This window comes from Alligator mississippiensis, chromosome 1 (genome assembly GCF_030867095.1).
Source record: "Alligator mississippiensis isolate rAllMis1 chromosome 1, rAllMis1, whole genome shotgun sequence".
Classification (NCBI taxonomy): domain Eukaryota; kingdom Metazoa; phylum Chordata; order Crocodylia; family Alligatoridae; genus Alligator; species Alligator mississippiensis.
This window is the reverse complement of record NC_081824.1, coordinates 302,434,199-302,715,694: the sequence shown is the minus strand read 5'-3', so window position 1 is coordinate 302,715,694 and position 281,496 is coordinate 302,434,199. Positions and strand designations below refer to the sequence as shown.

The 281,496-nt window shown below is 43.5% G+C and overlaps 2 protein-coding genes across 11 annotated transcripts; both read right to left on the bottom strand.

Annotated features, from left to right (window-relative positions):
* Nucleotides 1-76,909: 76,909 nt before the first annotated feature.
* On the bottom strand, nucleotides 76,910-172,651 carry EFHC2 (EF-hand domain containing 2). 4 transcript variants are annotated; one of them, XM_019487225.2, is made up of 16 exons: nucleotides 172,450-172,651; nucleotides 165,219-165,359; nucleotides 163,237-163,425; nucleotides 152,717-152,867; nucleotides 146,489-146,712; nucleotides 140,390-140,641; nucleotides 135,169-135,279; nucleotides 134,715-134,853; nucleotides 124,791-124,956; nucleotides 123,166-123,308; nucleotides 112,466-112,662; nucleotides 106,765-106,898; nucleotides 91,578-91,775; nucleotides 88,276-88,368; nucleotides 81,158-81,263; nucleotides 76,910-77,602 (listed from the first exon to the last, which is right to left on the bottom strand). In XM_019487225.2, exons 2-16 carry the CDS (start codon nucleotides 165,225-165,227, stop codon nucleotides 77,507-77,509), a joined length of 2,208 nt encoding a protein of 735 aa, XP_019342770.1. In that variant the 5' UTR covers nucleotides 165,228-165,359; nucleotides 172,450-172,651; the 3' UTR covers nucleotides 76,910-77,506. The 4 variants fall into 4 exon arrangements, with proteins under 4 accessions (XP_019342770.1, XP_006267176.1, XP_059576771.1 ...); XM_006267114.4 differs by lacking the exon at nucleotides 165,219-165,359; XM_059720788.1 differs by lacking the exon at nucleotides 165,219-165,359 and having other exon boundaries at nucleotides 163,237-163,421; nucleotides 172,450-172,650.
* A 2,464-nt stretch (nucleotides 172,652-175,115) lies between these two features.
* FUNDC1 (FUN14 domain containing 1) lies at nucleotides 175,116-239,606 on the bottom strand. 7 transcript variants are annotated; one of them, XR_009459106.1, is made up of 7 exons: nucleotides 239,501-239,606; nucleotides 236,771-236,927; nucleotides 234,692-234,767; nucleotides 225,807-225,935; nucleotides 189,282-189,489; nucleotides 178,073-182,106; nucleotides 175,116-175,327 (listed from the first exon to the last, which is right to left on the bottom strand). XR_009459106.1 is itself a non-coding variant. In XM_059720784.1 (6 exons), the coding sequence occupies exons 1-6, from the start codon at nucleotides 239,529-239,531 to the stop codon at nucleotides 182,042-182,044; spliced, it is 666 nt and encodes a 221-aa protein (XP_059576767.1). In that variant the 5' UTR covers nucleotides 239,532-239,606; the 3' UTR covers nucleotides 175,116-182,041. The 7 variants fall into 7 exon arrangements, 4 of the variants coding, with proteins under 4 accessions (XP_059576767.1, XP_059576770.1, XP_059576769.1 ...); XR_009459107.1 differs by lacking the exon at nucleotides 175,116-175,327 and adding an exon at nucleotides 182,601-182,730 and having other exon boundaries at nucleotides 182,016-182,106; nucleotides 189,286-189,489; XR_009459108.1 differs by lacking the exon at nucleotides 175,116-175,327 and adding an exon at nucleotides 182,601-182,730 and having other exon boundaries at nucleotides 182,016-182,106; nucleotides 189,301-189,489.
* Between the last annotated feature and the right edge of the window lie 41,890 nt (nucleotides 239,607-281,496).

The following is a 281,496-nucleotide window of genomic DNA, read 5'->3' as shown; positions in this document are numbered from 1 at the left end:
ACTAGGAAAGACACCTCTGGCAGGAAACCATGCACTTTCATAATCCACAAACAGCATCACAAGGACCACATTATAGCAAACATCAAGAGTCAGGACAGTGCTCAGTATTGCAAGAACAACAAGGAATTACTTTACAAGAGTTTGCAAGCACCAGCATAGGCTGCACTGCATAGAAAAAGTGAACTACAATAGCATGATTGACTTGAAGGAAGACTTCAGCAGACCTGTGGAAAATGACACAGAAGGAGATGAGTGGATGAGCAACCTAAAAACAAATGGGACATTTTTAAAGTTTTAGTTGTTTATAGCTGTATAAGTCGATGTGCTGCCAGAAACAGCAATATCAGCACTGAAATAAAAGCCACAGGCAGAAGGTAAATGGGCAAATCTCCAGCTGTGATTTTATATCCACTAAGGGAGTATGTGAACTAAATGCATGAGTAAGTATCAAATTGGAAAAGATGAGTTGTAATAGTACCAGGGAAGAGCATATCCACTGAAAATATGTCAAGATCCTGGTCCTATCTTGATCTCAAGAAAGTGTAGTCACTGGAGACACAAAGGAACAAATCAACTGAGAAGAAGTTTGAGGATGTCTTCCAAGAGGCAGGGAAGCTCCCAACAAAATAAAGAATAGAGATCTAAAAGTTTGGCCATCTCCTAGCTCATACCCCTGGAAAATTTCCTCTCCCTCTGAGGCACAGGCTAAAAGACGAGATAAATAGGCTCAGTATTTTGGTAACCATACAGTCTGCAGCTGGTCATTGTAAAAAACAAATTAAAAGGATGAGACCTTCTGGTTTTATATTAATTACATATGTTAAAAAAGGGATTTTTTCCCCTGCAACTAGAAGGGGAGAAACTTCTAAGGAGATGCCAAGTTATTGTCTACACATCAGTAGGCTTCTGGCAAGTGTTCTTGTTAATATGGAACACACTCTGGTGCCCATTCACCCGCTCCGGGGGGCATTTTCCTCAGATTACTGGGTTGTGTTCAGCATCCAGTGTGTTTCACAGGAAAATACAACTACCTGCTGCAATGGGTTTTCAGGTCGACATAGGTGATGTTTGAATCTAGGAGAAAAGTGTAAAATAGTATAACCAGAAACTCTGGGTAGCTCTGGAAAGAGCCAATGCTACTGGGCTAAAGCCAAACAAACAGAAAGAGTAAATGCCTTGAGCCACAGAGGCATAGAGAAAGATGGCTGGAAAGGATCTCAAGAGAAATTTGCCTGAGACAAAACTTAACACAGCAGGCTGTACAGGAAGATCATGGGTAGTTTGAGGACATGACTGGCCCCAACAGACACAGAAGGGGTAACAAATGTTCCTAGGAAAGGTGAACTATATAGGAAAATTAATGCCTAATCTTCCTGAACCAGAAGCCTGGAGTACTACTTCATACAAAGACGTTCAATGGACACAGAATAAAAACTGTAATCAAATAATAGAAAAACTGAAGGGGTTTCCAGTCCTGAATGCATTGTGACAGTGCAAAACCAAATTGACCAAAAATGCCTCCAAGCAGGGTATTAGTGCAATACTCTTCAATAATCTGGTTAAAACTGGAGGCCAATGGTGTATACCTCACAGGCACTACCAATACTGAGGGTGAGGTTACACATTACAATTAGACCATATTAAGGCATTGGAGACACGTAGGGGGTGCACGCAGGTGCATGTGCACCCCCTGAGCGTGGCAGTGCCACCAACACTGTCAGCGGTGCCTGTGGGTGGTCACCACTTGCCACCTCCTCGCTTCCCCCCCACCAACAGTGCCACAGCTGCCTGTGGGAGCTCAGCGCTTGCCACCGCCATGTTCCTGCCACTGACAGTGGTGCCACTGCCTGCCGGAGCTTGCTGTGCCCCCCCAGCCTCCGGGGGCACGCAGCGTTCATGTATTAAGGGGTCTTAAAATGATAATGCCCACATGTTAACGTTCATTAACAAATGCTAAGTGTCCTCTAGGGCTGCATCCACATGAGTAGGGGCATGCATTTGCAGTAGCACAAATAGTAGTGGCACAAATTTGTGCTGCTACTTTGTGTTGCGGTGCACACCCCTGCTGGTGCACTTTGCAGTGGGACAGCGTGTCCCGCTGCTCCATGTGCTGCAGGGGATGCTGACTGGGGCACAGGGTGCCACAGTGTGGGGCTAGCTGCCAGGCTGCCCCGATACTGAGGCACCATGTGCCCCAGCCAGCTGGGAAACAGGACGTGGAGACAGGGGAGCAAGCAGCCCAAGACTGCCTGTTCCCCCATCTCCACACGCAGCAAGGCTCCTGCACTGAGGTTCCCTGCACCTCAGCCAGCTGCTCCCTGGCTGGCTGGGGCACAGTGTGCCTTGAGATGAGGGAACAGGCAGCCCTGGCCTGGGTGCTCCCCTGTCTCTGAGTGCCTCAGTGCAAGTGCTCCATTGCAGAGCCCCCACACTGAGGCACAAGGAGCCCCCACCTTCAGGTGCAGGATGCCTCAGCATGGAGGCTCTGTGGTGTATGGAGATGGGGAAGCAGGCAGCCATTGGGCCGCCTGCTCCCCTGTCTCCACTTTTGTCCCAACACACAGCACTTTGGTGTGCTTTGCGCCATTTTTTTCCAGGGTTTTTTTTTGTTACTGGGAAATCCCGGTAGCAAATTTGGCCCAGCACTGCAAATTAGCAGCACCACACACCTGCGATTTAACGTGCAACACGTTCAGTTGGTGGCATCACAAAGAGGCTTGCAGCACCACGTCTGGATCTGGCCTCGGTATCTTAAAGTTATACCACTTTGAGGGAGGATTGTCTTTGAACCCTCCTACCTTAACTTCTGCCTGCCTCACTGAGATGAAACAATCAATTTGCAGTCCTCCAGCATGCCAGGAGCCTGGACTAGCTAGCCTCCAGAACTCAATGACCTTAAACTGACAACTGGGGACAGATGGGCAGCAAGTGAGTGGGGAGGGCAGAGTAAAAGAGGTGAAGTGGGGAGGGGAAAGCGGGGGCAGAAGCAGAGGGCAGAACAGGGAGAGGAAGAGAAGTCAGGGCGGAGCTGGGAGAGGGTAGGCAAGGAGCTGCCAGGAAGCTGCAGAAAGGGAGCAGGTGGGCCTGGTAGTTCCCTGCATGCCTGAATCCAGCCTGTGCCCTGCAGGGGAAAGGAGGCAGAGGGGAAGGGAAATGGGTAGGTGGGGAGTTGCTGAGGAGGTGCAGGAGTGGAGCGGGTGGGCTCAACAGCTGTCTGCACACCTAAATCCAGATCATATTGCCCCTACTGTCCCTGCTGCCCCATGGCTGGGTGCTCATCTGCCTGATCTGAGGCAGCAGGGGGCAGCAGGCCCTGTTCCAGGCCAGCCGGGCCTGGGCAGCGGGGCCGAATCCTGGAGCCTATGCTATGGCTCAAGAGCTGGCAAGCTGGACAGGCACAGAGCAGACTTGCAGCTCCTAGTCATGTCCCTGCTTACCAGCCCTGTAGCAGCAGACCAGTGCAGTGCACACTGGAGAGGCTACTTTGATCAGCTCCAAATGCATGCATCACAAATTAAATTCAAACCTAGGAGAGAATGGAAGGTTGTTAATACAGTCTCTCAGCAATGAGCAAAAATACAGTGGAGCAAAGTCCATAGCTAGAAGGTGCACATCAATCCAATACAGGAAAAAAAAACCACTACCCAATCACAGATGAAATGTGGACTGTGATTACTCAAGGTACTGTTCAGGATAAAACCTGAAAGAAATAATCCAGGCTGCTAGCACAGGATGGGCCACATACAATATTCCAAGCCTCTATTACCAATTTAAGGGGAGTTCTCAGTTCCAGAGAGAATTTGGTGTAAAGGCAACATGGTGGTGTTTTCTAAAGTGTTGCCAAAAAGGATACCTGACTGTCTTTTAGGGACTGAGCAAACTATAAGAAAAGTCCAAGATACATTACTGTCACTAAACATGGGCTCCCTGATACAGCAATGTCTCTCAGGGAGTAACAGTTTAGTGGCATGTGTTTAAGCAGTTTGCAGTGAAGTATGGGTTTTGAACTGGAATTCCTAGTCCCCATCATCCCCAGTGTAATGGGCTGCTGGAAAATGGTGTCAAAATAACAAAGCAACCAATTAAAAAAAAGGCTGCAGTTTCAGCTTTTGATCTGCATTTAGCACTGTAAAGTTATAGAACAGCACCAGTGAAGCATAGGTTTGCACATACTGACACCCTGTCCAACAAAACAAATAGCAAGAATGCTTGCACTGTCAGAAACTGAGGGCAATGTCATTGGGCACTTGCAGATGTATAGAGACACAGAGAGGGCAAAACAAAACTCGATATGCTGGGGAGTTCCCAGGAGCTGCCACCATTTCATTTTCTATGACTGATGCATCAGCAGGGTTCTGGCTGGTGCCTTTAGAAAAACACAGCACTCATTTATGCATACCTATGATGGGGAACAATGGTTGCAAACAGCAGTGGTGCCACAAGAAATAGCCCCACAGTCTTGTGAGGCTGTCACCCTAGACAGACACATACTGCAAAGGACGGCACTTGTTTCAGCTGCCAGAAGAAAGGAAGATAAAGGGGCACTCAGCCATTTTGCCCATGATGGTTTCAGGCCCACAACACCCCAGCAGGTTAAGATGATTGAGCCCCAGGACATGACACAGCCAGAGCTAATGAATTTACTGCTGCATGAACACAGCAGCATTGGTGTCTTGGGGGAACCTGCAGAGCCAAAAGACAGCACTTTGTTACTTTGTTATTTAGTAGGGGCTTTATGGGTCTTTATGTGTGGATGATGCTATTGTTGATTCTTAACGGAAGAAAAATGTGGGGGAGACATCATAACTTTAAGGAGCTGTCACAAGATTTAGTTGCAACTTATTGTTATGTTATGCAGAAGTTTATAGCTGTTAGTTGGAATTCTCTCTCATTCTGAATTGGAACAAAAAGCTAAAAATGTGAAATTTCCCATACAATGAAAATTCCAACCATTTCAGAAATGTTGATTTCTACTTGAGACCACAAAAACATCTTATTTTTGGAAAAAGTAAATTTTGTTTGGATGTTGAATATCATATCATAGCATAGCATAGCATAGCATATATCAACATGTTAAAAATGAAATAAAATATTTTCATATTAGCAAAACAAGACTAGAAAGTAAAAAGAATTATTTCACCTTCTTCCTGATATGTTTTAATTAACAACTTTCCACAAAACATTTCATTGTGTGTGTGAAACTGCATTTTCCAATGCAAAACTACATTGTCAAAAATTATTCCCGCTTCTAACCTTTTGTAATAAAACTACTGCCTAGTAGGGCTGGTTCAAAATTTCGCCAGCTGCTTCATTTCCCCAGCGTGATCTAGTGCTGGGGGTGGGAAGTCAGCTCAGCTGGGCTGACTTCCCATCCCCAGCGAAATGTCGAAACAGCCTTTCTGTTTCAATGGAACAGAACGGAACAGCTGTTTCGACTCAAAATGAAATTCAAAACGGAACGCTGTTCCATTGAACCATCAAAACTCAAGGCGAAACAGAACGGCGCTGTTTCGCATAGCCCTACTGCCTAGACCCTCAGCTAGTGTGAGGCAGTAGGTCAGCTGAGCAGCAGCTGAAAATCTGGCTCTGTTTCCACTTTTTAGGTCTGAAGTTAAAGGTGTCTCCTTTTTGGTCATCAGCACATCCTCAAATTCTTTATCACATATGAACGTTGACATCTCTTTAAAAACACTTGCTTTAACTAGAATTGCTGCTTCAGATTCTCCAGTTGAAAGCAGCTACCTTACTAAAACACAGATGTCATTGTGATGTCAGCATTATGACAGCCCCACGTAAACACTATAAGCCTCTTTGGAGTACAGTTCTTTCGAACACAGAGATGTGCACTGTTAAAAAGTATTCCATCCATGGCTGGATCCAGATGTGCGGTGCTGCTAATTTGCAGCACCACGGCAACATTTGCTACCAGGAAAAAAAGGGTGCACAAAGCATGTTAAAGTACTGTGTACCAGAACAAACATGGAGATGGGGGAGCAGGTAGCCCTGTTCCCCCATCTCCACATGCTGCGGAGCCCTCATGATGAGGCACCCTGCACCCCATCCAGCTGCCCCCCAGCTGGCTGGGGTTCATTGTGCCTCAAGATGAGGGAAGCAGGCAGCCCTGAACTGGCTGCTCCTCTGTCTCTGTGTGCCTCAGTGTGGGGGCTCCACTATGGAGCCCCCCTGCTGAGGCATGTGGATCCCCCAAGTTGAGGCACACTGTGCCCCAGCCAGCTGGGGAGTGACTGGCTGGGGCAGAGGGTGCCTCAGCATGGGGGCTCCACTGCACACAGAGATGGGGAACCAGGCAGCCCAAGGCTACCTGGTCCCCCATCTCCACATGCCATGCCCCAGCTGGCTGGGGCACAGGGTGCCTCAGTGGAGGGGTTGCCTGCTGGCTAACCCTACACCGAAGCACCCTATGCCCCAACTAGCTCCCACTGCAGCACATGGAGCAGCAGGACAATGTGTCCCACTGCAAAGTGCATGAGCAGAGGCGTACACTGCAACACAAAGTAGTGGCACAAATTTGTGCTGCTACTATTTGTGCTGCTGCAAATGCATGCCCCTATTCATGTGGATGTGGCCCATAAGGGCCAATGTAACATTGTGCCACCTACTTTGAAGCAGGGAAGACTAGCTGAGGTTTTATTTATATAGATTGCTTTCTTTTTGTTTCACAAAATACCAAAGCATTGCAGGTGGGGCAAGGGGAACAAAAATATTTGGGGCTGTTCCTTGAAGCAAGGCGGGGGACTTTATTCTTCTTCTGAGATTTAAGAAGATGACATTTTTCATAACGATTCTTGCTTCCAAGATCTTTTCAATGATTGCATTTCTAAAGTTTGAAAAATGGGGATTTATTGAAAAAAAGCCCCTCCAATAAACGATTAGAGGCCTGGGAAACATGACTTGTGAGAAAAGGCTAAAAGATCGACCGTTATTTAGTCTGGAGAAGAGAAGAGTGAGTGGGGATTTGATAACAGTCTTCAAGTACCTGAAGGGTGATTATAGAAAAGATGGAGATGGACTTATCTCTGTGGCTACATAGAATTAAGAGCAATGGCTTCAAGCTGCAGCAGAGGAAACTTAGGTTGGAGATTAGGAGGAAATTTCTGACTGTGAGGGTAGTCAAGCAACAGAACAGGCAAAAAAAGAAGTTGTGGAATCTCCATCTTTGGAAATTTTCAAGAGCAAGTTGGACAGACACTTGGCTGGAATGGTTTAGTTAGGGATGATCCTTCCTTGAGCAGGAGGATGGCCTAGATGACCTCATAAGGTCCCTTACCCCCCTACTTTTGTATGATCCTATGATCTGATAAAATTGGGCATTTCTATGGTCCATCTATGACCACAAATATAATAATTAAAAAATTAAAAAATCAAGACAATTAATTCATGTGTAACAAAGCCTAGGTCTTCAATCTAAATCACTAACAATAGGATTTCTTCAAATGTAAGAGAACAGGCAGGAGGAACAGCAGAAATGAGGAAAAGCAAGTCTGAATGGTCACTGGTGGACAACAGCTTTGGTCACTGGCAGACAACAGCTTAGAAAAATCTCTCTAATGCCTCAGTTACATTTGCCATTCAGTCCCTTCAGAGATGCCAGACAAGACAAGCAGAGGCCATAGCAGATAGGAGGCAGGGTAATCAGAAGCTGTTGCTGGGGAAGCCAAGCATAATTGATTCAGCTTTCCTGTCACCACAGGTTGGAAGGGAGATCTGGTGCCAAGGACAAGAGCAGAAAGTGTGTAGTTTGAAACAAACCTGTTCCGCAGCTTCTTAACTGAGGTGGGCAGGCATGCCTGACCTTAACATAACTTCAAGATCCTTGACCCTTGCAGCATGATGAAAAATGAGCATAGATTTGTCCCAATGACTAAATCCACCTGCGGGGAAATCCTGCCACAGACTTTCAAGCTGTTTGAAAGTCTCTGTAGAAGTACAGTGAACTGCCTGCAATATAGATTTTCTTGTAGGTTTAGAGATATTTAGTCTCTCTTCCTCCCCAAAGCAGAAACAATAAGAGTCTCTTTCATTTCTAAGGTTGGTTTGGGGGCGGGGTTCTTCCCATAAGATGACTTGTTCTGTAGTGCCTTTGAATGCTGACTGCCTTTCACACTTCCCAGCAGTACTTGATTTGTCTAAATTGGCAAATGGCACAAATATCATCCTGTTCTTTATGGAGTGATATTTTGCTGTGCAGAACCTTATAAATAATCCGAGTAATTGAAGAGACAGTAGTAGCAACAATCCAGGGTATTCCTGGGTCTCCTCTTCATTCCTCTTCTGTGCTGTATACTATACACACCTTTATAGCAGAGATTATTAAATGAAGCACTGTATTAAATAACGGACCCACGCTGAGTGCCAGATCTGCTGTAGTAAGAGAGGTATGAAATGTGGCAACAGCTTGTGAATGCCATTTAAAATCTCTCCATGCTCATGTGCTCTTCTTTGGCTGAGAGAGGCCACATCTATATGAGATGCTGACTACGCAGCCATTACTGTGCAGTCATTTAGTACTTGTTTATACAAGAACAGCCTAAAAGCAGCCACTTCAAGGTAAGCGATAGAAGGTCCAGGAAGGTTAAAGTGTTCTGCCACAAGCCTTTGTGTTTTGTAGGCATGTGATGGCATATATTAATATTATACTCCATATTATTCAGGCAGTGATGATGTGGCTCTGTGTTCATACAAGTAATAAATGACTGTGCATTAACCTGAGTTACTGCACAGTGGCGCCAGTGAATGACATGACTTTTTTGTGATGCTGACTGTGCAGTAGCCCGATACTACTGTGCAGTAACATTGCATCACGGTTGCTGCCACACAACACTACTGCACAGTAATCTCGGACAACTGCATAGTCAGTGTCTCATGTAGACGCAGCCAGAGAGGATGAAAAAAAGGCCCTTCCATCCTCCTGCTGAGTAGTGTGGCTCAAGTGAAATCTCGTTTGACCTGTACAGCTAAGTAAAGACATTTGGGGAAGTTAGGGAGAGGTTAGATTGCATTAAAAGTTGCTACCCAATCTAACTTAGTTTGCCCAGGTGCAGACCTTACGCTAGTTAGATTGATCTAAGTGTGAACTGTACAGAAGTTCAGGACAGTTAGATCAATCTAAAAATGGCTGACCTATTTGAAGTTAAACCTACCTCCGAGGTACAGATAACTTAGATTGGGTTGGCCATTTGTAGACCAGTCTAACTGTCCTGAATGTCTACACAGTTCCCAGTGCAGCCCCAGGACTGGAAAAACCCAGCCTCTGGCCCCAGCCCTGGGGCTATGATTTTCCTACACCCTTTCTGGCACTGGGCTATTTTTGCCCCCATCCAACTCCTCCCCACCACCCCCAGACAGACAGCAACCACCCTGTGGACCAGCCAGCCCTCCCCCCACCCCCTGAGCCCACCAAACCCCCAATCCTGCAAGCCTCTCCCATTGCCACTTTTATCAGCATTTGCCAGTGCTGGGAGTTGAGCAAGTAAGCCAGGGTGCAGGGAGTGGCAGGTGGCATGGGGGGGCTGGTTCACTTGCAGCTGGGGGAGGGGAGGGTCAGGGGGCTAAAAATAGCCTCTGGTCACGGGGGGTACAGGAGAAAACCCTCAATCCCCCCAATCTCTTCTGCAAATCATAGCTGCCCCCCAACCCCCTCATGGACCCCACTTTTGCCCTGATCCCCCAATCCCCCTGCAGACCCTGCCTGCCCCCAAAACCCCTGATTCTCCCCCATGGACCCTGGCTGCCTCCCAAACCTCCCCAGAGCCTGCTTGCCCCTACAATCCCCCCAAGCCCTCCCCTTACTAGCTCCCCACATCCCAATTCACCTTCAATTAGGTGGCTATTTTTAACTCAATCTAACCTCCCCCTAACCTCCCCAAAGTCTGTACACAGCCCATGTGATGATGGAAGTCCAACTTTCAACCAAGAGTTTCTTTTAGTTTCAAGTATCTATCTATCCCCACAAAGCAGGGAATGTGACTCAGACTTCCAGAACCACTAACAATCATGGAATAAAAAAAAATAACCAGAATGGCTGTAGCTTCCAGTAAGTTATCTACAGCCTGGTGAGGTGATTACTTTTCCTAGTAACTAAGAAAGGGTGAGGAAATGAAGTTGCTTCATCTTTTAACACTTCAATGGAATGACTTCAACTACCCTGCCCTTCCAGTAGGGCTCAAAACCTCCAATAAATCAGAAACACCTAGCACTCATCATTTAGTGCTTTTCAAAATCTGGTCATTTATGAAAGTGTGTAAATATAGATTTAGGAGCCTAAGTTTGGGCATCCTTTTTTTTTTAGGCTTAGCTTGTATATCTAGTCATATCACTTTTTTCTTCACACAAGCTGCCCCTTCAATCCAGTAGTGAGAGTGGCTAACTTCTCTTTCTTCACTGCATAGTTGTAGCAAGTCTATACACAGCACAATACAATGTATGCTTCTAAATTAGATTAAAGCACAGTATCAGTTCTTGTGAAAGGGAGTTATTTAGCTTTATCCAGTCATCCATTTTTTTCCTGTAAACTACTTTATTTTATGCTTTTCATGAGGAACCCATCCCATCTATTGCTGCTTCTAGTGCTGTGCCCTAGGCTCAATGCAGGGGATTCCACATGAATAATCAGAGTCATTTTGGTATGTTAGAGCTTTTGTAAATTACATTTTTCTTATAAATTAGATTATCTGAATCCAGATTCTTCAGATTCTCTGAAGGCAAAATTCCAAACAGTGCATTTCTTTGGTCCATATTTCTCAGATGCCCCATTTAATTCCATTCAGGTTTGAAGCTTGCTATGGACACTGCTTGGGACCATCTCAGAATGAATCCCCTTGTTCCTGGCATTCAGAGAACGAATTATTTTCCAAGGGCAACCCCCTCCTCCAAAAGTGCATGTATTGAGTCCTTGATTTTCACTTGTCCCACTAGAAATTCCAATTGCCAGCCCAGCTTCACACTGCCACTTTTTTTCTGTTAACATTTGAAAATGACTTAAATGACATTTAAAGGAGAGAGTCCCAAGAGGCAAAAGATGCCTGTTCCTCCCACCCTCCTTAAGACTTGTCACCTAAGCATCACCTTAGCAAAGTGATTCCCAAAGAGTGTGCTATGGTCCACCACTGTACTGCGAGTGGCAGAACTGTGCTGTGACAAATCATACTTACATTTGAACCTGGGGGGTCACTGTATGCATACAGAGCAGGGCTCACAGCAAAACACAGCAGAGCATGGCTGTGTCCCTCTGGAGCTCTCCAGCCACTAGAAATTGCACACACACTGCCAGTGAGGAGCTGGGGTGAGGGTGGGAGAAACGGCAGTGGCACTGGTAGTAAACATCTGCAAACTACCTCTACAGTGCCCTGCCTGCACCCTAGGGACATGATCATGCCTTGCACCTGGGTGCTCAACCCTATGCTGTGTTCCTTCCTGCTCTGCACTCATGCTGGGCCCTGCCATTGGGCAGCTTGGTGTGGGTCCCCTCTTTTCCTCCCCTCTCATCAACAAGTGTCCCTGAGGCCCCTGCCCATTCCAGCCAGGCCTGTTCCCTGCTACTTCCCAGGGCAGAGTGGAGTTTGTTTAACCCTCCCTTGGTACCAGGGCACACAGCAGAGCACCTCCATGGGCCCTGTTGAAAAGGCTGCTGCTTCAGTTCACCCTGATACCTCCTGCCTCAATGAGGGCTTTCCTATATGCACATCACCACCACTTCTCTCAGCCACCTGCTCCCTGGCTGTGGCACACCCCTGGGGAGCTGCACTGGGACTGAACACCTGCAAACTGTATTAATGCCATTGCTACCACTTTTCCCTGCTTCCATTTTTGGGTGTAAGAGTGAAGAGTGCCACCAATTTTAATCCAGAAAAGTATTCGCCGTATATCAAAGTTTGGGAAACACGGGGTCTGCTTACATGAGACTCTTTACTGAGCAGTAGACTAATTTACTGTGCAATAAAGCATCAGCAAATAACCATGCTAATAAATTACTGTGCAGTAAATTAGTCTACTACACAGTTAGCTAGTACCTGTCCTGCTACTGCACAGTTAGCTAGGGCCCAGTCCTGGTACTGCTCAGCTCCCAGCTCCCCCAGCTCCTGGGGGAGCTGGGAGCTGATCAGCATGGGGACTGGTTCGCTCTCTGACCTCCCCATCCCAGCACTGTGGGGCTCCCAGATCCCCACAGAAGCAGGGAGCTGAGCAGCGCTGGGACTGGAGAGCTACCGGTGGGGCAGCTAGCAGTAAGTCGCAGCTGGGCAGGGAATCCCTGCTCAGCTTGGGGTGGCCCCACCAGCAGATTGGGGCAGAGGGCTGTGGCCTGCTGCTCCTCCATAGCTCTTTCCCAGCCCTGTACATCAATTGTCCGATTGGGACACAGAGCAGGGAAAGAGCTGCAGGGAGGGACAGGTCCCAGCCAGCTCCAGGCTGTGCCCCAGACCAGGACAGGTCCCAGCCAGCCCTGGGCTGCATAGGGAAGCCCTGCTAGGCACAGGCTTGTCTCCATGTGCATGGAGTGGAAGCGCTCTGTTGCAGCAGCTGTCTTTCAGCCCCGTGCACATCAGGCCCCCTCCTGATGTGTATGGGGACACGAGACTGCTGCTGCTGCTGCTGGCAGAGCTCTCCTGGCCCCACATGCATGGGGACTGGCCCAATGCTCCTTGCCAGCCCCTGGGCTAGCATCAAGAGGCAGCCTGGAGCTCCCCCTGGCTGCTGCAGAGGGGCAGGGCAGGGCGGGAGCAGCCCTATACTGGGTTGCTCCCATTGGGAGCAAATCTGCTCCCAAAAGGGAGCACGTGTAGATGTGCTCCAGTGTAGGCTTATTGCACAACATTTTTACTGTGCAGTAAGCCTACTTTGAATTAATAGCATGTGTAGATGCACCCACTGAATTCGTAAAAGTGCTGGCAACATAGTAAGGAATGTTTACATGTACAAGAGACTCCATTTATTAGGTCATCTCCCATTTCAAAGGGAGCTACCAAATATTCTAAGGTGTACAGAGGATAGTTCCAATCAACTTTTATAATAAGCAGTTATCCAGTATAGGTTTTTGTGTATTGTACACGTGTGCATGTGTGTGAGAGAGAGAGTATGTATACGTACATACATGTATGCATAATAGATAGTTGTCAATAACCTTAGAACTCTTTAAGATTTTATTTATTTACTCTGTAACATTTTGACAAGGATACAATTAGGGATTTTTTTTTTTTTTTTAAAGACTAAAAAGCAACAATCAAATCTTCCCCTCCTGAAGAATCTGGTTTCTAATTTTGAGCTGTGGCCTGACTGGAAAAACTGAAAACCTTCTGAGAGACATTTCATTCTACTTCCTGAACTCCATCCCAACTGCACTTGCAAAAGTACCAGATTATTATTTACTTTTATTTTATTACTTACCTTTTTAACTGTTTTCTCACATTTTTGTGGCTTCAAATTAATTGCAGCAAACTGTTTTGACTTTGTATTACCTGTATGAAAACAACCTTGAGGCTTTCTTTTATCTGAAATGCCTACCACATATAGCAAAAGAGAGCAAATAGATGCCATATTTTGAAGAAAAAAAAGCACAGGGATTTTTTATAACCTCGATTTAACATCAAGTCCGAGCCAAACCTGTTTTTCTGAATATGTTTCCTTGGGGTCTTGTAATGAGTCTACTACAGAGAAATCAAAGTGATCTGATACAGCATAAACTATTTAACAGCTTGCTGAAAATACAAATAGCACACAATGATAGGAGTATTGTCAAACCATAAACTGTTGAGTGGAATGTGAGCTTATAAAAAACATGATCCATATTGAAATTCAATATATTTGTTGAGGTTGTCAGCAAAGCGCCTTGGATATTTGATTGGGACAAGAAGAGGCTTGAAACACGGACTATTGGAAAATAATGCATTCCATGCAGTTGCTAAGACTAGCCTTTGGACAGGGCAAGGCTAAAAATAAAAATCATAAAAAATAAGTAACAGAAAAGGTTTTGATATACCTCCAAATTATTCTGAAAATGCAAAATACTAACGGAAGTGGAGTGAAATGTCAGCTATGCAATAAGGGCAAATGAAAACAGTTTTGGTCTATTCTCCTCTGACGTGCTAAAAGCAAGAAAGGAATCAATCCACAGATGTAAGAGCTGTCCCACAGAATATTGTTAAGGCAATGCCCTTGTGAAACAAGTGATGAGTAGGAACTGCAGCACACTGAAGAAATTCTCTGTCAGAAACTCTCCTACCAGGTAGTATACATTACCAGGTTGCATCAGGTATGGGACAGATATTTCATAGCCAACCTGGCCAGCGATCCACTAGCACTGTTAAAGACAAGTAACAGAGGCTCTTATTCAGGAAAGCATTTAAGCATATGTTTAAATTAAGCACATGACTTAAGCATACGCATACATATGCCTAACTGATTTGGGGCCTGGTTAATGAAACTCAAATGCTATCCACTTAATCACACAAATGCTTCCTTCTTGCCATAAAATTGAAAAGAGATGAGATAAAAGGAGAGGTGACATAAGGAAAAAAAAAAAAACACATTTACCTGTGCTATTTCTTTCTAATGGGTCCATTTGTAACCACTCCTAAATAGAACAACCAATGTGTGGTTTATATTACAACCAGATCATGAACAACACACATACTGCTGATCACATCTGGCACACAGGTGTTGGCTTGGTGTTTGCAAGCCAGCTGACCAGCAGCAGATGCCTTTTTTCAGAGGGAACACCCAGACCTAAGAAACAAGGACACTCAGAGGCAAAAGAGAGACAGAGGTTTGGTACTACCCCTTACCATTATGGTTTCCCTGTTACATTTCATGCCATAATATGTAAGACAAATAGAACAGAGATATCATCCTTGAAGTTTACCTGTTTATTTCTAAGCAAGCAGTGCAATATTGAATACAGCAAGTAAAGTTAAGGTGGTAATCAAGGTAGAAAGAAAATACTAACATTATTAATGTGAGGACATTTAGCTGTGTTATTTAGGTGTCATGGCAGATATAAGTGTCACTGGGAGTGTTTATGTGTGTATTTATGTGCACCCAAACTGAATGCGCCTTTGCTTAAGGTGATTTAGGCGTGCGTGCACATGTGGACGCACTAAAGTGCTTTAAGGTGCATTGAATCTAGGTGCAAAGAGCTACGTTGCATTAGCACATGTGTAGAAATACAAATGTGCATTAATGCGGTGTCTATTCTTTGACACACACCACGTTAATGCACATTAGTGTATCTGCACATTTGCTAATGCAACTTAGCTATCCTGGCCTAAATTTGATACCTGATTTATGTAAGTATCACATTTAGGCTCAAATAGCCTAAATTCGCCATTTTTAAGGTGCACTAAGGGCGCACACGTGTAGGCATGTCCCCTAATGCGCCTTAAATTGGGCTAATGCACATTAAATGCGCATGTGTAGACATGCCCACTGAGAAGGGATCCCCACTATAGCCACTTGTGGTCTTTTGCAATAATATTCTCCCCAGGAAAGCACATAATTCTGTGTAACCTCTTAAAACTTTAGTTGGAGAAAGACAGAAGAGGGGAGAAACATCTTTTAGCTCAATAGCCTAGTGGTTTGGGCATTTACCCAAAAACCAAGAGATCCAGGTTTTAAGCCATCTTCAGCCAGAGGGCCTGGCAAGATGCCCTAATTATAAGGCAGTGGGCAAGCAGCTCCACGAGCACCTTCTACCCCTCTGGCTCTGAATGACAAGTCTAGTGAGACAGGTAGAAATGGAATCTAACATCTGCTTAAGTAGCACCAGTGGCTGGATTCTGTTCTACTTTTGGATATCTATGTGTGATTCTATTCCCCCCTGTTCAAGTTCCTAAAAATCAATGTCAGACAAGGTTCTTTGGGTAAATGTGATTTATTAGACCAACTAAATAGTTGGAAAAATTGTTCTTTGCAAGTTTTCGGGCACAAACACCCTTCAGGGATAGGGAGAGTCTGCTGTTGTTCTATGTTCTCCTGGATGGAATAGCCAATATGCCAATATGCAAAATTCAGGTCTGTGAAAATTCAAATGCATGGCAGTGTGGATCAGAAACTCTGACCCAGGCTGGAGGCCAGTTGTGACTCTGGTTTGCTGACTTGGTTGCTGCTGTTTATTGCTTGGCATGATCTTTCACCAGCCATTTGAAGAAACCTCTGGCAATTACTACCAATATGAGACAATATCTGTTGGGAAATCAGGAGTGGCTGATTTCAGTGTTGGCTTCAGCAGTATTAAGGCTCTGACAGATATTCACCTTGGCCAGATGTATTGCATAAGTCTACATAGAGGTGTGTGTTCTAACATGCCTTAAGTAAAGATGGGCATGGTACCTGAACACCACACACAAAATGTGCTTATGCAGCTCCTGGATAACAAGGTGTCCTCAACATTGCAACCAAACATAGCTCAGCTGCAGCACTCAGAAAATAGACTTAGCCAAGGGAAAAACCAGGAGTGAGAAGATTATGAAAGACTGTTGAATTCACTTTCACAGGTCAAGAACTAGGGAATATACTTTGTTTCTTCTTCAGTGGGCTGTATCACTGGAGCCCTTCCTTTGTACAGACCTGAACCTGACAGTCACACTGTGTTTTTTACCTGGTTCCCCAGCTCCTATCAGAGCCTGCTCGACACGCAGCTTCCTGGTGGCTTCTTCTTGCATCCAGCTTCCCTGCCAATTTGACCTTCATGATCTTTCCAGAGTTTCAGCTCCCTCTGACTACTTGGTCAGTGAAAGAAGAATGTTCTTACATGATGCGAGATGGATCACAAGGTCAGAGGTTTATAGAAATGGTGATTTCCCACTTAGCAGATTCACCACAATTCATTCCATAAAAAATAGGTATTATCCAAATTTTGGAGCCAATCTTTAAAAATATTCCCCACTTCAGACCTACAACACAGACCTGCCATTCAGCAGCATTGTTCAGGGCTTGTGCCTCAACACCTAACACACTGAATAGCAAGTGCTGTGCCTGCACACATATTTAATTAGGAATTGCCTAGTACAAGTCAGACATTTTTGCTCTTATTCGCATAGTATTAGTATTCTCAGCCCTTCACTTCCTGTACTAACAGGGCAAAAGTCACACAGCCTGCTAAGTGCATGGAGAGGGAATCCCTTTGTCTTGCTATCACAATAGCAACTACTAACCAGTTTAGGTAGGAAGCTGCGCTCTAAGAAGGATCTCTCTCTTCCCCTCAGCTGACGGATACTCTCTTGGCATCACTTCCAGGCTGGAGACCATAAGCCTCTCTCTCACCAGGGAGGGAATGAATGTTAAGATGGCAAAAAGTAGCAAGTCATGAAGATGGGAGACCAGCAACTGAACACCCTGCTCTGCGCTTATGTATGCATAGGAGAAGGCAGAGCAGAGTTGCACTTCATAGACTAATTCAGTGATATATAAGCTTTAATGAGCAAGAACTTGTTCCATCAGATGCTAGCAAGTTTACTTGTGGAGTACATAAGGTGCCTTCTGCCTGACTTCAAATTAAGATAGCTAACTACTTTCCTCTGCCCAGGTATATATGTACCCCTGTGTTCGCATACTCCTTAGACCCTGGATTTTGGTTCCTATAAGTCACTAGGCAGCAGTTCTGTTATAAAGGGTTAAGGAGGTCCTAGAGTTGATGGAGGTTGTCTTGAAACAAAGAATACAACTACAGGAAATGCATATCATGTACTATAGCCCTCAGACTTTGTGTACCTACCCTTCATAGTGTAACCTGGGTGGTACCCAGAGGTGTACCCCCTCTCCAGTTGAAGGGATCAGAGCGGGTGCAGGAGCGCTGTGGGAGGCATAGCTGCCTGAGGTGAGCAGCACTCCTCCAACTCCCTATAGAGAAGAGCCAGAATGTCTGTTGGGTCTTAATCATATACCATTTAATGAGGAGGGACAGGGGTTGGGACACCATGTAAATACCAGGGAGTAACGGGTGCACTCCCGTACCCAGGGGGAACAGGCGACCTCAACAATATTTAGACATACTCGTTCAATCGACAAGAGATAGGTTAACAAAATATGAGATGCAGGTTAACAAAGAAGGAGGCACAGGTACCCCAGAGGGGTAGGGAGAAAGGAGATGAGGACCTCACCTCCCCAGTGGGGACTTCCCACCTGCACCTCAACTTACCCCTGAAATGTATTGGCTGGGGATCAAACTTCAGTCTGGTAGGCAAGAGCTCTAGCACTGAGTTATCTCGACCTAGGCTGCTGCCTGCAGCTAGAGGCTCTAGCGCCTCCAGGGCCCTCCCTGTGTGGTCTGTACTCTGAGGTGAGGTTGGGGTGTTCCCCGCTGAGAATTTCCTGTGTGCCACCATGCACGCCTGAGGGGAGCCGCCATCTGCGAGTCCCCAGCTGAGCTGCCCCTGCAGCTCCCAGGCTGGGGATTCCCTGCCGGGGGGTCAGATACCCGAGCCACCACTTGCACCTCGGGGCTTTGGTCCCTGCCACACACCACCTACATGTTGAGCTCCCAAACTCTCTATTAGGGGTCGGATGCCCAAGCCGTCACTTGCAGCTCAGGGCTTTGGTCCCTGCCACACACCGCCTCCATGCCAAATTCCTGGCCTCCCTGCCAGGGGTTGGATGCCTGAGCTGCCGCCTGGAGCTTGGGGCTTTGGGTCTGGGCAGGAGATTTGCTGAGAACGCTGCCCCTGCGCACCGCTGCCACCAAGCCCACACTTGCAGCTTGGACTCTCCACTGGCTTCAGGGTTCTTCTGGGGCAACTGCTTCACACTGCTGGTCAGCTCTTATCAGCTCTTCAGTGCCCCTCTTCTCTGTCCCTCATCAATCTCTCCTTGAGCCAAGCATGCTGCCCCTTTTATCACCCTCCAGGTGGCCGGCAGGACCAGTCGGGAGACATGAGAGTTGAGTCTTCGCTCAGGTCTGGTTTCTCTACCTGGCCCCTGGGTGAGGGAGGGCAAGACTTCCCCCTTTCCAGTGGCCTGATTGGCAAGGAAAAGGAAATCTCCCCCCCACAATCATTTTTGATCTTTTCAAAACCCCTGGGCCAAGCCGCCACTGGCTAGCCCGTCACAGTAGTGCTAACTTAATGTACAGGAGTGCTACCAGAACAATCCGCCGGTTGTGTACAATGTATATGCTTTTCTTTGAAACATTAAATAAAAGTAAGAAGCTTATTATGACAGGGGTCATACAGTGGGGCAGGTGTGATATAATCACATTTCATGTCTTTACTCCAGCAGGAGGTAAATCTGTGCCAAATCTTTATGTGGCACAGCTTGCCTGTGTCCCATCAGGTTGGCTCAGAAGTGCTGGCTGGTCCAGGTCCACTCACCTATGTGGGAATGAAAACAGCATCTTGGTAGGGGCTGCTCTCTGCAACCTCTACCAGGTACACTCTGAATGCAGAGGGCCTCTGTACTTCGCCTGTGCTGGTTTAGTACCTACAGCAAAAGAATTAGATTGAATTTTATTAGTGGATGTTAAGAGTCATGAACCAAAAAGATGACAAAGCCCGTAGGGAAATACAGAGTGCGCGAGCGAGGGACTAACGTAAGAGCAATGGGGGTGAGGAGGGGAACGCAACTAGGTTACAGAAAATACAATGTTAACCAACTAAGCCCGGAGGTGGGAAAATATACATAAGGACCAAAAACTACAACAACTGCAATGAAAACCTTCATCTCCGTGTTAAACCAGAACCATGAATCATCATTTGACCACTAACAATATCAGGAACAAAATAGCTACAAGTAGGCCTTATGAGGATGTAAAAAGCTACTGTGAACTGACTGTGTAATCTCAAAGTAGATAAGTAAAAAGTGAAGGAATTTTTCTGGTGCCAGGGGAGACTACTCAAAGGACAGGCTATTCAAAGTCCCTCCTTCTTGGCATATCAAAGAGCTCAAGCTATACAAAGTGCCTGACAGCGCCCGACTGTTTTTTTATGCATGCCGGAGACCTGATATATACAGCTATACATAAACATAAAGAGCCAAAAGTATGTTTCAGAGCCAATCCCAATCTGCAGTGCAGCATTCCAAGGAGATAGCCTGAGCCTGCTGTTGTTCTGCCTCAACCGACCAAGCTAGAGGCTTCAGGCTTCTGCCTGTGGTTGTGGAAATAGCAGTCCAAATTGCCACATCTATTCTATGTGGATGACCCCAAATTGTATGCCTCCAAATGCAAGCAATGCCAAAGTCCAATGGAAATTATGAATTCCTTTAGTTGCTCTATTTCCATGAGCTTTGGGCTGGAGAATTCACCATCCTCTGTGTCCAGTGCAGAAGCAATCCAACTTCTAAAGAATAAACATGCCAAAACAATCTGATTCTAGAAACCGAAGTATGGCAGTAAGCATCTGGCTTATAACCCATTGTCTTATAACTTTGGAAGACTAAAATTTGGAAGACTAAATAATCAAATTTGGAAGCCTTGAACAGAAAGGTTACGAATTATTATGTGCACCACCCAAAGACTTCCCCTGAGAAGCTATATATACCTCATAAAATGCATGGCAGAGCATGCTGAGTTGTAAGCAGCTTTGCAGTGGTCAGGTGAGAGACTTCAGGAAATACCTTTTATGCAAAGATCCACCGCTGCAATATGCAACTGTTAGGGTTGAGCAGGCTTTTAAGAGTACACTGAACAGCACAATGCCATGGCCAAAGTGGTGCAGCAGTAACTAGCACATAACAAAAAGCCTTTTCCCCTGATATGTATTAAAGCCACCATTCTAGAAAATGACAACCAAAATGTTTGGGATCAGAGGAAAACAGGACTGGAAGGGACTTCAAGCAGTCAGCTAGTCTAGCCCCTTGTTCAAGGCCGAATCATCGCTGAATAAACCAGGGATGCTCAAGCCCTGGTTGTTCTTCTGCTGCCAAATATCTAGACCCGTAGGGAGCCCAGGGCCCTGCATGCTGAATTAGGTGCCCAATCCCATCAGGCAGGGCCAGGCAGAGGCAGCACAGGGTCCCAGGACCCAATCCTGGTGTGGGGAACTGGGAGGGGACAGTACCAGATTTCCAAGGCCCAATTCCAGTGCACAGAGGTTGGAGGGGATGGTGCAAGGCTCCTGGGACTCAACCCTAGTGCTTGGGGCAGGGAGGAGGTGGTGCTGGGCCCCTGGGTCTGATGCTGAGGTGTGAGGTTCAATCTGGCTTACTTACCAGCCCCTACCATTCATCTGGAACATGGGGCCAAAAGCTTGAGCACCACTGGACTAAACCACCCCTTTCACATGTCTGTCCAACCTGCTCTTCAAAATTTCCAGGGATGGAGACTTCACAACCTCTTTAGGTAGCCTATTTCAATGCTTAACTACCCTCATGGTCAGATAGTTCTTCCTAATTTTCCACCTAAATTTCCTCTGCTGCAGCTTGGCACTGTTGCTTCTAGTCCTGTCTCCTATGCACACAGAAAAAAGTCTATCTTCATCTCCCTTCAGGTATCTGAAGACTTGTCAAATCCCTACCTCAGTCTTCTCTTCTCCAAATTAAAAAAACATTGTTCTTTTAGCCTTTCCTCATAAGTCATGCCTCCCAAGGCTCTAATAATTTTTGTTGCACTTAAATTTGTTCATCTATTTCTTAAAGTATGGGGCCCAAAACTGGACATGGTAATCCTGGTGAGGCCTCACCAATGTCTAATAGAACACAAGAATCACCTCCCTTCATTTGCAGGTGACTAATGCAACTCAATCTGCTGCTGAATTTTTGTTTGTTGCTTGGTTTTTGTTTCTTTCTTTTCAGGAAGAACTAATATTCAGCTTCTGGTCTACTGTAATCTCTAGGTCCTTCTTTGCAGTACTGCAGGCTAGCCAGTCATTTTCCAGTTTATATCTGTGTGGTACGTTAATTGTCACAAACCAGTCCTTGCCACACAACCCACCAGACACCATGGCTAGCACTCAGGATAGCACTGCTCATCAAGGTTACCATCCCTGTACAGGACAATGTTCAGTGTACCATCAGAGAGAAACCAGCACCTATACACATGCCCAACATCTGCTCCAACATGTTCTAATTAGAACGTTCTAATTGATCAAGCCCGCTGGAATGTTCTAATTAGAACGCTCCAGTAACCTCACCGTCATGTGTATTCAGTGTCCCTGCATTTTGAAATGGTGGCGAGAGTGCTCTAGCTAAAGCCTGTTGAATTAACTTTAGTTAAAGCACTCCTGCCACCATTTTGAAGTGCAGGATGCTGAATGCACAAAATGCTTCAGGTGTTTTAATTAGAGCAGCTCCTAAGAGCACATATAAAGCATATATAAAGATGGAGCACATATAAAGATGCCCTTGTGACAAGGTACCACAGCCTAGTCCCAGAAGTGAAGGTGATCTGCTCTTTGCAAAGGTAAGCCTGGTAGGAGTAGGACTGTCCCTGAATGGCATTATAAAAAGTCCACTGTGAAGGCCTTAAGAACGGGGGAAATGGAGCAAATCATCCCACTTATTCAAAAAGTTGTGCTCCTGTGTATAACAAAGATTACCTGAAAATTTATTTTTTTTCTGAGTAGAGAGGCATTGTTGGGGTGGTTATAGCAAGCCACGCATTGGCACATACCTCAAACCTAGGGCATAATAATAATATTAGTAATAATAGATCAAGTGGGGCACATGCCCCTCAAAGAGATGACATATTTGCACCCACATGTTTCTAACTGCAGCAGAAGCTTTCCCAAAATATGTGTAGAATGTGCTGCTCCAGTTATTTGTAGGAATGTGCCTCTGTCATGGATGAAGCAAAATAAATATTATCTGTTTTTATATCTGTTTTTATGTTTGCATATGCATGCCTGCCTCTAACCCTGGTTATAAGCCAAGACTAGACCTGCCAATTGCTCCCAATTATTAGACTGTATCTCCTTTTTAAAGGGTCAGGCTCAGCTTTCCAAACACCTTCCCTTTGCGGTCTCACCATCTTTGCCCACTCCTCCTGCACTGTACAAACACAAGCACACCTATATTTCCCAGAATTAGATCTTCAGAGAGAGCTGTAGTAAATGAACACAAAAAGTTGCCAAATCTAAGGGTAAAATTTATTATACATGAATTCCTGCAAGTCCTAGGTACAACAAGGTATGCTAAGCAGGCCAAACTACCCAGTATTATGCTGTGTCTGAGATGAATCACACACTTAACCTTTTTAATTTCCTGTGGTCTGATGACGCTTACCAACAGCACTAGAGGCTCTCAAAGCATAGCTCTCCAATTTAATTTGTGTTTAGTTTTTAAATTGTATTTAATGAGCTAAGCCAAACTCACCACTGAGGCAAACTGACACCATGCCATCAACTTCAGTAGAGTTGTGCCAATTATTACCAACAAAATGTTTGTGGCATTATTTTTAGTGAGCCAAACTGTGGCCTACCTACAGCTGGCTGTTAAACCCAAGGAAGAAGCCCCACGTAACCTTCATAGGACATACCATGTAGTGCCTGTTTGGTTGTCCAACTCACCACACTTTGGCCAGGGGCAGAATCGATGACTGCATTACCTGAGCAGTTTGGGATGATGCCAGGGCAATATATTGGCCTCAAGATTCTACTGAGAGGAGGTCCTCCAGTTTTCAGCCAGTTTAATGAGCCACACTTTCCAAGAGAAGTATCTCTTAGCAGCCAAGTCCAAAGTGAAACTGTAGCCCTGAAAGATAAAACAACACCCAGTAGACAAAGGAGCCCATTTTCTTAAAGTGAAGACTGGGCAGAAGGGGACCAAACTCTGCACTGACCCTGTGTGTCTTTCCCTTCACTTCTGCCTGCCCTCCATGGGGGGCAATCAGGGGCTTAACTGTTCTGGATGCTGTACTTAAATCTATAGAAAATTCCTGCAGTGTCCTGGGCAGAGTGTCGACCACAGGAGAATGGGGACAAAGAGTTTTACCTTCCCCCAGTCTCTCCACACCCTGGCAACAGCTCCTGCGACTGCTGTAGCATGTGTTTGTGCTGCCACAGCTAAAGAATAGGCTTATCAAGGGGGCATCAGAATGCCCCTGCCTTTTTGGGAGACTTTGCTATAAAGTTGCAGCTCTGCACCACCCAACAATAGAAGCCAGGGAGCCCTGGGTCATGTAGTGTTTGGGGGTAGAGGTTCTGCTGAATGATGCCTGTAACAGGAAACAAAGGCTCCTGCTATTGCAAACGGAGAAGAACTGCAGGGCAAGACATGCAGTCTAGTGAAGGCAGGGATGCAAAGGCCAGCTGCTAGAGAATAAGCAGATATTAGACCAGCTGCCAGGGAGCCAAGTCAAGTGACTGGAAGTGGGAGGAGGAAAGGGCCATATAAGCTGGAGCTTAGGGATAGAGATTCATCTGGGCCTGACCACTGCAGGGAGAGGAGCTCCTAACAACACAAGCTGTTAGAAAGGAAATTGTAGACCCAGGAAGTGGCTGGGAGGGAGCCAGCTATTTGAGGTAGGGTTGGCACTGGTCTAGAGACTACTGCCAACCCCCAGATGGGATTCAAGACTTTCAGTTAGAGACTGGTTGGTTGGTGTGTGGCTTTATTTTACTAGAGGCTTGAGTGTCACTACAGGATGGTTGGAGACCATGGGTCAAGGGCCTGTGAGGCACTCCATGCCATAATGGGCTGAGACCAAGACAGGGCCTGAAAATGTCTGAGAGCAAGTAGGCCCTGTAGGCTGAAGCCAAGGAGCTCATAGGCTGAAGGCAACAGCCCTGTAAGGGTCAGAGACCCAGGGTAGGGGGAGTGGGTTCTGAAGACATAATAAGGACAGAAGGCCCAGTGACTGGAAGCAGAGTAAGACCTGCAAGGCAAGGACATGGCTATGAGAGAGGCTGGAGGCCGTGACTAGTGCCCCTAAGGTGATTAGGACCTGTAGGACCTTTAATGGTGCCCTGAAGTCAAGATTAGTGCCAGTAGGGCATGTGTGAAGCCAACCAAACATGGGAAGTGCCAGCAAAGAACAGAATAGTTTCTATTAGTGGACTGAGGGTCCAGTGACAAGTAGGACTGAAAGTCATAGAGAAGTAGGGCTGGAAAAGACCTCCAGAGGTCATCTACTCTAACACCCTGCCTGATGCAGGACCATCTCTATACAAATTCTCCTGAACAAACTATAATCTAAACTCAAGCAACATAAACTAACACAGGCTAAGGGCAACACCACCAGAATCACTTCAAATAACTAGATTGTCATCTTTTGAATATTTATTGCCCTCTGTGTCAAGATTCAGCCTGGAGCAAATGTACAAGAGTTTGGAGTCCTGGATATTTGAATTACAATGGGGAATGCAAAAATGTCTTTTCTAAGCCATGCAATTGAACAAGAAGTTACGCAATTGAACAACACAAACCTTAACTTAAGGTTATACTTAGGGAGCTGCCTAAAACACAGCAAGAAAAAGGATTTTTTGTGGCCTGCTCATGGCGCACACAGCCAATTTTGTGGGCATTTTGCAGCAGCCCCACCCCTCAGTGCTGATTGGTGCAGAGGCCCAGTGAGGAGGAAGGGCAAGGGGCAGCCACCATCTTGATTGCTCTCTGCCCTTCATGACACCCTGGGTCCCTGGGCTGCAGAAGGGTGGGGAACAGGGCAGGTGCTTCTCTCCACAGCAGCAGCAGCCCCCCCCCAGGCAGCACCCGCCAGCTTGGGTGGTCTTGGGGGGCACCACAGACACAGAGGGAAGGACCAGGTCTCCATGCAGCTCAGGCAGGCAAGCAGGCTCCAGGGATGGGGGGAAAAAAAAAAATATCAGGCTCGCCGCTTTTTTTTTCCCTTTTCTTTGGTGAAGCCTGCCTTCTCAGGCCGCTGCCAAGCTGCCTGCACAGTCCCTGAGCTGCACAGAGCCTGGAGGTGGTGTTTTAATTTGCTGCATCCCAAGTCATTTAAGGTGCATTACGTTGCTGAATTTGCTACAGTGGCTGGAATTAATGCGCGATATGCCGCTGATGTGTGCAAACACCAACACCATTAAAGCAATACAAAAGCCCACTTTAAAGTGTCGTGCACACATGCCCATCATTTCATTGACACACAAGACTAGATACAGGCAGTTTGGGGCAAAGTTTCAAAAGGACCAAGATTTAGGCTTCCAGTTTGCACCTGCATGTTTGCAACCACAAAGTGAACTGTAGATGCATATCAGAATATCTGTATTACCCTTTGCTTTATTTGCACATATAACTCAGATTCAGGAGCATATTTATCAGGTGCTAATTGCATTCCTAGAAAATGGGCAACTGTTGCCATCAGGTCAGTGCATTCATTCTTGATTTGTTTGTTAAAATGGAAAGCTTTTAAATACTCTCTTGTATGACAGAGGATTTGTGGGGAGTAATTTCCCAGTCAATAACATATTTTGCCTTAGGCATCCTAAGGAAAAGATATGTCCCTTGAGGATTCCAGTAAAAAATGCCCTACCATAAAATTTGACCCTTGTCACAACACACACACACACACACACACACACACACACACACACTATATTAGCTAGCTAGCTAGATAAATCGACATTTACCAGACCTATGAGAAATATTTTTTGCACAGAACCTTCCCTACCCTCCAGCTGGCACATTGTCAGGCTAGGCACACTTGCTGCTCTTCCACTGCTGAATTCAGAAAAAAGAATGGATTCTGGTTTCTAACAGCAAGCTTATAGGCAGTGAGCCAACTTTCTGATCTCTGAACACTGAGAAGAGTTAAAGGCTATTTCCCTGAGAGAGAGACTGGACCAAGAAGTATGAGTCAGTACCGGACAATGAGAGAGTTAACACTTTGAGGGAGCCCTAGAGATTGACAGAAAAAGTCCAAAGAAAATATTACAACTCATCAAAGAAACAGTTTCTTTCTTTGATGAGCTGATAAAAGTAAGAGGTTTTTTGTTTGTTTGTCTGTTTTTGTGGGGTGGGATTTTTTCCCCAATCTTCCCCCGCAAAGGCAGTCAGCCAGCTATTAGACAGCAGACCAAGGAGTGTTAGATGATAGGCATCAGTATGTGAACTTGCAATGCCTTTGTAAGGACACAATGGAAGCAAAGCTGTACTCAGTATATGCAGAGGACTATATAAAATTAGACACAGTAACAGCCCCCCTTTTGCATCACTCTTTTGAAACAGCATACAGCAGCAACCCTCTTTTCAGGTCTGGGCCTAACAGTCATCAATGATATGGAAAATGCTAAGAAATTACAAAGATGGGCAACTCAGACTACTACACTGATCAGAAGATAAGCTAAATAATGAAAGACTAAAGGATAACCTACAAAAAGAACATGTAAGGGGAAATTCATGTCAAGCCATACATAGTTTCAAGAGATATTATATGTGCAGAAAGGAATGAGACAGTCTCCGAATGTGGGACAACCCGGTTCATTTTACAGTAGAAAATATAGTTGAGAAACTAGACAAGATTCTTCACTGGATAATTATCTGGGTTTTGTTGAGGGAAATAAACTAACACTATAACTGCAGGAATTAAAAGGCAGCTTAGCTGAGAGCCAAGACTGTGGTCCATGTCATATCCTATCACTAATCCTGACATATCTTATATACTAAAGCCTACCTTTGTCCTTCTCATCCACTCATGAGTTCACACCTTCTTTTATGCTGGATAGGGCTTCTGAAATAGTCTTCCTATAGACCTGAGATATGTAATCTTTCACCACACTCAAGCCTCTGAAAACTCATTATTCCAGGAAAACATATATACAGTGACCATTTGCCCCTCTTTAATAAATTTACATTTCACATGAATTTACAGTGGTGTGTGGCAACAAAAGAGCTGATTTTATCAGGAAAGAAAATTTAGATCTTCATACAGAAAGGCATTGATGACTGGGCAGGGAAATGATTTTTCTCCTTCATTAATGTTGAACTAATAATTTACAAGATAGAGGCCCATACAAAGAAAAGCTCACCAAAGGGGTCCATGCTCTACCTTCTTTTAAGAAAAGCAGATGATTCTGTCTCTCATATAGTTGGTGCAGCAAATTTTAGAAACATTAAATTCACATTACATTACAATAGAACATTTAATTCCTTCTTTTACGTAACTGATGCAGGCACATCTACATGTGCACTTTAATGTGTATTAGCCTATTTTAATGCATATTAAAGCCCCAGGAGCATCACAAAAAACTGTGGGCACATCTACAGTGCATTAACATGCTTTAGTTAATACACATTAAATCTAGTACCTCCATTGTGAGGTACTAAGAAAATGCACATTAGCATGTCTTACGTGCCTAAACTAAATAGCATGTTTTTGGTGATGCTTTAACGTGCATTTAAATAGGCTAATGCGAATTAAAGCACACGTGTACATGTGAATTAAAGCACATGCCCGCTCTTTAGCTAATGCACATTAAAATAAGCTAAAGCACCTTTTTCTAGTACCTCACAATGAAAGTACTAAATTTAATGTGCACCATCTAAAGCTCATTAATGAACGCATAGACCCAATAGAACACAATTTCAAATTACCATAGTCTTAGGCACAAACACTAGAATTTGTTAGCTTATTGACTGTGATCTTGCATAGAGCTAGGGCGGCATATCAGAAGATTATATGTTTAGGATATGGTCCTGAAAAGAAAAGATTTCTGTGCACCAATGGCCTGATTTGTAAGAAAGACATTAGTTACCTGAGGTAAGTCCCAGAGCATAGGTATTCATTTAACATTTTATGGAAATCAAATTATAGACATAAAAATCAGGTTGTGTAGACCCAGATGAGCGTTAACAAGTGTGAATGCCTGAGAGAGCACTGTGTTGTTTTATTATTATAACACATGTTTGTCTTTTAAAAAGGCAGCTGTAAAGGTATAGCTTATGAGAATAAGTAAGGTGGGTGTGTGCTTGCATCTCTGGAGTAGGAGGCTGAGGGAACCGCGGTAGATTCAAGGAAATTACCTCATCTCAAACTCTAAAACTCAAAAGTGAATTTCAAGGGAACCAGGATAAGTCTAGCAGAAGAAATTTTAATAGTGGTGAAGGGGAAGCTAATACAGAAACATTTTCAAATTTTTAGAAGAGCCAATTCCCCATTACATTTTTCAATGGTAGACAGCTTTCTCCAGCAGTTCCGCTGATCCGCTTGGGAATCATTCCAATGCCAAAGCACTGCACTTTGTCATCTACTGATCCAGCTGCAATGGGGAACATTAAGCTCTCGGGTTTACACAGTGGACTTTGATCCCAACATTTGCAGTTAGTTGTTCTTTCTAAAACAGTGTATGTACTGTGCTTTGGGAGAAAGGCACACATTTAATTGAAAACAAATAGGTACATAATACATGCACAATTACTCAAGTACTTGATGTCTACCCACAAGGAATGAATTTATGATTGTCATTAGATATCGTCCTTTGGCAATATTCAATCCAAATGCAAGAGTGAATGAATTTTCAGAGAGATTTCACAAATATAAGACAAACATAGCACTTAGCTTTAAAAAAGACTAAAAGGAGGACTCAGTAATTAGATTTTGATCAGTCTGACTTTGATGTCCAGAAAAATTATTAAAAGATCCATTTATAAGCACCTAGATGATAATCAGATGATAAAAATCAGCTAAAGTAGATTTGTCAGGAACAAATTATATAAAACTGATCTAATTTCCTTCTTTGACAGAGTAATTGGCCTACTGGATGAAGGGAAACAGTAGATGTGATGCATCTTGACTTTATTAAAGCTTTTGCTGCTGTCCTATTTGACAGGGTAATACTGTCAAAATTCAGTTACAAAAGGGTATGTACACAACTGGATGAAAAACCAGATTAAAAAGTAGTTATCAAAGGTTCACTGTGAAATTGGGATATCACATATGGTCCCCCACTAAACTGTCCTATCTTAAGCAGCATTGGGCATGTCTACATGTGCATTTAAGCTCTCCTAAATTTAATGTGCATTAAGTGATTTTAGGCAGGCATCTACATGGTAGTCCCAAGTCAGTCCACACACGCAGCGTTAATGTGCTTTATTTACACCTCAATTTGCAGGTATCAAATTGCATTTGAAGGTATCAAATTGAGGTGTGAATAACCTAAATCACCATTTTTAACGTGCATTAAGGGCGTGAACACATAGACACATACCCTTAACCCTTAACAGGTTAATGCTCATTAAAGCATTATGTGTAAGTGCGCCCATTCAGTATTTTCATTAATGACTGGGCCAATGGGATAAAGACTATGTTTATAAAATATGGAGATGAAACCAAGCTGGAAACATTTGAGAGTAACAGACTACAAAATGACTTTGATAAATTGGACTAATGATCTAAAATCTATTAAATGAAATTCAATAATGACAAATTCAAAGTATTACACAAAGGAAGGACAAATCTGATGTACAAATATAAAATGGGAACTAGCTGGCTGGAAAGCAGTACTGTAAAAGAGGAGCTTAGGGTTACTGTGGATCACAAACTGGATATGAGTCAACAATGTGATGCCTTTGGAAAAAAAAAGGCAAATGTCATTCTGGGATGTATTAATAAGTGTCATATGAAATTATCCTGCTCTCCTCAGCACTGGTGAGGCTTCAGCTGAAGTATTATGTCCAGTTTTTGGCACCACACTGTAAGAAGATGTAGACTAATTGGAGAGAGTCCAGAAGAGAGCAACAAGAATGATAAGAGGTTTAGAAAATGTGACCTGTGAGGAAAGGCTGACAGAACTGAGTTTGTTTAGTCTAGAAAAAGAAAAGAGTAAGAATTGACATAAGTCTCTTCAAATATGTAACACATTGATCAATTGTTCTCCGTGTCCCACCAAACTTAAAACAAGACGTTTTTGACTCAATAGGCACATCTACACAAGACACTACGTTGCTGTAGCAGCATGCTATAACAACGTAGCATTGGCAGGTATAAACCGTGATGCCACAGGTATGTCGCTGTAGCAATGCGCTCCCTCACTATATCTTGTTGCTATGGCGATGTAGCAGCTAAAAATAACTGGTCCGCCTCTGGCACAGTGCAGTATGGGCTTTTACTGCGCCATCATTTAGTACTTCCTTTTATGATGGTTCAATAACAATGACACCATGGGGGCATGTGTAGATACACCCAGTGTGCAGCAAAGGAGATTTAAGAAAGACATTAGGAAAATCTTTCCATCTTGAGGTTAACTAAGCATTGGCTGAAATTATCTAGGCAGGCTTTGGAATCCCTGTCGATTGACCATTTTAAGAACAGGTTAGGCAAACATCTGTCAGAGGAGATCTAAATGTACTAGAGGCTGCCTTTGAAGCAGGTGGCTGGATTACACAGTCTCCTGAGCACCCTTCCAGCCCAGTGTTTCCTTGATTCTATGAGACAGCTGGAATAAGGTACAATAGGAACTTACTATGATTAGTGCATATTTGTCTCACTGTTAGCATAGATTCCTGCATCTGTATGTTGTACCATTCTTGTTTTTATTTTTACTAAATAGATAAAAATAAGGCCCCGATGTTGGAGTGAGGCCTACAAATGAGCGATAATAATAAGTGTAAAAGAATTGAGCTCCAGAAGGGGTCTAGAACTGTCTGAAAATGAAATGAAAAGATGTATTTTCATTTTTTTGCTTCTCGGTTTCATCAAAGCTTTTTATTCCCATTTTCTGAGCAGTTCTCCCTTTGATTCTAGACTGGTTTCATGCTGTAAATCAACACCCCACTCAGATACTGTTTTTGCCAGAGGGAAATGCAAACCTTTCCTTCTGTCCATCATACATCTTCTATAAGAATTCACAACATTTCCTATAAGTCTCCAGGGCCTGCTATAAATCTGTATGGCCAAAGTTGTGACCTTATATGGAATGGATGTGTCTTTCATGTCAAAGGAAATGACTGAATGCATATGTCTTCTGCACTTTTCAGGTTATGTAAAGCATCATATATTACCACTAACACACCCTTCTGGGTTTGTACGTCTCTTTAGATTCCTTTAAAAGGTTTCCATTCATAATTGGAGAAAGAGGTTATAACCCTCAATTAATCGTAATACCCCCCACCCTTTTTTCCACAAGGAACAAGACATCCCTCTAGATGAGAGTAAATGCAAGTGTGTTACCAGCATTTTGCAAAATAGAGAAGCATGTGATGCTATACAAAGTCTGCTAATTTTATATGCGCTCCTACATTTGTTTTTTGTGATAAGTCTCAGACTAAGAAAAGGACTCTATCTGCATTCTTGAAATCTGGTTCTACTGCAGTAGTATCACAGAACAAAACCAATGAACAAGAAGCATTGTTGACACTGCTCTGTGGATACAGTCTGACTCAAACAAAAGTAAATATGAGTGATACAGATCTGTAGGGGCAGCCAAATATCTCAGAAGTCCCAATTAACACAGATCCTGGTTCTAATAAAGTCTCTTCATCCAGTGGATTGCATTGCTATATAAAACTCCCCAAGGACAACTGCAGAATTACATTCCTGGCAAAATTACTGTGCTCAAGCAGTGGAGCTCAAATTCTGGATTACACAACAACTGGGTCTAGCTCTTGGTTTTATTGGTTCAGTTTTTGTGGCATGAGAGTCACTGTGCTCTATTAAATGCTGTACAGAGGAGGCACGTAAGGCCTGATCCTTGCCCTATGTTTTGCAGTAATTCCACTGAAGCCAATGGAGCTGCACCTATCCACGCCAGCTGAAAATTTAGCCCTGTGAAGTGTGTTAGTGTACCAAGGGGAAATAGGAACAACTCATAGGTATATTAGTTCACCACCATACGTGTCCCTTGGCCCTCACAGGAAATGTCTGTAGAAACTGCTAAAAGCAAATGATATCATAGGTATCTTTGTGACAACAGTTGGCTTTTCGTCAGAAATCCTATAAATTGCATTTAAAAATCCTAATTATTAGGTTACTTTTTCTCTCTCCTTCTACCATAGTGCAGTTCCCTGCAATATAGATGCAGTATAATACAAATTAATGTTACAAATCAGATGATAAATGTGATCATGAAATATAAAGGAGAATAGGGATGGCAAAAGATGCATTTCTGAAAATGAAAAAGATATGTAAACAACAAATAGTAAAATTTCTATGGGGATGAGGTTAAGATTTTTGGATTGCTTTGTTATACCAGTCCTCATGTATGCATCAGAATGCTGGACAATATTGCCAAGTATGGAAAAGAGAATTGAAGCAACTGAGAGATATAGTTTTAAAAGCACATCTTGAAGGCATGTTGGACAAGTCACACTTCAAAAGAAGATGTTTTGTTAAGAGCAGGCTGCAGGACGAAGCTGCTGATTAACATCAGAAAGAGACAGTTGGAGTTTCTCTAACAGGATATGAGGAAAGAGAAAACTGAAAGTCTTGTAACTGGAAAGACTGAAGGAAGGAGAGATTGTGGAAGACAGAGGTTGACTTATGTATCAACACTGGAAATTCAGTATGCCTCAAAGAGAAGTGATCTGTGGAAGACCATAGTCACCAATGTCCTGTTTGGATATGGTACCTAGTGAGAGAGAAAGTGAATGTTATAAAATATGTCTTCTGTAATACAATATGTATTATGCATTTTGAAGGTCTAATTGATTAATTCTCATTGTAATTCCAGAACAGGGTAGGAATAGTGTTCTCCATCTTATATTTTATAGAAGAGCATAATTGTAACACTATATAGCGTTTCTTAATGTTAAAAATGCTATTCAACAGCAATGTTCAAGCTTTATTAACTTGGACTTACCAAACTTGGTACACTGCAGGTGGACTAGATACCGTAATTCACACAGCCTCTTTTGGCACTAAAGCTAGCAGCCTAGAGAACATTTTCCCTTAGTCCCTACCTCATGGTTAGGATCATTCTACTCTGCTCTAATTATTTGGAGCACAATTCTGAATACAGGTAAGCCTTCCATTATTCTTAGTCCCTGACATTTCATCTTGATACACATTGTTTATGAACAATGTGGTAATTAGCTGTGTTAGTCTGAAGTCAGGCAGAAGGCAAGGTAGATTTGCACGTTATAGACCAATGATTCTCAACCTCTTCAGATTCAAGGCACCCCTCATTAGGCTCCAGGCATTTTTTTTTGAACAACCAGGACCCCCATTTGAAAAACTAATTTATTTATTACAGCACTTATCTCCTTGCAGTGGGACCAGCCAGTGGGGATAGGGGAGCAACCAGGCAGGGAGAGCCTGAGCCTGCCCTTATCTACTTATCTCTTCATACTCCCTATGGCACCTTTCAAAGGATCTTGTGACATCCTATTTGAGAATCACCGTTATAAACCAACTAAATCAGAGATACAAAGCATAAATTTTAGTTAACTGTGGCTTATTTAATCAGATTTATCAGCATCTGATGAAGTAAGATGCTGGTTATGAAAGCTTATGCTACACCAGTGAACAAAGACATTGAAAAGTGAAAGGAGCTAACTGATCCTCAAGGGAAATTTACACAACACATCCCAGAGACGAGCCTATGAGCTCCATTTCATCAACCTGCTGGATACTAGAGATCAGGGACTAAACACAGACATTGGATTTTTGATACATTACAATCTGCCTGGCAACTGACTCCCCAGCCCAGCCCAGCCCAGCCCAGCCCCTGGCTTGTTTACTTTTCATTCCATCCAGGAAGAGCACACACCAACTGCTGCAGCGTCCTTAGCCTGACGAAGGGTTTTTGAACCCGAAAGCTTGCTTAATAACTATTCTCCAACCATTTGGGTTGGTCTAATAAAAGATATCAAATTCACCCAAGGAACCTTGAGGAGCTAACTGATTGTGTTTAGCTTGCCCAGGTTCAAAAGGGGAGCATCTACATGGACATTTACTGTAGAGTTGCCTAATTAGCTCGACACTAAATGTCTCAGCATAAACACATGCTGCCCTAGTAGGATGCAGGAAACTAATAAACTCCTCTGCAGGTTAGTACTTGTAAATACAAGTACTATCCTGTTGTGGAGTTTTTTTTGTATGCAGCAACACATGTATAGATGCTGACCTGGCTGGCTGGGACACAAAGGTGCTTCAGTGCAGGGGCTGTCTGCCGACTAGCCTTACACTGGACCCTTGTGCCCCAGCGAGTCCTTCCACAGCACTCTGAGCCAGGTTGGAGCAGTCCCAGGCTGGCAGGCTGACTCCCAGGGTTCCCTGCCAGTCAGGGATACTCCAACCCAGCTGTGTGCTGCAGACCCAGGAGCACGTCTAAACTCAGTGCCTGGGAGCAATAAACTTCAGTGCAGTATGCACCAGAGTTTATTGCTGCATGCTAATAGTACATTTACATATACCTAGGTACACCTAACAGAAATGTTTGCCCCAAATATTTTTCTGAAAATGTAGATAAAGTTCACAATAATTTTAATGACTCTTCTTTGTTAAAAAGAAGCCGTAAAATTGGGAACTCCCCCCCCCCCCCCAAAAATGTTTGATATTGTCAAAATTAAATGGTTTGAGTTTTTAATTCAAACTGTGGTTTCAAAATTTACTTTAATTTTATTTTATAAAAAACCCCAAAACAATTTAAAAGTTTGAAACGTTTCATTTTGGGTTAAATAAAACTTTTCAGCCAAGTAAAAATGATCTTTTTTTACTACTTGTTTCACAAAAAATTCAGATAACCTTTGCCATGGGTCAACCTAATCCATTTATTTTATTTTTCATTACTGCCAATCACTGAAAATCAGTTATTCATGCCTCTATTCAAAAAGCTCCTTGTATTTTTATTTCCAGGTTTTTTTTTCAAAGCCTGTCTGTATTCACTGATGATTATTACAAGCATTTTAGGCAGAACATACTTACATACCTACCTACAAAATAAAATCTGGCCCAGAGCCTCAATTACAATGGGCAAGCGCTTTAATTTGTGAAGCCTGCAGACTTTGTGCTTCTTTCTTACTTCTCTAATAGCTGAATGAAATACAAAGATAATAAAGATAACCTGCAAAGGATTTTTTTAACTTGAGCCTTATCCTCTTTAGTTAATGGCATGTAAGAAGGTCAGAGAAAAAATATATATTCTTTTTTTCTGCTGCTTTTAAACCTGAGAAATATCAGCAATGTTAGGTCTGGTCTGCCTTGTGTTCCTGGAAGACTCTTCACAGGTCTTGAAGGTGTTTCTTGTGAACTCAAACACATGTATTGTAAGATTATTTTTCTTGGGGTTGTTGTGACACTGAGAAACAAAATGGTTGTTTGCCACAGTCAGGTATCTTTGCTCACATAAACTAGGCCTTTTCTTTCTGTCTTGCATGCTGCTTTCCGCTGTACCAACACTAGAGACTGGGGACTGCATTCACAGTTGCCCAAGCTTTGTTTTGCCTTCTGGGTCCCTTTAAATTGACCGTGTGTACACATGTTCTGCACCAGCTATTGCTTTGGCTCTTTCTTTCAGCTCCCTGTGAAATTTGGTTGCACTTGTTCAGAATCAGATGAGCCTCTCTCAACAATCGTCCCTTAACTTAGGATCAGCTGTTTCACAAATAATTTTGTCTCTAATAGTATATGTGGATGTCAATGTAGTCCCCTCTGTAACATAATTATCTATTCCTTCTACTGGATCCTGATTCTGGGAAAAAGTCAGTATCTTTTCACAGTCTCATTTTTTCTGGGGTCACAGTACTCATAGGTACAGACATCCAAAAAGCCCAAGATGGAATCGATTTAAGTTGTATGGTTTTCTAGCAGTGGTGTAGTTTAGATCGCCCTGGAGGCAGACAAATGACAGAAGAAACAGAAAGAAAAGAAACAAGATCAAGAAATCTGTTGTTTGACCCTCCCTTTAACCACCACCTGAGGTGTCTGCCAAGTGAGCCTGTGGCTCTAGGATCACCCTTCTTAGCCATCAACAGACCCACCTACAACCTTTTACTTGACTCGTGGGAATGATCATTCTTGACCATGAGGGATCACCTACAAGTTTAGATTGGTAGCATAAACTGCTCTAATATACTGAGCCCCTCAGGTTAAAGTGTTGCACTCACTTTTCTGGTTTTTGTTCCAGTGGGGTAATGGAAAAAGTTTGCCTTCATTTTCTCATCCTTGTCTGCCATGGTCAGCTTCCACTGCTACTATTCTGCGGCCAGGTTCCTTGACTGGAAATCCAAATACACCTGCTCTCTTTGCAGTGTAGGTGATGCTTTAAATCACACACTTTCTTTCTGTGGTTCTCAGTTGCTGCCACCATGTTTCATGCACAGAGCGCTGTGCAATAATAAAGGACTCCATTTGGACCACAGCAGATTAGATCTTTATTTGAAGTGCCATGTGCTCAGCACTGCTGCTTGCAGCCATCAGGTGTATTGTATGCTCAGAGATACTGCAAAATTCTCCAAGCACATTATGCTTCCTTGTGTCACCCGCCAAGTCATCCCCACTACAACTTGTGGTCCAACTGTTATTACTGTAATGTCTACATGTCAATGGCTCTTTAATATAAAGCAGACAGTCCTGGGAGGAGGGACTGAAAGACAGGCCTCCTGCTCCAGACTAGAGCCCTCATCACTAAGCTACAGAGTTAGGTTCCTTCTTTCTTTTACCCTCTTTCTCTCTCTCTGACCTTACTTGCCTGCAGAGGCCAGTTTCTAGTCAGGTAATAAGGACACTCTCCTGGGAAGTGGGAGATGTTGGCCTCAAACCAAGGTCTCCTACTTCAATTATCTATATTTTTAGGGACAGCTGAGACATCTCAATGCAGGAAGATGTTTCAAATAGTTTATTTCAGTCTCACAGAGGCATCTAACTGAAATCTGAAAGAAGACTCTTGCATGCAGCAGAGAAATGGGGTTTCAGATACACCCCTCTCTTCACTGTTTCCTACTGGCCAGCTTGGACATTTCAGTTTGTGAATCTGACCACCTGAGCTGGGAACCGAAAAGGCAGGGCAATACTCAAAGTTACCAGACTTAAGTCTCCTTATGGATTTCTCTGGATTCCTCAAGCATTTTTCTTCTCCTGGTAGAGACACTTTATAACTTTTTTCTTTACATTTTCATAATGTTGCCTTTTGAAGGGACGGTCCTTTTCAGTAAAATCTTAAAAATATATATTTTGTATAAGCAGTAGGACCAGGATTTCATCCTGTGGGATTTTTCTAACTACTTTCTATGAAAATTCACCTGACGATTAAGCTGGAGTCTTCTTGGCTTAGGCATCATCACTTGTAAACCAAAGCTCCATAAATCAAATTGCGCTCCCACTTATACCCTTGTCTCTAGCGGGGTTGCACAGGACACCTTGGACATAGAACTTAATTAGCAATTGTTTTGATGATGCAAAAACCAGAACAGAACGCAGCTTTCCCCCAGAGCTGTGCTGGAGTCTCAGGGTCCAGGTGGCAGGGAAATCAGTGACAAATCTGTATTTGTCATAAAAGTCATCAGGCTTTGACTACACAAAGGGGGCAGTCACTTTGTGGAGCTATTGTTCCACCAGAGGAACACCTTAAAAACAATCAAATACCCGTATGGCAAGAAAATGAGTAGGAATCTACAGTATACCTGTGATATCTTTGGAGGCTTCTCACAGTATGAAAGTCACATGCAGGAGATTAATCTCCTAACAATGTAAATTAAAGTTTCAGAAAAAAGCTTTTGACTCAATGAGAGGGGGAATCTAAGAAATGTGCTTGTACAAAAAGACCCACTGTGTTATCCCCCCAGTTCCATTCCTCCTCTGCCTACTATTCATCCAAACAGGAAAATACCATCTGGGGTTTAATCAGGTGTAGTAATTTATATGTCTCTATTACTCCGCTTGCCTGAAAGGCAACCCGTGTCAGGGGAGTGGCCATGGGAGTGCCATAACCCCACCCTATTTGCCTACAGACTCACCCAAATCAAGGCCGAATTTGTGAACACCCAGTTTAAATTCACTCAATAGAAAATATTGTAGCTAAAAGCAAGACAGAACTTACCTGCCATTCTTAAAAAAGGATATAAAGCCCCTCCTTTACCCAGGATAATGAGGACCTGATTCACTTCACTCTCTCATACCTGTGCAGGAGTCCCAAGCACAGCCCAGGCAAGAGTCTTAGCATATTACACCTACTTTGCCCACTCCTACAAACCCATCCATGGGTGTAGCTTACCTCTGCTTATGTGTAGAGCCCCAGTGATTTCAGTGGAACTATCTTCCCGAGTTGAACTGAGGGGTCTAAATCAGGAGTGTCACACATATGGCCCACAGGCTGGATTTGGCCCATGGAGCTTCTCTATCTGGCTCACTAGGCTACTGGAGGACACTGGAAGTTAGGTCCTTTGGCCTGTTGGGTATGGCCATTGATGGCAATCTTGGCTTGCTTCTGACAGACACTGCTCTCCTGCTGCCTTAGCTCCCATCCCTGCTGCTGCTGGAACCTGTACTGCAGCTGTTGGACCTCACATGGCACTGCTTGACCCCACACAACCACTGCTGCCATAGTTTGACACCCCTGGTCTAAATAACTATACAGGGTGAAAAGCAGTTGAGAGGCAAGTCTGGAAAACCCCCAGTCATGTTCCCAGAACAGTGACAAAGAAAGGTTTACCAGTCTCTTTAATTAGACTCTTAATGGGCTGAACGCCTCTCCATTTATTCACCAAAATAGCACCTTTTGCCAATACTCCCTTGAGCCACCTACAGACCAGAGCTCTTCTGACATCTCCAAAGACCAAGATGTTCTTTTGCCCTAGCACTCTGTAACATCCTGCACAGCCCTTCAAAATACAGACCAAAGCAGTAGTCTGCAGTATGGTAAGAACACGCAATTAAAGTTCAAGCAATTAAAGTCCTAATGATAAGCAAATAGAATGGAGGTTTTTTTATTTAAAAACAATCAGCCATCCCAAGGCAGTCATGAAATCAATCAGTGAATTGACGGGTTTTCCTGTTCTTTCACTATGGAGGAGCCCCACAACCCACTCCACATTGCTCCCAGCTTAAATGATACCAGCTATCTGCATCTTAACTGTCTGAGATAACAGTCAAATTCCCCAGTGTCTGAAGGCAAATCCATCTCCAGCTCACCACTGCTCTTATGGTTTCATCTGCTCTATAAACCAGCTTCTTGGCTCAAACCAGGGGATGAGCAATAAATGTGAGCAGCTCTTTTATGAGGCGAGTGTTTTGAAAATGGGAATCCCCTAGTAAAATATTTGACATACATGAGTGGAGAACAAGATCCTCTAAGTCACTGCTACTTAGAGATCTGTGTAGAGGGACCTGAAGTTAATTCAGCCATTAATAGAGAATGGCATTTCCTTGCAATGTCCACAATCAGTATATGTGGAAGAATGCAATTGTTAGGAGGGAGAGACTTAAAGGTTGATGTAAAAAAAAAAAGGGGGAGGGAGGTGGATTTTGTATTGTAGGATACTCAAGAATAGCTCAGATGTGGAAATCTGAATTTGCAACCTTGACAGGGTCTGTGAGTTCTTTGATGATCTACTGAGCCATTTCCAGCCACAAAAAATGCATGTTGTCTAAGGGTAGCTTTCCCCACAACAGTCCCCCCATTCTTCCCAGATGTCAGAGGAAAGGCAAAGAAAAAACATCTCTGCATGGATAAGATCCTCTCTCTATTCTGCTTTTTTTCAACCTATACATAGGTACCTCTGCTGAAACACCAGAAAGAATATGGAGCTTGTGTTGTTTGATTAAGGTAGATGTGAAGAAATGCATTGCCAAAATGTCAAGTTGGAAGTAAAAGTAAAATTGAGTTCTTAAGGTAACATGTACCATATGAATGATACAGGACATGCAAAACATATCCAAACATGACTAACATTGCTATCTTAAATACTAATGTAGGTTGCTGTCTTTTTTGACATTTGGTTCATCCCTTGATTATTTTGGTTTATTTTTTAATTTCCAAAGCAAGCTAAATCTGCAAAACCATTGGAAGATTGTCAAAATAGTTTTGCATTGGCTAGGATTTCTAATTAAACTAAACATTGAAAGGGAACATAAATCCTTAACTATGTGCATCTGAAATGGTTGTTCTTGGCACTGACTTGGGTATCTCTCATTCTTCCTACAGCTTCCTTTTATGTTGTCTACTCATGGACAAAATCAGACATTATGACAGGCAAACAGATTACTGAAGACATAAAAGAACTATCTGGTGGACATCACATTTTGTAAACTATATTATCTCTATATATGGCAGTAGCATCAAGCAGCCTGAGACAAAGTGTTTTGCAGAAATAATCTCTCACTAGAAAATAGGAGAGTCACATTTGTGATTTAAAAGGAGAAGAACTGCAAAATTATGGCACCAGTGATGTATAATTAAGTGCTTTATATATGGTCTATGTTTCTCAGAACCATTGTATATATGTAGTAGTATAATAGTACCAATTTGAATTGTACAGGTTCAAATATAACAAATCATTCAGTCCAAAATTGAAAACATTCATGCATATTTCAGGGAAAATCTGAAGACAGCCTTTGAATTTATTTTTTTTAATTACTATGATGTAAGGTTGTATGACATTTTTTTTGAAGAAGAAGTAGGCCAAGGGCCTTGTTACGTATTAATTTTAGGTTGCTCCTGGAGCTCTTAACCCCTGGATTGTCCACACACAATAACACTGAAACTAATTTTAAGGACACTTTAAGCAACTTAAAGTTATACCACTCCAGTGCAGGGTTCTCTCTGATCAGTGTTACCCAGCTTATGTTCCATTAATGTGTGGCCAGTCCCTACAGATGAGCCGCACCAATTGCAGTCCTCCAGCATCCCAGGTTGCAGTATCCCCTCCTGCACCCTCTTGTTCTGTGTGGACAAACTTTTCACCCCCTAAACTCTACTGCCCAAGCCAGCTCCCGCTCCTGCCCCCTGGGGTGTGACTTTGTCATCAGTAGGGGTGCAACCCCTTCCAAACACCTGCAGAGCACATGCACATGCCAGCTCGCCAGGTCACGGACAGGGCTAGGAGTGGGGGCTAGGGGTGGGGGGATGGGGATGGAATAAGGTAGGTGGCTGGATCAGGTCCCCAAGAGCTCATAGGATTCATAGATGTTAGGCTCGGAAGGGACCTCAATTGATTATCGAGTCCGACCCCCTGCATAGGCAGGAAAGAGTGCTGGGTTCAGATGACCCCAGCTAGATGCATATCCAACCTCCTCTTGAAGACCCCCAGGGTAGGGGAGAGCACCACCTCCCTTGGGAGCCCGTTCCAGACCTTGGCCACTCTAACTGTGAAGAAGTTCTTCCTAATGTCCAATCTAAATCTGCTCTCTGCTAGCTTGTGGCCATTATTTCTTGTAACCCCCGGGGGCGCCTTGGTGAATAAAACCTCACCAAATCCCTTCTGTGCCCCCGTGATGAATTTATAGGCAGCCACAAGGTCGCCTCTCAACCTTCTCTTGCGGAGGCTGAAAAGGTCCAGGTTCTCCAGTCTCTCCTCATAGGGCCTGGTCTGCAAGCCCCTAACCATACGAGTGGCCCTTCTCTGGACCGTCTCCAGGTTATCCACATCCCTCTTGAAGTGCGGTGCCCAGAACTGCACGCAGTGCTCCAACTGCGATCTGACCAGCGCTAGATAGAGGGGAAATATCACCTCTTTGGATCTATTCATCATGCATCCATGATAAAGTGCCATTAGGTTTTCTGATGACTTCATCACACTGCCGACTCATGTTCATCTTGGAGTCCACTAGGACTCCAAGATCCCTTTCCACCTCTGTGCCACCCAGCAGGTCATTCCCTAGGCTGTAGGTGTGCTGGACATTTTTCCTCCCTAGGTGCAGCACTTTGCATTTCTCCTTGTTGAACTGCATCCTGTTGTTTTCTGCCCACTTGTCCAACCTGTCCAGGTCTGCTTGCAGCTGTTCCCTGCCCTCCGACGTGTCCACTTCTCCCCACAGCTTTATGTCATCCGCAAACTTGGACAGAGCTGGGGCTTCCTTCCCAGAGCAGAGGCAGTAGATGCCCCAAAAGTGCCTTCCCTCCCTGCTTCCATCTCCCAGCCACCCTGAGAAGCATGCCCAGCACCCCCAACACCACAATCCCAAATCCCAGTTTATTAAAACATGAGACCTTCTTTAATTTACTTCCTCTTTACTTTTTAAATCCTTTTTTTTACTACTTTTTATTTTAACTCTCAGTGGCTGAGTTCCTTTATTTCACTGCCCTTCTCCCACCGCCTTTTCCTTTCCACCTCCCATTTTACTACCAACCCCATCCCATTAACTTGCCACCTCCAAGCTTCATGTCTCCCCCCCATAACCACACACCCCGAACCTAGAGCAGGGATAAAAGGCTGTCATGGCTCACCAGCCCTGTAATGGCATCTCACAACTGTAGCTCCCATTCAGGCCCCTGCTTGCCAGACCTCTAGTGGCAAGTCACAGTTGTGCAGGTGGGAGACAGTCTGAGAAGACTTTTAGCCTTAAGGCGTGACTATTGAAAACTCAAGCTAGCACTAATACCATTTGAGCAGCTTAAAGTACAATATGTAATAAGTCTCCTAGTCTGATTCTTCAGGCCTAGGGAAAGGATGGGTAGGAGCCCTTAGATGGAGGAACAGTCTACTGACCAAAATGAATGAAGTAGTGTATAGTGTCCCTGGATTAAAGCCAAATTTATCCATAGAGACCATCTGAGGGAGTACCAGGGTTTTTTCAGCACAGCTGGCCCATAAAACGGAGTCACTGACACACATTACACTTAAGATGGGATTAACTCATCAATCACATCTTAAGTAGTGACCTGGCCACACATTCATTCAATTAATGGTGTGATACAACAATGAATAAGTAACAAAGTTATTGCACAAACCAGCCTCCAGAGCATCCTGTGTGCTCGCAACCAGCTGATCGAGGGTCCCAGCTAGGGAAGCATACTGAGTTCCCCCAGATGGGAGCCCCATCAGTGAGTGGAGCTGTAAGCTGTGGGGGTGCACTATGCACTCCCTGATCTGGTAGCTCCATCAGATAATGGGGCTCCCAGCCACAGGAACAAAGATTGCTGGTGCAGGGGGAGCCTGGGACTGGGTTCCCCCCTGCACTGGCAATATGGCATGATGGGATCTGATGCCCAATCCCACCATCGTAACTCTTGCCATGCATGTGTGGCATGGCAGGAGGCACAATTGTTGGGATCACACATCATATCCCACTATGTCTTCTTTTTAATGTTTGTCAGTGGCCTGAGATTGAAGCTGTGGAAACTGAGGCCAGCAAAGGAGAAAGAGACGAGTTCAAAATGGGCAGGGTTTGCATCATCTAGTACTGGCCACTGTAAGGACAGGTTACTGGATTAGATAAATAACTAGCTTGATCCAGAATGGCAGTTCTTACGTACTTCACTCTCCCACCATTTCATTACACTCCCTTTAGACATCAGAGCATGGACAAATCCCACTGATGTAAATGATTTTGGGTAGAAAAGAATGTTCACCACCAAGCCATGCTCTGGAATGACAGGCATGCAAGAATTACCATCCACAAACTCTCCATAAAAGTTAGGGTTAATCTCCAGGGTTTACAAGGCCTTTTAAATGTGTTTTAATTGGACAGAGTACTTTACCAAAAACCCATCTAACACTTCTCACATCAATAAAGTTTCAGGAAAGGTAAACTCAGCTGTGATAGTAGTTCAGATGTTCCATGAGGGCTCTAACTAGAACTCCAAATTCAAAGTAATAAACAGATTGTCAGGGTTGCTTTAATTTCAGAAAAACAGCTTCCCAAAAGCCTGAAGAATTCTTTATTCAGACAGGCCTGTTGGAGGAGAACAGTTATCAGAATGCTATTATTCTCTCTCAAAACTCAACAATCTAAAGAAATTGATGATGGTCTTTCTGAAGTGATGGGATAGGTAGGGATACATTTTACCACACTTCAGTGGCGACATAAAAGGGGTGCATGGGGGTGCACATGCACCCCCTGAGAGTGCTGGCGCACCCCCTGACAGCCAGGATTCCCCACCTAGGTAATGGGGAGGGGGCAGGCAGGCAGGAGCACTGGTGCCCCCCTGAAAGTGCCAGCCAGGGCGTGGGGATGCCAGGAGAAGCATTGCTAGCACTTCTGGGTTGGCACGATTGGCCGCGGGGGGGATCCCCCTCTGGTTGCTGACTAGCCACTGGGATGGGGGCAAGTGCCCCCCCGACTTAGGAGGCACCAGTTGCCCATGCCACACTTCCTCACCTCCAGGTAAGTAGTGTGGTTTAAACAAGGTGCTAGTAAAGTTTTAAATGACTTTGCATTGTTGCAAACTAAACTACATCTGGATGTAGTTTAGTTTGCAATGATGTGTTGCAGCTGCTGAAGGCAGAAGTGGCGAGAGGCCTGATCCTTTTTTTTTTTTTGGCAAAGCTGGAGCCTACCCATGGCTGGGAGGTGAGCTACCGGTGGGCTGAGCAGCCCCTGAGCTGTAGGGAATCCTGATCCTTCTCTCTGTGGTGGTGGCACCAGCCAGGGCCATCCAGGTGACTGCTAGCAGGCCGAGTGCTGCTCCAGCTCAGAGACAGCACCCAGCCTGATCCCACTCTTCCCCAACCCCAAGCTGGCTCAGACAGCATCCAGCTTGCTGGCAGCCCACATGCATGGCCTGAGGGGGTGCCACTGCTGTGGAGGGAAGGACCAGGGCCCTCTACAGCTCAGGGGCTGCTTCGCCCACTGGCAGAATGCCCCCGACTGCAGGCAGGCTCAAAAAAAAAAAAAGAAGAAAGGATCGGGCCCCTTGCTGTAATGTGATGGAAGAATTGAAATAGTAGGTTTCAATTAAAAACCCAACATTTCAATTTAGGGGGCATAGAATGCAGCCTTGGGGATTAAACCCCCATCACATGTACAAGTGCCTTATAACTAGCAATGAGTACCTAATCAGCAGTGACCTGAAGAAGGTCTTGCATTTGAAAGTTTGTCTAACTCTATCCCAACAATGAAGTTGGTCCAACAAAAGATATCACCCTTTCACATAATCCCTGGCCTATCATAGCTACATCATCATTCTCACTCCCTAATCAGTAAAACTGCTAGACCAGTAGATACAGAGGCCACAGAAGATTCTTTGCTTACTTAATTCTTCATTCCCTGGCAAGTAGGGCCAAGAAAACCTCTTCTTCTCTGTCTACCTCTCTGTTCTTTGAGTAGAAACAAATTTCAACAAGCAAATAAGGCAGGAGGCAGGGCAGGGTGTCACATTATAAAATAACTTGTTCCAAAATTCATAAAATGTTATAGGTGATAGTCTACATCCTCAAATCTTATGCATTTCTGAATGAGTTAGTCTCTAAGGTGCCACTTGGCCCTGCCTTCTGCTGGACTTCAGACTACCACGGCTATCTACCTCTCTTTAAAAAACGGAAATAAGTAATGGAGAAAGAATCCTACTGAATATATCTCTATTAAATGTTTATGAAAACTAGCCAAGATTGCACAATAAATCAAATGAATCAGTTAAACAAAAATGACCTTATGTCTGGTTATTTTATCATCTTCAAAATCATTATAGTACCTACGCACTGCTTATGCTTCCAAACCACGCTGTTCCCATGTGTGTCTGTTAAGACTTCTGACCTTAGTGGGTATAGAAGGAAAGCAGGGTTCCGTCTAGTTCCTTTATCATATGGAATGGGGAGACTTTTAAGTGTTAAAACAATGTTTGCGTCATTATAGTGAGTTGGTACTGGAGGCTATTTCATTTACTACCTGGAGAACAGGCAGAAAATGTTTTAAGAGATAGAATCAACATTTAATATTTAAAATACCAAATGTGATGATCCAAAGATTGGGGAAACTGGTCCACTTTCTATGGGGATAGGAGGCTACAGTGTAGTGGGGAACTTTCATCTCAGTAGAGGACCTAATCTTCTGTGAAGCAGGTTGGCTAGAATAGTCAGGAGGGTATTAAACTAAAAATGGGAGACAGCAAAAAAGAGAGGGAGGGAATGAGGTCAGGGGTGGAGAAACAGATGAAAACTAATTTAATGCAAAATCAAGTTGTAAAGAATAAAATTAACCAAGTCACCAAAGTATATAAAGGGAATAAATTATTAAACTTTCTGTTAAGATAAACAAACAAGGTAGACTGGAATTGTTCATTTATGATCATAAATTTAACTTGATTGGTATTACTGAAACCTGGTAGGAATTACTGGTAGGAACCTGGTAGGAATTACTGAAACCTGGAATGTTAAAATAACTGTTTATAATCTATTCAGGAAGGACTGAGTGGAGAAAAGGGAAAATCAAGTGGAATTCTATGTCAAAAATGACACTGCCAGTTTCCAAGTGACTATTGTCTCAGAAACAAGTGAAATTAAATGCTTATAGATTGCTGTTGTAACAGATAAATTATATGATGACACAGTAGCTGCTGGTGGCCAAAAACCTCTAAATCCTAGAAACGGGGATGACGAGCTCCAAAAGAGCTTAGGGAAAATATTGTGCTATCACAAGGGATTTCAACTTGAGTGATGCATGCTTGCAGTCTCGTCCTGCCACTACTACAACACTTGTAAAATATCTAAAATGTATACATGGCAATTTTAACATAAAAAGTGTTTCATCAAACACAAGGGAAAGCTATGTTAGACCTGACCTTGATAGATAAAAGAACAAATGATTATGAAAGAAAAGCTAGTGGTTGCTTATGTACAGGCAATCATGACTTGATTGCAACTGGTATGTCAAAAAAATTCAATCACAATCAGTCCTATTTATCATCAGTACTTTAAAATAACTTTATAAAGCTGAAAATGGGAAAAGAAAGAATTTAAACAGAGAAAAAAGGGAAAGATAATTGGTAACTGTTTAAGAATATTTTGCTGGATAACAAAAACAGCCACAATCCAGAAAAAGGTTTATGCTACTTAAAAAACAAAACAAAACATCTTGGCTAAAGAAAAAGGGAAAGCATTATAAAAAATAAAATAACCAATATATAATAAAGAGGAGTTGTATGCAATAAATATAAATTAGAAGTGAGAATTGTGGAAGGTTGACAAAGCAGGAAGACACTAGGAGAAGTCTATGCCTGTCAGAGAGGACATCTTTGCACGTTAGTGTGCATTTAACAGTCAAAGGGCTACAGGTTGCAAACCTTCCTTCATTTCTCTCCAAATTCCCCAGTTGCCTTTGGTACCATTTTTTATATTTCTTGGAAGTTGATTTTATGAAGAAGCTGATTATACTTCTTCAGGCTTATAAGATCCAACAGTGGTTCTCAACCCTTTTTAGACCTGAGGCACCCTTCATTAGAATTGAAGCACCCCTTAATAGATTCAAGGCACTAGGGCTGTGTGAAGCTTTGGGTGCTGACTCTATTAGTTCAGGTCAAGAACTGTTTTCAAATCCCCAGCACAGCCAAGTTCGGGGTATCTGAATCAGTGTGTTTGGTCAGACCCATCTCTTTTCACTACCATTCATGTAATTCTGAGATTGATTATTTTCCCTTATTCTTTTCTATAGATACAAGAATGAAAGACAAAAAAGCAGATTGAAGATCATGGAAACCACAATCCACAAAACCTCATAGCCATTAGCACTTTCTTGATTTGAAGTTCTCTGTGGGACTGTGCTGCAAAAGATTTATACTTTTTAATCTTCACATATTGTATAACTGCTAAGTGTCCTCTAATATGTATGATAGGAATTAGTCTCAAATTTATCTAATGTTTTTTCTTGTTTCATATGTCAGTAGATTGCCATGTTCAATTATTTATTAGAAAAGTGATTTTTTTTTTAGGTGGATGCATTACTTTTATCTGCTTTCAATTAGCTGGGAATTCACTGTGTTTAGCCAAATGTCCATTCATCAACAAATTCCATATTACTGGCAGTCTGAACAAATTCCCATTTTTTTCTTTTATGAATAAAGTGAGTGAGGATAGTCATACCTTATGCTAAATCATGGCTAGGATATTAACTAGACTGGAGGGAGGGAAAAAGCAATTGTGGAAAACCTTAAAATAATGGAAGTTACTAAAGAGGTGAAACAACAAATTCTTGCTACTCTTTTTTTTTTTTTTTTTTGATGGTACACCAGTTTCTAAACCCAGCTATACACAAGGGAAAGATGTAGCTAGCATTATATGTAGCCATCTATGATACACACCCACCAGCCAAAATGGCCAGCTTCCTAGTTACAGCTGGATCAACTAGGAGCAACCTTCATCTTGAGTCTGGAGCAGGACTTGAGCTCTGGAGCCATAGCAAATCACTTTATGGCATTGCTGCCACACCACTACCAGCCCACATGGAGAAATGTGGAAATAAACCCGAAGTAAATTAAATACACTTTCACTGAAATTCTATGAGTGAAAACAGACATTGCCTTTAATCATTTTTGTGCCACCATAAAAATGTTTATGGCCACACAAAAGCCAAGCAAACAGACATCCATGTCCCTTGCGCCACCCATATCCAAAATTTGTGGCTGTGACAAAAGTGGTTTCAATTTGTGCTCCAAGTGAGGGAAGTTGGAGTTTTTCTACATACAGAGACACATCCCTGGGAATCTCTGGAGCATCTCTGTAAGAGGGAAAACCCAAACTTTCCCTGCTTATGGAGGTGCCCCAGAGATCCTGGGAAAATTTCTCTGAAAGAGGGGGAAAGCCAGGCAAGTCCACCCAGGGCTTGAAGGTCCTGATCCTGCATGGAAATTCCCAGGGCATACAGGACAGTGCCTCTCAAGCCCTGGGAGAACTTGTTGCCTGTTGTCCTACAGCATCAATAGGCGGGACAATGGGTGACGTATTTCACCCAGCGAAGTGGGTGAAATACGTTTGCATTGAGTTCCTATAGAATTCAAGGCCTCACTCCTTGTCTTTAAGGTATTTCATAGACAGGGCCCAGAGTATCTAAAAAATTGCTTAAAGCCCTATGATGTCTTCAACAACTTGACTTCTTTGGAAGTACTCCTCTAGCAGGCCCCAGTCTAATGCAATGGAAAAAATTCTGCTAGGCACTAAATACTTCCACATGCCCCATCACATTCTGCTTCTAACTCCAAAGTGCATTTTGTTCATTTTGATTTCTTTTGATTTTGCCTTTCCTAAGGAAAATGCATGGCAATATGGGAAAATAACATTAAACATTTTTAAAAAGCACATACCCAAACAGGGGTTTAGGTTGTAGCCGTGTTGGTCTAAACACCCAGAGTACCCAAACAGAGCACTCACGGCATGTGATTGTCCACCAGAGGAAAGGACACCAAAACAACTTGTGACAGCCATGTTGCACAATGCAATACTGGAACCAGAGTCCTAACAGATGTGCAGCTCCCACTGTAACTCATGGCACTTTGCAGGTCATGATCCCTTGGACCCCACAGATCCCACAGACTCAACAGAAGTTTGTTGTTGGATCCTGGGGGTTGGGGAATTGAGCTACAGTTCGGCTGCAGACTTGCAGTCACCCTCCCCTAGCCCTGCCCCTCCTCCCTCCCAACCCAGGCACTGTCTTCAGAATGGGATGGGAAGAAGGGAGTGGAGGGAGCTCAGTCTGGAGTTTGTCCAGCTTACACTGGAGTGTGTGGTGGATATATTGGAGTGCAGCCCTGCTCCTGGCATGCACTGACACAAGTTACTGAAGGTGCTTCACTTTGGAGAACCATCATCTGAACCTTCATGTAATAAGGGTTCAGATTGTCACGGGATTGAGCCCTTTTAAAGTGCTCTGCAGCCGTGTACTTCTTTAAGGGCACAGCTGTAGTGTATTTCAGGGAGCTGATCACACAACAAAATGTCACTTGTGTCAGCACCCTCAGATAACTAACAACAGTAGAAAAGAACAGAATCCAAGGTCCTCTAAATATATATGGAGAGAGCTGTTTATTCTTACTAATCTTTCTATTGTTATGCTAGAGATTGCAGTTAAAGAGTGCAGTTTTAAAAGTATCTCTGAATCTTGGTCATTCTAGTCATTAATTTCATCTCCTTCTTCACTGACTAATGAAACCACTAAGATGCCTGAATTTTTCTTCCCACTATTTTGTAAATATTCACTTGAACCTGTTAATGATTTGATTAACTTACACTGCTTGTGTGTGGCCATTCTCTTTCCCCAGGGAACTGTAACTGATTATTGTGATTATAATTATTATGAAAAGGAATAGTAGTTATTAATTACAATAAATCCTAATAATAATTAGTAGTAGTAGTAGTATGAAACTTAAGTGGTTATTCTTGCTTGGCCACAATTTCTTTTTCCCTTTCCAGGAACAATACTGGCCACTTCTTTCTCCCTGTGTTTTGTAGTGGTATTGTAGTATATAGTACCTTTCATCATGCTTTGTGGCAAGGTGCTCTGGCCCTTTTCTTCATACGTGGACTTTAATATTTCTCTTTCTTCCTAGGTTTTTACACTGTATCCTTCCCCCAGGATCCAAACACTCCATTTCTCCCATTGTACCATGAGTCTCATAATATGTCTCTTAAATCACTAAGTTGTCTTCTGGAAATAGCATCTTTCTACTAGTCTGTGAACTTGTTCCTCACTATCCTGAATTCAAATCCATCATTACTGATACGAAGCATCTTAATCAAACACCAAAGCTGCTCTGCCAGTATCCAAAGAGGAAATACAGACACTCAGCATCTACCAGTCAGCTGCCATTTTCAGTCATTCTCCAGCCCAAGCAGGACTCCTTAGTTGAGTCTGTCAGACCTCCATCTCTTGAATTCCTTCACTGGCTGCTTTCTTCCTTATTGCCTTGCTCATTCCACTGTCTTGCAGCTCATGTTTAAGCCTCAGTTATCAAAAAGTTATTTCATGTGTCATGGTTTAATCATGTAAGTTAAATAAATAAAATCATCACTGTGCTGCTTATTCCCCAGTATATGCAGGAAGTAAATACTCATTATACATGCACAAATTCTCCAAAACAAATGCAGGATGCAGGAGGTATGGAATTCTTCATTTAAATTGTTTGTGTATGTCTCAATCAGCAATCAGTCTCAACACCAGTGAGATGGTTAGTCTGAGGTTTTGAAATAATGCTATGCTGCTTTTCTTTCTTGGCAATGTATGTCTTACAATACCACTCCCCTGCAAATCAGCTTTGATGATGGAGTGTGTTCATCTAGACCTCTAAGGACTTCTCCTGTACATGATGCCATTGAGTTGTCTTTAACATCTGCCTCATGTTCTATAGCCTAAGCAATTGTGAACTCATGTGTTTATTTTACTGGTAGAATACACCTGCAACTTAAATATTGTATGATAAGCAGATGTTTGTTCCTATAAATTGAACCATGCACAAAGATTTATATACCCAAGAGATGCAGGTTTAGTGAGTGAGAGCCAAGGTCACTATTGGACTTTCAGATTCAATAAATCTTGATGTTATTGTGCGGAGAGAAGAAGTTGTTATAGACATACAACAGTTTTAAAAGTATGCCAGTGATGATCTGTGAAGCAGATGTAAGTCAGGTTGATTTTGATATGATAAACTGGCCCCACAAGGCAGGAGATTAAATAAACTGAAGGTCTGATTTGGAATCACATATGGAACATCAGGCAAGTGAGAAGTGGAAATGATAATAATAAGCCACTGTTCTTATAAAATGGGAAAATAAAATGCAACTAAATATTTGATTCACACTATATCATAAAGATCATATTCATATCACTCAGCATGGGATTTATTTTAAATCAGTTCTGTCTGGGCTTTTTATTTCATCTAATACACTACTGAAAGGCACAAGTGTGCAAAATGAAGCCCTCTGCCAACAGAAAAATACAGTATGAAGAGCAGTCAGACATTTCTCCCACATTGTCCTCCATAATAATTACCAGGAAAAGTCCCACTGTTGATGAGGGAGGTTCTGTAACGTGCGTTTTGCAGGGGTTCATATTATCAGTATGATATCTTATGAATATATAAATAAGTCTCTTGTGAAAGAATCACCTGGATAGACTGGAGAAATGGTCTATGATTAATAAGGTGAGATTCAACAAGGATAAATGCAAAGTCCTGTGCTTAAGATAGAATAATTGCATGCACAAATACAGACTGGGGAATGACTGGCTAGGTTGCAGTACTTCAGAGGAGGACTTGAGGTTTATTGTATATCATGCTCAATATGAGCCAATAGTGTGGTCTTATTGCAAAAAAAAGCCAACAGCATACTGAGTTATATGAATAGGAGTGGCACTTGCAAATCAAGGGAAGTGATTCTTCCCCTCTGTTCAGCAAAGGTCTGAGTATTGTGCCCAGTTTTCAGCCTCACACCTTGAGAAGGACATGAACAGTTTGGAAAGACTCCAGTGAAGGTCAACAAAATGATTAGGGCCCTGGGAGTCAAGATGTATGAGGAAAGGCTGAACAAACTAAGTTGTTTAGTCTGGAGAAGAGAAGACTAAGGGGAGATTTGATAAAAGTCTTCAAATACCTGAAGGGTGATTATAGAGAGGATGGGAATGGGTTTTTCGCTGTGGCTGTAAGAAACAGGAGTAGGAGCAGAGACCTTAATGGGAAATTTCAGTTGGGGATTAGGAGGAACTTTCTGACTGGGGGGTGTGGGGAGGGGTCAAGCATTGGAATGGGCGGCATACAGAAATTGTGGAATCTCCATCAATGGAAATTTTCAAGCGCAGGTTAGACAGACACTTGGCTGAAATGCTATAATCAGGGATGATTCTGCTTTGTGAAGTCCCTTCCAGCCTGGCTTTCCTATGAGTCTATGATTCATCTGTGCATGGAGCTGTACAGGTTTCCAAAAGCTAGTTACAAATCACATTGGTGTTTCTAACTGCTTGTCTGCAATGCTCATGATCAGTTTAAAGATATCACCAGGCATTTTAGAAGCCCTAAAAAGTACCACTAGAATTCAAATTGCATTGCAAAAAAACCCCAAACGAACAAAAAACTCCAAAAACTAAAGCTCCTAGAATTTAGGAGGGGGGAAATACAGTTTTATTGCTAATACCTTAACCACAGTGATCACAGTGAAGGACAGAGGCATTTTCAACAGAGCAAAAAATCCCTGCAGTTTTGCAACAATTTTTCTGATTGACCTAAATATCTGTTAGAGTAATAACTATAAACTACGAAGTATCTGAAACAAGGGCTATTATGTAGCTAAAGTATTTTATGGTAATCAAACAAGCCATTTTAATGCAAAGAGGAAAAAGCTGCTTTTGCCCATTACCTGTAGAATAAAAGTGAACCCTAGTTGTATATAGTCTGAGACTATAGTCAAGTGCCTAATGAAATACAGATGATGAGCAAAAACTATATGACACAGTAAATTAAAGCACCGGCCGTGTGTAGACGAAATGAGAGGTGTGTGTGCACAACACTTTGAAGTGGACTAAATGCTTTTGCACCACTTTAATGGTGTCTGTGTTTACACATCTTGGAGGCATACTGCGCATTAATTCCAGCTGCTGCATAATGCACCTTAAATTTGGTGGCATAATGCACCTTCAATGATGTGGGACGCAGCCCCTACAGCCATAGAGCAAAGCAGCAGGCTCCGTGCAACTCAGAGACTCTGCAGCAGCCTGGGAAAGCAGGCCCCAGTCAAGAAAAGCAGTGAGCCTGATCTTTTTTTTTTCCCCTCCCCCCTGGAGCCTGCCTGCCTGCCTAAGTTGCATGGGGGCCTGGTGCTTCCCACCACAGCTGTGGTGCCCCCTGGGACTGCCTGAGCTGGGTACCACCTCAGCAGGGCCCACAGCTGCCCTAGAAAGAAGCACCAGTCTCCCCCCCAGCCCAGGGACCGCTCCACCTGCTGGCAGCTTGCCCTCCCCTCCCCACCAGAGAGGCAGGTAAGTCAGCAGGGCCACAGGGGTGTTTAATCAGCCCTAAATTGAAGTAGTGTGTTTTAAAACCCACCGCTTCAGTTTAGGGCCCCTATTTCATCTACACATGCCACTAGACCACAATTTTTAAACACCATTAGGATCCTAAAAGTATACGTGGGCACTTCAATATGGTCACCTAGCAACACAGCTCTTTGAGATGTATATCTTTACCATGGGCTTTACTTCTGGAGACAGGTCTTATTTTATGTCCCACACTACTGCATGCAGGATATAGGAACATGATGCTTCACGGGCTGAAAATTCCAGTGTAGATAAAGAGCTAAGGGAAAAACACTATATTAATTTGATCCACAGCAAACACTGCAACATTTGAAGCCCTTCATTAAGCCAGTGAAGGGCATATGATATCATGCATCTATCATGTATTCCACGTCTTATAGCATTTCACTTGCAAACCAATCCCTTTCGGTTGTTCCATATTTGAAGATATGCAAGGGGGGTTATATGTCTTAATGGCACTAAGAACTCAGTACCCACAACTGGGAAACCAACAGTAATAATTACAGTAATCAGATTCACTAAACAAAAATTCTCCATCATCATTACAAACTCTAGAATTATTTAAGGATTTTACATCTGAGTGGTTGGCCCACCACTACATTTTTCCATTCATTTATTGTGTACCACAAAATTAGCAGTGAAATCCTAAATAACCAGAGGAATAAAAGGCAAGGACTTCTGGTTTCCTTACAGAAAGCAACAATGAATTTTACTTCTTTTCTACTCTGAAGGAGAAGTTGTAAATTTCAGTGGCTCGGAAGCAATAAAGCATGACTCTGATAAAAGAGCTATCCCTTAAGAAAGCCACTGACCTTTCAGTGAAAAATTCATTTAGGGTAAATCAATTTTGCTATTTGCCATTCTATATCAAGCTAGCCTACAGGTGAAAATGAGTTTAAGGATTATTGTTTATTGTTAACTGATTACTCATCCAATTTCTCATTACTGAAATAAGGTGTTAAAAAATCAAGCTAATCTTGCACTCAAAGGAAGACATTCCAAACAGCTGTTTTATTCAACAAACGTTAGCCCTTCTTCTTCCCTGTAGTCTCTCTAGGGATCCCACAGGGATACACTCTTATGTGGGATGCCAACTGCTGACTATTCATCATAGTCCTACTCCCCAAGGGCCCATCCACCTTGAATCATTTATCACTGGGTGTTGTGTGTGTTGCTGCAGAAATAAATCAGAACAGGGAACACCAGATGCTCATGCATCCCATAGTTCTGAGTTAATTTATTGAAGAGGGTGTTTTTATTCAGCACAAATGGAGGCTGTATGGTTTTCACTGGGCCAGGAGCAGCAGGGATGGTGATTTAGACCCATTGAATAAAAGCGCAAATAATGTTCCAAGAAAGAAACTTAGAAGTAAAAGCACGTGAGCTTGGAAACACCCACGGGGTGAGCAAGCGGTTGGTTTTTCAATTAAAGCAAGTGATGAGAGAGCTCCAAGAAAAATACATTTAATATGTAAGTGTGTGGCTTTTGTTCTGGCCTCACAGTATCTCTTTGTTTCTTGCACTAGGCCTTGCTCCTGGATAGAACAACTAAATATCAAGCTGTAAATCACAGGACTCAGGTTTGCTTTTCTTTCTTTAAGGTTCTATTATATAATAAAAGAGGTCAAACAAATGTGAAACAAGCTGTGCGTTGCAGATTCACAAAGTGTAAAAGGCCATGGGTGTCTTCCAAGCACCCTTCAAGAATGATAGGCTTCGTCCTAAAATGAAGATCTATTTTTATCAAGGATCATGCAGAGACTTTCCAGGACAGTAAAAGCTTTCACTGTTCTTGTTTTCCTTAATGCCTTGCAATAGTCTTAGTTATGCTCAGAACACCTTAATTTAGCCCTCTTGTTAAATTACTACACGCCAGGGTTGGGCAAAATGCAGCCGGCCAGGTCATTCTATCTGGTCTGTGGGGCCCCTAAAAAATTTAGAAAATTAATATCTATCTGCCCCTCACTGCCTGTCATGCAGCCCTCGATGGTTTGCCAAAACTCAGTAAGCGACCCTCTGCCCGAAACACCCCTGCTATACATTATGATGGTCTTATCCACCTTCAAGACAGAGTGTCTGCAGCTGAAGAATACAACATTCCTGGGGTCCCATCCATTTCTTTGAAACACAAGACATCTTTCTAGTCCTTGCAAGCTTATCACAATTCATAGCCCATCATCCGCAGAGCCTCAGAACTTGTCCTATTCAAGTCAATGGGAGCTTTAATCATTGACTTCAGTGAGCGCACGGGCAAACCTGGAATAGATCAGAGGTCCTGTGGAAGAAACGGCATGTAATCATTTATTTAAAGACTAGCTCAATTAAGATTGTTTGGGCCTGACCAATTGCCACCTTCATTCTGGCATTGCCTAATTTTAAAATATTATATCCTTCATATTCCTGTCATGTGAGATCATTCCCTACTTATTAACAAGTCAGAGGAAGAGCTGAGACTAGAACTCATAATTCTTCCATAGTATTGCCCAGGGATGGAGATGGTGGTAAGAGCAGCAGTCATTCCATGTATTTCTCCTTGCTTAGCAAGACAACACTATGCCTAAGATATCAGAATCATACTGTGGGCTAAGAGCATACACAGTGCTGTTGACATGCAGTTGTAAGGAGCTGAAGCATACTCTTTCCAGATGAAATGCCCAAGTAATATCACAGTATGCCACTACCAAGTTCTGAGCATGTACAAATGGCACTGTATCAGAGTCATAACCAAATAAGGTAGATTTTATGGTGGCAGGAAAAATGTACCTGCCTGACCCTAGGACTCATTTGTTCCCAAATCTCAATTGCCTACTTCAAATTCATGTAAAAAAATGGCTTGGCAAGAGGGATTTTAAATTGTCCATTTACCCTTAACCTCATTTTCTAAAACTGAAGCACCATTTTAATTAATCTTTTCCCAAAATATTCAGCTGGAAGTTTGAAGAATCATCTTGAAGAATTTCAGGCCAAAGCATTAGTCCTGGGTAATGTTATAGGCCAACATAATCAGCACTTTATAACAGAAAGTGTTAGGCAACTTTAATTAGGTGACACTAGTCTCCTGTCTCTGCAGCCCAGCAGAATTTGAGAGAGTCCAATATCCTGTAAAGGGCATAAAGGCTATTTCAGTAGCTGCTGAGGGTATGTCTATATCTATTCAATGTGCAAATTGATTACCACCCTGATCCCAGGACTACTGCCAAGCAACAAGTCCTGTCCATTTGCTCCCACTGCACACACCAGAGGCTGAACAAATCTTGTACAGTTGCCAGTAGAGTGGTGCTGGGTGTGCCCAGCACCATATGTCAGGAGCATACCCAAGACTGAGATCCTAAGAGCATACCTGAGCCCATACCAAAAAGCAACCCTAGGTGACTGTTCAGAAGGTGGCATGTGAGGAGCAGGAGTGAGTGGGTAGGACTGATTTTGTAGCAGTGGTCTCAGACTCACCATGGGGGTGGTATAGACACAACTGCCATGTGCTCCAGTGTCCCTCCAAAGCTCTTAACTGTAAAATCAGGAGTGTTCTTTGGACAAGACTGCTATGAAACCTTCATGAAGCCCAATTAAGAAATCCTGATTAGCCAAAGGTTTGTTTATCCTCTCAACAGAACAGAAATACCACTAAATCAGGGATCTTCTCCCCTTAAACACAACCAAACATTAGAAAAAAAATACCATAAATTGCAGGGTTGGTGGTTCAGGTTGCAGCATAACATAATTTGCATTCTAACCCTGTTTTCTCTCACATATAGCTCTCTGAAAATGTCATCCTTGGAGCTAAAACACATGTCTCCACCTAAACGTAAATGTGAACTTTGGCAGGGGGTGGGGGGGAGGGACTGAATCAAACCCCTACAGCTGTTTCTGAATTATAAGGGAGGGAAAAAAATTAACATTTCCCAGCATAAACATTATCTTGGGTTTGTTTTGGGGTTTTTTGTTTTGTTTTCTTTTCTTTTTTTAGTTCAAGGGGAACATTTTGTTTATTTAATGTTAGAGTATTTTATTTTATTTAGATGTCAGCGTAGCACATCTGTAGTTCTCAGTGAGACACACTCAAATTGATGTATTTGGGGGGAAATGGTTTAAATTTCAGATTTAATTGGTAAATCCAAATTACTAGACACATTCATTTTTAAATGAGTTAAAAACATTTTGCTCATCAGCTGAGCAGGATGAACCTTGTACATGTATAAGCTGTTTCCTAAACTCTTCTCACTTGATTTGGAAATACTTTCAGGTTTTGCTTTTTTAATTGCCCAAAGATTTTTAAATAGCCTTTTAATTTGCACTCAGAATTATGTGGGGGAGATTTGTTATGAGCAAAACATAGCAGTTGCAAATATTAGTATTTGAGCATCTGACTAAACCTGAAAAAGCTATCGCATTGTTAAATCTGTAATAAATGCTGTGATTTGAGCCCATAATCAGTTAGTTCCCTGTCTACATAAGGAAATTCACCTTTATTACTATACTGCTACAATTCAGCTATAGTGGCATAACTGCCCCTGTGGACACACTTATTTGGAATAGCTGTGACCTTAAGTATAGCTACCTTCAGTTTTAATCATTTGCAGACACAAAATAAGGATATGCATGCATAGCAATTAGGGCTGTGCGAAGCTTCGGGCACTGATTCGGCCCGATTAGGTGGCCGAATCTCCAAATCTGAATCAAATCAGGGAACTAATAAAAAGGTCTGAATCAATTCAAAGCTCTCTGAATTGATTCAGAAAATATTCAGAGAGCTTCGATGATTAGGGCAGTCCCCGCCCGCTGCAGCAGGGAGCTGGAGTCGGACTCAGAGCTAGTAAGTAGGGGGCAGGGGGGGGCGGCAGGGGAGGGGATGGGACCATGGGGGAACCCCCACCAGGCTCCTTCCCCTCCCTCCTCTCCCAGCCCCCCCGACCACACCCCAACCCCCCCATGGCTGCCTCACCCGCCACAGCTCCCAGTGCTTTAAAAAAATGTCCCTACTCAGTGGGTGCTGCCAGGTGGGGGGTGATCCCTGCAGCCCCCCACTGTGTGGGGAGCTCTGCATGAGCCCCCCACCCCCCACTGTCCCAGCCCTGCTATGGCTGCCTTGCCTGCCCCAGCTCCAGCCCTATAAGAAAAAAAATGAAAAAACCCCAAACTCACCAGCTCCTGCAGCAGCCTCAGGGCTTTGGGGTGCTCATGGAAGAACCCCTTATGTGGTGCGGAGCAGCAGAGATCACCCCCCCCCCCCCGCCTGCCGGGCAGGAACCGGTGAGCCCATGGTTTGGGGGGGGGGTTCCTTAAAGGGCCAGACCTGGGGCAGGTGGGGCAGCCATGGGGGGCCTGGGACAACATGGGGGGAGGTCGTGGGGCTCATGCAGAGCCCCCCATGCAGCATGGGGCAGTGGGGAGCAGCAGGGATTATCCCCCTGCCCAGCAGCACCCAGTGAGTCTGGGGAGTTTTTTTTCAAAGTGCAGGGAGCTGGGAGAGTGGATGGTGGACAGGGGCTGCATGATTCAGAGATTCGGCAGCAGCCAAATCAGAGTTGGCCAAATTGATTCGGGACAGTGATTCAAATCACCAAAGCGAATACTAGCTGCTTCGCACAGGCCTAATAGCAACCCTTTTCAAGATTGGCCAGATATACAATATGGACTCTGCATAAGGGCATGTGGGCAGGTGGGTCAGTGACTGTGCACACATTTGTGCAGACACTAGATAGATTAGGTAAAAAGATAATAAATATGTATAAAAATATTTTCTTGATTTTATAGACAATTTAGGAATTAGTTATAGACTAGCTGAAACCCGCAAAACATTTGCAATTACATTTTTATTGCAAAAGTATTTCTTTAAATACAGGATTTTTAGTTATCCTTTGACTGAATACTGTAATAGATTCAAAACTTGTCACCCTCAAAACGTACCATCCCCGCCGCCCTCCTGCCACCTTCCCAGGACAGCCAACCCATTCCCGGGTGGTCCCAGGTGGCAGGAAGGTGGTGGGGATGGTGCACAGGGTGCTGGAAGCCTGCCAAGTCCAAACTTCCCTGAGCACACCCAGGCGTCCAGCGCCCCGTGCACCATTGGATCCAGTGGGTGCTGCCTGTGAGCTGGGGCTGCACCCGCACAGCTAGCACCCCACCCAGGAAGCCCCGGGGGGCACTGCTGCCATGGAGGGAAGCACTGCCCCCCACCAAGCAGTTTAGGGGCTGTGCAACCCAGCAGCAGCTCACATGGGCCGGTTCTGCTGAGGAAAAAAAAAAAGCAGCAAGGGGCCTGATTTCTTTATTTTTTTCCGGAGCCTGCTTGCCTCTCCCATGGCTGGAAAGCAAGCTGTTGGTGGGCCCTAAGGTGTGGGAGACCCCAGTGCTTCCCTCCATGGTGGTGGCATCCCCTGGAAAGCACCCGCCTGCTGGCACCCCACCCAAATGGTCCTAGGAGGCATCGCTGCTGCAGCTCAGGGCCCACCAGCAGTTTCCCCCCCAGCCACAGGAGAGGCGGGCAGACTGGGGAAAAAAAGAAGAAAAAGGATTGGGTCCCTCACTGCTTTTTTTTTGCCCTTTGGTGGAGCCTGACATGTCTGTCCGGAGCACTCTGATTGGTTGTTTCAGTAAGCACTGTGTTTGGGTGCCGAAACAACCAATCAGAATACTCCAGACAGACAGACTGAGCCTATTATTATTATAGATATAAAGACCCCCGTCTGGTTAGTAACTTTAACTCATTAAATTTAGTAACCAGCCTAACTTCAAGTATCAGAGCAGCCTCATCGAAGTCAATGCCACCATTTGCATGCTTAAAGTCAAATATGTGCTTTATAGTCTTGCCAAACTGCAGCCTTAAATGTATCATGGATACTGCTTTGGTGAGGTGTCCTCTTGGTGTGGTCTTCAGGACTGTCCATCTTAACTTCACAGCTCTCTCAGCTGCAATGTATCACTCAAAAGGTAATGTTCTTGCATTGTAAGGGAGGGATCCCAGGTGGCATATCTTAATGTATAAATGAGTACTCTATCTACATGCATTACACTTTACAAGCCCTGAAGACTAATTGAAGGTGGTGATAAATTAGATTGTGCATAGTACAAATATTTATCTTACCCCCTTATTACAAGTATTTCCTTCTCACTGGTTAATTTAATTAAGATGTATCCCTTTGGATAAAAGTCCTTTAAGAAGGGTATCTTTCCCCCTTCTTGTCACTCCAGCAAGAAAATGATACTTTATTTTGAATAGAGACATGAAAATTCAAGATTCCTGAGATGATTAATACAGGTCTGATTTAAAATATGTGCCTGGCTTGTTTAAAATCTAAAATATGACTTATTTTTTCTAAGGACCTGATCCTGTTAACACTGGCAAGTTCAGTGTATGATGTAATGAGTTATTTACATTGATTTCCTAGGAGAGGAGAGAAAAGAACTGAACTGGAATAATACTAATCCACTGAACAGCTGAATGTCAGAGGGAGGGGGTGAATGCAACATGTCAATGACGATCTCACCAGTCTCACAAAATCGCATCTCATTCTATCGCATCTCCACGCATTTGACAAAAACAGCATTTCCAAGAGACTGGTGGAAGTCAGAGGAAGGGTAGTCAAACCCGGTAAGAGCTACTTGTTCCCAAGGGTATGCAGCACTGCCTTAGGCATACATCCCCTGAGCGCAATCAAAACTCACCTTCTTTGTCATTAATGCTTCTGGTATGATTCTACAGGATCTGGTACTGCTACAGCCAGGAAACTTGCAGGGATTCCTTTGGGGACCTCAACCCCCTCTATGAATTGGATGGCCCTGTTTCCTCCTATGTTGTTAGAGGACTAAACCATGACCCAAATCTCCACTTTTCCCATGATTTGACAGGTTCTCTATGTACCAAAATTAAGGTATATGGTGATATAACCAAATCACCAAACCCCAAAAAACTTCTTGGTGCCCGATACAATAGCTGAACTCAGGTGTAAAATGTGGTCTCTCTCAAGAGGAATGGTTTTTAAATAGTGGTATTGTCTCTGAAGGTGATAAACTACCTACAGACCCAGAAATGCAGTGTGGCCCACTGAACAGAACACTGCTTTGGGATTCAGCAGACATGACTTCTCTTCTGAAGTCTGCTTCTATAAACTTAGTTCCCTTCTCAGACTTTCTCTTATCTATTTAGACCAAAAACTCTTTGCAGCACAAGTTGTCTCTCACTGGGTGCATCTACACGTGCAATTAATGCAATGCACTAAAGTCCAGAGCCATTTCAGTGGGAGTCAACAGCTCTTGGGCTCAGTGTCTATACGTGCACCTGGGACAGCAGCAATTTGAACTGAGGTGGAGCAGCCCTGGGCTGGCAGGGGCATGGGAGATCAGTCTCAAGCTCCGGGTGGTGGCATCAGGCAGTGGGGGGACTGGCTGGGGCACAAGGGTACAGAACCTGAGTAACTGTGCGGCTAGGTGGAAGGCAGCCCCTGCATTTTAACACCCTTGTGCCGTCACCATCTATATGTGTGTTTCAGCACAATTACTTACTCCAGTGTAATACAATACTGTCAAAGACAGTACTATCTTATGGTGGAGTTAATTAATTTACTGAGCTCTAATACCAATACACATGTAGGTGGTGACCTTCTACTGCAAGCTAATTAGTCTACTCCGCAGTAAAGTGCACGTGGAGATGCACCCACTGTGTATTTGTTCAGCACCTAACACAATGCAGGTCTCAGGCTTCGACAGGGACATTATTTACTGCTGAAATACAAATAGTAACCAGCAAAATTGAGACTTCTGTCCATTTGTGTGCCCAATCTGTTTTGCTTTGCTCATTAAACAATTATTGGCACTGGCGGTCAGAAAACTAGAATTTAATCCAGGAAGAGGGCTGAGCAATTTATGCCTGCTCTTTCAGTAAAAAATGTGAATGCACAAGTGTTTGAAAGCTGCTTCCCCTGCAAGGTTTACGTATGAAATGTCCATGACACCTGCTGCCTAGTTGATAAAAGCATGAATACAATGCTTTTGGAGGTCAAACAAAAATAAAAGGCTCTGCTCCTGGAGTTCCTCTTTGAAGGAATTAAGATCCTTTGAAGGAATAAGGATTGGCAATGAATAATGTATCAACAACTCCTGTCACATTTTCTTTCAGTACTAAGCTATCAGTCACGTTAACAAAACAAGGGACATCATTGCAGACTACAAAGGTCCCAAAATATTAAAACTACCTGTGCTTCTGAAGCTCAGTCAAGCCTGATTTGAATTACTGTGGATAGTTCATAAAAGTCCTCACTGTCTTCACAACTTTTTAAATCAGGGGTGCTCAACCACTGGCCCATGATCTAGATCTGGCCCACAGCATTGTGCTCATCTAGCCTACAGTGCTTCCCACAGGTTTAGAAATTTTGGATGGGGGAATGGTGGCACCACTCCCTGTCAAATTTCCAAACCCATGGGGAGCCCTGGGCCCTGTGTATTTCATTGGGCACCTGATCCCAGTGTGCAGGGCCAGTGGGGGACATCTCAGGCCTCAGGGCCCGATCACAGCACACAAGGGGTGAGACAAGGTGGCGCCATGTGCCTGGTGCTCCATCCAGCCCAAAGACTGACCCCGTGCCACTCACCTGGGCGGCAGAGCCAAGATAAGAGCACCACTGCTTTAAAATATGGTCAGCAACTTTTCAGAGCTGTAGGCTGGAACGACCCAACTCAGGTCCGAGTAGCAGCTGTTCTCTGCCAGTTTCTCCCCAGCACCAAGGTGCAGCACGGGCACAGCTCCTTGCTACCTGGCCCCAGCATGGGCAGCCCCCTTCCCCCTGCCTGTTGAAGGAACACCAGCATAGCCCCCACTGCCAACACGCTACCAAACCCCTCAGCTCTGTGGACAGTATCCAGTGCCTCGGCACCATGAGCTGCATGTTACTGATCCATGCTTTAAACAAATCTCATTTTAACAGGAAAAGACTGTGGACCTGTTCAGTGGCAAAACTCAAGATGAAGGTGTGGCTGTTTCCATAGCAACCAGATGCAACCTTCCTGCAGGTTTGACTTTTAAAGAGTACCATTCAGGTCAATGTCACATCATCACTCTTCAAAATGTAATTATATACAGGCTAAGTTTGTAGCTGTCCTCTAAATCAGCCACTGGTTTTATTGTCAAATGTGGTATTATTGTCATATGTTTGTCATTTAAATTGAAAGCCCCTTATGACAGGGACTGTGTCTTCATTGGAGCACCAAGACTGGCAGTTTTACAGTAATATCTCCTGATGCTGAAGACTGTCATTCATGAGAGCGTTGTGAATACAATAGCTTCTGGATCAGGCCCTGAACAGAGAAAAAAAAGCCTTATTAAAAATTATCGGTAGCGTAAATAGGTTTGTTCTTATTATGCTTGGGTTTGGCAAATGTGAAAAAGAACGTTATCTTCTTTTTTCCTGCAAGCCCCACTGCCTATCCTTAGAAAGCTAATGTTGTTTTAGAGCAAGCAGCTCGATGGATGTACAGTCTAACAACTGTTGGCTTTCTAGAGGCCAGAAAATGAATGCTAAGAAGTCTCAATGGAAAAGGGAAGGTTTGATCACCTCAGTACAACAAGCATCTTTGTGCTACGAGTCCCTCCTGCTTTTCCTTCCTGGATGAGGACACGGCTGTGGGCTGGCCGCCAAAACAAGTGTCCTAATGCAAACAACCCTTCCATATTTCCTCAAGTTCTCTTGACTTGCATCAACTATTGTTTTAACTGATGAAGTCCTTGCTATTGTGCCAAGTCAAATTATTTCCCCTAATGATGAGCACAATTATCTAACAACGTTCTGTGAACAACTGTAATCCTGTCCTCTGTGTTTTAGACACCTGTATCTTACTTAGTTAATATCTGGTAATAGAGCCTTATGTGGGACTATGCTTTAATCCCATTCTCTTGGATTTTTCCTTACATTTTATCCTGTTCCTGCCTGCAACAACTTAAATCCCGTTTCCTCCTATATTAGGGACAAATATTTTAAGTAAGTAAACCAATTCTATGTCTGCAAATCAGTTTTTTCCCCTTGTACAATTCTTCTGGCTGCCAGTAGGTACTAGAGGTTCCCAAATTGTTTTACCAGGTTTTATCTGGTAACTTTCAGCTTTTTAAATATATCGCTATTGCTGCAATACTACACATATAAAGAAAAACTAAGACTGCACCAAATGTTCAGGGATGCTGAGAGAATGAATACTACAGTGTTTCAAATATAAATCCATTTGTATTGCTACAGTAATTGACTTATTGGTGCTACAGAGTAAAATACATTATTGTCACGGCGGGGTCCTTCAGGAGGGCCGTGATCTCCTCGAGGTCCCTCGCTCTGTGTCAAGGCCGGCCCAAGGCACCCTCTTATTCTCGCCCGCCACGTCTTTGATGTTTGTATATAGTTGGGAGGCTGCCTACGACTCCCTGGGCACGGCTACTCGGGACCTCTGTCCCCGCAGTTCTTCCGGACTCCTGTGGTCTCCCGGTATGACGGGTGCTCCCCAGGCATCCTAGCCTTATGGGCTACGCATGGCTCCTACCAACCCCTAATACCACGCCCCAAGCCTTGCAGATGGGATAGACGTTGTCCAGTCACAATACACGCCCGCTTCCTTGGGTCCTCTCCTGTAATCTAGCCCACTCTTGGGCCTTCCCCCTATGTCTCTCTACTAGTGCCCCTTCCTGGGCTCTCCCTAATACAACGTCCCTCACTGGGACTCTTGAGACCCACTCTGGGCCTTCTCTCTCTAGCAGGTCTCCGGTCCTCTAGGCCAACTGCACGGCTACCCTCCCTGATCCTGGCTCACCACGCTGCTATCCCCTTTCTCCGGGGACAACCGCAGCACCCTGCCTGTATCTGAGGGCTGTTGCCGCACTAGCCTACGGCCGTGCTCACTATGCCCGTCTTGGGCTTCTCAATATGGCGCTCCCTCTCTTCGGGGCTTGCCGCGCCCACACTAGGGCTCCCTAGCAGTGCCCCCTTCTGGTGCTCGTCATGCCTGCTCTGGGGCGTCTCAAAGCTGCCCCTCCCTGGGGCTGGGGTCTATGTACCCCGCATACAACCCAGGGTCCTTGTTCCCCGCCCGCAACCCACTGGTTGCATTTCTTGCTGCCAGTTGCGCCTTCACTGGCACGCTAGCTGCACCTTCACCGGTGCTGCACCTTCACTGGCACCGGGGTCTCCATACCACTGGGGTTTCCCCTTAAAGTACTGCGCCCTCACTCAGGTGCTGGGGCCCCACCCCTCTGGGGTCCCTATGAGGCCTCCTCCAACCCCTACAGCCTCACCCAAACCTCCGGTATAGTCTCACAACCAAACATAAACTCAAGCCTCCTGGCTATAACTCAACACACCCTATGGCTATAACAATATTGCTCCATGTCACAGCAGTACTTGCTGTTAGGCCTCTCTCCACATCCTAACTGCAAGAGCTCCTGCCCCTCTGGCTACTGGCAGGGAACTGCTAGCCTGGCCTCAGCCCTGGGCTTTATGAGGGCCAGGCCCTGCCCCTTCCGGCCAGCTGATTCTTATTAGTTGCCCCAGCAACTCGCAGCTGTGCCCATTATGTTCTGCCAGGGCTCTCTCTCCCTAGCAGTTTCTCCTCTCTAGGAGCAGGAGCACCAAGGTGCCCTGTGACAATTATAAAATGTAGGTCCAAAAAAAAAAAGGATGTGCATTGTACAATGTCCTGTAAACTACACACACAATTTAAGCTTGGGTTTCATTCTCTGCTTATGAAAACACACTGAAGTCTACCTCCAGGAAGATGGCCAACTGGTATCCTTAAAGCAGTGGCTCTCAGCCTACTTAGACCAGAGACACCCCTCAATAGATTCAAGGCACCCCTCAGAAGATGCCAGCTCTTAGTTTTCTCTTTTTCTGAATACAGAAAAAATCTTCTATTGCAAAGAACCCAGAAATACCACAGCAGGTTAGTATGTTTTTAATACTATGGATTCCTATGTGAAAACTCTGGATTCTTCTTGTGAATAGTGTTTGCACACCTAACAGTGCTAACATAGTGCATCACCCTTGAAAGGATCTCAAGGCACCCAGGGTGCCATGGCACCCTGGTTGAGAATCACTGCTTTAGTTCTTACCAGGCCAACATTGCAAATATAGAATGAGGTAGTAATCTTTCATTTAAAAAATAATATATTGTACTCCAAGTCATTTTTGTCTGCTAAAACATGCAAACATCCTCAATGTTTGAGCAATGAAATAGTCATGTAAAAATAAAATGGAAATTGAAGTCATAAATGACAGCAATGTTGAGAGGATGGTGTCATTCACTGAGAACTACACGCTAGAGACTTGCCCCTGCTCTCTAACATGCATGGTGTTAACAGTCTCACTCTTCATCCTTTTATTAGTTACAGACCCCACTTGCAGAAAGAAACTTAGCCAGGAGGCGTTCCAGGATATTCTCAAACTATCATAAAAATACACTGCAGAAAGGAGTGGACAAAACTGCCCTAATTTAGGTAAGATGCACTGTTTTGGAAAGTAAAGTTGTGTTTTCATGTCATTGTGTTTATAAATGACAGAACAAAAAAGAAATACAGAGAAGCTAGGACCACTCCACACTGAGGGGCTGGACTTTCATGCCACCGTGCCCACTCCGAGTGAATTCAGTAGCAACCGAGGGTTCTGATCATCTCCCAAAAAGCACTCCAAGATTTAAGAGCAGGTCCTGGAAGTTGCCATAAACCTCACTTGAGCAGCTACCAGTATGAAATAAAGGTCTGGTGCAAAGCCTGCTAAGTCACAGGAGTCTCTCTACCAATTTCAAGGCAGTTTGGAGAAGTTCCTAAGTGTTACACTGGGTTCAAAATGCCTAAACATGAGACCAGAGTTCTCTGCAATTCATGAGACATCCTACCAGAATGCAAAGAGTAAGAAATATTTGAAAATAACAAACTAATTGCAGTCATCGATTATCTCTATAGTGGAGGTTGATTCAAACATTTGTCTATCCTTTTATGAGTTCCCTGTATGTCAGTCCTGTTTCTGTTAACTTACAGCTTTACACATCTTGGCCCATGTGGCACACACCAACATACAGACCTTGACCAGTTACGGGAGGAGGGGGCTTGATATGCCTTATTGCCACTCAACATCCTATGTATACAGCAGTTAAAGAGTGCTGTCTACTGTACAGCAATCCAGCTTTTACTTAGTATTGCCTTAATGAGGCTGCTTATGACATCTTTTCATTAATGAGCTTTCACTGATGACCCAATCCATTTTTAGGACATATATAGGTACATGATTTGTGCCCACTCTTTCACACACAAAGAATTTCCATGTATGCTAAATAAAAGCCAAGTTCTGTTCCTGTTTAAATCAATGGTAAGACTGCCCCTGACCTCAATCATGCTTAATCAGCCCTCCTTATTGACTAGTAGGATTGCCTCATTTATGGAATTTTACTCCATTAAAACACAGGGTCTCTTATTTTTCTAAAACAGAACAACTGATCTTGCCTCAGCGGGTTTTGTTCACTTTGTGCATTTTGTTTGGTGGAATCAAATGGTGAATCTCTGAACCTGCTGAGAAGCCTTAAAGTGAGCAAACATTCCATGTGGAAAGTGTTGAAATACATTTGCATGCTTCCCTAGGGATAACATTACTGTTTGATACAAATATTTTTGAAACTTAAAACCAACTTAAAACCCCAAAGCAAACTAGAAAGGCTAGCTAAATTAAAACAGATCTAAATCCAACCAATAATGCATTTGCTTACTGCTAATCACACTTTCCACAGAAAAAAAATGGTAGTTGTTGATATCTGTGGAGGTTCTGCTTTCTTGTGAGAACTAGCTTTTTTGAAGGCTACAGGCCAAACCCCCTTGAAAGAGGAAAGGTCACAAATGCAACAGATCAAGGGTCAAACACATGAAACAGAACAGAGGCCAGACACATGAGTCTCAGTAACCACTTGAGAGACGATCTTGGTCAGAAACCAACAACAAGTGACAAAAAATAGAAGACATGACGGTAACAAAAATGCAAACAGGTGTTTCATGCTAAGAACAACTTGCGTGTTGGGAGAGGCAGGTGGGGAGAAATCAATCCATGATGTACTTTCTGCTTTTTCAGGCAGAAATTAATTAACTCAACCAAAGAAACCTTCAGAGGAATTTGAACAAATATGTATCACAAATAGCACAGGTAGAGTGGGCTCACTGGACAACTGACTCCATAATAGAATTGAGTCCTGGCATAATACAAAATGTCCTTCAATGCATTTGTTGCTTTAGGTAAAGAAAAGAGATGATTTTGTTTGCAAAATACTTCATTAATCACACCTCAAAAGGAGTTCACACTACAAAAGCTTTGCCTGTATTAACCTTTAGGCTGCCTTGATGCCCACAGACTTACTTCCATAGAATTCATTCAACTGCCAAAGAAGAAAAACCCTGGCAGCCAAAAGGTTAAAGAGATGTAAAAGCTAGGCACTCGTGATGCCTTTTTTCCCCCAATAAACATAGTTGAATAATGATTGTTGCGAGGATTTTTGTTCCCCCTTTCCTCAGAAGAAAATGAGAAGGTGAAGATGCCACCAGAGCTTTTATTTTAAAAAGCAAGTCTTTTTTTCAATTGCTTACAGACAAAAGCAGAATGCAGCACTGTTGCCAGACCACCTGGGACAGAGGGAGATGGGGAGACTTCCAGATGGATTTTAAGACAATGGATTTATATTTATATAGCCAGAATAAATGTTTTTCCTCAGATAGCATTTCCCCTTGCTGTATCTAGACCACCAACAAGAGAGGGAGGCACAGAAATTCTATTGCATTAATAGTCTCGGTGTTTATCGCTTTGACATTTATTAACTTGTGGGAGCTGTTTATTGAGTCATAAACTCTACTAATGGGGATATTATCTCTAAATTATACAAGTACTTCAGTATTTGGCTTAGTTAAAAGAAAGGCTTAGTGCAGTTACAGAATTACAATTTATCACAATTACCAACATGAGCCCATTATGGGAATTTAATTGCTAATTTTTGGTTTATATTGTGAAAAACTACAGTAATAACTCACAACATGTAGCATATATGCATGTACACAAGCACACATATCTATATTATCCTGTCTCCCTTCTACCTTCCAATATATTATAGTGGCTGAATTAATTAGGGCCTCAATTCAGCAGTCTGTCCCTGTACAGTAAAGCATTTAAGCTAGTGAACCAATTCCAATGGACTTCCACAAGACTTGCACACTAGCAGTGGGTTTAAGCACATGCTTAAATGTTTTGCCAAACTGGGGCCTAAGAGCATGTGTAGACAAAACGAAGGGCATGTGTGCACGACACTGTTCATGACACTTTAAAGTGGGTTAAATGTTTTTGCACCTCTTTAAGGGTGTTGATGTTTGCACACATTGGCAGTGTATTGCACATTAATTCCAGCAGTGGTAGCACATTCAGTGGCGTAATGCACCTTAAACAACTTTCTGGTGCAGCAAACTAAAACACCTCCAAGGAGTTTTAGTTTACTGCCCTACAGCTACAGAGCAAAGCACTGGGCTCCGAGCGGCTCAGGGACTGTGCAGGCAGCTCGTGCAGGCAGCCTGACAGCAGCCTGGGAAGGCAGGCTCCACCAAAGCGGGGGGGGAACCACACACACAAAAGAAGTCAAGCCTGATCCTCTTTTTTTCCCCCATCCCTGGAGCCTGCCTGCCTGAGCTGCATGGAGACCTGGTCCTTCCCTCCATGGCTGTGGTGCCCCCCAGGACCACTCAAGCCGGTGCCTGTGGGTGGGGGAAGCACCTGCCTCATCGACCACCCTCCTGCAGCCCAGGGACTGCTCTGCTCACCAGCAGCCTGCCATCCTCTCCCTGCCACCAGAGAGGCAGGTAAGACATAGGTGTACACAATGCAGGGGTTTACTTTGCCCTAAATTGAAGCGGTGTTTTTAAAAACCCACCGCTTCAATTTAGGGCTCCCATTTCATCTACACATGCCCTAAAAGAGCAGCACAAATTGGGAGAAGCCCTGGCTTATTTGAAGTCAACAGGAGTTTTGCCATTGACATTAAATGAGCCTGATACAGAGCCCATTAAAGACAACAGAAATCTTTCCATTAACTTCAATGAGCTATTGTATCCTACTTATATTGTGGGCCCAGGGTACCTTTAGTTTTAAAGGAGAAATTATTTTAAACTACCACTGAAGACACCATGATTTTTTGTTGGTAAAGGATATTTCTATCCTATTGCATGCCAGCAGATTACACCATATTTCAGATAAATAGCTGAATTTGATCCGACTTCTCTGCTTTTCATTATTGCTCGTTATCCTTGTAAAAGTATTCTAGGAAGTGGGGAGGGAAAAGAAAACAGGTGGTTAGACTGAAAGGCAATGAAGTATGTTTGATTCATTTGTTTATAATGTATAGCAGAAATACCCTTCTAGTTTTTCTAATGGATCTATAATTCCTCATCAGGAACCATGGGAACACATGGTCATGTCTGAACAACAATAAACCAGCAGGTTGCCATCGGTGATATGTGGGACATTCCTAGCTGACTATCATTGAGTCACACTTCTAAAACGTCAGACATTGTGATAGGAAGTTCTTTGCAGATCCTCCATGGGAAGTTTGAATGGCCTTTTGGACTACAAAGTGACGTATTACAGAGTGAAGAGGCACAGAAAACCACTGGGTCTAAAAGTTAATTTTGCAGGCCTCCATGGCATAAGATGTGACCAGCTCCCATGAGAACCTGATGTGAAAATGAGGAGTGAAAGAATGTGGTGCCATGAAAGGACGTGAGACTACAAGTAGATTAAATAGAAATTATGTGGACTTCCCTAAAACAACCTCAGTTCCTTTTGGACACTGGTGTTCAGGAGATTTAAAGAGATGCTGGGAACGCTGGTGTGGAAGGCTGTACAATGAGGAAATTTACTCTTTCATGGTAATTCATCACAACATTGCTTATAGGTGCCTGGGTCTATCATACTGGAGTACTTTTCATCTACTTGTGACAGGTTCAGATAACTTTAATTTGGACATGTAGAAGGGATCTGTGAGTGGCAGCTTTGTATTACCTACACCTGATTCTTACTCTTTTTAGGGCAAACTGTTTGGCTAAAACAGCTGTACTGAAGATGCAGATTTCCTATTCTCAGGTAATGGACTAAACAAGAGAAAGTTAATATTGGGTACATTACAAGCTTCAGTAAAGAGATGGGGAGCTAATACCTTGTCCTTTAGCTCTCACTATATAGAAAAAAGATATTTGTGAAGTTGGACAAGACAGCACTCCACTACTGAGATAGTTAAGATCAGTGGTGACTCCAGCACCTGTCTGCCATGTTACGCAATACCCGCTTTAAGACTGTGGCATTTTGAAACATGGTCTTGTTATCTCATTTGCATTCAGGCATCTTGTCAGCAAAAGAGAGAGAGAGAGAGAGAGTGAAGGAGCTAGTGGAAAAACTAGAAGAGAGGCAGAAATGGTCCCTTGGCTTTAAAACACATTATACAAACAATAAGCAGGAGTCTTCTATTCTGGAAGCACTGCCATTTGTAAAAAGAAGCCCTAGTAAAAAGCGGTATTTGGCCACACACAGTTTGCCAGGCACATTGTGAGGAATTAAAACCATACCTGAACCTATTACACACTGCTCGTAGTAGATCCTTCTGTGGTTCTTTGGGCCACCTACAACATGAGAGGAAGGAAAGCGGCAGACATGGAAGTGAGGAGATAATTCAAGTAAGGCAGCATTACAGAATATTCAAGGCTAAAATCTGATAGTTCTCTACCTTTTCTTCTAACAAAAAGCAAGCCTCATTACCTCCTGGGTTATTAACTCCAGTGAACTCCTGTCACAAGCAGCCACATCAACATAATTCCTTGTGATACTGAACAAGCTCCACCTTAACACCAGCTAGGTTGTCGGCTGGCTCCTAGGTTGTTACTACTCCTGTTGCAATGTTGTTCCAGAACTTCACTGCTCTGATATGATAGCTGGAAACCTTCTTCTAATTTCCATCTTAAATTTATTTTTGATCAGTTTATATCCATTTGTTCTTGTGCTAACAAGGTAATTTATCTTAAATAACTCTTGTCTTTTCCTGGTGTTTATTGGTTCTCCCCCACATCACCCCCTCCCATCTGTATTTATAGGGAACAATCATATCCCCGCTCAGCCTTAGTTTTTTTAGAGTAAGAAAGCCAACCTCTTTTAGTCTGCTCTCTTATGACAGGCTCTGAGGAAGATCAGGGGAATGAAGAACATTTCTCTGCACCTATTTCATTTTGAACTCATCTTTCTTGAGCAGGATTGACCAGAATGATGTGTAGTTAAATTATTAAATCCATTATAATCTCAGTATTAATTCTTTGACAACACAAAGATTCCATCATGTGTATGTAAATGAGAAGCAAAATATATGTGAATCTCCTGCCTCTAACATGTATTTCCAATCAATCTTTTGTAGAAGTTTTGTGCTGTTGGACAGTAGATACAAAATTAAATACAATATTTGTGAATTGAAGGCAACAAACTGAAAATCTACTTATACAATTACATCCATTTATAAAGACATCAAGAATAGATTTGGTCTTGTTAGAAAAGAAACTTTGAACTGGGAAGAAGTTTTATCAAGAATAGTCTGAACCACATTTTTTTAAATCTTTTTAAATATCCTATTTCTTTCCCATGAAAAAAGCTGGCTTCCTTTCTTTTAGATCAAACACCAGTATGTCCTCGTCTATGACATGGAGGGCTTTTCTAAAATTATTGTTTCTTTCTTTTTGACCCTGGATGGAGGCAGACTGTCACTTTCATGTGACTACAGACATCCTTCTGAGTAGCAGCAGACATGATTGTCATTTTTACAGCCAAAAACACTTCTTCAGATAAACAAAATCTCTTCTCAGCAATTAGAACTCTATAAAGAGATCTTGTCAGACAAGTAAAGAGGCATTCCCAGGTCTAAAATACCTGCATTATGGAATTTAATCTATGTTTAATATGTTAACATATGTTAACGCAAGTGTGACAGGGGGCCGCTCTGAGGCCAACCTCTGCGTCAGCCTACTCATCTGTCTTGGGCAGTCCACCCGCCTATCTTGCCTGCCATACCTTGTTAGTAAACAATTAAGTTGTTCATTAGGCAGGAGGCTGCCCTTCATGAGGCCAGCTATACTAGGCAATACATACACGCTCTGACCTACCCTACATGTGTCCCATGCCTCGCAGGTGTTACTACTGTAGTCAACTCTATACACCCCTGACATTTAGCCCTCTGGCTCCTGTCTTTCTGCACCAAGCAGGCACCAAGTTCTCTAGTGACTGGATTTCTGCATCCCCCTCTTGGGTGCTCTGGGCTTGCTGTGCCCCTCTCGGGTGCTCTGGGCTTGCTGCGTCCTTCTGGCTGTACCCCTCTAGCACTCTGGGCTCACTGTGCCTGGCACTAGGCTCTACCAAATCATATGTCCTCTCTCTCCAAGCACTGAGGCCTCCAAACCTCCCCTTTTAGCCTCATCCCAATCCTCCAGGGTAAACATGAACACAAACACAAGCCCCTAGGCTATAACTTATCTACTAACAATAACAACAGTGCTATGCCCCTTTAAGGGAACAAACATCTACTCAGAGTAACATGCCCCTATCTAGGTACCTGGAAGACTCCCTGTAGTCATGTAGTACTTAGATAGCACAGCAGGCAGTACTGGGAGAACTAGGTAGGCAGGAGCTCCTTCCCCATCAGTTGCCAGGGAGAGTGTGTGTGTGTCTGCTAGCTACAGCCTGGGCTTATATATCCCCGAATCCTGCCTCCTGCTGGTTAGGTGATGTCAGCAGGTATGGTCAATTACTGCCTTCGGCTGTTACCCCAGCAATCTGCAGCTGGGGAGCTCTGCTCAGCCTGCCAAGCTCCCTGGCCAGGCTTCTTCAGCCTTAAGGAACAGGCACATCTTAGTGGTCTGCTACAGCAAGATTAATATTTAAAACTAAAATATCAGAAACTTGATTAAAATAAACAATTTAAACTATTAGAACTACTTAATAGATCATTCCAGCTACTCTGAGTTCTATTAGTTAGTAGATAGAACAGTTCTACTACTAACTTCTGTATTTTTGATTTCATATTAAAACTATCTTTGATAGAACTGTGATAGAAATATAGATCCATGATAGTCATAACTACAAATGTGATCTCCAAAACTGCAACAGGTTTTACTTTGCCAAATAAACTTTTGTACGATTCTTGTATATTCACAGTACATATAGAGTTTAAAATTTAAAACCATATTTAGACACCCATTCTCATCAAAAGTTGGGAAGCCAAAGGACAGAGGTAAGTATTATGCTGAAGGCACCACAGTACATGAACAGAAGAGCCTGGACTTGATCTCAGAAGTTCCTGTAATAATATTTTTCTGAATATTATTTTAAAACTATCCATTTTTTTAGACTGAGGAGCACAAGTTTTTACCACAGTTTCTAAGGCAATGGGAAAGATAAGGCATAATTAAAACAGAAAAAGTACTTTATTTACTTGCCAGATTTAATCTAAAAATTCATAGATTGTAAGGAGCTGGAAGGGAGCTTGCAAGATCATTGGGTCCAGCCCCATTGCACTAGGTAGGAAAGACAACTGGGGTCAGGTGACCCTAGTGAGGTGACCATCCAGTCTTCTTTTGAAGATTTCCAGGGTAGGTGATTGTACCACCTCTGAAGGGAGTTTATTCCACAGTGCAGACACCCTGACTGTGAAGAAGCTCTTTTTAGTGTTAAGCCCAAAACAATCTTCCAGGAGCTTGTGGCCATTACACCTGGTTTTCCCCAAGGGTGCCCTGGTGAACAGGTGTTCGCCGAGCACGTGAAGTATTCCCCTGATATAGCTTGGTGAACAACTGTTCACCAGGGCACCCTTGGAGAAAACAAGGAGTAATGGCCTCAAAATCCTGGAAGACCATTTCAGGCTAATGACCGTTAATGACTGTTTCTATTCATACACTGTGGTGCCTTCAACATAATACTTTACCTCTCTCCCTCAGCTTCCCAACTCTTGATGAGAATGGATGTCTAAATAAGGTTTTAAACTTGTTCAATGTTATATACATGCAAAATATTCACAGGCACTCTATCAATCGTTACACTTGAGCAACGGGTACAACATCAACTAGTTTCAATAGGGAAAATATTACATTAGAGTGAGGACTAAGCCTAGATTGAAACCATCAGCTCTTTTTTTTTTTTGTGAATCTATTAATTTAGGCCACACATACAGCAAAAATTAAGATCCGAGAGCTTTGTACCATGCATGTAAGAGATTTATTTCTATACTTGTAGGCTATAATTATCTCTGATACCAGAACAATTTTATGCTGTAGTATAACCAACCCTGCTATTATTTCCTGAATAAACTAACTGCCTCTGACATAAACACTTCAGAAGCATTAAAGGATGATGGAGGAAGTGATACAAAGTAAGCGCAAAGCAAGAAAAAATTAACGTAATTGTTGTGCCAAAGTATTGTGACATGACATTACCAGTAATCATCATAAAAATCTTCTTGTTGGATGGTTTGGAGCCAGTCAGAATTTGCTACAATTCATTAACATTGTAAGATTTGTTAGTACTTGTACATTCTACATAGAACCAAATATGAAAATCATTTTAATGGATACATGTAGTTTAAGCATGCACACATACCTATAGAACAGGACTTCAGATTTTAAAAGAGCTAAAAAATATAAACTATACCTCTACACTGGAATAAGAAATATAATTCAGTGTCATCTATATCTGTGATTCTTTATTTTTTAAGGAAAGTTTTCAGTATCTGTCCAAGTAAGCTTCATGACGTTGCAACACTAATCCAGAAAAAATGACTTGCATAAACCAGTTATTCTTCAGTGCCAAACATATCCTCTATTAGGGGTAAGTATTTGATCTTTTTCACTGGAAGGAATTGTGGCTGTCCACTCCAGTCATCTTCATACTAAAATTGATAAACAAGAAGAAAAGCTAAGAACTGCCTACTGAAAACAAAAATAATTAGAATTTTACAAAGCAGTGTTTAGCAAGTTGCTTCCCTAACACACAAACATCACTTGTGAAAAAAACAGAAATGTTTAAAGCAATTGCTATTGTATATACACATTGATTAATGCTGAATGCTGCAGAATCTTTAAAGTCTATCACCTTTACTTTGCAAAAAAGTAAAAATATTTTTTCTTTAATTGATATATTTTATAAGCTTTATTTTTTCTTTAATTGATATCTTTTATAAGCTCACCCTATAAGCTTTTATAGGGTGGGTAGGGGCATCTTTATACTTTATACCTTTATGCTCTGGGGAAAGGAAGAGATGGAAGCACTTTAATTACAGCAGCTCTTAGGAGCCACTCTAATTAAAGCACCCACAGCATCTCATGTATTTAGTGTGCTATGCTGCAACATCATGGTAGGAATGCCTTAACTAAAATTTGTTTGATAAACTTTAGTTAAAGGACCCCCACCACCATTTTGAAGTGCAGGGATGCTGAATACATGAGATGCTGAGGTTGCTGGAGAGTGCTGATTAATCGATTGAGTCTGCTCCGATGCATGCTAATTAGAACATGTCAGAGCAGGCATTGGACACATCCATAGGTGTTAAGACTTACTTTGAAACTAAAAAAGACTTAGAATAAGACTTAATTTGTAGGCCTTGTCATCTTTAAGAGGATAGACAGAAGGAAGAAAAAATGTAAGTTGCAAAATCAGAACTCTGAAGACTCAGTCACTGAAATTTTATTTTGTCAAATATAATCATCTAACATTCTAGAAATATTCCTCAAAATGGATGTTAAGTCACTGCTGGAATAAATATTTGATTGTAAATTTTAATGATTTAATAGAAGGTTTCAAATTCCCTGCTTCAATTGGTCTTTCCTGTTTCTTATGGATTTTTCATTAAAAATCTACAGTATCTACAATACATCTACAATATCTTCAGTACTATTTATTATAGCTCTGTGGACATTATTCAGTTTAGACACAGTTTATTAACATAGTTCATAGCCCACTAACATATTTGTTATAACTTTTTGGGATAACTCTACATAATAATGTTGGAGTATTGTTGTCTAGTTGATGGTCTAGGACAATGGTTTTCAACCTGTGGTCACTATGTCTATGTCTACCCACACGATGTCTATGTCTACCCACACTTAGAATTCAAAGGGGTCTGCACCTCCATTTGAAATTTCCAAAGGGGCTCACAAATGAGAAAAGGTTGAAAACCACTGGTCTAGGAAGTATGTTAGAGGCAATATGGTTGGGATAGACTCCTTGATGCCTATACACCTCTTCTGTCTGGTAACAGAGAAGCAATGCATTCTTCTTCATGTCTGAGGAAAAAGCAGCAAGGACTAAAAACACTCTGTCTGCAGGGCTGTGAAATTGGAGAAGACAGATATTCCTAGGAGTAGCTAGCAGACAACAGTGGAAGATCAAAACCTTTCAAAATGGAAGAGGGTTATTCTCACCTGTGGAGTGAAGAAAGATTAGCAGGAATCAGGCAGATTATAGTGAGCTACAGAGTCAGTATCTGTGTTCAGTCCTTGGTTCTTATTGTCCAGCCAGCTTCTGAATTTTTGTTCCCAGGCTCACCTTTTGAAAGTGAGTTCCTACAGCAGCTCTCCTGTGTATTTCATTAAGTTGATCACTGCCTTTGCTCCACTACGGAGGCCAATCTTGATCTACTTGCTTTACAATCACCTTCATTTCTTCTGGGATATAGCAACCAAATGGTTAAGACTTGTTGCTACATATTCAGAGATATAAGGCTGAACCTCACTCTGGACCTGCACCTAGGCTGTTCTCAGTTGACACATCTGTGAATGGCTACTTGGTCATTCAGCCTGGGGAACTGAAGGCAGCTGGACATAATGTTAGCCAGGTCACTCCATTTAGGAGGCCTGTTGAAGCCTACATGCTTTAACCACACTAAATCAGCAGACCACCTATACTTTGGCAGATTTTTTACCTTAACCATTGTTATTGCCTTGTTGCCTATAGACATTTCTGTCTGATAGTGAGGCAAGCAACAAGCATAAGTACAGCTACTGACTGCCTTGTTAGACCAACAAACCATGCACACTGCCTTGCCTTTTCAGTTGGCTCCACTTCTGCTATATCACCCACAAGAAATTAGTCAGTACTTAATGACTAAATGGAGGGGCAGACAGGCCACAAAAGCCAAGGGAGATCTGGGGAAAAAAACAAGAAACATGATGCTAACTCTTGCAGCACGCATGCTTACACTTGTCCACTTTTCTTACCCTCACTTTTTGTATGTGGCTCATCCTCTTTGACTGTAGGTACACTGGGACACACAGACTGTACCTATCTCTTTGGCTGCACATCACAGGTGCTTATTAACCTTTTAGGTTTCACAGAGCTACCAGAACACAGATTGTGGCAGTATCTGCAGTGATAAATCCCTATTAACAGTGTTTGAAAAGCAACACCATAGAAACACAGAACACATATCTGGTACAATGTGGAGGCTGTATATAATATGTGCAGAACCCTGTTCATACATATACTGGCAAGAATTTTCTTCCAAATTAAGAAGTTCATGAGAAATCCACCAAGGAAAACATAGCAATTGAGCAGCAGGAGTTTATGTGGTTTATACTGCATAAGACAGCAAGCAGTAAAGCCAAGTAAGATGGAAGTGAGGTTGACCACACAGCACTTGCAGACCACCGATGAAAATTATCAGCTGCTGAACTGAAAAAGCAGCTAACAATATGTTTCCTAGATTAGCAAAAACAGAAGAGACTGAATTGAAACAGCAGGCAAGGATTAGGTCAAAAGAGTAATGCTCTGTGCGGGCTAAGAGGTCTTGGATTTATTTGGTATGACATTTTTTAAATGAATTTAATGGGAATATGCACAATTCTATTTTAAAATATTCCACTATAGCACCAGCATGAGACAGAAAGGTCAGATTTATCTCTGTGGTTTGTTGAAATGGCATTTTTATTTATTCTAAGAACTGGTCTGACAGAGACAGATAAGTTGATTTCTCAATGCTACTCCCACTATGTGTCTTCCAAGGAACTGGGGCATTATGGGCTAATTTCCAGAGCGCAACAGAAACCCGTTGTTATGTTCTGCAGTTTCACGGGGTCTGGAGAATGTATAATTCTTTTGACCTCTAAATATAAGTTCTGTGCAGCAAAAAGTGTGAGGGTCAGTAGTCACACCCATGTGCAGTAAGGAGCACTCCCATTTCCCTTCCCTTATCTTTCTACAGAAAACTTTAAATGATGTAACATCCACCACTGTGCACAAAAGGGTTGTAGGAGTTTGCCTGCCCTGCATCGGTTTTCTGCAGAAGCAAATTGTTCAAAACATATAATCAAGATCTACAAAGATCAAGCTTATTCTTTGTTGGGCAAAGCAGTGATGTCCATAGGTACTAGCTGAACTTCATCAGGGTAAGCATTCATATGGCATTTTTTTCTACTGTTCATTTTTGTTTTAACTGTAATAACTTTACCTTTGGAGGACTCCTTATTGTCTGGAAAACAGTAATTGGATTCTCTCTCCAATTCAGCCCATCCACCAACTTCTTATAATCTACTTGCTCCTTGCAGTCTTCAAACCTAGAAGCAGAATATTTATACATAGGTTGATTCAATGGATGAAAGTATTTTTTTTAATTAAATACAGATGCTCTGGTTTATTTTGTTACTTTGTTTTATAATCCCTTCATTAAAAGAAGAAATGCTATGAACACCCACTTAGAAAAGCAATCACTAAGTGGTGGGTACTTTTGCATTCCCCAAACATTTCTTTGCATATACTTGATCAGGCATAAAAATCACAGCTCTTGTAGTTTAGTATCTATTTTACAGTACTACTCCAGATTTTATAGGTTAAGTACCTTCTTGCTGTTTAGTCAACAGGATATCCTATTCTATGGACATAAGTGCCCTACAAACTGAGACCTAAGACCTGCCATTTGCTTATGGCGTGAAAAATGCACTTAGAAGTGGTGGTTTCAGCTGATAAACCTCATGGGATCAGATATATAGGGTCCCATCCTCCACCCATTGCTTTGAGTGATGCAGCATCAGACAAAGGTCCCAATTCAGCAAGGCACTTAAACACAAGTGCATCAGGCATCTAAGTAGCTATATTGACTTCAGTGGGACTATTCAAGTGCTTGAAAGTTCATCACATGTTTAAATTCCTTGCTCAACAAGACCATAATGCTTTCTGCCCTCCAACTTGTAATAAATTCTTTACTCATTGCCTTTAATCGTCTGCTGTGAAGAGCACATCAGGATTCAGCATGCGATGGGGAAGTGGGATAATGCCTTCCCCACTGAATAATTATTTCGGGAAAATAGCTTATGCTTATTCAACAAACAAGATGGTATAAAACCATAGTCTTGACACTCATGCAGCTAGTAAGGATTTTCTGGTAAAAAATAAACTATTCAGGTATCTTAGGCAAGCTACACAAATAATAATGAAAAACTGCCAAAATAAATGCAATACTGAAAGTAAAATTCACTAAATCTTATTAAACAAAAGGGGGGGCTGAGTACTAGTAATACTAGTTTAACTAGGGTTGGGTGAGTGGGGCATTAGCCCTAGGTAGGTAGCTACCTATTTAGAGGGAGCACTAGACTGACAACTTGGGAAGTCCACTCTGCAGCACCGGCAGCAGCCCCCTGACCCTGCTGTAGCAGCAGCCAGGTGCAGAGACACTAAGCAGCAAGAGCCAAGGGTGGGCAGATGTGTTTTGGCAGCAGAAGCAGAGCTTTGTGTCCCTAGGACAGGTAAACTGACATCCCCTACCCCTCTGCCAGGGTTTTGCCTAGGGCACAAACCTCTGATAAGTAAAGATAAGATAAAACTAAAATATTCTGGTAGCAATAAAAAGAGAACTTAGTAATAAGCAGCAGTATCAAGTAGACGGAGTCATGCTAGAGACTGGACTCAAGCCAGACCAACAACATGGCTGCCACTCTTCATACCAGATGAAAGTTGATAAGAAACTTGAGATACTACACTGGAAATGTGTCATATTATCATTTCATTCCTTCTGAGCGTTGGCCCAAACATCCAAAATATCATTTCAATAAGGTGTCTGCTTTTGAAGACTATATGCAACATCTGAGGAAGCTATTATTCTGCCTCTCCCGCCTCCTTTTTTTTTTTTAATGAAGAAGCAAAACACATACTCACCAGAGAGGATGACTAACATTACACTTGGGTTGCATATGCATTACTGAGAAGTATGTGTCATATACAATTTGAATTTCATATTCCATTTAACAGAATTTTTAATGTAACAACTTAGGGTGTGTACAAATCCTTTGGGAAAACAATTACAGTCTAACATTATATTCACATCTTACAACTTCCTAAAATAGGAAGTTTTAACATTTGTATGTCCTCAGTATATAGCTTTGTCTTTGCTGGCCTGTGGAAAGTGAAAACATAATCCAAAGCATAAACACTGAAGTTGTACAAGTTAACAGTTATACGTATAATATATTCAAACACACACACCCCCGCAAACAAGGGAAATAATTTAATTACTTAAACCTAACACTAGTCCATTTCCATTTAGCCATATAGATACAATCCAATGCCTGATGAAGTCACCAGAGGATACCCACTGAAGTCTTATAAGCCTGTGTAGCTGGCTGAGCAAACAAATGAGCAACTAGGAATACACTTTCTTAAGTCATTCCATTAACTACATCTGAAATTTTCAAACCGGGATGCCAAACGTTAGACTATTTAATGCAGGTTTAGACAGCTACGTAACAATATCTTGGAAACAATGCTTTATATGAAAAGAGATGTCCAAATTTGTACTTGGAATGCTGTGGAATACCTCCATCCACGGCTGCTGAAAGAATTGGTCAGTGTCATAGTTGAGCCGCTGGCACAGCTGTTCAAGCACTCATGGTGCTCCAGCCAGGTCCCCGAAGACTGGAGAAGGACCAACATGGTGCCCATATTCAAGAAAGGGAGAAGGGATGAGCTGGGTAACTTTAGACCAGGCAGTCTTACCTCTATTCCTGGGAAAATGCTAGAGAAACTAATCAAAGAACACATTTGTGCAGGCCCAGCAGGGGAAACGATGCTGAGGGGAAACCAGTGTGGGTTTGTCACAGGTAAATCCTGCCTGACAAACCTTGTAGCCTACTATGACCAGGTCACACACTGCCTGGACACGGGAGCCGAGGCTGATGTCATCTTCCTGGACTTTAGGAAGGCCTTCGACACAGTTTCGTACCCTATCCTCATTGGGAAGCTAGCAGACTGCGGAGTGAATGCCTACACGGTCAGGTGGGTGGCCAACTGGCTTAGGGACCGCACCCAGAGAGTGGTGGTGGATGGTTCCTTCTCGGCCTGGAGGGAGGTAGACAGTGGGGATCCCGCAGGGTTCGGTCCTTGGACCGATATTTAATATCTTCATCAGCGATTTGGACGAGGGCATGGAGAGCACCCTCTCCAAGTTCGCTGATGATACCAAGTTATGGAGCAAAGTTAGTACACCAGAGGGCAGGGAGCAGATTCAGGCCGACCTGGACAGGTTGGATTAATGGGCAGAGAGAAATAGGATGCAATTTAATAAAGATAAATGTAAGGTACTCCACCTGGGAAGGAGGAACCCCCAGAACACCTATAGGTTGGGGAGTGTCCTTCTCAGCAGCTCGGAGGCAGACAGGGATCTTGGAGTCATAACTGACTCCAAGATGAACATGAGCGGGCAGTGTAACAAGGCCATCAACAAGGCCAATCGCACCTCGTCATGCACTACCAGGTGCATGACTAATAGATCAAAGAAGGTGATGCTCCCCCTCTATGCAGCAGTGGTCAGGCCACATTTGGAGCACTGTGTCCAGTTTTGGATGCCACACTTCAAGAGGGACGCGGGGAACCTGGAGAGGGTCCAGAGGAGGGCCACTCACATGATTAGTGGCCTTCATGATAGATCCTACGGGAGGAGGTTGAGAGAGCTGAATCTCTTCAGTCTTCACAAGAGACGGCTGAGGGGAGATCTTGTGGCCGCCTATACATTTATTAGGGGAGGTCAACAGGGAATAGGGGAAGCGCTGTTTACTAAGGTGCCCCAGGGAGTGACTAGGAATAACAGGTGTAAACTAATTGAGAGTGGATTTAGGTTAAATATTAGGAAGAAATTTTTCATAGTAAGGGTGGCCAGGATCTGGAATGGGCTTCCAAGAGAGGTGGTGCTATCTCCTAGCTTGGAGGTCTTCAAGAGGAGGCTAGATAGTCACCTGGCTGGGGTCATCTGACCTCGGTCCTCTTTCCTGCCAGGGGCAGGGGGTCAGCCACAATGATCCATTGTGGTCCCTTCCGACTCTACAATCTATGAATCTATGAATCTATGTGCTTACATGTGTAAATGTGGCCCACAGAACCCAAGCAAAATGAGGACATTTCTGAGAGACAAAGGCTTAAGTCAGAACTCCCAAGCCTCTAGCTCCAACACAACCAACACACATCAGTAAGGCCGAGGAACCACCAAGATATATGCATAAAGATTAATTAGCATAACAACAACAAAATTTTTCAGAAACCTATGAAATGTGTGCAGTATAAATAAACTAACTCATGATTTTCTATTTGTGAACTTTATCTTCATTCCCTCTAGCCACCTCCTTCCTTTTTTCTCATCTGCCAGTTTTCCATTTAGCTTGTAGGGAATGGACCTTTTCAATCACCTCTTAGGACATTTTTAGGTACTCAGCAAATAAATAATTTAAGCAGAAGAATTCAATCATTTAAAAATGCTATATTTTGTGGTTAAAGCACTTTAATTGCCTTTGTTTATTGAACAAACTATAGTTGGTTTTGCGATGTTTGCATAAATTTAAAAAAATGTTATAACAAATGCTTTGCTTTGCTGGCAGAAACAAAATGCTTATCTTCTACATCTCTTAATACATAATGGCTAAAAAAAACTACCTTTGCCCTATGATTAAAAACAAACAAACACTTGTACCAGCCAGACGCTCTGAGGATTTCCTCAAGCACTTTCATTTCTCTGCAACTTCATAGCATTAACCAAGATTTGCTCTCTCTTTGCTTCAACTGCATGCTTCTTAGGACAGAAATCATGGTTAAAAACATGGGCCCACTGAAGCCCATAGTGAAATTATCTACTTTCATGTAGAATGTAAATATTGTTTTAAAAATATTTGTTTAGTCTCCTCTAATTATACTGGTTAAACAATTAGTGGATAACACAGTGGGTTGGGGCACAGCTGCTGCTGAGAGTCACTTTTGGCTCCCAGAGTCCTTTGTGTGTGGAGAGGGGGAGAGGAGGCCAGCCCAGGCAGACAACACAGCCCAGGTGAAGCCCTGCACTGGGAGGGAGGGACCACCTGTAAATGAGCAGCTAATTGCTTAACTGGTGAGTTATTAGGCTGCTGGCTATTGTCCTCTTATGCTATGGGTACTAGTCCCATTTGACCCTCTCAACTCCCCCTCTTCTCCTCCTCACTCCTTCCTGCCTACCCTGCTGCCTTCTGATTCCTGCTGGAGCACCACATGGTTTTCCTTCCCCACTTCCCTGCCAGACTACACCAGCCCCAAGCTAAAGGATAACCAGTAATTATCACTGCACTTACCAGCTAAACGGTTAATTGTTTAGTCATTCACATCCCTACTTCCATGGTGCCAGGATTTTGCCCAATGTCTTTACTCCCCATGTCATGGACATATGACATGATATATACATGTTATATGATAAATATTTTAAGGGTATTACTTTTTAAATGGAAAAGTAAAATTGTTAAGTACTGTGAGAAAGTTATTTCTTGCTTAACCTCAGGAAAGATATACACGTAAGATATGCGTATATATAGTTTCAAATTATACAACTTTTATTCAATCATATGGCCAAAGATCACTTTATAGCTGAAGGGAGTCCAGCTAATGCATTAGCTATAGCTCCGGTTTTCCTGGAGCTATTCCAACACCTTGTATTGCATGATTTTCCTCCTCAATATATTTAATGCATTCAGAAATGCATGGCTGAAATCTCTAATGATTGCTTGGGATTAAGTATCAGTAGAAACAAAATCAAATTCTTCCTCATCACAAAAGTTAGGTGAAGTGACTTATGTGAAGAGATAAGAAGTTTTGCTTTGGACTGAACTGTGGACCTCACCGGAAGTAAGACTGCTTTTCATTAGATGTTTAGATGTTTCATGGTATTCCATCCTCCATGTGGAATGTGAAACCATAGATATTAAATTTCTTCCAAGCACTCCTATAATCCAAGGGTTCTCCATAAAATGGAAATTAATTCCTATTAAATCCAGTGAAGGACATCTCTTCCTGACTATGTACCTCAATTAAACAAAGGTCAAATCCTTATTAAACAAAACTCCTATAATAACTGTACAAGCTTTTAAGGATTTAAATACTTTCCTCTTATCTGGAATGTAAGAACGCACTGTATACATCAAGATCTTTCAGTTTAATAAATATTTGTGAGTGAATAACTTTAGTTATGAGACAATTTCTTATCACATAAGAAAGACTTTTAGGTTGAAATGATCTTCTATTTGATATTAAATGTCCCACCTTATCTTCTAAATTTGTGTATAATTTTAATCATCATCATCAATTAAAGGATATGGGTGATTTTTTTAAATGCCTGCATTCCCTCTTTTAAGAGAAAATCTTTTCTCAAGGCTTTCCATGATAAAACAACAAATATAGCTCTAAAGCCCTAAATATATACATATATTTAAAGCTCTAAAGCTCTAAATATAGCTCTGTGCATGTAGCAGGCTAGGTCAAAACTTTCCTGCTTTTCATCAGTATTAGTTATTATATGAAGAAAAGCTTCTTCCCCTCTTCTTATTGCATGTATTTTGACTAGGGCTTGTGACCCAACTGTCAGAAGTGATAAATAGCCAGCAATTACCAAAATCATCCATCTGGCTACCACTGGAAACTCCCTGAATGTTTGTGGACCATAGAGGAACAGGGCCACAGGGATGGTTATAGTGCCTTAGGTTTCTTACAGCAGTCTTGCCAATAAAGACTGACTTAAGAGGTTTCTTCCCCCAAGCAATGTCCTGTAAACTCAGTGAAGTATAGAGGGCTAGGGCGTGGGCAAGAAATATTTGAATACAGTTAAACTTTGTTTCACCTTTGTCAAACTGGTTTCCACTTCCTATTTGAAAAGAAACATTATACATTACATGAATGATAAATCTTGGAGCATGTATTGAAATTCCTGCTAAAATCTAGTCACGCAAGCCTGAAAACATCTAATACCAACAAGAAATAAGAACCACTACTGTGATTTACATGATAAGAAGAATTCTCCATATCCCCAAAATAATTCTCTTAATTTTATCTAGGCAAAAAGAAGCAACCAGGGACCATATTGTAAAACTCATAATAAAGATAGTTGCCTATGAGAACCAAAACTTGCACGTAGAAAGGAATCATTGCTTCAGCACATGCAAAATTGTATAAACAGATCAAATTCTTAGGAAACATATATTTTATGTTAAATACTCACATATCACTGAATTCAGATTATACTACAAAGCAAGTGATTTAATCACACACATGCCATTTTATCTGGCTGTGACTTACATGGTCAGTAAAGCTCTCAGAAGATCATCAGCCACTGGCAATCTGAAGGATTTACAAATTGTTCTGCATTCATCATGAGGCAGTAATCCACATCTGCACACAAATACAGAGACATGAAAAAGTGCTTTTTATACTTTCCATCTCTATCCCTATATATCAAAAGTCAGAAGGAGAGGTCCTTCTGGGCCTAGCACTCCATTCACCTAGCATGGGGCGGGCACTTATTTCAGCTGGAGGGCTGCTTAATAAGTTTTGGAGACCTGTCGAGGGTGACATGGGTAGCATCACCTCTTGGCAGATGCCCTACCCCACCCCCCGGTCACCATATTGGGATCAGAAGTCCCACCCCTAACCCCTGAACTTTGCCACCAGAAGTCCCTCCCTTTGCCCCCAGATGTACTTCTTTTGGGAAGGGGGTTTGCCATCTTGGAAATGGAAAAAAAGAAACATTTTGTATATTAAAAATCAAATACTGACAATAGCATATTTTCATTTTATTTAAAAAAACATTTTTGTCCTGATTTGTGTGTGTTTGTGTGGTGTATATGGAGGTGATTGCATAATAGTTCCAAATAAAGTCTTACTCTTGTATATTGTAAGGGAGCATGGAGGAGTCGGGGGGTATGGAGGGGTGGGTATGTATGTGGGTAGATGTGTATGGGGGGTGTGGGTGGGTATCGCGTTTGTGGGATGTGTGGAGGGGGAGGATGTTTGAGAAGTGTGTAGGAGGTGAATGTGAGGTGTGTGGGGGGGTGTGGGTGTGCACGTGGTGGGGTGTGTGCATGTAGCAGTGAGTGGGGCTCCCCCCAGAGGCACATGGGTGTGTGGGGGTACATGTGAGGTTTGTGGGGAAGGGTGTGGGTGGGTACAGTGTGTGTGGGGTATGTGATTGTGTGTGGGGGAGAGTGTGGTTGTGGGGTTTGCGGGGCAGGGTTTGTGGGTATAGTGGGGTGTGCATGAGAGCCCTGTACATGCCCCCCTGAGCCAGTAATTCCCCACCCTTCAACAGCCCAGAGCCTGCGTGCCCCGCAGAGCCTACCTGCCACTGCCAGTAGTGCACAGCCTCAGTGCGCCCCACACCCACTCTGGACTCACCTCTGCTACAGCGGGTCAGCCAGAACCTGGACACAGCCCTGACCCAGCCCACCCCAGGCCGCCCGCCCATGGCACATCCTGCTGCCCCTGGGCATGCAGCACAGCTGGGGCAGCTCCACGGCTAGACTGCCTTTCTAGCCATTGTGGGTGGCAGTGGCTTCTTCTGGCTGGGGCATGGGGCTGGGGCTGGTGGTGGTGGTAGCAGCCAGAAGGAGCTGACTGCCACCTGGGCTGCCTAGAAAGTTGCCCCAGCCCCAATGCATGCCCAGAAGGTGGCAGGATGTGCCATAGTTCAACTGTGCCTGGGCCAGGGGACTGAGGAACCTGCCATGGACCGGACAAAGACCTGCCGCACAGGCCAGATCCAGCCTATGGGTCATATTTTGCCCACCCTTGGCCTAGCATGATTAAAGCACACCAGTTTCTGTAGCCAATGCTACACAAGAAAGATGTAACTAGCACCATGTTCAGACATCTTTGACTCCACAGTCCAAACAACCAGGTACCCATGCATGGCTGGCTTAAGATGGGAAACTTTTGGCTTGTGTCTGGGAGCTCAGCTTAAACTCAAGTTTCTGGAGACAAAATGATATGTCTCAACTGCTCTGCCATTGTAGCCACCTATTTAACAATAAGGGAAAGACAGGGAAGACCCAGAGTGGGATGCAGTAGCATGCTCACATCCCCCTTTCAGACCATGCTGTGGGAAAATAGCTGGGGGAGCAGATAGATGAGCCTTGGGAGAAGCTGCAGCCACCTGGCTGCTCCCCTGGCTCTTCCGCCAGGGCAAGGCAGGCAGAGCTGGATGGCTGCGACTTCTCCCAAGATTCGCCCGGCTCTGCCTGCCTCGCTCCTATGGGGGCAGCCGGGGAAGCAGCCGGACAAGCTGCAGCTTCTCCTGCAGCCACCTGCCCCTATCTGCCTCTCCCCCAGTGGGGGCATCCAGGTAAGCAGCCAGATGAGTCACAGCTTCTACCGCTGCCCATAGCCCCTGGTTGCAGAACCCGGTGCAGCCCTGGCTTGGTAGTGCTTGCCCCAGCCCCAGCCCCTCCTTCACCACAGGGGCCCTGATCTGCTCCCCCATGGCCCTTCTCTTCTTCCCTTTCCACTGACAGACCTGTCTCTGGCATCCAGCATTGTAAAGTTGAAACGTGGGTCAGAACTTCAAACCCTGGGTGTCAATTTACAAACATCGGCACTGCAGATCATCGGACTTCGAACGGTCATAAGTCAAGAACTGCCTGTACTGCCTGGTTGAAGGGGGCAGGACTGGCTCTAGAGCTCCCCCTGCCCTTTGGTCAGCCAGGGACAGCAAGAATTATGGCAGTGCAGGTGGTGGAGGCAAGGAATAGGAGGGTAGGGGAGGTGCCCCATAGCATGGATTCTTATTTGATTGAGGAATTTAAAACTGTCCTTGGCTGCAGCTACTACAGCATGTACTGCCCAGCAGGGTGTAGAGGGAAACTAGGAGTGGGGATGCCACCACCCCTGCAGCTCTTGTTGCTGCTCTTCCCCCTTCACAAAATCCTGGATTGCCCATGACAAGAAAGTTTATATTTTGTTACATTAATTTTTGAATAAGGAAATACTATAAAGCTTGTGGAAACTTAAGGGTGAAAATGAAAATCAGATTTCATAAAACCTCTCTTGTACTAAATAGCCAAAATGTCAACACTTTGCACATAATTTCCTACCACTGTCTAATAGAGGTATTGGTCTATGAGGCCAATAGAGGTGTTTAATAGAGGTAATATATTTACAGATTTTAATACTAAACACATTATATCATAAAACTAAAAAGAAAAAGCAATATAAAAGTGGCAATTTTAAATTAACTACAAATCTTGGGGGGGGGGGGGGGAAAGGGTGCTATGCTTTATTTTTTAATGGAGGAGGAAAAATAGTTGTTTCACAGTGAGTTGGCCAGGAATTTAATTATTTCATAGTCAATTCCATATAGAAGGAATAGTAAAAATCCATAAACAAATTAAAAATTAAAAAAAGGAAACAGGATTGCTTTTCTGTTCCCATCTATCCTCAAATGCTGAGAGGCTCATATCAGGGACCAAATTTCAAGCTGCTGAATGCACCAATGTAAATTGCTGAGAGAAAGGCTTTCCAGTGGATGTTTTCCAAACTGTAAACCAGTTAAGAAAGAAAGGCTGTGTGTGTCAATTATTAGCTTGGAACAAATATAGAAAACTTACTTTTTGCAGTCATTGTACACAAAGGTGGCAAAGAGTTGTCGAAAATTCTCAAAGGTATTTTTCTTCAGCTGTTCTTGAACTACCGCGAGAAGGAAGTTGACGTCCATTTCAGCCTCATCTCGCACGCTGTAGTAACGCCCGATAGTCATAATTTCATGTTCTGACAATTTCCCATTGGTGATATTCACCATCAGATTTCTGTTTGCAAAAAAACCAAAAAAAACCCAATTGAAAAGCCAGTATCAATCTTAAGCGTAATTTGAGTTCTGAGAGATTAGATACAGTAGTATACTCAACATAAAATGCTGGCATAAAGTCCATATATTTTAACATGGAATTCAACATTATGCAAGAAAGCATTTTGGAAATTACCCAATTGTAAACTCTTTAAGTAATGGCGCTTTCTTGTCTTACCTTTCTGTAAAGACCTAAACACAAAGTTATTGTTATATATACATTAAAATAAACCTAAGCAGTAGGGCTGTGCAAAGCTTTGGATCACAATTCGGATTTGGAGATGATTCAGATGATTCGGAGGCCGTATCTATGAATCCAAATTGAATTGCTGGAAGCTTTATGCTTTCTGAATTGATTCAGAGCTTCCTTTGTGGCCTCAGCAGGCATGTCCAAATGAGCAGGCACGTGCCTCTTGCCCCATCTCAAACCGCTTTGAGGTAGGCCAAGAGGCAAATGCAGGAATGAAAAAATGTTCCCCACGCTGCAAGTTTGCAGCATGGGGAGAAAATTAGACCAAAACCCAGGGGGAAAAAACCAAGTCAGGGCATGGTCCCAGACCATGCCCTGAAGCAACCGGAGGCTCAGTCTTCCAGAGACACTGTGGCACACTGCCAGAGCATCTCTATGATTGGCCCTTTTCCCGCTTCTGAAGCATGCTGCCTGCCCATGCTGGGCAGGCAGCAGTGCAAGCTGCAGGAACCCGGACCCAGTTTTTGTCAGGTAAGCAGGGGGTTGGGGTGCTGAGGAGGGGGGAGGGGACCTCAGGAGGACAGAGACAGCAGGGGAACAAGCAAGGGGATGGAGACAGCCCTGGAGGCATTCCCCTGCTGTCCCCTGCTCTCCTGAGGCTGGAGACAAGCAGGAGTGGGAGCAGGGGGCTGGAGACAGCCCTGGAGACATCCCCCTGCTGGCTCCAGCCCTCTGCTCCTTCCCCTTCTCCCTCGAGGCTGGAGACAAGCAGGGGAAGAAGCAGAGGGCTGGAGACAGCCCTGGAGACATCCCCCTACTGGCTCCAGCCTCCTGCTTCTTCCCCTGCTTGTCTCCAGCCTTGGGAGGGCAGGGGACAGCAGGGGAATGCCTCTGGGGCCATCTCCAGCCACCTGCTCTTTCCCCTGCTTGTCTCCAGCCTTGGGGGAGCAAGGGAAGAAGCAGGGGGTTGGAGACAGCAGGGGAATGTCTTCCGGGCTGTCTCTAGCCCCCTGCTTCTTCCCCTGCTTGTCTCCAGCCTTGGGAGAGCAGGGAACAGCAGGGGAATGTCTCCAGGGCTGTTTCCAGCCCCCTCCTCATTTCCCTGCTGTCTGCAGCCTCCTGAGGAGAGCTCCTTTCCAAAGTGGAAAGGATAGACAAGAGTACCACAAAGTATCATTTGAGGACAAGACAAAATGCCTTTTTAGCTCCTGAAGAGATTAATTTGTTTAGTTAATTAAAAGAAAATCAACAGTTAGCTTTATTACTGTGTACATATAGGTTCACCGGGAGAGAATACCAGGTACCAAAGAGTTCTTAAACCTAGCAGAGAAAGACATGACAAGAACCAGTAGCTGCAAGTTCAAGTGAAAAATTAAGCATACATGTTTAAAAGTGGTGATGATTAACAACTGCCAAAATAGTTCATTTTCTGTCTTGTGAAGTCTTTAAATCAAGACTGGATGCCTTTCTAGAAGATTTACTTTAGTTAAATACAAGTTATAGAATGAAATACAGAAAAATCTGGATGAAATTCTCTGGCCTAGGTTATAGGATGTTACTCTCAATGATATACAAAAACATGTCTAATCCACTGTCTTTTCTTGTAGTGCTGTCTGTTATGAGAGTCTCCTATAAAGAAGTGAAATAGTATTCCTGATTGATACATACATGTTGTTTGGAGTCAATAGCTGGCCGGAACACCTTTTCTTAGGCAACAGGAGAGAGGAAAGACTTTTGTTTCATTCTAGGTACCTTGGTAACCAATAGCATTGAAGATCTGGCAGCAGGGTCTTCATGGTAGTTAGTCTACATAAGTCTACTTGTGCCCCAGGATTCACTGGGACACAAGCATATTCACTGACTGCTACCTGAACTAGCTAGATTAAAACTAATTTGGGCATGGTTGCGCATAATACATTGACACCACCAACTGCAATGTTAATACAACCTGTTTATCAGTGACAGGTACCAGGCATAAATATTGCTAATAACCAGGGATCCTGGTTATCTCTGATTTTTCAAAATCCCCAATTTTTGGATTAAAAAAGGTAACGCAAAACGTTTCTGTGATTAAAATGAAATACCACTATTATATAGATTTTTTTCCACGATTAAAATGAAACAATGAAGCTCCTGAGGTCAAGTAACCCAGAGCTGCTGGCTAGGGCAGGTTTTTGTACTGCTGGGGCCAGGACAGGGCAGGTTTTTGTACTGCTGGGGCCAGGACAGGACAGCTTTTTATACTGCTGGGGACAGCACAGGTGCTGGTCCCAGGCTCTAGCTCCCCCTGGTTGCAGATCCGGAAGGAGCTAGGCAGGGTTATTTTGCCCCAAGTGGCACAATTTGCTCCACAACAAAGTGCACGTCCGAGTACATGCGCTGAGGCAAAAAGCCCCGGCTCAAATTCGCACTGCTTCTATTTGAGCTGCTGCAAGCACACGTTTGCATGTCTGGACACACCCAGAAGGGGCTAGCATCCCTGCAGTTTTCACCCCCCTGTGTCTTAACACACACACAGTGTCACCCATGTCATGAGTTCTGCTTGTCAGCAGTTTGAGGTGCAGTTTCCCAGAAACCCCTCCACCTATCTCCTTGAAACTTGGCAGGTTTTGTAACTTCAGCAAGAGCTACCACCCCTCACAGAACACTTCACAGAACAGTATCAGTGAAGTCAAAGGTAGCCCTATCCTAGCAGCTTTGGCTGGCAGAAGATGAGCAAAAAGAATTCAGACCGAGAGGTGGCAGCAAATTCTACCCTGATTTCCCAATGTGAGCTCTCCTGGGAAGAAAGAGGGACACTGTGGGTACGTCTACACAAGATGCTTACTGCTAAGTTGACTAATTAGTTGCACAGTAAACATCTCAATGTTTGCACATGTGCCCCTATCACGCCAGAGTAAATTGATCTTTTCTGCAGCAGGACAGTATTTGTATACAAATACAGTATAATTAATACTTGTATTTACAAATACTATCCTGCTGCAGAGCAAAATATTCTGCAGCAGTGCACATGTAGACGCTGCTCTGGCTGGCTGGGGCATGAGGGTGCTTCAGTGTGGGGCCTGCCTACTGGCTAGCCCCATGTTGAAGCACCCTTGTGCCCCAGCCAGCCCCTCCACAGTCCCCTCCACAGCTGGGGGGAGCAGCAGGCCTGGGCTGACAGGCTGACCCTCCCCTCCCCCAGGCACTGTTTGAACACGTGCCCAGGAGCAATAAACTCTGAAGCAATAAGCTCATTGAGAACATCAGTTGACTGGTGCCCATCCAGCTGATGAAGAATCACCTCTGAGTTGTAGGGCAGTCCTCATGGACAGCCTGAACATGTGGGTCCCATGGACCTGTGTTGCATTGTCCATAAAAATCAGGCAGAGCCTAAAGAGAAGGGAATGAATGCTCCTCATTTGGTCCTCATAGAGCAAGGCTGGCACTTAGTTAGTAGCTGATCAAGCTGACTGCTGCCAATAAAATTTTGTTATTTGTTACAAATAACTGTGTGAGAGTGATTTGGAAGTGAATTCCTGCCTCCCTGATAGCAGAGGTCTTTACAAAGGGATACCCCAACTGACAGGACATAGGTCTTAACATACGCAAGTGTAAATTCAGAATGATCACAACAACTTTTTAAAAAATGTTTTAAGCCTTCCTGGTCTTTGAGGTAGAGACTGTATCATCTCTGACGTTTAAAAAGCTTTGAATGCGCTTTGGTGCTACCACAATACAAAGAATAAGAAAATAAAAACATCACCAAGGAAGCAGAGAGGTATGCAAAGAACTGCAGGAAACAGCTTTCCCAGCCTTCAGAGACAGAACTGACCTGAGACACAGACCTGTTACTAATGCAGATTTTTATAAAACTTCTTGGTAAATGGCTAAACAGATTGCAATTACACTTAATAGGATTTGTTTTAAAAGCAAAAATCAAAATAATTTAAAAAGATGTATACAGCATAGCCAAAATTAGATTAACTGCCTATAACACTTCCATCTTTTTTCAATATATCACAGTGCTAAGAAACTTCATCCTAATCATTTGAGACAGTTGGAGTTCAGTTGGATTCAGCTGAAATGTCCTTAATACAGGACACTGACCTCTACATACACATTTGGAGGAAATTGTCAGTGATGCACAGGGCTTTGCCCCAATGCTCCCAATTTGCTGGCAGTCAAATAAGGACATTATTAGTTGTACAGTAGCACTTCTCGCACAGAAACAAGACCACCAGAAAATCAAGTCTTTTGTTTTGTTGGGGTTTTTTATTCAGCTTTGCCCAAATAAAAATGTTAAACCAAAATATGAAATATATGTAAATTGTCAGAGCAATTCACCGAAGGATACTGAACACAGTACATCATCTACTTTGAGTTGATGCACTTTAGGCAGGACTTAGATTAAGTAAAACAGAAAAGGTTTGGAGAAATGTGGCTTCAAAAGGATACAGCAGCTGTTAGGCTGTAAGTGTTACATCTGCATGAGCCTGTAGCAATACAAGTAAGCCCCAACTTTGACCCTGGGTCAAACAGAGTTAAAGTTGGATTGGTTGTGCTACAGAACCAGAAATGCCCTTATTTACATTGACTGGAGATGAATGTGAGAAGACAACAAGTTACAGAGGTCTAGATAAATCTTATTTTCAGAAACATACAAACTTAGCGTTTGAATCTAAGTAAGTGTCCATAAGGAAATATTGTAATTTCCCTTATCATTTGATTTTAATAGGACACAGGGAACCCATTCAAAATTGAAACTCCTTCTGCTGCTCATTATCCACATAACGAGGCACATGAGACATTTACTTCTGACAAATGTCTGCTACATGAGACATTTACTTCAGAACTGCCTAATTATCTCCACAGTAAACATCTCAGCATCTACACATGTGGCCCTATTAGGCTGCAGGAAACAAATAAACTCTGCAGCAGGATAGTACCTGTACAAGTACTATTCTGCTGCAGAAATTTTTCATGTGCAGCAGCACATGTGTAGATGTTGACCCGGCTGGCTGGGGCACAAGGGTACTTCAGTGCAAGGGTTGCCTGCCGGCTAGCCCTGCGCTGGAGTACCCTTGTGCTCCAGCCAGCCCCTCAGCACAACGTTGAGCCAGAGCAGAGCAGCCCTAGGCTGGCAGCTGGCCCTCTCGGCCCCCTGCCAGCTGGGACTGCTCTGACCCAGCTCAACTTGCTGCGGTCCCAGGCACACATGTAAACACGGTGCCTGGGAGCAATAAACTCTGGCACAATGTGCACCAGAGTCTATGGTGTCGCATTAATATGCACATGTAGATGTGCCCACAGAGCACACGATGAGGCTTGCAATGTAAAACCTGTACCCTTCAAAGACTTAAGCACATATGTGTATAGTCCTCTTGACTTCAGCATATCTATTTATATGCATAACTTTCTATCCATACATAGATCTTTAAGAATTAGGATCTAACTAATCTGTCTATGTATTTTTCCTCAACTCAGAGTCAACGCACCAAAGATTTCTTCAGCTACAATTATTTTCTTTTTTGGCATGTAAGGGGCTTCCTAGAAACCTAATTTTCTTTTCTTTTTATTTTTTTCAATTCTATCAGGAATCAAAAAACTTGCAAAATTATTTTGGAGGGGAAAGGGAAAAAAATTGCAATTAACTGATCAAGAAAACTTTCAAAATATTGGGGTAGCAGACATTTTGGATGGCAGGATTAAGACTCAAAAGGACCTTGATAAATTGGAGACAAAATTAATCTGATGAAATTAAGTAAGGACAAGAAAAAAGTATTTCACTTACAATGGGAAAAATAAGTGTAGGAAAAGTGTGTGTGGGGGGGGACTAACTAAGCTGCAGCACTACAGAAAAGGACTTGGGGACAGCAAGTTGAATACAGGTCAACCATGTGCTATTGCGAAGTTCATACCATACTGGGACATAGTAACAGGAGTGTTACAGGCAAATGATAGGACATGAGTCTTTCTCTATTCAACACTGGTGAGCACTCACCTGAAATACTGTGTCTAGTTCTGGGCATCACACTTCAAGAAAGATACAGATAAACTGGAAAGGGTCCAGCACAGAGTAACACGTGATTAAAGGTCTAGGAAATATGACTAACAAGCAAAGAACACAAGAACTAAGATTACTTGTTCTGGAGAAGAGAAGATTGATGGAGGGATTTGATAACAGTGTTCAAATACCTGAAGGCTGATTACAAAGGAGGATGGTATTAGACTGTTTTCTGTGGCCACAGGGGACAGAAAAAGATAAGGAATAACAATCTTAAACTGCAACAAGGGAAATTTAGGTTGATTAGAAAGAACTTTCTAAACAACTTAATTAAGTACTGGAGTAGATTACCTAGGCTAGGGTCTCCATCATGGAAAGTTTCTAAGAGCAGGTTAGACAAGCACTTAGATGAGATGGGGCTGGACATTTCCTGCCTTATTTTTCTGTAATTCTAAGATGGATGAAAGAGCACTATCTTTACTAAACCCACATGGTTTCTCTTTTGTTTCTCACAGGAAATGGCCTTGTCAGTCTGCTTCTGATGAGCAGAAGCCAAGATCAGACTGTGTAAGATATGGGTGTTTACAAATTCCATTCAATGTATCTATTTTCCTTCTTTAACAAATATTTTCAATAGCTTTTCAATCATATCTTGTCAGATAATTTCTGTATATGCCATTTACTTATTTCCTGGTTTCTATGTGGTGTGATTTGGGTTTTGTAAATAGTATAACTGAATGCTATAATTGCTATAATTATAGTTCTGCTTCATTGCATCACATTTGAGCATGGATCTTCTAAGTGTAACTTGAGGAAAATTATATAGGCAGACTGGAATATATTTGAATTGCAAACTTTGCATGACATAGTGAATCTTTGGTCTCATTCCAAGACAAGCCAAAGAGACTGTCATACTGGGGTGCAAATGTAAGTGTCCCTTACAGCTCATGCAGGTGTTGCCTATACTAAAAACGTGTATTTTTAATTGCCTATAATCGATGAACTGCCAAGAAAGAGTAAAAATACTAATTTACTAGAGAAGAAAATAAGAAAATAAAAAATAAGTGTGTTCCTTCGGGAGGTGGGGAGGGGGAAGAAAGGAAGGAAAAATCCTCTTTGACTTGTGGAAACAGAGGTTTTCTGTAGGCTTTGACAAAAAAACGAAACAAAACCCACCAGTTGTTGCCCTCATTCTCAGAAATATTTCTGTGCAGTTCTATAGTAATTCAAATATTGCAATAGGCAATAAAAGATCATTGTTATGATATTTCAAACTGCTTGCTCTCCTGTTTATAAAGCATAGTACAAACATGAATAAAATAATAATTAATGCATACTATGAATAAGATTGACCACCACAGGAAAGCACAAACATCCAATGTTACCTAGGTGCAAATCCTGCTCTTGCTGATGGTCACAACCCAAAGTTGTGATTTTTGTTTTGTGTGTGCTTCGGCACCACTGAATTATTTCCCGCCAAATTACAGCTTCTTTGCACAGTGGAGTTTTCCGCTGCAGAGGAGAACCCCGGGTGCAAAAGAAGTTCCCGCCGTTTTGTAGCTTTCTTTGCAGCACAGAAATGCTCGTTGCAAGGAGTTCCCGCCATTCGTATTCAAATTTGTGCCCCACCATTGGCTAGTTCTAAATTATGCACACGTGGCGGCTAGTGATTGGCTTGCTAGCTGTATAAAAAGCTTGTGTGGTTTCCGCCCAAGTTGGAGGACTCCACGAACACCAGGAGGAGGAGGCTTCACGCTGTGTGAAGATCTCTAAGCGCTGCGGATCCTCACGGACCCAACGCATTTCAAGCAGGTAACAGAGGTCTGATCAGCCTCTAGCCTCTCCCTGTCACCGAGCGCAATCCCGACGTATCCTTCTTCCCTGCGCGCAAAAAGGATCCACGGAGCCTAACAACCTTCGTGTGAGTAGATTCAGAGCTCTTTACCGTACGTACTTTCTCCGGTTGGTCTGACGGGCTCGCGGTTTAGAGCCTCCAACCGGATGGGCTAGAAGAATGTTCATGGGGAGGAACTCTAGTCCGCCTCTCTTCTTTTCTATCTGCAACTGTAACTCAAGCAAGTTTTCCTGCCTGCACCACTACCACCACTGGTGTAAGTAAACAATCTTTGAATCAACCACTAAGCGTCCTTGACTAATTCTAGTTCGCACCCCGGTCTTCTCCGGCCCCGCGTGCCCGGGCTGCTGGCCACAGCCCGCGTGCACAAAGACCAGCCCAGCTCGCCCCCGGCCCGCACACTGATGTTGACACTTCTTGAAAGAATTAATGGGATTCCCCTGACAAGAGGGCATGAAATGCCAGATGTAGGTGGCACACATGCTTTTAGGCAGAGCTGAGCTCCACTGCAGCCCACTGCACCTAGGAGACAGGAGGGGTTGTGCCTGTGATGTCAGATCTACTGCTACGTAGATCCTCTTTCATGAATGGGTCTCACTAGGACTAAGGCTATTGCATCTTCACTGACAAAAGACTGTTTTCAGATTAGCTACACTGAATCTCACTTTCCACCTTGGTCAGAACAGCACTCTACAAAACTGTATTTTTGCTGTTCAGAACTGTCTAGAATTTAAGTTTGAAAGAATACAGAGTAAGCAGATGTGTAACCAAGGGCACCTGCTAAAATAAAACTTTTCCCAACTATATGTAAGCACAGCCAGACTTTCTAAAAGCCTGCCTTACCAAGTTCGTAAAGTAAGTGCTTGAGAGTTAGGCCTGTTATCACTGAGTGACAGAGTAAAGTTGGTCAGATGATTGGTTCATAATTTGGTTCACAATAATTCATGATCAAGTTACCTAATTCAAGAAATCCTATGCCCATGAAGCCAAACTTTTTCTCAAATAATACAGGGTTTTTCAACGACTATACCAACTTAATTTTCTTACCGAAGCAACAATGCCTACCTATCTCAATGTACTTAATATTTTAACATCTTGTAGACAAACACCTCCTAGATCTTAATAAAATCTCCAATTTATCTATAGGTAACTTGGACAAAAAATGCCAGCAGCACTGTCTTCTAGAGAATCTTATCTCACTAGCTGCACATATTTTCATGTCTGAAGGTGGGTTTCTGTACTCATTGATTCTTCCACTTTGATGGGTTACAAGGATCTGTTCTTGTTCCTTTTTTGTTCTTCTATATATTCTGAGATATTTCAACAGTAGGTTCCACCTCTCTACTTTCTTACATGAATGTCACACAATGGTGCATCTATGCATCTCCCATCTACCCACCTGTCCCAAGTGCAACAGCTTACTTTTACATCATCATATACTATAACCAAATGTGTCAAAACTGAAGTCCTCCTAGATAAAACCTCCCCTGTTCCATACTGTTTTGTCTATATTTACATATTACTAAGACCTTCACTTTATCCTCAAAGCCAGAAGCCTGGGAGTTTGTCTACATTGTAAACTTAATTTTTTTCCCCTCCAAGAATGCTTTGCTTATAAAGTTGCCCATTACCATATCTGGATCATTACCAAGATTCAGATTACTATTAACACAGTTTCTGCTGCAATCCTCATTCATGCTATAACCACTATTTGTCTTAGCTACCATATTCCCATCTTTCAAAGACTTCCTATTCTCTGGGCACATCTACATATTCATTAATGTGCCTTAGATACTGCACATTTAGTTTAGTACTTCCTTAATAAAGTACTAACTAAATGTACAGCACCTCAAGTTACTGCACAATAGCACTGGCTCACAGCTATTTAGTGACACTTACTGCGCATTTGCCTAATAACACCCCGCAGTAAGCTATTAGCATGGTTTTTGCTGTGACACTCTACTGCACAGTGTTATTAGGCTAATGCACAGTAAGCATCTTGTATAGACATGCCCTCTTTGTCCTATACCTCAAAGGGTCTTCAGTCCCAACAACAGGCTAACTTCTTGTCCACAGAACCAAGGGTGCTGACAGAAGTGCAGCTCCCCAGTGTAACTGAGAACACTTTGCAGGAAGCGTTTTGAGTTACAACAGTCCCCTGGACCAAACAGAAGTTCACTGTTGGTTCCAGGGGGGAGGGAAATCTAGCTACTGGCTGAGAGCCTGTAGCTGGTTTCCCCTAGCAATAACCCCTGCTCCCTCCTAGCCCAAACTGTTTTCAGAATGGGAGGGGGAGAAAGGGAGCACAGAGAGCTTATTCTAGGGGTTCTTCAGCCAGTGCTGGAGGGTGGGGTGAATGAATTGTAGCTCCCCCACCTCAGGGGGATGTCCAATACACCTGCCCACCCTCCAGAGGGGGTTGAAACCCCCCCAGATCAAACTCCCTCCACTCCCTTTCCCCCTTCCTATTCTGAAAACAGTGACAGTCTGGAAGGCAGCACAGACACAAGTTACAGAAGATGCTATGTTTTGAAATGTCCTCATCTGAGCCCTTATGCAATGGCAATTCAGATCAAAACAATATAGATATATAGATATATATATAGAGAGAGAGATCTGTATCTATATATATATATTAGTGGCCTTTTGTTCTAATTGTGGAAGAACATGGATTTTGGGGTATTATAAAGAGTGAATTTGTGATTTTTCTATCAGAGATGTTGCAGTTTTTAAATAGGGAACGCTAGAATACCTGCTAGTCAGGCAGGTAGAAGGACCCAGGCAGATAAGCCTGCTCAGGGCTGGCACCTGGGACCCAACTGGAGATGGCTGACCTCCTGGCCACTAGGGGCCAGGAGGACATGCTTTGACAGTTCAAAGCAGGCCACCACACTGAGAACGTCTGGGCAATAGCTGCCCAGATGGCAGGGTGGTGGCACACATGGCAGCAGTGCCGCACAAAGGCCAACTGTGCAGCCACAGCCCACTGGCAAATGGCCCAGAGGTGCAGATGCCTCTGCTGCAGCCACGCAGTCCCCATCCAGGTCTGGCAGGAGCACAGCCTTGGAGCCACATGCTTTTGTATGTGGTAGCAGGTCATAGCCAGGCAGCAGCCCCCACTGCCAGACTGCTGAAGTGGGTAGAGGGTGCAGGAAACTCTCAGTTAAGGCTGCTTCAGCCGTCCAGCTGGCACAAGGAGCTAGTGTCCCTAGATACCAATACACACACACACACACACACACACACACACACACACACACAGGAAGAGATCAATTGGATGTTGCTTTATTGCTATATTTACAATGTTAAAGCAGTTTGGAAGCCTACCAGTGTCTCTATCATTGTAATAAAATAAGTTCTAAATATCTATGTTTTGAAGTTTGCTTTTGTTTTTTTTATCATAGAACAATTAGAGCTCCCCTGACCCCTTCTGATATTCCCTATTTGAAAACTGAAAAACCCCTGATAAAAAAATCCCAAAGTCTCTCTGTAAAATACCCCAAAATCCATGTTCTTCCACAATTAAAACAAAAGACTACTATACATATATATATAGAGAGAGAGAGAGAGACAGAGACAGAGACAGAGAGAGCAAGAGACAGAGATCAGTTGGGCAATGTTTTATTGATATATCTACAGTGTTAAAGAAATATGGAAGCCTATCAGCATCTCTATCATCATAATAAAATTAATTCTAAATACCTATATGTTTTCCTGTTTGCCTTTGGTTTTCTTACCATAGAGCACTTAGAGCTCTACCTGACATCTTCACTAACCAGGATGTGGGGACAGATGCCCCTGCAGCCACAGCTTCTGCCAGCAGGTCTCAATTTGTCTGGCAGCTGAGCATGCTGGGTGTGTGATGGGAGGATGTGGGGTTTGCAAGTGCAGGGTAGAAAAGGGTGTGGAGAGATGCAGGTGGGTATGGGGGGGGCGTGGGGACTGTGGGGGACTGTGGGTGTGGGGGGACTGTGGGGAGTGCTGCTTAGGAGGGGTGGGTCCCCTGCCCCCCCCACAGGGTGCAGCCCCCCTGCACAGCATATAGACTGCCCCCCCCAAAAGTGCCCTGATGCGCCCCTCCACAGCAACAGCAGCCATTGAGGTGCTTGGGGCCCTCCAGGCAAAGCCCCACCACGGCCCAGGGCAATGCAGCTCGGCCCCAGCCACCTGGTACCCAGCACTGCCTGTGCCAAATCACATGGGCCCGGCCCAGCTCAGCACAGAGCTGTGTACCTTTGGGCAGCTCTAGGCCGCTTGGGCTATCACCCAGGGCCCCATGCCACTTGCGGGGACCAGGTGTTGTGCCAGGCTGGGTCTTGTATGCATGAACCCCGTGCACCATTGGGCCAGGTCAGTTCCATGCACACAGGACCTAGCTGGGCACGACAGGAGGTTCCCGTGAGCAGTGCAGGGCCCTGGTTATCAGCCCAAGTGGGCTGGAGCTGCCCAAAGGTGCATGGCCCTGTGCTGACCTTCCCCGGGCCCCTGCAATATAGGCACAGGCAGCACTGGATGCCAGGTGGCTGTGGCCAAGCCACTCTGCCCTGTGCTGCAGGGGGGCTTTGCCAGGAGGGCCCCGAGCACCCCAATGGCTGCTGCTGCTGTGGGGGGGGGGTGCTGTGGGCTGTGCAGGGGGGCAGGCAGGGGACCCACCCCTCCTGAGCAGCCTCCCACCTACACCCACAGTCCCCTGCAACCCTTTAGCTCCCCCCCCCGCTTCAGTCCCCCCTACTGCCAGTCCCTTACTTAAGTCGGATGGCGCCGGGGGATCCATGCAGCCTGCACTGCACCAGGCTGCCCCACACGTGGAGGCAGCGTGCTTCAGCACCAAGGCAAAGGGCAGCCATAGAAATGCTCTGGTCAGGTACCAGAGCATCTTTTAGGAGGACCCCAGCCTCCAGTTGCCTCAGTGTTCCTGAACAGGGCTCAAGATAAGTCTCCTAATGGGATCGTAGATGGGCATCAGAGGGACACCAGCCCACCAACTGTCGACGTTGACTTGGTGCCGAGTCACTTGGATAGACTGGATGTGTTCAAGTCAGCAGGCCCAGATGAGCTACATCCAAGAGTACTGAAGGAATTGGCCGGTGTCACAGCAGAACCACTGGCACAGCTGTTTGAGCACTTGTGTTGCTCGGGTCAGGTTCCGGAGGAATGGAAAGGGGCCAGTGTGGTCCCTATTTTCAAGAAGGGGAGGAAGGAGGATCTGAGTAATTATAGGCCAGCCAGTCTCACCTCCATCCTTAGAAAGGTCTTTGAAAAGATTATGAAGGATCATATTTGTGCGAATCCAGTGGGAAAAATCATGCAGCAGGGAAACCCGCATGGATTTGCAGAAGGTAGATCATGCCTGACCAATCTTGTTTCGTTTTATGACATGGTCACAAAATGCTTAGACACAGGAGTAGAGGTGGATGTCGTTTTCTTGGACTTTAGCAAGGTCTTTGATACGGTATCTCATCCTATTCTCATAAATAAATTAAGAGGCTGCAACATAGATGTTTACACAGTCCAGTGGGTGGCAAATTGGCTTAGCAGTTGCACCCAGAGAGTGGTAGTAGATGGGTTGGTATCGACCTGGAAGGACGTGGGTCCTGCAGGGTTCAGTCCTTGGGCCTGTACTCTTCAATATCTTCATCAGTGACTTGGATGTGGGTGTAAAGTGTACTCTGTCCAAGTTTGCGGACGATACTAAATTGTCGGGTGAAGTGCACACTCCGGAGGGTAGAGAACAATTGCAGGCAGACCTGGACAGGTTAGAAAAGTGGGCAGTACAAAATAGGATGCAGTGCAACAAGGACAAATGCAGAGTGCTGCACCTAGGGCACAAAAATTTCCAGCACACCTACTGGCTGGGAAGTAACCCTCTCAGCAGCACAGAAGCGGAAAGGGATCTCGGAGTCATAGTGGACTCCAAGACAAACATGAGTCGTCAGTGTGATGAAATCATCAGCAAAGCTAACTGCACTTTATCATGCATCAGCAGATGTATGACAAATAGATCCACGGAGGTGATACTTCCCCTCTATGCAGCATTGGTCAGACCGCAGTTGGAGTACTGAGTCCAGTTTTGGCTGCCGTACTTCCAGAAGGATGTTGATAGACTCGAGAGAGTCCAGAGGAGGGCCACTCGTATGGTCAGGGGCTTACACGACAAGCCCTATGAGGAGAGACTGAGGGACCTGGACCTCTTCAGCCTGTGCAAGAGAAGGCTGAGAGGTGATCTTGTGGCCGCCAACAAATTCATTAGTGGGGCACAGCAAGGGATTGGAGATGCTCTGTTCACCAGGGCACCTCTTGGGGTAACAAGGAACAATGGTCACAAACTGACAGAGAGCAGATTTAGGCTAGATATCAGGAAATACTTTTTCATGGTAAGGGTGGCCAAAATTTGGAATGGGCTTCCAAGGGAGCTGGTACTCTCCCCTACCCTGGGGGTCTTTTAGAGAAGGCTGGATAGGCATCTGGCTGGGGTCATCTAACCCCAGCACCCTTTCCTGCCTAGGCAGGGGGTCGGACTTGATGATCTGTTGAGGTCCCTTCCTACCCTAGCATCTATGAATCTATGAATATACTTTCCAGTTGATGCAGTTTCAGCAATAGTCTTCTCTGCCTCCTCTTCTACAAGTCAGACAGAGAAGCCATAGGTTCATTTGTACTGTCAGATCTATTTAAAAGTCTTGTGCTCCTTCCTTCTCAGCCAGTCACATCCTTGCCTTTAAATTTCACTTGAAACCCTTCTGTGTATTGCATTTTACACAAAATCCTACAACTACTGCAAACAAATGTACATCATCTGTTAGTAAATATGCAACAGTAAAGACCAAAAATTATTTACGCTGATGTTGATATTGGTGCTCTGGTCATTTCCTTGAAATGGTCTTAAACAAAAACTTAAATGGAGAGTCTATTGTTCTTACCTAAAAGAATCATATTCAATCATCTTGGTGTGTTCAGGGTCAGTGGCTGCAAAAATTTGCTTGATTTCTCTGGAACTGGGTTCTCCAATAGCTTTTAGTTTGTTTAGGATGATGTTGATGTCAGCCATAGAAAACTGAATGGGGAAAAGAAGAAAAATGTATTACATAGAAAAAAGTCACTACTTAGTTAATGTACATATGGCATTGTGCAGATTCAGGATGCTATATAACTGCTAAATATTATCATGGTATTATTTTCTCATTTCAGATACAAATAGTATCTTCTTCATGACTCTGAGGGGAAAAAAATCAAGTGCTGAGAAAATTTACTCTTTTTTTTAATGAAAAATTACTGAAATTAAATAAAGGTAATCAGCTGGCATAGCCTTCAGAAGGCTTACATTTTCTCTACTTAATATGATGCTCAATATGTCTTCAATGCAAAGTCAAAGCAGAAACATTGTAAAGCAAAGGTCTAAAAGTCACTTTTATCCTCATCTTTCAGTACATGCCACCTAATCCTGAATTAATACATTTAATAAAATTAAAACAAAGCACATGTCACCTTTACCTCTGGTGAACAACCAGTTTCAGGCTACATGCTCAATCTTATAACATTGTCCCTCACACTGGACTCATCACAGGTTATATTACTAGGATCAATTTCTACCAAAATGCAAGATGAACACTCCTGTCCACCAGTGGTCTTCTTCCTGATTAGACCGTTATAATAAATAGACTTAAACATACTTTTGAAACTTTTAAACAGTCAAGTGTCAACCCAATATTCAGTTGTGCTATGTTAAACGCAGGCATGTTTGCTACCCTTAAAAATGTACTGTCAGCAAAGATACATTTGGGGGTTTTGGGGCATGTTGTTAGGGTTTTGGGAGATGGGGGGTTAACAAAAAATAAAAATAATTTAAGAGTCACTGAGTCAAGTTGACAGGTAGTAAGATATGCAATGCTCCATAATATTTGAAGTACAATGAGCAGGCTGAAAATGGCTCCCTCCCATTCAGAGCACAATGCTGTTTTCAGAAGCATAAACTAAAATTAGATGACACTTACATATTAAGGACCTACCTGCAAAAGGCATTTGCCCTAAATCTCAGTTACACTGAGGCCTCTTTACATCACACTAGTTCAAAGCTCTTCTAACAGAGCTGCATAAAGGGATCTAAATGTAATGACTGATCAATAGCTCCAACTAACTTCCATTCATGGGATTCAGAACCACCTGGATTTATGGCATAAGTGATTGTGGCTGACCATGACAAAACTGTCTCCAATACGTTGTACAACACAACAGTAGCATGTTAGGTGATGGAATACATCAGCTAGCCTGGCAACAAAAGTGTCTTCCAACAAACAATATATTTGTTTAAAATCTGTTTTCTTCCAAAATCATTATTTGTTTGAGTTTGCAAGCACACAATTTGTACCATCCCTCCATCCCCCTGCACCTCCCCACATAGGCAACATGTGGGGGGGGCATGTGCCCCTCCTCCCCTGACAGAGCCACTGCCACTGATCCCGCTGGTGGCATCTGCGGGTGCCCTGCCAGACTCAGGAGGCACCAGTCACCCATGCCTCCCCACCAAAAATATTCTAAAAAAATAGAATCAAAAATAAATTAAGCTGAAGATCAGCCCTCTACCAGCTAGAAAAGGATCTCTATCTCTTCAGTAACCTGTCTTCTCTCCGAGGTACTTTTAAATTGCTCCCTACATCACCTCTGAGTTTAAATAGGTATTTAATTCCGAGCTGTTACTCATTACTCCACATGGGGGAATCTGAGCAGAAAGAGGTTAACCCCCTACCTATTAGGTACAGCTTCTGATTTTGTCACTTTTAAGTGCTGCGGCTAGGCTTTCTAAATAGTCTTAGGCTGTTTTTTTTATGATCCTGCATCTGCGTCTATCAGAACTTTGACTTTTATGGGAACAGGATTAACCCAATGTGCACAGAACAGAAGACTTCAGTAGTTTTTCACTTGGACTGTTTCAAAGTTGATGATTTTCCAAGGAGAATTTACTGCCTGCTAGAAAAATATCCTTTCTGAACCTAACTAAAATAGGTAGAGCTTTGTGGGAACAAGAATTTCTCCTTGACAGGAAATTCTGCACCTTAAAATTTTGTTTTTGTTCCAAACTTGCAGTTGAGGGAGGGGAGGGGAGGGGGGGGGCGTCAAATGTTGAAATTCCCCATGAATTAAATTTGAAAAGAATTTTCATTTTGTAACAATTACATTTTCTTTTTGAAAAAAAATGAAGTTTTTTTTTAATTCAGGCTTTACTTAATTTAAAAAGTGATATAAGAGTAAATCAATATGAAACTAACAGCAAAAAGGAATGTTTCCTTAAAATACTTCATCTACTTTGTTTCTAAAACACAATTCCATCAAAATTAAATTCCACGGTCTCCACAAAATGGTATATTCAAACAGAAAAATCACTGTCATGAAAATGTTGACCAGCTTTAAAAATAGGTAGTAATGTAAAAAGTTGTCAAAGGATATGAATGCAAAAGCAATGGTGAGAAAAAAACATTGATTTAAAAAATAGCAAGGTTGAGACTAATCATAAAACCTTTCTGAAGGTCTATTTTTTCATCTCTATTCATCTCCAACTGAGCCACTGTGAAGAATAAGTATACATAATCCTAACATTCAGTATTCAAATGACATACATAAAACATCCGGCCATCAGTGGAAAACTAAACCTTATTCTCATAATTTCTTTCAAAATCTTAGCTGCAAAAATAATTCAATTCTTTCAAAACAATTAAAATTTGTTTTAAAAGAAGAATTTTGTTGTCATTTCTTATTCACTTCCTGTAGATTCTACATTGGTAATATATAAATTTACTCAGCCTGAAAAACTAAGTTCTCATTTATTTGCTTAGGAGTTAATCGAATGCAAACAGCTTCAAAGAACATTTATAGTTCAATGGTGCACTGTATATTTTGGAACCTAATTCGGTTTTCATAATACTAGGAGTACACACATCACAGAGGGGAAAAAGATGTAATGTATATAGCTTAACTTTCTTAATTGTAATTTTCAGCCATTACAGCTTTTTAACCACAACAAACACCATGCAAACAAATAATCCTTCCTTCACTGAGGGCAAGTCTACATGTGTAATTAATGTGCCTGAATTACCTACACAGAAAATTCAAGCTCATTAATGTGCTCCTGAGCACACATCTTCGCACATGCTCCTGTCTAGAGCAAACTGCACCTGACAGAAGCAACCCAATCCAGAGCTGCTCTTGCCCTACTCTGCCCCCCACCTCCCTGCAGCTGCCAGGGGGAGCTCCAGGCTTCCCTGGGTGCCAGCCCAGGGGGCTGGCAGGGGGCACAGGGGCTAGTCTCAATCAAGAGGAGAACTGTACTGGCTTCAAGGCCAACTGTCTCTCCACCATGTGGGGATCATCCTGTGGTGGGGAGATAGCTGCTCCAGCAGCCAACACAACTCTGGCAGCCACATGGGGACCAGGACCCATCCCGAACCCCACACAGCAGGGAGACAGCTGCACCTGCAGCTGGCACAGCTATCCCGGCCATGTGGGGATCGGGACCCATCCCAATCCCCATGTGGCAGATAGACAGCTGCACCTGCAGCTAGCACAGCTCCCCCCACGTTGGGGCTTAGCCAGGCAGCAGTGGGCCCCAAATTGCTCCCAGTCAGCATCTACATGTGTGCTATGGTGCATTAGCTAATGCGCCATTTATCTAGTACTTGTATGTATTGGTACTAGCAAACAGCATATTAAATTAATTTAATGTGCAGTAAGTCCTGAACATATGTAGACAGTAACACTTTACTGTGCATTAGATTAGTTTAATGCACAGTAAAGCATCTTGTGTAGATGTGCCCTGAGTGGGCCAGACTGGGTTAGTATTCTTAAATTTACAAAGATGAGCAGATGAAATCCTGATCACATCAAACAAGAGAATAATGCCTGTGGCTCAGGGCACTGAGGACTGTATTTTCTACTTTTACTACAGCTGCATAACAGAATGAGAACTTCCATCTTTTCTACCTGCAAGACTGTGTTAAGAGTTACCAGCATCTTGGATCTGGGCTCCCACATGGCAAAATCCTTATGCAGCTGCTTCTCTTGTTGCTTCCCATTCAGAAAATAGATAAGTGGGGAACAGATTGAACCCAGACTATGATTTCTGCAGCCCCTCCCTGCTCCATAAAGCCTTGGATACAAGGTTGAAAGGTAATGCTGGTTCTTGTTAAAGGGCAATGAAGCATAGTCTTATTCCCCCTCTCCCCAACTCCAGTGAAAAACGGTAGTTCTCGAGAAAACACAACTCAGTGGGCACATCCCACAAGCAAGAATGTGTCTCCCTGGGGACAATTAGCACTCCACACTTTGTATTGGCTGCTACTTGTCCCTGGGGAACATCCATGCCATGCTCATTCTGGCACATTGCCCCAGGTGGGGTAGGGGAGGCTGGAGCCAGCAACTGCGCTGGCCCCAGCAGCCTTACCTGGGATCCTGGGGACCTTCAGGAGCTGCAGCTGCAGAGCTCCTGCATCAGGAAGCCTGGCCAGCAGCCAAAGTGTGGCTCTGGAGACCAGTCTCCGGTTTTGGGTGGTGCGCACTGCCACCACATGCACCACCCCATTTTTTTAGGAGTGGTTTTTTTTGACACTGGGATCTTCCACGCTGCAAACCCCCACACTGTAAACTAGCAGCATGGGCAATGCCTGTATGTGTGGCGTGTGCAGCATGTGGTGCTGCAGACAGGTTTGCAGCGCCGCACACCACATGTCCACACTCATCCGGAAGCACCCAGTGCAGGTACCTGAAGCACAGTTTCCTGGACCACCACTACAGGCAATGAAGGTTAACACTTCCTGTAGTGGAGTCCTACCTGTCTTTAATACTGCCTGCCCTTAATATTAAAGGGACATTCAGACCTAGCAAGAGGCTCAAAGTCATACAGCAAGTCAGTGGCAGAGCCAGTATCACAACTCAGAAGTTCCTGGATCCTAACTGTACAGATTCCTAGGATGGAGTTTAGAATAATAATAATATGCATTTCAGAATGATTTTTGAAAATAAATTTAGAGAAAAGGTCCCAAATGTGCATCCATAACTTTGTCACCATTTCAGCAAAACAGTTCTGCACTACATACAAAAGAGAACAATGGCCATCCTCCTCCCCCACCCTCTTCTTAAATTCTTTGTTACAGCTTGTTTTTATATCCTTCCCATTGAGTTACTGTTTCTGCCACTGACCTCACATAACAACAGCTGTGGGAAGATGCAGCCATAACAACTACTGTATACCTTTGTGGTTTTGATTAGCTTCAACCCCTTTATCTTCACTGTGTGCAAATTTAACTGGTGCAGTAAAGTATCTATCACCAGGCTTTCCCCCTGCCCCCCATGCCCCTCACTAATTACTGTTTTTCTGTCTGAAAGAAATGTCAGCATCTGCAGAGTATAATGAAAAAGAATTAAAAGTAAGCTTGAATCCTCAGCTGCAAAGTGAATTTGGGATATTACAAGGCAAATTGTTCAGAGATGTTACATGAAAGCTATAATCTGATTAAATAATGACAGTTCAGTGTGTATGAAGCAACTGGATTGTAAAACTGTTATATACTTAAGAAACAGAATTCATGGTCTTGAAAGGCAAAGTAAAGTAAAAAGAAAAAAAGCTTGGTTCACCTCATTTGCATGCTTCTCCATATAGTTGAAAGCATACTCATCAGCATCGACCAACAGAAAGTTGTGACCATGGAAACAAACTCTGGCTCCAACAAATAGATCCTGAGCTGCGTAGTACTCAGATGGCTCACTTTTAAAGAGCTCCTGCCCAGGCTTCTTAATGCGACCTCTTTCTAAGAACTTCCCACCTAATATCCCTGTGGGAACAGAATTGGAAATAATCAACTGTGCTTTGCTTGGAAAAACGAGCTGTTTTGTTTTTAAATAATAGAATTTGTCCTCGAGTTTCCTGTTTCATAGTGTACTCCATACTCCTGTTTTTTAAAGAACATCCTATATCAGGGGTCAGAAACCTATGGTTCACAGGATGGATCCAGCCCACAGAACCACTGGATCTAGCCATGGACATGGGGTTTTGGCAGCATTTGGTGGGGAAGGAGCAGGGGGAGGCTTCAACTGTAAGTGCTTTTCCTGTGCCACCACAGAAACAAGCAGTGGTGGCAGTAGCTGGGCCCCAGTGCCCACCAACCCACCTCTGATCCGGGACGGGACATTGCAGCCCACAGTCAGAACAGATTGCCCATCTCTGGTCTATACTACTGCCCAGACCAGTAAGTAAATTGTATAGATCCATGGAATCTATGAAAGACATGTCCTGTCCTCCTCCCCTCTTTTTGTTTTTAAAAAGGAACAGAACTTTTCCTCTTCTCATGGTCCCAATAATCCAGTGCTGGGAAGGACACCTTGACCCTTGAGAAGCAGAAGATGCATGCAATTATCTTGGAACTGTTAACATCAAAAATAAATAAATCCCAATGAAAACTCTCATCCATTATTACTTTTGTAAGCTGGATCATAAACAGCAATTATCTCTTCATGTATAATGATTTTAATCACAGCAATAGAAATGACACATGGTGTGCAAGGGTTCTGCAGGACTGATAAGGAAAGGATTTAATACCGTAAAGCATGTCCAAGAACCAAGCACAAGTGCAAGCAGAGCAGAATGTGTACCACTGCTTGTAAAGTTAAAGCAAATAGCATGTCAAACTTTAAAAGGAAGGGGTTGCCTTTCAATTGATTTAGTATGTTTCTGCCACATGCAGCAGATCTGCATCACATTTACCATGCTCTAGAAAACAGTTAGTCAAACGTTTTGTTTTGTCAAGATAGGTTGCTATGTTAAATGTGCACTGCACCAACTCCAAAGTGCCTGGGGTTCATTTCCTGTTTATATTTGAACTTCCAAACCAAAAGCCAAAAAGCATACTTTTGTAACATTTAATGATGCCTTACATATTATGTAATGATGTAAGTCCAATAAAAGGCTGATGGGCAGTGTAATAAAAGGCCATTTATAGTCAAAATTATAAGTGAATGTGAAACCCAAACTACTTATTAAACTGGAGTTTGGATCAGATGTCTTTCTTAATTGCTTTACTAACATCATAAAAGTGGAAGACAAAAATACATTAAGGTAATGGCCAGAGTCTAACTTAAAGTCACCATAGCATGAAAATTCAGTGTTAAGGATGGACACCCTGATTTCAACACATTCCTTTTCACCTCAGTGTTGCAGCGCATACAAAACTTTAGATCCTACAGTTTGGACGATGGCTGCATTACTTGAACACAACTGGGTACTGCAAGTTGGAATTTCAATGTTGCTGCTAGGTGTTCCCTCACCTTTTGGATTTAAATGAAAAAAAATATTTTCATAATATTTGTCTAACATTTTAATGTATAAAAGTAGTGTAAGGGAAAAAAGAGAGCAAAATAAGGCACCCCACTACGGGGATGGACCTGACAATGAGAGCTGCTGAGCTACGTCAATGGAAATCTACAAGCAGCCACCTCAAAACACAAAATAAAACACCAACAAAACACATTCCCATTGAGATTGATCACTGCTTGCAGGTGTTTGTACAGCTGCTTGCTTATTATTATGCAGGATGAAAAATGGGTTATGGTCTCCAGCATAGGGAACTAAAGCTTTACATGTTGCCCTCTTTTCAAAAGTGCCTCACGATGCACAAAATTTTACATTTTAAATACAATTTACAGTATTATTTATAACCTGAGGTACTTCTACCCTGTAACTATGAGGAGCTGTATGGAGAAAAAATAAGGGAGATATATATATATATATATATATATATAGCTTTTCCTATAGCTTTTCCTTCTTCATATCAAATTCTATCTCCCCTACTTCCTGTCCTCACACTCCTCTAATTCCTGCACCTGTGTGCCCCCTCCTCTCCAATCTGCGGTCTCTACCACCCTTTCCTCTCATTCCTAGTCTTGGTTCTCTTGGCTAGCGCCCTTTTCTTGGCCTTACCACCTACATATATCTCTACACCTAAAATAAGAAGCTTCCTCAGTATTTCCTACTTTTCATGTATACTTATATCTCTTTAATTGAACATGTGCATCCTCTCTGCAAAACTCAGAAACTTACTTCCTTGTACTCTCTTGCATTTCCAGCTGCTGCCCAAATGCCTGCCTTCCCTTCATACCCTCAATCTGCACCGAAGTTCTTGACCTCCTTCCATTTTCATTCCACATAGGCTCTTCTCAGTGTTTCATCTACTCTTCTATCTTTTCAATTATTGCCTTTGGAGTCTTACACTTAACTTCCACATGCCCAACTTAGAGTTCATAGATTTCTAGGTTCGGAAGGGATCTATTAGATCATCAAGTCCAACCCCCTGCTCTGGGCAGCAAAGATGGCTAGGGTCAAGTAACCCCAGCCAGGTGCTTGTCTAATCTCCTTTTGAACACCCCCAAGGTAGGGGAAAGCATCACCTCCCATGGAAGCCCATTCCATATTTTGTCAACCCTCACCGTAAAGAATTTTTAGAGTGCTCCTGCCATGGATATTCAATTGTTGGAACACCCTCCCCCCCCTCAGTGCACGCTAGTTCTAGTTCTTTGGCCCAGAGTATTTTAGGAACCATACCTGAATCCTCAGGGTGGATCCCCACAAGCATGCACATACAGTTTGTGGCGCGTCAAAGCCATTTGAAGTGCTACAAACTGCTCACAGTGCATGTACACCCATGCACTGCTCCGCTGATTGCAGTGGGGCAGGGGTTTTTTTTTACACCGGGAGATCCCGGTATAAAAAAAAAAAATGCTGCAAAAAAAGTGGTGTGGCGCACGTGGCAGAAGCGTGCACCACCAGAAACCAGAGCCTGGTTGGCCAGAGCCACACTCTGGCTACCGGCCAGGCTCCAAGTAGCTGGTTTGGCACCACTGCTGCCCTAGAAGGCTCCCAGGACTCCAGGTAAGGCTGCTGGGGCCACCCCAGGTGCTGCCCCCAGCCTCCCCTACCCGGCCTGGGTTCCCTTGTGTAGCAGGGCCCTGGGGGATGTGCCTCTCCTTCAAGAGAGCAAGCAGCCTGAGAGCTTGCAGGTGGCAGAGGAGAGCTAACGAGAGACTCACCTGACCAGAAGGCTCAGGCTGGAGCTGTATAAGCCCAGAGCCTGCACTGGTCAGGTTGTCTCTCCCCAGCCACCATGCAGTGAGGAGCTCCTGGATGCACCATGCAGCAGGGCTCCTGAAGGGACCTGAATTATACTGAATGACTCTGCAGGCCTGGGAAGTGGGCTTTTACAGGCAAGTGGCTTTTGTTTATGTTAAGTCCCTAGAGGGTTGAGGTGTCCGCCAGGAGGTTTGGTGTTATGCTGCTTGTTTAGCCTTGAGCCCTGCATGGCTGGCTCAAGGCCTATTTAGATGGCCAGTAATTCAGGTGCCTTCAGACTGAGAGTGGGGCCCAATAAGGAGTCCAGCAGTTTAGGAAAGGCTGAGATCCGGATCAGATGGTCCATGAGCCTTGAATGGGCTAAACCAGACCAGGGAGTCGGAGAGCCTGGAGGAGGAGCTGTGTGCAGCACCAGGGGGTCAGAGAGCCTGGAGGAGGGGATGCTCATGGGGCAAGCAGCCCAAAAGCTCAGAAGGAGACTATGTAGGGGACAAGGGGGTCTGAGGGCCCAAAGGGGGCCGCATGTACAAACATCAAAGAGACAGAACACCCATTAGGCTTGGAGTGTGGTCTAGGGGAGGAAAACAGAGCCATGCAGTGAGCCCTTAAGGCTACGGATGCCTTGGAAGAGCATAGATACAGATGTAGCCCTTAAAGCTCCAGGGGCCCGGCAGGAGCACAAGTCAGGCGAGAGGGGCTATAGAGCTTAAGGGTTGAATCCAGGCAACTGAGGATCCAAGAGGGACCCAGGGATATGACAAGTGGACTAAGGCTCACTCTAAGGCCTGTGCACAGCCTCCCTTATCTAATCTATAATAAGAACAAGGCATGGCAATCAAGTAATCAAGGGAAGGCCATAAAAGAGACTGAGCTGGGCAGGGGTCACAGGGCCACCAGGGGCATAATGGCTGCACTTGTGGCTCGAACCTGCTACACCTTGCCACCTACCAGAGTGCATGTGCAGGGGCATGCCCCAAGGACAAATAACAGTGGTGCAAATATACGTGTTGCTGCTATTTGTCCCACAGGAAACATGCACGCCCCTTCATGTGCATGCTCATGGGGAAACACCCTCAGTATCCTCAGGCACAAAGAGAGCTGCAATCCTAAACCCCTTTCATATCCTTCAGCAGCACAGAAACCATGTGTTATCAGACACCATACGCAGAAGGATACAGGTGCAGGTCATGGAATATACAGTACATTACAAAGGGTCAAAAACCGTAAGGCAAGAGTACGGACAGGGGTTTAATCTGAGTGCCAAGAATTTCCAAAGCCCCCTCAAAATGTGGTGAGAATGGTACCATATCACCTCAAAGGCAAGCTCTCCAGCCCGAGAGGCAATAGAAGGCTGCTGCTTGCATCCCTCTCCCCAAAGTGAATCCAATTATTGACAGCTTGTACTCTCCTCTGCCAGGGAAGGGGGCAGGCTGGCAATGATCTACTAGCAGCTGCTGAAAAGCAGCAAATGCCCATGTCAGCACCTCCTTCCTCCTCTCCCCTCACACGCACACACACACACATTGCAGAGGTCAAAGAGATGGCAGAAGAAAAGAGAACTGCTCTCCTCATCTCTGCCAGTCCCAGGCATACCCCACACCCCCTAAGCAGTCCCTGGGAGGTCCAGGACTGCTTAAGTAGTTCCAGCAGCAAGATCCCTTCAGGGATGCTTGACAGCTCACCACCGGGTGTACCATCAGAGAACCAGTTGTTCTCCCTCCTTCCCTACCCCTTGGAGGGAGGTGGAAGGAAAATGGAGGACTGTGGGATACTGGAGGTCCTAGGGACCCCCATGCTGCTATGTGAAATTAGAGGTGTTGCACATGGCACTGCTCTCCACCAAAGCTGCTGGCAGATAGAGCTAACAGTTTGTGGTCCAATCACTGTAATTTTTCCACACCTGTATGCTTACTTTTTGTGCTGGGAAAAGGTATATTTACTGGCACAGTTGTAATGTCTGTCCATGGCCTAAGTAACTTCTTCAAGGGCTTGCCCATACATAGTGCACTGTCAGTGACTCAAGCAGCAAATCTAGCAGTTCACTGCCAGGACTGCCCTACCAATGAGCCGAGTATCTGGGTTGCTGAAATAACTGGCTGTGCTGCATCCAAACTATGAAACTCTTCCACTTGCAACATAAGTCTGCCTCCTACAAATAAGAATATTCACAGATGGCCACGATCTTTTCACTGATGCCAGACAAGTAGTATTTGTGCCAGAAGGTGCAGAAAACGCGGATATGGACAGAGGATTGGACCAAATTTCTGAGATATCAAACCTGGTAGGAATGATAATTGGGTGCATCTACACAAGACATTTACTGTGCAGTTGACTAATTAGCTGCACAGTAAACATCTCGGCATCTACACATGCATCCCTATTACACTGGAGTAAACTAATTTACTCCACAGCAAGATAGTACTGGTAAATACAAGTACTACTCTGCTGCAGAGTAAAAAACTCCACAGCAGCGCTTATGTAGATGCTGGAGGGGGCAGCTTGAGCATAAGGGTGCTTCAATGCAGGGACTGCCTGCTGGCTAGCCCTGCACTGAAGCTTCCTCGTAGCCCAGACAGACCCTCTGCAGCACGCTGAGCCAGGGGGAGCAGCCCCAGGCTGACTTACCCCCAGGCCTCTCTGCCAGCTGGGCCCATTCCACCCAGCTATACATTCTGTGCATGAATAAACTCCAGAACTTACTGTCCCAGAGTTAATTGCTCCCAGGCATATGTTCAAACAGAGCAATAAGCTAGGTAGTTTATTTATGCATAGTAATAGCTTGTATCAGAGTTTAAGTGGAGAAATCTTTTAGGTCCAAGTAACAGAACCGTCTTGGCTACAGCAGAGATACCATAATCATTCTGGGCAAATCTTTTCTAAGAACACAGGAATGAAACTGAAGGTCCATCAGGTCCTGAAGGCCATGTTCTCATGAATGAATCAGTTTGGGTTCTCCAGCTGTACAGTTTGGGTTCTCCAGCTGTCCCTCCCTGTACAGGAGGGATCGTGTAGAGAAAAGGGGCGGGGGTGTAGCTCTCTATGTTAAGGAAAGCTACGCGTCCCTGCAAGCCGATATTGGCGACCAGGGTGGACGGCTGGAGACCCTCTGGGTTAAAATCCGTGGGGAACACGGCACAGGGGACACAATGGTGAGAGTCTATTACAGACCTCCCACCCAAAGTCCTGAGCTAGACCAGGAGTTTGCCCAGGAACTGGCTGAGGCAGCTTGCTCCAGGACCATGGTTGTCATGGGTGACTTCAATTACCCAGACATCTCGTGGGAGGATCACTCAGCAAAATCTGAGCGGTCGCAGAGCTTCCTCTCGTGCGTGGATGACCTCTACCTGACTCAAGAAGTCTATGGGCCAACGAGAGGCAAAGCGCTGCTCGACCTGGTGCTGGCTACTGGGGAGGACCTAGTCGGCGACCTAGTGATCGATGGGAAGCTGGGTGACAGCGACCACGAGCTGATCACCTTCACCATCCGCCGAAAAGCTGGCAAGTCAGTCAGCAACACGCAAGTCCTTGACTTCAGGAAAGCCGACTTTGACAAGCTCAGGAGGCTTGTCAGTGAGGCCCTAAGGGACTGTGACCACAGGGAGAGGGGAGTTCAAGAAGAGTGGTTGCTCCTCAAGGGAGCGATCCTCAATGCACAAACTAAGTCTATTCCATCTCGGAGGAAAGGCAGCAAGAGGGCACAGCAGCCCCCCTGGCTCTCCAGGGACCTAGCAGACCTCCTGAGGCTAAAAAGAAAGGCCTACAAAGGATGGGAGTCACCTCCAAGGAGGATTATTCTGCACTGGTCCGGTCCTGTAGGGAGCAGACCAGGAAAGCCAAGGCTGCAACTGAACTCCAGCTAGCTTTGAGCATCAAGGACAATAAAAAGTCCTTTTTCAGATATGTGGGGAGCCGGAGGAAAAGCAGGGGCAACGTTGGACCCCTGCTGAACCAGATGGGGCAACTGACAACTGACGCCCAGGAAAAAGCCAACCTATTAAATAGGTACTTTGCGTCGGTCTTTCATCAGCCCCATGGGACGCCCCTGCCCGCTACAGGGCCGGGAAGTCCGGGTGAGGGTGATCCCCTGCCCTCCATTAATGCTGACTTTGTGAAGGAACATCTTGAGAAGCTGGATACCTTCAAGTCAGCCGGCCCTGACAATCTTCACCCCAGGGTACTCAAGGAGCTGGCAAGCATCATAGCCCAGCCTCTAGCGCGGATCTTTGAAAACTCTTGGCGCTCTGGTGTAGTGCCCGAAGACTGGAAGAAGGCCAATGTGGTGCCTATCTTCAAGAAAGGGAGGAAAGTGGATCCGGCTAACTATAGGCCCATCAGCCTGACTTCTATCCCGGGGAAGATCTTAGAAAAGTTTATTAAAGAGGCCATCCTTAATGGACTGGCCGACGCCAACATCTTAAAGGATAGCCAGCACGGGTTTGTTGTGGGTAGGTCTTGCTTGACCAATCTCATTTCCTTCTACGACCAGGTGACCTATCACCTGGACAAGGGAGATGAGATTGATGTCATATATCTTGACTTCAAAAAAGCCTTCGATCTGGTGTCCCATGATCGTTTCTTGGAGAAACTGGCCAATTGTCGCCTTGGGTCCCCCACGATCCACTGGCTGGAAAATTGGCTCCGGGGTCGGACCCAGAGGGTAGTAATTGATGGAAGTCACTCATCGTGGTGTCCTGTGACCAGTGGGGTCCCCCAGGGCTCTGTCCTTGGACCCATACTGTTCAACATCTTCATTAATGATGTGGACACTGGAGTCAGAAGCGGACTGGCCAAGTTCACCGATGACACCAAACTTTGGGGCAAAGCATCCACACCAGAAGACAGGCGGATGATCCAGGCTGACCTGGACAGGCTCAGCAAGTGGGCGGATGAGAATCTGATGGTGTTCAACACCGATAAATGCAAGGTTCTCCACCTTGGGAAAAAAAACCCGCAGCATCCTTATAGGCTCGGCAGTGCTATGTTGGTTAGCACTATGGAAGAAAGAGACTTGGGGGTCATCATTGACCACAAGATGAACATGAGCCTGCAATGCAATGCTGCGGCTAGTAAAGCGACCAAAACGCTGGCTTGCATCCATAGATGCTTCTCAAGCAAATCACGGGACGTCATTCTCCCCCTGTACTCGGCCTTGGTGAGGCCGCAGCTGGAGTACTGCGTCCAGTTTTGGGCTCCACAATTCAAAAAGGATGTGGAGAAGCTTGAGAGAGTCCAGAGAAGAGCCATGCGCATGATCAGAGGTCAGGGAAGCAGACCCTACGATGACAGGCTGAGAGCCCTGGGGCTCTTTAGCCTGGAAAAGCGCAGGCTCAGGGGTGATCTGATGGCCACCTACAAGTTTATCAGGGGTGACCACCAGTATCTAGGGGAACGTTTGTTCACCAGAGCGCCCCAAGGGATGACGAGGACGAATGGTCACAAACTACTACAAGATCATTTCAGGCTGGACATAAGGAAGAATTTCTTTACTGTCCGAGCCCCCAAGGTCTGGAACAGCCTGCCGCCGGAGGTTGTTCAAGCGCCTTCATTGAACACCTTCAAGATGAAACTGGATGCTTATCTTGCTGGGATCCTATGACCCCAGCTGACATCCTGCCCTTTGGGCGGGGGGCTGGACTCGATGATCTTCCGAGGTCCCTTCCAGCCCTAATGCCTATGAAGCCTATGAAGCTCTTCCCCATCTTGAGCAGAAGGATAGCTCTACTTGAGAATGAGTCTTGACTTATGTGCAACCCTGTGGTCAGTTGAAAACTGTCTGGTGAAGTGGTCTATCACCATGTGTTGTAATGCTATTAGGTGCTAAAAGGTTGCTTTTAAAGTTTTTTTTGGTTGATACCAAAATACTTTTGATATGTAGCTGCTTGACATATAGAAGTAGAACTTTTTGTTCCCTGCTTATTTCAGACATGGCTGCTGGATTGTCCATTAGCATCATGATTCGACTCGCTGATCTTTTCAGCAGCAAGTGCAACTCTGTATACATTTGATAAATGGCTCCAAGATGTTATGTGGAATCCAGTTCACTGAGTCCATATGGCTAGCATCTGACGATCATCCAAATGGACTCCCCAACCTAATGTCACAGTCGTTGATGACAAGGAAAGCAACATTCTGCAGACTTTGGAAGTAAGGGAGGGGGTCTGTACACAGGCATCATTTGACATGAAAACCTTATGGTCCTCACCCAAACCAGCCCTTTCACTTAGCTTCCCTGCATGGCTGCCTTCATGTTATTTCAGTGCCTGGGTCACTGAGAAAAGGCCTTGCTTCCCTTATTTCTGTGCAAAGGTAGGGACTCCCAAGCTGGGTTGTCCCTCTTAAAAGGCCCTTCCCTTTTTCCCTTAGTTCTTTGTAATGGGGACCAAAGAGGGTCTTGTTACAGGGTTCCTTTACCAAAGTAACCATGATAGGACCTGGACCATCTCAAAGCCATCTGAAGTAGAGGTAGATGACTCAGGACTATAGCTCTATCTAGAGACGAGAACAGAAGAACTGAATCAGGATGGTGCTTCACTTGACATGTGTCCTCAGAAACATGAACAATCTGTTCAGCTGGCAGAGGGGAACACCAATCTGGTAGTAAAGCTGCCTTGTAAGGTGTACAAGGGGGTCTAGGTGAAGATTGGGAAGCAGTCATTGGCCTCCTGATCATGACATGGTCCATCCTCCAATGAATCCTGTAAAAGGGGGTATAAAGGGCTAAATGGCTTAGGGGGAAGGTATCAAGGAGTTAGTATTCTTTTTTGAGTTTCTCGGTCTAACATAATAACATTCAGATTTCCATTCCCTCTCAGAAATACATTGCCTGGCTCTCAAGGAATATACCAGTGACACCTTTCTAGCACTGAAAGACTCTGAAGAAAAGGCTGAAGAGTCTTCTCTAAGAGGAGGAGTTATGGTACCAGGTGTGCTAGGAACACCTTTAGATCGTTATCCTATCAGTACTGCTGATGTCCCCAGACTAGTGCCAGAGCAGCACTTAGTCTGAAGAAAGTGGATTCATCACTGCCAAGAGTGGAGAGACTAAGATAAGAAAAAAAAATAGGTCTTTTGTCACCGTATAGAATTTTGGGACCAAATATGTTAGTGCTGAAATTGAATAGACAGAGTTAATCTGGGGTAGACTGTGTTTAATAACCCCTCCCAATTTAAATCAGAACAGTGTTGGAACTGCTTCTAAAGGATTACTGTCTCTTACCTGTATTTTTCTGTGTGGTCTCAAACACTGAAAGTGTGTCATCACTCAGAAAATAAGAAATGATGAACTTCCGACCCTTGTCAATGGGATTATCAGTAATAAGTATTGCAACAAAACGCAGCACATTACTTTCAAGGCCATTTCTAATAGGACAGAAGAAGAATAGAATTAGGTACACATTGTGATGAAACTTTTCATCACTTGGAAAAGCATTCCCCTGACTGGTGAAATAAATTACCGTATTTCACGGTGTATAGGTTAACACAGTGTATACGTCAACCCCATTTTTCTGATCCAAAAAGTTAGGAATTTTATAGATCCAGTGTATAAGTCAACCTAAGTTTTTGGATCAGAAATATGGGGTCGACTTATACTAGCCCCTGTGTACCCTCATTGTGGGCCAGGCACCTGGGGGGTGGACACAGGCTGCAGCGCCACTTGTAGGGGAAACAAAGCCAGGCTTGGTGCTTGGCACATGCAGCCCAAGCAGCACTGCTTGCAGGGGGTGGGGCTGCACCAGCTGAGCACCAAGCCCAGACCCATCCCTGACCTGTGAGTGGTGCAAGGCTCAGTGCTCAGCTGGCGTGTCCCCATTCCTTGTGACCAACGCTGTCTGGGCCATGCCAGCCAAGCGCCAAGCCTGGCCCCATCTGCTGTGAGTGGCACTGCTGACTGCCAAGCCCAGCCACACCAGCCAAGCACCGAACCCAGAGCCACTTGCAGGGGACAGGGCTGGGCTCAAGTGGTATGAGTTTCCCTTGTTTCCCCCCCCAAAAAAATCATTTTCTCCTTAAATTAATGGAGTCAGTCAAGCTCAGTCAGACAGAAGTGTCCAGGGGCAAACTAACTGCTTCTCTGCTACAGATCTGGACTGAATTTGAATTCCAGTTAAACTGCAACCAAGTTCAAAGTTTGTTTCCAGAAAATTCTTGGGGGAGGGGACATGATTAGATGTATTAATTTTCAGACATAAAATGTGAACAAAAAACAATATGAAGATTCTATCCTGTAAATCTACCCAGATTATCTTTCCAGTTGGTAATTTTTTAAAACAGCATAAGTAAGTTTAAAGATGCAGATATTACTGTCTAAAAAGATTCACAGTAGTAATATACAGAATTAGAATATTACTAAGTCATCTACTAATAGCATTTTCCTTTTCTGAAAACTATACAGAGGGCGAGTGGACCTCAGAGTTCTGGTATGCAGCTTTGTTATTCACTTAGAACTTGTAAGTCATGGCACCGTCTACCATCTGCTCAAGCAACTCACAAAGGAAATGAAAGGTGCCAATGTTTAATAGTGCTACAGTACAAGCGTGCATGAAAATCAACAGACAAAGAAAGTAAACACCAGGCAATCTCAGGAGTTCTATTTCTGGAGCTTTTGGCTTTGTTTTTCTTTTTTTGGACTGAGGGCCTGATTAAATTCCCCCTGAAGTCAATGGGGCAGGGGGCAGAGGAGCTACTTTCACAGAAGACATTAGTAGCCTATGTTACAGAACAGTCTGTTGCTAACACTTAGAAGCCAGGTGACCTTGGTAATTCCACTGATATCTTAACATCCCTACCCTTCCACAATCAGAAATGAAAGAAACTGACTGAAATGATCTCTCTCTAAAATACCTGTCCTTCTCCATGAACTTCTTGAAATCTTTCTGTGGAGGTTTGGGAAACAGACCCAAGCAGGAACAAAGAGAATCCTCTTCAGACCCAAATCCAGTGTATGGTGGAAACTTCCTTTCTATTTTTGGAGGATGCAGAGCCTTGTATGGAATTGGAGTAAAATCCTCTGAAAAAAAAGACAACAAGATTTTTTTTCTGCTGTTTTTGTTGTTCAGATTATGCTAGTCCATTAAAGATTCTGCATGTTTCTTGTTAACACGCATTCAACAGAGCACCTCTCATCTTCATACCTACTCCCTGGGTGAAATCCAGGTTCCATTGAAGTTGATGGCAAAATTTCCATCATTGCCTCAAAAGGGCTGGGATTCCACCCACAACATGTCAAATTTGGTAGAAAAGCATACATCTCAAAAAGACAAACGGTACTTCAAAATGGATGGAGGAAAAAAACATATTTTTAAAAACACGTTCAGTTTCCACCCATGGATATTGTACCACTATTTCAAAATGTATTTGTAGACTTTTCCCTCTGCTTTTTGTTGATTTCCACATATTGTATAAAAACTCAAAAAGTTTAAGTAAGCCTTCCTCAAATGCCAATAAAATTAATCCCTTATGCCACCCATAGCGAGACTTTTTAAGCTTTAACATTAGTTTATCCTACACTCTCAAATACTGTCTTCAGTCAAGACACATTTATCAGCTTTACCCCATTAGGATGATCCCTTTTACAACATAAACATGATGAATAACTATCTGTCTTCAACATATCAAGAGTGTCCTAACGTCCACCCTGCTTTCTACAGCCAGTAACAATTCTGATGTGCTAATGCAGGAGTCAGGAACCTACAATCTGAGGGTGGGATCCAAGCTGCAGAGCCACTGGACCCAGTCTGTGAATGGGGAGCTTTGGTGGCAGGCACTTCTTCTCTGCTATGGCCTGCCTGCTCACCTCTGACCTGAGCTGGGACATCCCAGCCTGCTCTAATGTACCACTCATTTTTCTGTGAGCCTGCGTTTTACATTATTACAGTTTCCAAGCACCAGTGAGGTGTCCAGCCTACAGCCAGGGACCTACTGGTGACACTATATCTATCTCTGCTTTTCCCCCTGTTTAAGGAAAGTACATTGACACTGACAACAGAGATATTTGCTTGGAAATTAAGGTAAACACACAATAGATAAATCACCAGCCTGAAGGATGACGAAGGACAAGCTCCTAATCCATAAGAGAACTAAAGGCCCTAATAAAGGCAGAATATAAAATGACCCTAAAGAAGGAAGTATTTTTTCTCCCAAGTCTTGCCTCTTCTACCCAGAGAGATACAGTAGTGCCATATTCTCCTCCACTCTTTTAATCAGAAAAAATGCATGCAGTAAAAATGGTAAAATTTAACACAGTTCTAAAGGAAGTTTAAAATAATGTAATAAGCATTACATTTTTATATGGAGCAATCCTAATATTAGTGTAATATAGTTTTGGTTACAGCACTGATAGAGGGTAAGAGTGAAGTTTAGGCTAGATCAAACTTTCTCTGAACTAGCTTGTCAATCTCCATGTTTCAAACTTCTTAATAAAAGAAGATCATAGTAACTTACTCTCTTTTAAACTTAGATTTAATCAGAAACAAATCTGAGATTGAAAACTATGGAATGAATGAATTTAGATGTCAGAATTCTCTTAAGTACAAAGCCTGAACACAAGAAGCACCTTCATCTTTCTTCAGCCAATTATTTCTACTGAGAACAAGATATTGTAGGCGAAGCTAATAACTTCTTTTGATTACTTCTTTTGTCTGGAATAAGGGGAAAAAAAACAATATTTTTTTTCCTCAGTAGTTATCCATTGCCTCTGTGATACAGCACGTTTAGACAGTACTAGTTTGGAGAGCTCAAACCTCAAGTCCATACATAAAAGAAAGGCTTCTGCTTGGAAATTTTCAAAGCACTTGTCAGACCAAAAAGCCCCACTGCAACAGATTACTCTCCATTTATAAGTAATGATGTGGCAAAACATTATTTTCTAAATATTGTTTTTGGAAAAACAAGCCCTCGAAAGAAATTTTCCTCATAGTATGAGACGAATTATGCATGCAACTTTTGTTAAAATAAACTCTGTGTACATCGGTCTGCACGCAGAGAGATAAAAAAGCAACTAGAGATAGGTTTGTTAGAATTAGAATTAAAAGATGACTAGACATATAATTTTTAATTTAAAAAGAACTGTAGGCTTTATAATGTACCTTTTTCTTAGTACTGATGTATATCAGTTGAGGGACCTTTAGAACAAATGGAACGCTGATTAAGATCTTTCTTGCATACCAACAGTGCCACCTAGTGCATACATACTAGATGAGACAAAGATAACTCTTCAATTTAGATTTACTTACTTAGGTTACCCAGCATTTGTATATCTCTTTAAATCAGCTTAACCTACAATCAACAGCTTACATGGTTGCTCTGTGGCCTTCTAAACAGTACTTATAAGTCACAATGCCAATAAAATATAACAGCTGTCAGACTGAGGTTCCCACTTTTGACTTGCCATGACCTAGTTCATAAAAATCATTGTAGAGATCATTCCCATGCAACTACACGATTTTCTTGTGTGGTCTATAATTTAGGTGCTTGCAACCAGCTTCTTAACAGTCAAGTGATTTGTTATCACTGATCTCATATTTTCTCTCTCATAGTCCTGGAAGACTGCAGCAATACAGCTTAGCAGAAGTTTCGTCTGTGCACATTTGTAAATAGCATGTCTTCAACTGGAGCATAAGGTCATCCATATGTCATGGAATATATACAAAACATCATTTTATTATTTATACGTGCCTCACAGAGAGCATATCCGGCATCATTAGACACTGATGCAGCAGCCAGTCCCTAAGACAGAGCTGTCCAACAGGCAGCCTGCAGGCCACATTGAGCCCACAAGGGATTAATGTGAAGCCTCTGGGCTCCCTCCTGGCTGCCACATGCCCCCACTGCTCGTGTTCCTGTGGCAGCCAGGGTTTCTGAGGCACAGCACCATCACGGGAGAGAGCCCAGAGGTCCAGCTGCTTGCACAGCGTGTTCCAGGGCCCACAACCAGTATGGCATGCAGTGGTCCCAGCTGCTCAGAGGTTGAATGCCCTGCCCTAAGACAGGCTGAAAGAGGCATCAACTTGCAGGAGACTATAATTATTTTAGTGCACATGGATGACAATACTCCTAGAAATATAAAGGAGAACTACAAGTAAAAGTGAAAGTGATATGAATCAATGGCATGCACTAAATATCCTCCAAACATCCAAAAATAATTTCTCAAAACTAATTTGATGACAGAGAGGGAGCATTATACTAACAAGTGTGAGATTTCTTCTCCTGCTTCCAGTTTCACAGTGTTTTTTAAGAGTATCTACATTCCCTTAAATTGTGGAGAATACAGCCCCAAAATAGTTTTGTCTCTTCTCCACGTGAAATTCTCTCAGTACATCCTGGTTCTCTGAAGAGAATACAGAATGTGACAACACAGGTCTCACTTAAATCTACAATGTTTGTGTTTTCACTGAATGTTCAGGATTTATCTACAGAAACATTTGAAAGAAATCTGTTAAACTTACTTCTGTGCATGCCTGAGAGCTTAGTTAATGCATTAGTCTCGTATGTGCATTTCTGAATTTAACATCCTTTTTATTTTTGCTTTTCAATGCAACATTTGGGCTGCCAATTTGCATGTTTAAAAGGAACTCTATTTTTCAAGGAAATTATCCACACCTGTTTTGAAAAAAACATATTTCCCTCTTTTATGTCTTAATGGCTTAATGTGAATTAAATTTTAATTTAAATTAAATATTTTTAATGTGATAAAGGCTGAACTGAAAGCCTTGGACCATGAAGTTCTCTGTCTAGATAGGTCAGGAAAGGCATGGCCACTTGTCATTGCCCCCACAAGGCTGCCTCAATTGGCAGAACATCTCTACTAGTGAGAGTCTCCACAGCAATTCAAGGATACCAAACTTGGTGCCAGTTCTTGTGATCAGATCGCTGATCTACTAGGAAATGAACCAACACCATCCAGTTCATTGCATATCATATGCTGACAGTCACTCGGTATAATAGTAATAATAAAAAATAATACCTGTTACTCAAGAAAGCAAGACCTAGGACAGATACGAACTAGCAAGAAAAGAGCCCCCTTAGCATGGCATGGCACCCTGAACTCCTCAAGAGCAATTTGGTGGCACAGAAGGAGCATTTTTTTACCACGAGATTTCATTTCCTGCTTCCAGATTTAATGTGGGCATAAAGATCACTGCAGTTCTCTTGGACTGAAAACAAGTAACAGGTCAAGAGTAACATTTGCTGAGTTCTTCCCAAAGAGAGATCTGTCTGTCTATCCAGCCAAAGCAGAATCATACAGTAACCTTGCATGGTTCAGAGACAGAGAGATGAACTTTCAATCCAAATCTTTTATTGTTTAAAGGAATAACCAAAGGTCATATATCCTTGGTCGCGGACAATGTGAAACAGTGGGCACATTTACATGAAACGTTTACTGTGGAGCTGCCTAATTAGCTCTGCGGTAAAGTCTCAGTGTCTACACGTGCAACCCTATTAGGCTTCAGTAAACAAATAAATGCCACTGTAGATTAGTGCTTGTCAACACAAGTAACATCCTACAGCAGAGTTATTTAGCACACCACAGTACACATGTAGACACTGACAGGGCTGGCTGGGGCACAAGGGTGCTTCAGTGTCGGGGTTGCCTGCCAGTGGCCCCACGCTGGAGCACCTTGGTGCTCAGTCAGCCCCTCTGCAGCACACTGAGCCAGATCAGGGCAGCCCCAGATGGACAGGCTGACCCCTTGGCTCTGACCTGGCTCAACATGCTTCAGTCCTGGGTGCATGTGTAAACATGGTGCCCAGGAATAATAAACACCGGTGAAAACTGTGCCAGTTTATTGCTTTTTTATTGCTTCACATTAACAACACGTGTAGACGTGCCCGACATGTTGCATATTAAATGCATAGTGATTACCAAAGAGTGTTGATTATTGTATGTATAAGGAGACACTTCTTAGCATTGAAGTCACAGACAGTAAGGAAATATTTTTATGTTGTGACAACATTCTGTGAAAAGGATAAATATAGCCCTTCTAGGCACAAATTCATGAGTACTTTTCAAATCTCCTCTGGGTATGTATTGTTTGCAGTACATGTATGACCATAGCAGAGTTCAGTTATTTTTCTCCTTTTCTGCAGATGCATTAGCAAAATATAAGCAGGTCATGTTCCATACTGAGGTGATTTCCATTGCTTTCATAGCAATGGTGCGTTTATCCATGATCATAATACTAATCATCCTGTTAAAGGGAAGCACAATGTTTACTGTTGTTTACCCTCTAAAACATTTCCCTTTGCTTCTCAAAAATCTTATGAAGAACAAAACAGGCAGAAATACTGGAAATATTCTGACTATCATAATCATTCAAAAGAAGCCTATACCACACTTCATTCTCTTAAAGGGCTACTTCTAGCAGTATTTAACACCTGATGAAGTAAGAGATTCAAAGAAATGCCGGTCCTTCCCAAAACTTCAACAAAAAAGTGTAAATGTAAGACAGCAACTTACAATCACAATGATGATGCAGGTATCAAATTTATGCCCAATTAGTTACTGTCTAGTAACGCACATGGAGATGTATTACTGTGCAGTTAGCCAGGAGGCCTTCCTGCTGGGTCTGCCCAGTCACTAGGGGGCTGGCCTAAGCCCAGCCCCAGGGCTCCTGGCTGGCTGCCTCTCCTGGCTTCAACTTGGTTCCAGGTCACCTGCACATGAAGACACCAGCCTATTCCCGCTTACTGCGCAGTAATTTACCGCACAGTCATAGGTGGCAGAAGCGGGGGGCTAACTGGACTCAGCCCCCCGGAGCACAGGGGGCAGCAGATCTGGCCAGAAGTCAGCCCGGCCACAGGCTGCTGCAGCAGCAGGGGAGGGACGCACACACTCAGGTACCCTGCAGCACACAGCCAGGATCCCAGCTGGCCCAGCAGGCAGGTAAGTTTCTTTACCTGGGCTTGGGGGTGCAGATCAAGACCCCCACAGTGCAGGAGTCAGTGAGCTAGGGACAGAAGCAAATCATTCACCCCTGCCCCTGCCCCTCTCCTTGCTGCACTGTGGGAATTGTCCCATGACCCAACCTGGCCCAACCAAGGCCCCATTCACAGTGAATGGGGCCCTGACCGGGGTGGTTCTAGGACAACTGGAGCCCAGCAGCTCCTCCAGAGGCACGGCGTGGCACCAGCGAGCCTGGGGGGGTGCCCCCCGATCTTTGCACGGGGCAAGGGCAGGCTGCAGCTGCGAGCTGGGCTCTGCCTGCTCCCTGCCTCCGCATCTCGCTGCCACCATCAAAAGCAGCACAGCCCGGTGCCATGCAAGTCCCACCACTGTAGCGAGGCACATGGCACTGCGCCACACTGCTGTCAAAGTTGGGCTGGGTCATGGGGCAATCAGAGCCCAACAGCTCATCCAGCGGGTGCAGCCTGGCACAGCCCCAGTCCCACTCCACCCCCACAGCCCTTCCCCCTTTCCCTGCAGGCTTTCTGCAGGGGGGCGCACATGCACACAGGCACTCAGCCCCCCCACAAAAAAATTTCTCCCTCTGCCTATATACACAGTAAATTTAAGCCAGTGTAAATGCATAGGTAGACATGCCCACTGAAAGCATGTGGTATTTCCGCTCTGTTTCAAATAAAATATATACAAATTACATGCCATCAAACTTCCTAGCATTTGAATTTGTCGGTAATTCACAAACAACAAAAATACAACCCCAGACTGAGCTTTCTTTTGCTAGCCTACCAGTTCTTAGCATTATCCACAGCGTGCAACACTACTGCATTGTAACCACCTCTTGTCTCTTCTGTCTAGAAGGTCATATCTTTATGAGGCCTGTTGAGCTTACAATAGGTCAGCAGGATTTAGCATCTTTGTGCAAGGCTCTACACTCTGTTGACAAGATTGGTAGCAGCAAGATGTCTGGAATATGACTATATAGAATTATAGCTCTGACCATCCTTGCACATGCCACTGATTTTTCTGGTATGTGTGTAAGAAACTATCTGGCACTGATGGGAGACTTGGAGTACACTGTCCAGTTTTCAGCCTCACACTTTAAGATTATGTGATAAATGGAGAGAGTCCAGAAATGAACAAGAGATAAGAGAGTTAGAAAACAATCTACAAGGAAACATTGAAAGATTTGGGTTCATTTGGAGTAGAAAAGAGAATAATTTGAAGGAGAGGGCATAACAGTGTAATGAGGGAATTAGCAGAGGTCATTGCGGGACCCCTGGCATGGCTTTATGAGCATTCGTGGTGCTCTGGTGTGGTGCCAGACGACTGGAAAAGGGCCAATGTGGTTCCTATTTTCAAAAAAAGGGAGGAAGGAGGACCCAGGAAACTATAGGCCAGTCAGTCTTACCTCGATCCTGGGTAAGCTTTTTGAGAGAATTATCCTGGCGCATGTCTGCAAGGGGCCAGCAGGGGAGGTTATGCTTAGGGGCAACCAACATGGGTTCATTAGAGGCAGGTCCTGTCAGACCAACCTGGTGGCCTCCTATGACCAGGTCACAAAATCCTTAGATGCATGGGGTAGCAGTGGATGTAGTCTTTCTGGACTTCAGGAAGGCCTTCGACACTGTCTCCCACCCCATTTTCATTAAAAAACTAGGGGACTGTGGTGTCGACACCTACTCAGTCAAATGGGTCACTAACTGGCTGGAGGGCCGCACCCAGAGAGTGGTGGTGGACGGGTCATTTTCAACCTGGAGGGATGTGGGCAGTGGTGTCCCCCAGGGCTCGTTCCTCGGACCCACACTGTTCAACACCTTCATCAGTGACTTGGACGAATGGGTAAAAAGCACCCTGTTCAAATTTGCTTATGACACTAAGATGTGGGGGGATGTGGGCACACTAGAAGGGAGAAATAGGCTGCAATCGGACCTAGACAGGTTACAGGGGTGGGAGGATGAGAACAGGATGGGTTTCAACACTGTCAAGTGCAAGGTGCTGCACCTGGGGAGGAAGAACCAGCAGCATACCTACAGGCTGGGGAACTCCCTTCTCGTCAGTGCAGAGGCAGAAAAGGAACTTGGAGTCATTATTGATGCCAAAATGAACATGGGCCGACACTGCGGGGACGTGCTCAGGAAGGCCAACCACACCTTGTCATGCATCCACAGATGTATCTCAAGCAGGTCCAAGGAGGTGATCCTCCCCCTCTATGCGGCACTGGTCAGGCCGCAGTTGGAGTACTCCGTCCAGTTCTGGGCACCACACTTCAGGAGGGATGTGGACAGCATGGAGAGGGTCCAGAGGAGGGCCACCCGCATGATCAGGGGCCAGCAGGGCAGGCCCTACAAAGAGAGGCTGAGGGACCTGAACCTGTTCAGCCTCCACAAGAGAAGGCTGAGGGGGAATCTAGTAGCTGTCTACAAACTAGTCAGAGGGGACCAGCAGGCATTGGGGGAGTCCCTGTTTCCCCGAGCACTACCAGGAGTGACAAGAAATAACGGTCGCAAACTGGTAGAGGGCAGATTCAGACTAGATATCAGGAGGCGCTGCTTCACATTCAGAGCGGCTAGGATCTGGAACCAACTTCCAAGCGAAGTGATGCTGGCTCCTACCCTGGGGGTCTTTAAGAGGAGGATAGACAAACACCTTGCTGAGGTCGTTTAACCCCAGTACTTTTTCCTGCCATGGCAGGGGGTCGGACTTGATGATCTGCTCAGGTCCCTTCCAACCCTACCAACTATGAAACTATGAAACTATAATCTGTAAAATCAGGCAGTGATTGCTTTGTCTCTGTGTTCGCCAAAAACAGTATCAGAAGTAATTGGCTACTAGGACAAACTTTCTAACTATAAGAACATCTCATCATTTGAGGTTTTCATTAGCAAGCTAGGCAAATATCTATGAGAGCTGGTGTAACTTTAACTGATCTTGGGGGATGGATTACATCAGGGGTGTCAAACTGGTTTGGCCTCTCAGGCTGGATCCAAATTCTAGGACTCCTCAGCCTCTCTAAGAGCTCCTTGGGCTAATGACAACTCTGTGGGCTGAATCTGGCCTGTGGGTTATATGCTTCACACTCCTGGACTAGGTGATCCTTTGACCCCCTTTCCAGCTGTATGATCCTATGAAACAACATGTCATTCTGCCTTTTTATAAGACTTGCCTACCAGCTCAAGAATTACAGTAGAGAAACAGCCTTTACAGTTATGTAATATTTGGCCTCATTGTTTTGTAAAGACATAATGATCAGCTGTGTCCATTTATCACTCTACTGCAATTGGGGAAGCCAACACAGTATGTCTTACTCAGTGATGCCATTATCTCATGAAAAGTCTTAACTGCAACAACATGTTCCAGCAGGATCTTGTTTATAGCCTGGTGTGTTTGTTTCAATGTAGCTGTGTCCGCATGCCAATGAGCATGTGGAAAGCAGCATTCAATGCTTGTAGTCAACATCCAGAGAGCTATGTGCCAAGAGTGGGCCTGGCTCCAGAGAAATATAAAGGTGGCCTCTTCTTCCAAAATTCTTTAGCCATTCATTGTTGTCTTAGTTCTACAGCACTACCTCATTCCACCAATACACTGACTGCACTTTGATCCCAATATGGTATTCCATAAAGGGGGCTGGAGGGGATACTGGCATCTATGTGCAACAGTTGCACATAAACAGAGGTAGTCACTGCCAGTGAGCAAATCTGAGTTGGTAACTAATTAGATCAAGATGAAAGACATCTCTACTGGGCCCTGACAAAAATACTGTTTTGTTGTTCACTACTTATAAGAGATTATATTGCTTAAAGTGTATATTCTAAAAAGATACCTCTTTTAAAATAGGTACAAAAAGAACAATAAATATCACTACTCACTGATGCCATACTTTTTCCGATAATATTCTTTGGTAAATTCATCACAGTCACAGAGTATGATCTTCCTTCCCCAAACATTGATCACTGACCCTATGGTTAGGTCACAGTCTTTGTAAAACTCCTGATGCACTGCCCCTGTCTAATGAAAAAAGCATTTATAAAGCAGATGTGTGTGTCTCAGAACAACACAGAACTGTAAAAAAGTGGAATTTTTAATGTTTGATAAAAAGAACTTTTCATATTTCACTTGATAGGTTTCTTTTACCCCATTCTAAGCTAAAAAAAAAAAATCACAAACACTGCCTACTAAATTTCAACATTGCTAACTTAAGCCATTTTACAATGGTGGCATCCTCATACAAATGACCATTTTTGTTTCAGACAACAGTTTTAGAATTCATAAAAAGCAACCATAATTACATTCGACAGCCTGCAGCAGTCAATAGTAGCTGACCTTACGATTGTCCAGAATGTAACGTCCTTTGTTTCCTACTAAACCTCCAAATACATTGAGAACAGTGCGATCTGTGATTGCACCAGGTGGATACAGCCCAGTTGGAGCATACTGCAAAGAAAAATACTTGTTAAAAACTACAACGAAGAACAAATGAAGAGCTCAGTAATCTCAGAACCTGTAGGTTTACAGTTGATACCAGACTGTTTTTATAATATTTTTAATGAACATAAGACATGTTTATGATACTAAATTTCCAGTATACATTTCCAAAGATACTTTTAATCTTATTAGGTATATCAAATAGCATAAGACAGCACTATGTAGAAAGACTCAAGACAGCTCTGAGTGAACTAGTTTGTGTACCAGAAGCAGTATAGCTTGAGTTATTATTATTTAGATTTATTGTTAGGGACCTACCAAATTCATGGCAGGAGTGGGGTATGTGGCAGCTCCTTTTATTTTGCAGGTTCCCCTGTGTGCCTGCCCTCCCCGCCACACTCTGCAGTGCTTGCTGCTCACTCTTGATTCATGGGAAAGTGAAAACCACAGTTTTAAATACATTGCTGTGTTTGCCTCCCAGCCACTCAGCAACAAACTATATGGCTGCCAAGGCCCCTTGGCCAATCAGCAGCAAGCAGCAAAAACAGCGCCATATTTAAAACTGCGGTTTTTGCCTCCCTGCCGATCAGGAGTGAGCTGTGAGCAGCGGGCCCCTCCACCAATCAAGGACGTGGGGGGCACAGGGGAACCTTCAAGATTAAAGGAGCTGATACACAGTCTGCTTCCATCATGAATTCAGTAGGTCCCCATTTATTGGATAGATGAATGGAACCCGTCATTTTTTTTAAGAACCAGGTATGGTACTCCTCCTGGGCTAATATACTCAACCAAACAGCAGAGCTAATTGGCCCAGACAGAATATTGTGCTAAGGTAACTAACCAGCTGCCAGTACTCATTAGTTCATTTGTTGTTCCCTGAACACTGTAATGTACCGTGTAGCTATACCCTTTCATAGCTTTCATAGACATTAGGGCTGGAAGGGACCTCGGAAGATCATCGAGTCCAGCCCCCTGCCCAAAGGGCAGGAAGTCAGCTGGGGTCATAGGATCCCAGCAAGATAAGCATCCAGTTTGCTCCTGAAGGTGTTCAATGTAGGCGCTTGAACCACCTCCGGTGGCAGGCTGTTCCAGACCTTGGGGGCTCGGACAGTAAAGAAATTCTTTCTTATGTCCAGCCTGAAACGGTCTTGCAGTAGTTTATGACCATTCGACCTAGTCATCATCCCTTGGGGCGCTCTGGTAAACAAACGTTCCCCCAGATACTGGTGGTCACCCCTGATAAACTTATAGGTGGCCATCAGATCACCCCTGAGCCTGCGCTTTTCCAGGCTAAAGAGCCCCAGGGCTCTCAGCCTGTCATTGTAGGGTCTGCTTCCCTGACCTCTGATCATGCGCGTGGCTCTTCTCTGGACTCTCTCAAGCTTCTCCACATCCTTTTTGAATTGTGGAGCCCAAAACTGGACGCAGTACTCCAGCTACAGCCTCACCAAGGCCGAGTACAAGGGGAGAATGACATCCTGGGATTTGCTTGAGAAGCATCTATGGATGCAAGCCAGCGTTTTGGTCCCTTTACTAGCCACAGCATCGCACTGCAGGCTCATGTTCATCTTGTGGTCAATGATGACCCTCAAGTCTCTTTCTTGCATAGTGCTAGCCAACATAGCACTGCCGAGCCTATAAGGATGCTGCGGGTTTTTCTTCCCAAGGTGGAGAATCTTGCATTTATCGGCGTTGAACACCATCAGATTCTCGTCCGCCCACTTGCTGAGCCTGTCCAGGTCAGCCTGGATCACCCGCCTGTCTTCTGGTGTGGATGCTTTGCCCCAAAGTTTGGTGTCATCGGCAAACTTGGTCAGTCCGCTTCTGACTCCAGTGTCCACATCATTAATGAAGATGTTGAACAGTATGGGTCCAAGGACAGAGCCTTGGGGGACCCCACTGGTCACAGGACACCATGATGAGTGACTTCCATCAATTCCTACCCTCTGGGTCCGACCCTGGAGCCAATTTTCCAGCCAGCAGATCATGGAGGACCCAAGGCGACAATTGGCCAGTTTCTCCAAGAGGTGATCATGGGAAATCAGATTGAAGGCTTTTTTGAAGTCAAGATATATGACATCAATCTCTTCTCCCTTGTCCAGGTGATAGGTCACCTGGTCGTAGAAGGAAATGAGATTGGTCAAGCAAGACCTACCCGCAACAAACCCGTGCTGGCTATCCCTCAGGATGTTGGCGTCGGCCAGTCCATTAAGGATGGCCTCTTTAATAAACTTTTCTAAGATCTTCCCGGGGATAGAAGTCAGGCTAATGGGCCTATAGTTAGCCAGATCCACTTTCCTCCCTTTCTTGAAGATAGGCACCACATTGGCCTTCTTCCAGTCTTCGGGCACTACACCAGAACGCCAAGAGTTTTCAAAGTTCCATGCTAGAGGCTGGGCTATGATGCTCGCCAGCTCCTTGAGTACCCTGGGGTGAAGATTGTCAGGGCCGGCTAACTTGAAGGTATCCAGCTTCTCAAGATGTTCCTTCACGAAGTCAGCATCAATGGAGGGCAGGGGATCACCCTCACCCGGACTTCCCTGTCCCGTAGCGGGCATGGGCATCCCATGGGACTAATGAAAGACCGACGCAAAGTACCTATTTAATGGGTACCCAAAGGCAAAATCTCCTTTTATAAAGCAATTGGAATGCAAAGTTAGCACCAATAAAGTACAGCATGCCTATAAAAATTCTGTCCTAAAGACTATTATTGTTGTTGGTAGGATGTAAAAGCTAGGATTGTGGCTGAACTGTACTGGGCAATGGGCAAATACAATAAAGTTACTCAGCCTTGTTCTCTTATAAGGACTATCAATTTCATGTTCTACAGTAGATATTATGTTTATACTAGTAATTCCTTCTAAAGTTACCCCAAAATTACATGCAAAATATATTTTATTTTTTAAAAGATGAAGAATTAACAATATATGCAGATGACCAAATCAGATTTCACCATCATTGAATGTAAACTCAGCTACTCCTATAGACTACTCCATAGTTTGCCACCTATTGCTGGCCTTCCTCTAAATATATGTAACATAAGATTTCATCAGCTCAAGCTCACTTTATCAGATGCTGTGAAAGCACCAGCCCAGCATAAAGCAGTGAATAAAATGGAAAGAGTGATTTGGATACAAAAGGCAGAAGGGAGGAAGGAAAGAATGGGGAGGGAGGCAATGCTGGGAGATTCAAAAAATAAAGCAGTAAATCCATAGGAACAAAGGAGTCATAAAAGCTAATTCAGGTAATGGGATGAAAAATCCATGGTTTCTGTTTAAACCATACTGAACACAATTCAGTCTATGGATGATTTCTTGTTCCACAAGTTCCCATTCAAATTGTTTTTTAACAGTTTGCTGCCTAAGAACAGCCACCCTCAGGTCAGTGATGGAATATCCAGGAAGGTCAAAGCGTTCTGCCACAGGCCTTGTCTTTCTGGTACTGATGTCACATTGGCGTTCATTCATTCTGACACATAGGGATCACACTGTCTGTCCAATGTAAACAGCAGAGGGGCACTGTAAGCAGGTGATGTCATATATACATTAGTAGAGGTGCTGGTGAATGAACCTTGGATGTTATAATCCATGCTATTCTGTCCAGTGATGATGTAGTCTGTGGGCTGGGACCTGTCTCTCCCCTGCAGCTCTTTCCAAGTCCCCTGCCCTGTATCAGGAAGCTGGGGCCTGGAGCTGCCTGCTGCCGGGGCAGGGGGACTTTGTCCCTGCCCTGGAAGCAGGCAACCCCCCTGGGAGCAGGGTGCAATGTCCCAGCCCCACCAAGAGACAGCTGTGTCCTGGCCCAGTGCTCCCTGCCAGCCCCTGGACTAGCACCCAGGGGGGGCTTAGAGCTCCCCCTCGTGGTGACAGGGGCCCACTGCAGGACCCCAGGAAGTGGGAGCAGTTTGATGCCATTAGCAGAAAATCTGCTCCCACTTCCCTGCACATGTAGACACCTACCTGGGAACCTTTACTCACAAGTAGTTTACTTTTGAGTAAATTACTTGCACATCATTTGCACATGTAGACACATCCAGTATCTGATGAAGGGAGTTTGAGCTGATAAAATCTTATGCTATATATATCTCTGATTTAGTTAGTTGATACGATGCAAATCTTTTGCCTGACTTCAGACTAACACAGCTAACTACCTTTATCTCACTAATGTCCATTGACTAAGATGATAACATAGCATCTACCCACACAGGACTGGTTGGAATATCAGGCTCTCGGACTGTCAGCTCCTCCAGCCTGAGTTTTGATTTTTTTGGTTTTGTTTTTCAATTGGTCTGCAAAGCATCATGAACATGCACATCTGTGGCCTCAAAGAATTAAGGAAAAATTTTAGCAGCACATGCAAAAAAGAGGGAAAAAAAAAATCACCTGTGTGTTAGTACAGCCTTAGGCTGATATAATCCTAGCCATCAGTAAAACTGGAGTATCACAGTAGTGAATTGGGCTGACTGGTTTCCACTCACATTATTATATAAATTATGGCAGCCCAAAGGTAATTAGTAGAGCCTCTCTAAAGGCATGATCTAATGTCCACTGACATCAGTGAAATTACTCCCTTTGCCTTCAATTTGTTTTGAATCACTTAATCTAAGAATTCAGTTTTAAACAATCATATTATAATTGTTAGAAATAATTCATATTTCTGACCCATGCAACTGGACTTCTCCAAAAGAGCTGGGAGGAAATCTTATGGTCAACTTCTGGATCTATAGCAATTTTATATTTGTTTAACAACACTGGTTTCTATCAGTTTACACTAATTTATGTAGGACTGTAGGGCCATATTCAGACTTTTCCAGTTTTTGCTGTACTGATATAGGGAAAAGAAAATTGATGGAAGCTTTTAGCTCCCTCTTATCTGAATCCTTTTTTTTTTTTTTATTTTGAGTATAACATGCCCAGACTTCACTATTTATATAATTTCTCCAGTTGTTACATCAATCAATGTGTATGTAAAAACAAATCACAAAATTATGGTTATTCTTGGTACTTTTGACAGAGCACTGTAAGGAACATTATATTCCTAAGCACCTTTCCCCGGACCGCATTTAAGCTTTCTTAGTCAACAAAAGATCTCAAACTAAGATGCATTTTTCGTTCTTCACCTTCGGTAGCTTATTTCTTTTGAGAAAAAGTGGAACAGCATCTTGGCCCGAGTTCGCTGATAGCACTTCTTTTATTTCAACAGTATCGTCAGCCAAAAAATAGTGTAGAATAAGTTCTCGTGGCACCCCAAACATGGACTCAGTGTCATCCCATGTACAGTAAAAGCGTAAGACATGCCCATCATGCTCTAGAAACTGTCTCAGAGTGTCGAAGCACTCGTAAGGGCGTAAGGGCTTCATACTATCTGCAATCTGCAGGAGAAATAAAAGGAGGGTTGGATTCTTTTTAATTACTTATTCTTAACTCCAGAAAAAAATCAATATAGTATATATATAAACATGTTCTCAGATTAAAGGATTTCCAATAATATCACATAGTTATGACAAATCAACCACAATATGGACACCATTGCCAAAGAAAATTTTTAAAAGAAGTTATATTCTCAGAATACTTTTGAAAGCAGAAATTACTTTTAGACTGAATCCTTGTTTCTCCTGCTGGAACACGTCTTTCAGATCAGAAAATTGTCACATCCTTATTAATAACATATGGCTAAGGCTTCATTAAATTGCCTCTGGTACTCACATGGCTGCCTCATAATAATTTCACCCTCCCCGATTTCCTTGAAGATACTTCATATCAGTAATTGATGGTGAAGAAAGGTTGACTGCTTCATACTTACTGTATTTTCTTGCATACAGATGCCCCCAAATAAGATATATACCATGTTTCAGAAGGCAAAACACATTAGCATATTAACATAAAAAGAAGCAAGGGGTTTTGGTAATATGTTATTGCCACAGCAGTTTTATCATGGCTGAATATTCCCAGGTACATGCAAGAGGGTTGGACTCCTGTTCTCAGTGGCCATGTCTACACAATCAACAGTTGCACAGTTGTTACTGTGCATTAATTTAGTACTTTCATAAACAAGTACTAAATGACTGCACTGTAGCCAGCATTACTGAGCAGCACTGTCCCTATGCTTTTTTTCCAACACTGCTGCATAGTAGCAATGAGTTGGATTAAGTGATTCATTGCTACTGTGCAGTAGTGTCTCGTGTAGACACACTCAATGTCACTCACCTTCTACCTCAAGCTTCAAAGCTCAGGCTTTAACCCCGTCATAGCTGCAGATGAACTGGTGTCCCCATACCTCCAATCCAACATAGAAATCAACTTCCTTGCTTAAATTCAGTACAGAAATCAGCTTCCTCCTTTAAATCATGCACCTCAGTTTTGGATGGCTAATTTTTTGAGAAGGAACATAAGGTATGCAAATAACTATGGTAATATTTTTATCTTAACAGAATTATTTAAAATGAGGTATATAGTCCTTTTAGCTTGCAGCAATTGCTATAAGCTGTATCAAAGGAAAAATATATCTCAGTTAACATCACATCTGACAGGTTATAGTTTGCAGTCATGGGAGAACACTCCAGAATGGGAAGTGTTCTGTTAAATCCAATCCAAAGTTTTAGACCTTATTCAAGGTTATATTTATGTGCTTGTTTAATTTTAGGCATGTTCCAAAATGTTCTGAAAGGGGATACTTACCTAAATCAAGAAGGTTAATTATTCAAAGCTGGATTAAAAGATGGTAGAATGATCTTTTTACTTTGCAAAAATTAAACAGTTGCTTTAAAAATACAAAGCGTATTCAAAAGAGATGGTACAAACCAAGTTGTCTGAACTGAAAGAAATGTTGAGAGGGGACTTGCATGTGCTGGCTTCCTTTTGTGTTTCAGTGGGCATGTCTACATGAGACACTAACTGCACAGTAGCTTAATAACACTGCACAGTAGCATGCCAGGCAAAAACCGTGCTAATACACTACTTCACAGTAAGCATCACTACGAACTCATGCACCACTGCTACTGTGAAGTAACGCAAATTAGTTGATTTAATACTTAGTTATCCAAATACTAAATTTAATGTGCAGTATCTACAGTCCATTAATGAACATGTAGACACGCCCAGTGAGTTTATCCGGTTTATTCCATTTCTAAAACAAATGTGTAAATCAAGATACAAAGCCACTGGGTCAGATGAGGACATGTTCTCTCAGCTTACAAATATAATGGGCTAACAGGCCATTCTTTCTTAAGAATTTTTTTTCTAGAGACAACTTGAAAATTTAAACCAAATTCTGCTGATCAGTGGTGATACTGATATTTGTCTACATTTTAATTCTAGCCACTGGAGTCCCCTGTGTTTCAGAGGTAGAATCCATGTCTGCCACACAGGAGACTCAGGTTTGACTTCCGTACACTTATACAACTACAACCATAGAGGCATCAAATGTCTGGACTCAGTCTGGCTTCTGCATTCTGTCTCAAATGGCCTAAAGGGGGGATGTAAGGTCTGAGCACCCTCCACTCCTCCATACTCCTGCATATGCATATGTGTTGAAGGCCTGGGTGACCTTTCACACGTATACCATGATCTGGAAGGATCGATGGTCACCAAAACCATCAAATTCTAGCCAATCACGCTACATGTTGATATTTACCATGGCACTACTGGGCCTTCTTTTCCAAATCCTGAAAGATTTTGTGACTAAATGAAACAAAGAAAGAGGACCATCTGCATGGCTGTGTCCTGGGCAACTGCAGAGATGTATCTAAGATTCTTGCTACACAAATGCTACACACATTTTTCATCACCAAGCCAGGCGCAGCTTGGTGAACTCAGACTGGTGGGGCAGGTGGAGCATCCCATGGGAGCGAGAGCGGGGTGGTTTGCAGCCAGCCAGCAGCAGTAGGCGGGTGGGGGGGAGGGTTGCAACCAGCTGGAAGCAGAGGGAGTTTGCAGCCTCCCCGCTACTGGCCAGAGTGCCCGGATGGCTGAAACTCCCTCCCCCGCCCCTCCCCACCCCAATTCCTGGCTGGCTGCAAAAACCCAACTCCTGTGGGATGCTTCATCCACTCCACCAATCAGAATTCACCAGCCATGGCTGCACCAAGCTGCTTCTCCTACTTATTTCATTGTTGTTCTTTTTCTGCCTCCTCCTGATTTAAACCTTCTTACCTGGTAAACAGAAGATGAACCTTTCTCAAAGTAGTCTTGAGCAGTCCAAACATAATAAAGCAAGCGATTTGCTGTTCACAGACTAGTCACAGGAAATTAAATCACAAAACCACCTAGAATTTGCTCTTACTGGGTGCATCTACACATGCACATTTACCGCGTAGTAACTGAAATTACTGCGCAGTATGGGCACGTGTCTACATGTGCATACCCATACTGCGCAGTAAGTATGGTGATTTACACTGACTTGAGTGCAAATTTGATACCTGCATCATGCAGGTATCAAATTTATGCCTGATTAGTTATTGCACAGTAATGCATGTGTAGACCGATTAGGTACTGCGCAGTAATGCCTTACTGTACAGTAACACTGTGTGTGTGGACTGACTTGGGACTAACTTTAGTCCCAAGTCAGTCCACATACAGCATTAATGTACTTTAATGCCTGCACATGTAGATGCCAGACTATTCCTGCTTACCTTGCAGTAACATACCGTGCAGTAAATTTAAGCCCGCGAAAATGCACGTGTAGACATGACCAATGTACCTATATTTTCTAACAACTGAACTACTAGCATTAAAACAGAAGCTTCATTTTCTTTTTTCACATTATTTCTTACCTGTCTCCTCCTTTGAGTACATTGGTTATATGCCATCATAAAAGGACTTTTTAATAAGAGTCACGAACAAGTATTCAGGCAGGTCACTGATATCATAATGACTTGTCAACACTAGGATAAATAATTCTGCATTTGTAAACACTGTAAGATTAAGACAAAGGCACCTTAGGGACGTTCCTAAGGTCCTGCCTTCTACAGTATGAAGATCACTTCAAAATTTCAGCTTTTAATTAGGAATGGGGACACCAAAGCCCTGCAGTTATGTAGAAAAAGCTTGAGAGCACAGACAAAGTATAACTGATGTTGAGCTCTCCACTAGTGACTATGAACAGCCAAAAATAACCTTCAAGATATGCAAAATGCCCCATGCATCTCAACAGGGCATTTTCCATTTTTACTGACAAGAAGGAGCCTCAACAAGAAAAAGATGAGAGAGGCAGGCAAATATGTGGGGTCCATATTAATTGGTATTTCCTTGGCAGCTGGTAGGAACTCTGACAACTGGCTCACCTCTCCCATTGGGGAAATGATAAACAGAGCCCCCTCGCCTTTCTCACGCCCCATCTTTCTCCTTCCACCATCCCCAAAACCAATGCTAACCAAGAAGGGAAAGGAAAAGGGAAAAGACAATGTGGCCCCCCAAAAGTAAAGCAGGGAAAACTACAATTCCCACTACTGCAATTCCTACAACTCTTCCTTGAAATTTTGGGAAAAGGAGTGGAGACATCTACAAAGTGTTCAGAGCTGATAGGTGATAGATGTGTATGTCTGCATGAAAGAAGCAAGGATTTCTTAGGATGGTATCTTTTACTGGACCAACTGCATAGGTGGGATAGAGTTAGGCAAGCTTTCGAATGCAAGACTTCCTCTATGAGGTCTACTTGTCTACATGCAAGAGAATATGCATAGGTTAAAATGAGTGCTGGAAGTACATGAAAGAAAGGGTGTCTCAGGCAAGGTTGAGATATAAGAATCTGTTTTTATACATGTAATGGTGTAACATTATACATGTATCTCATGTATATATTTAAAGGTAAATGGGACCAGAGATGAATGATGGCATAGCAAGAGGCCCAAACAAAAAAAGTCTACTGAGAGCTACAGATGTGCTTGAACTACAGTCCCAAATAAATCTGCCTTTAAAAGTACATATTAGCACTAAAAGAACGAAGCGTTTTCTTGGTAATATATTTTATTCAATAGTCGGGAGGTATTTTAGACAAGCTTCTAGGCACAAAGTGACCTTCCTCAGGTATGGGAAAGAAGCAGAAACATTTATTAATTATGCATTAATGCTGAATTTATTAGTACAAATTGAGACCGAGCAGAAACAAAAGCAGATCATCTAATAGTTCTGAAGGTTTTCAACAACTGGCACTGAGAAATCAAGGGAAAAAAGAAGGGCGGGGGGAAAACTACTATTATGATGAGTTTGAATATAGGAGTAGACATTAGGTTAACCTGGCATTATGACCCCAGACTGCAGTTTAAGAAATGTTATTCCATCTAATTTAATTCCCTGTGTAATTTCAATTTGCTATACTTCCTGTCCTAAAAAGCTATCAACTAATGGGCAACCTTCAATAGTTTCCATGCAGAGGAAGAGAAATATCCATGGAGATCAAAATAGTTGTTATTTCTCCTTTACTTATTTTACATGGGATTTATGAGTTCCATTTGACATCTGTCAGGTGTCTTAATATTGCCAGCTAAAAGGCAGTAGAGAAGTGTAAATATTATACACATGCAATGCACTGCAATGCAATTTCTATTTTCACTGGATAATCTGCACAATAAATATTATCTTCCCAGTTCAAAGAACAACTATTCAAAGCATTTTGTTTCATGCTTACACCATTTATTTTCACTGGCCCATCAACTATTATTTACAGATAAAAACAATCTATCAAAATTCACAGTAGCTACATGTCTTGTAAGTATTAGCAGTTAAGGTCTGCTGTGGTACACAAAGAATTGAAAAGAACAATGACTCTAATAAATCTGAATCATGCCATAGAGCTCTGAGAGTAAACCATGTTATGTAGATAGTAAATATAATATTGCACAAGAATGTAAATACAGAAGTTGAAGATAATTTCAATCCTTGGTTATTGTTTTTTCAGTAATAGATAAGAACAGTTTTATCAAACAAATACACATACAACAGAGATTACTTTCATTATTTCACAAGGAGCCTTCATCCTTGGTAATCCCCAAATATTTCCCATGTTTCAAAGCAGATCTATACTAAATGCAAGTTTTCTTTTCTATTTTATAATTTTTATAGTAATTACAAAATTAATTAATATATTTAATTTAATTAGTTTTCAATGCATTTTAATTTGTTTCAGAAGATCATATTATATATACATAAACATTACATATTAATTCAAACAAAAGATTTGTTGTTGTTGAAATCAGATTTTCACCATTACTGACTGGTCTCACCTTTTGCCGTTCCATAGTGTATGGGTCTTCTGGACGATATGCTGGAGGATTTAATCTTACTCCCAACTTCCTCAAAAAATTTTTTGTGAATTGATCACAATCTACAATTTTATATCTTCGCGAATAAAAGATGATGTCTGTGTTAATATTGAAATAGTCTATAGTATAGAACTGATCTTCATGAGGTAGTGGAAGTGGAATCCGATGGCGCCTGACAATAGTTCCTATTTAAAATATAATATTATAAAGATCGCATTCCACATGAATCTAGGACATTGATATTATTTAACAAAGATGAAGAAGAACCTACATAAATATCAGAGATATTGAGACAATTATTTCTTGTTCAGCAGAGGAATATAACACTGTAACAACATAATATAAAGCAGGATATTTTTTATTTAGAACACAAATACTGCACATTTATCACCTTTCTATGGATTGAAAATCAGTTCCAGTTACTAAAGTCACCATCCACACCAATGTGAAGGTAAAAAAACCCAACATTTTCCAAAACCAGGGCCCACCAGAAGTTACTGGAATAGATTATCACCTGCAGAACCCAGGTCCTAGAATATAAATAAGAATTTCCCTAAATTGGCATTCTGGAGCTGCTGGCCATCCAAAGCCTCTGCTAAGAAGTTATAGCTGCTGCCCATATTTTTAATGATCAGTAATTTTCTTTAAAAAAAAAAAGAGAGAGAGAGAGAAAAAAATTATATAACAACTAAATGGCAAAATGGTGATTAAAGTGATGGAGATGCCTCTACTGGCTGTGCAGTCCCCATCTGAGTCTGGCAGGTGCGCAGCAGGTCACTGCCAGACTGCTGCAGTGGGTAGAGGGTGCAGGGCTACTTAGGCAGTCCAGCTGGCACAAGGGGTAGTGTCCCCAGGTACCAATTGGCTGGGCCCCAGAAGCTCCTGAGAGCAAGTAGCCCTGAGCTATTTGCAAGGGCAGCTTTTTGTACTGGTGGGGCTAGGACAGGGCAGCTTTTTATACTGCTGGGGACAGCACAGGTGCTGGCCCCAGGCTCTAGCTCCCCCTGGCTGCAGATCCAGGAAGGGTTATTTTGCCCCAGGTGGCACAATTTGCCCCACACCAAAGTGAATGTCTGGGCATGTGCACTGAGGCAAAAAGCCCTGACTCAAATTTGTACTGCTTCTATTTGAGCTGCTGCAAGCGCATATGCTTGCACATGTGGACGTGCCCTACAGGGTAAAGAAAGAAGAGCAATTTCTCACTGGGCATGTCTACATGTGCAATTATTGTGACTAAATATACTCTGGCTCAATTTGAACCAGAGTAAACTAATCTCAAGGTCACCATCTACATGTGGTTTTAAGCACAGTAATTTACTGTGCTTCCATCTGACGGGACTATCTAGCAGTGCAGTAAATTAGTCTACTGCGGCCTATTAACCATGCATGTGTAGATGGTAATGCTTTACTGTGCAGCAAATTAGTCTACTGAGAATTAAAACATCTCATGTAGACATGCCCACTGCTACATAATATTTAGCTGTCCTCAGGAAAACTGCCTGAGCTATTAAGAATGTGGCTGTTGGGGAGGTGCCTTCAAGTGAAGTTCATTAAGATGTCTGTTAAAAGAACGACTTGGAGTCAATCTTATTTCCTGAGGAACTCATCTATATTCCAGGGCTATATTCTTAGAATTCATTACTAAATGTTCACCCAAAGACGTTAAGATGTTAATTATTAATTATTCTTCCAAAATGTCATTTTCCCTCTGTTTTTTTCAGAGGAATAAATAGGAAGATACATTCAAATTTTCATTACGTTTGCCTCCTAACATCCTGTTATAATTTTTAAACCGATGTTCTGACCCGAAATTTCACAATACTATATTTGGAATTTTGGCTATCAGTCTTTCATTGGAAATAAATATGGGCTTCTCTCTGGCTAGTTTAACTCCAGATTTGCATACTTACCCTACACCTGCTTAATGAACCAATTCTCCAAATTTCAGAGATATTCTTCAGGGCTTAAGGGATACCAGTGTACCATCTGGGCACGTCTCTATGAGTGGCAATATGAGTTTCCCCGAGGACAATATGTGCCGAGCTGGCTGGCCCCAACAGCCTTACCTGGGTCCTGAGGGTCTCTGGAGGCTGTAGCTGTGGCACTCAGGCAGCACAAAACCTGGTTGGCAGGTGAAGTATGGCTTCAGTTGGCCATGCTCTGGTGTTCAGCAGTGCACACTGCTGCCATGTGTGCCGCACCACTATTTTAAGGTGCAGGGTGTTTTTCGACACCAAGATCTCCTGGTGTCAAAAAAAACCTGCACCAAAAAAAAAAAAAAAAGCAGAGCAGCCCATGCAGAGGGGTAGCATGTGCCACTTAAAGCCAGAGCCTGGCCAGCGAGAGCCATACTCTGGCTGCCCACCAGGCTCTGTGCAGCAGGATTGCTGCTGCTGCTGCAGCCCTAGGAGGCCCCCTGGACTGCAGGTAAGGCTGCTGGGGCCAGCCCAGTGCTGGCCCCAGCCTTCTCTACCTGACCCAGGGTAATCTGCTATGTGCCAGAGGGCACGTGGCACAGTCTGGGGACACAAGGTGTGCTGCTGCTAGTTGTCCCTGGGGAACCAAATGTCCACACTTGTGTGGACGCTGCCTGTGTGTGCAATATTGCATCTCCATTAGTGAGATGTATTATGTTAGAAGATGTATGAACTAGTGGCTGCAAATACTAATAATAAGTGCCTTGGATAGACAGGAACAGTTCAGAGTTACAACATGTTAACTGCCATTATCAGTGTTTGGGCCTCCTGTAGAGTTAACCACAACTAGCTCCCACCCATTTAAATACAACTGTCCTTGAACTCAGAAAGAGTTCACACATGATTGTTTACACACAATCATGTATAATTACCATGCTAGTTAAAATATATTAGTTTTCCAACACAATGAGTTTTCCCAGTGTAGATAAGGCCTCAGAATCAGAGAGTGGGCTTTCGTTTAGCTTTTCATGGACCCATGCTCACAATACACATACACATGTTTGTCCTGGGTAGACAAGATTTTCTTTACTAATGGAAAATGTGTTGTAGAAATAATGTCAACGGCACTGTTTGGTTTTTTTAGATACTACTAAACCTGATCCTCAAGTTAATTATGAATTTTATATTTTTGAGTTTGGACTTTAATAATACTTGTTCAGCTGAAATTCAGTTTAAGAACTTTTTATTTTTTTTAATCATCACTCTTTCTGGAAAAGAACATTTTCCCATCAATAAATTTGCCAAAAGAACTTGTGACAAGAGGTTTCATACATCATCTGAGACAGATGTCACATCATAGCATCCAAAAGACTGTTCCATTCTGATGCCTTTTTACTTTCCATTTCTGGTCAGCGGGTGCATCTACACAAGATGCTTAATGTACATTAGACTAATTCTACTGCACATTAGCATGGTTGGCAAAATCTCTGCTGATATGCTAGTGTGCAGGAGACTTAATCTAATGCACATTAATGTCACATAAAGCATTAATCTACACTAATGCGCAGTAGTGCTGATTACAGCACATTAAGTTTAGTACCTGTTATTACAGGTACTAAACTTAATATGCCGTAATTATGGCACATTAATGAATGTGTAGATGTGCCCAGTAGGGCCAACTCTCTCCACTGTTATGGTCTTGTTTGAGGGAATTGGACTGCACCTTCTCTTCAGACTGTGGGGCTGGTCCTCATTTCTACTAAGCGCTAGCTTCAAACATCAAAATACATTTTTCTTCTCCCATAATTGATTACCCATGATCATGCTGAAGCCCAGAAGACAGGTAGTTAATATTATTATTAATAGAACTCCCTTGCCTGTATTTTTTGTTTTTTCTGCCTGAGTAAGTACAGTCTTATGGGAGACCTTTTAAATAGCAAAAAAAACAGAGAAGGAACCCTTAGTGATAGACTATGATCTTATCAAATAAGGCTCATGGAACAAAGCAGGGAATACACTGTGTCGAATGTAGTCTTTGCTTCCGCCTACTTCACAGTTGAAGGAAGCAAGGCTGGCACTTTTCAACAATGCGGCACTGGGGAAATGCAAGGTGGGAAATTAGTGAGGTTCTGATTCTGCTCACTCCCAGCCCAAAAAAGGAGAGAGGGAGTCCAGCAGGCACTACACAAAAAGGGGGCTCCTTATATCTAATGACTCACCTGCATGAGCATGCAGCAAGGATCATGATCTGACCCTCAATAAATATAGAAGAATCTTGATTTTCCAAAGGTTTTGAGGGGCATCTTAATTTTCAGATAATAAGTGATTTAGCTGAGCCCAGGGAGATGTCTGCAAATTTACTTCTCTGACTGCACTTTGCTCTTCAACCAACCGGCCTTGGGACGCTAGCCAGCAGGCAGCTCCACTCTCCTTTTCAGCTGGCTGACCTTGGGGAAGCCAGCCAGCTGCTTAACTGTGCTCTGGATTGTTCACTGGAAGCTACAGTCAACCCACTGGGACATAAAAGACTTTTTGCTAACAGAGTGTCAGCTAGCCAGGGTTCAGTTAACTGGGGATTACAAAGCACATACTAGAACCACCATATCTTGCCTGACCCTACACGCGGAGGGTTTCTATTATACTGTGCTATAATAAACACTCAGACTCTGGAGAAACGTAGGTAGAGTTTGTTATGCGTTTCCAAGATTATTGTCCTCTCCTTCACCCTGTGTCCCCATTTCTGACTTAGTTCCTGTGTGTTTTGATTATTTCAACATTTTTGCTTTTAGTCCAGGTTTCTCTGAAGTCAGTTCAAGTTAGTCTTTCAATTCCAGTGATTTAAATTTTTGCATTTAATTTCTTCATTTCGACAACATTGCTTCCAATATTTTTTTGTTCTACTCTGGGACTGGCATGCTCAAATGTTAGCAATGTATTTTCCAAAATTAAATCTGGTTTACAATATTTGTTCCTTTACAGAAGCTTCATTTACATTTTTTTTTCAAATTTACTTCCATGTACTGCAGTCAATTTCATAGAAATTGTCTAAAGTCTCTGCATCCACTTCTGGAGAAAGTGTACCTTCATCACTCCTTGGGGTTTTGATCATTGATAAGTATAGGTTTTATACTGTTCTCTTTTGTGACCTAATTCATTTAACTTTTGTAAACACATTATATGAGTTTAAAGTGTTTCTTTTTCTATTCCACCTTCCTTAGAGTCTGAACTCTGCACAAGACTTCATACCAGGTTCTTTTCCCAAGGAAGCCAACTACAACCACTGCTGAGAGCACAGCAAGTAATTTTCCGGTTGCCATTATTTCACTGTACCCACAGAATAACCCACTCACGAAAGAGCAGAGAGAGACTGATGAACACCTAAAAACCAGAAACCAAAAAATGGTTGCACCTGAAGGTCTAAGGCAGTGGTCAGCAACATTTTTAGGCTGCAGACCAAAGTAACGCAGGGGCCACTTAACACCAGGAGAGGCAGCGTGTGAAATGCTGGGTTAAAAGAAAAGGATTCCTGGATTTTAGTCCTTTCTCTAACCCTCATTAAATGTATTTTTACAGATTATTAATAATTATATTAATATTATTAATTATTACCTACTGCTATGGGGAATGTAGTGATTAAGCAGCAAATATTTAATCCCGCCACTATGTGAGACAGGATTACTTAGCTAGATGGCTTATCTTACGTTTGTATATTGATGTAAAATATACCAGAAGGACCACAAAATCCTCCAGAGGTTGAAAAGGCAGAGTCATCCCCAGACAACCTACTTACTTGGACTATTATCCTTTGCATATCTTTTTTAAAATGCTGGCAAGCGCCCACAAATATGCAGAAGTAGTAGCTGCACTCCAGTTCTGATCCTGGACAGGCGTTACATTTCTAAAAACTGCCAACGTACAAGTGTTCATTTAGTTTCTCACAAAGGAAACATGCCCCATCTCTGAGAAAGATCTTTCACTTTGACTCTTGGCAGATCTACCCTGTGTGAGTTTCTCTCGCTAGATTGAATGCCTGTACACTTCCACTTGATTCCTCTGTGATCAGAAGGAGTCAAGCAGTAGGTTCTCCTGAGCCTTCCCAAGACCAGGGGACCCTGTGATCGGGAGGAGTTGAGCTGTCACTGTTCTCGGAGCCTTCCTCAGCCCAAACAGACATATGCAGCCACTTTACATTTCCTTTTAGATGAACTAAGACTACAATGAGGAAAGGCTTAGAGGACTACAAAACAAAGGTAGGACTACTATAAATAGGTACCTTGTGGTATTCCACTATTTTTCACTTGAGGTTCAATCACTTGAATTGTATCATCTTCAAGGTAGAAGTATATTTTACAATGTCTTATTCTATACAGCTCCTGATTTTTGTCAGGCACTTCCTCCTCAAAATAGGCATCAAAAGACAATACCTATTAAAACAATAAAGAAAGAAATATAAAGGAGTAAAATTGTCACCCAAAGTGTTTGCAAAATATGTCAATAATGGAAAGCTGTATAGATTAAATTTTGAAAAATGAATGGATGTCAGAAGGCAGATTTATTTCACAGAAATATATGAATAGGAATCCACATAAAATCACATGAAGTCAGAATTCTTTGGTTGGCATTTTTATCTCCACACCATCTGAGTGGAGAAGAAAAGATAAAATAAATAAGTAAATCAAATGCAGAGATATAAGCAGACTATTTGGAAAAATCTTCCGAATAAATTGTTTTGGATAGTAGAAAGAACTGCCTGGGTTCAGAAGCAAATTTTAGAGTTCTATTAAAACAACAGATGAAAGGCAGTGTTTTGTGACATGAGTGTACTTTACCTCTGGGGTGAGAGGCGAGGTGCAAGCTGATTTATGGACAGCACCGAAGACTGTCACAGACAAATGTCATATCTTTCAGGTGCCATTTAGAACAGTACAAAATGATCGTGACAAACCTTACCTTGTTTTGTATTTCAATATGCATGCAAACCGTGCAGGAGGATAAAACTGTCGGTCCTCCTCAAGCAGAAACAAAGGAACCTCCCCTCTTGCTCTTTTGCAGCCCTGATAATCCTAGAAAAACCTGTGTAGGTGCAGAGCTTGGTTGTTCACTGTAACAGCATTTACCTTAGAAGACCCTGAGTTTTGCTCTTGACTATTGGCTTGTGATTTGTGCACCTAAATATAAGAACTACAATTGTACACCATTTACTGTCTTTATTCATAAAGGAAATTTTATGAAATTTTTATAATAGTATGAAGAGTATGTTAGGGTGATATAGAGATAGGCAAAAAGTCTCTAAGGAAACATGCACGAGATCTTTCCCATCACATCTTTCTCAAACAATTGCAAAGAATGCCTTACTTTCATCGATGATATAAATAAAATGGGCAACTAAAAATAAAATTAGCTCTCTATTTGTTTGTGCTGTACATGTCCTCATAGGTGCCCGACAGTGGTAAGCTTAGAAATCTTTGAAATATCTATATAAATTGCCAAGGTCTTGACATGACATGCAAGCCTGAGACTGAACACTTTAACCTTCATGGGGTTCCCATCACTGACCTGAAGGTAGCTGTTCTCAGACAGCAAACTTTTAAAACTGATTTGAACAGGGAACTGTGTAACAAGAAATCATCCACAGACTTGATTCTGTTAAGTATGGTTTAAATAGGGACTATGGATTCTTATCCAGTTATCTGGATTAATTTTTGTGATTCAATTCCTACGGGTTTCTTGCTTGTCTGCTTGTTTCTCCCAGCACTGCCCCCATCCCCACTCTCCCCCTCTACCTATTCTCACTCCCTTGCCCTTTGTATTCTAATTTTTCTCTCCTTATATTCTGCCTTCTGCATGTCCTTTCACAGCATTTGATAAAGTGAGCTTTAGCTCATGAAAACTTGTGACACACACAGGTGCGTGTCTACACGAGATGCTTTACTGTGCAGTAGAGCTAATTACTGCACAGTAAGCATCTGCGTCTACAAGTCCAGACACTTACTGTGTAGTAATTGGCTCTAATAATGACAGGGGGCACTGTCAAAAGACAATACCTACCTGAGAGCAAGGAGCAATGTGCCAGTCCCCGTCAGAAGACAGCTGTCTTCTGGCCTGGTGCTCCCTGCCAGCCCCTGGGCTAGAACCTAGGGGGAGCTTGGAGCTCCCCGTGGCTGCTGCAGGGGCCAATGCAGGGCCAGCGAAGGCAGAAGCAGATTGCTGACATGAGCAGCAAATCTGCTCCCAAAACCCTACACATGTAGACGCTTGCCTGGGAGTGTTTACGCACGAGTAGTTTACTCATGAGTAAACTGCTCCCAGATCAAATGCACATGTACACACACACACACAAACACACCCCTTTGGTTAGTCTATAAGGTACAAATCTACCCTGACTTCTATGATATTTACCAGCCAATACTCTCCATTTGTTTAGCATTTCCATCTGAGAATCTCAGAGTACTCTCACATGTACTAACTATTTTTAACATGCATTTGTAATCATCTACGTTTTCTATATTTGGGGAAATTCAGACAGAGAAGAGCTAAGTTATTTGTCCAAGGTTATACAGGCAGTTCTGTAGCATCTCTCTCAGTTCCCAGTCTGGCTCCTCAACTAGCTATTCTTCCACCTCCCAGGAGAATTCAAGTACAGTAGAGCAGAATCTCCTTTTTTTTTTTTTTACAGAAAGAGAATTCAAAATTTACTCAGCATGAATAAATCTTGATCAAGACCTGATCAGTTTTCAGCACTTAAAGAACATTACATGACAAGTACCTTCTGACTTCCAAAACCCCAATATAAAACAAAGCTTTTAGTTAATTTGTTTTGTTAATTTCTAAATGCTAACACTTGACTTTAAATCCAATGCCATTAGGAGTTAAACAAAAAACCTAGATATTATTCAACTCACAAAGAAATAGTAAAAAAATACAAGGCCAGAGTTTTCGAACTTGAAGACTTGCCTGCCTAACACTAGACACTTACAGAGTTCCCAAAACTTATAGATTTCAGTGCCAAAATGTTTGGCAGTATAGAATTTAGAGAGAGTTAGCCATATTAGTCTGAAGTCAGGCAGAAAGCAGGGTAGATGTACACATTATAAACTAAGTAAAGCAGATATATAGAGAATAAGCTTTCACAAGCAGAGGGCTTACTTCATCAGATCCTGTGAAGAGACTGAAGGAAGTAAAGTTGCTAAACTGATAACAGTGATTAAAATAAAAAGGTCAGGGAAGAGGTGATGAAAAAGGGGGCAATGTTGAGAGAGGCAAAGTGAGTAGGAGAGACAAAAGAGCAGTTAACCCATTGAGGGACTAAGGCTTATAAAAAAACTAATCTAGGTAATGGGATAAGAATCTGTGGTCTTGGTTTAGACCATACTTAACACAATCAAGTCTGTGGATTATTTCTTATTCCACAATTTCCTATTCAAGTTCATAGATATTAGGGTTGGAAGGGACATCAGTAGATCATCAAGTCCGACCCCCTGCCCAAGCAGGAAAGAGCGCTGGGGTCAGATGACCCCAGCCAGGTGCTTGTCCAGTTTCCTCTTAAAGACCTCCAAGGTAGGTATACTGGGGGGATGAGAGAGCAGTTGTGGAGGAAGTGGACTTCAAGGTCAGTCATAGAAACATTGGCATATAGAGGGCCCATACATGCGCCCATGGCAGTGCCATTCATTTGTAAGTACTGTATAGGGAATCCCCAAATCTGAAATAGTTCTGTGTAAAAACAAAATGGGAGAGTACTTTGGAAACAGAAGTCATGTCCTCATTGGAGATAATGTTCTTTATGGTTTGTAATCTGTCCTCATGGGCGGGGGGGTTTGGTGTAGAGAGATGTAACACCCATGGTAGCTAATGTGGTGTTAGCTGTAGCTTTTCAATGGAAGCTAGTTTCTTTAGGAAATTTATGGTATTTTTCAAACAGCTGGCAGCTTCCATAGCATGTGGAAATAAGACTGAGTCAACATAGCCAGAAACTCACTCCATGATGGTGCCAATGCCAGAGACAATGGAATGTCTTGGGTTGCCAGATTTGTGGATCTTGGTAATAAATAATAGTTGCTTGGCCAGGGGTCTTGGGAGGTGGAAGCATTAATTCTCTCCTATGTTTCCAGACATAGATTCTTTAAGAATTCGCCTACTTCCTTCCTGCATGTATACTGTTTTTCCATAGCAGTGGCATCCCCTTCATCAATCTGTTGTACGATGATATTAATGTTGTTTTTAAGGCTGAGTATGGCTCTCCAGTCTGCAAAACTGAGGTTGTAATGAGAGGTGTGCTGTTTTCTGGCAATCTATGAATGGCTGCAATCTACAGAGGCAGAAGCAGTTTATGTGCATGTCCAGAGTAGGGCTGTAGCCCTCAGATAGAGTCTAGGAACTGTCCTTGTGCTGCATATGGTTCAGATGTCTGTAGTGGGTTGATCACTGTCTGGCACCTTATTGTGGAAATATTCCCTTAGTCTTAGGTTGCAGAAAATGCTGTGAGGTCACCATATGGCTGTAACATATATTGAGTTGTGTAGTGGGACAGAAAGAAAGACCATGGGATAGTACAAACACTTAAGCTGGACTGAGGGTGGTAGTGAACTCAACAGGAACAACCCTCACTTTAATCTTTATCAGCAACCTGACTCAACAATCAACTCCTTCAGATGACCTTGCTTAAGAGTTAACAAAACTGGGTGTGTTATAGTTCAGTGAACAAAAGTTCTACAGAATGCATTTGGAGAAAGATTAAAGATGCAGCACCAATATAATGGTGAGGGTTTATTAAATCAGGACAAAGAGATAGATGAGGCAGTCTTCAAGGAGGTGAAAAATCTATCTAAAAGGTATGGGATGGTACTGATGGAAGATTTCTATTTTCCAGACATCTGCTGAAAGAACAATACAGTCAAACATAAAACATTAAGCCAGTTCCTGACTTGTGTAGACGACAACTTTCTGTTCCAGAAGGCTGAGGCTACATCTAAGGGATCATCTATCTTGAATCTTGCCCTGACCAACAGAGAAGAGTGGTGGAGGATGTAAAGGTGATGGGCAACATGAGAAGAAGCAATCACAATATGATAGAATTCCAGATCCTGAGAAAAGGAAAGCACAAGGTCAGCAAAACTAGTATGCTAGATTTCAAAAAAACAGATTTCACCCAGGTCAAGAAGTTAATAAGCCTAGTGCCTAGTGCCCTGGGAAGGCAGGCTGAAGGATAAAGGTGGATAAAGGAGGGATGGGAGCTTCCAGAGGGAAGCTCAACAAGAAACTGTTCTAACATAATGCAAGCACCATGGCAAGAGATCAGTGCAGCTGCACAAGGAGCTTCCGGGATGCCTCAAATGCAAAAGAAAAGCAGACAGACAATGGAAAAATGGGCAGATCACTAAGAAAGCTCACCAGGAAATAGCAAGAACAGACAGGGACAAAATCAGGAAGGCAAAGATAAAAAAGACTGAGCTACACTTGGCAAGGGAGGTTAAAGACAAGAAGAGGTGCTATTAGTATGTTGGCCAGAAAAGAAAGACCAAGGAAGCTGTGGGTCCAGCTGCCAGGGACAACTTTTGACAGAAGGCAGAACTACTCAATAGGTACTTTGCCTCAGTCTTCACTAAAAAACACTTAGCTGCAGCCAGCCACCTAAGAAGGATTAAGAGAACAAGCTGAGGGATGACATAATAAAAGAGACAGTCAAAGAGCTTGGAAAAGAACTTTTCTCTCGCTGCAGAGAGTAGGATGCAGACCAATGGCTTGATGTTGCTGCAAAGTAATTTTAGATTGGATATCAGAAAAAATGTCTTCAGTGGCAATGGAATAGACTGCATAGGGAAGTTGTGGACTCTCGATCACTGGAATTGTTCAAGAAGAGGTTGGGCAGCCAGAGGTTGGGAATGATCTAGGCATAGATCTATGTTCTACTATAGATATTTCCTAGGGCTGTGCGAAGCATCGGTCCCTGATTCAATTTGGCGGAGATTCAGCCCAATTTGGTGGCCAAATCTCCAAATCCAAATCAAAGCAGAGGACCCTTTAATCTCTCCGAATCAATTCAGAACCCTCCAAATTGATTCGGAGAGATTTGGACAAATTTGGCGATTCAGACGTAGACATAGCTTTAAATGTTTTTTCTACATACCTCTAGGTAGCAGGGGCTCTGAATGCTGTGATGCTGGGGCAGATGCAGCATCCCACAGAAGCATGGGGGGGTCCCAGCGTGCTTGGCAGCAGACCCAGAAGTGGACTAGAAGCACTTCTAGGTCCACCAGGGAGCGTGCCAAGGGGCCCCCGCACCCCCCCGGCTCGGCGACTGGTGCCTCCTGCATCTGGGGAGGGGGGCACCCAGGGAACCCCTGTGGCCGATTGCCGGGCCGGGAGGGTGTGGGGGGGGGGGGGTCCTCGAGTACACTCCCCAGCAGACCCAGAAGTGGACCAGAAGTACTTCTGGTCCACTGCCAAGCATGCTGGAGAACACCCCATGCTCCTGTGGGACGCTCCATCTGCCCCAGCATCACAGCAATCATGAGCTGCGCTGCTACCTCAAGGGATGTAGAAAAAACTTTTAAAGCTGTGCCTGTGTCTGAATCGCTGATTCACTGAATCAGCACCAAATCATCAGATTCGGATTTGGCTGAATCACATAGTCCTTAGCTTTTCCCTTGCAGCTGTCTGAGACAGTATGGGTGCCAGTCAGCCCATCTCCTGCAACCACCTAGCTCAGGAACTCCTTTCCCTGCACCCTGCAGAGCCAGACTGCCCTCCTAACTCCCACACCTTGGCTTATGTGCCCCAGAGCTCCACCGCTTCCTGTATGTTGGCTCTTCAACTACACCTAGTGGTTTCTGTTCTGGCTGCTAATCAGCCTTCCCCACCTGCTGCAGCTTGGTTCAGCTGCCTCTCCTTGGCCTAATGAACCTAGGCTGTTCCTGCCTGCACTCTCCCAGGGTCTATAACAGAACCCAGCCTTGGGGTCTGTTTTTGTCTTGGGGCTGGTTGTTGTAGCCATTGACCCCTGCAGGCTACAAAAGTCTGGCTCCCCCTTTGATTGTAGCTAACAGGGTAGGGGTTACAGATTTGTATAGGATGGTTTGGATAGCCATGATCCTGCCTCAGGTAGGAGATTGAACTAGATGGCTATGGAGGTCCCTTTCAGCCCTGCTTCTCTATGATTCCATAATACTCCTTACTCTACTGCTCCTTAGTCTACTGCAGTCACAAGCAGTCTTAGTCTCTATGCCTATTTCCCTATCTGAGGAAAGTAATGTCTACAATCACTTTAAAATGCCTTCGTGTACATGCTAATTAAGTGTACTATACAATTATTTCTTATTTTAATTTTGACAATTTAATGTATGCCAGCAAAGACAACTGGGGGAAATGACTAGGCAGTTGACTTGTCTGAAACTGGCCTCTCAAAACATAGATAGTTATTTGCTACAGTATCTCATAGATATGAGGGGTATTAATGTCCCAATCCTGCACAGGAATCCATGCAGCCAGATTCTCTCATCCCAAAGAGACTATTACTTTCAACTGGATGGAGTCCTGAGATAGAGTCCATCTATATCTATGCAAGATCAGATCCTAAATAATTAATTTTACTGAGTACAAGCATACATTTTTGGTTTGCCTTGTTAAAAGAGCTGGACCATTTAAGCTTTGCTTTGTTCTACAGGCTTAATTCCTCTTACATCTGTGAATATGCTCATTGCAAGACAGAAATATAGGCAATTGCTAAATCATCAATTTTGATCACATAAAATTATTCAGAAATGTTTTGGAAGAAAAAAGGAGATGATCTCTGTCATCTTTTAATTTAAAGCAAGTTAATTTTAGGAAAAAATCAAAACCAATTATTCTTGAGAATATAAAAAGTGTAGGATGATAAATCAAGCAACTCATTTCTTTTATGTAATATTCAAAGTTTTAAAATATGTTGGTATTCAATGTATCAAAATGACACATACAATAGCTAGGTAAAATGGTTTAAAACACAATAGCTATAAAATGAATCACATATCTGCTGTTGCAGTGTGAAACGCATACTCAATACCCCCTTATGTTGTTATACCTACTAAATAGGATGCAATTGCAGAATACATAATGTACTGTGCTTGTCGAATGTGTTTTACAAGTAACAGAAACAGAAATATATCATTAGTAATACACAAACTAAAGATCATAAAGACATACAACAAGATTTTTAACTTAACAAAACCCTGGATAGAAATCCAAGCCTTTTGAGGTCAGTCCAAAGCTCCTGAACTTTTGGGGTTTGTTTCCACTATTTTTAAAAATATAAACAGTTGCCTTATGGATAGCATATTCAGGTGTGAAAATGTGCCCTCTGCCTTTAGATGAAATTGACAGAAGATATATAAAAAACCCAACAATGAAAAGGAACTGAAATTAAACAAGTTCTTTGAGGCACTATGGAATAAGTATTTGATTTGGTCTATCTGACAACACAGTTTAATGGAGAAATAATGAAATATTTTCAAGTACGGGACGTCTCATTTGTGAATTCTTAACTATTAAGAGATTAAATTTTAGCTTGCTTCCTACTAAATGTACAAAACAGTAAAAACCCATTTCTTCCTTTCTAAATTGATTAAATGAAGTACAACACATTCCCTACTTCCAAAGTTAACTCTATTATGGCAGAAGAAAAAAACCACTCTAACAAGGAGAAATGGGTAAGAACGCCAAATTAAATGAAAAATTAAAATATTCAACTCATGTTTAATGTGTCTATTTTTCTGTCACAAACTTGAAAAATGTCAGTATAAACGCTTTATATTAGATACAGTGCAATATGCGGTTTATAACCCTATTGTGTAAGACTGGGACACACCCCTACAAAAATGTACGTGTGTAGTTCCAGTACAGCCAATTGGCCTACCAACAGCTGTAAAGTTAAGCACACAGATAAGTGTCTGCAAGAATGAGGCCTTTGTGCTTCATTACCAGCCAAAGGCACCAACGAATCTTTATGCACATTAGATAACATTGTTATGTGAGGAAAACTACTTCCTTCAAAAGGATTGTGAATTTTGTGCATATTTGCAGGATCAAACCATACATGAATTTATCACTGATATTGGCTAACCATAAGGTAACTCAATATCCATCGCACTATGTTACTTACATGACTTTTTTATTATTAAGCAGAAATTAGGGTGTAGATATTTTCCCAAAATATTTAAATACCACAATCATTGCACAGAAATATTGCAGGGCAACATTCATTTTAAATAGTAAAATTTAAAATACTACAAAATGAAATGGTGGGGGGAGGGGGGGGGGGGAGGGTCCCTTTCCAGGTTGATGGTTTTTTGCTTAGATATAAAATATCAGTAAGTGGAACTTACTATGATTTTAGATATCTGAAGTGATGGAAAAACATGGAAAAACTTGAGAAAGTCCAGAAAAGAGCCACCCATATGATCAGACTTGCAAGGCAGACCATATGAGGAGAAGCTGAGGGGCTTGGGCCTCTCCAACCTAAGAAAGAGAAGGCTAAGAGGGGACTTGGTAGCAGCTTACCACTACGTTAAGGGCTCGGTGAACAACTGTTCACCAGGGCATCTTTGGGGAAAACCAGGAGTAACGGCCACAAACTCCCGGAAGACCACTTCAGGCTCAACTCTAGGAAAAACTTCCTCATAGTCAGGGTGTCTAGACGGTGGAATAAACTCCCCCCAGAGATGGTGCAATTAATCACTTACCCGGGAAATCTTCAAGAGGATACTGGATGGTCACCTTATTGGGGTCACCTGACCCCAGTTGTCTTTCCTGCCTGGTGCAGGGGGGCTGGACCCAAAGGTCTTACAAGGTCCCTTCCAGTCCCTTACAATCTATGAATCTATGGCAAAGAGCAACACAACTCAAACCACCAGTCATCATTATTACCAATTTTTTTCACATACAACATGCACATTTTTCCCTGAAAACCATCTGCTGGAAACTGAAGTGTGCATTATATGTAAGAAATATGGTAAAACTAGTTTCTGCCACCTAAAAAGAAAAGGTAAAATAAAATCTTCAAATGATCCACAGGGAGTAGAACAATGAACAGGCGTGGCTCCTGATACTCATGTACTTACTACAAGGGAAGACTTTTTATTTCATTTGCTCTTCCAAAGATCAAGGTCCATATCTTACTCCAGGGCATACTGTATGTTCCTTGCCTTTCCAATGTCCTTGTGACAAGGTATTTAGCAGAATTCACAGATTTGTTGGAATCCGACAGGCTGCACTGTGAGCACTTCTGTTATAGCCTCAAACGTGCAACCTCTGAGCTGTCAACCATGCACCATAGCACCTGTGCTGCCTCAGCCTGTACTGTAGCTGAGTAAAACATGGTATTTGATAACTTACCAGTGTGAAAGATATCACTACTTTCATAAAAATGAAAATAAGAATAAGTTAAATGCTTGCACAGGGATTGATCCATCCAGGCCCTTCTACCCACATAGTTTCCTAGTAAAGTCAACTGGACTTTGCAATGGTATTCAGGTCTAAGATGGGTAGATTCCTATGTAAGCTCAGACCCTATGGCCCAGGACTGTGATAATTTCTTGTTCCCCCAAAATTTCACAGTTTTGAAACATGTATGACATGATAAACACATCAGCATTGATCAACCTACTAACAAGTTATTTATTTCTATATACAAAACATTTTCACTTTATTTGGGAGGTCTTTTTAAACAAAAGAATCTTAACAGCTATTTGACTGGCTGGATTTCAGTACCCCTTTGTGGTACAAAGTATCCCACTTCTGAAAAACAGGTTTACTACGTACCTGTTTATCAAATGCTACCCATGAAGGAGCATCACTTCCTATACCTTTGGGAAACACGCTGTATTTAGGTTTCGGCTTCTGTCCAAGCAGAGGTTCTCCTCCTATTCCAGGTTTATCTTCTCCCAACAGCATAGAAACGTTATTGCAATAACCCCAGTGTTGAGATTTGTGAAACTTTTCTTTCCCTAGCTATAAACAATTTCAAAGAAAGAAAACAGAAGAAAAAGTGCTCATTTGGGGATTTTTATTTAAATCCATCCAAAAAGTCTTTATCCAGTAAAAAGGCAGTAACCATTACTAAATGGTCAAAGACACATGAATAATTTACACACTTAAAATTAACACAGAGATTCTAAAAATATAACCAGAAGGCTAACAGTCAAATGTATTATTCTGACTGGTCACTTTGCTTAAAAATAAGGATACACAGCCCATGAAAGCACCCCTAATAATTTATTCTGACTGAGAAGCACAAGGCTAGTGGCTTCTCCCCAATCATCAGGAGACGTGTCAGGTCAGGGGTTCCCACCACAAAAAACCACAAATAGGAGAAGGTAGAAAGAAACAAACTACTTTGGATAAGCCCTCAAAGATACAGAGAAACACCACAGTAATGCTACAGGAAGGTCCGCTGCCGTGTTGATATCAATGGCCTTTCATACTTTTGCAAACCAACACATCACTATACACAAATCAAACTGCTGAAATCCAGGAGGGTTGGGCATAGAGGCAATGGAGGAAAATTTCATTTGCAAGGAAAAGTGCACTTGGATTGGAACAAGAGAAAGTTTTTCTTTGATATTAAGGTGCTGTAGGGTAGACTGGAGCCCTGGAACAGGCACAGCCCTCCAGGAAGAAACCCAGACCATCAACTCTCACAAACCTCTCACGGGTAACAGGATTTTGGCTCTAATGGAAGACGGGAAGGCCATTTCCTAATGCAACAACTGTGGTGAACACCTGGCCCAGCACTTCCCTAACAGGCTGAGAAGTGGAGACAGGGCCAGACAGAACAAACAAGGGAAATCAGCTTCTCCCTTCCAGCTGCCCTCACATGAAGCTGAAGCAAGTCTTTTCTTACAGATCTGAAGGAAGCAAAGGACATACTTGAGCCCCTTCCCCCTGCAGGGAAGGCAGTGGGAGAGAGGATGTCGAACTCCAGATGGGAAAGGCTAGAAACCCTCTATTAAGGAGAATGGCTTAAAGGAGTTATAACAGGGAGAGATGGAACAGTCACAACCGACCCCTTTTCTACCTGTATCAGTTCAAAAGGGGCATAAATATAATCAAGCTTGCTTTATAAAGGGCAATGTCCAGGTAGAAATGGCTGATTTATATGAAAGGCTCTAGAGAACGGCAGCACTCCAGGCACACCAAATAACTGATTTCCTTTCAGTTATTGAAGAAATCCTGAGGACAAAAGGGCAACTGCCAAAAGCATGCACAATAAGTGAAGGGGCAGTTTCTCCCAGGAAAAGGAAACAGCTCACAGAGCCATGTACCATGCACATTTATTTCAGGATGCACCGTCCAAGAAAATCACCCTGTTTTTCTGTTTAGTGTGCTGGTTTATTGGTTTCTTTTTCTTCTTTGTTTTTTTTTTAAGTTTCAAGGAGCTTTTTTTTTAAGTTACTATGTGTTAAATTTAAATAATCAACATTGCTCAGGCAGGACATTTTCCAGAAATGTGACTAGGAAATCTCCCATTCAAAATGGTGAGCCATGGGGAGTTAATGGTATCACAACTCTTTGGTCATCAAGTGTCTTTCACGGTCTCTGACATTTTATGTAGAACCACTATAAGCTACACATCTATCAGAAGTTCCCAAATTATAATAGCTCTGTGTAAAATAATCTTTTCTAAAAACATATATGGAAAGTTCTTCAGATTTTAAAAAAACAGAAAGAAAAAGAAAGAGTAATTACAACCAAATAACCCAAAAGATAGACACTGCATTTGAGAAATGCTAGCTAATACATACCTTCCACATCCAGTCACATCACAGCATCAGCAATGCTTAGTGAGCTCTGAAGAAAGCAGGTGAGGATGCATGGACAGCAAAGGAGGTAGTTACATGTCCGCAGTAGCATCACTAAGGTATGAGGTGGCTGTGGTTGCACCCCTGGGTGTCAACGTAGCATGAGGCCACGGGGGAGTGGAAAAATAACAGGTGTCACCACAGCTGCATGATCATGCTGGCAGCACAGAGGCAGACAGAAAATGCCACCATCCCCATGCTTCACCACTGCCCTGGGCATTTATCTTCCTTGTTATGCCTCTGCAGCTGGGCTGATGGAAGCTAAGAGTGGAATAGCTAAACTGAACAGGCCAAAGATCTGCAAAATACTCTCTGCCTGGATGGTCTCAGCCCATTAAATGTGCAATAAAGGCTTAGCAGACAGCGTGCTCACAGCAGTGATTCATGCAAAGGTTGTGATTTTCTGCTCTTTATAGCTTAATGAACTCTTATCACTTGCAGCACCCCAGTTCATCCCCTCAGCATCAGGCTCTTCAGCATTCTGGTACACAGTTGTCACAGCAAACTCATGAGAGAGCTGCTCAAGTGGTTCATCCCAATGAAATGTGAAAATTTCTGGAGCATGTACACTGAAGTGATGAGTAGTCTCACTGGTGCTATACAGGGGTCAAGTATGCAGTTACTCAAAAGATTGTAATAGCCTCGTTAGCAAGTCTTGCAAAGCCACTGGTGATAATCTAATCCTCCCCTTATTTCCTGTTCTCCATCTCTATCAGTACATGCAATACGGAGTTCTAGCATTTAACCCAAATCCTGGATCTAGCCATATTTCTATATCATCTCCAACTACTCACATAATTTAACACCTTTAAACAAATATAGAAATGAATATAGAGGGGATAGTCAACCTGTGGCATGGGGGCCACTTTTACATGAGCAGCCTCTGCATATGGCATGTGGTAAGGCAGCAGAGCTGCCAATAAAGCAGGGAGCAGAAAGCAGAGCAGCAGGTCAGGAAGAGAGCACAGGGCAATTAGTAGAAAGCAGATCAGCACATCAGGCAGGGAACAGGGCAGGAAGCAGAGAGCAGAGTGGCGGATCAGGCAGGGAAGGGAACTGGAGTGGCACTGAGGGAAGATGCAAGGCATGCCTGCCAAAAAGGTATACAGATATTGAACGCTGTGATGAGACTGTTAGCCTGACATTTAGGTTCTTCCTGGATGTCATCCATAACTTGGAAATAGAGGGGTGAACAAAGCAAAAATAGCTACAGTGTCTATTGGTAGTTTCTTACATCCAGTCAGCACTTTGGTCCCTGACAAAGAAGTCCAGTTTAAGCTGCCCATTTTCTACACATGTACCAACTGAACCATCCTGAAAAGACCCAACACGTAGGGGTGCGAAGGATCTCTTAAGGAGAAACACTAATATACACATTCCAGTGACACTGACTAAAGAAGTACAGAACGCATTAGATACTAAGTGTGGTGGTAACAATAACGTTACCACAGTCAAAGGTAACTACAGTGAGCTCTTAGAATTAGTCAGAGATACATGTATAGAATTAGTGGCTCAGAAGAGGACACACTTGACTACTTTGTTCTGAAATCTGAAGTCTGATTTTTGACCCTCTGAAAATTCCTGGGCAGAATTGTTTTTTTTAAAAAAGGCTCAGCTAAAAATCAGTAACCTCGATTCCACATCCACCCCATTAATTAAAAAGACTGCATTTCCCACCGTAATCATCTTTGTTGGATATACAGCGGCATAAGGGAAACTGTTGTGAGGTTTGTCATTAAAGAATTGATGGGAATAGTAACAGACCATGCTGCTACCTCCCATTTAGATTTATTTTTCCTTCCTTTTTGCCATTGGCTAGGGTGGAAAAGACAAAAGAAGAGAAAATATGAGTGATGCTGCTACTACTTTTTCTAGTCAAAGGAGAAGGGTGGTGCTAAAAGCAGAAGAGAAGGATGACAAAGAGCACTAGTGTCAGGCATGCCCCCAGTACTGCTTTCCTTCCCCACTCCAGACTCAGAACACACAAGCTGTTTCTTTACCTAACTAGGACAAACCTATCGTGCACTCAATGGAAGCATCCATTACCGCAATGATTCAACAGATTCAACAGATGGTTGTCAGAATTCATGAGTTTCCTCTCCTAGCAAATAACAGCTCTACAGTAAATGTATGCACTCAGTTCCTCATTGCTGTTCTTCCGTTCATCATAATACTAACAGTACTGGTGACCTTTGAGGCCTGCTGCTCTTGAAGCAGGGCTGACTTGTTCTGTAGGTAACAACTGTCATAGCTCTTTCATCTCTCAATGGTCAGATCAAGAACATTACCTGCAAGATATATATTTTTTCCATTTTCCCCCGAATACATATTAAAGGGGAAAAAAAAAGAAACAAAACAAAAGAGAAGGGAGGTTCGTTCTTTTTCCTTCTGCATACAGTGGGTGCATCTACATGATACGCTAACTGCGCAGTAGCGTAATAATACTGCACAGTAGCATGTCACAGTATAAACAGTGATAATGCGCTACTGCACAGTATTAGTCATAGATTCATAGATGTTAGGGTCGGAAGGGACCTCAATAGATCATCAAGTCCGACCCCTTGCATAGGCAGGAAAGGGTGCTGGGTTCAGATGACCCCAGCCAGATGCCTATCTAACCTCCTCTTGAAGACCCCCAGGGTAGGGGAGAGCACCACCTCCCTTGGGAGCCCATTCCAGATTTTGGCCACTCGAACTGTGAAGAAGTTCTTCCTAATGTCTAGTCTAAATCTGCTCTCTGCTAGCTTATGGCCATTATTTCTTGTAACCCCCAGGGGCGCCTTGGTGAGTAGAGCCTCACCAATTCCCTTCTGCATCCCCATGATGAATTTATAGGCAGGCACAAGGTCGCCTCTCAACCTTCTCTTGTGGAGGCTGAAGAGGTCCAGGTGCCCCAGTCTCTCCTCGTAGGGCTTGGCCTGCAAGCCCTTAACCATACGAGTGGCCCTTCTCTGGACCCTCTCCAGGTTATCCACATCCCTCTTGAAGTGTGGCGCCCAAAACTGGATGCAGTATTCCAACTGCGGTCTGACCAGTGCCCGATAGAGGGGCAGTATCACCTTCCTAGTTCTGTTTGTCATGCATCTGCTGATGCACGACATAGCGCAGTTAGCTTTGCTGATGACTTCATCACACTGATGATTCATGTTCATCTTGGAGTCCACTAGGACTCCGAGATCCCTTTCCGCTTCTGTGCTACTGAGCAGGTCATTTCCTAGGCAGTAGGTATGCTGGACATTTTTCCTCCCTAAGTGCAACACTTCGCATTTCTCCTTATTAAACTGCATTCTATTGTTTTCTGCCCATATGTCCAACCTGTCCAGGTCTGCCTGTAGTTATTCCCTGCCCTCCAGTGTGTCCACTTCTCCTCTCAGTTTTGTATCATCTGCAAACTTGGACAGAGTACACTTCACTCCCCCGTCCAAGTCACTGATGAAGACATTGAAGAGTATCGGTCCAAGGACCGAGCCCTGAGGGACCCCACTGCCCATGTCCTTGCAGGTCGATACCGACCCATCCACCACCACTCTCTGGGTGCGACCCTCTAGCCAATTCACCACCCACCGGACTGTGTAGGCATCCAAGTAACAGCCTCTTAATTTGCTCACCAGTATGGGGTGGGATACCATATTGAAGGCCTTCCTGAAGTCTAAGTAAACAATATCTACCCCTACTCCTGCATCCAGGTGTTTTGTAACCTGGTCATAAAAAGAGACTAGATTAGTCAGGCATGATCTACCTGCTACGAACCTGTGCTGGTTTCCCCTCAGCATAATATTTCCTGGTGGGCTCTCACATATATGAGCCTTAATAATCTTTTCAAAGACTTTACCAAGGATGGAGGTGAGACTGACTGGCCTATAGTTGCCTGGATCCTCCTTCCTCCCCTTCTTGAAAATGGGCACCACATTGGCCCTTTTCCAGTCCTCCGGGACCTGGCCCGTGCACCATGAGTGCTCAAATATTCTTGCCAGTGGCTGTGCAATGACATCAGCCAGTGCCTTCAGTACCCTCGGATGGAGCTCATCCAGGCCTGCCAACTTAAACGCATCCAGTCCTTCCAAGTGACTCTGCAACATTTATTAGACTACTGCACAGTAGCATCACTAAAAAGGCATGTGCCAGCACTACTACACAGTAACACTGGTTATTGCTCATTAATTTAGTACTTGATTATACAAGTACTAAATTTAATGTGCAGTAACTACTGCACATAAATGAACATGTAGATGTGCCCAGGGAGTGTGTCATGCTCTGGATGCCTCCTGATCCATTTCTGCCTGCTGTAATCCTCCTCCTTTCTGCAGCAAATAAAACATTCACACTGGCACTGCTTTTGCTATGCCCACCCCTGCCACCCATGATCTTCACCCAGTGAAAAAGGGACATCCGAATCTAAGCTGTACAAGACAAACTACTTGGAGTCTTTAATAGGTATCCCATCAGCATGGTATATAATCATTGAACTTAATTTATTGAGATGCCCAAGTCAGCTGGATTTTTGTCCCTATTAAACAGAATTGCCAATTACAAAAATAGGCCATTTCAGTAGTAATTACTGCTTTCTGGGAAGCTGCCAAGTTGGAAGGAGGCACTATTTACAGTAGGACACAGACAAAACCTGCTGCCTACATGGTGCCAGCAATAGAGGCAGCTGTGAGATGTCTATCTTAGCAGACTATTGTGTACAGCTGATATGAAAATAAGAAGCAAGAAGTGATGAAGCCTGTCTCATGGCTAAGGAGACACTGAGCACTGTTGGCAGATTTTAAAAAAGTACAGAACCCAAACTATAATAAGACGCAAAGCCCTAAGCACCAGAAAATCATTTTGCAGGCCCCAACAAGCACAGTCACGATTGCCATTAGGCTAGAGTCACTGCCAATAATTGTCACAAAAGTTCAACTAGATCCACTGAGAGAAATCCCAATTAAACAAATTTCCTGATTACGCATGTATAGATTAGGGAAAATAGACTTTTCAGCTTCTCCTTCTGCCATTCCTATTGACCTTCACATTGGCTTAGCAAGTGAAATAACAGTACCACCAGCAAAAGTGATGGTAGCAGTACTAAATGACAATACACAGAGCAACAAGAAGAGGAATAGCATAAAAAGCAGCAGTAATAATAAACCAGGGGGTGACAAGAGCAGCAAAGACCAGACCAGTCATTCCTGTCCTGGAAGTACTATTGCTGTTGCTGGTTTTATCCACAGCCTGGTGGTAGGGTTTGTAGTAGCAGTAAATGTCATTTGTTTCCATCCTACGGTATGAAAGCAATGCCCTCCAGACATCTAAAACATCTGCTGCTTCTGCTGCTGCTCTGCATCTACCATTCTCATGGTGAAGATGGAGAAAGTTATGGCAGCTGTGGTAGGCATAGTCCAAATAGTTCTAGCATCTGTTTGTTTGAATATGGCCTCTTTGGACTTTAATTTGTGAAACTATATGGATAAAAATTAAGCCCAACAGCCAACAGCAGAAGCAGGAGGTAGAACTGCCTCTCTACAACTACCGAGCATTCAAACTGTAGGAAGCATAACAATAGGGGATGAACTAAAGCTCTGAATAATAGCCTAATCTGGTTTCACTGTTATAACTGGGACTTGGTTTTTGTATCGTTAGTTGTCAGAACTATATATGCATTGTGTGTGTGCATATATACATTCACAACACAGACTGCAGAAAGAGGCCTACTTATATATGTGCATTTGAACACATCCACCATTTGTATGCATCCCCTATCTAGACCTCTAGTGTGTAAAGCTAAGTACCATGTCAGATTTGTGACTATGTAAACTTCACAGCTGTCAAAAATTCTATTCAGAATTTAAGGGGCAACTCTATGCATCCTGCTCAAAAACCAAAAACAGGATATTATCTATCAGAAACTAGGTTAAGCTGTGCTTCTTCCATGCATGGCCCATCACTAAGGTACCTGAGGAACCACATACACACCAGCCAGTTCTTTACAAAATATTCTAAACTAGATGTCACAAGACAAGAGAAACAACTCTGATTTTACAATTTGCTGTAAAAATACTGTCTTATAGATTTACAAATTGTCAAAAGTACTTATGGCACTACACCTACACTACAAACTTGTGGATTATTATCCCTAACTTGTTTAACTCTGAAACATTCTCTGTTTACAGTGTATTTGTCTTCCTTTTCTTCTTTGTTATATAAATAACAAGAGTTGAAGCTGCTAAGTTCCTCAATTCTTCCCTGTGTGCCAAGCATTTCCTTTTCCAACTTAAAAACAAAAGCAATTTTTGAGTGCTTATAGAACAATATATAACAGACACAAGGCACGGCAGAGTGACACCTTATAGGCTACCTAATTATAGACTAAAATAGACTGAAATAGTTAAGTCTATAATGTGCCACTCTGCCTTGCCATCCCACTGACTTCAGACTGAAATAGCTAACTGTGCGTATATATGTGTATGTATATATATGCGTGCGTGTGCACACACACCCGCATACACTAATACTTTGTTCTTGCTCCTATTTCACCTCCTGAATAATACAATAAAGATGGCAAACTCCAGAATTTAAGCTAAGTCTGCTTTCGATATCTGCTGTTAGTCCAGTCCATGCATGACAGGAATTTTGCCACAGATTTCAACGAAGACAACCGCACCCCCGTCAATGAACAGAATGTTTGGCGCCTCGGATCTCATCTGCACCTACTTCCCTGACCGTCCAAAGAAGCGATCTGCTGCAAGCCTAACACAGGCAGGCATTCGGTCTCTCACATTCACCCTGCTGCAAGCAAACCTGCATAATAGCATCGCAGCATCCGTGACCACAAAACACAGCAGGGAATGAACTTACACCTTCAGTCAGTCCTCGGGGCACCAACCCAGCAATGGCAGCACCCCCACGGGGACTTTCCTTGACTTTCGGGGCTAGGTAACCTCCTGCTTCCCTAGGGCTCGGCGATCCCCTCCGAGCAGGGGCCAACCTGGTGCTGAAAGCCGCCATGCCCCTTGACCCCCCTGCCCCAGAGGTCACACGCGCACCCTGCCTGTGCCTGACAAGGTCCCAGAAGCCAGGCCTTGCAAGCAGCAGGTCGCCGCAGCTTCCAGTGACCATGCACGGGAGCAATACGGCCGGGGACTGGGGGTGAAGGGGGCGGGGGAGAGCCGCCGGCCCGGCTGTCACTCACGTTCCTGTTGAAGGAGTTCCCGGGCAGAAGCGGCAGCGCCATGCTCGCCCCAGCCCTGGCCCCGAGGGGCCCGCTGCTGCCGCCCGAGCACCCCCACACCTGGCCCGGCGCGAGCTGTTTGGCATCCCGTTGCCTAGAGACCGGGGTGTGACGTCACAAAGGGAAGACTCCGCGCCGCATCCCGTTGCCTAGAGCCCCGTTGTGACGTCACAGAGGGAGCCTGCGCGTCTGAGGGCGCCCCTGCTCTCTGCTGCCCCCTGTAGCTTCGCGGCCCCAGGCCTTGGTACCGCAGGCTCAGCTGCCGCTGACCGCTCTACTGACTCCGACCGGGGCAAATCTTGTGCTATTGGGCGCTGTTCCGACGGCTCCAGGTCCTGCAGGGGGAGAAGAGCAAGGGAACAGCTGGGCTTGGGGAAGGGAGGGGGGTTGGAGGGAAGAGCCCCAGTCCTGGCCTTCCTGTAAAGGGTGAGTACATGGAGAGGTGGACTCCACTCCGGGGTGTCTAACAGCAGGGAGGCAAGTCAGTGAACCTCACCATGTCCACACGCGTGTGCACACTGTAGTGATAAGGGTTAGACCATTATTCACTGCGGAACCTAAACCATTACACACACAACACGCCTGCGCATGCTGCTTGCATTGAGGCAGTTTTGTGATTGGAGGGGGAAGGGATGTCACACATAAGCGTGCGTGTGCGCACACGGACATGATCAGGTGCTTGTACATGTGTGTGTGTATACGTGATCATGTGTGTATGTGCATCGTGTGTAGGCATGCCATGTGTGAGTGTGTGTGCATGTCATGCAGTGTACATGCATCACATGTGTACACATGATGACTGGGGATCCTGGTTTTCTCTGATTAAAAAAAATCCCCAATTTTTGGGTTAGAAAAAGCGACATTTTGCTGTGATCAAACTGAAACACCGCTATATATATATGTCTATGGATTAGTGTTTTGGTTTGATCACAGGAAGATGTGGATTTTGGGTTACTTCTTTAACCCAAAAATTGGGGATTTTTTTTAAATCAGAGAAAACCAGGATCCCTGATGATCACATGTGGATGTGCATCGTGTGTGTGTGAACACACATGTGCACACATGCATGTGCTTCTGAAAAACTCACCATCCAGTTTTCATAAAACCCAGCTGTGAAAGACTCATGAATTCCTCCCTGGATCTTCACAGTTCATGCTCCAGTTTTCCACACACCGCCTCTTCCATGACCTCATGCTTCATGGGGTGCTTGATGTCTCCTCTCCAGCCCCTCCCCACGCATGCTTAGCCCTGTTGTTCAAAATGGTTTACATCAAAAGTCAGACATGCAACTGACAGGACTGAGCAGGACAGGACCTGTCCTAAAGACTTTTCAGCTTCCTGCATGAAGGAATGTTTTAGGTGCTTGCATCTAAACCTTTGCCGTGCATGCTGTCCCACATTTGGGCCTTGATAGGTTTCAGTGGAAGGATAGGCTTTTATGCATTTTTGTGTGTGTTTTTGTACTTTAGTCAGTTGGGATAAGAAATCTAAGGAAACAGGCTTTGCCTTGTGGCTCCCAGACATGCACAGGGTCTCCATAGACTATGTACCAATACTAGCATTTCCAGGAGGGCAGGGAAATGTAAACATTAGAAGAAATAGTTTAATATACATTACAAGGGGAAAAGATAGAAGCATATGTTCTTCAGGAAAGGTTTTGGGGAATCACCCCTCCCCACCCTCAATCTTGAGCACAAATGGCAGAGGTATAGCTAGCTACTTCTTTGCTGTCTCCTACAGCTGTCATGAGCAAGTACCATATCTGTATACCCAGACCATCAGCATGAGATCACCAGGTTGAGTAAATGGCTCACAAGAAACCTGGTCTCAACTTAACCACACTCCTTCCTCAGGAATCAGCCATGAAAGCAGCAACAAGATCAGTGCCATGTTTGTGTTTAATGGGTCTTCTTTAGACACAGGAGAAAATTGCTAAGGCCAAGCCTTCACTTTACCTCTAGAGTACTGCCTTGAGCTTGGCTTCTGCTGTGCTCCCAGTTCAGGTTCTGTTTTTGCTTGCCTAAATTCCTGCTCCAAGTGTAGCTCTGAACTACCTATGCTTAAGCTCTGATAAGAGCATCTTCAAACCATATACCAGGAACCAGCAGTTGAATCACTGGCAACGTGTAGTGAGCGCATGCGAGTGCACGTGCACCCTCCCAAGCGTGGCGGTGCACCCTCTATGAAAAGGCGCCGCCAACACCGTCAGCAGCACCTGCAGGCGGTCACCACTTGCCACCCCTTCACCACTGACACCACCAGTGGCACCTGTGGGCAGTCAGCGATGCCTGAGGGCAGCCACCGCCACTGCCGGCAGCATCTGCAGGTAGTCACCAACCCCTGGTCAGTGCTTACCACCCCCACACCACTGACAGCACCAGCGGTGTCTGTGGGAGCTCCGTGCTTACCACCGCCACACTCCCAACGCTGCTGCTGCACTCCCGCCACAACTGTGTCCCCACAGCCACCAGGGGCATGCATTGTTCATGAGTTGAATAGTTTCTCTGCTTCTGTGCCAAATCTGTTTGTCAGCAGAAAATTGGGTTTGTGACTAAAATATCTTTCCCCTAAAGCATCTTCCCTCTATCAAAGATTTCAATCTTTAGATAAAAAACTGGATAACCAAATTCACAAAAGTTTTTATTTTATGGCCAATATTACAAACATTTTAAACAATATATTTTGATTCTAATATGACATTGTCTCCTAAGGTGTGTAATTCAGTTGCTTCATATTGCTGCCTGTCCATGGTCAGGTGGACCCAGCAGTCATGAGACTCCTATAATTCATCATCTCTTCTTATCAGAAGCAAAGACTGTGGTATGTCATAGAATCCTGCCTACAAAGGAAAATGTGAACAGGAGGAACCATGACAACATTTGCTAATTAAATTATTTCAGGTTTCATTCAATATATTTGCTTTTGGGGTTTTTCCATTAAAAGTCAATATTTTTCATTTAAGACAAAGTTTGACACGTTCTATGGGTGCTTTGTAATAGGGGGTCTACTAAATTAGCATACTCAGGAAACAAAACTTTCAATGTTGGTAGCTATCATTTGAAAAAGCAGGTCTCAAACACATTGACACAAAACATTTTGAAATGCTGACGTGCCAATATGTTCATGTTCTTTTTGTAATATTGAACCAACATGGTAGCTTCTTTAGATAAGGCCTACATGGAGCCAGTGTCAACAAATCATACTAAACTGATTGTTAGCCTGCCCGAGGGCAAGATAGCCACCATTTAAAAGGAGGGCTCAGTTTTCATGTCTAATACATTTCACCATTAATTGATGGTAAGAAATTATTTCTATCCTTTGAATTCCTAAGAAAATTTAATGGGACTTCCATTTTAGCCTCTTCTGCTATAAACACTCCAGTACCACCTTATACAAAGAAAATCATAAGCAAAATAGCAATGTTTCACAATAATTGCTCATGGACATTTGTTGTTTTTACAAATAGGCTGTTTAAATGACATTATTATATTAATAAAATACCTTTAGTACTTCAGCTGTAAGAAAGAGTTGAAAGAGTATTGCACAGCTCATTCTAGTTAGTTATACAAATCCAGGAAAATACAAAAAAAGTGAATGTGGCTCTTCTCATTTGCTTGATTTATTTTTCCTTCTCTATTTCCTGCCTCTATTAAAGCCCTATCAGATTTGACACAGATAAGTAGGAATTAACCCTCTCAAGTGTACTTTATTTTTTTTTCCAATAATGTCCTTAAACTGATCATCTCAAATTGTCAGATTACAAAAATATTTTGAAATTATACAAAAATTGGTTCCTCTTTATGTTTTCATCTGTCATGAGCAATAAGAGACAGTTTTATACTATTATGAGGATCCTGTTATAAATCTTGAGTAAGTTGCAAGTGAGATTTTGAAAACTACACTTAGTACAATTAACATTCTGCAAAAACATGTTATTCGCTGTGGGCCATATGTTTCTCTTCCTGTATAAAGATGCACAGAACGGGTATCATGGAACTCCAAAGTTCCAGGACAGTTAAGAAGCCTAGACAGAGATGAAAGAGTACATTGCTATAAATTTGCACAAGAATACCTGGGGAAGAATTACACCTCCCATTTTTCCTAACACAGTTAAAGCCTACATGTGTAAAAAGCATGCATAAGAGTGACTGCTACTCGAGGTGTGTCTGAATAAACTGTGGCCCAGTTCACACCAAAGTTGATTGCTCCCAGGCACCGCATTTACATGCGTGCCCAGGACTGCTCTACTTTGAGCCAGGTTGGAGCAGACACAGGGGGTCAGCCTGCCAACCCAGGGCTGCTCCAACCTGACTCCATGTGCTGTGAAGGAGCTAGCTGGGGTACAAAGGTGCTCCAGTGTGAGGGTAGCCAGGAGGTTGCTCCCACACTGAAGCACCCTTGTGCCCTGGCCAGCCCTGTTAATAGTCTAATACATCCATTGCTGTGCAGAAAATAACTGCCGCATGATAGTACTTGTGTTGACAAGTACTATAGCAATGTTTATTATTTTCCTGTGGCCACACATGTAGACACAGAGTTTACTGTGGAGCTAATTAGGCAACCACAGTAAACATCTCATGTAGATGTGCCTAGGGAGTAGAAGTAAATAAAGTAGCTAATGCATTTAATTACATCGTTATAAAGTACTTTGCATTTCAAGGGAACATGCTACAGTGAACAGCGAGTCCCATGATTTTTTCCTGGACAAAAATCACCAAGATCTCCGGCTCCACAGTGACAGGGGAAAGATCATGTGGCCAGTTGCAGTGCCGGCCCACCCCTGTCTAGGGCAGTCCACCCTGTCTTGTCTGCCACAACTTGCTGTTCAATAATACAAGATTGAGTAAGTGGGAGGCTGCCCATTTAATGCCCCAGTGCCATGGGGTCTACACACAAATCTGACCTACCCTTACCATGTCCCATGCCTCACAGATGGCATCTAACTTATTAGCAGCTCCGGCCAGAAGCTGGCCAAACTCTGCCCCTTGCTGGGCCTCTCACACATTAGATAGACACTCCGCCCCTCTCACAGGGCTTCATTCATACCGCTGCCCTATACTGGGCCATTCCCAACCTGCCCTGCTCCTCTTAAGTGGCCTCATCAGGCCATTAGGCTTGCTTACTTCCACTCTGGGAGATCCCCCCCACAGCCCTTCAGGTGCCTCCTGCAACCTGCTTTACAGACGATGGTCCTTGCACCTAACACTAGGCTGACTTTAGCCACTAGCCCCTCACCAGGCATTAGGCTCTTTCTGCTCCCCTTCCTCAGGCCACTCTCTACCCCTCACTGGGGCTAACTCTATGTCCCATTCTTGAGGCTTGGGGTCTTACACCCCCAGAGACTCAAATGCCTTCCCTCAGTGTGCCTGGCCCTACTGTCTGTTCTATCACCAGTGAGGAATGGGGAATAGGGCTATAAGGCACCCTTACCCGCCTTTCACTGGGGAGGCAACTGGCCTGGTATTTTTGGGAAGTTGCCCCACCACAGGCAGCTCCACCAGGCCATCCTTACCCATCAGGGTGCAGTTTCAAGTCATACCCAGGACCAAGAGCCTCCTGCCATCCCCCTAGCTCCTGCCCTTACCTCCAAGGTGTTCCTGAGCAGCCACTCAGCCAGATGTTTTTCTGCTGGCTGCTAGCAGCAGACTGCTGGCTCAACCCTGAGTGCCTGAGCTAAAATGGAGTCTGCTCAGCTCTCTTCTCCAATCACATGGCCCTCACCAGGTCATGTGACTGCTTCCTCAGGGCTGGCCTGCACCTGCTGGCTGCCCTGCTGCCACTCAAATCCCTTAAAGTGACAGGAACCAAAAGTGCTCTGTCATACCCATGAAGATTAGATCCTGCCTAGAGGCCACCAGGAGGGCAGAGGCTGTTGCAGTGGGAGGGAACAAACATACCTATCCCCCACCATCACCCTGGCCTGCCTGCATGTTTCTTCTATGCTCTGAGGACTTTTCCTCTGTCCTACTTGTTGCAGTAGCTGAGGTGAGCACATGGCCCTATTTCTCTGGATAGCTCTTCTGTGAAACCAAAAAACACCGTTCCAAATATTTTGCATCACACTTAGTCATTTTTTGCTTTCAGAAATGAAGTGGTAGTATATCTTGACTAGAACAATCATTTCTCTTTCCCAACCAAATTTCCTTTAGAATTAATTTCTCACATCTATCACTTGATCTTCATTAAGTTTAATCAGGAATGCAGCCAAACACAAACCAAATTTACTAGTGTCTTTACTGAAAAGAACTTTTTGTAAAATGTCTTTGTTAAATTAATATTTCACTGACAACAGTGGCAAGTAATATGAAATTAGTTATACATTCTGACAATAATATAAGAAAAGCAAAGAATAATAATGCTGAATGCATGCAAGACACTAAATTTGTTTGTTTGCTTGATTCATATGTCGCCCTTCTCAACAGAGGTTCAGGGCAACTTAAATAGGAGAACAGAATAACTTATATAAACAGGGAAAATGCTTATAAAACAGGAGAAAACATAAAACAGAAATCCATTAAACACTATCTCAGCCTAGCTTTGTTTGCTAAATGCCCGCTCAAAGAGGAAGGTCTTACAGCACTTCTTGAAGATGTCCAAGTTTGGGCTTTGGTAGGTCTTGAGATGGAGGGAGTTCCAGAGCTGAGTGGTGACTATTGCAAATGACCTCCCATGCATTTTTGTCAAGCAGACTTGGCACATTGATGGCACTTGAAGGAAGCTGTTCTCAGCTAACCTTAAGGATAGTGATAGAGCATAAGTAGGGTGACCATATCTCCGGGGCAAATTGGGACTGTCCCAGCTTCTACAGTCTGGTCCTGGCCAGCTGGTCAAAAGTCTTAGAGTGGAGTCCAGTGGGGATGGGGAGAGGCATGATGCACCAGGCAGGCAGTTGAGCAGGCACTGCTGCTGCTATGCATGAGAAAGGCAGGTGGACTGGAGCTGGGGTTGCTTGGAACGTATGGTCAGGTCACCCTAAACATAAGGGAGAAGGCAGTTCCTTAGCATGTAGGACCTGGACTGTTTAGGGTCTTCTACATCAAACCCAGCACTTTGAATTGTGTCGGGACCAAGGGTGGTCTAAGGCTATGGCCAGTATCCCGGACCGTCAGGTGGGGTTTTTCCACGACGGAGTAGAGTTAGGCACGGAAGCGTATTGGTTGTACAAAGAAAGCTTTACTTACACTGCCGATGGTCACAGTGCAGGAAGGAAACTTGCTTGAGTTACAGTTGCACACAAACAAACAGAAGTGAGATCTCTTCTCGCACCGAACTGAGATTAGTTGTCGATGTACGACTCCGCACGCCAACATGGGGGATACGTCAAATTTTCCACTATGACGGGGAGTGGCTAGAAGCTGATCAGGCCTCTATGTCCTCCTCCAAGACACACGCGGAGTTTGCTAGGCTCCACAGCGCGCTTAGAGTTCCCCACGAGATGGTTGTGGAGTCCTCCAACTTGGGCGGAAACTGCTCTAACCTTTTATATGGCTAGCGAGCCAATTGCTAGCCGCCACGTAGGAATAATTTAGAATTGACCAATAGTGGGACACTAATTTGCATACGTGTGACGGGAACTCTTTTGCACCAGGGATTTCTCTCTGCAGCTGAGAAATCCACCGTGCAAAGAAAGCTCCATGTGGCGGGAAAATTCCAATGTGCTGAGGCACTAAAAATCATTGGGTTATGACAAATTGTACCAGGAAAGCTACTGCGAGTCAGTTCAGATTCTGGAGCTCTGCAGTTATGTGATCCTTGCAACATGCCCCACCTTCCCCCACCATCAAAAGGTGGGCAACCATATTCTGTACCAGCTGCAGCTTCTGGGCAGTTCCTAAGGGCAGCCCAATGGAGAGCACACTGCAGTAGTATAGCCTGGAAATGACAATGGTATGGATGATGCCAGTCAGACCTGAATCTGAAAGAAAGGGTTGGTCACAGCCTTCTCATCAGATGGAGCTGGTGAAAGTCATTCCTAGCCACAGCCACTACCTGAAGAGCAAGGTGCAGCAGAGGACCCAGGGGTACCCCCAGACTCCTAACCAGACTGACAAGGGGAGGCTGAACCCCCTCAATGATAGGTATCCCATTCTCTCCCATGTCAAATAGTCTGCCCACCAGCATCAACTCTGTCTTGTCTAGATTCAGTTTCAACTGGTTCACCTGCAGTAAGGCACTGGAAAAAGACTGAGGTTTCAGAAGAGAAGGAATGGTTGAGTTGGGGGTCAACAATATACTGATGGCACCTCACTCTAAATATCTGCATAATCTCACTCAGAAGCCTCATATACACATTGAACAGGAGAGGTCACACGATTTAGCCCATGGGGACCCCATAGGAAAGGTCCCAAGAGGGTGATAAGCACTCAACCATCACCACCCTCTAGGACTTTACTGCTCAGAAACAGCAGAAACAATGTAGAGCAGTCCTACAAACACCACCAGTTCATGTAAACACTTTATCAGTACCTCAAGGCCAGCTGTATCAAAGGTCACTGAAAGATCTAGTAAGATAAGCAGGGCAATGTTTCCCTTGTTGAACATGGTACGTGTGCTCTGTCCAGGCCAAAAGCCAGCTGACAAGGCCCTAAGAATCCCATGTAGATTCACCCAAAGAACCTTGTCTGCCTATGTCCTTAGACCAACACGGCTACAACCTACACCCCTGTAAGAATCCCATGACATTTACATGTTCCTGGAGCTGTTGGGCAACCACTCTTTCAATGACCTTCCCCACAGATGGGGGGGGGGGGGGAGGAAGGGTTAGAGAAGGATGAAAATTGGCTGGAGATTCAGTGTCAAGCAATGTTTTCATGAGTGGGGGCGGACAGTCACAGACTTAAAAATGTCCAGAACCCTGTCCTCCTGAAGGAAGGCACTGAAACCCTCTGCCAGCAGTGGCCCCAGTCTCCCCGAGCTGGATTTTATAAGCCAGGATGGGCACGTGGCCAGGTCACAACTGATTGCCCTCTTCCCGTCACCCAAACACACCCTCTGCATCAGTGGGTAAAAGCAATTTAAAATGAACCATTTAAAGGGGACAAGACTTAACTTCCTCACCCACAAACTCTGACTGCAGCAAAAGTGGAGGTCCCTAAGCCATGTTGGATATGAGCTATTCTGCCTGCAAAGTAGATTGAACAGTACAAAAAAAGGGAGATGGCAGAAGGGAAGCCAGAGGGAGGAAAAAACATTACAATATGTTACTGCTGCATTTAAATGAGAAAAATAGTGGTTTTAATTGTATTTTACAAGCAAACTTGAAACCACTAACAACATTTGTCTAATTACTTGATGCACTTTGAATAAATCTACTCTTACCATTGGACATTTTGTAGCAAAGGGCCAGACTTTCTTCTGATTTATAATGTTTTTTTCACTGAAGTCAGAATTCAGCCATGCATGTCTTGATTCACACCAATACAGGAAATTGGAAAAACAACTTCAAACTCCCCCTTGTTTTCACTGTAAAATCTTCAGCTAATCAGAACTTCTACTTCCATTCGTAGCTTGTTTAGATCAGTGTTCTACATTTTGTTTCCCAATCACAATGATATCACCCAAAATCTGACCCTCTGATTTGCTCTTCAGAACGAAGTAATGGTCTGTGTCTGTCTCCACCTGTATAAAATGGGTGGGAACAGCAGAAATGATTAAATGTGAGAGAAGGACTGATTTTATTGACATGACATCAATTTAGCCTTAAGTCAGGAGGGTTTCATTAACCCAATATTGTTTAACATCCTTTTATCCTAAATATTTGTCTACATTTCAGTCAAAGGTGTCAGTGCAGCCCGTGAAGATGTAAGTGAGCCACCTTAAACAGGTTATCTCAGATAACTATTGTTAGAAGCATAACTATAGCATACATAGAGCTAAATACTCGAGTATTTACTCAGCTTCTCTGGCAAATAATGCTGTTGCTGCACTACTACCATTCCAGAGGTAGCTAGTTTAAAGCTAGTTATATCTACCGAAACTACAACCACTGTCAGAGTTGCTTTGTAGACTTACCTTATGATTAATTAGGAGTTAACTATTACCTTAAATGTAACACACACACATATTAATAAACAACAAATTAAAATTAAAGTGTCTCAGCTACTGATACGTACTTTCTTGGGTTTGGCTTGCTTAGAAGATAGAAGCCCATAAAACAATCACCCTGAAGAATGAGTTCTACAGGGGTTTAACTTCAAATATTTGTTCAGATAATGATGTGGGAATTGGACAAGAAATCAAGATCTATAAAACAAAAAATTCATGATTATTTCACTTGGATGGAAGACAGACAAATCCTGATGCTCTTATTTGTTTCAGTTTAACATGGACCAAATCTCATCATCAGTTTTCAAGCATAGGACTCCACTGAAAAAAATGAGGAATTCTTGCTAACACTCATTGTTAAAAATCATTTGGTTCCTGTTTCTACTGTTGTATTACCTTGTTCATTCTGCCCTGTCTAGTCAATGAACACATAACATTGCGAAACAGCTCTTCAGTGCCAAGTCATGAAACAAACCATAATGACCCTGAACTTTGGCTACTACCTAGAAGTGCACTAAACCCAGGAAAGTGGAAAAGAAAAGTCATTTTTGTGTCGCTGTGTCCTGGGCTGGCCATAGGCTATGCTGGTCATCCAGGAGATCATAACCCCTTTCTCCTAGCCACAGTGGCCCTGCCAGCTGCAAGGAATGGGATGGCATAGGTCCTGTTAAGTCAAATCCACACCACTGGGAGGATCCTTCTATATCAAAGTGACCTTCTCACAGAGGTCTGTCATAGAGCAAGGGAGAATCTGAGCTATTACATGAAATACTTCATGGTAAAAGCACATCATCTCATGAACACACCAGCATGAAGGCTCAGATGTCAAGTTTCATTGTGTCAGACAGAATGGCACATTTAATATGTTTGAAAGCTCGTGCCAGTTTGATAGATGTATTTGGTTCATATAAGTGAGATTTTCAGATGTTTTCAACCCTTGCTAGTTCTGCTGCCATTGAAGTCAGTAGGGAATTTATGGAGAACTTTAAAAAATCATACCACTACCGAGGAACACCAGTAAAAATCAGCATAAAACTTTCAGACTTGTAGAACTTTTGATACATAATAATGGTATATATTCAGAGGGATCTGGGGCATACTGGGCTTGTCTACAACAGTCGCTAAATATACAGTAGACTAATTCTACTGTGCTTTAGCACATCACAGCAAAAGCCATGCTGATACACTAATGTGCAGTAAAATTACTCTCCTGCACATTAAGCATCATCATAAGACTGTGCGCCAGCACTCCTGTGCATTAGCGTCGGCTACTGAACATTTATTTAGTACCTGTTATTGCAGGTATTAAACTTAATGCACAGTAGCAACAGTGCATTAATGCACAGGTAGATGCGCCCACTATAGCATTACAGCTCCTGTTTACTCCCACAGTGTAGATTAGCCTGAGTGCATCTATACTCACAATGTGCATGCAAAAGTAAAGTATATGATTATCCTCAAGGTCAGAATGTGGCTTTTGCAGTAGAACTCTTAATACCCTTTTAATAAAACATGCAGTAATTGCAAAGAAGGCTAGGAAAGCCCTGTGAAATGGAACAGACACAACAAAGTAAAGAGTCAGCAGGAGGGAAGTATTAATGTACTACTCAGTAGCAATAACTATGGTTTAGCACTTAATGGAGGCCTCCCTGTTATGTTTTCTGAAGCATGAAGCACCAAGCTCATACACCTCAAAATAGGTTACATTTACTTTAGATTTAAGGAAAGCAACGTGGAAAGAACACATTTAAAGTGCCCGTGACAGTGACAGCCTTTTGACTCAGACTGCAACGTTCTACAACTCCGACATATAAAATGGCAGCTGTCTCCCAGCCAGCCCTGCAGCTGTAGAAGGACACTTCTATATTTAAAGGTGCAGTGCCCAGAAACAGAATGGTAATGTCAGAGTTCAAAGTAGGTGCAAGCAGGGCCAGGATAGCACCAAGCCAGGTGACTAAGCTCTCTCCCTTCCCTCTTGGGTTGAAGTTACATGCTATATTTAGACCATACTAAATCTGCAGAATGTTAATCAGTATTAAAGTTAAAACGTGCTGTGCACAATTGCACATTAAGGGTTAATATTATTCCTCACCTGCATAGCGCTAACTTGCTAGAGCACTGGTGAGCAGGGGCGTGGCTAGAAGCCAGGATACCTGGGCTCTATTCTTGCTTGGTTGGAGGGGTGAGCAGATAGGGGGCTGGAAGAGGGGCATCCTGGGATTCTGGAGGACTGAAAAATTGTTAAATTTATCTCCATGGAGCAGGCTGAAGTTACCCTAACACAAGCTAGATAGCACAGCCCAGAGTTAACCCTAGTCTGAAGTGGTATAACTTTGAGACACTCAGAGGATTCTTAGCATGAGTTAGCAAGCTTTAATGTATGGACACTTGCATTTTAAATGCCCTTAGTATGGTCAACGGGGTGCATCTACACATGTGCTTTAATGTGCATTAGCCTATTTTAATGCACATGAAGCATCACTTAAAAGCCATGCACTTTTGCTAATGCACATTAAAATAGATTAATGTGTATTGTCACTTAAAAACTGTGCTCTTTAGTTAATGAGCATTAATACAGGCTAATGCACATTTTCCTACTACCTCACAATGGAGGGCACCTATACACATGCAGAGAGGCTGCTCCGATACATTGTAATTATAACATGTCAGAACAGACTCAATTAATCGATTCTGCTGGAATGTGGTAAATACTGTGCTCCTGAAGAATCCAGTGTCATGTATATCAGCGTCCCTGTACTGAAAAAAGGCAGTGAGGTTGCTTTAACTATCTCATTTCAGCTTTAGTTAAAGTGCCCCTGCCACCATTTTTCAGTGCAGGGATGATGATACATGTGATGCTCCAGGCACTCTAATTAAAGCACTCCCTGGCCCCCTGGAGCACATCTATAAATGCCTGGAGGTATTAGATTTAATGCACATTTAGTAAAGCGCATGGATGCACGGGTAAACATGCTCCATCCTGGTACCCTTAGACTTAGTGTACAGTGTAAGTGTAATGTATAACCTCACCCTTAGTCTGGTACCTGGGCAACATCTCTTTCCAACCACAATACAAAGCCACACACTTATCTTGCAAATGTCTGTTGTGTGCATGCTGTCCTGTTACAAATTTAGCCCAAAGGAAAAGCCTGGAAGAATTTTTTCTTATTTTTCTCACTGATTAAACTTGTCCATATCCTGAATACCCTATTGTAAGCTTTATCAAACTTAAGAATTGAAATACAATGAATTGCTTAAATGCCCAGTTACTGACTGTGCTCATCAAAAAGTATTAACATGCTCTTTTTTGCCTTTGAAAATTCCCCAGGCTGTTCTCCAAGTTTCTTCTTCGAGTCTGCCTTGAAGATTTGCCATCAGCCGAAGCTACGTGAAGGAATTATCAGTCTCCCTCTGCCTCCCTTATCCCCTCCAATTCTATATTTTCCTGCTTATTCTTTTAGGCTGGTGGATAGAAATAAAAAATATTTGATTCCCAGGGTCTGAGATAAGCTTTCATTTTCCAAATAGCCTTGATAAACTAGCACTGATCAATGCTTGTTTAAGGGTGTGCTTGGACTGCACATTCAAGCTACCCCTATACTCTGCCCTTGATTCTGCATCTATTTCAATTAAGAAAATATTGAAGGAAATGCCACTTATTTCTAAATAAAAAGCTTTCAAGCTATCCTTACAGACTGCTTTGAGGATATGATACTGATCAAAGCTGCTTTGAGGAATCATCTGTTCTGCTTGGAATAGGATAGTACACTGTCTATAAAAGCATTAATGCAATGTAAGGTATTAAAGCAGCTAGTACATTGTTTTAGAAGTAGAAGTGAGAAAACTTCAAATGCTTCCAAATTTGTTAAAAATCAGCAGTTTCATGGGTACAAGGGAATGGAAGGGACCTCCTGAATCATGTAGTCCAGCCCCCTACTCTCACAGAAAGCAATGTCATCTCATCCCTTTCAAAAACTGATTGAACTCCATCTTAAAACTAGTCAAGGTATTTGACCCCAGTGCTGTCATCAGAAGTCTCTCCTAAAGCCTCACTGCTCTGCAGGGTAGAACCTCCCAATTTTCAGGATACATTTATTTCTTTCCAGTTTACATCAATTTGTTCTTATACCAACATTGTCCTTTACCTTAAATAGCCTTTTTTCTCACCTGGGATTTTATCCCTGATGCATTGAGAGTAATCATGCCCCCACACTGTTTTGCTGGGCAAAAAAAGGCAAGCGCTTTCAGTGTCCTCCTCTAATATATACTTTCTCTCTCCCTAAACATCTTAGTAACTTTTCTCCGTTGTTTCTGTCTCAGTACAAATTCAGCTTATTTGAACATGGCTGACCAAAACTGAATGCACTATTTTAGATGGTTGTCACTAGCATTAAACTTCCCTACTTCTACTGGAAATATCTTGTAAATACAGTATAGTCCCACCATTTTTGTCCCTGCCAGACATTTTATCTTCCTTCTCCTTTCTCTCTTGTGTTTGCATTTAGCCTCTCTTCTGCTTTCTTTTCTGCCTTCCACTTTAATTCTTGTGGTTTTCCATCTTCCCTTCTTCCCCATCACCCCACAGTTGTTCTTTATCCTTATTCTCTTTGTCCTTGCAACCTCATTTAATTTTGGCCATTGCCCATCCATTTGAGTTCATCAACCCAGTGTCTTGTCTGTATGCCTTCCTCTATGCCATGCCACCAGTGTTGCCTGCCTTTCAGCCGCTGATGAGAGGTTCAGAACCTACTTCTCATGATTACACTAGTGTAAATTAGAAGTAACTCCACTAAGTAAAAAGGCTTTCATGTGCAGAAAACCTATGTAAGTGAGAAGAAAATTGGGTCTGCTGTTTTCAGAGCCATTGGCTGAGTAGGCTGAAGAACCAGTGGCGTGTAAAAAAAAAATATAAGGAAAGCTGTACAGGTTAGGGTTACTGACCCAGAACTTTCCATGGATATTTCCATGGAAATTTCTGGTTCAGTGCAGGAAAGCCAAGCTTGTCAGGTCTGAGAAGAATTTGTAATTGCTCAGCTACATTTATGCTTTTAAGTTCTCTGAACTGATTTGCTCAGCTCCAATTTAAATTTAGTACTTTCAGGGACTTTTTTATTGTTAAGTGTATTGTATATGAAAGGATTTATTTGGGGTGGGAGGAGCAAAGATAGCTTTTAGAAACTGCCAGAAATGCTTTCATGCCCTTGCAACATGATTTGCCAATGAGAAGCTGTTCTGATGATGTAATGCCAACTTGCACTCACTCTCCTGGTTGAGAATAATGACTCTTGAATTGCTGCCCTTGAGGGGGAGTTCTATGAAAGACTGAAGAAGTTTATTTCTCCAACTTGCTGTTCACTTTACCCTCTTATGAAGCTCAGCTGTTCTTATAAATCAGCCAAAGAGCCTTAATTGCTATACCTCGTAACAAAACAATGAGCAAGCTCAAAATCATGTCAATAACAACTAGAAAGAGGGTTAAAATGAAACACACGCTCTCCTGCCAACCTGGGGCACAAATAACAAGCTACCTGCCATGCACTGCCCAGCATAATAAATTTAAATTTATTAAGTGAAATGCTGTAGCAAAGATTAAAAAACAAAGCCAAAAAAAACCCAACCCAACAACAAAAACCCCCCGTTAGAATCTGTAAGGGAATTGCAATTAAATGGAACAACTGCTACAGTGAAAGTTAAAACCTTAACAACTTTGATAATGTCCCTTTAAATTACATTTGTTAAATACAATGAAGCTAAAGTGTTCCGTGGTTATGCATATATTTCTAACAAATGACTGAACAAATATTTGGCTCATAACCATGAACTAGATGGTATGACATTTGCCTGGGAAAATTAATTACTTTAACATGTGTTGTATAAAATATGAGATAATCATGTACTGTATTTGGATGTTGTATAATGCTTCTCAGTTACTAAGTTATTATCAAAGGAAATTTACAAGAAATAAACAAGAAACACTCATAGATGCTGTAAATGTCATGTTATGCTCAAGGGCTTTTTGCGGCTGAATAATTTTTATGTGGATGAGGAGTCTAGGCTCATGTAGCAATAAGTCAAGTTAGAATGAGTTAATTTTTATATTTGCATATAATTTTGTTGTTATATAATGTACCCGGGCCATTTCTATTTCCAGTGATACAGCCTCAATATAATGAAGAAGATGAGATCAAATCAGATTAACCTTAGCAACTCTGTATATACTTAGTACAGAATATAAAACTGTTTGGATTTGAGGAAAAGTGAATATTAAACAAATAAGGAACTAAGCAGCATCTTATCAATAGTACATTTGACCAAATAGGCAAAGTGGTAAATTACTAGCACTTTTTTGTATTTTTATGTGGGTGGGAGGACTCTTATTCATTGATTTTAAGTACAGATGGTCCCCTTCCTGCATAGCTCAGCTCTCCTAAATTAAACAGGTTCAGTCAATTCCATAGCTGTGTTGTCCATCCCATTCTATTGTCTGAATCATCCACTGGAGGGTCTGAGACTTTGTGCCCTGGGAGGAGTTGGGAGGAACCAGTTTGGAGAGACATATATATTGCCAATATCTGTCTGTAGGGATGTAGCTTTAGATCTGGAACCTAGCAGGAACCCTGTTAAAAAAGTAATGGAATTAGTGGCCGTTCACCAAGGATGAATATGGCCCATTGTCTAGTTCCAAAATGCCAGGTGCTAGAGTTCCCGTGTTATATTTTTTCCATATACAGAAAGAACCATATACTTACTCACACAGGAACTGCATACCAGGTCAGAAAAGTGCTCCATCTTGTCTGGTATGTTGTTTCCAGTGGTGTTGAGTCCTGCTAATCTTCTGGCCTTACTTATATCTTGAGAAAATGTGTTATATCCACTCATTGTGCTATGTGGAAAAGCATTCCCTTTGCCAGTCCTCAACACGTTGCCTTTCAAATCCATTAAAATTCTTCTTGTAGTCTAAGAAAAAGTAAAATAGGAGCGCTTAAGCCAAAACATGCCTCAGTTGCCTGAGCTATAAATGGGTACCTGGGTATCAGACTGGGCAATCAGATGCAGTCTGGCATCAATGGCATTTGTGCTGTTGGCTACAGAAACTAGTAAGCCTTAACCATGCTAGCCCAGTTGGGCATCTTGGTTTCGGCAGACCTTTGACCTTTGATCATTTTCTATAGACCATTTGATATTTTGTATAGCTTTCACATACATCTTGTCTCTACCCTAAATACATCTCAGTCTCTGGATGCATTTATGTGCCTCTGACCATATACATTTCCTATCTCTGAAACTCTTCTCTCTCTGATGGCTATCCTTTTAGGGATAGAATGCTCAGAGCTGAACACAATATTCCAGGTATACCATTAAATTATAATTACATTATACAGGCAGTCTTCAACTTACAATGTTTCGAGTTACAACATTTCATATTTACAACGCTTATAAATTGAAACCCTGTTCCACCTTTATGACGTCAGTTTCGACTTTACAACATTTGATCTGATGCAATGCCATGCCAGTGAACAAGTTCACTGCATCGCTCCTCTCCCTGGAGAACATCTGGCCAAACTTCCTTGGACACTTTCTTTAAAAAAGCAGAGAAGACTCCAGAAAAACCTGCAGCCAAGACTCCTGAAAAGACTCCAGCCAGGAACCCTTCAAAAAGTCCAACCAAGAGCCTTTCAAAAAGTCCAGTAAAGTCACTTCAAGGAAGTCCTTCCAAATCAATATGATTGCTATTTACAATATAAATACATTAATGTAGCTATATTACTCACCAATAATTGATCAAGTACAAAATTCTGGGGTATTTTGGGTGAAAATAGGGTATCGGGGCTTGGTTCAGGAACTGATCCCCCATTTATAACATTGTTTCTTATGAGAAATTGGTTCTGAGTTATAACATTTTGACTTAAGACACGGTTTTCAGGAACCAATTGTGTCGTACGTCCGAGGACTGCCTGTATTACTTTATGTGTTATCCATCCTACTTCATCCTATCATCTTGTTTGTTGTTTTGACAAGTGGTTTGCACTGCCCTGTTCACAGTGACACCCAGATTCTTTCCTGACTTTTTATTTTAAAACCCAGCAACAATATAATACTTTAAATTATTCCTTGCAAGATAGTGTTTCCCAGACATAGTCTTTTGCCTTTATCAACACTGCCACATCTTTGTTGCCTTATTGTTTATGTTAGCTAGAACCTTCTAGAATTCCATGGTCATCTCTGGTTTGGGGTATCCTGAATAATTTCATGTAACTTCAGATTTTGCCATTTCACTATTCCTTACATTTCCCAAAACGTTAATAAATATTCAGAACAGCATTGGCCTTAGTTTGGTAGCCTGTGGTATGATAATATTCATATTACACCCAAAAAATGACATAAAAAACATTAAGATTGGAAAATCAAGCCTTCAAAAGTTAGGGAAAGCTGGAATAAAGGTTGTCTATGCAACTTTAATTTAGCATCCTGTGCATAATTATACATATGCATTATGATAGTCTTTCAGTTCATGATCATGTACTATTTCTCAATGGGTCCTTGGCCTCATTCAATGCATGGTTAGGTAGCTATTTAATATTTCTGATCCAGAAAGTGGTCATTTGCCCATGGTACTTATTACCTAGCAAAATGGACAACATACAATGCACAGGGAAGCCTAGAAAAAATGTTCTATAGAATTGCATTTATTTTGGTTGCACATGTACTTAGTAGGATAGGTAAGTCAGAGGCATAGTAGGGCAGCCCTGCACTGTGGGACATCTATGATGCATGGGACAGTGCCAGTGCTGATGGTGGTGGCTCAGCTAGTTGCTGTTGCAGTGGTGACTATTTTTGCACCTCCTGAGGCTGCTGCCAAAGGCATGCCCCCCTCCCTACCCTTCAATTGCACTACTGGGTAGATTAAGTTTATTTCATTGTGTTATTGTCTGTGGGCTTCAAAGAAGTGAGGCCTGACATTTAAATGGATTTTAAAAGATCTGTAACCTGGGCGGTACTCCAAGAGGTACCCCCTCTCCAGTTGAAGGTATCAAAGCAGGTGCACAAGTGCTGTGGGAGGTATAGGGACTCTCCTCCCCCTATAGAGCAGAGCCAGACCACCAATGGGGCCTTAACCATATACCTTTTAATGAGAGAACAGTACTGGGAACATAACAGGCATAAACCAAGGGGTATAGGGGACACTACAATGCCCAAGGGGGCAGGATTCAACAAAGGTTAGACACTTACAATCATTGACAAAAGACAGGGTTAACAAAATATAAAACACAATCAGCAGAGGAAACAATACTGGTTGGGGAAATATAAAAGGCACAAAATACAAAGGAATATAGGGCTTAGGTACCTGAAGATGGGGAAAGAAGAATAACACAATGACCCCTTTGCACTACAACAAGGAATCCTTCTTGTTACTCTAGTCAGACCCTAGCTAGGACTGGAACTCAGATCTCCCACATGGTAGGCAGAAACTCTACCACACAGCCACCAGTGCTGATACTGCTCCAAGCTGCTAGGGGTCTTGACCTTCCCAGAGGCCCAGCCTAATGTTGAGCTGCCTGGGCTTTTGTTGGAGGAGCTGGAAGCAGAGCTGGGAACCTCTCAAGTCGCTGCTCAGATCCTTGCTGGAGCTGGGGAGCCTCTCCTGCTGGCCACAGCCTCTCATAGGGGATCCTGGAGCCCAGCGGAGAGCTCTCCTGCTGGCTGCACACCACCCTACTGAGGGTCCAACTGCTGCCTGCAGGTCCCACTCCTTCAGGTGCTTCTGGAGCAACTGCTCCCGCCCCGCTGGCCCAGCTCTTTACCAGCTCTTTGAGACTCCTTCCTTGTGGTCCCTCACTGGTCTCTCCTGAGTCAGCTGCACTGCCCCTTGTATCCCCCTCCAGGTGACCCAAGGGGCCAATCAGGGGACATGGAGGGTGAGTCTCTGGGACCTGATTGGTGAGGAAAGGGAATCCCAAGTCCTCCAATCATCTTTTGCCCTTTCAAAATCCCTGGGCTAAGTCACTACCAGCTAGCCCATCACAGATCTAAAGACCAATAAAGGACTTGGGAGCCCAAAAGTTAAGTGCTATGTGGCCCCTGCTATAGAGACCAGAACACTGAATGTTAATCAGCTCAGTGTTGATCAGTTTAGTGAAGCAGTCACACCTTAAGGCAAAAAGTCTTCTCTGACTGTCCTTCACCTGCACAGCCGTGAAGAACTTGCCACTAGAGGCTTGGTGATCAAGGACAGAACTAAGAGCTAGGGGCAGGACTAGGACACAGCCCAAGATGGAAGCAGTACCCCTGGGGACCAGGATGCCAATCAGAAGCATCCCCATCAACCCAGGTGACATCAGGACCTGATCCATGCAAGGGCTGGGGCACAAGTGGCTGGGGGGAGGTGGGTTGCTGGCCATGGGGAGTGGCCACACACTCTGGGCAGTGGGGGAGGACTGGGGATCACCCCCCAGCCCAGCTCCATCCTGAACTGCCCCCTACAGCTGCTCCAATAGTCCCCTTCTTGGGGACTGTCTCCTGCCCAAATCCTGCCTGGCTGCAATGGAGCATCCCCCCCCCAACTCTTCAGACAGCAGCCACCTGTCATGACGACTTCCAAATCCCCTGGACCCAGATCCCCTGGTCCCTGAGGACCTCCAGTCTCCCAGAGACCCCCAGATCCCCAGGAAATGCTTGGATACCCCCACGCCCCCCTGAAACCTCCAGATCCCCATGAGATCCCTGGAGGCATCCACATTCCAGCCCCCTGCCCGCCCAGGCCCCAGCTGAGACACCTGGTGCAGAGTTACGTGGGAAGAAGATGAAATCTAGAACCTGAGCTACTGGGACAGGAGCAGCTATGGTCAGACTCGCCCAGCCTGGATGTGCCCCCATGAGTTTATCAGCAAGTGCCTAGGGAGAGGAGGCACAGTTCTGGGCTCTGCTGCACTCCCAGATACCCCCAGACCATAAGGTTGCTCAGCACCAGGTGAAATTCTCTGGCAGGTCCCCTACCCATATCAAATGCCTTCTGCTGCCAAGTCCCAGAGCTCCAAGATTGGTGCCGCTGTCTGACATCCCTGCTGAAAAGAGCCCAGTGAGGGGCAGGGGCCAGGGCCAGGAACATATCCTACACAAATATTTGAACTCAACTCTGTTGACTTCTAACTTGGCTTAGAAAGAAGATTCAGGGGTTTTACTTAAGTAGTAAAGAGTTGATCAAAGAAGGACTCTGAGAGAGAGAGAAAATGAAAAAAAAGAGAGAAAATAGGATCTTCCAAAGTCAAACGCAATGGGCTCAGCTAAGCAAGGGAGAAGAACAACAAAGAAAGCCATGGGAACCTACCAAAAACAGGCCTTTAAAGAGAAGAGAGTGGTGCCTCCCCACTGCTGAAGGAAATTTCACATAAATGCAACAAGTCCTGATGCACACTCGCTCAGTGAAGACATTTCCAGTGGAACAATGATAATGCAAGCTGGAGAGAAGGGGTCAAAGATAACACTGACACGCAATAAAACAAAAACTTCTCTTCATAACACCACAAGCAAAAAGAGAAACATGACAAAGCTAAAATAAAAGGATGTTTCTAAGGGCTGATTTCTTCCTCTCTCCCCAGCAACACACAATTAGCTTATGGAACTCATTACCACAGGGTTTCATTTATGCCCAGAATTTAGGATGATTTAAAAAATCTGAAGTTGTTTTAAATATAAAAAGCCCATTATTCTTATAATCATAAAAATCTTGCAAGAAATTGAACTTCCATGTTATGGGACAGAAAATCTTCAGATTATAGGGATTAGAAAGAAATTCTCTCAATGGCAGTCAGGGTTGAGACACAGGAGGCCTGGCCTGGGAGCCAATTGGGGAACAAGATCGCTGTACTTAGCAACCAGGGGCAGAGAGGGCAATAAGAGTCCAAGGACAAGACAAATCAGGAAACCAGGAGGTCAAGAGATGAGGAAAGTTTATGAGTGAGCTGAGTCAGGAAATCGGGAGATCAGAAAGCATGCTGAATTATCAGAGATTAGATAACTGCTGACCAGGTGCCTTCCAGGTCACAGTTCTGGATTTAAGATACCTTCATTCTACCTAAATTGCATTTTAGGTGCCAAAATCCTTTACTGAATCTGGTTCTTAATCTTTACCTCTGCCACAGTCCAATTCTAGAAAACTAAAAGGCTTGAGTTGCCTCTATTTTTTACTTGCTATTGTGAATTAACTCAATGATCAGTCATGGGGAGTTATAGAGGAAAAAATTACACTGTGATTTCTGCAGTGAGTCTTTCTCTTTACAATGGAAGCTGACTACAATGAGGAAGAAAAAAAAATTGTGAGCAATGCAGCACTTGTTGGATCTTTGCCCTGGCATAACCGCTACATCTATCTTATTCCTATCCTATTACATGAAATTCTGTGAGACCAGTAACATGGCCAAGATGAACTGACTGTAAAATTTGCATCAAGCTATTATTAATTAACAAAATTGTGACAAAGGGGAGAGTCAACCTACAGCCAAGATCCAAATACCATCTAAACTATGGCAGATCCAGTCTCCTACCATTCAGATAATTCCAAATTAAAATACTAAATCAAAACCAGAATGTTGTAGCTTACAACCAATGCCACTGCTGACTGCTTCAAGAACTCCAGTGCGAGCAGGGAAAAAAGGGAAAGGTTCAGGGTGTGAAAGAGGAAGAACCTGCCTTAGTTCAGCTCAGATTCTGCTACGCTTTCCAGAAGCTGGTTGATAGTTGCTTTTTGCTGAGCCTCTGCTTAGCATCTGGGAGCCAGCAAACCCCCTTGAAATGTGATCATTTAAACAAAGCAGGACAGGTGCATGCATCTGTCTGGACAGTTCCATTACTCCTGCTTTAAATTGTGATTAGACACTGTAGCAATAGTTGACAGCCTGTGAATTCTATTCATTTGGGAATCATCTTCTCATGATAACAATGAGAGACTACTCATATGAATGCTTATTAGCATTCCATATGGTGCCTGCAAATAAATGAATGCTCAAGACCTCTAGGGAATAGAGCCCCAGAGTGCCTGAGGTGTCTCCAGATCTAGTCATTCCTCTCCATACATGCAGAAAAAGTCTCCTTTGTACGAGGAAGCTGGGATAGGGAGATACGAGGGGGGAATGGGAGGCCATCATAGTAAGTCTTTTACCTTCGCCTTTGCTTTAAACAATCTGGGCAGCTACCTTCCTTATGTGAAAAGCAGGAGAGTGCTGATTCTGCGCATTACATACGTGGTTCCAGTAGCAGACTAGGAACTGTATGGTCCCTGATAGCTATAACAGGGACTAATTTAATAATAAGCTAATCATAATTTAATAAACTAATTTATTATAATCAATTCAATTGGTACCAGACTGTTTTGAATGATTTACAATAACAATCCATAGAGATTAGTGAAAATTAAAATATCAGCTCTGTGTAAAGTAAAGTATTGTATTATGTGTTATGTTTATAGAATTTTTTTTTGAAGTTATCCCAAGGAAAGCAATTTGGTATACAAATGCAATTAATTCAAGAGATGAATGTTACATATCCATAGAAAGAGAACATGGCAGAGAAGCCATTCATTGCTATTAGGAAGTAAATTACTAATGTTTAAAGAAAAACAGATTTTTACAGTGGTCAGTTCAGTTACTAGGAAAGTCATCTATAGAGTTAGCTCTATTAAAGTTTTGCTGTTTCATCCACAGATGGTTCTCACAACAGCATATAAAACATAAGGGGCACCTCTACATGCCACCCTATTGGCGATGTAGCAACACACTACGTCGCTGTACAGGGCACTATGGTTATGTAGTGATCACGTGGGTCTACATGTGATCAGCAGCTATGTTGCCATAGCAGTGTGCTCCCCCATTTTAGCACACCATTACAGTGATGTAGCAACGAATTCTAACTGTGTGCCACACACTTGGTGCAGTACAGGCGCTGGGCTTTAGTACTTCCAAAAGGAGTATGAACTAAAAGATACCTTGAGATCTCTTCAGGCCATGTATCTCTATGATTTTATGACTAGTAAAAATGTATTAATGCTGTACACTTTCACTGGCTGCAATCTGATATTTAAAATTAAGCATCAGAACCTTCATCTTGCATATTAAAACCTGAAAACCTGTTTCAGGCAAATCATTTATTTAAAATAAATCTGCTTTCAAAAAGCTTCTTCATTATCAAAAGCTATATTGCAAGGGTTCCTTCATCTCCCAAAATGTTAAATTATATCTCTCTGCTTTTATGTCTATCACCTCTTTTGCCTAAGATGTTAGCTAAAATTTGGGGCCCTGCATGATTGTTTCCACTGGGATATGAAATTGGTGATGCAAGTAGCTTCTTGGTGTTTATAACAATAATGTACCCAAACACCTATTTCCCCTACATATAATCAGAAGCAGCAGCAGATTCTTTGCTCTGAATTTCCCAGGTCTCCCACTCCATGGAGTTCTGTGCCCAAGAAACCTCCTCCGCTTCCTCTCAGGGCAACAATGACAAATCTTTCAGCTTTTTGCCATCTCCAACACATGCAGCCTATCAGTGATAACTTAATTCATATATTTGCAATTAGAGAAACCCATCAGACTACATGTCTTAAATCTGGCTTGACATACAACCTATTGCCCTTGAATAAAAGTGATAAGAGCACTTTTCAAAACAAGTTGGCAAAATCCTGCCTATGAACTATTGGGCTTTGAGGTCAGGGGTAATTTTAATCAGCAATGGGTTTCAGGAAATTGTGCCCAGCATGTTGCTGACTTTTTTTCTTAACCAACTGGCACAATGTTAAATGTGCCATATCCATATGTATAGACTTACAAAGTTATATTTAATAATTTGTTAATTGACACAACTCCTCAAATTCATATTCTAATACAACCAAATTCTCTAGTGATAACACTGTTACATTGCAAGAAAGAAAGTAAAAAAACCAAACAAATCGAAAAAGTCATTGTTACAGAAATTGGTGCAGGGATCCCAGGACATGGCAGTCTGTGAAAATCCTCTATAATGAATTTCTTAAACTGCCCATATTTCAAGTTGTGTTCCTTTAAAAACTAAACAGGTCATGTAGCTAAACTAAGCAAAAGATGGTCTTCTCTATGAACTGCTGTGAGTCATGTTTGTACTCACAGGGAATAGTGTCATGCGTTAATTGAATCTCACTGATTTAATTTTCAATTGACAAGTTAATAGCTCTGATTTAGAAATTATATAACAAAAAAAAATCTGTTGGTAATACTTTGATGACAGTCTCCTTTGTTGCATATTTTTCTGTTTTTCTCAGATCAACACTGCCTACAATTCACAGTGGGGGGGGTTTCCAATCAATATTTCTACATTTCTCATTTCTCTGATAGTTCTGTGTCACACCCAAAGTTTTCTCTGCAGCTTACACTGAGGTATACATTTTCAGAATAGTTTAACACAAGGGTAGGCAACCCCCGGCATGGGTATCAGAGCATGGCACTCAAATGCCTCTGTATGGATGGTGGGGAAGGGGTCGGGGCTACACAGGATTAGGACCCTTGTGGCTCCCCCATCATCCGCCCCGGCATGCCAACATCTCACAAATTGAAGTTGCAGGTGTTTCTGGCACCCTGTCCAAAAACATTGCCAATCCCTGGTTTAACACTTATTAGAATCCCCAACTATTTTCCCTCACAAGAAGCAAACCTGACCCAAAACCCAATATAATGGGCACATCTACATGAGATGCTCCTGCGCAGTAGCGTTGCCGGGCACTAACCGTAATGCAATGCTACTGTGCAGTAGTAACAAGCTACTATGCTGTAGCTTGTTGTTAGTGCACAGTAGCATCGGAAAAAAACTGTGCAGCAATGGTACTACACAGTAACACCGGTTACCGTGCAGTCCACAGCTCGTCTAGATGTGTCCAATATGTACAAATGATGGAAAACTAGCAGATAAGAAGCCTACATCAGAAGCAAGATGATCCTTTCACGGGCTAAATATTCCCACGCATTTAGAGGAGCAGAAGAAAATGAGAACCTTTTAATTTCTACTCAGCCACAGAAGCGGACATGCGTGTACTCCTAGTCCTCATGATTCCATAGAAACTCCTCCCCCTCTTTGTAGGGTTTGGCTCAGTTGCTAAAAGATGGTAACATGGGAAGTTGAGAAAGTTTGTGATTGTAGCCCTGATGTATGAGTCTCATTCAACCATCCCATTTGTGTTTACAAACCAATACGGTTTCACATGGACTGAGTCCCTGTTAACAAGTGCAGATTCCTGTTCCAAACTATGTGGGAAAATTCCTTCCTAGGAGCTGCTGTGTGTCCATTCCCTTAATCTATTTCAACCTCAATTTTTGCTCCATATAAATTGACTCCCCTTTAATAGTGTTCACAGTGGGCCGTTAGATTGAGTATATCTGGAGTAAATTCCCTTGTAATCATGTCATGTGTCCACACCATTATTTCAATCGCAATCTCATTTGTTATTTTAATGCTCTTTGGAAATGTGACATGTAGAAGTCTGATACTCCATTTTATTTCTGCTCCACAGGGAGTCAACAGCTACTCTCTGACCACGTCTACACATGAGCTTTACTGCGGAGGAGACTAATTAGCTGCGGAGTAAAGCATCACTGTCTACATGTGTGATGCTTTTAGGCCACAATAAACTAGTTTACACCATCATAAGATAGTACTGTCCCCAACAGGACTGTTGGGGACAGTACTATCTTATGGTTGGGTAATTAACTTCACTTAAATGCACATGTGGATGCTGACCCTTGGCATAAATTGCATTCAGTCAGCCTAGCCAGCAGGGGTCCAGACTCCAGCCTGCTGCCTAGCCACGTGACTCTGCACTTTCAGCACCTTCATGCTCCAGCCAGCCCCTCTGCTGCCTGATGCCACTACCCAAAGCCCAGGACTGACCCCTGGTACCTCTGGCCCTAGAGTAAACTGCTCTGCCCTGGTTCAAATTGCTGATGTCCCAGGCACACTTATAGACACTGTATCCAGGAGTAGTTTACTCTGGCTCAAACTGCTCCGGAGTTTATTGCTTCAAATTAATTGCACATGTAGATGCACCCTCCAAGCCAAAACTGCCCTGCTCCAGTGGAAATTAGACCACTAATAATAGAGCTTAGACAAGTGGAAGGTCCAGCTTAATAGGGCTTTGCTTAACTGTGCCCTCTTCTGTCTAGGTCAGTGGTTCTCATCCTTTTCAGACTGGAGGCATTTCTTCTTTAACTCAGTGCACCCCTCCATAACTTGTATGAAATGAGCAGCAGCCCATTTCAAATCTGAATGTATTTATTACAGTGTTTACCTCCTTGCAGAGGGACTGGGCAGTGGGGGCAGGGAAGTGTCCAGGCAGGGATAAACGTGAACCTGCACTTATCTCCTCATACCAGCTTATCTTCACACATCTCATGGCACCCTTCAAAAGACTTTGTGGCACCCTGGTTGAGAATCACTGGTCTAGGTATTACCCAGAAGCACAGGGGAACATACAGAACATGCCTGTTTCCCTCACTCTGATGGTAGAGTGATAGCTAATGTAGAAGCTGGCAGAACCAATTGTGCTATCTTTCAGTGGACAAAGAATTCCCCCATGCAAAGAGACTTCTTCACTGGCTACTACTGGCCATGTTGAGGCTGTTTAAAATTGCATAAGAGTGGTTTGTTGCTGCAAGATTGCTTATCAGTCCTGGACTAGTATTGATGCTTTAGTGGTGGAGTGATGTAGCCTGGTCACCGTGTGCTTGTGCAAAGATTCAAGGGGACACATATTAACTTTTGAAGAGCCGTATATGGCTCCAGAGCCTCAGGTTGGCCAACTCTAGCCCATTCTTAAAAAAACTTCCAATGAAGAAGATTCCACAACCTCCACAGGTAATCTGTTTGGGTGTTTCACTATCCTTACAGTCACAAAGGTTTTTCTAAATTAAATCTAATTTAAATCTTCTTTGCTGAAAAGTTGATTTTGTCTTGTACTTTTGCCAATGGATATGAGGAACAATTGATTGTGACATGCCTCATAACAATCTTCTACATATGGAAGACTGGACTACTGATATTCTGATGGCATTTGCTCAGTCTTTCTGTTCTCAAGACAGTTTTCCGAATTAGTTACCACAATAAGTTACTACATAGATAGTGTTGTGCATCCCCTCCCTTGGCCAGTTTCCAGTTGGAGTGGCCCTCTCTTCAGTGCAAATTGGCTCTCCCAGTACCTGGTGCTCAGGTACTACACCAGGGGCGAGCCATTATTTTGGGTGGAGGGACACTTACCGAGTTTTGGCAAGCTGTCAAAGGCCGCATATGTAGCCCCTTGATCAGTGCCCCACCCCCTGGCCACCATCTTGGAACTGGAAGTACCGCCCCTTGCCCCTGGAAGTACTCCATTGGGGAAGAGGGTTTGCCATCTTAGGGGGGAAAAAAACAAATTACATACTAAAAATCAAACACCCATAATAATATATTTAAATTGAATTTAAAAATATTTTTGTCCTGATTTGTGTGCATTTGTGATGTATGTGCAGAAGTGACTGCATATGGGGGTTGGTGGGGATGTGTGGATGTGTGTGTGTGGGTATGGATGTTGGTATGGGAGCCATGTAGTGCAGAGTGGCTGGTGGGTGGGCAGGAAAATGGGGAAAGCGGTGGGGGGGGGGGGGAGTGGAAGCGAGCAGGATCCTGGAGCCTGCACCAATGTCTCAGGTCCTGTACCGGTGGGGCCTACAGTGGAGTGGTAGGAGCACGGGTTGTGGGCTGGCAGGGGTCTGTTGAGCCGAGGTGGGCTGCACCAGCAGGGAGATGGGGGAGCTGACTCAGGTCCATAAAGCCCCTGCTGGCCAGGACCCCACGCTCCTGCTGCACTGTTCTGGGCCCTGCCAGCGCTGGCCACAGGACACTGGCATGGGCCCTGCACTCCTGCCTGGCTGCCACTGGCTCCCACACACCCACTCACTCCCAGTGCCCTTTTCTCAGCCTCCCAGTACAAGTGGGCAGCAGTGGAAAGCCCCAACCTGGCAAGCCCTGTGCTTGCCTGCAGGGAATGAACTGGTGCTCAGCAGCACAGGGGAAAAGCACTCCCCACCATGGCTGGTGCTTCCTGCTGCAGCAGCCGTGTGGGGCAGCAGTGGCAATGAAAATCAGGCACAGGCAGCCCCACGTGGGGTACAAGTGGCTGCAGCACAGGGCATTGGCCATGGGGAGGGGAAGCAGCCACTTTTCCCCGTGCTGAGCACCAGTTTGTTCCCTGCCACCACTGCTAGCCTGGGCCCTGTGCTAGCTCTGGGCTCACCTGTTGGGGCTGAGCCATGGCAGCAGCAGCTGAGCAGAAGCTGCTGCTCAGTGCAGAGGAAAGCAGCCCCCTCGCTTGCCACCACCAGGCAGTGTTTGCTGTGGCTGCCTGCCTGAAGCTCATGCTACGGTAGGCTGAGGTGCAGCTGCTTCACTGCCGCCTCTGTGCTGTGCTGTGGCTGCTCCACATGGCCACTGCTGCTGCGCTGGGCAGCACAGAGGTGGCAGTGAAGTGGCCACACCATAGCCCAGTGCAGCATCAGCTCTGGGTGGGCAGCCGCAGCAAGCACTGCCTCGTGGCGGCCAGCAGGGGGGCCACTTTCCTCTATGCCGAGCAGCAGTTTCTGGGGAACAAGCTGGTGCTCAGCACAGGGAGAAAGTGCCCCCCCTGTGGTTGGCAACCTGTGCTGCAGCTGCTTGGAGCCTGCATGGGGCTGCCTGTGCCTGCTCTTCGTTGCCACCAAGGCCCCACGGGGTGGCAGTGATGCAACAGAGAAGTAAGACAGCCTCAAAGGGCTACAAGTGGCTGCAGCACAGGGCGCTGACCATGGGGAGGGGGAGCAGCTGCTTTTCCCTTGTGCAGAACACCAGCTCATTCCCCACCATTGCTGCTCAGTCCAGACAGGCGAGTGTGGGGTGCGCAGGGTCAGGGCTGAGCGCTGCTCCCCTCCTGTACTGCAGGGCTGGGGCAGATGGGGCTGGGAGTGAGTGGGTGTGTGGGAGCCAGTGGCAGATGGGCGGGAGTGTGGGACCTGCACTGGTGTCCTGGGGCTAGTGCTGATGGTGCCCAGAGCAGGGTGGCAGGAGTGCAGGGTCCCGGCTGGCAGGAGCTCTATGGAGCCAGGCCAGCTTCCCCCTTTCCCTGCTGGTACAGCCCAGCCTGGCTCCACAGACCCCTGCCAGACCACACCACACACTCCTATCACCCCGCACTGGGCCCCGCTGGCGCTGGCTCCAGGACATTGGCACAGGCCCCGTGCTCCCACACGCCACTCTCTTCCGTTCTCCCACCCCCACCGCCGCTTTCCCACCCGCCCACTGGCTCCTGGCTGCATAGCCAGCCCATGGGGTTCAGCAGGAGCTGGTCTGGCCCCGAGGACTGGGGCAATCTCCTTTCCCCCCCCCCCCCCAACTTCTTACCTGAATTTCCTACGCCGCTGCAGCCACAAACAGCCCCATGGGCCCAGGTCAGATGCCCCTGCCAGGCAGGGCTGCCATCTGTGGGGGCGGGGTGGGGCAGGGCCAGGCAGACCCTGCTGTTGCATTAGCCTGCCGTGGCTTCCCCTGGGTCCTATTGCCCCTGGCTCCTGTCATCTTTGACAGGAGCCAGGGGCGAATAAATATTAATTTTCTAAATTTTTTAGAGGCCCTGCAGGCCAGATAGAATGGCCTGGCAGGCCCATAGGCTATATTTTGCCCATCCCTGTACTACACTGTCACCTACTGGAGGCAGTCAGTTTAGGAGAGCTGGTCATGTGTATGCTCCTTACTGTAGAATACATTTACTACAAATTAAAGTCTAGAATGAAATTACTCAGTAATAATTTTGTTGTGTCCACACCCTTATTTTCATAAAAGAAAAAGACAAAAAGTCTATCTGATTATCTCTCTCTACACATCTGGCATTTAGTCCTCTGAGAATGTAATGTCTGACATGTCCCCTGATGTTTCATTTATCAGTGTCATGTATAATCCATAAATTATTCCAATGAGATAACAGTCTGCAATTCATTTCCAATAAAAGTATTCAGAGAACATAATTGATTTGTACTTCTGATCCACTACTGAACTTGCCACAGACTATGTGGTACATTGCTCAGTCAAGGGAAGCCATAGTAGTTAATCCTGGATACTTTAACAATACACTTCTGATCTCTAAAAAAGTTTATCAGATATTAAGAGCAGCAAAAACATGATCAATTGAACCAAAATTAAGCTGAGATTCAATCGTGAGAAATTACTGCAATAGGCATAATTCCTTCCTTGAACCAGTTCCACCTTGAACCAGTACAGTTGCTTTTGCTGTATTTTTTGAACTCTTCTTACTCTTGAATGTGCCTCATGCAGTTCATTTATGTGCATGAGCTTGTCTCTTCATTTATGTTGAAAAGCACTCCTTCCCAAAACTCAGATGCACTTTTTCCTTCTGAAAAAATAAGACGTTAGTCATGGAAACTAGAATCTGTTTTATTTGCTAATGGCCAGAATAAGTTAGCACACCTACCAGTGATTTGTGAGAAATATTTGTAGCATTTATAAAGAAACTTAATGTTTAGCTCTAGCATCTTAGTGTTTTACTTATGGAATAATGAAAATCAAATCATGGTGTTGTTACACTTAAAGACACTAGTTTGGCTGAAAACAGACCTTTCCATTTTGCCACCATAAAAATTTTAATGGCCCAAGCAAACATTCATCCCCCTTGTCATGCCACAAATGTTCTATATTGTGGCCACAACAATACATTGTATAAATTTGTGATTTTTTTTTGCAGTGGGTGTCTGTTTTATGGCAAAAAGTATAGGTAGCCTGCGGAGGTAGTCCCAAGCCTTGCAGGATTGGGCCCCTGAAGCCCAAGAAGTGCCTACCTAGATTTCCCACTTGCAGAAATGTGCCTTGGGACTCTTCTAGCTAGGGATTTCACAAGCACATGCCCTGCACATATCCAGTACTCTGGATACAACAAGAGCTGTGGTCCCACATGCTGTCTGTGTAAAGAGGACTGTGGAGCAGGAATGGTGGGCCCTGAAAACACTTCAGGCCAGGAATGAATGTAGCAGAGACTTCAACAGCAGGGTCTTTGGCAAAACCCTTTGTGAAAATATGTGCATGTAAGTTTCACTCAGAAAACCCACCAGTTTTGCTATCTATCCATTTTGTGTAATTCCTCGACAACATGAGACAGACAGTCTGGGAGCAAGGGAATACAGCAGACTTGGATATAATCATCATAGTTACTGTAGACAATGAGCATGTCTACACAAGATGCTTAACTGCACAGTAGCATAGTTTACTGCACAGTAAGCATGTGCGTCTACACGTGCATGTGCTTAGTACACAATAAACCTTGCTAATGTCAAGTAAATTTGCTACCTGCAAATGAAAGTAGAAAATTTACTTTCAATTAGTAATGGCGCTGTAGGCCTCATGTAGACACCTGATCAGGAGCAAATCTGCTCCTCGTCAGCTGCCCACCAGGGGGCAGGAGATTGCTCCCTACCCCCCAGGAGCTGCTTGCTGCCTGAGCAGGCTATACCACAACCCGGGCAGGGACTATGTCCCCTTGTCCCGGCAGCAGGGACCTCAGCCCCCCCACTCCAAGATCATGATCAGGATGTGGGGGGGCTGGGAGATCCTTATCTCCTAGTGCCAGCTCCACAACAATCATAAGTATCTCTCAGAGTCGGCTCCATGACCATGGAGCTTGTGCTGAGAGGTAAGTGTCTCCCAGCACCGGCCTTGCGGTGCAGAGCTGGCACTGGGGAGCCTGGTGGCAACTGGGGAGCCTGTTCCTGGGGACTGAGGAGCTCCTCAGCTTGTTCCGTACCCAACTCTGTGCTCATAGAGCTGAGTGGGGAACAAGCCCCCCAGCCTGTTCCCTTCCCAATTCTATGCTCACAGAACTGGGCAGGGAACAGGCTCCCCAGACCCTGGCAGCAGGGAGCTCCTGGTGCCAGCTCTGTGACCGCAGGGTCAGTGCTGGGAGACCCTTACCTCCCAGCCTGAGCTCCACAGCCATGGGACTCAGATTGGGAGATCATAATCTCCGAGCACCAGCTCTGCAACCACAGGTCTAGCGCTAAGAGATCCTTATCTCCTAACACCATCTCCATGGTCGCGGGGCCAGTGCTTGGTCCTCAGATGATCAAGGCATAGGGCTTGGAAAGAACTGCAGGGGTGGGTAGGTCCCAGGCCCCCTTCCCCCAATCCACTGGTGGGGCAGCTAGCAGTGAGCTAACTGCTAGCTGCCCCACTGGCAGATCAGGGCAGAAGGCTGGGATCTGCCCCTCCCCTGTATCTCTTACCAAGTCCCCTGCCCCTGATCTGGGAGCCAGGTCCAGGAGCTCCCTGTTACCAGGGCAGGGGGGCATTGTACCTGCCCCAGCAGCAGGCAGCCCCTGTGAGCAGGGTGTAATGCCCCAGCTCTCCTGGCTCAGTGCTCTCTGCCAGCCCCCAGCTACACCAAGGGGACAGCCTAAAGCTCCCCCTGGTGCTGGCAGGGGCCCATTGCAGGGCCCCGAGGAAGCAGGAGCAGATTTGTGTAGATGTCTGCCCAGGAGCGTTTACTCACAAGTAGTTTACTCATGAGTAAACTGACCCTGGATCAAATGCATGTGTAGACACGCCCAATAGGAATTGAGACTACTCTTCATTACTTCTGTTACTTGAAAACTAATATATCATTGTATTATTCATTAAGCAGCAAGGGAACACTGTCCCTCAGGCAATGTGTCAGGCAATATAACAGTTTATTGTATGCGATTGATACCAAACAAGGACAAGCCTCTAGCAGCAGATGAGGTTGAGAGCCACTTCACACAGTTCCTGTTAGTGATCCATCCAGCTGCACAGGTTTGATCGACAAGTACACAGAAGGTAATAGGTAATGTCAGGACACTATCAAATGTTTGGGTACAGTCTAATGGAGGGGTGGCAAGGCTGTGGCACAGGTGCCACAAGTGTCACAGGCAGCCTCTGTGTGTAGCACACATCAGACTGGGGAGGGTCCAGGCAGTACAGTGGGAGATCACCAGGCAGTGAAGAGAAAGCAGAACATCAGATCAGGCAGGGAACACAGGAAAGGAATCAGAAAGGAGAACAGCAGCTTAGTCAGGGAGCACAGGGCAGGAAGCAGAAAGCTGAGCAGCAGATCAGGTAGGGGAAAAGGATCAGAATAGTACTTAGTAAGGGTGCAGAGCTAATTTGTGGTACATCTGCCCCCCAAAATTCTGACTATGAAAAGAGTGATCACTGGCTATAGTACCAGGAAAAAAGGCAGATTAAGTGGATAGGTCATTTTTGGGCATTTGCTTAGATACATACAGTTCACTGTACCATCACTACCTTCCATACATTTTCTGGACCTTACCTGGATAGCATCAGCATTGCTCAGTTGTGTTACTCCAGTTTCATAGTTTCATAGTAGCTAGGGTCAGGAGGGACCTGAACAAATCATCTAACTTGACCCCCTGCCACAGGCAGGAATGAATGCTGGGTTCACAAGACCCTAGACAGGTGATCGTCCAAGCTCCTCTTGAATTTGCCCAAGGTAGGGGCAAGGACCACTTCCCTGGGAAGTTGGTTCCAGATTTTGGCCACCCTAACCGTAAAAAATTGCTGGCACTAAAAGTTAGTTTCTGATCTCTAACCTAAACCTATTCTCCATCAGCTTATTACCATTGCTCCTTGTCACCCCAGGTGGTGCTGGGGAGAAAAGGGCTCTACCTATTTGCTGATGATCTCCCCTGATGAGTTTGTGGGCAACCACCAGGTCCCCCCTCAGCCTCCTCTTGCTGAGGCTGAACAGGTTCAGGTTCCTGAGTCTCTCCTCATAGAGAGAGCCTGTCCTGCTGCCCTATCATCAAGCAGGTGGCCCTCCTCTGAACCCTCTCCAGGCTGACCACATCCCTCTTGAAGTGCAGCGCCCAGAACTGGACGCAGTACTCCAACTGCGGCCTGACCAAAGTCGCATAGAGGGGGAGTATCACCTCTCTGGACCAGCTTGAGTTGCACTTTTGGATGCATGACAAGGTATGGCTGGCCTTGCTGGCTGCAGTCTGGCATTGGCAGCTCATGTTCATCTTCGAGTCAATAATGACTCCAAGATCCCTTTCTGTCTCTGTACTTTCAAAAGGGGAGCTCCCCAGCCTGTATGTATGCTGTGGATTCCTTCTCCCAAGGTGCAGCACCCTGCATTTATCTACGTTGAACCCCATCCTATTCTCATCTGCCCAATTTTGTAGGCTGTCTAAATCTATTTGCAGCCTCTCTCTCCCTTCAAGTGTGTCCACCTCGCCCCACATCTTAGTGTCATCAGCGAACTTGGACAGCGTGCTTTCCACTCCCTCATCCAAGTCACTGATGAAGATGTTAAACAGTGCGGGCCCGAGGACCGAGGCCTGGGGTACCCCACTACTCACATCTCGCCAGGGTGAGTACACCCTGTCCACCACTACTCTCTGGGTGCGCCCTATCAGCCAATTTTTTACCCATCCAGCTGTGTAGGCATCAGTGCCGCAGTTGCTTAATTTATTGATGAGGGTGGGGTGAGAGACAGTGTCAAAGGCCTTCTTAAAGTCTAGAAAGACTACGTCCATGGCGAAACCATCATCCAAGTATTTAGTTACCTGGTCATAAAAGGCAACCAGGTTGGTCAGGCAGGACCTGCCTTTGATGAACCCATGCTGATTGCCCCTGAGCATGATCTCCCCTGCAGGCCCCCCACAGATGTGCTCCTTCATGATTCTTTCCAAGATCTTCCCGAGCACCCAGGTGAGGCTTATAGGCCTGTAGTTACCTGGGTCCTCCCTCCTCCCTTTCTTGAAAATTGGAACCACATTAGCCAGTTTCCAATCCCCCAGCACCTGGCCAGTTATTTTTGCTGAAAACTATATTTAGGATTACTTCTCATAAATGCACCCTTGCAACCCTGTCCACTGTAAATGAGACTTCAGTGAAAAGGAATGTAGCCATGATATCAGACTGTGCTTAAACTCCCAGTTCTCCTCAAGTTGATTCCTTACTACTAGTCCTATTATTGTGATCATTACGCTAGTACCTCAGACCCCAAGTCATGAACCAGGAAGTCATTGGGCTACATACTGTACAAACATAATGCCATTGTCGCAGGGCACCTCAGTGCTCCTGCTCCTAGAGAGGAGAAACTGCCAGGGAGAGAGAGAGAGCGCCCTGTCACAACATAATGAGCCCAGCTGAAGGTTGCCAGGGTAATGAGCGCAGCTGCGGGTTGTCGGAGCAGCTAAGGGGAGCCAGCCGCCTGTAGGGGGCAGGGCCTGGCCCTTATAAAGCCCAGGGCTGAGGCCAGGCTGGCAGTTCTCTGCCAGCAGCCAGAGAGCCAGGAGTGCCCTCAGTCAAGCTATGGGTAGAAGCCTGATCTCAAGTATAGCTCATGATAGCTCTGGAGGCTTGAGCCATGATGCTAAGTTATAGCCAGGCGGCTTGTGTTAAGATATAGCCTAGGGGCTTGTTTTGCTTTGGTGTTGAGTATTACACCGGAGGTTTGGGTGAGGTTGGAGGAGGCCTCATAGGGACCCCAGAGAGTGTGGGGTGCCCTAGCACCAAGAGGATGCAGTGTCCTCATAGAGGGCCCCACGGGAGTGTGGGGGCCCCAGCGCCTGAGTGAGGGCACAGTACTCTAAGGGGGAACCCCAGTGGTATGGGGACCCCAGCGCCAGTGAAGGCGCAGCTTGCGTGCCAGTGAAAGCGTAACTGGAGGCGAGGAGCGCAACCAGTGGGTTGCAGGCGGGGAACAGAGACCCTGGGTTGTGTGCGGGGTACGTAGATCCCAGCCCCGGAGAGGGGCAGCTTTGTGAGGCCCCAATGTGGGCATGACGAGCCCCAGAAGGGGGCGCTGCTAGGAAGCCCTAGCATAGACGTGGCAAGCCCCAGGAAGGGGGAGCGCACTTTAGAGGAGCCCAGTGTGGGCCCAACGAGTCCCTGAGAAAGGGGGGAACTATTGAGAAGCCCAAGGTGGGCACGGCAAGCCCCGAAGAGGGGGAGCTCCATATTGAGAAGCCCAAGACGGGTGTAGCGAGCATGGCCGTAGGCTAGTGCGGCAACAGCCCTCAGACAGAGGCAAGGTGCTGCGGTTGTCCCTGAGAAGAGGGGATAGCAGTGCAGTGAGCCTGGATCAGAGAGGGTAGCCGTGCGGTTGGCCTAGAGGACCGGAGACCCGCTAGAGGGTCCCTGAGTGGGACCACACTTTTAGAGAAGGTCCAGAGTGGGGCTCAAGAGTCCCGGTGAGGGACACTGTATTAGGGAGAGCCCAGGAAGGGGCACTAGTAGAGAGACATACGGGGAAGGCCCAAGAGTGGGCTAGATTACAGGAGGACCCGAGGAAGCGGGCGTGTATTGTGACCGGACAACATCTATCCCATCTGCGAGGCTTGGGGTGTGGTATTAGGGGTTGGTAGGAGCCACGCATGGCCCATAAGGCTAGAGTGCCTGGGGAGCACCCGTCATACCGGGAGACCACAGGAGTCCGGAAGAACTGCGGGGACAGAGGTCCCGAGTAGCTGTGCCCAGGGAGTCATAGGCAGCCTCCCAATCATATTTTCCAGCAAGGCGTGGTGGGCGAGAATAAGAGGGTGCCTTGGGCCGGCCTTGACACAGAGTGAGGGCCTTCGAGGAGATCACAGCCCTCCTAGAGGACCCTGCCATGACAGCCATATTCTATGGGCGCATGCTTTACATGTGCTTGCCATCTTCTTGCACTCACTCTTGCAATCTGTAGCAAGGACTGATTCTTCAGCTCTGTTTGCCCAACTCCCACCAAGACCGTGTAGTCTCCTCAAGCCCCTCTTTATTCCACTTTTTTTCTAACAATCTTTTCAATGCCTAGAAGTCCTGTTTGCCAAGTTACTCACTCAATTGAAGGTGAAAAGAATGCTGGCCATGGCTCATGACTTTCTTCCTACCCAATCTTTTAATACATTCCTATTCATCAAGAGATATGTTTGTCCAGTGGAAAGCACTTTTCTCAGATCTACAGATGAAAAGTGCTACATCAAGGTTAAGTATCTTTATTATTACTATTAATATAAAACATAGCTAGCTATCAAGTGGTGACACACCAGAAATATCTAACCTATGACAGACTAGACAGAAATATCTCTTTTGTTGTAACAAAGAAGGCATTGGTATACACTACAAGAAGGCAAGCCAAAAGCCAGAAATATGATCAGGAAAATGCCACAACAAATGGTTTCAATGTACATTTTGTCACTCTCACTCCATGTGGAACAGCTGACTAAGGAGTAATTCTGTATCTCTGAAGCTAGGTATCCCTTCCCTTCCTTTGCTGGCAATACAAGCAGGGAAATTAGTAAATTGCATAGCTGAGTGCAGAAAATGACATCACTGTTCATTTCTAAATGGGTGAAAATTCCAATTTTCCAATAAGAGAGACTTGCAATTCCATCCAAATATGTAGTGGTGAGTTATCCACACCTTCAGATCACACCGCCTCTCATGTTTTTAATATTCTGGGTATTCTGTGCACAATAAAAGAACAAATTAGATCAATGTGATCATTCTAGTCACATATCAGAACTAGAATTCACTGGTAGAAATGGGTGGGGGCTCTTGGGCTGTGCCCATCCAGGCTGTAGTGACCCAGAGCAGCTCTTACTCCCTTATTTCTGTGAGCATTTGCTTCACTCTGTACCTTTAAAAAAAAAAAAAAAGCACGCCATGAATGTGCTCTCTTTTAGGTGAGAACCTAAAAACAAATGAGTAATTGTAGAGGACCATCTGGAAAAATGAGGCTATGCAGTGTTGAGTCAAAGAAGCAGTTTACTCAGTTTTATTCAAGTAGCTGAAGCCATTGAGAACACCTGGGTTTGGAGTAAAGAGATAACAAGTTGAGAAGAGACAGAAAGAAATGAAAATGGCATGTTATGGAGTGAATATGCTAGACAAGTGTTGTAAGAGAAAACCATATTTGCCCTCCTAGGTCACACACAAAGAAAGGAAAGGTACTTGTGGCCCCTGTACTTGGACACTTTTAAGTTGCCCTTGTTTGCCACAAACGTTTTTTGCTTTGATATACCATTATAGTGAAAATGGTGTAAGGCAGGAGATGCCACCCTATAGCCTGCAGGCCAGATCAAGCTTGTTGCATCATTTTATCCAACCCTCAGAGCTGGAGGTTTCTGCAGGGGCCCTTGGCAGCAGGGGCCTTCACTCACATGGCGATTGACCTGTGGGGAGAGGTGATGATGGTGGCAGTGCATGAAGGGAGCAGTTACTGCAGTGATGTCACAGGCTGTGTTGCAGGAGGCCCTTTCTCAGAGATAAGTTCTGCTAAAGTGGCCCTCTGCTGCTAAAAGTTGCCAACCTCTGGTGTTAGGAACTAATACAAACACAGTTCCATGGGTCTCTGTATGCTTCTACTGGTATGTTTATTCCCACCCCTGCATGGAGTGCAAGGGTGGAACCATAGTGGTATAAGGCACATTTATACTGGAATAACTATGTCGACATTAGGATTTGTATCAAGTCAACTATTGTACAAGAATCATGTGCCTATTCAAAATACTCATAGCACTAGCAAAACTGTGTGTACATAAAGACTACTGACCTGTATCATCTGAAAAATTGTGTGCTTCTGTCCAAAAATTCTTATAAAAATGCTAATGATAACCTATAACTAAGAGACTTAATTTGTACCAGAGTTCATTCACTATAATTTTATAGATGACTATAAATGAGCAACTTCTGCTAAAAAATGTATACATGTAGAGAACCAGTTGAAATCAACAAAACTTTAGACATTTTTTGAAAAGGAAACTTAAATGTCATGGAGATCTGTTGTTACATTGACAGGAAGGGATTTGCATTTGGTAACTTCAATTAATAGGCATTTTGTTTATAAATCCTTTGTCCAAGAATAGATTATATGCCATTTGCATTGTACAGATTTTTAGCAACACCAGTGTGTTTGAATAATATATCATGCATTCATGATGTCACTTAATGAAGTATAAAATCATGTTCCAGAAGCATTTACAGTTTCTTCTGTAAAACTGAAGTCCAGTTTACAAATCTATAAACTCTTGGATTCAGATTCCCCTTGCTCATTTATAAGTACAAACTGAAATGACCATCCACAAATTTTCCATCCATTTTTAGTAAGCTATCAAAAATGTTCTGCAAAAGCTTTCCAATTTCTTCTATTTTCTTTAGAATTCTAGGATGTTTTACCATTTTTGCCCTGGTACTTTGTCAACTTGTAATAGTTCTAATTGCCTTATTATCCACTCCAGTGCAATAGTAAAACCTTTTGACATTTCACTTCCTTCCCCCAGGAAAATGTATCCCAGTTCCTGGGATATTACCTTCTGCTGCTTCTGTGATTACTGGGGCGAAGAATTCCTTTAGGCCTTCTGTCTTATCAACCTCATCTGTCACTAACTTTCTATTCCCGACTTTTGGTGGCCCCTACATCTTTAATTTTTTAAAATCCATTTTTCTTTTCCTTTTTTATTTGCTATTTCAATACTATTTTTAATCATATTCTACCCTTTTTAATCTATTTACTTTCCATAAACTGATTTTCTTCACAGAAATGTCCATGGTTCATATCCCATTGTTTTAAAAATTAGTTGTCATGCATGTAAAAAAAAAAAAAAAAAAAAAAAAGCCACAGCCTATGTATTACTTGGCTTTGGGTCTTTCATATCATACATGGTATTTGGTAAACTACTGGCATAGCAAGTCTCAGTCAATCACAGCAAACATTCCTAGATGCCTTTTAGCAAAGGATTTAAATGTTCTAGTGAAAAAGTAGACCAAAATCACAAAAGTATTTGGCAGGGCTCTAACCAACGCTAATTAAATACACAGCTTTTAAAAGGACAACCTAGAATTAATCATAGCATCATATGCCATCAGTACCTATGTCTCCTGCTCTGTAAGAGAGTCACATATATGAATGAGGAAACTAATCACAAAATCCTTTATTATGAACACTGAGAAGTACAAACATGTTGGACTAGATTCAAAAGGACTTAGACGCTGCAATGATGGGTTTTGATGAGTAACTTTTAGTGCCTTGCCTTACCTCTTAATTCTTTTACTTCAGTCAGTCCATGGAGCCATTTCTCTTGCTTTGTGATCCTCTATAGACTACTTGTGGGCCACAAACTATAGTCTGAAAGCCAATGAACTAAACTGTTGAAGAAGAAAAGTGGTATAGTTACCACTTATAACTTAAAATGTTTACTGTTACTTTTACTTTCATTTATAGCTGTTACCCTTTTAGGCACTTAAAAGGCATGCCTGCTTTTACTTACATTAGCAATCTCACTGATAGTGCTACGTTCAAAATTAACTACATGCTTATGTGTCTGCAGGATTAGGCCTTAGACAAACACAATCTTGGGGTTTGGAACCTGGAACTCTGCAAACCAATTAATATATATAGTTGATGTTATAGGAACAGTAACAGCCTTCATTTAAAAACCATTAAATATTGGGAAACTTCCTTATCCTTGCCAATCACACAAGCTTTGGGAACACAAGGTGGAATTGGCTATTCTTAATTTTCTTTCAAAGAGATAAAGGAAACAATGTCTGAAAACATTTAATCTGCATAAGCTTTATGAGCTATAGGATTTTCTTGGGTTTAAAAGTTTGTTTAAGTTAATTGTGGTTTCTTACATATTCATTATCTGAGCAATATCTAACCATCATGACTTTTAGAGTGAGTCACTTCAGAGGATGTATAATCTCAAAATTGGAACACATGCATATATTTGATTGTGTTGAAAATTTGTTATCCCTTAACTATATGAGAAAATTGGATAATCTTCCCTTCAAAAAATATTTATACTTTGAAAAAGTCAAATGTTTCATTAAAAATCATCCTAGGTATACTGGTTCTGTCTTCTTTTGTTCCTATGAATCAGTAATGGTAAGGGTGGGCACATCTATACAAGATGTTTCCTGAGGAGTTGCCTAATTAGCTCTGCAGTAAACATCTCAGCGTCTACACATGTGGCCCTATTAGGCCGCAGAAAACTAATAAACTCTGCAGCAGGTTAGTATTTGTAAGTACAAATACTATCCTGTTGCGGAGTTTTTTCATGCACAGTAATGCACTTGTAGATGTTGACCTGGATGGATGGGATATAAAGGTGCTTCAGCGTGGGGGCTGCCTACTGGCTAACCCCATAGTGAAGCACTCTTGGGCCCCATCCAGCCCTTCTGCAGCACACAGAGTCAGGTTGGAGCAGCCCTGGGCTGGCAGGCTGACCCCGCTGGACCTCCTGCTAGCCAAGGATGCTCTGCTCCAGGTCAACTTGCTGCAGCCCCAGCTCACATGTAAACGTGACACTTGGGAGTAATAAACTCCTGTGCAATATGCTCTGTGATTGGCTTTCTCCTGCATGTCTAAAAGTGCGTAAAGGTCCCTTGGATACATTTTATAATACTTTCTTCTCAAAACTCAAATTACACATGTTATGATATATAAAGGGCAACATTTGCTGTTTCCATTTTTCCTCCATTTTCTAATAACAAAAGCACTTGGCAATGACTGAAGCACTGAATACCTGTTATAGCTTTAAGTTCAATTTTGCTGTTTTCAGTTTGCATTTTGCAAGAAAATAGCCTCCACAGGAACAAATTCTGGTCTTTCAAAATTCAGTACAAAACCTGATGTAAAAAAAGGATAGCAAGAGCAGCAGGAGACTGGTCTGGCCAAACTGCAAACTCTTCAGTGAGTTGAAACTCAAAAGGGGATCTTACAAAACATGGAAACTTAGCCATATTTCTATGGAGGACCATGCATGAACTTGCCGGGAGAAAACCAGGAAGGCCATGTTATGAATTGAAATGCAGTTAGCTAGAGCCAGTAAAGGCAACAAAAAAGGATACTACTAGTGTGTTAGAAATAAAAGAAAGACCAAAGAAACTGTAGGTCTCATACTAAATGCAGAAGGCAATCTAATCATGGATGATACAGAGTATGCTGAAGTATTTAGTGTCTTTTTTACTTCAGTCTTCACTAACAGGGTTAACTACCAAATCAAAAGCAGAGTTGTCAGCTAGAATAGGAAAGCAGATAAGTAGCCTATAGCAGTTGAGGAATCAGTTAGAGATTACTTAAGGAAGCTGGATGTTTTTGACTCTGCAAGCCTGGATGGGTTGCATTCTAGAGCAGGGACTGGCGGCCTGTGGGCTGGCCTGGGAAGCTGAGATATCAGCAGTGATTCAGTAGCAGGGGGCTTCTGGAGCAATTCACACAGACAGTGGCAGCCAGGAGAATCAGCAATGGTGGTGGCAGCAAAGTCATAAGTGCCAGCCTACCATAGAGTGAGAAACATTATTTTGGCCTGCTGGTCCTATAGGTTGCTGTCCTGTCCTAGAACACCCAAGGAATTAAATGAGGTCATTTCAGAGCCACTGAGTGACTATTATCTTTGAGAACTTGTAGAGAGTGGGTGAGGTCCTAGAAAACTGGATGAAGCCAAATATAGTGTCCATACTTAAGGAAGGGAAGGAGGAGGAGCTGGGGAATTACAGATTTGTCAGTCCGAACTTGATGTCAGGAAAAATCATGAAGCAGGTCATCAAGGAATCTTCATCCCAGCACCTAGAATAGAACAGGGTGATCAGGGACAACCAACATAGATTCATCAAGAGCAAATCATGTCTGATCAACATGACTTCCTTTTATGGCAAGGTGACAGGCTCTGTGGATGGGGGAAGATCAGTGATGTGATATACTTTGACTTAAGCATTCTGACGCTGTCCTCCATGACATTTTCATTATCAACCTAAGGAAAATACAGTCTAGATGAAACTACTGTACACTGAATATGTAACTGGTTGAATCCTTATATTCAAAGTAGTTGACTCATTATCTAGTTAGGGAGAAGTATCAAGTGTGATTCTCCAGAAGTCTTTCCTTCATTTGCTACTGTTCAATATCTTCACTAATGATTTGGAAGATGAAATGGAGTACACATTGAGTAAGCTTTTGAATGAAACCGAGATAGGTGGCATTGCAGATGGTAGAGCAGAGGATTAGGATTAAGAATTACTTTGATACTGGAAAAATGGTCCAAACTTAATCAGATTAAGTTCAGTAAGGACAACTGCGTTTAGGATTGAACTGTCAAATACACAAATACAGACTAGGAAATAAATGACTGGCCAGGATGCAGTAGTGCAGAAAAGGACCTGTGGGCCATAGTGGACCATGATCAGGAGTGGTCCTGGATGATTGGAAAAGGGCAAACAGTGCTCATATTTAAGAAAGGGAGAAAGAAGGATCCAGGGAATTACAGACCAGTCAGTCTCACCTCAGTCTCTGGAAAAATCATGGAGAAGATCCTTAAGGAATCCATTTCTAAGCACTTGGAGGAGGAAAAGGAACAATTAGGAACAGTCAGCATGTATTTGCCAAGGGCAAGTCATGCTTGACCACCCTGATTGCCTTATATGATGAGGTGATTGGCTCTGTGGATGCAGGGAGACTGATAGATGTGGTGTACCTTGATTTTAGCATGGCTTTTGATATGCTTTCCCATTCTCATGGACAAGCTAAGGAAGCATGGACTGGATGAATGGACTGTAAGGTGGAGAGAAAACTAGCTGGAGCATTGGGTTCAGAGAGTAGTAATCAATGGCTCGATGTCTAGTTGGTAGCCGGTATCAACTGGAGTGTCCCAGGGGTCAGTTTTGGGGCCAGCTTTGTTCAATGTCTTCATCAACAACCTGGAAGATGGAATACCTCTTTTGCACCTGAAGTGCAAAAGAGGATGAAGCTAAACTGTTCTCAGTGGTGGCAGATGACAGAATAAGGAGCAATGGTCTCAAGTTGCAGCAAGGGAAGTTTAGGTTAGATATTAGGAAGAATTTTCTCACTAGGAGGGTAGTAAAACACTGGAACAGGTTACCCAGAGAGCTTGTGGATTCTCCATCCTTGGAGGTTTTTAAGATGCAGCTAGACAAAGCTTGGCCTGGGATGATCTATTTGGGGATGGTCCTGCTTTGAGCAGGGGGTTGGACTAGATGACCTCTCGGGGTCCCTTCCAAACTTCATTTTCTATGATGCATTTTCAATTATCTGAATATAAGCCAATAGTGTGCTGTTGTTGCAAACAAAGCCAATAGCATACTGGGCCGTATCAATAGAAGAATCCCTTACAAGTTAAAGGAGGTGATTCTTCCACTCTTTTTCTACCACTGGTGATGCCTCACCTGGAGTCCTATGTCCAGTTTGAGGCACTGCACTTCAGGAAAGACATAGTCAAATTAGAAAGAGCCTAGCAAAAAGCAACAGAAATTACAAGAGTTCAGGGAAATATGATTTATGAGGGAAGGCTAGAAGAACTGGGATTATTTAGTCTGGAGAAAGGAAGAGCGAGGGGGCACTGGATAAGTTTTCAAATACACAAAAGATCATTATATAAAGATAATGGTAATAAACTATTCTCTGTGGTCATCAGGGACAGAGCAAGGAATAATGGTCCTAAATTGCAACAAGGGAATTTTAGGTTGGATATTAAAAAAGACTTCTAACTATGAAAGTAAATAAGTATTGAAACAGATTACCTATAGAGGGGTTGTGGAATCTCCATTCTTGGAAGGTTTTAAGAGAAGATTAAAGAAACAGTTATCTAGGATGGTTTTAGACAGTGATGGTCCTGATTTAAATAAGGATTTGGAGTAACTGATTTCCCAAGGCTCCTTTCAGTTCTACTTTTCTATGATCCCATTACTGTAACTTGCATTGACTTCAGTGAGAATAACGCTAGGCTGAATATGAACAAAAATAATTGTTTGAGAGTGTTTTAACCAAATAGGGAACAAAATATTGATCATCAAGGTATCAATACACAGCTTGAAAAGACAACTTATTAAACTCTCCCAAAACTCACTATGCCCATAAGGATATAAGAATTACCATAATGAATCAGAACCTTAGTTCATTTAGTTCAGCACCCAGTTCTGTATCAATGACTCTTAACAAGGGTGCTGTGAGATCCTTTTAAGGGTCTTATGGGGTGCTGCTCAATATTGTGGAGTGGAAACAGGGAGAGATCACCAAAGATGAATATACCTCCTCTGCTCGTGCTTGTAGGGAGGCAGTTAGACAGGCCAAAGCTACCATGGAGTTGAGGATGGCATCCCAAGTAAAGGACAACAAGAAATTGTTTTTTAGATATATAGGGAATAAAAGGAAGGCCCAGGGAGGAATAGGACCCCTGCTAAATGAGCAGAAACAATTGGTGACGGACAGGGGGGACAAGGCTGAACTCCACAACGAGTTCTTTGCCTCAGTGTTCCTAAATGAGGGGCACGACAAGTCTCTCACTGGGGTTGTAGAGGCAGCAGCAAGGCGCCAGACTGCCATGCATAGACCCTGAGATAGTGCAGAGTCACTTGGAAGAACTGGATGCCTTTAAGTCAGCAGGCTTGGATGAGCTCCATCCGAGGGTGCTGAAGGCACTGGCCGACATCATTGCAGAGCCACTGGCAGGAATATTTGAATGCTCGTGGTGCACGGGCCAAGTCCCAGAGGACTGGAAAAGGGCCAATGTGGTCCCCATTTTCAAGAAAGGGAGGAAGGAGGACCCGGGCAACTATAGGCCAGTCAGTCTCACCTCCATCCTTAGCAAAATCTTTGAAAAAATTATCAAGGCTCACATTTGCAAGAGCCCAGCAGGACAAATTATGCTGAGGGGAAACCAGCATGGGTTCGTAGCAGGCAGATCGTGCCTGACTAATCTAGTCTCCTTTTATGACCAGGTTATGAAACGCCTGGACACAGGAGGAGGGGTGGATGTCATATACTTAGACTTCAAGAAGGCCTTCGATACGGTATCCCACCCCATACTGGTGAACAAGTTAAGAGGCTGTGACTCGGATGACTACACAGTCCAGTGGGTGGCGAATTGGCTAGAGGGTCGCACCCAGAGAGTCGTGGTGGATGGGTCGGTTTCAACCTGGAAGGGTGTGGATAGTGGGGTCCTGCAGGGCTCGGTCCTTGGACCAATACTCTTTAATGTCTTCATCAACGACTTGGACGAGGGAGTGAAATGTACTCTGTCCAAGTTTGCAGATGACACAAAGCTGTGGGGAGAAGTGGACATGCCGGAGGGCAGGGAACAGCTGCAAGCAGACCTGGACAGGTTGGACAAGTGGGCAGAAAACAACAGGATGTAGTTCAACAAGGAGAAATGCAAAGTGCTGCACCTAGAGAGGAAAAATGTCCAGCACACCTACAGCCTAGGGAATGACCTGCTGGGTGGCACGGAAGTGGAAAGGGATCTTGGAGTCCTAGTGGACTCCAAGATGAACATGAGTCGGCAGTGTGACGAAGCCATCAGAAAAGCCAATGGCACTTTATCGTCCATCAGCAGATGCATGATGAATAGATCCAAGGAGGTGATACTTCCCCTCTATCGGGCACTGGTCAGACCGCAGCTGGAGTACTGCGTACAATTCTGGGCGCCGCACTTCAAGAGGGATGCGGATAACCTGGAGAGAGTCCGGAGAAGGGCCGCTCGTATGGTTAAGGGCCTGCAGACCAATCCCTACGAGGAGAGACTAGAGAACCTGGACCTTTTCAGCCTCCGCAAGAGAAGGTTGAGAGGCAACCTTGTGGCTGCCTTTAAGTTCATCACAGGGGCACAGAAGGGAATTGGTGAGGTTTTATTCACCAAGGCGCCCCCGGGGGTTACAAGAAATAATGGCCACAAGCTAGCAGAGAGCAGATTTAGATTGGACATTAGGAAGAACTTCTTCACAGTTCGAGTGGCCAAGGTCTGGAACGGGCTCCCAAGGGAGGTGGTGCTCTCCCCTACCCTGGGGGTCTTCAAGAGGAGGTTAGATAAGCATCTAGCTGGTGTCATCTAGACCCAGCACTCTTTCCTGCCTCTGCAGGGGGTCAGACTCGATGATCTATTGAGGTCCCTTCCGACCCTAACATCTATGAATCTATGAATTAGCACTGTTAGGTGTGCAAAGACCTACACATGATTCACAAGATAAACCCAGGGATTTAAAACAGGAATACATAGTGTCAAAACATTTCTGGCCTGGTCCAAGGTCTGGCCCATTGCAATCTTTCTGTGTTCTTTGCAACAGAAGAAATAAGAATTGCTTTATTATTTTTCCATAGTTAACAATGAGCTAAAGTTAAGACCTGGCATTTTCCAAGGAGTACCTTGAGTCTAAAAAAGTTGAGAATCACTGCTCTATATAATGACAACATATTTTAAAATGTTTCTCCATCCTCTTCTGTAGGCATCATAACGTCTTATTTGATTTTTATACCACAAGTGTACATTGAGAAGCTGCCTTAATTAAGCTGTCTACACTGATATCTGGGTCCCATTTCTGAGATGATGTGAACATAAAATCCGTTGTAGTGTTTGAGTAGTTGAATAGTTTCCCTTCAACATTCCTTACACTGTATTCATTTGCCATAGTGCTTCCAATTCAGATAGCTTCTTAGTTCTCTGTGAAGTATCTCAGTGGGTGTGTCTACACATTCATTAATGCACAGTGGTTACTGCATATTTAATTTAGTACTTGTATAACCAAATACTAAAAAAATGTGCAGTAACTGGAGTTACTGAACAGTAGTGCTGGCAAATGCCTTTTTAGTGATCCTGCTTTGCAGTAGCCTAATAATGCTAAGCAGTAGTGTGTTAGTATGGTTTGTGCGGTGATGCGCTCCTGTGCAGTATTATTAGGCTACTGCGCAGTTAGCATATCATGTAGACAGGCCCATTATAAACTAAGTAACTTTGCTCACACACAAATTTGGCTCACTGAATAATCAATGAGATTATTATTAAATATTTTAAATAATGGTGGGTCTACTGCAACTTGTGAAGGGTTAGGGTTCACACAACATTTTCCTAATAATCAGCCATCCAAATTTCCCATTTTGCCTTTCCAAAACAAGTCCTGACTGTAGCCCCTTGACCTTTTTGCCACTGGAAGACTCTCCGCTTGTCCCTGGAAGTACCCCTTTTGGGATCCATCTTAGAACCAGAAAAAAACCAAATCGTGTACTAAAAGTCAAACACCTACTATAACATATTTTAATTTTATTTCAAAAAATATTTTTGTCATGATTTGTGTGACATATAGGCAGCCACTGCTTACTGGAGGTAAGCTCTCTTCCTCAACTCCCTCTGACAGCCACCTCCCTTTCCCCTCCTTTCCTCCCCTACCAAAGGGAACCGGTGGCTCCCAGTGCAGCTGGGTGATGAGCACCCAGCCTGCCAGCCACTCTAAAAAGTTAAGCTCCACTCCTTTAGAGTGCTCAAGCTGCACCATGCCGTCCTGCTGTCAGTTTAATGTCCTCCATTATAACGTTCAACAAGTACTGGCAATATTAACCAAAAGCCTAGGTACTTGGTATTTTCAACAGGTAAATTATTAAACAGGTTGCTCTCCAGTGAATACACAACTACAAAAAGCATGCATGTTAAAGTCCTCGTAACAATTATATACATTTCAGCTGTATATACAAGCTACATATGACACACACTTGGGGATGTGGCATATGCTCTTCATGATAAGTATTTCATACAGACTAGTGTATGTCAAATGCTCACGTGGTAAAGGATGCAAATAATTTTTTATTTTATGAAGTATACAAATACCAGAGTCAAAGTTTGATTTTCATCTTTAATATGCTCATGAATCTGTTATCAATACTTCTGTAAAAAGATATTACAGATTTACAGATTATTGCAGTGATTTCTAAGGAACATGGTCAGCCTTGAGGCTGAAACTACAATATCATACACATTATTTAGTCATCGGCACTATACACTACAGCATGGAGGACAATATCTCTTTTAAATAAAGATAAAGCAACATTTAACTGAAAAAACTTTTAGACAGAAATAGAGCATTCCTTCCTTCAATACTGTAACATATATCTATATCCCAAGAATTACATTTTAAAAATACTAATTTCTGAATGGACAGCAATAAAAAAGTCATGATGAAAATTAATCAGTTTTGCCCATAAATGCTATAATGAGCAGCTACACAGTTTTTCAGCAAGTCGTAGCTTTGCCAAGCTTCAGGAGGCAAAAGCCTAAAATGTAAAAGCTTCCAATTTGTCTAGCTAGTTCATTTCTCCTGACTCTGGAGTGATTAATGACCCACACTGCTTTGCTTCAAGACAGTGCGTCACTACAACTGTTCTTTGCTGTGGTTGATGCCATCAGGAAGACAAAATTCAGGTCCTTAAGATGCAAGGCCTAACAAAAAACCTCCAACAAATCCACTTGATACCACTATGTTCTGTTTGATAAATTCTGTTGACTGAAAAAGAAAAGAGTTTGTGATGAACCATGCATTTAATGTGAGCATTACTACTTATGTGAATAGTCAGAAACAGGTGTTTAACTAAAAAGAAAAGACAAGTTCTTAAAATTAAGTTTAATGGCCATGGATGATGGTATGGCACTACCTGGAGTCACTTATATTGCAGACACTCTGAGCAAATCTTTAGCAATGCATTTCATTCACAACTGACAATGATACTCTTATGCAAACACTTTTTTTTCCTGTGAAAAGACTGCTGCACTATATATTTCTTGGGAAAATGTGAGCACTAAAGGTGAGACCAAACTAATTTCAATTTTAACTGAACACAGGAAAATGAATTGTAATTACAAGCTGTGGAAACCTAATACACTTTTTAATATTTAACCGCTTTGCGATTGGTTTTGTACTGCTTGAAATGTTTTACAAATATACTTTAGGACAGCATCATACCATTTCATATGACTGTACATAAGTAGTAAGAGTAGAAGGTATAAAAAAAACTAGGCATGTACAATAAGGGACCCAAGACATTTCCATCTTTACTATGATGTAAGAGCCATTTTGAAAATCAAAGACCAGCTATTTAGATAATGCAAATGGTTCACAACTTTAAAAATCAAAGCTGTTTGAATATCAATTCTGGTGTATCCATCCTATATCTTATCCTGAAAGGGTAATGATTAAGCTACTTTTGGTTTAGAAAACTGTACACTAATTTTCAGACTAGAGTTAGTTACAAATCAAAATCCAAGTTCTAGTTTAAAACAATTTGACAACCTAGGTATAACTTACGGGCATTGGTGTTGCATTACTGATACTGTGCAATACAAATTGTGTAAAACAATTAAAACATAGATATGCTGTATGATGTTTTAAGTGTGCACAGAACAGTCCAAACACCTCCAGGCAAGTGTGCACAGAACAGTCCAAACACCTCCAGGCAAACAACTCACTTTTTGTAACATATTAATGGTAAAATTAAGTCCTTAATGAGAAACTATTTCTAGGGGTGCACCAATAGAGATTTTGGGGGCCGATGCCAATAGCCTATTTTTAAGGAGGCATATTAGCCGATACTGATCCAATTTCCGATACAGCTGAGTGTAGCTGGTAAGTCTGTTGTGGTGGAAGGGGAGGGAAGGGGCGTGGTGGGAGTGGAGATCAACATCCCCCACAGTGAGGGAGGGACTGGTATAGACACTGGGACAGCTACAGGACAGAGCTGTGGCTTGCCCGGAGAGGATGGGAGGACAGCTCCTGCCACTGCATGCACCTCAGGAGGGCACGGGGGGTGCCCTAAACATGCAGCTGCAGCCACCCCAAATTTCGCTGTAGTGCCCCCAGTGCCACCATTGCCCACCCTGAGCCCAGCACCCATCAAGAAGAGCCCGGAGCAACCCTGGCTCTGGACCGCAGCTGCAGTCTGCCCACCCCGTGTTGATCCCGGGGGGGGGGGGGGGGGGGGAGGGGGGCAGGAGCCGCCCCCCTCCCCCAGATGAGCTGTGGCTCCATCTCGCGTTCTGCCCTGGCTGGGCAGCGTCTCCTCCACCTGACTCCCTTCTTCACCATGGGGAACATTGATCTGCCTCCTCAGGCCCCTTCCCTCCCCCGTCCCCTTCTACCACAACAGATTTTCCAGCTGCATGCAGCTCTCCAAGCTGTTGGGCTGTGCTCCTCGCTGTCTGCATGCTGCGCATGCACACAGGCATTTATTGGCCAAATTATCGACCACAACAGGCTAATTTCCAATCCAGCCAATTTTCTTTATATCGGTGCTGATCCGATATTGGACCCATGTATCGGTGCACCTCTAACTTTTTCTTTTTCTAAATAAGTGGTCCTGAGCAATATTAGAAACTGTGTTATAGTTTCTCTTTACTACATCAATACCAAGCACGGAATAGACATTTTGGAAAGGGTGACACTCCCTAATCTGGTGTTCGAGAAATTAGATGGAAAACTACCAAAGGCATAATAGTTCCTGTTACTGTTACATAGATGTGAACACCTTCACTTAAAACCTATCAAATATAAAAAAAGATTAATGACTTTAAGCATATTTCAGTAGCAGGTACTTTAGAAAGTTCCTGCAAGGGGTATATCAGAGGACAATAAAATCCTCTAGACACTGCCAGCAGTACCACTAACTGGGCATCCACACATATAAAACAGCTTAAATATTACACGTTTATGAGTGCAACTCCAGCTACAAAGGGCTATAACATTTATTCAAGAGGTACAGGTTATTGTTTTTTCAAAATAGGCTTTTTTCCCCCTCCCAGTTCAAGGGAACAATTTGATTTTACTGAAAGTGATAATCAACCCACATTCTGGGAATGTACAGGGTGTTCTACAGCTAGTTAACTTCACAGAATGGGCACATTGCTCTTCATGCACATTTTATGACTAAAAGCCCTGAAGCATAATCAACCATGAGGCAATCACTTGTCATAGTCCACCATAAGAATAGCTCAGCTGGAAGCTAAAAATATGTGAACATCAATATTGCAAATATGTTGGACTGCAAAGATTCTATATTTATTAAAGCATACCCTCAGCTAAATATTTTTGGAAAGTCTGACTTTAGGAGTGGGTCTAGGTGCCTTCCATTTGGTACAAAACTTTGCTTAAGGCTTTAGATAACAGGACTGTCATAATCTACAATGAAAAAAGTCAGAAAGCTTAGCCAATAGGAAAGTATTTAGCAGTTCAGACCAGGGGTTTGTGTACCCCTGGGGGTATGCAAGACATCTCTAGGGGGTACGTGGGAGAAATTGTGTAATGGCAGATTTAATTTTCATTATAATAATAATTAACCTTTAAGGGGTTAAAATATTAAAAGTATCCTGGTAGGGGGACACAGGCAGTTGGTAAATCTGGGAAAGGATACATAGTAAGAAAAAGGTTGAGAACCTCCAGTTTAGACCAAAGAGCCTTACCTCTTCGATAAGGGTATTGATTTCAGGTGCTGCCTTATTTGCTCGCTTTTTTAGCTGTTTTTTTGCTTTGTTTACATCTTTTTCAACTCTCTTCCAGTCAACTTGTACATATCCACTATGACTAGCAATCTAGGAAAATTAAGAAGATTAAAACAATTATAGACCAATATTACTTTTAAGAATCAACACATAAGAAGTTTGCATATGTCACAACCCAAAGTTGTGATTTTTTGTTTGTGTGCGCACTTCGGCACCGCTAAATTATTTCCCGCCATTTTTGTCGCTTCCTTTGCACAGTAGAGCTCTCTGCTGCTACGGGAGATTTCCTGCCAAATTACAGCTTCTTTGCAGCGTGCATCTCTTTTGCATCGTAGTGATACACGCTGTAAAGAAGTTCCCGCCATTTGTATTAGGGTCCACGCCATGTTATTGGCCGACTCCTAATTTAGGCACACGTGGCGGCTAGCGATTGGCTTGCTAGCCGTACATAAGGCTTGGGTAGTTTCCGCCCAAGTTGGAAGACTCCACTAACACCGGAGGAGGGAGGAGAGAGAGATATTCTGTGTGAAGATCTCCAAGCGGTGTGGACCCTCGCGGATCCGGCGCGCCTCCCCTAAGCAGGCAGAGAGAGGCAATAGAACCGAGCCTACGGAGCTTTTGCTTCTCGCCTCTCCCCGTCGCCGAGCGCAATCCTAGACGTATCCCTTTCCTATAATTTCAGACCCCGCGGAGCCTAGCAAACTCTGGGGAAAACTTATTGGACCCGTGGAGCCTGAATAGCTCCGGGGAAACTTTTCGAATTCAACTTAACCGGACCCGTGGAGCCTAGCAAACTCCGTGGGAGCAATCGTTTTGTCAGAGTCCTCCAACAAGGGTTCAAGCGGGAGCTGTGCCTGGAAACTTATCCAGCCTACACCGATACCATCTTTGGGTGTAAGTAAACAATCTTTTCAATCAACCGTTACACCTCCGTGACTAATTCTAACTCGCGTGCACAAGACCATCCCGCGGTTTCTCCCACCCTGCGTGTCTGGGCTGACAGCCACAGCCCGCGTGCACCGGAGACGGGTCCGGTACGACCCCGGTTCGCCCCCGGCTTGCCCATGGCAGCCAGAATGGGATCAGAATCACCGCCGCACATGGCGACGAGGGCGGGCTCGGGGCCCGGCCCACACAGCATATACCCAACTTTAAGAACTGGTTGGAGTTTGCCTTTTCAGATAAAGGCAAACTGCAGATGCTACAGAGGTTGTGCTTCAGCACACTAGCAATATTTCTGCAATAAGATATAAATATAATCTGAATAAGAACTGGCAGGATTCAACAGATGCTTGTTCATCTCATCGCCCTCCCCACTTTATTTTGTAATGTTGGAGATTCACATTGGTTACTGCTTTATAGAAATCAAAAGCATTTTGATAAGATGACTAAAAACAGCTGTTTCAGTTTAGTTTCTTTCAGAAATATTATTATAATTCAAATTTGTGACAGGACACACAGTAAATCTCATCTAAACTTCTGACAGAAGACTTATCTTCTCATCTTTAATATTAAAAAACCTATATACTCTTTATTCAGCTCATTCCACTGTTAGCTAAAAGTAATTTATTTAGTGTATTGGATCTACATCTCCAAATAAGGACCGAGTTACATTTTCCAGATTTTCTTTCCATTAGGCTGTTTACCTTTCCAACCGTCATATCTGAGCTCTCACTTGTTCAACAGAAGAGATACTAAATTTTTCAAATTATTTAGTAGAAATGGTCTTTGAATTACTAATTATTTGCTTCTTGTCCTCTTGAAGGCTTAGTTCAAGTGTAGTGGCTTCTTAACCTGGCAGTGGAAATACCATGTATCTGTGTCCATGAAGGCAGTTTTCCTGAACCACCTTGCAGGAGAACTGCTCTTCTGACATGGTTCAGAACCCACCAAGGTATGGTGGCTTTAAGCCCAGTTTATGGAAATAGGAATCTCCTCCCCTGCTTGCTCCAAGGGCCTTCTGGCTAAGGGCAAGCAAAACTCGGGGGCATCCGAACCCCAAGCCTCCGAGCTTGGGCCCGCAAGTAGGATGCCTGCCAAAGCTTTTGGAAACATCCCAAGCCCCAGGTGTGGGTGAAGGATGTTTGCCAGTAGTAGGGCCACTTATGGTTCTGGACTCTTGGATTTGGAATTAGTTTTAGCTAATTTGGCCTCAGCTACAACTTTAAATAAATAAAAAAAAAAAAAACCAACCAAAAATGAATGATTTTAATCTTGTGTATTTGTGTATGTAAGAACTCTTGGTGTACATATGTGAATATATTTTAAAATTTGAAATATGTAATAAAGGCCCGTGTCCTGCCAACATGCAATTACTTCAATGAGTTATGTGAAAGTGTTACTGGGACTGGGGCCAAAGTGAATGCATTAAAAGACTGAATTGGTAACCACTGGTTACTTTAGTGACCACAATCTTTACCCCTCTTTTCAATACACATTGAAAACAAAGACTTCATTGGCAACACGCTAACAAGACTGAGAAATATCCAATAACTAATAACTAAAAGCTGCTACAGTTAAAGCATTAAAATAACAAAAGCAACAAGAATAATTTATAAAAAAAAGTTCCATTTTCCTTCCAGCTCATATTTTCTTAAATATTCACTTATGAAAACCATGTTACACATTCCAATAACCACCTTTACCTTAACCCACACCACACTTAAGAACTGTTCAAAAAAGTGTTTTAAGTTGGATTTTAAAATTGATAGGCAGTATGAAAAGTTGCACGAAAATATTCTCCTACCCTGCATTACATCACAGAAATTGGAGAACTTCATATCAGTAAACTAAAGGGGTTGAGAACTCAAATTTGTGAACAAGGTTAATTGTCAGCTATGGAGCAATGAACTCCACCTTCATAATTCCCTCAATTTAAATATCAAATTTTGATCTGCAGCCACAGTTCTGCTGAAGCCATTAAATCAGGAAGCATACCTTCCACACAATGTTGCTCAGTTTGCTCCAGCCTGCATTTATTCACATGAGCTGCACACATCTTTGTAAAGGAACATAACAAACAGAATGCAGATGCACATGGAGGTAATTGGGATTACTAAAGAATTAACCTCTACATCAAGTTTCACTTACATTAAATGAAACAGAAGTTTTGGGAATAAGGTGAAAGCTTGATACATTAGAATATACACAACTGATTATAGAACAGGCAGTGGTTATAAGAATACCCTGCTCTAGAAGTACAGATTTCATACTGAGATAGGCAGTATTTCTAAATAATCAGGCCCCAAATACTTTTAGTAAAACCTGTCAAAACTAGAACATTTAACAGCAAACTTCCATCAAAAAAATCCAACTGCTTTGGCACTTCTGTTGAATGTCCCTCAAACTCTGCACAAAACAGCTGTCAAGTGGGATATTCAGCACAAGAATTAATATAGCCCTCACCTTTTGCTTTTCGAATTCCCAAAAGTAGCAAGTTGCCCTCGCCCCACTTCATTGAGATGCCCCAGCATACATCATGCCATGTTATCACAGCTACTACAGAACCCCTGTGGAGTAAATAACCAGGCAAAGCTTAGTGTTAAATTTTGCTTGCTGCATGGTTTTCAAGGGTTTATTTTTATTGTTGTTTGATTTTGGTCTTAGTTACAGAAGCACTTAATTGAAGACTTGACTTGAATCCACCAACGGTGTTTTAAATGGAATGGCCTAAATATGGAAGAGAAAGTATAAATGACTTACTAGAAATGAAGCTCTTCATGACAAATAATGGTAAATACAGACAAAGCTGTGGGTCTTCGATTGAGTACAAACAAGAACAAAAAGCATTAAAGACACTGTCACTGAAATGAACAATTATAAAAAAAAAATTATATATATATATGGATATATGGAAGCACAAAAGAAGGTGCTTTTTAAAAAAAATTTTAAAGCAAGTAACTCATCATAGCAGATCAACATTTTAAGGAGCTGACATTTTCCCCATACTGGGTGGATCTATACAAGAAAATTCATGTGCAGAAGACTAATTCTACTGTGCATTAGCATGGCAGGCAAAACCTGTGCTAAAATGCTAATGCACAGATTTAATGTAATGCGCATTAACATAATTAAAAAAGCATTTATCTGCGCTAATGCACAGTAGCGCTGGTTACAGTGCATTAAGTTAGTACCTATCACTACAGGTACTAAACTTAATACATCGTAATTTACAGCACATTAAAAGAAGAGGCCTGATGCACATTGGGCATGTCTATATGTTCATTAAAGATCATAAGTGTGGTGCCAGTTGATAAATTAAAAATTAACCATGTAAAACTGACTAATTTGTTACCCATTTGTTATAGGTGAATTTTTAATTTTTTTCTAATGTCTATTTTTATTATAGTGGATTGAATCAGTCAAGTGTCAACATATTAGGATAAATAAAGTCTTTTTATCAAAAGTGCTATGTAGCTGATCAAATTAACTTGTTTCAGATACCAAATTCTCACAAGATTTAGTTACAGCATTGACTTATAATAGTTATACAGGTTAATTAAATTAAATTAAATTATTTCCCTCTTCTTTCTTCATCTAATACCCTGACCAAGGTGACTTTTGAATGGATTTAGTCATGAAACTGCTAGCTGGCAGTTTTCAGAGCTTGAAACAAGTAGCTTCTGCTATTCCTAAGAAGTGACAATGAGATGCACAGTTTTTGTCCAACTAGAAACCCTGAATCAAACTGCTATAAAAAAAATGCAGAAGTTCTCTCTTAAATATCAGAGGCACTCTGATTACGTAAGCACTCTTTTCTGCTATTCTCCAGTCTTACTCCAGTAGATCTTTGGTAGTTAAATGTCTTGCATCATGAGGAATCATTGAAACCTGCAGCTTTAGGGAACTTTATTTAAAAAAAAAAAAAAAAAAAAAAAAAGTAATGCTTAGCTCCATGCTGAGTGCGCTTCTGCTGATTCAATGCTTGAGGGTATTTCAGAAACTAATGGAAAAATGGTTGCGTATGACACAGTGGGGAAACTACACAGTAGCTTAGGGTTACCATATGTCTGGGTTTTCCTGGACAAGTCCTCTTTTTTGGACCCCTGTGGCTGCATGTGGCTGGGTTTTTAAAATAAAAGCAAGTGTCTGGGTTTTGTGCTCTCCTGAGCTGGCTTCTTGGGGCTGGGAGCAGCAGGAAAGGTGATTGGCTGTCGGGGGTCATGTGCTCCCTGTGCAGGCTCTGGCAAGCCAGGTGAGAGAGAGAGAGAGAGAGAGAGAGAGAGTGAGTACGAGCGAGCACAAGCAAGCAACAGAACATGTGACTGTAGGAACTGCTTTGGCAGCAGGGCTGGGGGGGGGGGCAGGGGTCTGCAGGTCAGGAGCAAGGGGCACTGCCAGAGCTGGGAAGGGCACAGGGAGCTGTAGGTCCGGAGTGAGGGGCACAAGCTGGGGGGCAGGGGCTGTGCATAGGGAGTCAAGGGCACTGCCAGGACTGTGGATCAGCAGTGAGGGGCACGGCGGATGGGATGGGTTACTGTGGGTTGGATGTGCAGGGCACTGACAGCAGCAAGGGGCTGTGGGTTGGGACTGAGGGTCACCAGCAAGGAGTGGGGGGCAGGGTACTGCTGCTTGGGAGTGAGGGTCACTGGCAGGGCTGGGGTCAGTGGGTCCAGAGTAAGGGGCAGCAGAAGGGCTGGGGGGGGTGGCTTGTCAGTGAAGGGCAACAGAATGGGCAGGGGCAGGGCACTGGCATGTCACTGCCCCCCTCTCCCATCATATTCCCCCTGCCCTACAACACCCCCCTCCCCCGGGTGACAGGTATCATCTTTTTTGGACCTGGAAATATAGTAACCCTACTAAGAATATTGATGGCAGCATTGCCTAACACCCATTGTTTACAACAGGTACTCAAACCATGGTCCATGGGCCAGATCAGCCCGCAGAGCCATATCATCCAGCTCCTGGGGCTCCCCACACATCCAGAAATCTGGCAGCAGGAGAGCAGTAGCAGCAATTGCCATGCCCCTATGGCCAAGTTGCTGAACTCACAGGGAGCCCTGTGGACCCAAGAATGTGGCCCTGAGTGCTGTATCAGGCACACTGTATCATGGTGTACTGGCATGGGCAGAGGTGACATGGAACTGGCGAGGGAGCCCAGGGTCCAATCCAAGTGCGCAGGGACAATGGGGGTGGTGCAAGACCCAATGATGGCACCCAGGCCCTGATGCAACCCACTGGGCCAAAAGATAGAGCACCACTGGTTTATGACTATGTAGAGAAGTTATATTGTCCCATAAATGATCACTACACACTAAATGGTTTTATTTGTGAATACTCGTTACTATCTGACATCCCTAATATTTCTGGAGTCACACTGTGTACTTGGATGAGGTTGATTGATATCAGTGAATTCAACCACACTGTGCATTTAAAAGAGGTTATCAGTGAAAAAAATAAGGACTAAAAAAAGTGTAATTACGCTATCACACATTTTATGTCTAAGTTTAAAATAAAATGTAGCTAGAATTAGGAGTGACAAAGACATTTACTACATTCATTTCCAGCAGAATCTGAAGTCAATTAAAAAATTATATAAATTAACCTAGTTGTCTAATACTTTTTACCTCTGTGCTAAGCATCCTTTTCAGATATAGCATAGATAAGTCCAGCCAAAAAAAAGAAGCAATAGATCTGCAAACATATATGGAAAACCTATTTCCCTCACTTGTCTACAGCATTTTACATTTTTGTAAGGTAATTTTTAATCCACATTTTGCATGAAAAGAGTTGATGAAGACATCCAAGTGACTGCAGGCTCTTTGGCCATGCAGAAGTCACTTTTGTCCCCAAACTCATGTTTTCCTGGGCAAAAACTATTTTAAATACTGGGGTGCAATGAGTACCCCTAAGCCTCACTGGTTATTGCCTGTATAAAAACTTGCACCTCTGAGTCATTGGGAATAGTTCATAATAGTGGTTTACCAGAAACAGTTCAGCCTGCTCACAGCTGCAAACTGACTAGTACTCTGACAGTCATTCTTGGGCTTTTCAGATGTAATGTTCTTATGGCACTCATCCCACAGTTTTAGGTATAACTACCAAAATAATCTTTTACAGCTCAGAAATGACATTTGACTAATTAAGGGGCAACATTCAGAAATCCCATAATGGTTGATTGTGACACAGGGCATTCAGCATCAAGGGAACAAGGAAAACTGGGACAGGCTTTTCAAACACCTTTGCACAACAAAGATAAGCTCTAATTCTCTCTAATATCATCCCTGTCTTTAAAATAACTTTTCTATATTTTGAACCAACCTGCTGGTTGAGTACTAACCATTCACTCACTCTCTCTGAAATGGCCTGAGTAACAAAGCAGGTCATTTTAACAGGGGAAGGGTCAGTGAAGGTAATTAATCATCACAACAGCTTACAAACAGATGCCACAGATTCTCCACCACTTGAAGTCTTTAAATCAAAACTGGTGCGCTTTCTAAAAATACATAGCTTAGTTCATTGGTCCTCAACCCAGATTCACGGGCAGAAGCTTTCTGATGTCACTCACAGGGTGCATCTACACATGCCTATTATTGTAGAGCCATAAACTCCAGTGCTTATTGCTCCCAGGAACGTGTCTGCACATGCACCTGGGATCACAGCAGGTTGACCCGGGATGGACCAGCCCCTGCTGGCAGGGTGCCCGGGGAGTCAGCTTGCCAGCCTGGGGCTGCTACCCAGCTCAATGTGCTACAAAGGGGCTGGCCAGAGGACAAAGGTGCACTACGAAGGGGCTGGCCAAGGGACGAAGGTGCTTCAGCTGGGGGCTAGTCAGCAGGCAGCCCTTGCACTGAAGCACCCTCACATATGTGCTGCTGTTTTTTACTCCGCAGCAGGATAGTACTTGTTTTACAAGTACTATCCTGCTCTGAAATAAATTAGTTTACTCTAGCCTAATAGGGGCGCACATGTAGAAGCAAAGACTGTGCAGCTAATTAGTCTACTATGCAATAAATGTCTCATGTAGACATGCCTACAGACACAAAGACATTAAAATGTTAAAACAGAGGTTGACAAAGAGAGCAAAGGATGGCATCACCCACAATACATCAGCAGCTTAAGTTGTTCATGGACCAGAGAGGGTTTAGGGCCACTGTTATAATTTAAACCCAACTTCTGAGGCAACATGCAAGTGGTCAGACTTAAAAGGTAATAATCTGGCCTACAGCAGAAGTGAAAGTAAGTCTAAGCCAGGGAACTAGAGGAGTTGATAAAACTACTCATGTCAAGGCTGGGGAGGAAAGGAAACCTCAGAAATGTGCCACAACTGAGCTACTAACAACTAAAGGGAGAAGAGGAAATAAAATGCAGTGTTTATCTCAAACACCTGCTGAGGGAAGAGTTAATGCAGTTTGTCTACATTTATTTCCAGGAAGATAAGTAACAGAATTTTTTTGCGCCCTCAACATTATGATAGCAAACTCAACTCTTTGGCCGGGATTTCATAGAAACCTAATTCCCATAGGCACTTTTGAAAATCAGAGTTATTTTTTCCTTGATCTATTCATCTGGTTTTATTTTTTTATATAAACAATTTGCTAAGCATGGCAATATTAAATCAAGTACAGAACTTCTGTTTCTACATTAAGGTTTTATTCTTTCAGTTTACTTCAAACTATTAAGAAAATAATATTAATGATAAAAGGATCATCTAAAAATCTTTTTTTTTTAATTTGGCACAGAAATACTGTAGCTGAGACAGTTTTTCACATGGTAAATTTAGTAGGAAAAAGCAGATATAAAACCAATCGTCTCCTTCCCAACAGAAGTAAACAAAGCAGTTTAGTCTTTCCCATATACTTTGAACAAAATAGTATCTAAATATCAAAAAGTAAAATCCTACATACTTGAAGAAGAAGAAAGCCACCGCCTACTGCAGTTGCTGCAAGTTTTCCAACTTTCTGGAACAAAAATCCTGCACACCTTAAGAAAACCAAAAAACACATTCCAATGAAATTGTATGTCCCAAAATATGACTTTCTAGAATTGTTGTCCAAATGCCAGATAACATTTGGTGTACTGAAATGAGTTTCACCTCCCTATTTCTTAATTTGTAGCCTGTAAATTTATGATTGGGAATTTATGATAAGCACTTTATTGGTAATGTGTATTAAAAACAAGTTACAGCCATAGTAATCATCAGCTAATGACTATTCAGTATCCTCTGTAAAGCGGGCTGGTGGCTTCCGGCATTGTCTACACACAAAAGTTACACCTCTAACTATACTGGCATAACCAGTATTAGTATAGATGTGCCTTTACAAACAAAGCCATTCCCACAATGAAACATAATAAGCTATACTAGTAAAAGACATTCTTATACCACCATAACTTCTAGCATTGATGTTCTTAAACCAAGTTAATTATTTCCACAAATAAATTACAGCTCTAACCAGAAAAGTTAGGGCTTAGCACTGCTTAACACCCCTCCCCACCCCCAAAAAACAACAACAAACAAACCCTGTGTGTGTAGACAAGGCTGAGTCTATTTTTTTAGCAGAGAAAAGCCATTCTCCCATTAAACATTCCTCCTGGCCACCTGAACCAAATCATCCACCACCTCACTTCTAGCAATGGGCTGTGCAGGGAAGGTTAAAAGTTTTTTGTAGGGCTGTTAAAAAATGTCACGGTCACTGCACAAACTGCACCTTCAATTCTAGGCCTCTCAATTTGACAAATTAATAAATATTAAAATCCACCTCAAGCTTTTAGGAAAAGAAGTTAGTTATTTTAAAAATATATATCTACCTACCTTTTAACAACTTTAGAAGTACATCTTCAGGTTTAAAAGTATACTGAAACACTAATATTTCTACAATGACTAACAAACATTAAATATTAAAAACTACCTTCGTGATTTTATCAAACTGTAAAATGGAAATTTCACTTTCATTTCTAGAGTCTCATCTTCTAATTTTCCTTTATTTGTATTGACAGGATTTTCCTATTACTACATTTAAATAGGAAAAATCTGTTTTCATTGATTTGAGTGTTTTCATGAGCTAATAATGTTTTAGAGTAACTTACATTACTCTAAATGTTAATACTTATGACTCAACTTTAACAAAACAAAAAAATTTCCATTAAATACCTCTTCAGCTAAGCCAAAAGCAAAATGTTAAGTCATGCTATTTTTAATAGAAATAGCTTTTGCTTTTAAAAATAAACTCACTTTAGAAAAAGAGAGGCTCCTGATTAAAATCTGTCCTGCCCCAATTTGTTTATATGATTGCTTGCATGTGTGAAGTATATCTCAATCACATTTTATTACAATAATCAGGTTCTTGTGCCTATAGTGGTAACTAATAAAATATATAATAGATATAAGAAACATAACTATATCTCCTAATTTTCCATTTTTTCCCTTAGTCTTAAGAGTGCTGACACATCTTCTAGGAACGCTTGCGATAAACTAGCCAGGGGCTACTTTGCCATGTATGCATTTTACAGATCTCAAGTAAAGCTTTAGAGTAGTGGCTCTCAACCTGGCTACACTTGAGACAGTTGATGGAAAATCCCACTTCACAATTTTAACTCATTTTTAACTCATTTTTTGACTATGGAAAAATAATACAGCAATTCTTCTGTTGCAAAGAACTTGGAGGATCACAGCAGGTCAGAATGTTTGTAACAGTATGGATTCCTACTTGAAATCTCTGGGTTTATTTTGTGAAAGATGTTTGAACGCCTGATAGTGCTAACTGTACATGACAACCCGTGGCATCCTTGAATGAATTTCAAGGCTATGGCACCCTAGTTGACAATACTGCTTTAGAGGCATGATCTAGTGTCAGCATCAGTTGAATTTAAGTATCTAATTAGAAAGTCACCATTAAATGTATTTATCCATTTCAACATCTGTAGGAAGAGACCAATTTAGGACAGATAAACACACGACACAATAATCAAAAGGAATCCTCTCTCACCAGCCAGTTACTCCGCCCATTGCAATCTGGGTAGCTACAGAATACTTTTCTACAATTGGTCCAGAATTTCGGCCAAACACACGATTCCACCAATGGTGACGCCTCGCATATTCTGTTAAATCCAATACTTCGTATGACTCATCATCACTTTCATGGTCTTTAAAAAAAAGAAACTTTAGTGAGTGCTCAAATTATAAAAGTATTGGTTCTGAATTTCAGTCATATAGCATAAAAGTTTACTATGACAGCTAAAGAAACTAACAGAATCATTTACTCTGTGATACAGTTATCTAACACAGAGGTGCAAGCCTTTGGCCCACAGAGCCCTGGAAACCAAACTGTGGGACTCCTCCTGGATTGAGATATTTGGCAGAGAAGGAGCAATGGTAGTTAATACTACCACCCTTCCCTGTTGCCAAAATCCCAAACCCCAAGGAACAGGTCAGAGCTAGACCATGACCATCACTCAGCACACCCCCGTGGGGGCTGGGCCACACCCCCTTCCTGCCATGCAAGCCAGTTGGGGTCAAACTGTGTGCGGCCCCTCCCTCCACATGGCTGGTCCAAGGCAGGGCCATGCTCCCCACCTCTCTCAGGGCCAAGTCAGGGTTGGGCCAAGCCCTCTTTCCCCATAAGGCTGGACCAAGCTGACCCACCACTCCATTTCCCTCCCCACAGCGAAATGGGGTCCTGCTGCACACACCCTAGTCATTAGATTGGGTCCACCAGCCAGATGCAGCTCACAGGGGGATCAGGCACTGCCCATCTGGCCCCATAGACAAAAAGGTTGAACGCCACTAGTCTAACAGAATGGTTCAAATTCAAGTCTGTAGACCAGTGGTGCTCATCAGACTCCAGGCATCCCATGATTGAATCAAGGAACCTCTCAAAAATGCTAACTCTTAGCTCTTGATTTTTTGACTATGGAAAGATATGAGAGCAATTCTTGTGTTGGAAAGAACTCAAAAAGACTACAATAAGGCAGACTATTATTAATAATATGCATTCCTATTTGGAATCTTTAGGCTGATCTCGTGACTCCTGTCAGTGAAAACATTGCATGGCACCCTCGAAAGGATCTCAAGGCACCTTGGTGGAGAATCGCTGCTGTAGACCAACAACAGTCTGGAGAGCCATACCAGATGATGCCCAGAATGTAGCATTTTAAGATTGAAACTAAGGCTCTAACGGAAGAGATCTAAACAGAAGAGACCTTAATTCATGAAAGGATTGTTTTTTTAAATTAAGTCCATAAGATCAGAAGAGAACCACTGCCACAGAGTTCTCTCTAAGATGGACAAACTCTGCTACCCGAGGCCCCTATCTTCAGTACAATAGTCATGTGCCTACACAGTCCCAAGTTCGACAGGACTTTGCCAATCTGGAGTCAGTTGTACAATCAGTCCCTGCACTGCTGACATTCAAAGGTTTATGGGAAGAGACGGATATTTCTTCTTTTTTTTTAATAATCTATTTTTAGAAATAAACTTCAGCTAAGAGAGAAACTCCTTACTTTAAAACACAAAGGGCTCTAAAGCATATTGTGGATCTTTGTGTAGCACTTTAATAACATTCCAGACAAAAAAAGGTGACACGATTGCAGGGGAGAAGGATGTAGACATAAATATTCCACGATAGCTGGATCACCCATTCTTATCTTTTAAATCTTTAAGTAAAAGAAACTAAAAAGACAACAGGCTTATAATTCTCTATAGTTTTCTATGCTACTATGATTTATCTCAGAGCTGACTGTCCCAGGGTTTTTTCTTCCATCAAAACACGCACAAGAGCAGTCTGCTCAGGGGAAGGACAGTCCATTTGCACACCAGGCCTGAATGGCAATTAACCTGAATTAGCCCAATGGAGCATGGGGAAATATCATTTCAATTTTTCAACCTAAAAACCCCCAAACAAACAGGCTGGATTTGACTTGGAGCTGCTCCTTCACTTCTTGCCTGCAGCCAGCCCTAAAAAAGCCTATGCTCCTACATTAAGTACCCCTGAACTGTCCAAGGACCCTGCTAAAGAAAAGCTGGAGAGAAATCAGTTGTCAAGTTGTTCTACTTTTACAAGCGTGATCTTTGGAGCCGGTTGGCTCTTTCCAGAGTCAGGGAGTCATTCTGCTGGTGCAATGAAGAAATCTTAACAAGATTTCGGGTTTAAAAATCCTTCTTCAGGCAGAGGGAGACACTGTTGGCATTTCGTATGCTCTCCTGAGGAGAGTCTGCACCATTTTATCCGCATACGGGGCTGGTCTAATAAAAGGACTCACATTTGCCCTCAGCACCTTGACTCCTGGGCTTTGCCCAAGCCAATGAGGAACCGCTGTGGCCGTGACCAAGAAGAAAAGAAAAAAGACACCCTGCCACTTCACTTGTACCCGTGAGTGTCCCCCCCCGGCCTCTCAGCCGCTCCCCGGACTCGAACCCGCAGCCCCGAGAACGGGCGAACACAGCACAGGCGCGTCCCACAGGGTTGGGTGCTGCGTGACATCACGCGCGGCTGCAACAGACCCCGCGCGAGCCCGCGAGGGGGAGGGGGGCACGTCTCGCGGCGCCCGCCGGCCCCGCCCCTCAGGGGAAGGGGGGCTCCGAGCACGGGGGGCTTGGCCGTCCCGGGGGGAGGGCTCGCGCCGCCAAAGAAACGAAGCCCGAGCGGCCGCCGAGTGCCCCCTCCCCCACGTCCGGGGGCGGCGGTGGAGCCTGCGGAGGGGTGGGGGCACTCACCGACCTGAGGCGGAGCGAGGCTGCCGCGCCGCCATGTTTGCCAGTGCAGCTGGAAGGGCCCGGCCTTGGAGTCGCTCCGCCTCCGCCGGCCGCTCTATCCCGCCAGTCCGCCGCGCTCTATGATCCCTTCCCCCGCCCCCCCCCTTCAGGACAATGGTGGATGGGGCAGAGCGCATGCTCAGAGAACACCAGCCAGTTTCTCCCGAGCGTTCGGCCGCGGGGATGACGTTTATGGTTAGGGCCACCTGAGGGGGGGGAGGGGGTAGTGGCTCTGGCAGGGTGAGGCTGTAAACGTCGGGTCCTCGGGCGTGGGAATAGCAGGTGCCCTCCGGCTCTGGTGGTGGCCAGCTGCTGAGGAGGAAAGAGAGGGGCACATATAAAAACCAGGGCATACCTAGGAGTTTGGGGGGTATCACTGCATGTCATACAACACATTTCTCCAGTTCAAAAGAAGCTGGAGGCTTTACTCATAAGCTAGCTGCCTGGGGCTGCAGTGTTCAGTTTAAGCATGAAGCAAAAAAACCCATGTAACTGGATGGGAATGTGGGTTACTTGGCTATAGCGTCCAGCCCACATTAAAAAGAAAAGCAACCCATAACAAATGAGGCAAAAAAATAATAATAAGCAGGAGATGTTTTCATGAGTAGGCCTGCCATCATGCAAATGAAGTGGCTGGCTGTTTTTGTTCTTCTTTCCAGACTTATAAGACACAGTTGAGCCATGTTGAAGGCGCATCCAGTGCTTCTCTGGAAGTTATTTCTAGGCTCGAGTTAATGTTGTTATCTAAAGTTAGAAACAGTCTGCAGGGCTGGGAAATAGGAGCTGTATTACCAGGAGTAGCTAGCACACAGCAGAAGTGCCAAAGAAAGGCTACCTTGGTTATTGAACCATCAAGACGATTAAACAGGAAAGAGGTGGTTAATACCTGTGGAAGGAAGAGTTTAGAAGGAATCTGGTAAAATATAATGAGGTATGAGGTCAAGTCAGCACTGTCTGACTAGAAATGTTGCTGCCATTGCCAGGCAGTTGGTTTTAAACTTTGGCTGGAACAGGAATCAGTTGAGAGCAGGTGCGACTGCACCATTGCATGCCCCCTGGATCTGCCCCACTTCATTTGGCAAGATAAAAAGAGGTACCTAGGCTGAAGTCACACAGAAGGCAAGGTGGATTGGCATCTACTTAAATAACGTAGAAGCCAGCTTTCTTGAACTCGAAGTCACTTCATCACATGACAAGATAAAGACCAAAATTGCAACCGGGAATCCATAGGAGCAAACACATTCTGACCTGTTGAGGGCTCTGCAACAGCAAACTTGGTTTATTATTTTTCTGCAGTCAAAAACCAAGTCAAAGCTAATAAGAACTGGCATTTTCCAAGGGGGCCTTGAGTCTAAGGAAGGGAGCCTTGAAACCAAAAAGGCTGAGAACAATGTTATAGAATAACCCTTTCAGGGAGACCTAAAGATTTCATAGGCAGTAGTCTACTTTCCCAGGTGCTGTAAATGAACTCGGAAAACAGTGAAGACCCATAATCTCAATACATTTTCTAATTCCAGTAATAAAACTGCACAAACATTCTACCTTGGCAGCACCAAGGCCCAGTCACCATTGCCCTTCCCTCACCACAACAACCTGGTGGGTGGCCCCTGGCCCAGCTGCCTGGCATCCCTCCATGTGGCAGCAGCAGCCATGAAGTTGGCACTTACAAGATGCAGTGCAAAGGCTGTGCTTATTCAGCATGTGGTCATGGATGGCTCTGTGAGCCAGGCAAGAGAAAGAGATGCAGCCAGAGCCTCAAGCAGAACAAGAGCAGTTTTGCTATGTGCTATATTGTGAAATAATTGCAAAGCAAAAATCAGTCTTCACCTGCTGTTGATATTACTGCATTTGGATGCTTTATGCTGGAACAGCATGGTCTGGGGACAAAGCTGGAATTAAGAGAATGTGAACTGGCTTTTAATTCTGTCCCTGAGGCCAACTCATTGTATGGCATTGGGCCAGCCAATTACTGGCTCTGTTTCTTATCTGTAAAATGGGGATGATTAACTTTTGCTATATTTTTATATTTTGTGAAGTTTCATATATTTCATAGACATTGGGGCAGGACGGGATTTCAGAAGATCATCGAGTCCAGCCCCCTGCCCAAAGGGCAGGAAGTCAGCTGGGGTCATAGGATCCCAGCAAGGTAAGCATCCAATTTACTCTTGAAGGTGTTCAATGTAGGTGATTGAACCACCTCCGATGGCAAGCTATTCCAGACCTTGGGGGCTTGGACAGTAAAGAAATTCTTCCTTATGTCCAGCCTGAAATGGTCTTGCAGTAGTATATAACCGTTCAACCTCGTCATCCCTCGGGGCGCTCAGGTGAACAAACGTTCCCCCAGATACTGATGGTCACCCCTGATAAACTTATAGGTGGCCATCAGATCACCCCTGAGCCTGAGCTTTTCCAGGCTAAAGAGCCTCATAGATCTCAGCCTGTCATCGTAAGGTCTGTTTTCCTGACTTCTGATCATGCGTGTGGCTCTTCTCTGCACTCTCTCAAGCTTCTCCACATCCTTTATTAATTGTGGGGCCCAAAACTGGACGCAGGACTCCAGCTGCGGCCTCACCAAGACTGAATACAAGTGGAGAATGACATCCCGGGATTTGCTTGAGAAGCATCTATGGATGCAAGCCAGCGTTTTGCTCGCTTTACTAGCTGCAGCATCGCATTGCAGGCTCGTGTTCATCTTGTGGTCAATGATGACCTCCAAGTCTCTTTCTTCCGTAGTACTAGCCAGTGTAGCACTGCCGAGCCTATAAGGATGCTGCAGGTTTGTCCTCCCAAAGTGGAGAACTTTGCATTTTTCAGTGTTAAACACCGTCAGGTTCTCATCCGCCCATTTGCTGAGCCTGTCTAGGTCAGCCTGGATTGCCCTCCTGTCCAGATGTGGATGCTTTGCCCCAAAGTTTAGTGTCACCAGCGAACTTGGCCAGTCTGCTTCTGACTCCAATGTCCACATCATTAATGAAGATGTTGAACAGTATGGATCCAAGGACAGAACTTTGGGGGACCCCACTGGTCACAGGGCACCATGACAATTGACTTCCATCAATTACCACCCTCTGGGTCTGACCACGGAGCCAATTTCCTAGGCAGCGGATCGTGGTGGACCCAAGGCCACAGTTGGCCAGTTTTGCCAAGAGGTGATCATGGGATACCAGATCAAAGGCTTTTTTGAAGTCAAGATATATGACATCAATCTCTTTTCCCTTGTCCAGGTGATAGGTCACCTGGTTGTAAAAGGAAATGAGATTGGTCAAGCAAGACCTACCCGCAACAAACCCATGCTGGCTATCCCTCAGGATGTTGGCTTCGGTGAATCCATTAAGGATGGCCTCTTTAATAAACTTTTCTAAGATCTTCCCCGGGATAGAAGTCAGGCTGATGGGTCTATAGTTTGCTGGATCCACTTTCCTCCCTTTCTTGAAGATAAGCACCACATTGGCCTTCTTACAGTCTTTGGGCACTACACCAAAGTGCCAAGAGTTCTCAAAGATGAGGCTGGCCTATGATGGCCCAGAGGCTGGGCTATGATGCTCGCCAACTCCTTGAATACCCTGGGGTGTAGATTGTCAAGGCCGACTGACTTGAAGGTATCCAGCCTCTCAAGGTGTTCCTTTACGGGGTCAGCATTGATGGAGGGCAGGGAATCTCCCTCACCCGGACCTCCCTGTCCCGTAGTGGGTATGGGCGTCCCATGGGACTGATGAAAGACCGACGCAAAGTAGCCATTTAATAGGTTGACTTTTTCCTGGGCATCAGTTGTCAGTTGTCTCATCTGGTTCAGCAGGGGTCCAATGTTGCCCTTGCTTTTCCTCTGGCTCCCCACATATCTGAAAAAGGACTTTTTATTGTCCTTGATGCTTGAAGATAGTTGGAGTTCAGTTGCAGCCTTGGCTTTCCTGGTTTGCTCCCTGCAGGACCGGACCAGTGCAGAATATTCCTCCTTGGAAGTGAATCCCATCCTCCATCCTTTGTAGGCCTTTCCTTTTAGCCTAAGGAGATCTGCTAGATCCCGTGGGAGGATATTTAGAGGGGGAACGCTGCCTTTCCTCCAAGGTGGAATAGAATTAGCTTGTGCATTGAGGATCGTTCCCTTGAGGAGCAACCACTCTTCCTGGACTCCCCTCTCTTTGGGGTCGTAGTCCCTTAGGGCCTCACTGACAAGCCTCCTGAGCTTGTCAAAGTCGGCTTTCCTGAAGTCAAGTACTTCAGTGTTGCTAAATAACTTGCCAGCTTTACAGTGGATGGTGAAGGTGACCAGCTCGTGGTCACTGTTGCCAAGCTTCCCATCGATCACTAGGTCGCCGATTAGGTCATCCCCAGTAGCCAGTACCAGGTCGAGTAGCGCTTTACCTCTCGTTAGCCCATAGACTTCTCGAGTCAGGTAGAGGTCATCCACGCATGATAGGAAGCTTTGTGACCGCTCGGATTTTACTGAGTGATCCTCCCATGAGATGTCTGGGTAGTTGAAGTCACCCATGACAACCGTGGTCCTGGAGTATGCGGCCTCAGCCAGTTTCCGGGCAAACTCCTGGTCAAGCTCTTGACTTTGGGTGGGAGGTCTGTAGTAGACTTCCACCGTTGTGTCCCTATGCCGTGTTCCCCACGGATTTTAACCCAGAGGGTCTCCAGTTGTCCACCCTGGTCACCAACTTCAGCTTGCAGGGACGCGTAGCTTTCCTTAACATAGAGAGCTACACCCCCACCCCTTTTATCTACTCAATCTCTCCTGTACAAGGTATAGCTGTCTATACCTGTGGTCCAGTCATGGGTGGAGTCCCGCCAGGTCTCCATTATCCCTATGAAGTCGTAATTATTGTGTTAAGCAGGAGGATGGGTTCCTCCTGCTTATTCCCCAAGCTCCTGGCATTTGTGTACAGGCAGGCAAGTGTCCCCTTGCCCTCAGATTGTACCAGGGCTGGGGCAGGGGTGGGCTCCCTTAAGTGCGTTGGCCTGCTGGCTTTGCAAGGGTTGCTCAGTGGGCCAGCAGTGGCGGTAGTCCCCCCGACCCCCAGCGGGCTTAGTTTAAAGCCCAGTGGAGCAGGTCAGCCAGTCTGGCTGAGAAGAGCCTCCTCCCCAGGTGAGAGAGGTGGAGGCATCTCTTCCCAGCAGCTTGCTGCCTCTCTCGCCAAAGAGCAGGCTGTGGTCATGGAAGCCAAAGCCTTCCTGATGACACCAGGGCCACAGTCTTTGGTTCACTAAAGTTTTTTGAGATCTACACGAGAAGTTTTATGTAAACTCTATGCATTATCCATTAGAAAGTGACTACTATTTTCTAACTGGCAACATAAAGTTGTTGATTTCCACAGAAATTGGACAGCACAGAATTTGCAAAATATTCCAGGAGATAATTACACAACATGGTCAGAGGCCTTAAATAGCCCATAAAAGTAAATAATTCAAAAAGGCAACAAAATATAGAACCTCTTAAGATAGTGAGCAAACTTTAAAATACAGTTGACTTGAAAACATTAAAAGAAAAAGAAATTCAGAGCTGAAATTGCTACCTTGTTCTTAACTTACATCAACCAGCAACAGAAAAAAGGATGCCTTTTGCACTAAGGACCAGTGGTGATGCGTAGGAGGTGCATGGGGGTGCACATGTACCCCCTGAGAGCACTGGTTCACCCCCTGTAAGGCTGTGCTCCCTGTTTAGGCAATGGGCATGGGGGCAGGTGGGAGCACTGATGCCTCCCTGCAAGCATCGGCTGGGGAATGGGGCTGCCAGCAAAAGCAGCCAGAAGTGACTGTGGGACTTCTGGAAGCAGTGCAGCCGCTTTCTGGTGAGTAAGATTGACCGTGGGGGAACACCCCCCAATCCCAGTCAGCACAATCAGCCGCGGGGGACCACCCCACCTCCGGTCACTGACTGGTGTCCCCCCTCTGGCTCAAGAGGCACCAGTCACCCATGCTAAGAACACACTTTTTCTTTTACATGTGTTTTGTACAGCCTCTGTACTGATAATTTGTGAGCAGTTTGGTGCTATTTCAGTATAAGCTACTTGGAGAGGTTGTAGAATCTCCATCCTTGGATAGATGTTTTTAAGAAGAAGTCAGTTATTTAGCTGGGGTGGTTAGTCAGGGACAGTCCTACCTTGTGAAGGGGGCTGGAATAGATGACCTCATAAGAACTGCCATTTACTGAGTCATATCATAGGTTCATCTTGTCCAGTACCCTGTGTCACACAGTGGTAGTGAATGCTGAAAGGGGGAGTCAAGAGGGTGTTACCAGGGTTTTTTCCATTGTTGCTCTCGCTCGCAACCTCCAGCATTTAAGGTCTAGGAAATTCTGATTCAGAGACTGTCAATAGCTACTGATGTACCTTCCCTCCTCAGGTTCTTTCCAACTTCATTATGTATGATTCAATGATACTGAGACTTTTTTGGCAATGTAAATATTAGGAATGCCACAACATTTAGTTATTATAATTTAGTATTAATTTAACACCAATTACAATTAAATGTCTTAGCTAAATAATTAGGAAGATTAGAAAATGTGTTTTGATTTTTACATTCTCCAACTCGTATGATTGGTAGCATGAGAGATCATCAAAGTCATTCTTCAGAAATGACGGTTATAACAAGTTTCTTTGGCTGTCATGAAAGATTTCTTATATAGCAAGAAATACTTCTCAAAATGTAAACTCAAAATGTGAACATTTAGACTTCTGATTATTCTTCCATTTTGTATGCAAGTTATACTGACTTCAGTGAAACATGCATGTGCACAATTGGCAAATTAGGGCCAAGAATGCCACACTGAGTTACATAGGATCATAGGAAAGTTGGGCTGGAAGGAACCTCATAAGGTTATCCTGATCAAGGCAGGATGATCAGACTAAACCATTCTAGCCAAGTGTCTGTCCAACTTGCTTCAGAATTTCTCTAGGTAGCCTGTTCCAATATTTGACCACTCTCATGGTCAAAAAGTTAGTCCAAATATACAACCTAAATTTCCCTGGCTGAAGTTTGAGGCCATTGCTCCTAATCCTGTCCCCTATAAACGCAGAGAAAAAAAAATCTCCATCCTCTCTGTAATTAACCAGGAATTTGAAAACTGTTATAAAATTCCCCATCAGACTTCTCTCCTCCAGACTAAACAACCCTGGTTATTTCAGTCTTTTCTCATAAGTCATGCTTTCCAAATCTTTAATAATTTTTTGTTGCCCTACGCTGGACTCCTTCCAATCTGTCCAAGTTTTTCTTGAAGTGTAGGGCTGAAATGGGACACAGCACTCCTGGTGAGGCCTCACCAACTGAGCTGAAGAATCATTTCCCTTGATTTGCAAGTGACACCTCTGTTGATACAACCCTGTTCGTATATAGCGCTATATAAGCCAATAGCCTGTTGACTTTTTTGCAACAAGAGCACACTGTTGGCTCATATTCAGCATGTGATCTACTGTAACCCCCAAGTCTTTCTGCGGTACTGCAGCATAGCCACTAATTTTCCAGTCGGTATTTGTGCATGCAATTACCCTGTCCAAAGTGCTGGACTTTGCCCTTGTGTAGCGGGCTTGCCCAGCTTTGCCCAGCTCTCCAGGCTTAGGAGACCGCAAATGCAATTGGTGGGGCAAAACCCATCAATTAGAGACAGGCAGGGGAGGAGCCAGGAGGAGAGTTCGTTCCCCCTCTAATCGAAAGGGATGTGGGGCAGGAGTGGACTTAATTGGGAACTGCAGTTGCAGCCTCCCTGAATGATTCATTTTCAATCTGGGGGCGGAGACCCAGAAGAGGATATAAGCAGCTGCTTGCCAAGCACACGGTGCAGTTTGCGACAAATGAAGAAGAAGGAAAGAGTCCTAGGGCCAAGAAGAGCTTGGAGAGCTGCCCAGCGGGTATAGCTGGCTGCCCAGAAAACCCCGAAAGATTCCACCACTGGACAGAAGTGGTGGGCGGTGCAGCCATCATTGCATGGAGGGTCCATGAGGGACCGGGACCCTGGGAGCCGCAGAGAGGTGGCTCGGGTCTCCAATCCTGGTGTGAAGCTGGGCACGGGAGCCAGCGCTACTACAGGGTAAGTCATTGTAGGGCGTAAGGCCCTGGAGAAGGAGGGGCCGGGTGGCCTGGGACCCATACACTGCAGTGGGTCCGCATGGGCCCCAGAAATGGAGCAATTCCTAAGCGTGGGGAGCCGCATTCAGAGCAGCATTGCCTTGGGTATGCACGAGGTGACCCAGGCTTGGAGCTCCCCCTAAGAAGGATTAAGCCACTGGGACACTTGAGTGATTCACGCCACTCCTCTGAGGCCTGGGCTAAGCCCTCCCTTGGAGAAACATTAGCCAGGCCAAGGAGCTTATGAACACTGCCCCACTCAGCTCCTTGGGACATGTGGGTGAGTGATGCAATGGATCTCCCACCAGGGAGTGACACTCAGGAAAGGTAGCCTCAATAAAGAGTCAGGAGGAAGAGATCCCCTAGAGGAGGGGAACCACTAGAGAACACTTGCATCTCATATGTTAGAGTGATTATTGATTGTTTGATACACGCTGTGCATTTTTGGAGTGTTTATTAACTTTTAACTGTACACCTTGTATTTTAGGGTGCCATTTATTGTTGTATTTACCTGTTCATATTGTTTGGGACCATTATGCTTACCTGTTTGTATTTGGGTGTGTATATAGTTATATCTATTTATAACCTGTAAGTACTCACTTTAGTTCACTACCTTTATACACACACACACACACACACACACACACACACACACACATCTATATTAAATTTATATCTGATTAAGACATCACTTTTTGTTCCTCCTCTGTTGAGACATGATAGGTGGGAGGGAACTGCGAGTGACTGCAGTTTCCACCCCAGCATGTGTGCTCTGCTGGCTTTCCCCTTCTATTGGTGTGGGGGATGGGACACTCATTTTGGAGACACCGGGCTACACTTGTCTTTGCTGAATCTCATCTGGTTAATTGCTGACCATTTCTCCAGTCTATCCAAGTCATTCTTGATCCTAGACCTACCCTCTGGAGTATGGGGAACTCTATCCAACTTGGTGTCATCTGCAAATTTGCTAAGTGTACTCTCAGTCCTGTTGTCCAAATCATTAATGAAAATGTTGAATAATACCAGACTTAGGACAGGCCCCTGGCAAACCCTACTTGATACCTCCTGCCAGCTAGACATTGAGCCATCGATAACTACTCACTGAGCATGATGATCCAGCTTGTTATGTATCCACCTTATAGTACTTTCATTTAGTTTGTCGGTACTAGCTAAGGGATACCATTAAGTGTTTTAATGGTATCCCTTGTTTAGCTTGTTAATGAGAATGCTGTGGGAGACAGTATCAACAGTCTTGCTAAAGTCAAGCTGTATCACATCTACTGCTCACACCCCACCACCCACAGAGCCTGGTACCTTATCATAGAGGGAAGTCATGTTAGTCAGGCATGACTTGCTTTTGGTGAATCCATGCTTTGTTCCTGATCACCTTGTTCTTCTCTAGAAGAAAGCACCTTCTTCCTTTTCTTAAAGATGAGCTCTATATTTGTTCTGTTCAGTCATTCAGGACCTCACCTAACCTCCCTGAGTTCTCAAACAGAATAGCTAATGGCTCTGAAATTACCTTAGTCATTTCCTGTAGTACCCTAGAGTGCATCCCATCCAGCCTTGCTGACCTGAAAGCATTTTGCTTGACTAAGTAATCCCTAACCCATTCTGTCATTATTCTAGGCTAGTTGTCTCCTTGCCAATCTTTGCTGCCAGCTGTGCTCATCACCTGGTAGCTGCCCCTATTTGTGAAGACTGAAATAAGAGGAAGGATATACTTTAGTCTTCTCTACATCATCTGTAACTAGATTGCCTTCTGTATTTCATAAAGGACTTGAATTTTCTTTGGTTTTCCACTTTCTCTTGACATACATGTAAAATCCCTTTCTTTGCTTTTTATGTCCTTGGATTGCCTTTTATCTCCCCTTTCAGAGCCATGGCACTTAATGCTGTCACTGCTTCCCCACCAGCAAATCTCCAACCCTGTGGGCTGAATGATACAGACCCATTCACCAGATTCAGTGGGCCAGAGGTTGAGCACCACTGGTTTAGACCAAACTTAATTCAATCTATGGATGATTTCTTGTTCCATGATTTTCTGTTCAAGTTCATCTTTTAAGTTTTGTTGTCTAAGAACAGCCACTCTGAGGTCAGTGATGGAATGTCCAAGGAAGTTAAGGTGTTTTGCCACAGGCCTATGTATCTTTCTGATGTCAAATCAGTGTTCGTTCATTCTTTCACATGGGGATCACTCTGTCTGTCCAAAACAGACAGCAGAGACATGTTAAGCAAGTATGAAATTGGTAGAGGAGCAGCTAAATGAACCTTGGATGTTATAATCCATGTAATTTGATCCAGTCTGTGTTGATGGGGAGCACAGGCAAGGTCCGCTGCCCTGTTAAGAATAAGAGTTAGGTAATCTATTGCTGGAGAGATGCCATTTGAAGTGGGGAGGGGGAAGGTTGTCTGTAGACCAGAACAGGCTACCATGGCTACCTTGATCTGATTGTCATTTTCCTGGAAGGGTTGAGGGTCATTAATGATATATCTAAGGTGTTTAAGCTGGTAGCTGTAGGTGACAACCAAAGAGATTCTGTTTTTTATGTCATGGGGTTGGTATTGTAGCAGGTCAGAGTTTGGATTATACAGTGTAGCCCTTTGTAAGAGGGGCTCTTAACCCTTGCTATGTTAAGAGAGAAATAAATAGCTGACTGGGACCAACAATGAGAAACAGAGAGTCAAGAGGAGGAAGGAGAGTAGTAGCTCCAGAACTGCAGAAAATCTACAGGTTACTTTACTGGAGCAAGATAGTAAAAGAAAGAGGCTACAAGGGCTGGGCTTCAGACATAAGGTTAAATAGCAGTTGCAGCAGACTAGAGGGGGCTGCTGATAATTAGGCAAGTGAGTAACCTTTATTATTGAGAGTAAGGCCAAGCAGCAGAATTGAGGGGCTGCAAGACATTGTAGAGGGCAGCTTGCAAAGGAGCTAGCTTGGCTGTAAGGCAGTGCAGAGTGTGATTGTATTTACCTGTTCATAAACTGGCCATAGAGCAGGGAACCAGGCTACAGAAACATAGATTGATTAGTTGGAAACCCCTGTGTCTGTTTCTGAGAAGCAGTGATCAGATGGCCGGAAGGGACTTGAGTTAGTAGATATATAGGCTTAGCGCTGAGGCTAGGGAGTCACTTTGGTCTTGACAGTTGTAGAAGGAAAGTTGTCCATGGAATGAGGATTAACTAAAGAATCCATAAAATAAGTTATCCTGGGGAGCTGGTTTCTGTAGCGAGTAGGCCTAGACAGGTCAATTGTTTTCAGTTCAGTGCTTATTTTGGCTGTTCTTACCATAAGGCTTGGGAGTGGCTGAAGAGAAAGGAGGTTATGGTGGGTACCAGTGTGGCCCTCTGCATTTTGGAGCTGGCCTGGCACTTTTCATTGAGGTAGGCCAGGAACTTAATGAATAACACAATCAATGAGGGGAGCTCTGGAGTGTGAGTGCACCCTGGACAGAGAAAGAAAAGCTAAAAATTAGGTTGGCCAAGGCCCATTAGAAGGAGAAATGCCCTGGTTGAGGAACAGCTAAAGGATTGGGCCCAGTACGTAATTGATCGGGACACAGTGAGATGCTCAAGGCTTTCATAGATTTCATAGATTTCATAGACATTAGGGCTGGAAGGGACCTCGGAAGATCATCAAGTCCAGCCCCCCGCCCAAAGGGCAGGAGGCTTACTTTGATATTCTGAGGGAGGCTTTCCGAACTTTTTGAAAGGCATCAAAAAGCATGGCAGGCAAGAACAGGGCAGTATGGGATCAATGTGGCCATTAAGGGCCAATACAGCCACAAGCCAGAGATGGGTCCTGTCACACCCTTATAATTAGGATTTTTTTTTCTTTTTTTAGCTGATACATTTTTAGGGAAGATGGGTTGATGGACTGTCTTCTAATAGTTGATGTGCAGCTTTTCTTAAAAAAAAAAAGATTAGACTGATAATCTTGCTAATTTTAATGCAGTATCTTTTTTTTTCCTTTTTTTTTTTTTGCATTTAGGTCAAAGTATGGCAAGATACCTCACAATTATCTAATGTTTCAGATCACCTTGATCCTGAACAGTTTGTGTACAGATTCAAATCTAGATGAACTCCTTGTAAACATAGAAATTTGGTACCTATGCTCATAATGTTAAAACTACCAGCTGCTTTCACTATAACTGATCATAAGAGTCTGCTGACTTTCACTGCAAGTTCTAGGATCAGAGATATGAAGTCACCAAAAGGCAGCCATATCTAATCTCAGAGAATAGCTTTTTGGATTTGTATCTCTTTTTTTTTCTTGAGGGCTCCAATGTTGGGGTTTCACAGAGCTTCATCTTGCCAACTTTGTAACCAGGATAAAATAAAACTTGACTGTAGGAGTGGGAAAATACCAAGAAGACTGTATAAGGACTACATTTGTACATTTGAAGGTGGTGCTTCACTCTATTGCTCAGACTCACAATTTGATGATACTTAGTTGCTGTTAGGTGATCATGTAAAGCAGTGTTCTAGACTGATATCTCTATTCTTCTCTGTGCCTGGGCAAGGGTTTAAATCCTTTTCCTCTGAAAGAGCAATTATAATTAACCTTCTCAAGATTGAAACACTTCAGCGATCACTAGGTGAAACCAGACCTTAAATCAGCTCTGAGACTAAGCTTAATAGAATAGATGGTGGCTTGCTTGTTAAATTGAGTCCTCACTGGCATTTGATGTCAACTTGTGATCTGTACTGGCTGCCTGCCACTTACTAAATTTAAAGCGCTAGTATTGATTTTTAAAGTCCTAACCTACCTGTTTGAGATGAGCTCTTTTCACATCCCAGACTGATATATCAGCAGCACAGTCACTGCCATGCGGGGGCTTAGACATTGGAATTCATTCACTCCGTTGGTCTGAATTAGCCCAAATAGGTTGTCCTTTAGTACATTCTGTAAAGCCTGTCTCGCTCTTCTCAGGCTTTTAAAAAAGGAGGCTAAGATGGGAGTGGTAAGAGGGCAGGGATATGACATAAGTGGACTTTTTTCTTGCTCTTCCAGTTGCTAAGATGGCAGTTTGTTTATTTTTATCTCTTACAGGGGCACAGGCACAGACTTTAAATATTAATATTTTTATGTACATTAAAATATACTGTATAACTGCAAGTAAAAACTTGCTTTTGGTGGGTTTAACCTGGTAAATAACACTTTAATTATATATTTTTAGGCAACCAATTATAGAATGAGTCAGTCATTTTTAAACCCTTGAATAGATATGTTCCTGTTGAGAGCTTACTAGACAACCAAGTGGCAACTAAATGTACTTTTTAGACATGGAGCACCATTCATGTTCTGAGTTCTGTAACTCTATCCTCACATAGGTAGGAGAGGGTAGATTTGTTCTGAGGACAATGACCGCAGCATATAGGAGGATGTTACTCTTAATTGGTATTCTTCAAATTGCTGATGGTGTTGGCTACAAATGTCCAACTCGGGATCCTTAAAATTCTGATTTATTAGGCAGATTGAAACACTGTAATGAGTTAAATCATAAACCTTGGGGCTGGTCCTTCCGCACACACACAGTAGCAAGCTGCAAGAGTCAGGTATACCTATCCCACAGGTGCTGGAGTCTGTTGTTGAGGCTTCTTTCAGTGTGGTGTTATCTTCCAGAAGGGAGTCGCCGGCTGCTCCTTCTGGCTGGACAGGTCGGGTGCTGGTCAAGTTGGAGATCAAGAAGGCGCCACTGAGGGTCACTTTTCACTGCTTTTTATCTGTCCTTGGCAGACTTTGGTGATGCCCCAGTTTTCAGGTTTGCCCAATCCAGGGGTCGTTGACCCTTGTGGGACTTCCCCCCCCCCCCCCCAGTGGCTACTGGATGGCATCTGTCAGACCCAGGGGTCATCTGCATGTACGTGCAGGTTTGGGAGTCCATTGATGAATTTTGAATAGGGCTCTGGGAGCAGTTGATCTGGAGATATTCAGCCCAAAAGTTGGTCCGCGGTGTTGATTAACTCAGGCCAGGGCTTCTAGCCCTTGATCAGTGACCTTTAGAGATTTCCCGGTTGTTACATTGTCTTCTATTGAGTTCTTCTGTTGGTTGATCTGCAGTTTCCCAGGAGTTAATTGCTGCCTGCTACCGTGTTACACATTCAATCACTGATTCACTTGCTCTTTCAGGGGCCAGCCTGATACAGGGAAGGGCAGTTTGATTACTGCCCTTGTTAACAATGTTACAATGTATAACTTATTTATGAAACTAAACACATTTAGTTGAAAAGCGAGGAGTATAAAATATAAGCTACAAATGTAATGCCATGGCACACAAATAGATAAAAATACCAAAATACAAGGGGAGATACAAAATGCACACATACAAATTTCAAAACACAATTCCTCATCTTAAAGTGAAAGAAAGAGGAAGGTAGAAGAGGTAAAAGAGGAAAAACATATCCAAGAAGGGGAGAGCAAGTGCAGGCAAGAGGAAAAGGGGCTTTCTGCTACAATGGAACAGGATTAGCACATCCTAGAAAGAGTTACTACTAGCCTTTCCTTGCCAGGTGGATGAATGGCACAATCCAAATATTTGAGGGAATAAAAAAAAGTTAAATGGAAAGATCCTCCCACTATAACTATTATCCTAAAAATGTTAATTTAGTCTTCCTATGGTTATTTCCATATGACTTGTTTATAATGATTCTGTCTTGAATCTTCCTTCTCTTGTTTTTTAACTCATAAGAAATCAACAATAACATTTTTAAATAACTGATATTTTAAAGGGGTTTTTATACATATCTTTCTAATTGCCATATCAATTCCTGTCACTGGCTAATGTTGTTGCATTCTTCTGACTCCATAATATTTGGTTTCATTTCATTTTAACTAACTTATTATAATTTAGAGCATAAATTCTCTCCAATCAATATAGGTGGAACGAGGCAGGGAATGACATTTTAACTGTCTATATTAAACAACAGTAATCAAAACTCCATTATCCAAGGGGTCTTGAAAATGGATGCCCTGAGGAACCAAACTAATATGTATAAAAACAGAAATATGTTAAGTATGATATGGAGGCTTCCAAATAGAATTTGCAGAATCACAAGAGGTGACCATGTGGCATAATCAATACAACACAAAGGCACATTCATGTATCACGTAGGCATTTGCTGCTCCTGAGCTTCAATTTGTAAGGGGGGAAAAAATTGTTTAGTGACAACTAAAGGAGGATGCATCCCGTTCACCAAAAATTTTAAAAGCTGGGGAAATATGTAACCTTTTCCTTAACTTCGTTTCAACTTTCATGCGGTCTGTAATGCTATCTAGTTCTCCGTTGTCAAAGGACAGCCAGGATGAAAGTAGTTGGGGCTTGACCCTAAAGGTATGAAGACCAGACAAGGTCTAGACCAGAATCCAGAGTCATGGCCAGGCAGTTCAGGAGAGACTCAAGAGTGGACTTGGAAGCTGAGAACTGAGCCAGAACTTAAATCTGAAGATGAAGTGAGGAAATGCTGATCTACACTGGAGTCAGGGCATCACACTGGGTCGTGGCTGGCCAGGTCTGGAGCCATTCAAGGATTGAGGCACTGACCAAGGTCACAAAGAACAAAGATTCCAGGGATGAACTGGGTCAGGAAGCCAGGAGGTTAGTCCAAGAACAGGATTCAGGAACAGACTGAGTCAGGAAGCCAGGGTATCAATCAGAGAGCAAACCACAGGGAACAGCAAGATGGTCTAGGAACAGATTGAGCCCTGTTACCCAGAAATTTCCTGTTATGGGTCGGGGATTAAAATGGAGGAAGTGGAGGGTCAGCTGACCCTGACCAGCCTTACTAGTACCAGTGAGAGGGTGGAGAGCTGAGGGCTGGGCCCTGATGGAGACTTCAGGCTAGCCTAGACCAGTTTAGCTGTAGCATGGCAGCCTGGGATGAGCAGCTGTGTTGGTTAGATCCCATGTTCAAGGCTGTGGCCTGACACAGGGAACTGAGATGAACTAGGAGGATGAGTCTAGGCAAAGAGTAAGACTAGAATAGGAATCTAGATGGCAATGACCCAGAGCAAAGCTTAGCCTTAGTGAAGCTGCTCAAGGTCTGAAGGAGACTCGTTGAGCAAACCCTGTCAGCAGTCTCCTTAACTATTTTTTCTCTTGTTGCAATTTACTGTTCTTTTTTTTTTCTTGCATATGATTTCATATTTCTTTCAGAATCAGATAGGGAAAATTTGAGATGCATGTTATATACAAAGAAAAAAGCACTCCATGGGTCCATAAATTTGGCAGTGGGGGGAAGAAAGGAGAAGAGGGAGCAAGAAATAATGGTATTAATGTGTCTGAGAACTTCTGGACCCCTGGCAAGCCTTCCTCTCCAGAAGCACATTGGATCAGGCCAGTGTTCTGTGGGGTTGTTCTGTGGCTAGGTCACCAGGTTCAACCCAGTATACTTTCCACCCCCAAAGACTCCAGACCTCAAGTACTTCCCTATACTCCAAGGGAAGATCTTTTTCAAAGCGCCCAAGAAGGGCAAAAAAATTGGGTGCATATTTTATTTGGGGGGCATGTTATACATGAGAAAATATGGGAAGATCTATCTCCTGAAGGATGGGTCCAAACAAGATGATAGCTATCACTGATTGGGCTCCACTAAGGATCATACTGGGAGTGCAAAGTTTTTTGCAAATTGCCTACTTCTATTGATTTCCATCTTGCTCTCTGTCTCCTGAAGGCATGAAGAATACTCTCTCTCTCCTCTTTATAGTCACCCTTTAGGTATTTGAAGACTGTTATCAAATCCCACCTCCAGCTCTTCTGTAGACTAAATAATTCAAGTTCTTCCAACCTTTCCTTGTATGTCAAGTTCTCCATACCTTGTTCAATGTTTTTTTTTTTGGTTTGGTTTGTTTGCTTGTTTAATTCTTGCTCTCCACTGCACTCTTTCCAATTTCTAATGGGTGTTGAGAGAGCTGGCGGGAAAAATTGCTGTGCCCTTGGCCCAGCTGTATGAGCAATCGTGGTCCACAGGCCAGGTGCCTAGAGATTGGAAACTAGCTAATGTGGTCCCCATTTATAAGAAAGGGAGAAAGGAGGACCCAGGAAACTATAGGCCCATAAGCCTCACATCGGTCTTGGGGAAAATCCTTGAAAAAATTATCAAGATCACATCTGTGAGGGGCCAGCAGGGGAGATCATGCCCAGGGGAAATCAACATGGGTTCATCAAAGGCAGGTTCTTCCAGACCAACCTGATGGCCTTTTATGACCAGGTAACTAAATCCCTGGATGATGGTGTCGCTGTGGATGTAGTCCTTCTGGACTTTAAGAAGGTCTTTGACACTGTCTCTCACCCCATTCTCATTAAGAAATTGAGCAACCGTGGCATTGATGCCTGCACAGTTGGATGGGTCAAAAATTGACTGATGGGGCGCACCCAGAGAGTGGTGGTGGACGGATCATACTTGACCTGGCGGGATGTGAATAGTGGGGTCCCCCAGGGCTCGGTTCTGTTCAACATCTTCATCAGCGACTTGGACGAGGGGGTGGAAAACACGTTGTCCAAGTTTGCCGATGACACCAAAATGTGGGGAGAGGTAGGCATGCTTGAAGGGAGAGAGAGGCTGCAATTAGATTTAGACAGACTACAGAAGTGGGCAGATGGTAATAGGATGGGCTTCAATGTAAATAAATGCAGGGTGCTGGACCTTGGGAGAAGGAATTCACAGCATACATACAGGCTGGGGAGCTCCCCCCTTGACAGCACAGAGGCAGAAAGGGATCTTGGAGTTATTATTGACTCCAAGATGAACATGAGCCGCCAATGCCAGACTGCAGCCAGCAAAGCCAACCACACCTTGTCGTACGTCCAAAGATGCATCTCAAGCCGATCCAGAGAGGTGATACTCCTCCTCTACGCGACATTGGTCCGGCCTCAGTTGGAGTACTGCATCCAGTTCTGGGCACCACACTTTAAGAAGGATGTGGCCTGCCTTGAGAGGGTTCAGAGGAGGGCCACCCGCTTGGTTGGAGGGCAACAGGGCAGGCCCTATGAGGAGAGGCTGAGGGACCTGAACCTGTTCAGCCTCAGCAAACAGAGACTGAGGGGGGACTTGGTGGCTGCCTACAAATTCTTTAGGAGAGATCAGCAGCAAATAGGAAGGGCCCTATTCCCCCCAGCAGCACCTGGGGTGATGAGGAACAATGACCAGAAGCTGCTGGAGAATAGGTTCAGGTTAGAGATTAGAAAGCACTATTTTACTGTTAGGGTGGCTAGGATCTGGAAAGTGTGTACATTGGACCAGATTAAAATACAAGACTTCCTAGTGGGACTAAGAATAACACTTTCAAGTTTGCAATCTCATACATAGCATATTGTAATAAGAGCAAAGAGTTATCAGCAGATTCTTTAGAGAAAAGTGAGATTAGTGGCGAGTTGGGATTGTGTTGCCTTTGAAGCCTACAGCTATAAAACTGTGGGAGGTATCTAAGTCTACTAATGCAGCTGCATAGATATGTAAGCCCAGCAACAAAGAATGCCATTGTGAAGACACAGCTGGTCTGTTCAAGTAGTGGTGTTGTCCAATCTGAGATTCCATCTATCAATGACAAGAAAATAAGCTCCACCTTGATTTCTGGGGTGTAGCATGAACAGTAGGTGGCACTGAAGCTCTTGTGAAGTTGCCACAAAATGTCTCCAGCAGTGGCATCTTAGGCCTTGATGCCACTTGAGCTGTGGATTGTGCCTGCTGTGTGTGAAGGGCAGTGTTGTATCTGTAGGTAAGCCACTTAATTCCACTGACTCTGGATTATGCTCCACAGCTCCCAGTGTAAGCCATGGGATCAAGACTGACTAGGTGACAACAGAGATGGCCCGGGGGGGGGCAGTAGTGCACAGGGACTGATTTACTTACAAGATAAGAAACGAGGAGTTGGGTGATCCAAAATTTTGGTTAAAGGAAGATCGAAAGTCAAGGGTTTAAGCTGGAACAGAAGTCTGGAAAAATGTCAAGAACTGCTGAACTACCATGAAGTAAGGGAACTGTAGGAAATTAACCTCAGGTAAGGGGCAAGACTAGGGAGCCCAGGCAGGTAAGACCTAAGGTGGGAGGTCAGGGTGGGGAAAAATCTAGGTAGGATCCAGAGCAGGAACTGGAGGCAAAGCTTAGCCTCAACAAAGCCATTTGGGGTCTGAAAGGAGACTTGTTGAACAGATCAGTGACTAGAGAGGTGTGATCCTGTAGGGGCCAGGTTCCATGGAGGATATGGCATAGTTTAATTACATATGTTGTAGTCTAAAAGGCCCACAATGTTTTATTTTTATGCTTATGGCCTGTCATCATTGTTGGCATCTTCTACTAGTACTGTTGTTAAATGTGTATAGGTTGTGATGGTACCCATAAGATGTAGATTTTCCTCTCATCTCCTCCTTCTCCAGGTTTTACATTTCTCAGAGAAAAGGCTGTAGCTCCCTCTATATATGAAAAGCAATCTGCTATGATCATACTGTATCATTTTAGCAGGGTCACTGGGACAACACTTAGCCCTGAGGCTATGTAGTAGTATATTTCATCATTTTAATTTTCCCTCTAAAATTGAATATCCTGTTCCTTTATTATGTCCCAGGAGGTGTTCAGGAGCTATTGGTGATTGACAGTGAAATATTATGCTGTAACAAAGATGAGTATAAGATCTTACAAGATCTCTCTCTCTCTCTCTCTCATTAGGCCATTTCCTCTGTAGAAAACAATCATAAATCAGTCATACTGTACTACTCGTACAGTAAACAGATGTTCTTATTAAGTTTATGTAGCATAGATGCACTTAAACTGTTCAGGGAAAGCAAAAACTGTTTTTGAATAACTCCTTAAACAGCTAACAGTAATAGGATGATAATGGGGCACGGCAGATTTAAAACAATCCACTGGGGATAAGTAGAAGATTCTCTAGAAATCCATTTTGAGAAAAAGTGAGCATATGCACTAGTAAAATATAGTCTTTTACTCTCAAAAGCTCAAATTTAACATTTTATACCTAAACCCTACACCAGAAAAATGTTAAGGGCCCTGAAATGAAGGGAAACTTGGTAATAAGGCAATCCATTTTTGTAAGAAAAGGGAAACAGTGCATAACTCTCATTAATAAACAAACTACCATTAAACAGTACACACAGGAAAATTGTTTTCATGAGTCATAGCTGGCAAAGAGAAAACTTTCACTATGACTATTTTTTTTTCTAATTGAAAATTCACTGTAGCACCTGGCTGCTCTCAGCTCATTTCTAGCTTATGGGAGAGTCCCTGAAAAGCTGCTTCTGGGGCTCCCTCTTTTTGGCTGAAATAAAGCTACACTAACTTCCTCCGGGGATCTTAATATATACATGTGGCCAACACAGTCAGCCCTGAGACTCAGAATATAGGGCTGCTGGCAACAGCCCCATTCCCTGAAGTTGTCTCCTTCCCACATGCAGATTGCAAAATGATGTTTCTCTGTCCAAAAGACTAACATACAAAAGCAGTTCTTGGATTACTGGAATTGTATCTGTTCTTTTTAGGCAATTTTCTTGCAAAGAGAAAGGACCCCAGCAGCTGGGTGGACAGTTAGGCAAGTTGCAGATCCATTTTCTAGTACTGTACATGTTTACAGGGCAACCATGCTTTAATGAGCAAACTCTTATCTAACTTGGGAGGAGCAATAGCTAATACAAAAAGAACATGGACAAAGTTATTAAAAATGTAGGTTTTCTTCTTGCCATATTCCCAAAATAATGAGATCTATTAACAAATTATTTATTTGGTTTTAAAAGCTTATTAATGTACATTATCTCACAGCATTATGTATCAAGTAGGGACCATAAAGCAGTTGCTAGTTTTTTTTATTAAACTATTCAAATTTTGCTTTTTGCTGAATAAGACAACACATTTTAACTTCTTTTTTTAAGCCATTTATTTGTTGTCTCATACAAAACTTACAAGAGAGGGATTTTTTCCTTTTTGTTTGTCATCAGTATTTTTATTTTAGTGGAAACTTTGCAAGCAGTTCTAGTCTCAGAACTGATCATCTTCAACTCTTCTTCCTACATCTGCAAAGACTTGATGCCGCCATCCTCAATCAGACACTGCAGTTGTGAATAAATGGAATTGGCATCAAAGTGTGGGCCTAGAGGGTGGAAGGAGAGATGCGATTCTTTGCTTTTCTCAAGCTACTTGTGAAGCAATTTGAAGTTTAAAATTTATAGCAACAAAAATTACTAGTTCAGTGTAACTCAGAGATAGCATGTCTGGTAACTAGAGCAAGGAACCTGGTTTCTTTTCTTGTCTCTGACTTGCTGAAAAACCATAAACAAATTCCTCCACCTGTATCTATGCCAGACTCTTTCATCAAAAGTTTCCCAGCATTGCTGCTGAATTTCCACTTATCTGGCTACAACAATGTTGACCATGTTAGCGTAGGACTCTGGATAATCATGTTAGCATAGGACAGGACTCTGGATAACCATGAATGCTTTAGCTACTGCCTTAGCTGAAGCTGTATGAAGCAACACAGCTGATCTGAGGACTTTACAGTGGGCTATTTTACAATGGGAACATCTACATATGACCCTGACTGTGCAGTTGGCACTGTGCAGTCATTTACTACTTGCTTTAGCAAGTACTAAGTGACAATGTAGTACCTGCCAGTACTGTGAAGTCCCGGCGGCGCACAGGTCATTTTTTACCCTACTGCACCATAGTGGTGGCATCACAGTTAGTGCCCGCCTTTGCTAGGATGATGTAGCGTCTCATTTAGATACACCCAGTGAGAACTGAATTTAGTTAATTCGTAGTTTGTTTGACTTCTATGATGCTATTTCCAGAAAGGCTCAGGACAGCTTACGCTGAAAATAAACAGTGTAACATAAAACCGATATAATATTAAAACAGTGTATCATACAATAAATGAAATAGTAAAATAAAATAGTAAATAATAAAACAATACCCCAAAACGTAACCTCATCTTCTAAAAGCCTGTCCAAATAAAGAGATCTTATAGCACTTCTGGAAGATGTTCAGGCTTGGGCTCCGGTGGGTTAAAGGGGAAGAGAATCTCAAACCTGAGGACCTCTCTTGACTGCCCACATCTCTGCCCCAAACAAACTGACTCTCAGCTGACCTTGGGGATTGTGATGGAACAATGGGAGGAGGTGGTCACCTCCCAGGCCCCCAAGTATCTCCCATTGCAGTAGTCTAAATGGTTGTCTCAAGGAACAGATTGAGGTTTTTTCTCCCCCATGCTACTCCTTTTATACCAGACCCCCACAGCTACCTCTGGGGACCTAGCCTAACCCCAAAGCCTGCCATCTTCCAAAAACACCCACTAGCTCACAGAAATCTCCTGAATACCTCCAAGCCAGTCCCCATCCCCCAACAACTTTGTTCAGTTTGGAAAGTGGGAATTCTCCATAAAATTATTTCCTTTCTAACTGGAACCTGGAATTCCAGTAGTTACTGGCTTATCTTCCTGAGGTGCCTTCATTAGTGTGGGCTGATTTATGACCCCGCTTCCCACCCCTCACAATTACAGACAGACAATACCTTGAGTGCCCACCCCAACAATAGCCCTTTCTGTCTATGTTTGGGAGTTGCAATTGTTCTTTTCCTAGTAAAACAAATGACCAGTGATGCTCAGCAGTTTTGCCCTCTCCCTTTCCCTTAAATATGAGTTCCTCTGTTCCTTTGACATAGAAACAGCTTTTAATTAGATAGTGGGTCATACCCTTTGGTATGACTAAACTATGCCCTAAAATTGTAAATGATGCATACAGATAGTAAAACATAATCCATACAGTGATAAAAAGTAATGCATTTTAATACTGTTGTTGTTTGTTTTTTTTAACAAGACCAAACACAAGGTTAACTGAATCAAACTCAGATCAAATGCCTTTGTAGGAAACACTCTAAACCCCAAAGTCATTCCTGCTTTTTGGGGTGGATTTGGGAAAGTGGCCTCCTGGGTATGTAGGGCCCAGGCCATTTAGGGCTTTATAGGTTAAAAAATGCACTTTGAATTGTACCCTGAAAGCTACTGGAAGGTAGTGCAGATACTCAAGTGTAAAGTCCTGGTGACCCACCCCTGTCAGGAATCAGGCTGCCATTTTCTGTACCAACATCAGCTTCCAACCAGTCATGAAGAGCAACACCACATCAAGTGCATTGCAGTGGTCTAAATGAGTCATGTAGACTCCACATATATTTTTAGTCCACATATATTTGTAGTCATGGACAGTACACAGAATCTGTTTATCTTAAACAGAGGTGGCAAAAATCAATAGCAAAACCACATGCAGGGATTCCTATTAGCAAGAAATACTACTATCCCTATTTGGGGGATTTTATATATATAAAATAATATATATATTATATATATAATGTATACACACACCTTTACGAATTCTGTTTGATACTGGGGGTTCTGTATGGTGCATCTTTGTCCACTGACATGTAGGACTACAAAGCCCCTTTGGCACGTAGGACTAGATTATCCTATCTATTGTCTCTTTACCCACACATTGGTCTGCAATTTCAACAGATATTGGCCCTAGGGTTAGCATTAGAGGTTTGTTAGATTATGATGATTCTCTGTTCATATGGAAACTCCCCCTAGACAAAGATGTGGCCAATACCCTGGACAGTTCAATTTTTCTAGTCTGAACTCAACAAGAGCGGTAATGAAGCAATAGATCATCTGGTGGAGGATTTTAAATACAGGATGAGGTTGATCAGTGTGTTCCTTGGCAAACAGTAACCATTTAGAGAACCTGGCAGGTATAGCCACTTGCCTGTGAATAGAAGGATGCTGACTGCAGAAGTTAGAGACAGACTCAATAATTCAAAGGATAATGCATATTCAGGTGAAGAAGTATTTTGGACTTTGCCTAAAGAAGGCTCATGAGTGGTCAAGAATTGGAGGCAGGGAAATGTGTGGGAGTCTTTCTTTTTTTTGGTGTACATCTTTATGTATATTTCTTGTGCTACATAAAGTACAGATCAATTACTGTTAGAAATCCTTCCAAACTTGGTATTTCTGTTTGCTTGCTTCAAATAATATCCTGCATCTCTAAAGAGGTGAACTGCAAAACCAGGGTGCCCATGAAGCTCTGGTAAAAGTACACGTAAGGTGGTCACTCACCCAGATTTCTTACTGAGGCCAGTTAGCTCTGCATTCAGGGTTCTCGCCAGTTTATTTTTCCGGGGGGGAGGGGGGGTGCAACCTTGTCCTCACAGAAACAAAACAAACAACAAAACACACAAACATACAAAGATTGAACAAACCCCTACTCTCTTAAGACCTCGAGCGGGGCAATCCAGGCTCTACGCTACTCCCTCCATGCCATAGCCTCTTCTCCTCTCTCTCCATGGACTTGGCTCCTGAGGCTGTTAACCCTCTGTGTGGCTTACTAATCATCAGTGGCAGCTGTCCCAAGTCTTCTGGCCAGGCAGACTAACTGTCGCCTACCTGCAGCTGGGGTTTTAGCCTCCTGAAGTTTGAGTACGTTCTCACTGTAAAGTTAAGCTCCTGCAGTATTGTAGGTGTCAGTGCTGGTCATGTGGGCTTAGAACACAGGGCTGTGGTTCTCAGTTCCATAAAGGCTTAGTAGACAGTCATTCTGTACCAACAAACTGTGCCAAGAAAACTAGAGCCAAAGACAGTGGCTGGAGCTGACTGAGAGCCAAGGAAATTAAAAGCACATGGTGACAGTATTTTTGAGAACCTGCCACAGCAACTTAGCAGTGACCCAGCAGGAGAAGCTGTGTAAGAGTAGTGTGGCATCCACTTCAGAGATCATTGCGTTCCGTCCTGTTGTCAGGACAGCACAGTTGTCTGCTTTCTTTCAAAAACATTTGCCTGTGTCCTACTTTCATCAGGCCTTGTCCATGCTGGGAAATATTACCAAAAATTCCCATTGCAACAGTAAGTATCCCTGGGTTTTAAAGTCTCAGGTGATGCTGACCAGCTTTAACTGACATGGTGGTAAACAGTAAAAGTTACTTGAATCTGTCAGGCTCAAGTTTCAAACCCAAGACCTCAACCTGCCTGGATCAGCTGCTTATCTCAGTCTGGTACCTCTCTAGTTAATTGCACAGGCTGGACGCAGGCAGTTGGAAACCTAGATACAGGCCTTACCACCTGCCCACTCCCTGTCACTGGAGTGGCCAGCAAGGGTTAGCTGGCACATCGCTCTTTCCCATATAAGCCCCTGATTTGGACCATGAAGTATCTGTGCAACAGGGCTCAGCTCTTATCTCGACTGTGTTGCTGTGTCTCTGCTTGCTCTCTGTTGGTCCTTCTGGCTACCTGACCTGGATCACCCTCTGACTCCATATTCTACCTGATTTTCCCTGTTTCCTGACTCAGCTTGGTCTTGGACTGAATGCCTGGCTTCCCAACGTGGCCTGTACCTGGATTCTGTTCACTCTGCCTGACCCTGGACCTGGCTGCCTATGATCTGATTTGACAGTCTTATCTATGTCTGGTTCCTGCAGGTGCTACTAGCCAAACAGCTGAAGCAATCGTAGCTTGGGTGATGAGCTGCTTCTAAACCAGGGCTGGGCAAAATGCAGCCTGGGGGCCCGATGCAGCCTGCAGGCCATTCTATCCAGCCCATGGGACCCCTAAAAAATTTAGAAAATAAATATTTATCTGCCCTGGGCTTCCTGTCATGTGGCCCTTGATGGCTTGTCAAAACTCAGTAAGCAGCCCTTTGCCCAAAATAATTGCCTGCCCCTGTTCTAAACCAAGGAATAACAAGGGCGTGTTTGCTTGTATTGTACTTCAACACCATAAAAAATCCCATTCAAAGGGAAACTAGTGAGAAACTGATGGTATTAAGATCATCTGTAGAAACAGACTGAAAGGGGATTTGATAATAGTCTTCAAATACCTGAAAGGTGATTATAAAGAAGATGGTGATAGATCATTCTCTGTAGCTGCAGGGAACAGGACAGGGAGTAATGGTCTTGAACTGCAACAGGGGAAATTTAAGGTTGGATATCAGGAAGAACTTTCTCACTATTAGGGTGGGCAAGCATGGGAACAAACTACCCAGAGCCATGATCAGCAGCCTCCTCAGACCATAGGCCAAAAGGACACAACTTGGATAAGAAGCAGGCACTAGGACCCATCCACTACTGATGCTTCTCCCTGCCACAGTCCAGGGAAAGTTTCCTCCACCACCACTTCTCCATGCTGGATGCAATGGCTCTTCAGGCCAGATCCATGCCATTGCTGAAGGTTACTGACCCCTGACTGAGAAAAGATGTGCAATCTCCATCCCTGGAAGCTTTTAAGAACAGATGAGACAGACACTTGTCTAAGGTAGTTTAAGGCAGGGATGATCCTACCTTGAGCAGGTGGTTGGACTAGGTGACCTCCTGGAATCCCTTCCATTCCTTCTTTTCTATTACTCTAAATTGGATATTAGTGTCTTGATACTTTTGTCATATAGATTCACTGCTTAGTACTCCATAAACTGTGGCTTTCCAATGTTCAGGAATATCTAGATGTTTCAGCATAAAACAGATTAATCTTACTCTGCATATTTTGTGTTCTATGCGGCTTGTACAGTTTTGGGGTTTTACAGTTGGTGGGGATATATGTGGGTTCTTTGGGGGGTTTGTGTATGTTTGATTTATCAGTGCCAACAAATAACTTGTAGAAGTATATTGTTTGTTCATGTCTTCCTCCTAAATGTGTTTGAGTGGGTGACTTGTTTGTGCTGTCATTAAGAAAACCATATGTTAGTATGGCCTTATGGGGGAGTGTTTTTATTATCTTAAGAGTTCAAGTAAGGATGCCTCCAAAGAAGTCTTAATTGCTCTTCCAAGTACAGAGGCTGAACAGTGATTGGGCTGTAAATAATGCCAAAAATCTGTTCATCTCAAGCCAATCATTTAGAGCATTTAAATCTGTTTTTCAAAAATATTTTTACTACAGTTTGTGCACAAGCTTCCTGTGTACTGTCCAGTGTCCAGGACTAAGTGAAGAATATACATTTTCATTTGCATGTCAGTACAAAAAAAACATGGAATTGGAATTAATTATCGCAGGTTATAGAACCAAAAGGGGATTAATCCTGAAAACACTTTGAACGTGAATAATTTTCTCAGATGAGTACAACTGAGATGGATACACTCATATGTGAAGTTGCTACATACATATATGTTTGCAAGATCAGTACAAAGCTTTGCACAGTAAACATGTAGTGTTTGTACATTATGGAGCTAGCAACATTTGGAGTAGATCACGTAACCATAACAAATCTCACTTGGGCTTCACTTGGCTTCAGCAGAAGCAGGTTCAGATCCTTGGTGTTCAGTCCAATGAATCATCTAAATTGCAGCATTTTGTTAGATGAAAATGGTCCATTCAAACACCAGTACTTGTCTCCAAAGTTGTGATGATGGGCAAGGTATTGTCTAGGCCAGTGATTCCCAAAGGGTGTGCTGTGAGACGAGTGGAAGTGTGCCACAGGATCCTCATGTGAGGAAATAAATGCTTGCCTCCTTCACACAAACCCTGTGCCTACTCCAATGGCATTTGTGGCTGCTCCTCTGAGGCTGCTGCTGCCTTCCTGCACCCTCCCTGCTCCCAGGCAGGCCCTGTGCTGTTTCCCTGCTTCCATACCCATCTCTCAGCATCATGCTCTGGGATGAAGACAGAGCCATGCTTTGCATCCTGACCCGTTCCCTCTGCTCTTCCCACCCTCCTGGGGCTGTTTGTCAGCATGTGAGATCTGCAGGAGTGTCCTCATCAGTGGGAGCTGCTGTTGCCCCCTGAGGTACAGGACAGGGGTTGGGAGAGTAGAGACAGTAGAAAGAGCAGGGTGCAACAGGGTGAGGCCCTGCCTCCCTGGCCCTTACGTGGCACCAGCTAAAGCAGTGGTCCTCAACCTCATTAGCCTCAAGCCCTCTATCCCTCCCTAACATTTCTGAATTTCACAGCTCCCCAGTTGAAAAATCACTGTGTTTTTTCTGAATTTAGATCTGATGCGCACATGAGCACATCCAAAAATACCTTTGGAGACCAAGCTTTAATACTGTAGGGGCACATCTACACAAGATGCTTAATGCACAGTAGAATTAGTCTATTGCACACTAGCATCACAAAAAAAGTGTGCATTGGTGCTACTGTGCAGTAGCGCCAAGATACGGCACATTAAGTTAGCACCTGTTGTTACAAGTACTAAACTTAATGCTCTGTAATTACAGCACATTAATGAACATGTAGACATTAGAGTTGTGCCAAAAGGGCCCTATTCGATTCAAATTCGGCCTGAATAGGGGACGGTGATTCGATCCATTGATTCGGCTCACTGTCCCTGATTCAATTTGGCCAAATCCGAATCTGAAGATTTGATGCTGATTCAGTGAATCAGCCATTTGGGGAACAGGCACAGCTTTAAAAGTTTATTTTCTACATACCTTGAAATAGCAGGTGCAGTTCGTGATCGCTGCAATGCTGGGGCACATGGAGCATCCCACAGGAGTGCAGGGGGGACTCTTTAGCATGCTTAGCAGCAAACCCAGAAGTGGACCAGAATTACTTCTAGTCCTCTGCCAGGGAACACACTGGGGGCCCCCTGTGCTGCTCTGGCTCAGCGATAGGCCACAGGGGGACCCCAGGTGTCCACACCCCCAGACCCAGGAGGCACCAGTCACAGAGCCTGGAGGGTGTGGGGGACCCCCCCTGCATGTTCCTCTGTGGACCAGGACATGGACTGGAAGTGCTTCTGGTCTACTTCTGGGTCTGCTGCCAAGCACATTGGGGAGCCTACTGTGCTTCTGTGGGATGCTGCATCTGCCCCACCACCACAGAGATCAGAGCCCCTGCTACCTAGAGGTATGTAGAAAAGCATTTAAAGCTGTACCTACGTCCAAATCGCTGATTCTGTCCAAATTGACTCAGAGGGTTCTGAATCAATTTGGAGAGATTTAAAGGGTATCCTCTGAGGTATACAGTCCCACTAGGGGGAATGCCTTACTGGACTTGGTGTTGGCTACAGGGGAGGACCTGGTAGGGGAGCTGCAGATTCGTAGTCACCTTGGGGACAGTGACCATCAATCAATCAAATTCACCATAAGGTCTAGGGTAGGTAAGATAACTAGTAGGGTGGAAGTGCTTGACTTTAGGAAGGCTAACTTCAGTGTGCTTAGAAATCTAGACAATGACGCACCACAGGAGAAGAGTATTAGCAAGATGGGAGTCCAGGAAGGGCGGTCGTTTCTAAAGGAAGCAATCCTTCAGGCGCAAAGGGAGACGATCCCAGTATGAGGGAAAAGGAGGAAAGGAGCCAAAAAACTTCCTTGGCTAAACAAGGAAATCCAGGGGAGCCTAAGGGCAAAAAAAAAAGGCATGTAGGTGGTGGAAGCAGGGGGAAGCTACCGAGGAGGTGTATACCTATTTGGCCTGCACTTGCAGGGAGGCAGTTAGAAAAGCCTATGCAACTACAGAGCTGAGGCTGGCAACACAAATTATAGACAACAAAAAGTATTTTTTTTAGCTATGTAGGGAGTAAAAGGAAGGTGCAGGGCAGCATAGGACCCCTACTGAACAAAAAGGAGAAATTAGTGACAGAGAGGGGGGACAAGTCTGAGCTATTCAATGAGTTTTTTGCCTCGGTGTTCCTGAACAGGAGTCAAGGTAAGTCTCTTAATGGGTTCTTAGATGGGCATCAGAGGGACACCAGCCCACCGACTGTCGATGCTGACTTGGTGCAGAGTCACTTGGATGGACTGAATGTGTTTAAGTCAGCAGGCCTGGATGAGCTACATCCGAGAGTACTGAAGGAATTGGTTGGTGTCACAGCAGAACCACTGGCATAGCTGTTTGAATGCTTGTGGCACTCGGGTCAGGTCCCAGAGAACTGGAAAAGGGCCAATGAGGTCCCTATTTTCAAGAGGGGAGGAAGGAGGATCCAAGTAATTATAGGCCAGTCAGTATCACCTCCATCCTTGGAAAAGTCTTTAAAAAGATTATGAAGGATCATATTTGTGGGAGTCCAGCGGGAAAAATAATGCAGCAGGGAAACCAGCATGGATTTGTAGCAGGTAGATCATGCCTGACCAATCTGGTTTCGTTTTATGACATGGTCACAAAATGCTTAGACGCAGGAGTAGAGGTGGATGTCGTTTTCTTGGACTTTAGCAAGGCCTTCGATATGGTATCTCATCCTATTCTCATAAATAAATTAAGAGGCTGTGACATAGATGTTTACGTGGTCCAGTGGGTGGCAAATTGGCTTAGAGGTCGCACCCAGAGAGTGGTAGTAGATGGGTTGGTATCGACTTGGAAGGATGTGGGTAGTGGGGTCCCACAGGGTTTGGTTGTTGGGCCTGTACTCTTCAATATCTTCATCAGTGACTTGGATGTGGGTGTGAAGTGTCCTCTGTCCAAGTTTGCGGATAATACTAAATTGTGGGGTGAAGTGCACACTCCGGAGGGTAGGGAACGATTGCAGACAGACCTGGACAGGTTAGAAAAGTGGGCAGTACACGATAGGATGCAGTACAACAAGGACAAATGCAGAGTGCTGCACCTAGGGCGTAAAAATATCCAGCACATCTACTGGCTGGGAAGTGACCCTCTCAGCAGCACAGAAGCGAAACGGGATCTCAGAATCATGGTGGACTCCAAGATGACCATGAGTCGTTAGTGTGATGAAATCATCAGCAAAGTTAACCGCACTTTATCGTGCATCAGCAGATGCATGACAAATAGATCCACGGAGGTGATACTTCCCTTCTATGCGGCATTGGTCAGACCACAGTTGGAGTACTGCATCCAGTTTTGGGCGCCGTACTTCCAAAAGGATGTTGATAGACTCGAGAGGGTCCAGAGGAGGGCCACTCGTATGGTCAGGGGCTTACAGGACAAGCCCTATGAGGAGAGACTGAGGGACCTGGACCTCTTCAGCCTCCGCGAAAAAAGGCCGAGAGGTGATCTTGTGGCCACCTACAAATTCATTAGAGGGAGGCAGCAAGGGATCAGAGATGCTCTGTTCACCAGGGTGCCTCTTGAGGTAACAGGGAACAATGGTCACAAACTGACAGAGCAGATTTAAGCTAGATATCAGGAAAAACTTCTTCACAGTAAGGGTGGCCAAAATTTGGAATGGGCTTCCAAGGGAGGTGGTGCTCTCCCCTACCTTGGGGGTCCTTGGGGGCTGGATAGGCATCTGGCTGGGGTCATCTGACCCCAGCACTCTTTCCTGCCTAGGCAGGGAGTCAGACTCGATTGATCTGTTGAGGTCCCTTCTGACCCTAGCATCTATGATTTGGAGATTCGGCCACCGAATTAGGCCGAATCTCCGCCAAATCAAATCAGGGACTGAAGCTTCACACAGCCATAGTAGACATGCCCTAGGTGAATAGAATAGGTGACTTTTTAAAAGGTTGGATTTTGACCTCCTTGTTCACACAGAACAGGTTTTCTCCATAAATATAACAGACCTACTGATATTGATAAGAGTGCTAGATTCATAAGGAATGCCTAATGTGGGAAACGGTGGAAAATCTGGGCCCAAAACATAATTAGTCTCTGAAATACTGAATATTATTCTAGCAGTGAAATTCTTTAAAGAATTCAAGCATTAGAGAAAACTGCTAAGAATGGAAGTCTGAGGTAGAGATTCAGCAGTATATTTTAGAGATGGATAAATGTTCCCTGAAACATGAGTAGAACAGACTGAAAATGAAAAGAGGAGACTGAAGAGGGAAAATAACTGTGTAGTGGGCTGAAGCCAAAAGGGAGACTCTTAAGAACCTTTTCAAGGATAGTTCTCAACAAGATAAGTAACAGGCTGGCAACATTGAAAAAACCTAAATATTCCAAATAAATTCCTTACAGAAGAATTAGATCTGAGTGTGTCTGCATAAATAAGCTACCAATAAAGCTGCTTTCTTGTGGTTACAGTAAAAATGTATGGTAAGAAAATAAAGTTCTGAATACTGATTCTGCAGCAACAAGTAGTGGAATATCATGTTAAATATCTTTCAGAGGTAGAGATTATACATCCTAGATTAGATTTTTACTGAGTTAATAGAGGTTTTGTTTTTCCTTTTTAGACTTCAGAAGGGAAGGATGGCCTGCTGGTGAGGGTGCTAGTTGGAGACTTGGTTCATTTCACAGATCCACCACAGATTTTCTTTGTCACCATAAGTCTCTTTTGTGCCTGTTCTGAATCTGTAAAATGGGGGTCATAGACCTTCCCTATTTGCAGGTGGGCAGGATTTGTAAGGAGCACAGATACTCTAGCAATGTGGGCCAGATAAATCAATTGGGAAGTTATGATTTGAGATAAAAGTTGAAGATTTATACACAGAGAGCTGATCTCCATTCCCTCTTTCCCACTCCTCAGAAGTTATTGACTACTGATCTGTACCTTTCAGAGCTTCATAAAATCTGGCAACAAGTTGAAATAAAGATGATGATAGTGAAAAATAGAATACGTCATTCTTGTTCAACACTTCCACTGTTGTGAAGGGTGTAGAAGGCTATTCTGATTTTTTTGCATTGGCTTTAATCAAGGAACATTGTAGTCCTGTGGAATGAAACTTTGAGGTTATTTAAAGCTTGTGTTAACTTATGTTATGCAATACTAACATGAATGTTTTCTACAAGAGCAGAGCCTAGAGTAGAGCTGTCCACCTGGCTGCCCAAGGGCTGCATGCAGCCCACAAGCCCCAGGTGTTGTCTCTTCCACTGTTGTACAGCAGGAGAGGGCCAAAGAGATGGGAAGGGGAAAACCATGCACTGCTGGCACTGCTCAGGGGGTAGAGGAATACACTGTTTGCACAGTGAGGGACTGTGGCACAGCATCCCTCATGGTGGTAGGAACTGGGAGGGAGCGGCGAAAGAATGAAGTGGGGGCATCCCCTCAGTGTGTGGCCCAGGCTGTATGCGGTCAGGGCCTTTTGTGCCAGCACAACATACAGACCCCAACCGTACAGTCCTGGCCTATGGAAAAAACAGCGGTGCCTTCTCCTTTCAGGGTTTCAGGAAACCAATATCTCTCCAACCTGGTCCCTTCCAACCAAGCCCTACTATGGAGTTAAAAGCAATAGCAGCAAAGAAGGGAAGAAAAAAGAAGCTTCCCGTTTCAGAAGCTGTGTGTAAATCAGTCTTTTCCTCCTAGATATGAAACAATATAATCCCTTAAGGGAATGAACACTGTAGTTCCATGTCCTCTGGAGGACATATACATTTGGGCTTTGGTTCTAAATACAAATTATAATAGTCTCCTTTTTAAAAAAACTTTATTTATTTATCAATAAATCCAACTTATCAAATAACAGATATGACATTTAAAGGTGCATCTAATCCTCTAAATCAGTGATTCTTAACTGTGGAAACTGGGGGTGCCTTGAGCTCTTCTCAAGGGTGCTGCAGGATGCCACACAGTGTTAGCACTGTTAGGTGTGCAAACATGATTCACAAGATAGACCTAGAGATTTCAAATAGGAATTCATGGTATTAAAAATATTCTGTCCTGCTGTGATCTTTCTGAGTTCCTTGCAACAGAAGAATTGCTCTAGTAGAACACAGAGCAATAGTCTTAAGCTGCAGCAAGGAAAGTTTAGGTTAGATATTAGGAACAATTTTCTTACTAGGGGGGTCATGGGTGACTGGTGCCTCCCGAGTCTGGGGGGCACCAGATCGCCAGCGGTGGGGTCCCCCAGCGGTCAATTGCCAAGTGTTGAACCACCAGCAGGAAAACCAGAAGTGCACTTCCCCCAGCACTTCCAGTTTCACGGCCGGAGCTTCCAGGGGATGCATGGCCAATCCTAGGGGGTACACATGCACCTGCATGCACCCCCTACGCATTGCTAATGAGGAGGTTAGTAAAACACTGGAACAGGTTACCCAGAGAAGTGGTGGAAGCTCCATCCTTGGAGATTTTTAACATCCAGCTAGAAAAAGCCTTGGCTGGGATGATCTAGTTGGGGATGGTCCTGCTTTGAGCAGGGGGTTGGACTAGATGACCTCCTGAGGTCCCTTCCAACCCTAACTTTCTATGATTATTGCCAGAATTAAAACCTTTACGCAAGATTCCAGCTGGGATTCATTGCATGTTTGGGTCATTGACAGATTTTTTTTTTTTTCTGAAGGGCTTGCTAGCTGTGCCTGACTATGTTAGATGCTGTATCAGGCTGATTCTTGCCAATGAAGGTTGCTAATTATACAAGATGTGTCTATGCTGCAGTACAGTGTTGAGACATCTAAGCAAGTAAAGGTAGCAGAAGCAATTTAGAAGCTGTAGGACAGAGATCCACTTGGTCTAACTTACCCTTTCTAGAGCATGGAGAACCCTTTATACAGATAGGCAGATGCTTTTGTCAGTGGACTAAGATAAGCCATTCAGGCATCAGATACTGTGATTTCTCCAGACATAACCCACCCAGGAAACCTACTCATTAAAATGCAAAACAGCACAGAGACAAATGGAGAACAAATACCCGCAATCAGAGAGAGATGGAATACAAGCTATTGTTTTGGCATATTGCAGGGTGAGAGCATGACAGGAGGCCTCGGGCCCGGGTTTTGTGCTCACTGAATTGAATGGAAAAATGCTGATTGACATCAGTGGACTATGGACCAAGCATTAATAGGGAAAGCACAAAAGGGTGGGAGGCAGGGTGAGTGCGAGGGATATAGTACACAGGAGGGTGTGAGGCATATAGTACACCTGGGTTCTTGCATTTCTAGGTGGAGATAACAGTAACGACTAGGTGGAACACAAACTGAACCTGAATGGCTGCCTAAAGGGAGAGGAGAAGAAAAGCAAGTATTGCCCTGAAATAGGGAGTGTTAGCCAGTTAGCTTAACTACATGTAGAATTCTGTTGTTGCTGCTGAAGAGTCAAAGAATTATCTTTAATATCTGGTTATCCTTACTAAGGATGCTAAGGTGCACACTTGCACTCTGTGTTTGTCAGTATGCTGAAAGGCAGGCTGGGAATAGGGCTGGAGCCGTGGAGCAGCAAACAGTGGAATTACCTAGAAGCCAAGTGACAGGATTGCCACTGCCAAGAGGTGAAAAATCTGAAGACAAACCAAAATAAACCCCTAAAACTATTTTTTTCCAGACTGACATTCAGAAATGGTTTGTTTTTTTTCCAGGGCAGGTGCTTCCATCCTGTGGGCATTACTTGCTCCACCACAACCTATCTGTCAGAACATGGGGCCATTAATGCTATGCTCCATCTTTGCCAACAGTGTGCAACTTTGGAGTCAAATGCTTTGCCACCCCCTCAACTGTGGATCAGCTGACTGAGACTTGTCTCAGGGTTCTGCATTCATCTGGATCTATAATACTGGATAGCCCTGTATACTTTTAGCTTTGCCTCTTGGGAATGTCAATTGAGGACAAAATTAAGCTTCAGAATGGAATAAACACAGTAATGCTCTTCCAGTGAAACATGGTGCATATTAAAATTGACTCATTCATTAGCACTCATTGTGAGCTTATTAGATGTTCTTCGTTAAGATAAAGCTTTTAAAAGCATTTTTATTTAAACATTAAGTGTCTCATACGTCTTGTTTGTCTTTACAGAACAATTGGCATTTTTCATGGAATTAAAGATGCATGTAAATGATTGATTAAATCTTTCCAGCTTAAAGATTTAAAAAATGTCCTCTGGTATATTACATGTACTTCAGCGATTCATTTATTGTGATGTATCTCTAAAGGGTAATCTCAAACAAGCTATGTTTAATATTGGAAAATACACTCTACCATCTCCAATATACTTGTATTTTACATGGAAATCATTTGAGTAACATTTTTATAAGATCCCTTCTAGTCTACATCTTGTGCTTTGATTTCTGTGCAGCATTGAGGTCTACATATGGCACTGGACTAGGACTAAAGCTTTTCAAACAACAACAACCAAAATAGGATGTGATTTCATCTGGGATCTTGTGAGGACTGAAACAAAATGAGGTTATCTTGCAGTTCTCAGAGGGAGAGCACTTATGCCGGTTACTAGAACTAACCAAAGTGTGAATAGTGCCTTCATTTATTGACTGTAAACACTTGGTAGAATCCTAAAATGGAAAGGTGTGGAGAGAGTGTATGTACAAAGCAACCCCAGTTTTTTGTCTGGATCAGCGAGGCTCAATCTTTTGGCCCCGTGGGCTGGATGAGTGGTGCAGGACTGGTTTGTTGGCTGGATCCCTTGTAGGGTCAGTGTGTGGGTTTGGACCCCAGACACCCAGATCAGGCCCTGCACTGACTCTGATTGGCCCTGCATGCCCGGATCAGGCCCTGTACTGCCCCAACCCCATGCGCCCAATAGAGGACACAGGGTCATGATGTGTGACCTGCCAGGCATCCACAGGTCTGGGAATTTGGCAGTAGGGCCATTAACACTGTCACCACTCCCCTGTCACCAAATTTGCAACATGGACCAGATCTGGTTCATAGGCCAGGGGTTGAGCACCCCTGCTCTATAGCTTTAAAATGGTAAAAACACTTCAAATAGGAACCCCCTTTATGCTTTCTTTTTTACTTATCTAGTTCTCTTTCTTGAATACAAATTATTTTAGACCATCTAAAAAGTGATTCCAAAGAGAATGGAGCTAGACTGTTCTTGGTGGTTACAGATAACAGAACAAGGAGCAATGGTCTCAAATTGCAGCAAGGGAAATTTAGATTAGATATTAGGAAAAACTTTCTCACTAGGAGGGTTGTAAAGCCCTGGAACAGGTTATGCAGAGAGGTTGTGGACTCTATCCTTGGAGGCTTTTAAGACTTAGGTAGACAAAGCCTTGGCTGGGATGACCTAGTTGGGGGTGGTTCTGCTTTGAGCAGGGTTTTGGACTAGATGACCTTATGAGGTCCCTTCCAACCTAATTCTTTTATGATCTCAAGCATAACCCTTTTGCTTCATTCAGGAGTCCACTTGCTCACTTCCTAGGGAGCTGCACAATGATTCAAAGATGCCACTTCTTCTGGCTACAGGGGAACACAGCTCTCCTTCCACAGTGTGTTCTGAGTCAAGTAGGTTACTCTCTTTAGCTTAGGAACCCTGACAGCTCTTCTTCTGGTGGTTATCTGATAGTTCATGCTGGCTCAGGTCCAGGTATGGGCTCCTTAATACAAGAGCCACACAGCGCTCTATGTTGGGGCTGTCCTTATTCCAGCCACCTGCAGCTTCAAATCAGGTTCTCCCAGCTGGTCTACTTTGTAGCTCAACCCTCTTATCCTTGAACTGAGCAAGGTCAGCAAACTATTCTCCTTCCTCAGGTGTTGTCTCCCCCAGCACGGGGAAAAGACTCTTCCTCTGAGCTTATCTTAGTTGGCTGGGAAAGAAAAGTCCCCACTCAGAACTTCTAGACTTCTGGTCCTGGGCTCTTAAATAAACAGCAGTCTGAATTTTTGCCCAAGTACTAATTCTTCCCCAGGATCATTTCCTCTCTCTTAACATCTGCCTAGGATCTTCCCTAGGTCTTCTTCTAATCCAGGACTCCTAGTACCCTAAGAGTTCATGTTATGGAACAATGCTTGCTTGAGCCTTAGTCCCACCTGCTCTTTGAGAAGACAGTCACTTGGTTACTAACAAGGTTGTTCAAAGCTATAATTCTATGTCTGTGGTGGGCCATATGCAGTCTGTATCCTGGCTTAGATTTGCACTACAATATTCTTGCTCACTCTAAGATTTAACAATTGGTATTAAACGCAATCCAAAATTGGGTTTATTCTATCAAGCATATGCCACAGTATCATCTAAAGGCAAAGAACCCGTATAATAAAAGTAACCATGTCTCACTATAATGATTTAATATAAAAATGTAACACAATTTGTTCCTTTATCAAAATAAAATTGCTAATAGCAAAGGTCGAATGCATGAATTCTTGCAATACAATAAGTGTCCAATGGTAGAACAAGATATTACTTTGCTGTATAATTGAAGGCCATCCCAAATTAATTAGCTTTAAATGGAGTTTCAAAATATTGTAAAAATACTTGAGCACCGGATGATCTAGGAGATGACCTGTTTCTGGTTCACCCATAATCTTTACTGAAGCAAATTTTCCATTTATTTCAATGGAAAGTCAGCTGATTAGGGAGTGCCCAAGCATGTAGCAGCAATGTGCTGTGCAACAGTTATTTGTGATAGTACTTCTGTGGAGCTGAGTTAAAATCCAAGCATGGGATCCCACAGAAGACAGTTCTGAAGAGGGCAAGAGACCTTCAAGCCAGATTCCAAACAGGCATGTAGAGCTACTCAACCATAAACTGAAGCATGACAAATTCTTCAAAAAATGGTAAAATTTAAAAAGCAAAATTGCTTCTGTTCTGCAGATGAAAAAAATTAAAGTTGGCAGCAAAGCACAAGAGGAGAGTAAGAGCGGGAATAGAATAGGAATGTGATGTAATCTGTGGAGGCAAGTGCATTCAAAGGCTTCAGCTAGACACTCAGGTATGTATTGAAAGGTGGCTGGTCCATTATGTGTACTTGCACAAAACAAGAGTCAGGGGAGAGATGAAAAGCTATAAACAGCTGTGTTAGGCCTGGCAGTTCTAGCAATTTCTGATTCATATATTTTTTAAATTACTTTACTAAATTTAGTACAGTGCCATAGAAATTATTAAAAAGCACATAGGATCGTATGGGCATTACTGAGGGCAAATTATAGCCCTCTGTATTGTGCCTGCCATTCTTTCAAGGCATTGTGTTTCATATTAATTTTTATGATGTACAAGATAATACATCTTTGTTGCATGAGGCCATTAGGATTGTGCAAGTGTGAAGGAGGGCAGATGTTGGTCCACTGTGAGAAATTAGATCAGCATAGACCATTCTCGTGAAACATGAAAGAGAGAATACATTTATAGTATGTATAAAATTGAGGTATTTATGGTTTATTTCAACCTTAAATGGATCCTCTAAAAGTCAGGAATTGTAGTTACTGATTATAATGTGGCTTGGCTATATATATTTATAATATCCAGTGTAGTCTTAAGTAGCTTTATCCCATGTTCTATAGTGCCGTTTTGATCTTTCCACTTCACAGTACAATGCTGCTTTTAATATTAAAGACATCAAGTATCGTATTTTTTCATGCTGTTGGTACTGTAAGTTCTATATCATTTCATTTTAAACATAGGTTTTTTTCCTAATATTATGGTCATAATAAGAAACCATTTTATACCATTTTAATAACGGTCCTACTATATCCGCAAATAGCAGGATTTGGTGTAGGTTAATATTTAAGAACAGCATATTATTAAGAGGCTGAACAATTTGCACTTATTTTTTCTCAGTAGATATATACATCCACAGTCCGGGATATTTTGGCTCTGTCCCAAACCCCATATTTAAATAACTACTTTGATGAAAGCATAAGTAGCTAGACCAGACTGCAAGAGAGGGCACCAGTTGCTAAATCCGCTTTCAACATGTTGTAAATGCAAATGTCATCTGTAAAGGGCTGTGATTTCTGAAGATAATTCATCACCATGAACAGGCACCTCCTGAAGCAACATCTTATCAGCACTTGATTTGGAAGAGTTAATTCAGTGAGCTGAGAACTGATGCGAAGTGGTTGGAGGACTCGCTGTGACCATAAGGCAGCTTACAACATGTCATAGCTTTGGTGTGAAAAACCGAGCCGAATGGAACTCAAAGGGACATCAAAAGGAAACACAGAAAACACTCTGATATGAAATCATTCACTTGTCTCCCTGTCCACTTGCAAAATTCTTGTCAGTAGGAATCATATCTGAGTGCAAAATTCATGTTTGTTTCCTTCTGTGAGGATTTGCCAGCTCAAAACCAAACCACCCCTCCCCATAATCAAAACAATGCAAAATGCTCACATAAGCCCTTATTTTTTGCTTTCTCTAATGAATCTGCACATGTATTTTTCATACAAAGAACTACTGATATCCCACGGGCCACCAAGTAATAAATAGAATGCATTCATGACTGGGGCAATGCCTAATTAATAGTGTTACCATTGCTTGCTGTAGGTATAAGGAGTAGGTTTGTCTCCAGAGAGAAAATTGTTTTCTTGCCCGCAGATTTGAATTTCAAGGGATTCAAATCCTTAGAGCCAACATGTAGATAAATACAGCCTTAATACTAAATTCAAATAAATGACAGAACTAAGGCCGAGATAGGCAAGGTAAATCACTATGATTTAGCAAGATATAATACTACTAGACAGTTTATTCCTTCCCATTCATTTCAAGATAAGTACAGCTTTTGTTTATAGCCTTAAATTCTCCTGATGCATCAAACTCTTTAGGGACTGCCTTACAAAACTGAAGACACTGGATTGTATCAAGGGATCATAACATCATAGGGCAAAATTCTAGTATCTCATACATGCGTGCACACACAGATCCTCCCCCACCACACAGCCTTCACTGGGTGCTGGATGTGTGGGTAGTCCAGGACAAAACTCAGCCCATTGAAATTTCAGATCATAAAATTCTGTTTTGTGATATGGCTGCCTTCGCCTCCAACCAGCTAATGCAGAATGGTTAGCTTTATTTTCTAGTGGCTTTTTCACTTTGGGTTTAAATGTCCCAGGTACCTGCGTTCCACCATTTCCAGTCTTACTGGGTTATTTTCTAACATGTTGCCTAAATTTTCTATTCCTTAACTTCATCCTGTTTTTGAGTCTTGCCAACAGGTTCCATCCCACTTTCCATCCTCGAGCTTAATAATATTGATCCAGATTATCCAGAACTCTTGAGGAGAACACCTAAATCTCTGCTAATTTGGAAAGTTAGAATATACAACTTGCCTGATATACAAGATCAATTTCTTTCTTTTCTTGGTGGCCTTTATAATGTCTAAAGCCTTAAGAACTAGAAGACTTTAGCACATGCATTTTCTTTATGGAAAATACTTAATGTGCTGAAGTCAGACCTTGGGATCCAAACCTTAGGGAACATATTAAATAACTGAGAGATTGTTAATTAGGATAATTGGTCATAAGAGTTTCAACTGTTTATTTTTTAAGTCTTGCTTCGCACATCTTGCTGCTTAACTTCTCTGTCAGTTTTTCTGTTCCTCTTAACTCTTTCAGTCTCTTTGTGCTAGTGATGTGACTAGAAGTGAACACTGTTTTCCAACTGTGATCACAAAAGTGCTACACAGGGAAGGCATCTGTGCTGCTTTGTTATGTGATAATTTCTGCTGTTCAAAATCACACTGGCCCTTTTAGGCTGCCACATCACATTGGAAACACCTACGTAATTTGCTGTCCACTTGTAGCCCTGGTACACCCAGGAGGGGAGTGCCCTGTCCTCCAATGACAGTGGTGGGGGTCAAGCAGGGTGCTGATGGAGGGGCTGGCTACTAGACCAGTTCCCTCTCCTGTCTACAGAGCCAGGCTGAGACCAAGTGCTTAACTAAACACAATTTATTACTATAATAAATACTTAAGCTGAAACATGAAATATTTACAATAAAGCTTAGCATATGACACTACATATAATATCCCACAATTCACATAAACCATATAACTTACAACATAGATAATAATTAATACATTGAACAAGATAGTTAAGGTTACAACACGATAAACACATATGGGCATTCAACTTGTATAACCTAAACAAGTTAGTATTTCCTAGACCTACCAAGTAACAATACAAATATACATATTAACACATTAAGAACATATAAACCATATAATCTTTCTTAAAGAATACCCATAGCTATATAGACCTTGACACAACAACAATCGCCCAAAATAAGGAGTGCACTCAGTACCTCCCTGAGGGGTTCCCTTGGAGCCCCTCCCCTTTAGGGCCCTGGTAGGTGGACATGCCCCTCCCACAATGGAGGATGGAGGTGGCAGACCCTCCTGTCCTGTGCCTGCCTCCCCTGCAGGGCCCTCTCCCCCAGCAACTCACTCTTCCTGTCTGAAGCAGCCAAGGCCCATCCCCTGGAGGCCGATCC

Coding starts and splice junctions, on each gene's coding strand:
- EFHC2 (XM_006267114.4), bottom strand. CDS start 172,491: ATGGCGCTGCCGCTTCTGCCCGGGAACTCCTTCAACAGGAAC. Junction 134,854..135,168: donor ACATTCTGGACAATCGTAAG/GTCAGCTACTAT, acceptor TTTTTTCATTAG/ACAGGGGCAGTGCATCAGGA. Junction 91,776..106,764: donor ATTGAATATGATTCTTTTAG/GTAAGAACAATA, acceptor TTTTGCAAACAG/AAATCTGATGGTGAATATCA.
- FUNDC1 (XM_059720784.1), bottom strand. CDS start 239,531: ATGGCGGCGCGGCAGCCTCGCTCCGCCTCAG. Junction 234,768..236,770: donor ATGGGCGGAGTAACTGGCTG/GTGAGAGAGGAT, acceptor GGTTTTCTTAAG/GTGTGCAGGATTTTTGTTCC. Junction 225,936..234,691: donor GTGGCTTTCTTCTTCTTCAA/GTATGTAGGATT, acceptor TAATTTTCCTAG/ATTGCTAGTCATAGTGGATA.